At 43.8% G+C, this 247,735-nt stretch overlaps 1 protein-coding gene across 2 annotated transcripts; it reads right to left on the bottom strand.

Moving 5' to 3' along the window:
• Positions 1-14,882: 14,882 nt before the first annotated feature.
• On the bottom strand, positions 14,883-236,343 carry LOC143983938 (cilia- and flagella-associated protein 337-like). 2 transcript variants are annotated; one of them, XM_077484093.1, is made up of 30 exons: positions 236,051-236,343; positions 206,514-206,787; positions 194,398-194,451; positions 192,346-192,429; positions 190,217-190,282; positions 174,178-174,408; positions 170,496-170,578; positions 168,999-169,091; positions 158,672-158,717; positions 158,539-158,585; positions 150,922-151,042; positions 141,561-141,630; positions 136,800-137,040; positions 128,113-128,218; positions 116,544-116,695; positions 100,964-101,066; positions 97,431-97,537; positions 93,572-93,651; positions 90,175-90,229; positions 81,962-82,007; positions 80,068-80,127; positions 71,939-72,101; positions 61,671-61,763; positions 61,523-61,581; positions 60,202-60,343; positions 56,902-56,941; positions 51,134-51,222; positions 37,705-37,889; positions 30,008-30,111; positions 14,883-24,296 (listed from the first exon to the last, which is right to left on the bottom strand). In XM_077484093.1, the coding sequence occupies exons 1-30, from the start codon at positions 236,116-236,118 to the stop codon at positions 24,128-24,130; spliced, it is 3,231 nt and encodes a 1,076-aa protein (XP_077340219.1). In that variant the 5' UTR covers positions 236,119-236,343; the 3' UTR covers positions 14,883-24,127. The 2 variants fall into 2 exon arrangements, with proteins under 2 accessions (XP_077340219.1, XP_077340220.1); XM_077484094.1 differs by lacking the exon at positions 236,051-236,343 and adding an exon at positions 231,471-231,625.
• Between the last annotated feature and the right edge of the window lie 11,392 nt (positions 236,344-247,735).

The raw sequence follows: 247,735 nt of genomic DNA, 5'->3' as shown, positions 1-247,735 counted from the left end.
GCAAAATTATTCGGCCCCCTTGCGTTAATACTTTGTAGAGCCACCTTTTGCTGCGATTACAGCTGCAAGTCGCTTGGGGTATGTCTCTATCGGTTTTGCACATCCAGAGACTGAAATTCTTGCCCATTCTTCCTTGCAAAACAACTCGAGCTCAGTGAGGTTGGATGGAGAGCGTTTGTGAACAGCAGTTTTCAGCTCTTTCCACAGATTCTCGATTGGATTCAGGTCTGGACTTTGACTTGGCCATTCTAACACCTGGATACGTTTATTTGTGAACCATTCCTTTGTAGATTTTGCTGTATGTTTGGGATCATTGTCTTGTTGGAAGATAAATCTCCGTCCCAGTTTCAGGTCTTTTGCACACTCCAACAGGTTTTCATCCAGAATGGTCCTGTATTTGGCTGCATCCATCTTCCCCTCAATTTTAACCATCTTCCCTGTCCCTGCTGAAGAAAAGCAGGCCCAAACCATGATGCTGCCACCACCATGTTTGACAGTGGGGATGGTGTGTTGAGGGTGATGAGCTGTGTTGCTTTTACGCCAAACATATGATTTTTCATTGTGGGCAAAAAGTTTGATTTTGGTTTCATCTGACCAGAGCACCTTCTTCCACATGTTTGGTGTGTCTCCCAGGTGGCTTGTGGCGAACTTTAGACAAGACTTTTTATGGATATCTTTGAGAAATGGCTTTCTTCTTGCTACTCTTCCATAAAGGCCAGATTTGTGTAGTGTACGACTGATTGTTGTCCTATGAACAGACTCTCCCACCTCAGCTGTAGTTCTCTGCAGTTCATCCAGAGTGATCATGGGCCTCTTGGCTGCATCTCTGATCAGTCTTCTCCTTGTCTGAGCTGAAAGTTTAGAGGGACGGCCAGGTCTTGGTAGATTTGCAGTGGTCTGATACTCCTTCCATTTCAAAATGATCACTTGCACAGTGCTCCTTGGGATGTTTAAAGCTTGGGAAATCTTTTTGTATCCAAATCCAGCTTTAAACTTCTCCACAAGAGTATTACGGACCTGCCTGGTGTGTTCCTTGGTCTTCATGATGCTCTCTGTGCTTTCAACAGAACCCTGAGACTATCACAGAGCAGGTGCATTTATACAGAGACTTGATTACACACAGGTGGATTCTATTTATCACCATCAGTCATTTAGGACAACATTGGATCATTCAGAGATCCTCGCTGAACTTCTGGAGTGAGTTTGCTGCACTGAAAGTAAAGGGGCCGAATAATTTTGCACGCACCACTTTTCAGTTTTTTATTTGCTAAAAAAGTTTAAATTATCCAATAGATTTCGTTCCACTTCACAATTGTGTCCCACTTGTTGGTGATTCTTCACAAAAAATTTAAATTTTAAATCTTTATGTTTGAAGCTTGAAATGTGGCAAAAGGTTGAAAAGTTCAAGGGGGCCGAATACTTTCGTAAGGCACTGTAGATCTGCGGAAGGGCTTCCTCCATCAGCACTGACTGTTGTATTAAATCTATGTTGTCATTTTTAAGAACGAAAGGTGAGTATATCATGGGTTAACAGCTGCTTTGTCCCTATATCTAATAGAATGTGGGCATCTCCCATGGGACTTTAATGCAGTCAACAATGACACAAATTGATTTTGTAGTATAAAAAGTAAAAAGTGTTTATTGAACAACAAGGTTAACATTTCTGTAGCCTAGACAGCATGACTTCTAGTCTATTGCTTGTATCTCCTAATTAGAAGTAGAATAACCATAGGATATAATCTTTATTAGATCGCCACCGATTATTCCCAATGTGTTTCAACTGTGAAACAGTCTTCTTCAGGATATGTGGGTGGAATATACCTGAATAAATAGAAACATACAAAGACCAAATTGCAATACAGAGTAATGACATTAGTTCAGAATCACAAAAACACAAACTTGACTTCATAGACCAGATAATGAGTAGTGGCCCCACTACAGGGTTTTTTTTTTTTTTTTCACTCAAGCCACAAAACAGAAAACTACCAGTAAATTATGTATTGCATGCTGTTCATACTCAGTCACTTTAAGATTCATTTTTTGTATCCTGTAAAAATCCTGGTTGGTCCTGCTGTTCTCTATCTCCACCTTCTGTCCATGTCCCCAATTCAGCTAAGGATTTTGCAGCTGTAGTGTCAACTCTGCACATGCTCAGTTTTCAGTAAGTGTCTATGTTGAGCATTTCCTCCCAATCACATCCGGACAGCCCATGTGACTACAGAGTCACACCTGTGGGTGTATACAAAGTGGTAAATGACAGCCCATTGCCTCTCCTCCATGCCCACTAACCGGCTTAACACAATGGGAATATTATGTAGATTAATGGTGGCTTCACCTCCCTGTTATCTAAGACTTGACTGGAAGGATGTGACTGGCAAAAATCCACACACACCACATTTTTGCCAAAAAATAATACAATTTTGATTTCAATAATACACTTTATTGTCAAAAGTATTGGGGTGCCAGCCTTCATACACACATGAACTTTAATGACATCCTAGTCTTAGTCCGTTGGGTTCAATATTGAGTTGGCCCACCCTTTGCAGCTATAACGGCTTCAACTCTTCTGGGAAGGCTCTCCACAACGTTTAGGAGTGTGTCTATGGAAATATTTGACCATTCTTCCAGAAGCGCATTTGTGAGGTCAGGCACTGATGTGCACAAGAAGGCCTGGCTTGCAGTCTCCACTCTAATTCATCTCAAAGGTGTTCTATCAGGTTGAGGTCAAGACTCTGTGCAGGCCAGTCAAGTTCCTCCAACCCAAACTTGCTCATCTATGTCTTAATGGACCATGCTTTGTGCACTGGTCCAAATAATTGGGGGGGGGGGGGGGGGAATTATGGTGTGGGGTTGGGCTTGGCCCCTTAGTTCTAGTGAAGGAACATTTTGAACCCAGTTCAAAATGTTCCCTGGGCCAGCAGCAGCCTAGAGGCGATTCAGTTCGCATTGTGCGCTATACAAGTATTTCATTCAGCAGGGAATTGCTGTTCTGGGTGACCTGTCTGACCTGCTGTAAGCAGAGTTTTCAGCGGCCCTGAGGGGTGACGTGGAGATCACTGTTCAGACTCTGGCCGATTTTGGGTGGCTGATAAATTACCAAAAGACTGCTATTATTCCAGTTCAGAAATTGGTTTATTTGGGTCTGACTCTGGATTTCACTCGGGCCTGAGTGGTCCTTCCACAGGGCAAACTCCAGAAATTACAGGCAGCAGTCCGCTAGCTGTTGTTCAGCAGGGGGGTCTCCCTGCGGACTTGTATGTGGATACTGGGCCTGATGGTGTCTACTGTACGTTTCGAGGCGGTCCCGTTCGCTCAGTTCCATACGAGACCCCTGCAAAGGGAGATCTTGTTAAAATGGGACAAATGTTCAGAGTCTCTAGACAGTCATATTCAGAGTCAAGGAACCAAAGGGTCCCTGATCTGGTGGCTTCATTCCTCGGCTCTTCGGCAGGAAAAATCCTTTCTCCCGCTGTACTGGATGGTAGTGACCACAGATGCCAGTCTGTCCAGGTGGGGAGGAGTCCTGGGCCTGAGCTCAACTCAGGGTCACTGGATGCTGGAGGAATCCAGGCTACCTATCAACATCTTGGAACTCTGGGCGATCAGACTCTGTCTGGATCATTGGACGGATTGACTTCAGGGGCTCCCAATATGGATCCAGTCAGACAATGCCACGGTGGGGGCCTATGTCAACCACCAGGGAAGAACAAGGAGTGTGTTAGCCATCCTGGAAGTAGCCGGCATTCTATGGTGGGCAGAGCATTTCGTCCCGGCCATCTCCGCCGTTCACATTTCGTGTGTGGACAACTGGCAGGGAGATTACCTCAGTCGTCAAGTATTGGACCAAGGGGAGTGGTCCCTCCATCAGGAGAATTTTCAACCAATCTGTCTATGCTGGGGATCTCCAGAGGTAGATCTGATGGCATCCCAAATCAACAGGAAGGTGCAGTGGTTTGTGGCCAGGTCTCGGGACCCTCTGGCTGAGGCCTCAGATGGTCTGGTCACTCCGTGGGGCCAGTATTGTCTGATCTATGCCTTTCCTCCTCTCAAGCTTCTGCCGCGTCTCTTGTGCAGGATCGAGGCCAAAGGAATTCTGGTCATTCTTGTGGCCCCAGACTGGCCTCGTCAGCCCTGGTACGTCGACCTGGTGCATCTGGTCGCAGACGCCCCCTGGCGGCTGCCTCTCAGGGAGGATCTGCTACCCCAAGGGCTGATCTTCCACCCTGCTTTACCGTTGCTAGCTTTAACGGCCTGGCTAGTGAAAGCCAGCTGTTGAAGGATAGGGGCTTATATGCGTCTCTGATTCCGACCCTGCTCAAAGCTAGAAAGTCTACTTCCAGGAAGATATATTATCGGACGTGGAAAGCGTACATTTCGTGGTGTGAGTCAGTGGAATTTCACCCACACTCCTTTTCGGTGACTCGGATTTTAAATTTTCTTCAGAGGGGCGTTGAAAAGAATTTGGCCTTCTTTCAACGCTCCCTGGCTTTGCATTCCCTGGTGTGTACCTTCATTCAGGCAGTGCAACGTGTGGTTCCAATGGTGCAATCTCCTTTGCCACCGTGAGACTTGAATCTCGTACTTTTGGTTCTACAGAAGCCTCCGTTTGAAAATATTTCGAGAAATTCCCCTGCTTATGCTATTACAGAAGGTGGCCTTCTTGGTGGCTAATACTTCTTCTGCTCGCAGCATCTCAGAGTTGTCGGCGCTATCCTGTCGCACACCCTACTTGGTGATTCATAGGGACAGGGTGGTGCTTAGTCCTTGTCCTTCTTTCCTTCTGAAAGGTTGTCTCTGATTTCCATTTAAATGAAGACATTGCATTGCCTTCTCTGTGTCCCAGCCTGCAACATCTGAGGGAATTTGCCTTGCACACCTGAGGTGTGGTACGGGCTATCAGAGTGTATTTGGCGGCCACTGAGTCTTTTCGAAATTCAGACTCCCTGTTCGTGATCACGGATGGACCAACGAAGGGGCTATCTGCTTCCTCAGTGACTATTTCTAGATGATCAGGCAGACGGTGACTCAGGCCTATTCTATCAAGGGTCGGATTCCTCCCTTCCCGATGAAGGCACACTCGACTCGGGCGCTGAGTTCCTCCTGGGCCTTCTGTCATCAGGTGTCAGTAACACAAGTTTGTAATACAAGGTCGTCGGTGTGCACTTTCACAAAATTTTACAAGGTGGATGTGCTGGCACCTGCGGATGCTTCTTTTGGCCGCAAGGTTCTGCAGGCTGTGGTCTAGAGGTTTTTGTCCCTCTTGAAGGGGTTTCTTTTTTGCTGGTCTGGTGGGCTCCAGGTTGTTCTCAGTAAGCTCCAGGTTGTCTGGTTGACATAGTTTTTTGTTAGCTGCCCCACCCCTCATGTTTGGCACTGCTTTGGGACATCCTTATGGTTCTGAATAAAGAGGGCTGTGTTTGTCAATGAACGAATGAGAAAATAGGATTTTTGACTTACCGTAAAATCTGTTTTTCTGAATTCATTGACAGACACAGCACTTGTCCCTCTATGGAGTTTTAATACTTCTGATACTGCTTGTTACATAACTGAAGGCCTATAGCAGAGAGGGGGGGGGGGTGTATATCACCTAGGACTGCTCATGGGTGTAGCCAAGTCTTTTTTCTGCCTATTGTCCTACTCCTGTAGGGGGCGATATAACACTATGATTCTGAATAAAGAAGGCTGTGTCTGTCAATGAACTTAGAGAAATAGATTTTACAGTAGGTCGAAAATCCTATTATTCCTTTAAATTTTGTGAGTGAGGGTGTCCTTAGTATGCCTGTAAACTAGCTCATCTTTCCAAAGTTTATAACAATGCCACAGCAAAATGACATTTATAAAGGAAAAAATGTAATTTAAAACTGCTCACGGCTGTAATGTATTGTCAGATCCCGGCAATATAGATAAAAAAAAATGCTGTGGATGTCACCCCCGAAATCCATACCAGGCCCTTTGAGGGGAACCCCGCATGCAAATTATTAAACAAATGCCGTGTTGGTACCCCAAACACTATATACTTTGAACAGCAGAATATATATTATACAGCCTGCTCTATATACTCTGCAGAGAGTTAGTGGTACCAGAACACTGTAAGCCCTCAGTTACTCTTGGTGGGCACAGGAACGGGCCCTGCTGTGAAATATTATATCAAAAATTCTAATTACATGCCCCTGTTTAACAGGGATAGAAAATTGGACCTTAGGCGGTGGTGGTGGTTCCCTAAACCAAAAATATTGTTGAAAGCTAGCATCATCAAGATTGAGGAGGAATAGGATAGCATTGGCAGTCTTCAAGGGGATCCCACATCCATAGCATATTCAATCATTTACATCAGTATCAGGTGCTTGATAGCTGCTGATCCAAGTCTGATTCGTTTTTATGAATGTCAGCCTATCAACGGAGTCTGTGGACAGGTGCACTCTTTGATCCATTACAAGCCCTCCAGCAGCCCTAAATGTGCGTTCAGAAAGCATGCTGCATGCAGGACAGGCCAGTAGCTCAATTGAATATTGAGCAAGTTCTGGCCAGTGGTCCATCTTCAAAAGCCAGTAATCCAGTGGATGCTCTGTTGGAAAGGTCTAAAAGTCTGCTCTTGCCCATAGATATTCCTGCACCATGTAATGCAGATACTGACAATGGTTGTTTGAACCATTCAGACCTTGCCGCTGCAGACTGAAAAACTGTTTAAAGGCATCGGTTAGCTGGCCACCTTCTCTACTGCTCTTTCTCTGACTAAACAAAGCCTCAGTAACACGTTGTCCAGCACCAGGAAACTGTAACCTCCCTGGGTCTGGAAATGCGTTGCACAAACCTTTCTTCAAGGCCTCCTGAAGATGTTTCATCCTCTGCGAAGGCAGGATGAGTTCTACAACCTTACCATTGTAACGTGAATCAAGGAGGGTTGCCAGCCAGTAATGATCCCTCTCCTTGATACCAAGAATCCTAGGGTCATTTTGCAGAATCAGGGAGGCCATGCAGCGTAAGTTTGCAGAGGCATTCGATTCTGAGTCCTCTGGGTCACTAAGGATCACATGATCCATAACTACCTCCTCCCAGCCACGTACAACTCATTGGGTTTTTGGGGACTGAAAACCATCCCTTGAAGACTGCTGCTGAGTCTTATCCTCTACATCCATGCTGACACAATCCTCCTCTTTCTCTTCCTGCTGTGTTTGGTAGGCCCGCAGGGATGCTATCTGGATAAAGGGGGCCTTGAGAGGTAAGGAAGTCCTCCTCTTCCTCCAGTTGTTCTGCCTCAAGTGCCCTGTCCATGATTTCACAAAGCGTGTGCTCCAACAGGAAGAATAGATGGTGTCAGGTCACCTTGAGGCAAGGTGACAGATGCACGCCGAAGGGATCAGGAGTGCACAGCAAGGCTGTGGACCCTAAGGCTGACTTCTGCGGACGGGAGACAGATCCCACCGAGGTTAGAGCGTAAGATTCCCTGGGGCACGGAGTCTAAGAGCCAGCAGGTGTTCACCAGAGCCTCTAGTGGTGAGGATGGACTTGGCTGCAACTGGCTCCAGGTCGCGACCCCCAGGGTCCCCCAGCTCGCACCCACAGTAGGCAACAGGAGGACAGGGATAGTGAGGGATAAAGCCAAGGTCGGGGCCACCAGCAGACAGGAATAGTCAGGGACACGCCAATAGGTCAGGATCACAGGCACACAGGGATAGTCAAGGATACGCCAAAGTCGGTAACGGAACACCAGAAGAGCACATGGCAGGTAACAGGAAGCTAAACACACCAAGGAATACAAAATGGTTGATCAGCAGGGTTGGCCTGCAGTGCACAGGTTAATATAGAGTTCCCTGATAGGAGCTAGGGTGGAGTCATGCCAGAGGATGGATTACAAAAGCAGTCAGGTGAGGGTCGGCTGGTCTCTAGAGATGAACACATGGAAACAGGTAAGCAGACCAACTCTATTGCATAACCATGACAGATGGACAGTGTCACTGATGCATGCATTGTCACTGCTCACCATCCTTGTGGCTTCCTCAAATGGTGACAGGACAGTGCATGCATCCTTGATCAGTAGCCACTAGCGTGGCAAAAAGAAGCCAAGCTCCCCTGACCCTGTCCTGGTGCCATACTCACACAGGTACTCATTGATGCCCCTCTGCTGTGTGTGCAGCATTGCCAACATTGAGTTCCACCTGGTGGACATGTCACAAATGAGGAGGTTGGTGGGCAGGTTGCATTGCCTTTGAATGTCAGCCAGCCGAGCACTGGTATTGTATGGCGGATATTAACACAGACTTTTCTGGCCTACCTCAGGAGATCCTGTAAGCCTGGGTACCTGCTCAAGAACCACAATACCCCCAAAGTCAGGACGTGTGCCAAACATGGAACATGGATCGAGTGTCCCTTTTGGAGGGCAGAAAGAAGGTTGGTGCCATTGTCACATACATTGTCACAAGCTGGCTGGCTGAGCCTGCCCCTGCAGAGCTGACAGAATCTCTGCCCCAATGTGGCTCCTGTCCACTAGGCAGACCAACTCAAGCATTGCAAGGCATCTTTTAGCCTAAATGCCAGTGTAGCCCCTTGAATGCTTACGAAGCCATGGCAAAATCACCACTATCATTTTGGAGGCGTGGTGGCAGAACAAGCTTCAACAACACTGAACCCGGTCCTGCATCCTTCCCAGCTGTCAGCAGAGTTACACAGTGAACCGTGAAGGAAAGGTAACGTCCCTGCCTATGCCTGCTGGACCATGAGTCAGCGGTAATGTGAACCTTACTGCTGACCGCCCTGTCCATCAAGGCTAAAATATTGCCTTCCACATGCCAGTAGAGAGCCGGAATGGCCTTCCGTGAAAAGAAATGGCGTTTTGGAACCTGTCACTGAGGTACAGCACATTCCACAAATTCACAAAAAGAGGGCAGAGTCTACCAGCGGAAAAGACAGCAGTTGCAGTGCTAGAAATTTGGCCAAGCTAGCATTTAGACGCTAAACATGTGGATGGCTGAGACCGAATTTCTTTTTACGGTTCAACAACTGGAGTAGGAAAATGTGCCTGCTAAAATCAGATGGTGGTGTACTGCTAGCAGTCTGGCTACAAGTATTTGGGACACCTATTGTTATACCTTAATTCCTCTCAGTGCAGGTTTTTGAGAGAACTGGAGGTATAGTAGAGTTGGAGATCCCAGATGAGGAGCAAGGAGAAGTCCACCTTTTTCTTTGATGTGGGTCTTTCAAGTGCTGTTACCAATGGCCTGCATGGCAGGTCATCATATGTCTGGTCAAGCATGTGGTGCCCAAGTGGCTGCTGTTCTGGCCACGATTAATCCGCTTCAGACATAGGCTGCAAACAGCAACGGTGTGATCTGCTGCACACGTGTCATAAAAGGCCCACACCAAGAAACTTTTAAAAGTCAGCGGGGAGTTAGGAGAGTCCTGCACCTACGGAGCTCTGCGGTGTGATGCAATAGGGTGGCTGCCCTTTAGCTGACCTCTAGAGGAAATCCTGCCTCGTTGGAGTTGTGCCTCCTCCTCTCAGGCACCGAAGTACAGTCTGTGACCTTATCCCCCTCCTCATCACTGGAGCAAACTTGGCAGTATACTGCAGCTGGGTGAACATGACTGCCAGTTTCTTGTCCTTCTTGGGCATCCCCTCTCTCTAGGCTCATGTTACTCCCTTCCTCAACCTGGAAACCAACATTGGAGCCTTCAAATCACTGCAGCAGCATGTACTGGACACTGTGGTCAAATAATTCTGGGGACTCTTCCGTGCATGATGGTGGGGCTATGGAAGGTGTGACTGTGGACAAGGAGCCGGTGGAATAGGATGCTTTGGGAGCGGCGTTGGAAGGCAAACTACTCTGAGCCTGGGTGACAGAGGATGAGGACAGATTTGTTATCCACTCCACCAACTCTTCTGCATGTTCTGGCTCAATAACACAGCCAGCAGCATAAAAAAGTACAAGCGTGCCCCATGGCATCTGTAGAGGATGCACCATGTCCACGACTAGCACTGTTGACTGTAGACATAGAGGCTGCTTGCCCTCTTTTAGTGGCCTGTGAGCATCTGCCTCTCCTTGGTGGCCTTCCAAACATGATGTATTTTTTGATTTGCAACTACACTGTATTAGATACTGTGTACACCGCCTGCACAACAGTTGCACTGTATTGTATACTGTGTACACCATTAGAAGTGTAGTAGAAACTGTACACACTGTATTACTGTGTAACCCACCTGCACTTTATTAGAGACTGTACTACAGCTGTTACTGTATTGTGTACACCACCAGAAGTTTAGTAGAAACTGTACACACTGTATTAGATACTGTGTACACCACCAGAAAAGTAGTAGAAACTGTACCTCGGCTGCACTGTATTGTGTACTGTGTACACCACCAGAAGTCTAGTAGAAACTGTACACACTGTATTAGATATGTGTACACCGCCTGCAATCTATTAGAAACTGTACTACAGCTGCACTGCATTGTGTACTGTGTACACCATCAGAAGTGTAGTAGAAACTGTGTACACCACCTGCACATTATTAGAAACTGTACTACGGCTGCACTGTACTATGTACACCACCATAAGTGTTGTATAATCTGTACACACTGTATTAGATATTGTGTTCACCACCAGAAAAGTAGTAGAAACTGTACACACTGTATTATATACTGTGTACACCGCCTGCACTGTATTAGCAACTGTAATACAGCTACACTGTATTGTATACTGTGTACACCACCAGAAGTATAGTAGAAACTGTACACACTGTACTAGATACTGTGTACACCATCTGCACTATATTAGCAACTGTACTACAGCTGCACTGTATTGTGTACACTGCCAGAAGTGTAGGATAAACTGTACACACTGTATTAAATACTGTGTACACCACCAGAAAAGTAGTAGAAACTGTACACACTGTATTAGATACTGTGTACACCGCCTGCACTATATTAGCAACTGTACTACAGCTGCACTGTATTGTGTACACCACCAGAAGTATAGTAGAAACTGTACACACTGTATTAGATACTGTGTACATGTCAGGAAAGGTTCCCTCCACTGGTAATATCGATCATTTGGCATGCAGTACTGAGAAACACCAGTCTCCTGGCAGTTTGGAGCTGTCAGAAGAGCTTTTCCCTGCTGGAATTATGTCATCTTTGGGCCGCAGTACTGGCGTCCACCAGCGGAAGGATCCTGGCAGTGTGGAGCAGGTATTACCTTCTGCAATCAGGCATCACATGACTTTGATAGCAGCTATAGTATAAATACCCGGCAAGGGCACACACACCTTGCCCTGATATTGTCCTTGTGCCCTGACCTGCAGCCTGTTTATCTGTTAGCTTGATCCTGAGCCCTGATTCCTATATCCTGAACCTGTTTGTTTCTGTTCCTGTATCCCTGGATCCTTGCCCTGCAGCCTGACTCCTTCCATCATGTTTCCCTGTCTGTTTACTCCTGGTCCCCATCAGCTGATCTCCTGTTTATGGGCTTGGCTTGGCTTGACTACGATTCTGGTACCCCTTTTGCTATATAGGCTGGTTGGTTTATTATCACTGTTTGGTTGTTCAGTTTATTCACTCTGTTTGTATTGCTGGTGTGTTCACATTTATATGCATTTACTTTAATAATAAATTTACTTACTTTCACCTATTTATGTCTGGTTCACTCTGTCGCAGTCACACAGTTCTGGTCACATCTGGTTTATGACAGTACACCACCAGAAAAGTAGTAGAAGCTGCGCACGCTGTATTGTGTACTGTGTACACCACCAGAAGTAGTAGAAACTGTACAATGGCTGCACTGTATTTTATACTGTGTACACCATCAGAAGTGTATTAGAAACTGTACACACTGTATTATATACTGTGTACACCGCCTAAAGTGTATTAGAAACAGTACACCACCGAATGCACTGTAGATATAGGCTACAATGGATGCAGAGTGTGTGTGTGTATATATATATATATATATATATATATATATATATACACACGACACTGTGTGATATTCGAGACTGTGTGTGTGTGTGTTTGTGTTGTATATATACATATATAATACACTGCCTGCACTGACTAAATATAGAGTAAACACTGAATATATAGTCTATGCTTAATGTAGAGTATATATACAGTGGTGTGAAAAAGTGTTTGCCCCCTTCCTCATTTCCTGTTCCTTTGCATGTTTGTCACATTTAAGTGTTTCGGAACATCAAACCAATTTAAACAATAGTCAAGGACAACACAAGTAAACACAAAATGCAATTTGTAAATGAAGGTGTTTATTATTAAAGGTGAAAAAAAATCCAAACCATCATGGCCCTGTGTGAAAAAGTGATTGCCCCCCTTGTTAAAACATACTATAACTGTGGTTGTCCACACCTGAGTTCAATTTCTCTAGCCACACCCAGGCCTGATTATTGCCACACCTGTTCACAATCAAGGCATCACTTAAATAGGAGCTGCTTGACACAGTAAGGTCCACCAGAAGATCCTTAAAAGCTACACATCATGCCGAGACCCAAAGAAATTCAGGAACAATTGAGAAAGAAAGTAATTGAGATCTATCAGTCTGGAAAGGGTTATAAAGCCATTTCCAAAGCTTTGGGAATCCAGCGAACCACAGTGAGAGCCATTATCCACAAATGGCGAAGACATGGAACAGTGGTGAACCTTCCCAGGAGTGGCCGGCCGCCCAAAATTACCCCAAGAGCGCAGCGACGACTCATCCAAGAGGTCACAAAAGACCCCACAACAACGTCCAAGGAACTGAAGGCCTCACTTGCCTCAGTTAAGGTCAGCGTTCATGCCTCCACCATCAGGAAAAGACTGGGCAAAAATGGCCTGCATGGCAGAGTTCCAAGGAGAAAACCACTGCTGAGCAAAAAGAACATCAAAGCTCGTCTCAATTTCTCCACAACACATCTTGATGATCCCCAAGACTTTTGGGACAACATTCTGTGGACCGATGAGACAAAAGTGGAACTCTTTGGAAGGTGTGTGTCCAAGTATATCTGGCGTAGAAGGAACACTGCATTTCATAAAAAGAACATTATACCAACAGTAAAATATGGTGGTGGTAGTGTGATGGTCTGGGGCTGTTTAGCTGCTTCAGGACCTGGAAGACTTGCCGTGATAAAAGGAACTATGAATTCTGCTGTCTACCAAGAGATCCTGAAGGAGAATGTCCGACCATCTGTTCGTGTACTCAAGCTGAAACGAACTTGGGTTCTGCAGCAGGACAATGATCCTAAACACACCAGCAAGTCCACCACCGAATGGCTGAAGAAAAACAAAATGAAGACTTTGGAGTGGCCTAGCCAAAGTCCTGACCTGAATCCTATTGAGATGTTGTGGTATGACCTTAAAAAGGCCGTTCATGCTCGAAAACCCTCTAATGTAACTGAATTAGGACAATTCTGCAAAGATGAGTGGGCCAAAATTCCTCCAGGACGCTGTAAAAGCCTCATTGCATGTTATCGCAAACGCTTGGTTGCAGTTGTTGCTGCTAAGGGTGGCCCAACCAGTTATTAGGTTTAGGGGGCAATCACTTTTTCACACAGGGCCATGATGGTTTGGATTTTTTTTCACCTTTAATAATAAACACCTTCATTTGCATTTTGTGTTTACTTGTGTTGTCCTTGACTATTGTTTAAATTGGTTTGATGTTCCGAAACACTTAAGTGTGACAAACATGCAAAGGAACAGGAAATGAGGAAGGGGGCAAACACTTTTTCACACCACTGTGTATATATATATATATATATATATATATATATATATATATATATATATATAAAAATATATATATATATATATATATTCAAATACACTGCCACTAGCTGAATAACCTGCCTGTTTAATCTAAATCAAGCTATCTCTCTATCCACACCAACAACAATACACACGGCTGCCATGTAAGCAGCCTTATATAGTGTGGGGCGTGGACTTAGTCCCCCTAAGCCATTATTGGCCAATTATGGCTCTCTTAGCAGAGCGTGCTGTGATTGGCCAAAGCATGCAGGTCAGGTGCCTTCTTTGGCCAACTATCATACAGTAATGCTCTGCGAACCTGCAGTGCATTATGGGGCATTCTGCGGCATCCAAATTTGCCACGAACGCTCCATAATGTTCACTCTTCGGCAAACGAGCGAACACCTGATGTTCTGGTCAAACTGATGTTCGACCCGAACATCATGCTCATCCCTAGCCGGGATTTTAGTTTTAATGTGGATTTCTACTTTAAAGCGGGAGTCCACCGGGACTCCGCGTTTTTTTTTTTTTTTTTTAAAAAGCCAGCAGCTACAAATACTGCAGCTGCTGACTTTTAAATAGTGACAATTACCTGTCCAGCGCGCCCGCGATGTCGGCACCCGAAGTTTATCGCTCGCTCGGCTGCCGGGTCCCGCCGCCATCTTGGGTATGGGAATCAGGAAATGGAGCCTTTCGGCTTCATTTCCCGGTTCCCTACTGCGCATGCGCGAGCCGCGCGGCGCAATCCGGACGGTCCCCGCTGCCTCTGGGAGCTGTGTGTTTCCCAGCAGGCAGCGGGGCACTTGCTGAAGGGGGCGGGCGCTTGCGGAACGGGGGCGTAACCTACGCTCGTTCCGCAGAGAGCTAGCCCGGAAGTGGGTGCAGTTACCTGGATTATCCAGGTAACTGCACCCCCCTCCCCCCTGAAAGGTGCCGATTGTGGCGCCGGAGGGGGGGGGATTCCGATGAGCGGAGGTCCATTTTAGGGTGGACCTCCGCTTTAAGTCCCAAATGTGCAAAGATTGTGTACAGGTTTAGTATAAATGTAAAAATGATACGTTGGTAAATGTGATTAGGTGTTCTTGTTGGTTTGCTAAAAAACAGACTGAAAATAAAGAAAAAAAAATCATCTTGCATTTTGTTTCTTTTTTTTGCATTTGAGTAAAATAAATATTTATTATTTGACATTACAATTGTTTAACAAACACACATTGGCTCACAAATTGAAAAAAACCACACCTGCCTATATCAGAAGGTCAATATTGTATTTTTATGCAGGTAATACATATAGTACAGATAGTATATTACTTTTTTTTTTTCACCCAAAATAAACTAAGCAACAAAAAATGACAGTGACAGGGATTGAGACAAACTACGACACTGATAGGAGTGCTTACAGTGATCACCCTTTGTTCTCATGGTATAAATCGGTGTACCCCAAGGTGGTCTATATTGACTCCCAGGGATCAATGGGACTATCCATGGGGTTGATAAAATGACTGGAGGGTCAATAAGTGGGAGTTGATAGGCGGTCAATAAATGATGGAAGTTCTGTTGGTGTCACTTTCTCTGTAGAACTCCATGTCATTCCCTAGTCCTTCTAGAGAGAGAAACCTTGAACTGTCTTTTTTTTCAGCTGTGTGCTGCTACTGCTGTTGTTTACCAGCCTTTTTTTGCATTGTATCTCAGACCTTCCACTTCTGGGAAGGATAAATATACCAGCTCACCTTCCATCATAACCCACCTCAAACTCTGCTGGGAGAGCCAGTATATGAGAAATACCAAAGAACTGATTGCAGTGCATCTACTATGATAATTCAGCATTGTAATAATGGCAGCTGCTGACACCAAAAGAAGCATTAACAGTATTCACAAGAATATTTAAAATTAGAATTCTTAGCTTTGTTTGCAAGCGAAACAATGCCTATTATATGAAAAGACTCTCAGAAATTATGGCATGGAACCTTCATTGGAATTTGTTTGGGAAGAGTGATGAACAATTTGAAACTTTATTAAAGCAGAACTACACTGTGAGCGTCACAAACCAAAAACACTATTTCATTCATTCGTATTATTCCAAGCAAACTCACCCATCCATCCATGTCTCAATGCTTTATTTTACTGACAAATCACTTGTAAACCCCCCCCCCCCCCCTCCAGCATTTCTGCCCATGGTCATTTTAAAGCGTTAGTAAACCGCTGTTTTTTTCCTTTTGCAAGTCCTGCAAGGCAATGCCATAATGTGCTAGCATGCATCGCTATTATGTGCAGTCACTGCTGGAGGCCACTTTCATCTTCATCCGGTCTTCTCTCTGAGTCTGCGGACTCTGGCTGTGTAAATGGCTGAAGCTGCGATGACGTCATGCGCGTAGGAGCTGCTGTTCATGGCACAGGACTCCGAAGGAATGGCACGGTATGTCGTTCCTTCAGAGCACATGTGTCGGTGACATTACCAGCTGCATGAAAAGTAAACTCCTAAACGGGGAACGTTTGGGAGAATTTTACTTTGCCTATAGGTAAGCCTTACTCCAGGGTCCTGTGCGTCTTCTGGTCCGTTTCAGGTGCAAATTAAGCCAAAATTCGGACCCGATTCCCACCTTAAACGGTGAACCGACACACACCGGACCCCTGCTGTGAGCCGAGGCTGCAGTTAGTGTGAACCCAGCCTTAAAGGATAAGCTTACTGCAAAGTTATGTAATTCTAATCTAAATCTTCCACATAATTCTCTCCATAGGGTACAGTATGCGGTTCTTGTGGATTGTCATCTTCTTCTCGTATAGCCAGTTGAATGCCAGGCCTTTTTCTGATAATGTGTTTACATGTACTCTATTATTATTATTATTATTATCGATTTATATAGCGCCAACAGTTTACACATCGCTTTTCAATGTATAGGGGGGACAACACAATTACAGTACAATACAAAGGGTACAGGAAGGCCCTGCTCGTAGAGCTTACATTCTAGTGGGAGGGGGTGGTGGTACAAAAGGTAATAGCTGCAGAGAATGATTTGATGGGGGTGGCTCGGGGACAGTTAGGTGGGTTACTCTAGCAATCAGTATTTCCTTTTTGCTAGAAAATTTCTTATAACCCCCAAACATTTTTACTTTTTAAAGCAGAGGCCCTAGAGAATAAAATTATGGGTTTTGCAATTTTTTATGTCACACGGTATTTGTGCAGCAGGTTTTTTAAACGCAAATTTGTTTGGAGCAAAAATACTGTTTTCTTTATTTTAATGCACAAAAACACAATATAATACCAAATTGTTTGGTAAAATTTAAAAGATGATATTCGCAGTGCAAACAGATAACAAACTTATCACGCTTTAAAATTGCGCCTGCCCATGGAACACGACAAACGAAGTTCATTTTACTAGCCATATGTGACACTTTAAAAGGCCTTTACAGGTTACCACTTTAAATTTACATAGGAGGCTTGGTGCTAGAATTACTGCCCACGATCTGCCATTCGCGTGTGAGATGTGTGTGAGGTGATCGCTGCGTGTGTGCGGGACCGACTCGTGCTGTTGCTTTCATTTTATTTTTTATTTTATTTTTAGCACTTTATAATAGCAAAAAGCAGTGACAAGTACTCTTTATGGAGAGATCTGGGGTCTCTTAGATCCCAGATGTCTCTTCTGCCCTTAAAAGCATCTGATCACACCAAGATCGGTGTGATCAAATGCTTTTCCTTTTTAAAAATGGTGCTGATTACATCCGGGGAAATTGGAACTGATGAATGCTCATCGCTTCAGGCCCTAGAGAATAAATTAATGGGTTTTGCAATTTTTTGTCACACGGTATTTGCGCAGCTGGTTTTTTAAATGCAAATTTGTTTGGAGCAAAAATAGTTTTCTTTATTTTAATGCACAAAAACACAATATAATACCAAATTGTTTGGTAAAATTGAAAACATGACATTTGCAGTGTAAACAGATACCAAACATATTACGCTTTAAAGTTGTGCCTGCCCATGGAACAGCGACAAACAACATTACCATACCATAGAGGTGATCAGAGCCATTGCGGTCTCTGATTACCTCTATGCTCATCGGGTGGTCACTGAGGTCTTCCAGTGGGACAGGAGAGCCCAAGGAAGGTGGCGGGAGGGGGAATGTCCCCTCCCTCTCCTTGTAACATCAATCCAGCAGCTAGCTAGCTGCTAGGACTGCTTTTGCGAGAATGCCTACTGCTGGCTGAAAAAAACAATACCAAGATGATGCCTGTAGCTGCAGGCATCATCCCAGTTTGACCACTTGAAGTCAAATGACATACATGTACATGATTTGGTGGCAAGTAGATAAAAGCACACAAGCTCATTCTATGAACACTTTAGAAGGGACTACTTGGTTTGGGGTTAATTTTATTTACTTATTTTTATTTTCAAAATGTAGAACTTTTTAAACTGAAGGAGCCAACTGTGAGCAATGCTAACTCATGGCAAATTTAAAAAAAGGCTTCCCAGGCCAAGATCTTTTTTTTTTTTTTTTTTTTTATTTCAGCTGTCCCAGCCTAGAGGTGAGATATAGGGTCTTATTGACCCCATATCTCACTGTAAAGAGGACCGATCATGCCATATTCCTATTACAAGGGATGTTTACATTACTTGTAATAGGAATAAAAGTGATCAAAAACATTTTTTGTGTCAAACTAAAAAATGAAAATGAAAATGAACAATAAAAATAAATAAAAATAAGGGTATATATGCTTCCAAACCAATTACGCTAGCTAATGTGTACTGCCCCAATGAGCGTCAGCTATCCTTCCTCAGAACGGTATGCGATGAGTTGGCGTCCTTCCAGGTGGGCGTAGTAATACTGGGGGGGGGACTCCAATACCCCAATGAATCCCCTTCTAGACTCCTCCACTGAGACGTCGTCCCTACCCTACCGGGCACTACGCCAAAACAAATTGCAACTTCAAACCTTGACCTTACATGACTCCTGGCGAACCTTATTCCCCACTGTTAAGGACTATGCTTTCTTCTCCACACCGCACCAAAAGTACTCCAGGTTTGATTACTTTTTCTTGTCTCAACGCGACCTGACCTACCTCTCCCAGGCATCCATAGAACCGATGTTTCTGTGGGATCACCATCCCATTACCATGACTCTCACCTTCGCGGACACGACTCCCAAGTCCAAGATGTGGAGACTGAACCCCTCCCTCTTGAAAGGCCCGGTAACTTTACAGCAAATACGCTGCCGAATTCAACTTTACTTTAAGTTAAACCTATCCCCTGACATCTCGCCTCTCACCCTCTGGGAGGCCCACAAGTGTGTCCTCAGGGGGGTACTTATTTCCCTAGCAACTGCCTCGAAAAGGGGAAATCAGGAACGGATTAACTCCCTCATTGCACAAATCCACAAACTTGAAAGGGTTCACAAACAGACCACCTCCCTATCGACTCTCCAAGACCTCATCCACGCACGCTCCGTGCTTCTGGATGAGCTGGGGAAACGCACCAGAAGACGATACATCCTTGGCCAAATTTTTTTTTACGAACATGGGAATAAAAGCGGGAGACTCCTGGCCCGCACGGTCCAGGCAGCCAAATCCCAGACGGCTATACACCAGATACGGGACAACCAGGGAAATATATTTTCCAAAAGCACAGACATTGGCAAACAATTAAAACTGTTTTACTCTAAATTGTACAATTTAGTCACATACTGTAGGTGACCGTAATGACAAAATAGCAGACTTTCTTTCCCAATACTGCCCGAAACCGATCACACCTCAACAAGCACAAGCCTTAGAACTTCCTCTCTCCTCAGAGGAACTTTTATTAGCAATTAAACAAATGAAGGTGGGTAAAAGCCCAGGTCCGGATGGTCTACCTCTTATATACTACAAAACCTTTACAGACGAACTGACGCCTCCCCTACTGCGGACACTTAATACTCTAGCAGACCCCAACACCCCTCCAGGCCGTATGCTGGAGGCACACATAACAGTTATCCCCAAATCCGGCAAGGACCCAATGCAGGTATCCAACTACAGGCCCATTTCGCTACTTAATGTGGATATTAAACTATATGCAAAAATGCTCGCCAATAGATTACTCCCCCTTTATCCCTGGCAGGGAGGCTAGGGACAACACCATCCGCACACTGAATCTACACCACTGGTTTACCTCTACCCTATCCCAGGGGTTCTTTTTGTCCCTTGATGCGGAGAAGGCGTTTTGACAGGGTGGCTTGGGACTATATGCAGGCAGTACTGAGGGGAGTTGGACTCCTACCACCCATGTGCACTCATATGTATGCGAACCCTTCAGCCAAAGTGAAAGTCAATGGCCTCCTGTCAGACGCTTCTCCATCAGTAACGGGACGCGACAGGGCTGCCCCCTGTCGCCCTTAATCTTTGTTTTGACACTTGAGCCCCTGCTCAATAGACTAAGAGCCAACCCTGATATAAAGGGGTGTGTGGTGGGCGATAGGGAGTTCAAGGTAGCAGCGGATGATATCCTGCTGTCACTGCAGTCCCCGCGCACGTCCCTGCCTACTCTCCTCAGTCATTTGAAACAGTTCGGGGAATTATCAAACTTAAAGATTAATTACTCGAAATCATACGCCCTTAACGTCTCACTTCCCCCGCAAGAAGCGACTCACTGTCAAGATTCCTTCCCATTTAGGTGGCAGAAGGATAGCATCCCTTATCTGGGTATCCAAATCACAAAGAAAATTTCTGAGTTGTACAAACAAAATTTTCTACCCGCGCTCTCCAAAATTCAAACGGAAATAGCAGACTGGGCCAACTTAAATGTCTCCTGGTTCGGCAGGGCGGCGCTGGTAAAGAAGATGATCCTCCCCCGGCTCTTACACCTGATGCAAACGATCCAGATTCACCTCCCTCCCTCCTTTTTTGCAACGTATAAAAAGTCCTGCACTACGTTTATCTGGAAGAACTCGATCCCATGTATAAAATATTCCCGCCTAACTCGGATTAAGACAGGGGGGGGATTGGCCTCCCTGACCTTTCTAAATACCATTCAGCCTGCCACCTAACCAGGGTGGTAGATTGGCGGATTCACAAGGTTAGGAAGGCGAGGATTGCTCTGGAACAGCATTTTGCTCCACTCCCTCCCCTGGATTGCCCCGACCCATTGGAACCAGGCCATTAAGACACACCCTTTTATCTTTCCTTCCCTGGTGGCCTTCAACCAAGCGATACGTCTCTACAAAATCTCCTCACGACTGGGACCCATGACACCCTTGCGCAGCAACCTAGAGTTTAGCCCGGGAGAAGGCACTGCATTTTTAAGCAGAGAGTGGCCTCATGCGGAGGTCCTAGCACACCACTTCTTTCACAAAAGTAGACCACGCACCTATGACGACCTAGTGGCGCTCTCCCCGACCCAAAGCTTCCCCTTCTGGTTGTATAGACAACTGAGCCACTTCCTCGCCTCGGTGAACCCATCTACCACGTGGTCCAGACAATTTCTCCCATTTGAACGCCTTTGCACAAGCACCACTCCTTTGTGACACTTAATCTCGAGCATATACGTACTTTTACAGGAGGAGACAGACCAGGCACTGATGACCCCCACACGTAGCTCCTGGGAAAAGGATTTGCAGGCCAACATTACCAATGAACATTGGGAGGATATATTTACTTATGTCCATAAAGGCTCGATGAACGTGACCAGCCAAGAAAATGGGTATAAGATCGCTACTATATGGTACAGGACTCCTGCCAGACTTCACAAATTCTCCCCTACGATTCCCAACACATGCTGGAGATGCCAGACGGCGATCGGTTCAATGATTCATATATGGTGGGAATGCCCCTTGATACAACCCTTCTGGCAGGAAGTCCACTCCATTATCGCACAAGTCACCACCTACACCTTAAACTATAACCCTGCGCAATATCTCCTCCACCTTACGACTCTACCTAAACAGACCTACCTTAAATCATTAGCAATGCATATGGTCAACGCGGCCAGGCTGTGTGTTCCTACACACTGGCGATCTATATAGGGAATGGCTGACCAGGGTCGCTAAGATAGAGGAGATGGAAGAGCTGATATACACCACTCAAGACCGATTACAGAAATTCTCGACTATTTGGGTGCGTGTTGGAAACATTTTCAAATCACAGATAAATACAAAACATTCTTTCCCCTACATTTATAAACCAAAGAGGCGCATGGTAGGCGGGGGCTCGGGGGACACCTACCCGCCCCCTCTTCTTCTTGCTCTCCCACTCGGTCACGAGTGTCGTGAACTACGCCACCCCCACACACCCTAGAGGTTCCGGACGATACCAGTCCTGAAGGCTGAGGACTCAGGCCCAGCACTACCCGGCACGACCTGAGTAAGCCTCTTTAAAAGATAGGTCCACATTACTTATGTGTTTGCTAACCAGTTGTGCCTCTGCATAGCAATGTTCTATTAGCCGCGACCAATGTAACAGGGTTATAGCGCTGTCTGTATTGCGAGTAGATAAGGTCGTGGCAGCACTTTGTGTTTATGATGCTTCTATGACTTGCACGTTTGTATGTCTTGCATTTTTTCAATAAAATCTTTTATGGGTAAAAAAATAAATAAATAAATAAAAATAAATGTAAAGCACCCCTGTCCCCACGTGCTCGCATGCAGAAGCGAACGCATACGTAAGTTCCGCCCACATATGAAAACGATGTTCAAACTGCAGGTGAGGTGTCACCATGAACATTAGAGTGAGAGCAATAATTCTAGCCCTAGACCTCTTCTGTAACACTAAACATGTAACCAGTAAAAAAAATTAAAGCAGCACCTATGGAGATTTTTAAGTACCGAAGTTTTGCACCATTCCATGACTGTGTGCAATTTTGAAGCATGTTAGGTATTTATTTACTTGGTGTAACTTCATCTTTCACATCATGTAAAAAAATTGGGCTACTGTTTATTTTTTAAAGCATAAAACAGTTTTTTTCCCCCAAAAAAAGTTGCAAGTACCACCATTGTATTCTCTAGGGTCTCCTCTAATAAAACATATAATATAATGTTTGGGGGTTCTATGTAATTTTCTAGCATGAAAAATTATGATTTTTACATGTAAGAGAGTAATGTCAGAATTGGCCTGGTTGGCAAGTGGTTAACGTGCTCTTCTCGCCTCGCACTGAGGAAGTGTGTAGCGAGGAGTGATGATCAGCGGTATGTCTACGCATGGGGAGACCAGGGCAGGTAATTAGGGCACTGATCATCAGTACCCTAATTACAGGAAAGCCCCAGCAGTGCCCATTAGCTCCACCAATCAGTGCCCATTAGCGCCACCAATCACTGCCCATTAGTGATGCCAGTCAGTGCAGCCTTTTAGTGCCCACCAGGGCCACCTATCAGTGCTGCCTATCAATGCTCATTAGAGCTGCACACCAGTGCCACCTAAAAGTGCCCATCAGTGTGGCATATTAGTGCCTCCTCATCAGTACACATCAGTGAAGGAGAAAAAATTACTTATTTACAAAATTTACTGACAGAAACTAAGAAAAACTTTTTTTCTTTCAAAATTTTCTGTCATTTTTCTTTTTTTTTTGTAAAAAAACAAAACAAAACCGAGCAGTGATTAAATACCACCAATAAAAAGCTCTATTTATGTGAAGAAAATTATTAAACATTCAGTTTGGGTACAGTGTTGCATGACCGGGGGGTAAAAGTGGCCAGTATTGAAGTGGTTTATCACTGTATGACTGAATGTTCTAATAAAATAGCAAATCAGCACCCTTATTAAGGCCCGTGGATGAACAAGTACAGTGGATAAGTCTACACAAGTACAACCATTCCGCAACTACATGTAATGTATGTGGTTGTGGCGCAATCCTGCGGGATTTCAAGGGTTAAAACAGGCAGCGAGGAGGCAACACCCAACTGCCTGTCAAATGCCCTCTGAAAAGAGGTCCATGGCAGATCACTGTTCAATGACAGCCACATGTGTAAACAAGCCTGACGATATATAACTACTTGCTGGCAAGTGCCAAATTTTTCAATCAGCTGAAATCAATGTACTACAAGTGAGGTGGATGCCAATGAGCAGTTAAATTGCTAAGTAGTAGGAGATATTTTATTTTATTTGTTTATTACAGGTACTTATAGAGCACCATCAATTTACACAGCACTTTACATTATATATATATATATATATATATATATATATATATATATATATATATATATATATATATATACTTTCACATTAGTCCCTGCCCTCAAGGAGCTTACAATCTAAGGTCTCTAACTCACATTCATACATACACATACCAGGGCCAGTGTAGACAGGAGACAATTACCTCCCAGACACAGGGAGAACATGATATAAAATGAGGGCACCATCTCAACCTGACAATATCATTTTACAGTATATGCCTTGTACCTCTGCCCATACTAGCAGCACCCTATAAAATGTTGGTTATTCTCCATATGTCAGGAAAACTGATAACTTTGGAACAGATCTGTGCCCACAGCTGACATGTCTGGCTTTTCAAATGTCACTGGACTGTTATCAAGATCAAAGAATTGAAGTGTATGAAACGCAGTGGGTCCGCCGTGATCCAATGGCTTGTGTGACAATGTATATTTTTCATGGCGTAACCTGTAAAGTACAGCATTAGAAATAAATGATAAATTTGCATTTCTTCTTTATCTGTATATTAGTAATTTTTTTTTTGTGTACATGGCCTGCACATGGAGAGTGTAGCGTACACTTCTAAACCAACCCTGGCTATTATATGATGACAAGACTGGAGCTAAGTGCACAAAAGTTACATTATTAGTGTCCATCCAATCGTGAGACAGAGAAGATGCAAGTGTGTGTGTGTGTGTGTGTGTGTGTGTGTGTGTATATATATATATATATATATATATATATATATATACACACACACACATATGCATTATATATACACACACAGCCCTTAGCCCTTGCACACACGGTCGGAAATTCCAACGGAAAATGTCTGATCGGACCATGTTGTCGGATAACCCGACCGCGTGTTGGCGCCATCGGACTTTTTCCGTTGGAATGTCCAACCAACAAAGTTTGAGAGCTGGATATAAAATTTTCCGACAACATGATCTGATTGGAGTTTGTCCAATCGTTTGTAGAGAATTCCGATTGGACAAAGTGCCATGCATGCTCAGATCAAATTACGAGACCAAATCTATTGGCTACTAGGCTGAACGTAGTCTCGTTGCAACGAATGTCATCACGTTTCGAACGATCGGATTTTCAGACAACTTTGTCCGACCATGTGTATGCAACACCAGTTTCGGACAAAATCCGTCTGAAAAAATCAGACGGATTTTGTGGTCGGAAAGTCCGAGCATGTGTACAAGGGCTAAGTCCGTAGGGTTCAATAGTGAGTTGGCCCACCCTATGCAGATATGACACCTTCAACTGTTCTGGGAAGGCTGTCCACAAGGTTTAGGAGTGTGTCTATGGGAATGTTTGACCATTCTTCCAGAAGTGCATACGGGAGGTCAGGCACTGGTGTTGGATGAGAAGGCTTGGCTTGCAGTCTCCACTCTAATTCACCCCAAAGGTGTTCTCTTGGGTTGAGGCCAGGACGTTTTCAAAACTTGCTCATCCATGTCTTTATGGACCTTGCTTTGTGCACTGATACGCAGTTATGTTGGAACAGGAAGGGGTCACCCCAGTCCATCAAGTCCAACCTATGTGTGTGATTATATGTCAGTATTACATTGTATATCCCTGTATTTTGTGGTCGTTCAGGTGCTTATATAATAGTTTCTTGAAACTATCAATGCCCCTCGCTGAGACCACCGCCTGTGGAAGGGAATTCCACATCCTTGCTGCTCTTACAGTAAAGAACCCTCTACGTAGTTTAAGGTTAAACCTCTTTTCTTGTAATTTTAATGAGTGGCTACGAGTCTTGTTAAACTCCCTTTTGTGTAAAAGTTTAATCCCTATTGTGGGGTCACCAGTATAGTATTTGTATATTTAAATCATACTGCCCTCCTAAGCGTCTTTTCTCCAGAGAGAATAAGTTCAGTGCTCACAACCTTTCCTCATAACGAATATCCTCCAGACTCTTTATCAGCTTTGTTGCACTTCTTTGTAATCACTCCATTTCCAATACATCTTGCAGAGCGGGAGAATTATCGTTTTATCTCTGGAGTTGATCCCCTTTTTAATGCATGCCAATATTCTGTTTGCTATGTTAGCAGCAGCTTGGCATTGCATGCCATTGCTGAGCCCATCATCTACTAGGACCCCCAGGTCCTTTTCCATCCTAGATTCCCCCAGAGGTTCTCCCCCCAGTGTATAGATTGCATAACTATTTTTGCAACCCAAATGCATTACTTTACATTTTTCTACATTGAACCTCATTTGCCATGTAGTTGCCCACCCCATTAATTTGTTCAGATATTTTTCCAAGGTTTCCACATCCTGCGGAGAAGTTATTGCCCTGCTTAGCTTAGTATTGTCCGCAAATACAGAGATTGAACTGTTTACCCCATCCTCCAGGTCGTTTATGAACAAATTAAATAGGATTGGTCCCAGCACAGAATCCTGAGGGAACCCCACAACCCACCCCTGACCATTCCAAGTACTCCCCATTTATCACCACCCTCTGAACTCGCCATTGTAGCCAGTTTTCAATCCGTGTACTCACCTTATGGTCCATGCCAACGGGCCTTATTTTGTACAGTAAGGCTGGGTTCACACTGCTGCGGGGGGAGATCCGGATGTGATTCGCACCGCAAATCACATCCGATCTCCGTAGCGATGCGAGTTCAGCCATACAGATAGTATGGCTGAATTCGCATCGCTCCCGCAGCAAACTCGCACGGGACCCTTTTTTTGGTCCGCAACAGAATCGGATCGCATGGGGGTTCACACCATGCGATCCGATTCCTGTGCTAGTCGGCAGATCGCACTGCGATATGCGGACGGATCTGGGGGTGTCATTAACATATCATTGACACTCCCAGCCGTCCGCATAGGGCAGTGTGAACTGCCGGTGGGAGTAATGCGATGCGGGAAAACGCTGCGGATTCGCGGCGTTCCCGCATCGCAGCGGTGTGAACCCGGCCTAAACGTTTATGGGGAACTGTGTCAAATGCTTTTGCAAAATCCAGATACACCACGTCTACGGGCCTTCCTTTATCTAGCTGGCAACTCACCTCCTCATAGAAGGTTAGTAGATTGGTTTGGCAAGAACGATTCTTCATGAATCCATGCTGATTACTGCTCATGATACCGTTCTCATTACTAAAATCTTTAAATCTATATAGTCCCTTATCATCCCCTCTAAGAGTTTACATACAATTGATGTTAGGCTAACTGGTCTGTAATTCCCAGGGATATATTTTGGGCCCTTTTTATATATTGGTGCTACGTTGGCTTTCCTCCAATCAGCTGTTACCATTCCAGTCAGTAGACTGTCAGTAAAAATTAGGAACAATGGTCTAGCAATTACTTGACTGAGTTCCTTAAGTACCCTCGGGTGCAAGCCATCTGGTCCCAGTGATTTATTAATGTTAAGTTTCCCAAGTCTAATTTTAATTTTGTCCTCTGTTACCCATGGAGGTGCATCCTGTGATGTGTCTTGAGGATAAACACTGCAGTTTTGGTTACTGAAGCCCCACTTTTCCCTCGTGAGAACTGAGGAGAAGAATAAATTCAATACCTTCGCCATCTCCCCATCCTTTGTAACCAGATGTCCTTCCTCATTCTTTATGGGGCCAATATGGTCTGCCCTCCCTTTTTTACTATTTACATAGTTAAAGAATTTCTTGGGATTTTTTTTGCTCTCCTCCACTATGTGTCTTTCATGTTCTATCTTAGCCGTCCTTATTGCACCCTTACATTTCTTGTTGCAATCTTTATAAAGTCTGAATGCTGATGATGATCCCTCAACCTTGTATTTTTTGAAGGCCTTCTCCTTTGCTTTTATATGCACTTTTACATTGGAGCCATCCAGGACTTTTGTTTGCTCTTTTAAATTTATTACCCAATGGGATGCCAGTGCACAAAGCAAGGCCCATAAAGACAAGGATGGCCGAGTATGGGGTGGAGGAACTTGACTGGGCTGCAGAGAGTCCTGACCTCAACCTGACAGAACACCTTTGGGATGAGTTAGAGTGGAGACTGCAAGCCAGGCCTTCTCATCCAACATCAGTGCCAACCTCACGAATGCGCTTCTGGAAGAATGGTCACACATTCACATAGACACACTCTTAAAGCTTGAAGACAGCCTTCCCAGAACAGTTGAAGCTGTTATAGCTGCAAAGGTTGGGTCAACTCAATATTGAAGCCTATGGACAAAGACTGGGATACCATTAAAGTTCATGTGCATCTAAAAACAGGTGTCCCAATACTTTTGCTAAAATTGTGAATGTATAGTAAAGAAGGGGAGCCAACCTGGATTGATTTATGTAGAACACTATGCAACAAAGCAGCCTCAACATACATAGCAATGAAAGTCCAGGGTTGCAGCACTCAAAACAATTCATTGAACAAAAAGTAAAGTTACAGCTGTGTTTCCATAGTAATAGTTTTATGTAATTTATTATTTTTTGTTCAATAAATTATTTTGAGTGCTGCAACCCTGGACTTTAATTGATATATACATTACATTGTAAGGGACAGCCTCCACTGCTATTTGCAGATGTAAAACATGCAGGAGACACCCAGGAAACGTCAAGTTTGCTGTGCACTTTTATTTAGCAAGGCAGCAAACAAACACAGTTTTAAGGCAGGAGGGCTTTGTACAGAAGTCCATAACCTAAAACAAACAAAACATCTGGCATTGATAAAGCCTTTGAATTTTTTTTACTCCATCTCCTAACTTGTGCCTTTCCACAACTTTATCCCAGAGATCTTTTGACAGCGTCTTGCCACCCATAGTTGATTGTTTGCTTCAGTTGCAGTATCAGGGACTGAAAAGCTCCAATAAAGCTCTTTTCATGCTGAGCTAATCAAAATGACCACAGCTGATCACAGCTGAAAGTCAAATGGCTTTGTGTACCATTGAGAAGGTACAAAAAAATAAAATTAGTATACCATGGTTATAGAAAAGAATCATCCCCCTTTTAAAATAATCATATTTCTTTTGCTCTGCAGCCTGAAATTAAGACAGACACAGTTTTTGTTTTATTTAGCTGTATTTACTCCCTACAACCTATAACATCCACGTGAAAGCTATAACACCAACATGTCAGAAACAATTAAAACAAATGAAAAAGAGAATCAATAAGTTGTTTAAAGGATCACCCCCTCCTAAAAAAAAATCTATCAGGTGCAGCTGCTGCACTTGCAGGGCTCTATTGATGAAAATGTTAGGGCTTTTAAACTTCCCTTCAGGAGTATCTTGCCAAAAACAACACTGTTGCAGGGGATGCCCAAAATCTGATTTGTATCTTAGACCCCTTTCACACTGGGGCGTTTTGCAGGTGGTATAGTGTTAAAAATAGTACCTACAAACCACTCTAAAACAGCTGCTCCATTCACTCCAGTGTGAAAGCCTGAGGGCTTTCACACGGGAGCGTTGCGCTGGCAGGGCATCAGAAAAAGTCCTGCCAGCAGCTTCTTTGGAGTGGTGAAGGAGCGGGGAACTCACCGCTCCTTCCTGATTGAAATCAATGTGGCAGCGCTGTCATACCGCCGGCAAAACGCCACTGTGGCAGCATTTTGCGGGCAGATTTAACCCCTTTTCGGCCGCTAACGGGGGTTAAAACTGCCCCGCTAGCGGCCGTATAGCGCAGCTAAAACGTCGGTAAAAATAGCGCCACTTTACCACTGACGCCGGTGGCAGCACAGTGTGAAAGGGGTCTTAGTGCAGACTTTTGGGAAAACCAATAAATTGCATAAGCAGGAAATGACATATATGGGGGTGTTCTGTACACATTCTGGGTACAGAATGCCTCCAGGTAGCCATATTGAATTGCACTTTACATAAAGTATCAGAATTGCAGATTGAAAGGAAAGGTATTTTTTAATAACATTCAATTACAATATGACTTGTGGAGCAATAGTATATGATATATGTATATGATATATATATATGTATGTGTGTGTGTGTGTGTGTGTGTGTATATATATATATATATATATATATATATATATATATATATATAATTTTTTTTTTTTTATTAGCAGCAGAAATGCCATTTAATATTTAATATTCTCTTGTATGTTGTAATTAAATCATTCTGTTGTTGGATAATAACCTTCCCTTTGTAGTGTTGCACTGCTGTCTGTGTAAGATTGTTGCTTGTGCTACTGCAGTCGTATGTGTAATGTATAAATACATACGTTTTCAAAACCAAACGTCTCACCATTTTCCATGTACATGGCCAAGATCCTGACTGTCAACTTCTTTTTGAATGTCATCTTCTGTGACAGTAAGCTGTATGGGTTTTGGAGCATAGTTTGTTTCATTCTGTTATAATAAAAAAAAGGCAGCAAATTTATACATGGGGAAATAAGCTTGGAACTTCAAAGCAAACAACATTTTATTGCAAGAATCCAAATAATTTATTTAACCACATGCCGACCGGTGCACGCCGATGTATGTCGGCAGAATGGAACGGACAGGTAAATGGGTGTACAGGTACGTCCCTTTAAATTTGCCGCAGTGCCATCGAGTGCGCGCCGCCGCCGGCGCACACGCCGATCGGAACCTCCATGAGTCTGATGGTGGATCCCATGGACTCGATTGCCGCGGGGATACCCGCGATCGCCTCACGGGGAGCAAGAATGGGGAGATGCTAATGTAAATAAGCATCTCCCCGTTCTGCCTAGTGACAGTGTCACTGATCTCTGCTCTGTGTGATCGGAGCAGAGATCAGTGACATGTCATAGACAGCCATGCCCCCCACAGTTAGAAACACACCCCTAGGACACACTTAACCCACACACTGTCCCCTAGTGGTTAACCCCTTCACTGCTAGTGTAATTTACACAGGAATCAGTGCATTTGTATAGCACTGATTTCTGTATAAATGACAATGGTCCCAAAAAATGTGTCAAAAATGTCTGATGTGTAATAAAAATCGCTGATCGCTGCCATTACTACCCTGTTTGCCCGAAAATAAGACCTAGCGTGACTGTCGGTGATGGCTGTAATATAAGCCCTACCCCCCAAATAAGGCCTAGTTAAAGTCCTTGTAGTTCTTATTTTCAGGATAGGAATTATTTTCGGGGAAACAGGGTAGGGCTTATTTGGGGGGTAGGGCTTATATTGCAGCCGTCACCGACAATCATGCTAGGTCTTATTTTCGGGGGAAACCAGGTAGTAAAAAAAAAAATATTAATAAAAATGCCCTATTACCAAAAAAATGTAGAAGAATATGTATGTGCCTAAACTGAGAACAAAAAATGTTTTTTTATATATTTTTGGGGGATATTTATTATAGCAAAATGTAAAAAATAATTAAAAATTGTCACCATTTTTTTGTTTATAGTGCAAAAAAAAAAAAAAAAATTATCAAATACCACCAAAAGAAAGCTCTATTTGTGGAAAAAAAAAGAATGTACATTTTGTTTGGGAGCCACGTCCCACAACAATCGTGCAATTGTCAGTTAAAGCGACGAAGTGTCGAATCGCAAAAAGTGCTCTGGTCTTTGGCCTGCAAAATGGTCCGGGGCTTAAGTGGTTAAAGTAGATATACATTTATTATATAGATTACATTTAGTTTGCTAAGACATAATAGGGGTTATTTACGAAAGGCAAAACCCCCTTGCACTGCAAGTGCACTTAGACGTGCAGTCACTCTAAATCTAAGGGGTAGATCTGAAATGAGTGGAAGCTCTGCTGATTTTATCATCCAATCATGTGCAAGCTGAAATTCTGTTTTTCATTTTTTCTTGCATGTCCACCTTGGTTCAACAGCGACTGCACTTGCAGTGCAAAGTGGAGTTGCCTTTAGTAAATAACCCCCAATGCAGAAAAAATTCTAGCTCATAACCAGTGGCATGTAGTTGCCATCATCCCTTCTAATAAGTACAAATTCAAAAAAACCTCTATTGAGTGGGATTATAAAGGCAACAATATAAAGAAGAAAAAATTATAAAACATATAAATTTATTAACATAGTTAAAATGTACATAACAAAAAAGAAGAAAAATAGAATATTAGAACAAGCACTGCATATTCTACATAGTATCTAAAAACAATTGAATAGTGAGAGAGTGATACTGTCTGCTTATGTGTTCCGAGACCTCCAGAAGCTAGTGGAAACGGAATAAGCAGATCATCCAACATGTTTCGATATTTTAGACAGTATAATCTTCTTCAGGGATGAAAAATTGTACCATTCTCTATAATAGATTAGACAAAATCCATTACATATGTAACAAATATATCAAAAAATTTCCATAATCTGTTGGCAGAGCGTATACAAATACACTTAATATACACCATTGATTCACTGAGGCAAAAGCATGTCGCATTCCCCCAATGGCTGGAGAGAAGAGGAGAAGAAATCTCCAACTTTCGCTCCTTTGACATCTCATGCAGGGAGACCAAACTTCACTATCCTCAAATGGCGTTTAAAAGAGGAATATATAAGACTGCACAGGAATTTGTAATAACCCTCAAAAACTGCCATATTTTATAAAATAATTGTCCTCTTTTTTTTTTCATTCTTTGTTGCATCTCAGTGTTGCTGATCTTGCTGCTTCTTAGCAGCCACTTCAGCTCTATGCACACCAATGATTGCTGGGCTTCTCTTTTCAGGGCAGGGCTGCTGATGGCATGCATGTAAACTGTGCATTGGCATGGCCACATTTAGTCTCCATTGGGAGAGCATGTGATAGGGTGACAAAGCTGGGACATAAATAGAAGATAGGGACAAAGCATTGTCATCTTTTAGCAGGATTAAAGCCATCAATTCAGAAATGCCACCCTGCCACACACAGGATCAGCAGACTATAAAGCTAAAATAGTAAAAGATGATGAAAATTGGCTTTAAAAGAATCTTGGTTCTCCTTCCCATAGAAGAAAAATGTGTCCTCCTACATGCTTGAGGGTGGGGATGGTGTTCTTGGCGTCACAGGCAGCATTCCTCTTCCCCAAAAGTTGAGTTGATGCCAAAGAGCTTGATTTTGGTCTCATCTGACCATAACACTCTCACCCAGCTCTCCTCTGAATCATTCAGATGTTCATTAGCAAACTTCAGACAGGCCTGTACATGTACTTTCTTGAGCAGGGGGACCTTGCGGGTGTTGCAGGATTTCAGTCCTTCATGGCGTAGTGTGTTACCAATTCTTTTGTTGGTGACTATGGTCCCAGCTGCCTTGAGATCATTGACAAGATTCTCCCGTATAATTCTGGGGCGATTCCTCACCGTTCTCATGATCATTTAATCTTCAGGAGGTGAGACCTTGCATGGAGCCCCAGACCGAGGGAGATTGACAGTTAATTTGTGTTTCTTCCATTTCCGAATAATGGCACCAACTGTTGTCACCCTCTCATCAAGTTGCTTGGCGATAGTCTTGTAGTCCATTCCAGCCTTTTGTAGGTCTACAGTCTTCTCCCTGACATCCTTGGACAGCAATGTGGTCTTAGCCATGGTAGAGAGATTGGAATCTGATTGATTGCTTCTGTGGACAGGTTTTTATTTTTTATTTTTTATAGGCAACAAGCTGAGATTAGGAGCACCCCCTTTAAGGGAGTGCTCCTAATCTCGGCTCGTTACATGTATAGAAGAGACATGGGAGCCAGAAATCTTGCTGACTGATAGGGGATCAAATACATCACTCATTTAATTGCAAATCAATTTATAACTTTTTTGAGTTTTTCTGGATATTTTTGTTATTCTGTCTCTCACTTTTAAAAAAAAACTACCATTAAAATTATAGACTGATCACTTCTTTATCAGGGAGCAAACAGAAAATCAGAGGAGGTTTAAATACTTTTTTCCCCTCACTGTATACATTATCTTTTTCTATCATTCTTTATTACATTTTTATTTAAGCCTATTTTCTGTGAGAGTGATTTCCATGGATATTGATCTTGTTTTGTTTTGAATAAAGAACAATGCTTGTATTCTATTACTGTTTTTGTTTCTTTATTTTTTTGCTGCTGCTATCTTTGAGATATGTCTGAGTGTTCATATAGCCTGCAGCAGAATACGTCAGTTAGAGCTGGCCATTTATGTTTAAGTGCTCCTTTACCATATCCTGTGATTATGTGTCCAAGAATAGCGAGGGATATTTGCTTTTCATTTGTGGGTTACAATTAGCTGGCACACCATACTTGGGACTGGCAAGGGGCACTATATGGATAGGAATACCAGCTACCAGTTTGCTTATGAATCTGAATTACCTTTATTTTAGGTCAGTCTTTAGTGCAATTTGAATTAGGATCAGCCGACAGACAATAGAACTGCCACATAAGTCAACCAGGCAAGGGAACAGACCATCTGGATGGCACTTTCTTCTCTGTGGATGATGATGCTATATATACCTGAATGTTTACAACTCTATAATTGAAATGATATTAAAGTCTTGTTTTTTATTTAAAAAAACAAACATGTCATACTTACCTGTGCCGTGCAGTGATTTTGCAAAGAGCAGCCCCGATCCTCCTCTTCTCGGCCCCACGTTGGCACTCTTGGCCCCTCCCTCCTGCTACATGCCCTGAGCTGCACCTGAGCTGAGCCTCTGCTCTGTGTGTCCAGTCAGACAAGGTGCTGCAGCTTGGCCCGTCCCCTCCATCTCCTTATTGGCTCACTGGCTTTGCTTGGCAGCAGCAGGAGCCAATGGCTCTCATTGCTGCCAAAAGCCAATCAGGAGTTCAAGTCCCCAGGGAGTCAAGGCTCTCTTGGACATCGCTGGAAAGAGAGGGGGCTCAGGTAAGTTTGGTTGGTGGGGCTGCCTCACACAGAAGGTTTTTTACCTTCATGCATAGAATACATGAAGGCAAAAAACCTTCTGACTTTACAACCACTTTAAGCCCTACATAGGCAAAATGCATTTGGGGGGGTCTTCTATGGGTGGAAAACCAAGCTGAAGCCAATTTATATCATATTTTACCAGTTCTGATTTACAGTCTGCTGATCCTGTGAGCAGCCAGGCACTATTTTCTGTAGTCTAAGCTGAGCCTCACAATCTATACCAGCCTTTCTCAACCTTTTCAACAAAGAGGAACCCTTGAAATAGTTCTCCGGTCTCGGGGGAACCCCTGATAAAAATGAGAAATCTACAGTTCATGAAACATTAGTGTGATGGTCAATGGGAAGACTGGTCCTTACACTTGTGGTCATTGGGAAGAATTACCTCCTTATAGAAAGCTAAAAAGATCAATAGGATCTTGGGAACAGTGGGAACTTATCTGAGAGGCAGAAAATGCCCAATGCTGAAGGAACCTCTAGCAACCTCTGGAGGAACCCTAGGTTTCCACTGAACCCTGGTTGAGAATCACTGATCTATACACTCAATGGTCACTTTATTATGTACACCTGTTCAATTGCTTGGTAACACAAATTTCTAATCAGCCAATCACGTGGCAGCAACTCAATGCATTTAGGCATCTAGATGTGGTGAAGATGACTTGTTGAAGTTCAAACCGAGCATCATAATGTGGAAGAAAAGGGAATTTAAGTGACTTTGAACATGGCATGGTTGTTGGTGCCAGACAGCCTGGTCTGAGCAGCAGTTGTCTGGACAAAAATGCCTTGTTGATGTCAGAGGAGAATGGGCAGACCAGTTTGAGATGATAGAAAGGCAACAGTAACTCAAATAACCACTTGTTACAACCAAGTTATGCAGAATACCATCTCGCAATGCACAATGCTTTAAACCTTGAAGCAGATGGGTTACAGCAGCAGAAGACCACACCAGGTACCACTACTGTCAGCTAAGAACAGGAAACGGAGGCTACAATGCATGCAGGGTAACCAAAATTGAACAATAGAAGATTGGAAAAACATTGCCTTGTCTTAGGAGTCTCGATTTCAGCTGCCACATTCAGATGGTAGGGTCAGAATTTGGCGTAAACAAAATTTAAAACATAGATCCATCCTGCTTTGTATTAAAAGTGCAGGCTGGGGATGGTTGTGTAAAAGTGTGGGGGATATTTTCTTGGCATACTTTGGCCCCCTGAGTACCAACTGAGCATTGTTTAAACACCATGGCCTACCTGAGTGTTGTTGCTGACCATGTCCATCCCTTTATGACTACAGTGTACCCATCTTCTGATGACTACTTCCAGCAGGATAACGTACCATGTCACAAAGCTAAAATCGTCTCAAACTGGTTTCTTGAAAATGATAAGGAGTTCACTGTACTACAATGACCTCCACGGTCACCAGATCGCAATAAAATAGAGCACCTTTGAGATGTGGTGGAACGGGAGTTTTGCATCATGGATGTGTAACCGACAAATCTGCAGCAACTGCGCGATGCTGTCATGTCAATATGGACCAAAATCTCTGAGAAATGTTTCCAACACCTTGTTGCATCTATGCCATGAAGAATCAAGGTAGTTGGAAGGCAAAGGGAGGTCCAACCCTGTACTAGCAAGGTGTACCTAATAAAGTGGTCAGTGAGTCTACATACCAACCAGCATACAATGTCACCAGCCACAGGACTCACCTTCTGGAGCATTAGAGCAGTACTGTTTTTTAGTTTAGCCCACATTCATAAATATAAAAAGAAATTATTTCTGAAGTTGCAATAACATGTTAAAGCTTTTCTGAGAATATGGTGTTCCCATGATTCCAACAGTTATATGGAGGACGGGTACATAGAAGAATTCAAGAGTTTAACCTTTATGACCACTCCTTTTCCCCCGCAAGTCATAGCTGAGCAGATATGAATCAGGAGCAACAAGGTTTACCAGCTACTAAAACAGATGAAGACAGATCACTGTGACTACAGCCATTTTTTCTACATTTCATATTATTCTAGGCTGGTTTTCTACTCCATCAAATTTTCGTGTGTCTGTGGGAATCTGTGCCTGTTTAGGTAAAAAAAAAGCACAGGTACTGATGTTGGATGAGAAGATCTTTCCAATTTGTCCCAAAAGTTGCGATCAGGGCTCCGTGGAGGACAATCGACTTCTTCCACAGCAAACTCCTCATAAGATTTGTACACCTAAACATAGTCTGTTTCTACTGTTAACCAAATTAAAGTGGTTGAACACCCTGTACAACCACTTTTACCTACAGGTAAGCCTATATTAAGGCTCACCTGTAGGTGCTTGAAATACCTCCTAAACGGTTTAGGATATATTTACTAAAATGATGAGCGGCGATGACTACGGCGCATGCGCCCTTTAGAAAGGGCACATCGTGTCGTTTGTAATAGGGGTCATGCCGTGACTGGCGGCTCCCACGCGCAGTGCGCGGGAGTGACGACACGTGACTTCGGCCAGTCTCATGGGGACAACGACGTCAGCGTGGGTTTCGGTGTCAGGTAAGTGACACATAATGGGCTACTATACGATGCATAGTAGCCCATTATGCTTTACCTTTGCAGGGAAATAAAGAGGAACTAAAGCCCACCATGGTTTACTTCCTCTTTAAAGAAGCAGAACTTCACTAGAAAAGGAAAGTTCGGCTGATTTTACTCCACCCCCAACCCCCGGCCCCCTCCCCCTGTATTGCTGTTTTGGAGGGTTTTTTTCTGGGAATGTGTATCAATTTATGGCAGGTACCTACCTGCTCCCACTTCTGCTTGACCAGCCTAAGCGAGCAGCTTAGCGAGCCCCACCTGCAACCTCCTGAGACACGTCATATATTCCAGGAGACTGCGGGACCATTCAGAATGCAGCATATCTTGCACATACAAAGGAAAGTCAGCTGTAAAACACCAGGAAGTCTCAGCTGGATTCCCACAATCAAGATGCCAGTGCTGGAGACCTGCAGAACTTTCCTAGGTGGATCCCTGGACTGGTAAATGTCTGTATATTAAGAGTCAGTAGCTACAATATTTGTAGCTGCTGGCTTTTCATTTTTTTCCATAATGACCGGAGCTACTCTTTAAGATAGAAGTCTGTATATAATATTTCTTATCAACGTTCTCAAACCTTTATATCTGAAACTTCTTTAGCTTTTTCTTTTTCTTGAGTAGAATGGTCTTCCTGCTCATCTGCTTCCAGTACTGGATGTACAGGCATACTCTCTGGATCAATAAGGATCTCAAAAGGTACCATTGGATGCTTCCAAGAAGCTGGTGTAAAAACCTCCCATGGGTCTGCCTGGCCAAATGTTCCTAGTGATAAAAACAAATTATACATTTGTATATTTGTATATATAACATTTGTTCATTTCCACATCTACTGTATAAGGTCTTTACTGAAATATTCTTTTAGTACCGGGTGGTAATATTCTGTTATTTTTCAAACAATTATGATAATAATCATTCAAATTAATTTAAAATTAGATATATAAAGTACGTTAATCCTTTATTTTAGAATTTCATAGAACTATGCTGGATAGTACTTCTAGTCCAATGATCTTACAGGGGGCATCTATATATAATCCACACTACTATCCACAGCTGGTTCCTCTCAGTTTGAAGGGTCAGAACCTCTAACGTTGGGGTGTTCATGGATCTTTGAACTAAACAGCTGTTACAAAATAGCAAACCTGAAAATCCAAATAGAAGACTAATTGCCACTGCTAAAGCCAATCACAGTCCTGCTAGCTCCGTCCACCATCTTGGGGTAGATGACACACTTGGTTACCACTACCAATCTCAGAAAGAAGGGATTTCACTGTGATTGAGAAAACCACAATCAGGTGACAGTTTGTGGAATTAATGTTGAGCTTCTGGGAGCTTTGTTGAAATTTTTCCTGAACCTTTGCGTCACTTACTACTGAACCCCTGCACTCTGTGTCCCTTTAAGCCACAGCCAGTATTCAGCACAAAGAAAATCACACCTAACCACTTTTTCTCAGCTGCAGCGGCCCAACTTATGATCCTGCACACAGGCCCACTGCTTTCTGGAAATGCCCCTGACCTGAGCTCATCATTGCGCATCCATTTCATATGCTTGTATGTGACATCACATCCTTTCACCACTCTGCATATCGAGCATATCAAGGAGAGTGCAGCGGTGGGGAAAATGAGCAGGAGGGGTTTAGAGGTGGAACAGAAGAGCAGGAGGGTACAGTGATGGGGCAGATGTGCAGGGAGGTACAGTGGTGGAAGAGATGAGCAGGGGAGATCAGTGTTGGGCCAGATGAGCAGGGGGGTTCAGTGTTGGGCCAGAGAAGGGGTACAGAGGTGAGGCAGATAAAGTGGGTTACAGTGATGCGGCAGATAAGTTCAGGGTTAGGACAGATGATAAGGTGATTCAGAAGTGAGACAGAAGAGCATTGGGATACAGTGGAGGGACAGAAGAGAAAGGGGATACAGTGGTGGGGCAGGTGTGCATTGGTGGGAGGGATGAGAAGGGGGTTCAGCAATGGGACAGAAGGCAGGGTAATACACTGGTGGAGCAGATATACAGGATAGTACAGTGGTGGGGCAGATGTGCAGGGGGGTACAGTGGTGAAACAGATTTTCAGGGGGGACAGTGATCTGAAGTGTGAAGGTGAATGAATTGGGGCTCATCTGAGGCGTAAGAGTGCAGGATGTTAATTCCTCACTACTGAAGTAGTTTACAGTATTTACTTTATAAAAAAATTTTTGTGATTGAGAGTGTGAAGTTGACATTTTTTCGTGATAAATCGGCACTCTCAATTTCTTTGAAATCATTTTTCGGCACACTGTGCTCAAAAGGTTGCCTACCTCTGCCCTAGACTCACTGATAAAATATTGCTATTCTTATAACAGATTGAAGTAGAGCAAATGTGGTTAACACCTTGCTTTCCTTGTCTCGCTGAAAAGAGGAAAGGTTTGGCCAGGTTGTACAGAGATTATCCAAAAAAATAATTAATCAGATTTGGGCATTCTGGCCAGTTTTAAGATTTTGCAGCTTGATTTTTCTAAAACTCCTGCTGAATTGACTCAGTTTTGAGCTGTGAGTGGGCCTGTTGGCACTACCTGGCACGACAAAAGTTGTAAAGTGGTTGTATACCCGCCACAATGTATTTTATTTTTTTAAAACCTGTAAGGCAAAAAGCATAATGAGCTAGTATGCACCGCATGCAGTACCCACATTGTCATGAATGCAGCACCCCCCGTCATGAATGAAACATCCCCATTGTCATGAATGCAGCACCCCCATTGACATGAATGTCATCAGTGCAGCCTGATCCATGGCCACCTGCAGCCTTGGAGGAGACAGCGGGGCGGGACGAGCGCCAACAGACATACAGGAGAAACTCCTGTTTTCTCGGGGGCCTCTTTAATAGAAAGTCCCACCTCCTATGATGGACAGAACATTCCTCCAATGGCAGCGCAGCAGGTGGGACTTCCTTTTACAAAGGCCGCTGTGTAAACAGGAAATTCTTCTGAGTGTACGACACTTGTCCTGCCCCCTCCCCGTCCCCTCCAAGGCAGCCAGCATATATATCCTTTGTGGCCCCCGGTGCTCAGGGATTTGTTGGGGGCCACAAAAGATGTACATGTCAAAATTAGGCGGGCCATCCAGAACGCGGGCCGGACTTAGGACATGCCTGATGTACTATATATAGGCAGCTACGATTACCGTCAGTGAAGATTCCTCTATTCATGCTGTTTAGCAAGGATGGGCAAATTTATTGACTTTTTCTCATTCAGCCCAAGTGCATGGTCTTGCACTATGAAATCTGATTGTACAGTCTCTGGTGCAATTTTTAAAATTGTCAAAACAAGATGAAACATATCAATCCCATTAGTTTGTATCCAGTCATTGAGGCCCTTGCACTACATAGTTGCTGGTAGACGTAAGAGAGATTGTACAAACAGACTTTATAGTGTACAGCCAGTGTTTTTCAGTGTTGCTTTATAGTAGCAGTGTTGTATGTTCCATTATAAGTGGGGACACTGTCTGAAAGTCATTGTCATCAAATTGCCAAAGCATAACCACTTGGTTTTCAGTCTTAGAGCCAGCAGGGACAGATGCAGCATCAGACCCATGCTGCATCCACCTAGTTAAAGTGATTGTAGTTTTTTTTTTTTTTTTTTTATAACAAACATGTCATATTTACCTCCACTGTGCAGCTCGTTTTGCACAGGGCTGTCCCGAACCTCGTCTTCTGGGGCTCTCGCAGCTCCTCCCCACAGCAGATAACCCCCTGGGAGAAACGCTCTCCTGGGGGGTTAACTTGCCTGTGAGCTCCTGAGTCCAACATTTGTGTCTACAGTCACGAATGCCGGACGCGGCCCTGCCCCCTGGCGCTTGCATCATTGTATTTGATTGACCGCAATGGCTGAACTGCTATCAAGAGCCGAGACCCCGTCGAGAGTGGGAGAGCGCGTCTTTGGCATCAGAAATATGGGGCTCAGGTAAGTAAAGCGGGGGGGGGGGGTCATCCAGAATTTTTAAGGTCAGTGAAAGCGGGCGCAGTGGTCAGGGAGGGAGTGTACTGACATTTGAAAACATTTTAGAGAGTGGAGTTTGCATAGGTTGCACTAAAAGCACCAAATACCAAGGCTAGCTGGAACCATGCAATAGACCCATCTGTGACTATCACAATAAAATAGGTATCACTCTAGAATGGCTTAGTCCAGCAGGTACCCATCACTACACTGAATGGACTTGTGTACACTGGCACTGGACATTTTAATATCTGTGTTTCTTTTTCTGGCTACAAGAAAAGTGCATAAACAATGCTCCTAAATTGACTCTAAAGGTTAATAAAAAAAAAAAAAAAATAAACATGTTATACTTACCTGTTCTGTGCAATGGTTTTGCATAGAACAGCTCAGATCCCCCTCTTCTGGGGTCCCCTGCCAGCATTCCTGGTTACTCCTCCCTTATGAGTGCCCCCATAGCAAGCCGCTTGCTATGCGGGCACTGTGTGGGTTCGATCCCAAGTAGGGGTGTGTGTGTCTATTGACACAAAGTGTCTTGGCCCCACTCCCTGCTTCCTCCTCACAGGATTGGATTGACAGCAGCAAGAGCCAATGGCTCCCACTGCTGCCGCCATGTCCTGAGAGGAAAGAGAGAGAGAGAGAGAGAGAGAAGAGAGCGCTGCTTCTTCTGTGCATAGCACTGGATTGAGATCAGGCTCAGGTAAGTATAAGGGAGGCTGGGGGAGAAGCTGACCATGGAGGGTTTTTTTTTACCTTAATGCTGAGAATGCATTAAGCTAAACTCTTTACAGCCACTTTAATTACCAAAAACAACACACAATGTTCTTGACATTTCATATCTTAATACACATAAAAATAAATTGATTAAAAATGTATTCCTTTAGCCAAACTATTATGCGTGGGAGAACAAATAGATTCAATAAATCTCTTCTTAATTCCCATACAATATTAATGAATGAGTGAATGAATGAATGAATGAAAAGGTAACAGTTGCGCCCATTACAAACGAAGTCTGTGGAGGAGGTTTTCTGTCCCTGAGACTGCTTCTGTACACCAAACCTCTCTATGCCAATGGTGAGCTTACAGAGATTGCATGTATTCATTTATTATTTTTTTTATTGATTTAATTTATTTAATACATTTATTTCTAGGTGTAGTCATTAAAGCTGAACTCCAGGAATGATCTTATTTTTAAACTTGCATAGGCCCAGCTTGGCTGTATCTAATCTTTCACATTCAAAAGTTCACACACCAAGGGTTGCTGGTGATGTAGACATTTAAAGTAGAATCGTATGCTACATTTAGCCAGTGTATTCTTCCTGGTGCTGCTTCAATAACTTCTGTATACTGAACACAAGGGGCCAGTCACTCGGCATCTTTGTCCTAAAGAAAACATTTTACATTGTTTTTAGGCTGGGTTCACACCATTACGAATTGAATGCGGGTTCTCCACATCCAATTTGCAATAGCAGGAGATTTTGACCGGCTCTCTACGGAGCCATTTCATAGTTACATAGTCAGGTTGAAAAAAGACGCAAGTCCATCTAGTTCAACCATATAAAAAAAAAAATAATAATAATAATTTCATACAATCCCATATAAATCCTATACCCATAGTGGATCCAGAGGAAGATGAAAAAAAAAAAAAACAGAAAAGCAAAATCCAATTTGCTACAGCAGGGGAAAAAATCCTTCCTGATCCCAGAGAGGCAATCAGATTTTCCCTGGATCTTTACCTGTAAATGTTGGTACCCAGTTATATTATGTACATAATAGTTGTCCCGTAGCCCTCTTTTGTTATCTTGGATGTGTGCTTAGGGTTGTTGGAACATGAACCTTTGCCCCAGTCTGAGGTCCAGAGTGCTCTGGAGCAGGTTTTCATCAAGGATGTCTCTGTACATTGCTGCATTCATCTTTCCCTTGATCCTGACTAGTCTCTCAGTCCCCGCCACTGAGAAACATCCCCACAGCATGATGCTGCCACCACCATGCTTCACTGTAGGGATGGTATTGGCCAGGTGATGAGCGGCTACTGGTTTCCTCCAGACATGATGCTTGCCATCTTGTTTCATCAAACCAGAGAATTTTGTTTCTCATGGTCTGAGAGTCCTTCAGATGCCTTTTGGCAAACTCCAGGTTTGCTGTCATGTGCCTTTTACTGAGGAGTGGCTTCCGTCTGACCACTCTACCATACAGACCTGATTGGCGGAGTGCTGCAGAGATAGTTGTTCTTCTGGAAAGTTCTCCTCTCGTCACAGAAAAACACTGGAGCTCTGTCAGAGTGCCCATTGGATTCTTGGTCACCTCCCTAAGGCCCTTCTCCCCCAATCGTTCAGTTTGGCCCTCTCTCTTTGAGGTTGGTTCCAAAATTCTTGGTTCTGGTGGTTACAAACTTCTTCCTTTTATGAATGATTGAGGCCACTGTGCTCTGGATAATTGAGGTACATTTTTCTGTACCCTTCCCCAAATCTGTACCTCAATAGAATCCTGTCTCGGACGTCTACAGACAATTCATTTAACTTCATGACTTGGTTTGTGCTCTGACATGCACTGTTAACTGTGGGACCTTATATAGACAGGTGTGTGCTTTTTCAAATCATATCCAATCAACTGAAGTTACCACAGGTGGACTCCAATCAAGTTGTAGAAACATCTCAAGGATGATCAGCGGAAACAGAAACAGAAATCTCCCTCCACCAAGTCTGGCTCCATCCATTTTAACTGTGGGCAGCTGAAGCTGATGCCTGTTCACTTCCTGGATTTACACAGACCCACAGAGGCACACGTCCAGCTCTGCAGCTCTTATTGGCTCTCTTATAACTCACCCCCCTCCCTTCCTGGCAAACTCTAACGAGAGTGAGAGTGAGAGCTGTGCATGATGTCATATGTAGGGTTGCCACCTGTCCAGGATTCACCCAGACAGTTCGGGTTTGCAATCATGCATCCGGGTTTCAGACCACCTGAAACCAGGACACATTATTTAGACTGGACTATGGCTTTCCAGCAGAGTTGCTGGCTGCAGTTGTCTAAGCTGAGAGTGTCTGTTACACTCTCTTTCATAATGCCCAAAGCCAACACTAACAACCCCCCAAACACACACACACACACACAGACAGGAGACAAGAGAGGGCTCGATCTGCTCCTCTTCCATCCCACCCCTACCCCTCTGTGTCTGCCCACACTCCAATCGCCAGGGATGTGCCTTAGAATAGGAAAGTGAGTTGGGGCCGGAAATGTGAAATCCAGTAGTCTCAGCTACATCTGGATGAGAGGTGCTGACTGCCAAGGGGTGAGTGAGCTCACCATCCATCCCTGTCTGTGACTGAACTCTCCTGCCTCTGAGTGAATACACTAAGGTAAATCAGGGTTCTTAGAGCACCCCTTACATCAGAGTTCCCATTTACACTAGAGGCCACAGCGTTTCCTCTTACATCAGAGTCTTCTCTGTACATCAGAGTACTCAGTATCCCCCATAAATATGGGTTCCAAGAGCATCCCTTAGGTCAGAGTCCCCAGAGTTCTCCCTTACATCAGAGTCTGCAGAGTCCCCCTTTACAGTGAAAGGGAACTCTGCAAGTTCAGATGTAAAAGGGGGAACTCTGTGGACTCTGACATAAAGGGGGACTCTTGTTCTTAACTTCATATGATTAGAAATGTTATTTAATAGCATAATATATGTATAGTTTATACTATAAAAAAAAAATGCCGCTAAAGTGTTCGGGTTTGACCTGAAGAAAAGGTGGCAACCCTAGTCATACACCTAAGCTTTTTTTTCAGACAAGAAACATGAAGTGGGTTGTATAAGGTATTTACTGGCAAAAAAAAAAAAAAAAAGTTTTACTATCTAAAGTTAAAACAACAAGGGCAGAAGATTTAATGGATGGAAAGTTAAAAAAATTACTGAAGGTCCACTGTACTTTAATTTTGTGCAATGGCTAGCGTAAAAATAACAAGAATAAGAGGGATCCAAAATTACAATTTCAAGGATAAAATCGCAAAGTGTATTTTAAAGCATTACAAAATAAAATGTAGGATTGGATAGAGAAGGATCGCAATTGGTGAGAGATAGTCCGCATCTTGTTTCAGGATTTATTCTTGTTTTATTGCTATGGATTTAAAGCATCCATGTGATAGCTATTATTGATACCGACCCTCTGATTTTTCCATTGCAGCAGTTGTTGCTTTTCACATTTTCTCTCTGTTCCAGTCTTAAGTTTTTTGTTAGGTCATTGGCTGACCTGAGATGTTATTTCCTTGCTTCTGCTAAGTGGTTTTATATTGTTTGAAAATTTTTAATAGCTGAAACTATGAGCTCAGCCACATTACCAATGCCCATATACTATATGTCAATGAACTTGCAGAGTCTCTAATATAACATGAACTCTAAAAATGAAACATTTTGTAATATCTGTATGATAAGTGTGAGAAATGTTGATCCTTGATGTACAAATTTCCTCAAGTATTACCAACCATGCTCAGTTCACCTCAAAGCATTACAGAACTTTCCACTTATGGAGATGTAAAGCTAGAAGTGAGTGGGTGACTGGGAAAAGTGGATGAATAGGGTATTATCAAATTTCTCTGATCATCCTTTGTGGGGCCAATATGTTCTGTCCCAGCCTTTTTACTATTAGTGTAGCGCCCCCTTGAGTATACTGGGAGCAGACAGGTACCTCCAGAGACAGGGAGCGGGCTTACATTCACCCCAGGGCTCAGTCCATGGCTATAATGGGAAGTTAGAACAAATATGGGTGCCAGTAACTTTAGGTAGTTTTTAATACTTTAATAAAGAACTTGAAAGAAGTAGTAGTAAAGAGGTTGAGGGGAGGTTTCAGAAACCTTTTTGTAGCAGATCACTTACAGACTCTTCAGGATAAAGGACAAAAAGCTTTCTCTTGGCAGAATCTTGTATAGCTGGATAAGTCTCTGCCACAGACCTAACAAACAATACGCTGTCTGGATAAGTCTCTATCACAGGACTTAGCAGCCAGCAGATACCTGGATAAGTCTCTCTCACAAACTTAGAAGCCAGGAATGTGTTACCTTAATTGGATTGTAGAACAGCGTCACAGTACCAGAACCCTTAAGCCGACCCGGCAGTACTGTGAGGGTAGGTTAGACATAGGTGCATCCTCCAAGTAAGTCACCAGGCCCTTCTGAGAGACCAGCCTTCATCCTGGCTCTCTCCAGCAAGGGTCCTCCCCCTGGATCTCCTCAGATTGGCTCGGCTTCTTCCAAACAGGCAAGACAGCCTAAGGACCACCTCAGAAGTACTAGGCCCCAGACGGGCTTCTGAGCCTACTTGTATAGCTTGCAGAAGCGTAACCCCCAGGCCTGGAGGGCCACGAGATCAGGACTGACTAGAGCACATGGCATCTGTCCAATAAATACCCCTTCCCAGAATGCACAGCAACCAGGAACCTCCTACTGGGCTGTTTCTGGGAAAAGAATATTCATTACAGCTTAAAGTGGTTGTAAACCCTTACAAACCACTTTGACCTACAGGTAAGCCTAGATTAAGCCTTACCTGTAGGTCCAAGAAATATCTCCTAAACCATGTAGGATATTTACTAAAAGACAGTCACCCCTGTCTACAGCGCATGCGCCATAGACAGCGGCGCGCAGGCCCACCATTGCCGTTAGCAGCATGCCGCTGCTAACTGTGATATGCCGTTAGTGGCGGCTCCGATGCGCATGTGTGGGAGTGACGCCATCACTGCTCCGGCGCTGTGAGTGGCCGGAGCAGCGATAGCCGGAAGAAGATGGACGCTCCATACTACAGGGGACAGCAGTGACATCGCTGGCTCCTGTGTCAGGTAAGTGACACATAATGGGCTACTTTGCAGGGAGACAAAGAAGAAGTAAACCCATCAGGGTTTACTTCCTCTTTAAAGAGGGATTCCACCAAAAAAAAAAATATTAAAAGCCAGCAGCTATAAATACTACAGCTGCTGACTTTTAATAAATGGACACTCACCTGTCCCGGGTTCCAGCGATGCCGGCAGCCGAGGCCGATCGATCGCTCGGCTCTCGGCTGCTGCAGTCACCATTCTAGGTGAGGGAATCAGGAAGTGAAGCGATTCGGCTTCACTTCCCGGTTCCCTACTGCGCATGCGCGAACCGCGCCGCGCAATAGGAAATCTCCGCGCTGTCACTGGGACCCACTTTAGGGTGGAATCCCGCTTTAACTTAGTTGTTATTCTTACACTGCCCTGTAATACTAGTGACACCTACTGGCAACAGTGGGAAATGCACAACACAGTCAAATTCAGGACAGAACCAATAAACTATATACAGTGCCTTGCGAAAGTATTCAGCCCCCTTGAACTTTTCAACCTTTTGCCACATTTCAGGCTTCAAACATAAAGATATAAAATTTTTCTTTTTTGTGAAGAATCACCAACAAGTGGGACACAATTGTGAAGTGGAACGAAATCTATTGGATTTTTGAAACTTTTTTAACTAATAAAAAAATGAAAAGTGGGGCATGCAAAATTATTCGGCCCCCTTGCGTTAATACTTTGTAGAGCCACCTTTTGCTGCGATTACAGCTGCAAGTCGCTTGGGGTATGTCTCTATCAGTTTTGCACATCGAGAGACTGAAATTCTTGCCCATTCTTCCTTGCAAAACAGCTCGAGCTCAGTGAGGTTGGATGGAGAGCGTTTGTGAACAGCAGTTTTCAGCTCTTTCCACAGATTCTCGATTGGATTCAGGTCTGGACTTTGACTTGGCCATTCTAACACCTGGATACGTTTATTTGTGAACCATTCCTTTGTAGATTTTGCTGTATGTTTGGGATCATTGTCTTGTTGGAAGATAAATCTCCGTCCCAGTTTCAGGTCTTTTGCAGACTCCAACAGGTTTTCATCCAGAATGGTCCTGTATTTGGCTGCATCCATCTTCCCCTCAATTTTAACCATCTTCCCTGTCCCTGCTGAAGAAAAGCAGGCCCAAACCATGATGCTGCCACCACCATGTTTGACAGTGGGGATGGTGTGTTGAGGGTGATGAGCTGTGTTGCTTTTACGCCAAACATATCGTTTTGCATTGTGGGCAAAAAGTTCGATTTTGGTTTCATTAGACCAGAGCACCTTCTTCCACATGTTTGGTGTGTCTCCCAGGTGGCTTGTGGCAAACTTTAGACAAGACTTTTTATGGATATCTTTGAGAAATGGCTTTCTTCTTGCCACTTTTCCATAAAGGCCAGATTTGTGCAGTGTACGACTGATTGTTGTCCTATGGACAGACTCTCCCACCTCAGCTGTAGTTCTCTGCAGTTCATCCAGAGTGATCATGGGCCTCTTGGCTGCATCTCTGATCAGTCTTATCCTTGTCTGAGCTGAAAGTTTAGAGGGACGGCCATGTCTTGGTAGATTTGCAGTGGTCTGATACTCCTTCCATTTCAAGATGATCGCTTGCACAGTGCTCCTTGGGATGTTTAAAGCTTGGGAAATCTTTTTGTATCCAAATCCGGCTTTAAACTTCTCCACAACAGTATTACGGACCTGCCTGGTGTGTTCCTTGGTCTTCATAATGCTCTCTGCGCTTTCAACAGAACCCTGAGACTATCAGAGCAGGTGCATTTATACAGAGACTTGATTACACACAGGTGGATTCTATTTATCACCATCAGTCATTTAGGACAACATTGGATCATTCAGAGATCCTCACTGAACTTCTGGAGTGAGTTTGCTGCACTGAAAGTAAAGGGGCCGAATAATTTTGCACGCACCACTTTTCAGTTTTTTATTTGCTAAAAAAGTTTAAAATATACAATAGAATTCGTTCCACTTCACAATTGTGTCCCACTTGTTGGTGATTCTTCACAAAAAATTAAAATTTTATATCTTTATGTTTGAAGCCTGAAATGTGGCAAAAGGTTGAAAAGTTCAAGGGGGCCGAATACTTTCGCAAGGCACTGTATATTCAATCTGAGCTGGTTACTAAATTTACATTATAGCCCCATTTTTGGGAACAGGGGGCTACAGTATATTTGAAAAATGTTTGGGTATTCTTTATATTATCCTCAACAATGTGTCACTCGTAATCTATTTTAGCTGCCCTTATCGCTCGCTTGCATTTCTTATTGCATTCTCTGTAGTTTTGGAAAGCCAGCGTTGATCTTTCTGCCTTAAAATGTATAAAGGACATTTTTTTCTTATTAATGAGCCTTTTTATGTTGGAAATTAGCCACCCAAGTTTGTTTAACCTCTGTTCTTTTATATTTGTTGCCCATTGGAACGTACTGACTAATGCCATTTCATTAAAGTGGAGCACCGCCCAAAAGGGGAACTTCCACTTGTTTGCCTCTTCCTGGTTTTGACAGGTTCCCACTTCCAGCTGACTTTTCTGGGGTAAACTCCGAGACCCCTCCTTCTTTCTCCCACTGCCAGGCCATTCACAAATACCAATGCGCTTCGTGCATGCGCAGTAGCAAACCAGCTTTGAAGCCGCAAGGCTTCACTGATGGTTTTCTTTAGCTGAGATGGTGGTGGCAGCACACGAGAGCTGATTGAAAAATCAGGCCAGGTAAAGACGCCGCTGAATTTGTGAATAGGTAAGTGTTCTAATATTAAAAGTCAGCAGATACAGTATCTCTAGCTGCTGACTTTTATTTTTTTTCTGAAGGAGCCTGGAGCTCCACTTTAAAGCACTCCCACTTTTCTTGCTTGCTCTTTGTTTTAATTTGATCCCATTAATACCCCTTTCACACTGGAGGACTTTTCAGGCGCTAAAGGACTAAAAATAGCATCTGAAAAATGCCTCCCCTGCAGTCCCAGTGTGAAAGCCTGAGCACTTTCACACTGGGGCGGTGCGCTTGCAGGACGTTAGAAAAATTCCTGCAAGCAGCATCTTTGGAGCGGTTTAGGAGTGTTGTATACACCACTTCTCCATCGCCCCTGCCTATTGAAATGAATGGGCCCCGCTGCAAAAGTGCCTGCAAAGCACTTCGGCAGCGGTGCTTTTCGGGTGCATTTATCCCTTTCTTCAGCCACTAGAGGGGGTTAAAAGCACCACGCTAGCGGGCAAAAAGTGCAGCTAAAACGATGATAAAGGGCTGCTTTACCACTGCCGAGGCCACGCTGTTAGTGTGAAAGGGCTCTTAGTGTCATGTATTATGGAGAATAGCTTAGTGAAGTTGGCTCTATTGAAATTTTCTGTTCTTGTCTTATACTCGTAAACCCTTTTTCCTGTAATTTATGGCAAATGTAAATACTCTGTGATCATTATTTCTTAAATTATGTCTACTTCCAGCAGAGAATTATTTCTAGTTGTGGCTTCCACAATTTGACTCAAGAAATTGTCCTCCATCTCCTTCAAAAATCGGCAAGCCTTAGTTTAGTTCGTAGTTTTTTCTACCCACTCAATATCAGGATAGCTGAAGTCCTCCATGATCATAATACTGCCCTGCCTCCCCTCCATGTCTGACTGTGAAAGTAGATTAGTCTCTTCCTCCTCCTTAATGATAAGGGACCTATAGCATACACCCACAATTAATTTCCTGTTTGCTTCATCCCTTTAAAGCTCCAGCCACAAAGAGTCCATCCCATCAATAGCCCAGTTAGCAATGTCTCATATTCATCATTCACTAGGTTCACTAGGTTCTCTAGGGGCAGCACAGTGGTGTAGTGGTTAGCACTCTCATCCTAGCAGTAAGAAGGGTCTGGAGTTTGCATGTTCTCCCTGTGCCTGGGTGGGTTTCCTCCGGGTACTCCGGTTTCCTCCCACAATCCAAAGACATGCAGGTCACCAATGTGAGTGTGCAACATACAGAGATAGGGACAATTGTAGACACTCACTCAGGTTGAACTGGATGGGCTGGTGTCTTTATTCAACCTTAGTAACTATTAAACTATAAGATAGCAATTCCCTGACTGTAAAGGATAAGAGGGTTCAGTTTCACTTTAATAGAGAACAGTTACTAAATCTCATGTAGATGAAGAGTCATGAAGAACATGACTGATCTACTGTATATATATACATATATATATCAATATTTTATATTATACACAAAGTATTGTATATAAGAAAACCAAAATCCATTTACCTATAAATTCTCCATTCAGGCTCCAGAGCCTCACTGCGCAGTCTAAGGATGATGATAAGACTACTTTATCTTCATCTATCACTTCCAACCTGAGAAATAAATTATTATGAAACATATGGTATATGCGCTTATATAAACCTTTGCATCCACAGCACAAAAGGTTAAATTAATAAAACTTTGTGGCAGTATAAGGATCTACATTTACAATCATCCTTAATAATATAAAAGCTAGGTTAGAGTTTTGTTTTTCCGGCACAGTTTACCATTATATTTAGCCTCATAATTTTGTTTTACCCATGGGTGATTCTGCCACCAGTAGTTCTACTAATTCCTCCTCCTCTCTGCAGGCCCATCAGATTGTTAGAACATTACAGTGCAACCTCCTGATTACTAACTCCCTCTGATCAGATCTGTCTGTCTTTCAATTTCCAGAAGCCCCTTTCAGTCCTCCTCTTACAAAGCCAATCAGGCCAAGGGACACGTATAGAGGAAATGCTACTACCAGCATTCAGGCTGGCTGGCAGCATTTCTGTAGCTGCTACTTATCCTACGACCCTGAATCATCACCCCCCCCCCCCCCAGCAATGTCAGGCAGCTCCCTCACTATCACCCAGCCCCTCCTCCGGCAATATCATCCAGCCTTCTTCTCCCACTATCACCCAACCCTTCTGTCCTGTTCTCCCACTATCACCCAACCCTTCTGTCCTGTTCTCCCACTATCACCCAACCCTTCTGTCCTGTTCTCACACTATCACCCAACCCTTCTGTCCTGTTCTCACACTATCACCCAACCCTTCTGTCCTGTTCTCCCACTATCACCCAACCCTTCTGTCCTGTTCTCCCACTATCACCCAACCCTTCTGTCCTGTTCTCCCACTATCACCCAACCCTTCTGTCCTGTTCTCCCACTATCACCCAACCCTTCTGTCCTGTTCTCACACTATCACCCAACCCTTTTGTCCTGTTCTCCCACTATCACCCAACCCTTCTGTCCTGTTCTCCTACTATCACCCAACCCTTCTGTCCTGTTCTCCCACTATCACCCCACCCTTCTGTCCTGTTCTCCCACTATCACCCCACCCTTCTGTCCTGTTCTCCCACTATCACCCAACCCTTCTGTCCTGTTCTTCCACTATCACCCAAACCTATCTGTCCTGTTCTCCTACTATCACCAAACCCTTCTGTCCTGTTCTCCCACTATCACCCCACCCTTCTGTCCTGTTCTCCCACTATCACCCCACCCTTCTGTCCTGTTCTCACACTATCACCCAACCCTTCTGTCCTGTTCTCCCACTATCACCCCACCCTTCTGTCCTGTTCTCACACTATCACCCAACCCTTCTGTCCTGTTCTCCCACTATCACCCAACCCTTCTGTCCTGTTCTCACACTATCACCCAACCCTTCTGTCCTGTTCTCCCACTATCACCCAACCCTTCTGTCCTGTTCTCCTATTATCACCCAACCCTTCTGTCCTGTTCTCCCATTATCACCCAACCCTTCTGTCCTGTTCTCCCACTATCACCCCACCCTTCTGTCCTGTTCTCCCACTATCACCCAACCCTTCTGTCCTGTTCTTCCACTATCACCCAAACCTTCTGTCCCGTTCTCCCACTATCATCCAACCCTTCTGTCCTGTTCTTCCACTATCACCCAACCCATCTGTCCTGTTCTTCCACTATCACCCAACCTATCCGTCCTGTTCGCCCACTATCACTCAACCCTTCTGTCCTGTTCTCCCACTATCACCCAACCCTTCTGTCCTGTTCTTCCACTATCACCCAAACCATCTGTCCTGTTCTTCCACTATCACCCAACCTATCCGTCCTGTTCGCTCACTATCACCCAATCCTTCTTTCCTGTTCTCCCACTATCACCCAACTGTCCTGTTTGGAGACTGTGGAATAAGGTAACTACAGCAAATTGTTAAGGTCCGCCAGACTAAACAAGTATTATATACTGTATATGCAGTTGAGGAATAAGGTTGGTGCTGCAAATATATGTTTTTTTTCCTGCCCAAAATTTATATATGAACACATAGGGGGGGGGGGTATCAAATTCTGGAGCAGCTATACATGCCAACCAATCAGCTACTATCTTCAGCTTGCTCATTTAACCTATGAAAATGAAGGATAGAGGCTGATTGGTTGCCATGTGCCTATTCTCCCACTATCACCCAACCCTTCTGGGTTATCAAATTCTGGAGCAGCTATACATGCCAACCAATCACCTTCTATCTTCAGCTTGCTCATTTAACCTACAAAAATTAATGATTGGTTGCCATGCACAGCTGCTCCAAACTCTGGCTGCTCCAGTCTGAGTATATTCCTCTCATTGTATTTCCTTCCCATAGACGACTTCAATAATCTTAAAGTGGTTGTAAAGGTACATGGTTCTTTATCTTAATGCATTCTATGCATTAAGATTGAAAACCTTCTGTGTGCAGCAGTCCCCCCAATACTTACCAGAGCGCCTTCTCTATCCAGCAATGTCCATGAGTGCTACAGCCATCCGGGACTCTCCCTCCTGATTGGCTGATAGACATAGCACCATTGGCTCCCACTGCTTTCAAACTCAGTTAACCAATCAGGAGAGAGAGGGGACGAGGCCGACCCACAGGATACACAGAGCTGCAGCTTGGCTCAGGTGCCCCCATAGCAAACTGCTTGCTGTGGGGACACTAAACAGGAGGGAGGGGCCAAGAACCCCAGCCAGCCAAGCAGAGGAGGATCCGGGCTGCCCTGTGCAAAATCACTGCAACAGAGCAGGTAAGTATAACATGTTTGTCACTTTAATAGAAAAGAAAACAAGTTACTTTAAGTATACTAATCAGGATCACAGCTCTTTCACAAAGAAACTGTGAAGTTTACATTTGCCAACAGAAGGCAGCTGATGCATATCTGAGTTGGCAGTGTTTACAACAGATTTTGAGCTAGACTGCTTTGACAAGGAACACAAATGTCTACCACTTTTAAAATTATATACATGGACATACTCCAAGAAAAAAAGATTATTATTATTATTAGAGCAACACCAACCCAGTCATCAGTTGGCACAAATCACATCTATAAGTCCATGCAAATGTTGGAAATGATTTTCGAAAATGCAGCTTAGTTTTCTGAGAAATGTAAAATGATTAATCCTATTGTTACGCACGCTACTGATAACAGTGGGTGCATTTAATCAAATTGTTTCAACATTCCTAGTGGCAGTAAGCCCTTACAGCCAATCAAAAAACAGCATTCAGAAATTTAACGTTTTTTGGATTCATGTGAATACGTTTCTGATAGGCTTAAGTGCATTACCACACACTGCTTTGCATGTTTGTTTAACCACTTCTGGACCGGCTCACGCTGATATACCTCGGCACTTTGAAGAGGGATATTGTTGTTATGGCGGCAGCTAGCTGCCATAACCCCAGTATCCTCTTCCTCAGTGAGCGATCCGGTTTCTGATAAAAGTGGTCTCTACGGTGGATTTGCCACAAGATCACTTTTATTGGAGGCGGTATAGGCCCCCCTCCCGCTGCTCTCCGGTGCCCTCCGCTGCTTGGTGGCAGAGGCGATAGGGTCTCTTCCTGGCTTGGTATGGAGACGAGTGAGGGGAAGATGGCCCACCCATCTCCATACTATTGTATAGCGACTGTAGCTCTTAAAGTAACAATAAAAAAACAAAAATTTTAAATGACATTTCATTTTTTTTTATTTTGTAGGTCTTTTTGACCCCAGATCTCATATTTAAGAGGTCCTCTCATGCTTTCTTTCTATTACAAGGGATAAAAAGTGACAATTTTTTTTTTTTAAAGAACAGTGTAAAAATAAAAAATAAAAGGTAAAATAATAATTAAAAGCAAACGTATACCTGAGCAGTGCCCCCATATGAAAACGGTGTTCAAACCACACATGTGAGGTATTGCCGCAATCATTAGCGGGAGAGCAATAATTATAGCCCTAGACCTCCTCTGTAACTCAAAATATGCTACCTGTAGAATTTTGTTAAACATCGCCTATGGAGATTATTAAGGGTAAAAGTTTGTCGCCATTCCACGAGTGAGCGCAATTTTGAAGCGTGACATATTGGGTATCAATTTACTCGGCGTAACATTATCTTTCACAATATAAAAAAAATATTGTCTTATTTTTAATTTAAAAATGTACCCTTGTAAGATTGCTGCACAAATACGGTGTGATAGAAAGTATTGCAATGACCGCCATTTTATTCTCTATGGTGTTAAAACAACAAATCTCAGAAAGAGGCTCGGTCCTTAAGTGGTTAAAAGAGATTTTTTTTTTTAGAATCATACTTACCAAGGTGGATGCAGCATCAGATCGATGCTGCAGTTGTCCAGGTGGCATCTCTGCACTGAGAATCGAGTCACCAAACATCGCCAATGGCTCGGTTCTCACAGATCCCAGAGCGGAGAGATGCTGCCTGTCAGTCAGCGTCTCTCCTGCTCTACTCCTCCACGCTTACTGGAGCACTGAGCAGAAGATGGGTGGGGATCACTGAGACTGCCATCAGTTAAGGCAGCTGGCGGATCCATACTTCCTAAGTCAGGATGACACGCTGCCTCAACTGCCTTGCTGAAAACAGGTCACAGGAGTGTAAAACTAATTGCACTCCTGTGACCCAGAGGAGAAGCCCAGCCTGAAAAGCCCAGGCTAGACATCTCCTTTAAGCATAACTCTCCAATATGCTTTTTGCTTGAAGCAAGATCATCCTTTTGGATTATTTTATAAACATTAAAAAAAAGTTAAACTATAGGAAAACGATTCATCTTTATTAGATTGATTCAATTTCGGGCGGCACAGTGGTGTAGTGGTTAGCACTCTCACCTAGCAGTAAAAATGGTCACTGGTTCAAATCCTAACCACAACACTACCTGCCTGGAGTTTGTATGTTCTCCCTGTGCCTGTGTGGGTTTCCTCCTGGTACTTCAGTTTCCTCCCACGCTCCAAAGACATGCTGGTAGGTTAATTGGCTTCTGTCCAAAATTGGCCCCAGTATATATATATGGGGACCTTGCATTGTGGGCTCCTTGTGGGTAAGGACCAATGTGAGTGTGCAATGTACAGGGATAGGGACAATTGTAGACACTCACTCAGGCTGGACTGGTGTCTTTATTCAACCTTACTAACTATTTTAACCTTAGTCAAAGTGTATAATTTTTCTTTGTGCCAGACAGGAGGATAAGGAGTGCAAAGGACCCATTCTGTGGAGGTTAGGATTGTTAACTAAAGGCAAATAGGCTGTTCACTTTGCAAGGGAAGTTATACTCTGCAAGGGATTTTGCCCCAGAGCTTAGTGAATGCTTTGCTGACTTCCATCACCCAGTCATAGCAAAATTGTGTTTTTTTATTTTGATTGCACTTGATTGGCTATTATTTGCACAGTGAAACTTCATTGCATTCACTAACTCTGGGGCATATTTCCTTGCAAAGCGAACAGCCTATTTGCATTTAGAAAATCAAACCCAAAATCTCCCTATTTTTCAGTCTTGAAGGTAAAAGGCTTCTCTATGGTATATGTATAGGTGGAAAGATGGTATAATTTTCTAGAAAAAATGGATTTTGCTAGATGGAGTGCCTCGCCTCAATTTCTAACTTGCACAAGATAAAATGTAGGAATGGAGTATGACTGATTTATATGTGCAACAATTCTGCCTTTTCATAACTGACCCGTAGCAGTTATCTAGACCATTTTGTTTTTCGGAAGATATACAGATATATTAAAAGCAGCATAGTATACAGCATAGTATACGGTACTCACTCTGTGATCATGTCCACATGTGCTCTCCAGTGACATACAGCTGCAAAACAAAACATGTAACTATTATGCATTAGTTTGATATTAAATAGGTAAAGCATGCAGCATCGTCTGCCTAGTCCCTTGCTAGATTCTGCATTAGAATATATGGAGGACCAATACAGACAAACCAAGAATATTAGCTGCTCGGATTAATTTAAAACTAGCAACAAAGGAAAGGTACGCGTGGGCAGGGCAATGTACAAAGGAATACAAAATGTTCCCCATACACTCTCCATGTAGTCAGCACAAAGAACATTCTCAACATCTTAACCGCTTCAGCCCCAGAAGATTTTACTCCTTTCCTGACCAGAGTACTTTTTACAATTTGGCACTGTGTCGCTTATAACTGACAATTGCGCAGTCATTTGACGCTCTATCCAAATTAAATTTGCATCCATTTTTCCCCACAAATAGAGATTTCTTTTGGTGGAATTTGATCATCTCTGCGTTTTTTATTTTTTGCGTTATAAACAAAAAAATATATAATGTAAAAAAAAAAACAACAATTTTGAAAAATAAAAAAATAAAACATTTCTTTACTTTTTGCTATGATATCCCCAAACGTTTTTTTTTTAAAAACAAATTTCTTCATAAGTTTAGGTCAATATATATTCTTCTACATATTTTTGATTAAAAAAAAAATTGCAAGCAGCGTATATCGATTGGTTTGCGCAAAAAGATATAGCGTCTGAAAACTATGGGAGAGATTTATGGCATTTTTATTATCCAGTCCAGAGGAGCTCTGTCTTCGCCTTGGTCAACATCACAGAAGCATCTCCTGTAATCCTGTTCAAGACTTGCTTTGCTGACATTCCTTCTGGCTCCAGATCCTGCTTGCTGTTCCACTACATTGATCCCTGACTTCTGGCTTGGCTGGCTATCTATTCCGGTTACTTAACCTTTTTCTATGTTTTGAATACATTTGTTCTTTTTACTTTTTATTATTAAACAAGTGTGATTTAACTGTACTTCTGTCTCAGCCTGATTTGATGGTTTCTGACATCCGCTAAGCAGTGACACTAATTAGTCTTCCCATGAAGGAATACCTGAGTGCCGAGGGTTGCATGTTAGCCAGTATAATTCCCTAGGGCAGGGTTCCCCAGCGCCCGGGCCGCGGCCCACTGCCGGGCCGTGGCTTGTTTGCAGCCAGGCCGCGAAGGCTGCGCTGTCTGACATGCGATGACGGGCAAGCAGAGCGATGACACCTCTCACCATCTGACCGGAACACCGCTCTTCTGCCCACACAGTGGGGCCGCTACACTGCAGTGAGGCGGGGGAGAAGAGAGATGAGATCATTTCTCACTGCCTGCCTGGAACACCGCTCTTCTGCCCACACAGCAGGGCTGCTACACTGCGGTGAGGCGGGGGAGCAGAGAGATGAGATCACCTCTCACCGCCCGCTTGTATCACCACTCTTCCACCCTTGCAGCGGGGCCACTTCATTGTAGTGGGGCGGGGGAGCAGAGAGATGAGATCATCTCTCACCGCCCGCCCAAATCACCACTCTTCCACCCACACAGCGGGGCTGCTACACTGCTGGAGGTGAGGCAGGACAGCAGAGAGATGAGCTCATCTCTCACTGCCGGCCCTGCATCACCACTGTTCTTCCTCACTGGCATGTGCTGCCACCATGGCATGTGACAAACCTCATTTGGTGGCAGGCGTGACAAACCACATCTGGTGGCAGGTGGCAAACCACATCTGGTGGCAGGTGGCAATCCACATTTGGTGGCAGGTGGCAAACCACATTTGGTGGCAGGCGATATGGCAAGCAACAATCCACATCAAGTGGCAGGTGACGTGGCAAAATACATCTGATGGCAGGTGGCAAACTACATCTGATGGCAGGCAACGTGGTAAGCGACAAACTACATCATCTGGTGGCAGGTGACGTGGCAAGTGACAATCCACATCTGGTGGCAGGTGACATGGCAAGTGACAAACTGCATCAGGAGGCAGGCGACGTGGAAAGTGTAAAAACCAAATCTCGTAGCAGGCAAGGTAGCAAGTGACACTCTGCATCTGGTGGCAGATTCTGCATTATGGTGAGTTGAAGTATTTGATTTTATATTACAATGTAATGACAGAAATAATGTGCTTCAATCATCCTAACACCATATCAGCCATGGTGCTAAGATGATTGAAGCGCTAACATCAGCCATTTCCCGCCAAATTGCCCGCGAAAAGCTGCATAAACCCCACTGGGGCCTTCGCACGATTTTATTCCATAACACCGGTCCACGGTGCCAAAAACTTTGGAGACCACTACCCTAGGGGATTTTACTTACCGCACCTGTTCATTGTTACTGCATTTTTGCAGTCCTCCTTAATCCTGCAAGCATAAATACAATTTTCTGCAACCCATCTGATGGGAGGGTTCCAAGAACAGATAGAGGCCTCTTGTGCATAAGAGTTGTATAGGCGGTCCACGGGTTACGAACACAATAGGGACTGTAGGTTTGTTCTTAAGTGGAATTTGTGTGCAAGTCAGAACAATGCATTTTTAAGTGTAACTTCAGCCTGTGCAGGGATGTGGGATGTGTTTGGCGCTGCAAGATAGCTGCTCTGAGGTATCCAGGACCAGCGTGGAGCACAAGCGTCCAGCATTGAGGTCCTTTCGTAAGTAGGAGTCGTCCGTGAATCTCGTGGTGTTCGTAACTCGGAGACTGCCTGTACTAGGAAAGAGTATTACTAGCCTAGATGGTAGACCATCTCTTCTCTTTCTTTCACTACCTTTGTCCCCTAACCTTCTTTCCTTTCCATATAGAATTTATGTAAACCCTTATCTGTAAAAAAGACAAACCCGTTTTTAATATAAGATCCAGGTGTCCTTCATTAAAATCAAGGAACCTGAACAAAACACATTCCAAATCCTTAACACAGTAGAAAAGATGAGGTAAGAGAAACTGGGTGTGCTGATGTAAGCTTGAGCTGTTGGGTTCAGTGAACAGTAGTTTTTTTTTGCAACATAGAAGCTAAGAATAGACCCATAAATAAATTAAAAGGAACCTGGAGCTCCACCTGCTGTTGTCCTACTTTCCTAATACAAAAGTAAACATTTCAATCTCAAATTTACATGAATGTTATTCTTTAAAAAATGAAATTCTTCTACATCTAGATCACATTCAAAAAGTAAAATTTAGTCATGTGAATTTTTTATACTCAATATATTGGCCATTGCTTGCTGTTAAACAGTGCAGGTTATTAAAATGTATTCACATCTAAGATATTTTAAATGTATTAAAAAAAAGTTAAACTTACTCATTGGACGATCTTGCTCAGGCCCGTATATAGAATAGTCTTTAATGTTATAAGTATAAATGTATCCAATATAATCTCCTACAAACAACAGTGAATTGTCTTTATTTACAGCAAGACTGCTGATCTGGGTCCCAGCTTTAGACTAAAGAATGAAAAAGAACAATCCATAGAGGTAAGATAAAGAAAAATTTCAATTTATTTTAAATTTTATTCACTGAAAATATTTGTATACATGTATTTAATATAGTGAAAAATATAAAATGAGCAACGGCGCCAAAAATACAAAGCAACCAATGTTGTAATGCCCCACCAAAAATTAGTAAAAACGAATAAAGCATAAAATAATAGAAAAATTGCACGCAAAACCATATAAATATGTATATGAATATGAAATCACCCAATCATGCATGAGTGCACCATATGTACTAGCACATATACCAAAATATGATACCAAAATAGTCCAGCATAAGTGATAAACTTGTATCTAAAAAACATATGTATTATGCCGTGTACACACGACCGGATTTTTCGACGGACTAGGTCCGACAGTCTTCCTGACCGACTTTCGGCGGAGTTCCGACTGACTTTCTGAATGAACGGACTTGGACACACACAAACACACCAAAGTCCGATGGATTCAAACGTGATGACGTACGACCGGACTAGAATAAGGAAGTTCATAACTAGTAGCCAATAGCTGCCCAAGCGTCAGTTTTTGTCCGTCAGATTAGCATACACACGAACGGATTTCTCGGTCCGACGGAGTTCTGGCAGGAAAATTTAAAACATGTTCTATTTCTAAAATCCGCCGGATTTTTGGCAAGCAAAGGTTCCGATGAAGCCCACACATGATTGAATTGTCCGGACTCATTCCGTCGGACCTTTGCTGTCAAAAAGTCCGGTCATGTGTACGCGGCATAAGTTCAAAAAGTGCTTCACTCGAAGTGTCATATAAATCTAAAGAGATATCTCATGAGCAGATTTATATGACACCTCAGGTGAAGCACTTTTTGTTTAATAATAATCAAGCACACTGCACTTTAGCAAGGCACGGTGTCGGAGTCACTACATATGCAGAAGAATTGAAGTAATACATATGATTTTTAGATACAATTGTATCACTTATGCTGGACTGTTTCGTGTGGACATGTCACGCATTTGGACGTGTTTTCATGTGGACATGTCACGCACGATTGGGTGATTTTATATTCATATACATATTTATATGGTTTTGCGCCCAATTTTTTTATTATTTTATGTATTTATTATAGTTTCATGTTTTTCAGTGGAATGGCTTGCACAGAATCAGACCAACACTTACTGGTTTGAAGCTTGCAGTCAGTTTCCCTCCATGCAGCAAATTCCAGAAATTGACCAAACCTATATAACACAAAAAATTTTGTTTTTTTTGTATGTGTTTTTTGAATAGAAGTCTCGAGGGCCACTAATTAAAATTTATTGTACATTACCAAGAGGTCCATTGGAGACCAAGGAACCAGCTGCCTGTAACCGCACTGTCCGTGTTTTCAGAAAAAGAATCCTGCTGACACTCCGGTCTGTCACTGTAACAAAAATACACATTCAGATTAATACACTGCAGATGTCTGCAAATAAATACAAAGACTATCAATAGAAAAAAAAATACACCTTACATTTACATATATACATATGTATATTGAGTTTTAAAGTGAATGTGTACTCTATTAAAAACTCTTGATCTGACCCCCTGCTACACATATCATAAAGTACCTACCAGCTCTCTACTTTCTCTCCCTCCTCACTGGGCAGATTAATAACAGTGGGAGCCATTGGCTTCCGCTACTGTCAATCAAATTCTGTGAAGAGGGAGGGGGTCAGGCGCCAACAACCCTATCTGTGCCTATAGACATGCCCTTATAGAAAGCAGCTGCCTATGGTGGGCACTCGCTAAAGAGGAGGAACCAAGAATGACGGCAAATAATCTGAGAAGAGGATCAAGGCTTCTTTGTGCAAAACCATTGCATAGACCAAGTATGTATGACATGTTTATTATTTTAATAAAAAATAAAAAAATACAAAGCTTTATAATCACTTTAAGAACATTTAATTCCCAAGAGTTAATCACTTGCCGACCTCCAGGGGCGTTGCTAGGTCTACAAAAGATCTGGGGCTAGAGCCCATAGCAGCGAAGTAAAGAAAGTCATACGCTTGGCAGGCATACAAGTCTATATAATATACGTGAGCCCCCCTTACATCAAGGTTCCCAGAGAGCCCCCCCTTATGGTAGAGTCCCCACAGAGCCCCCCCCCTTACATCAGGGTCCCTAGAGAGCTGCCCCCATTTACATCAGGGTCCCCAGAGAGCCTCACCTTACATCAGGGTCCCTAGAGCCCCCTTATTACATCAGGGTCCCCAGATAGCCTCCCCCTTACATTGGGGTCCCCAGAGAGCCTCCCCCTTGCATCAGGGCCCCCTGAAGAGCCCCCCACTTACAGCAGGGTCCCCAGAGAGCCCCCCTTGCATCAGGGTCCCCAGAGAGCCCCCTTTGCATCAGGGTCCCCAGAGAGCCCCCCTTGCATCAGGGTCCCCAGAGAGCCCCTCCTTACATCAGGGTCCCCAGGAAGAGGGCGGGTAGTAAGAGATGATATAATCTCTCTGCTGGCCGTGGCTTCACAGTGAGGATGGAACAGCGGTGATGCAGGGCAGGCGGTGAGAGATGATGTCATCTCTCTGTCCTCTTGCCCGCCCGGCTCTCACGTGCTGCCTGCCTACTCTTCCGTGCTGCAGAGAGGTCACAGCACAGGGTGGCCGTTCTGTGCAGAATCATGTATATATACTATAGTACCAACAGTATTGGGAAACCTGCCTTTACACGCATGTAAACATTAATGGCATCCCAGTCTTAATCCAAAAGATTCAAAATTAAGTTGGCCCACCCTTTGCAGCTTTAACAGCTTAACAGCTTCAACTCTTCTGGGAAGGCTGTACACAAGGTTTAGTAGTGCGTCTATGGGAATGTTTGACCATTCTTCCAGAAGCGCATTTGTGAGGTCAGGCACTGATGTGAATGTGAGTTTGCAGTCTCCACGCTAATTCATCCCAATGGTGTTCTATCCGGTTGAGGTCAGGCCTCTGTGCAGGCCAGTCAAGGTCCTCCATCCCAAACTCGCTCATTCATGCTTTTATGGACCTTGCTATGAATCATACCTGTGTGATTCTGCATCTCAGCATAGGGGGAGCACACCGCTTCTGATGTGATTGTCACAGCAGAAGATGATCAGAGGGTGCCGCCCAATGGATGTCCACCGACATCCACCCATGGAGGAGGCTGGACGGATCTCTGTATTGTTTACATATGTCCTGACAGCAGGGATGTGATTGATTTTTCAGCACATCCCTCAGTAAAAGCAGCACACATAGTACACAAAAACACTGGTTAGGCACATATTTAATCCTCTGAGCGCTCTAGATGTTTAACACCTTCCCAGCCAGTGTTATTAGTACAGTGACAGTGCATATTTTTAGCACTGATCACTGTATTAGTGTCACTAGTTCCCACAAAGTGTCAGATATCTATATCGCAGTCCTGTTATAAGTCGCTGATCGCTGCCATTACTAGTATAAAAAAAAATACAGTATATACACACAGACCATAGTTTGTAGATGCTATAACTTTTGCGCAAACCAGTCAATATATGCTTATTGGGATTTTTTTGCAAAAATATGTAGCAGAATACATATTGGCCTAAATTTATGAAGAAGTTTGATTTTTTAAATTTGTTTTATTGGATATTTTGTATAGCAGAAAGTAAAAAATATATATATAATTTTTTTTTAAATCAAAATTATCGGTCTTTTTTAATTTATAGTGCAAAAAAAAAAAAACACTGGTGATCAAATACCACCAAAAGAAAACTCTAGTTGTGGGATAAAAAGGACATAAATTTAATTTACGTACAGCTTTGCTTGTCCGCGCAATTCTCAGTTAAAGTACTACAGTGCCGTGTAGCAAAAAATGGCATGGTCATAAAGGGGGGGGGGTAAATCTTCTGGAGGTCAAGTAGTTAAAGAACATTCAAACAACAGAGAAAATAGCCTAACACTATAGGCTAAAACAGTCGATCAGAAGAGAAAAGAAGGGCTAAAAACAGTCCATCAGAAGAGAAAAAATGGCTAAAAACAGTCGATCAGAAGGGAGACCTCTGCACTGTCTATATAACATATGGCGCACATATGGAACTCTGACGAATGCAAAGAAGAAAGGATCGCCGCTACTCCCGACCAGCCCAGGGGAATAAACAATAAAGAGCGGCCTCAGCTTACATGCCTCCACCCAACCAACCACCCACCCTGATACATTTTGCCCTGCCCACCAGGGCCTAATTATTGGGTACCTGGTAGGTAGGGCAAAATGCATCAGGGTGTGTAATTTGGTGGAGACATGTTAGCTGAGGCCGCTCTTTATCATTGTCAAAATGACAGATGGGAATTGTCAGTAAATGAGACTGGAGAGCTGTGGGGAGGAGAAGAGTTGTAGCTGGGTGTACTACATACACACCAAGTATTAAAATCAGGTTTTTATAGCACGTTCAATGCCCATAACCAGTTAAGACTTTCATTCTCTGAGTGTTTTTGGCTTTTTTTTGACCATTCCTAGGAGGACATTTTGAAGTTTCCTTATTATTACCATAGCTCCCAACTGTCCCCAATTTCAAGGGACTGTCCCTGATTTGGAGCAATGTCCCTCTGTCCCTCATTCTTCCTGATGTGGTCTGATCCATATAGTTGTATATAAAATGCACTTTTTATCTATCAAAATGTATTTTTCAGCACCAAACCTTTCATCTGATTTCTAAATTGCTGCATTTGTAAATTCCAAAAGCCAATAAAAAGGAATAGTAGTGGTAAAAAAGCACTTGTGGGTTTAACCAATCTTATTTTTTTTGTACAATTCTCCTTCAAGGGGTGTGACAAGGGGGTGTGTCCTATGCCTGCTTACTTTTGCTGATAGGTGTCCCTCATTCCCATCTCAAAAAGTTGGGAGGTATGTTATTACTGAAGTGTGTTCTGCTATAATAATTCATAAGAAGCAAATAATTACAACAATGTAATGTTAAAACAGCTCTGGTAGGTAATCACTTCTGATTGGTGCCTGTGTGCAGTGACCATAGCTGTTATTATACCCTGATCTGACCACAGAAATACAGTCACTTATATATATATATATATATTATTATATACTCATTTAGGTGTATAAAAATGACTTAGGCCGCGTACACACGGGCGGACTGTCTGACGGACTTGGTCCGCTGAAACGTGTTTCAGCGGACAGTCCGCTCGTGTGTGGGCTTCAGCGGACTTTTTCAGCGGACAGTCTGGCGGACTAAGTCTTTCGGAATTTCCGTAATATTGTCCGTCCAACTTTGGTTTCAGCGGACAGTCCGCTCGTGAGTAGGCTAGTTGGACGGACTAAGTATGGCGCATGCTCAGAAAGGATTTACATGGCCGAAGGTTGCATTGCAGTGTATTGGACGTCGTATTTCTAGTCCCGTCGTACGTGCTGTACACGTCATCGCGCAAGCTTTCAGCGGACTGTCTGTTCATCGTGTGTGGTCAAGTCCGTTCATTCAAAAGTAGGACGGACTGTCTGTCGGATTGTCTGACGGACTTAGTTGGCCAGACAGTCCGCCCGTGTGTACGCGGCCTTAGATGGCACATCAACATCCACAGGAGCCATTCTACTGCAAGATGGAGATCTTTTATGTTGTATGTGATGAGGAAATACATAGTTATTATCAAGTTAAACTGACACTAAATTCTGGTTAAAAAAATATATTCAGTTCAAGTATGTATTCCCAGCTTAGAAAAGTACCTTCTAGTGCTCTCGGCCTCCTCCAAATCTCCAAACTTTTTTTTGATGTTGTGATCCAACTTCCTGTTAACCAATTCAATACCGGGTTCTTTTACCCCCTTTTTGCCAGGCCAATTTTCAGCTTTCAGTGCTGTCGCATTTTTAATGACAGTGGCGTCAACACTGTACCCAAACAACATTTTTATCATTTTGCTCACACAACTAGTACTTTCTTTTGTTGGGATTTAATCACCACAATTTTTTTTTATTTTCTGCTAAATAAACGAATTTTTTTTTATTTTTTTTCGTTTGTTTTTGCAATATTTTGCAAATAAATAATTGTTCTTCATAAAATTTTGCCAAAAATGTATTCTGCCACATTACTTTGGTAAAAATAACCCAAATGAGTGTATATTATTTAGTCTGTAGAAAAGTTATAGAGTCCACAAACTATAGTATTTATACAAAAAATTGATCAATCCTGATGTACTGACAGCCTATGTAATGTTTTGAGACACTAAAATGCCAGGACAATAGAAATACCCCCCAAATGAAAATTAGACAGTCCACGGTATTTAGTAAGAGGCAAGGCTGGCTTTTTAAAGTTGTAATTTTTTATCATCATTTAAAAAAAAAAAAAAAATCACAATTTGTATTTTTACATACTGTCGCCAAAGCACTACAGCATCATCATATAACTGGTGTGCCAGTAATCAGGGACACTGACTGGTGACAGTATGAATTTTTTTTTTTATAATTCTTTATTATTTTTTTTATTCCTTTTTTGTTTTTTTACGTTTTTTTCTTTAACACACTGTGGCCAGAGCAATATCATGTTACCATAATAACATTGTACTGCTCTGTTTTTTTTTTGTTTGTTTGTTTGTTTTTTTTACACATTATGTTTGCTTATAGCACTGATATAAGCAAGCATTTTACTGAATGAAACAGAATCATTCAATTTTCTTTGTTGTGATTAGCTGTGATTGATCAAAGCTAATCACATGGTACAGATGGGCTGTGATTGGCCCTGTACCATGTAATCAAATTGACCAATCACAGCTTGCAACAAAATTGTACACAATGCATGAAAGGAAGCCATCAGCTGTCATGTGACCTGCTGTAATTGGTCACAGCAGTCACATGATCCTGGCAGCGAGCCGGCACACTGATCATTCATCGGATGTGTCCGGTGACAGATCGTGCCACCGATTGACTATAGACTGGGCAGGAAGTGGTTAAAAGGTGGCTTTGTTCGTCTTCCATGGTCTTGCTGTATGTAGGACTGTAACCACCCTCTCTTGCTTGCTCCCAAGATGGACAAGGGAATACATGCAGTACACATGACTGCAACGAACCTGCACTGCTTGCTCCAAATAAACAGAAGTGAAGGAGAAAAGGAAAGGTCCAAATGCTCAGGAAAGGAGGAAGAAAAACACAGTAACGAACAATTTCATGAAAAATATACTACAGTACAGGTCATTAAGTAGTGGACGTACAGTATATGGATTATTTTTGGAGCGTAAGGATATCGATTCGTTTAGAGTCACTTTAAGTTATATTTTGGGCTTTATTACGTAGTTTAGTACAGAAAACTGTGAAAATATAAGTGAGAGAAAAAAAACATGCTATGCAAAAACATATATTTTCATAAGCAATTGGGCCAAGTAATTACATTTATTTTAAAAGTTTAGTTAAACATTCAGTGATTCAGTGAAGTAGAAGGAACAGAACAAAAAATAAGAAAAAAATTGGCTCCAAATAAATAGCTTACATTTTTTGTGCTGTATTATTTTTACATAAGGTTGCCATGGAAACTGTGTTACAGTAGACTAAAAGTTAAGTGTGGAAATGTTTTAGTCTGTTGAAACACACAAATTAGCTTATAGTAATCATGACAACAGATGTATGGCACTATCATCTACAACAGTGGCGGAACTCACAAACCTAGGAATAAATCCTGCTGGGCTCACGTAAAGCAGAATGTTTCGGCCTTAGGCTGGGTTCACACCGCTGCGATGCGGGAACGCCGCGAATTTGCGGCGTTTTCCCGCATCGCACGACTCCCGCCGGCAGTTCACACTGCCCTATGCGAACGGCTGGGAGTGTCAATGATATGTTAATGACACCCCCAGATCCGATCGCATATCGCAGTGCGATCTGCCGACTCGCACAGGAATCAGATCGCATGGTGTGAACGCTCATGCGATCCGATTCTGTTGCGGACCAAAAAAAGGGTCCCGTGCGAGTTTGCTGCGGGAGCGATGCGAATTCAGCCATACTATCTGTATGGCTGAACTCGCATCGCTACGGAGATCCGACGTGATTTGCACTGCAGTGCGGTGCGAATTACGTCCGGATCTCCCGTTCGCAGCAGTGTGAACCTGGCCTTATAAGAGCTTTTACTATAATGTACAAGCATACACAGTATATTTACACATTATGGTGCGCTTACCTCTCAAAGTGCCCTCCCCCACCAATGTTACGTCTGCTCTTCTCTTCTTGGTTTACAGCTTTTCCCCATCTCCTGGGTCCAGTCTTTGGCTGTTTTGATTGGCCAGGCTGGGATGATGTAACTTCCTTGCATGTACATAGAAGTTGCTTCATCCTGACGTTTATTCCTGGCTACTATAGTTCTACTTTAGAGGAAACTCATACTGGGAGGCATATATATATATATATATATATATATATATATATATATATACATAGTATGTGTATATATATATATATATATATACATACAGTTTCTCACAAAAGTGAGTACACCCCCCACATTTTTGTAAATATTTTATTATATCTTTTCATGTGACAACACTGAAGAAATGACACTTTGCTACAATGTAAAGTAGTGAGTGTACAGCTTGTATAACAGTGTCTAGGGAAGGGCCGAACACCACCCCGTTCACCCCCCGTTCACACCACAACATGCAAACAGGCAAAAATGTTGTACCATTAGTGGTAACCCCGAGCCAGGACCGGGATCACATCACTGGATCCAGGATGAGTATACTTACCTTGTCCCCTTGATCCAGCGATGTCCATTCCCCCCCCCCCCCCTGCTGTACGAGCGAGCCGTCCTCCACTCGATTTATCATGGAGCCGAGCTCCATTCCCTGTGAGCATCGTGATGCACGGGGACGGAGAACGGCGCCAAATTCAAAAAGTAAAACACACACATTACATACAGTATAGTGTAATCTTACAGATTACATTACTGTATGTAATTATTTCACATCCCCTTTGTCCCTAGTGGTCTGCCCAGTGTCCTGCATATAGTTTTATATTATAAATACTGTTCTTTCATCCTAGAAACTGGAGATTGTCCATAGCAACCAAAACTGTCCCTTTACATGAAAAATGGTTTTAGACCAGCTAGAAAACAGCGATAATAAATTGGAATCACTCGCAGAATTGAGCGCTATCGATTTGTGGGGAGATCCGTCATCAAATACTGAAAATGACAGTGAGAATTCTGCAACTGAGCAAATTTCAGTGTTTTTGATTTTATTACATTATTGAATCATTTTTATTATTGTTATATTATTATTTGGTATGATTATTTATATTTATTTATTATATTATAATTTATGAAAACTTTATCATACTCGGGATGTTTACTAGACTCTGGTTTGGACAGATTTAAGTGAATTATTCCTAAGAATTACAGGACTACAATATAAAATGCCAAATTTTCATGCAAAATAATTGTACCGCTTTCAGCACCTAAAATCTGAAATAATCATACTGCCAGGGAGGTTAAATATGAGATCTGGGGTCAAAAAGACTTCAGTTCTCATATTTACACTAAAATGCAATAAAAAAAAATTCTCCTTTCCGCCCTCCCATGCCATGAAGCCGAGCAGAGACCATCTTCCCCTCAGTCAGCATCCATGGGAGAGGACCCAATCGTCAACGCCGCTACAGACGGGTCCGCTAAGCGGTGGAGACGACGGAGCGAGGCGGGAGGGGGGACCTCTCCTGCGGCCGATAAAAGTGATCTCACGGTGAATCTGCCACTGAGACCACTTTATCCTCAAGAGAAACGCACGCTGTTCACGAAAATACCGGGGTTATGGCAGCTAGCTGCTGCCATAACCCCAATATTTAGCGTAAAAAAACCGACGTACAGGTACAGCGATTTACATGAAGTGGTTAACAACCAATAAGTCATCAGCTGTCATTTGCCTTCTCCGCTGACTGCTGACAAAAAAAAAAACATTGCCGTCAGTGTTGCCAACCGTCAGTATTTTTACTGGCAGCCAGTAAAAAAGAGGCAATTTTCTCCTGTCATTAAATGCCAGTAAAAAATATGGCTGTGATGTTCGGCCCAGTCCAGAGCTGTCCGAGACCATCCAAGTACCTGCTAAAGTGTGTTCCGGCAGCTCTGGTGGAGGCGGTGCCTGAGCATGCCATGTGATGTCATGGTGAAAGGGAGCCAAGCAGAGCAGCCAGAGCCTTGTGTGTGGGTCTGCAGGACAGGAGCAGGGCAGGTCAGGAGCGGGACTGTCAGTGCTGTTTAGACTGGAGTGGACTGGAGGGACCACCTAGCTTGGAGAGAGACTGTCACTGTGACTCAGGAGGGGGACATGTCGTGCCGGTGAGAAGTCAGCATCATTTGTGCTGCTGCACACTTCTGTCATTGTCACTGTGAGAGTCAACTTCATGTGTGTGTGCCTTCCTATTCTAATTTCTTTCCCTCATGAGTCCTGTTCCTGAGCTACTTACTTACTATATTGAAAATAAAATAAGAAATATGTTTTTTGCCCTAATATCTACCTTAAATCTCATTGCTAATTGCATATTGTACTTGTTTGTAGCCTAAATACTAAAATATGCACTTAAAACTGTATTTTTGTAAATTTTGGAAATGCTAGTAAAAACATGGCTGTGCCAGGAAATTTTGGGTGTCGAGTCAGTAAATTTTAATCTGGTAGGTTGGCGACACTGATTGCCGGCAATATAAAAAAGTGAGAAAATAAAAAAAGCGTGGGGTCCCCACCCCCTCAATCCATATCAGGTCCTTCAGGTCTGGTATTGATTTTAAGGGGAACCCCAGGGTTGTGGGTTGGCAGCAGCTCCTCCATGTGTGCAGTGTGTGAGGACACACTGGGACCCTCCCCCTCAGTACTCGTTTAAGCAAATAAAATCTGAATTGGGTATATGGAGATCAATTTATTTCCATCCTTTGCTATTCTATTTAGAGTTGCCAATTATTTCATTTGTCCAGTAAAAATAAAAGCCCATCTCTGAGGAAAAGAAAAACTGTGCGTTGCAGTGGGGGTGACTTCATACCGCTAGGTTTAAAAGCTTATTTAGGTCTAGGGGACCATTTTTATTTACCTTATTCTTTATTCCCCGGCAGATGGCACTCTTTTCTACTTCTCAACACTCTTGAGGAAGACCGCCCCCTTGGCATCCTCATGTCCAATGCAGGGCTATGAGCTCTACATTGGACTTGTTGATGTCAGAGAGCAGAGGAGAGGCTGTGGGTCTTACAACCTGGAGGGAGCCTGCAGGACCGAAGGATTTGGATAAGCAAAATACTTTTTAAGGCCCTTAGATCTAAAGGAACATTTAAATCCTGTATTGCATTGGCAGCCCCACTGTAATATTACCTTTCCCTGTAGTTCAGCTTGGCTTGAACATCATTTTTAGGATTTTGTGTCTGTGATATTTCCATCAGAGCACAAAAGACTCCCTTTGTATTACGGGTACCTATGATTGTTTCACAACTGATTAACTGTGGTATACCGAGAAAGATTTATGATTAATCACATTTCTGCCTATTTACATCACAGACACAGAAGGACACCATAAAAACGAAATTAAATCTCTTCAGAGAAAGAACTGCAGTGATAATAGAATTCTGATATTTGCTTAGTGGAGCTATTTACTATAACTCACGTTTTATTCCTGCAGAGTCAATGTGAAGCGCTGTGTTTATCCGGCAGTGGATGTGACCTGAGATCATGTTCCAGATAATAATTTCTCCATCATAACTCGAGCTGGCAAGGAGATTAGGTGGATTTTGAGCAATGCACAGAATGTCTTCACGGTGACCTCGCATCTACAATGGAAGAGACAACATGAACTCTGAGGCTGTTTCCCACAATCCTTCACACTAGATACTGTATATTCACTCTGAACATGGAAAAGTATTTGTGCTCATAACCCTCATAAAACCAAACACAGCTAGTTACTGCTTAGTATAGTCAGTGCTGTCGTATTGCTGTGACAAAGGAAATACCGGTACTTAATCATTCTTATAAAATGTACAGATTTTATTGTAAATGGACAATGTTAACAATAAACTGAACCTTTATCATAGGCGTGCGCACAGGGCATGCCAGATGTGCCTGGGCACACCCTAACCACCCCATGTGGCACAGATTTCCCCTGTTTAGACCCCGGTATTTCACCAAAACCCCTTAATGGGGCTCCTAAACTGTAAAGAAGAAATACAAACAAATAAAATTGTAAAATAATAAAAATAATAACCGTGCACTGCCGTACTGGCACCATCCACTGCCCTACTGATACTGTCGGTATATATACACGCTTATGTGCTTGAGCTTTGGGGTGCACATTCTAAGGCCCCCATTCACACCTGAGCATTTTGTAGCTTGAAGCCTGAAGGTACAAAACGCTGGAGGGGAAAAAAATCTATTATTCTTAATGGAGATGGTTCACACCTCCACTCCAAGTCGCCTGACGTCGAACGCCTGAAGCTCAAACAAGTTCTGGACCCTTTTTTGTCGCTCGAATCGTTTTTCTTCTTTTTACCTTGGTGACCTTTTGCCCTGCATAAAATCGCGGCAAAACGCGATACCTTTGCCTTGGTGGCTGGTCTCTTACCCTACTCACTAGTAGTCCCCCTTTTTGGGTTACACTATGTTGTTTTGATCACTCCTCAATTCATTTTTTATCTAGGCCCTGTCACATTATCATTTCAATACCTTTTGGTCACAGCAACAGCACACCCTTCACCAATAATTAGCCACTATGTCATATACCCCTATGTTTTAAAATTATATACAAATTTAAATTTTTTCATAGATGGATTATTTTGATGTGGTTCACATCATCCTTTAATATCCATGGGGGATTCGTCCCCGGGGATTGCCTTCTTCTGTTGGTTTTTCCATCGGTGCCATGGGTATCACCTCCTTAGCTCTTGGGGCTGATGATCCTCCCAGTCGGCCTCACGCTTGTGCCCAGACTCATAGCTGTTCTGTAAGTATGAGTGGGGGATCCACCTTTGCATCGTCCTTCTCTTGCTCCTCTTATGCCGCGTACACACGGTCGAACTGTTTGACGTACTTAGTCCGTTGAAACACATTTCAGCGGACAATCCGCTCGTGTGTGGGCTTCAGCGGACTTTTTCAGCGTGCAGTCCGGAGTACTAAGAATTTCGGATTTTCCAAAAATCTGTCCGTCGTACTTTGGTTTCAGCGGACAATACGGTCGTCAGTATGCTAGTTCGACGGACTAAGAATGGCGCATGCCCAGAAAGGATTTACACGGCGGAAGGGTGCTTTGCTGTGTCTTGGACTTCCTATTTCTAGTCCCGTCGTACGTGCTGTACACGTCATCGCGCAAGCTTTCGACGGACTGTTTGTGCATCCGTGTGTGGTCAAGTCCGTTCAGTGGAAAGTACGATGGATTGTCCGTCGGATTGTATGACGGACTAAGTACGTCAAACAGTTCGACCGTGTGTACGCGGCATTAGAGACATACCCATTTTAATATTATATTTTTAACATTTTTATAGATACCTATCCTGCATCTGCTCCTGAAGAGTGGACTGAAGAGTTAGCCACAAAACGCATTGAGCTATTAGATGTCCCTTTGTTTACATCTCAAGATGTTAATATTGTGAACCAATATGTTGCTATGGCATTATGCTACCATGTTTTTGTGTATTATGTGTGGAATAAATTCTACCTATTTTACAAAAAAAAAAAAAAGAATATATTACAGGCTAAGATGCATGGCGGCTGAATGCGGTAACAAGTGATACTTGTGTTTAGGGCTGCATCCATTCAGGAATGCATGCCCACAATGCAAAACTGGGGATTCCAGACATACGCCTCTGAATGCATACAGACACCAGGATTTGACGCACAGTGGCTAAACGCCCAGTGTGCACTCAAAGCCCTGAACCTATTTATAAGGAGCTACTTTAGCAGGCTGGATTCGCAAGTTATGTGTATTGGTGCCCTGCAGTGCCACTCATCCTGGATTCTGAATGGCATCCCAGCACACCTGTGCTATAGCGCACCACAAAGCACAGTAATGCACTACCATGCATTGTGGGATGCTGCATTTCTAAAAATGGTGTATGCATCATCTGTGTGTTTAATGTGTTAAGCCAGCTTATTCAAAAATTAGCAAAAAAAAACATAGCAGAAGTACCACAATTTTATACAAAAATTGTGGTACTTCTGCTATGTTTTTTTTTTTTTTTGAGTCATTTGTTAAAAACAATACTCCTGCACACTACCACATTCTCTAACAAATTAAATTCTTATGCCTGCAAGAATGTAACACATAACAATCTGCTGTGCAAGTCAAATGAGAATTGTATATTTTGTATACTGTATTTATTTTAAATGCATGGCACTTACGCGTACAAGACTTACAATTAATAGATTGCTCATTTTTTATTGTACAATATAAGCAATATTAGTGAGAATTCAGAAGGCTTTGGGGAAGGTGTAGAAAAAAATAGTTGAATATTCATGAGCTCAGGATCATGAATAACCTGTCTACAACTCAATGCAAGATTTGAAGAACTTATTTTAGGATATTTACCTTAGTTAAAATAAATCTCAAAGATAATGTAAAGGAAAATGCGATTTCCAGGAAAACTGTCATGAACCCTCTGTGTAGTAACATCACGGAGTGCCCACTTTTTGCAGGTCAAGGCTGCCACTTCATGCCTTTAAATCAGTGGTCTTCAACATTTTTGGCACCAGGGACCGGTTTCGTGGAAGAAGATTTTTTAGCGCTCCATAACCATATGGTGTCAGGATGATTGAAGTGCATTATTTCTATTGTTACAGTATATCAGTAGGAGCCACTTGCCACTAACGCTTGCCACCAGATGCACCATTTCACTAGGCTGACACCACGGCCACCAGATGTAGCTTGTCACTAGCCTGTTACCAGATGCAGCGTGTCACTGTTGTGGCCTGCCTCCAGATGCACCTCGTCACTAGCCTGCCACCACAGTCACCAAATGCAGTGTGTCACTAGCCTACCACCATAGCTTCCAGATGCACCTTGTCAATAGCTTGCCACCATAGCCACCAGATGCACCTTGTCACTAGCCTGCCACCATAGCCACCAGATGCACCTTGTCACTAGCCTGCCATCACTGCCACCAGATGCAGACTGTCACTAGCCTGCCATCATAGCCACCAGATGCAGCCAGTCACTAGCCTGCCACCACAGCCACTAGATGCAGCATGTCACTAGCCTGCCATCACAGCCACCAGATTGTAATCACACAGTACCTCAAATAAATTGTCCCAAACAGAGCATTACTCACCCAGCCAACATTTGCCTCTCTGACAACATATCCACCGCTGGGGAGAGGCCTGGACTGGCCCTTCTCCCTGGAGTCCTTTCAGCCACTGGAGAGAAGACAGGGTGACTGGGACCCCTCTGTCATGCTGTTGGGGATCTGGGCCGACTGCCCAGCATCCCTGGGGTATACAATTGGAGACTGAAGTCCCATCCACTTTTGGTAGATGAAAATCCCTAAGTGCTTGCAAAGCATGGCTGACATTCTCCTGTCTCAGTGGTGCACCATATTCTTGGGTTGTGTCAGTGGAGACCGAAGTCCCATCCACTACCACAGGAACTCCCTTTTCTGTTAGTTGAGGGCAGAGGCCAGCAGCACTCTGCTCTGTTGCCAACTCTGCTGCTGGGTTGGTGTCAGTGGAGACTGCAGTTACATTCACCGATATCACCTCAGGCTGCAGTTGTGTACAGAGGCCAGTAGCATTTTGCCCTGTAAGCACTTCAGCTTTGGGGATGGCAATCTCCAGATTTTACACTGCCGATTCTCTGGCATGCTGCTGGACAGGCACATTCCTTCATTCAACCTCGTCTTGTGTAGAAACAGGTTAGTCAAGGTCAGTCAGTACTTGCTGCATCCGCTTTAAAACCTCCGCGTCCATAGCTGTGGGAGCAGGTGGGCAAAGCACACTGTTACTATGCGACTTTGGCGACTCTTCAGCCAGGATTTCAGAGCGGTCGACTGGTACTTCTTGATAGTCCCAGGCAAAGGGAGCACAGCCCTGGCACTGAGCAAAGTTTAGCAGCCATCTGTAGGCAATCTCCAGCTTCCATACCTGAATGCCCAGAAACTTTAAATCTTCCAGTGCCCAGTGCACTTCTGAGACGTTCAGTAGCTCTTCTCTGACCGTCAAAGCCTTCTGTGGGGCTGTCATCCGCTGACCATGTGCACACTTGGGCTACATACCACCGGAGGGCTCTGTAGCTCTCGCTCAACCGCATCTCTGCCCGGATCAGCCTGCTCAACTCTGCTGTTTGCTCCTTGTGCAGTTTTTCTCCCAAAACAGGACCCGCAATTCATACTTTGACCAGTACTTTTCCTGGATGGAGGGGAGAACTTTTCCCTGGTGGTGCTGCTCACGGGCTGGCGTTTCCTTCCAGAGTTCACAGCAGATAGAATCATACCATCCCAGCAGGACCTGCTCTGATACTGGTCCTCTGTGCTGTATCTGTATCTCTCGCAACCTCCTTCCAAATTCCTTTTCCATGGCAGCTGGTATCTGTACCTCTCCTCTCCTGCTATCCAGACCTTGGATCCAGGTGGAGGTTTGGATGTCCCAGACTGCAGGGAACATGCTCCACTGCTGCCACCAATTGTGACGTTACGTCCCACCGCCACTTGAGTGCTTTCGTCATATACCACTTCCTCCCAGTCTGAATATAGATAACAGATATTCCAACTGCTAACAACCAGAAAACAAGACAATACTTGTTTGGTTGCTGAACATGGACTGTTTGTTGAAAATACAGGTACGCAGGCAATCCCACCCCTTTGCATTTTGGGCGGGGTAGACTGTCCAATCAGCAGTGAGAGCTGTTGGAGGAATTCACCCCCCACCAATCTCAAAGCTAATCTACATACACATCCCATAATATCCAAAGCAGACAGACACATTAGAACATTGGAATACAGCCACACCCCAAACGATCCAGCAAAGAGTACACAACCAAATGAGACAATGTACAATATATATATATATATATATATATATATATATATATATATAGGTATACACACACATACATACATACATACATACATACACACGCACAACATTACAGTGTGGGTTTACAGAGTCCGATTAGTACAGATCAGACTGGATTTCTGGGTCACCCTGTGCCCCTATTAGAAAACAGGGTATATTAGACATAGAAGGTGCATGGGGAACTGAAACAAGGTTTTCCCAACCACCCCAAGGGAGTCTGGGTTTTACAGACCCATCCCGCCCAAAGTGACTCTGTCACAGCAGCCTTTCCTGGAAGTATCAGGTAATAGACAGTAATAGACAGTATATATAGGACTCTGTAAGAGTCTGCATAACATCCTTTGGCACTTAGTTTCCTTTTAGTACTTTCACACTTAATGCCGCGTACACATGACCGGACTTTCCGTCAGAATAAACTCTGAAGTCTTTCCAACAGAGTTCTGATGACACACAATCACACCAAAGTCTGTTCATTTAGAACGCAATGAGGTACGGCGGGACTAGAAAAGGAAGTTCAATAGCCAGTAGCCAATAGCTGCCCTTGCGTCGTTTTTGGTCTGTCGGAATAGCATATAGACGAATGGTTTTCCCGATAGGAATTGATTCCGTCGGAAAGATTTAAAACATTTCTAGGTCAGTCAGAATCGGAATATCCAATAAAATTATTCTGTCTGACCTTTTTTTTCTTGGAAAATCCAGTCGTGTGTACGCGGCATAAGAGTCCACAGCAAGGTCTTTAGGCATCCTTGCCTACTAAATTATGTTAGCATTTACAATGAAAGTCTATGGACGTTTCAATGGCTTAGTGTTTGGCGCCATCTAGCGGCCAAACACTGATAGTGGACTTAAATGATTTTTGCTTTATCAAAGCATTGAACTTGGTACAGGAAGTGACTGTTATTTACACTGTAGAGTTGACCTTTTTACCCAGGATGCCGGGTGACCTACCCATGGACACCCTCTCTGACAGTGCATACTGGGTAGGACATAAAAGGAGCCCGAGCAGCCATCTTAGGTCTCTTGGGAATGCATGGCCTGCCTGTGAGTACTTGTGAGGAGGCCTTCCTGAGGAAGCGGCCTATTGTCCTTGCGGAGTGCAACCCTGCTCGGTTGTGTGAGTGACCTGAAGTGCCAGAGACACAGTGATCAGATTGGGAAGATCCAGAGACACTTGTTTGAGCATTGGAAGACCAGGTCCACCTATCAGAACTGAACGGAGTGACGGAGCCGGTTGACATAGAAGCAAGCTGCAAACACCGGACTAAAGTTACCATACTGAACTTTTGATCCAATTGGTGAGTGGGTTGCGGCCCACAGTTTACTAAACATTGCTCCTAGTAAGACTTATATACAGGCCTCGCTGGGATCCATAGTCCCTTGGAGGAGGAGTATAGCAACTGACACTAGGCAGGCAAAAGGCCTACTTACTATTGCATCTCAATTATTGTATTATAATTACGGAAGCAACACTAAGATCATCCTTAACTTAACTTTAATTACTTTAACCCTTGGATTACAAATTATAAGGAATTATCATTGCTAGCGAAGACAAGAAGACCAAAAAGACTGAGTACTTTAAGTGAGATTTCACACATAGCTATAAAAGTAGGAGGAGCTCCCTTGTAATTATATTGTTTATAATTGTTATATCAAAAGTCATTGTTCTGTCATTCTATGTTGGGATGACAGCACAATTATTGTGACCACCTGTTTACCAATACTTATAGTAAAATATACTTTGGTTAAGTACCCTGTTGTGTGGAGTATTGTTTTCTCCCAGCAGGTGGAGCCAGTGGATCCTGAAGTGTCAATACAGGTATATTGTGTTATATTATATTATACTATATTGTATTGCACCACAGCTGTGTCAAGGGGACTGAGTCAAGTTAGTGGGGTTTATTAGCAGAGTGCAGTCCCAAATCAAACCAGCAGCTCCTTCGGGGGTCAGTGCTACACTTAGGAAACCATGAACAGATAAAACCAATAAATCACTGCTCCACTTACTACAGGAAAGCCAAAAACGAGATTTAGCCTAGCAGCCTAACTAGAGGAGGGTATTACACTATTATTTTCCTGTTAGCTAAAAAGACTATTTTGCATAAGTGGCTCCATTCTGATCTCGCACTAATCATACGTTTATTTGCTGGGGTGTCTACTTAAAGTGATTGTAAATGCAAAATTAAATAAAAAAATAACAAACAGGTTTATACTGTACTTACCTGCTCTTTGTAGTGGAATTGAACAGAGCGGCCCCAAACCTCATGTTCTTGGGTCCCCAACTGGCGCTTCTGGCTCCACCTCTCTGGTGAGTACCCCCCAACAAAGCTGTTTCCTATGGGGGCACTCATGCAGACTCACTGCACAGCCTCTCTGTCTGCATCTATAGACACAGACAGCGGGGCTCCGTCTCACTCCCCTCAGGTAAGTAAAAGGGTAGGTGAGGAGGTGATACATATGCCTAAACATTTTTAATTTAATGCAAGGAATGCATTAAGATAAAAACATGTTTAGGCTTTATAACCACTGTTCTCTTTATTAATACATTTTCTTAGGTCTCTAAGCCATGAGAATGTAACTTTGTTTCTTACTATCCAATCGATCTTGGTTTTGCCTGAGCTACAATGGATAGAGGCATACCATTCTCTGTAGTTCAAACCTAGTTGTATCTATATAGTCCACACAGAGTATAGCAAAAAAAAAAAAATGTATGTTTACCAATGCCTTTTGTTATCAGTCCCTTACCAAGTCATCCTTCCATCCTGGCTGTGGCTCTTGGAAATGATGAAGATCATCATCAGAATCCTGCAAAACAACAAAGTCACTTTATCAGGGCTCAAAGCACAGGGCTGAACTCTATAATGCCATAGGAGAACTGTGGGACCTTAGAGAAAGAACCCTTGATATATAAAACATGCTTATCCAGAATGGGGAAACAAAGTTTTGCTTTGTTACCAAAGCATCCTTTGTATGATACCAAGGACCAAGTGAAGAATATGTATATGCTGCAGAAAATGTTTTAAGATTCAGCTGACTGAATGTGACTAGTAAAGAAAAAGGCCCTTAAATGCTCACCAATACACAACCTCTTCTGGCAAAATGCTAATGTTGCCCTTGTGATTTAATAGAATGATAATGGAAAGGTAAATTTAGAATCAAAACTCAACTTCAGGTAATCAGATGAATAAAAATATATATATGTTTTATCTGCCAAGAGATTTCTAATTCATTTCAACCAGTCTTGTGAGCCAAGCAACCTTTACATAAAGCATAGGCAGGTATCTGACCTCCAGTGTAGTTAAAGCAGAACTAAACCCTCCTGCCCTTTACAACCGATGACGGTGCCATATTAACACCTGTTTAGACCTGCAATTGCCATGCTGCCGCACCTGTGACCAGCTATGACACCAGCCAATGGAGGGCTTCAAAGTTTGGTTGAAGGTTAGTGGGTGGGGCTTGCTCACCCTGCACATGGGTGTACCTCTCATGTACGCACTTACAGTGGGGCAAAAAAGTATTTAGTCAGCCACCAATTGTGCAAGTTCTCCCATTTAAAAAGATGAGAGAGGCCTGTAATTGTCATCATAGGTATACCTCAACTCTGAGAGACAGTTTAGGTGGATGGTCATGGCTTGGTAGGGTTGCAGTTGTGCCATACTCTTTCCATTTTCAGATGATGGATTGAACAGTGCTCCATGAGATGTTCAAAGCTTGGGATATTTTTTTTATAACATAACCCTTCTTTAAATGTCTCCAAAACTTTATCCCTGACCTGTCTGCTATGTTCCTTGGCCTTCATGATGCTGTTTGTTTACTAAAGTTCTCTAACAAACCTCTGAGGGCTTCAGAGGACAGTTGCATTTATACTGAGATTAAATTACACACAGGTGGACTCTATTGCTGAATACAAATGCACCCCACACTTTTTAGATATTTATTTGTAAAAAATAAAAATTGAAAAGCATTTATCATTTTCCTTCCAATTCACAATTATGTGCCACTTTGTGTTGTTCTATCACATAAAATACATTTACGTTTTTTGGCTGTAACATGACAAAATGTAGAAAGGCACTGTAGGGGTATGAATACTTTTTCAAGGCACTGTAGGCTATAGTGAATAATGTGTTGTTTTCTGTTTTGGGTCTGTTTCTATCAAGCAACGTATCTACATAGATTTTTTATGTTCACCCTGCCTCTGGTTTTCCCCAGGGTGATACGGTTAACCTCCACAATATAAAACATACAGGTACACTTGGATTTCACATGGTTTCTATCTATAGTATCTGTGTGTAGACATTAGCTTGTAAGCCCCACTGGGGTAGGGACTGATGTAAAGTATTCTGTAATACACTTCTGTATATAGAAATTTCTACCGTGCTATACAAGTGACAAAAAATAAAGTTAAAAATATTCCCACTACAGCTGAGAAACCTGAAGAGGCTCAATAGCCCATAATCACTTCCAAGCAGAATATCCTTTTTTCTCTTTTTTTTTTTAATACATATTTAATGAGCGACAATCTTCTACAGCTGGATAAAGATGTATCTTTACTTACTCCTAATGCCCTGCTACTGATTTTATGCAAGATTTTACCACAATGCAAAATTCCCAGATCTACCACTATAAAAAACATACTCACAATATACATATTTATCCTTCGATCCCATCCAACAGCCACAATATATCTGAAAAAAAATAAAAATATGACATATCCATATAATTCTTACATTGTCATCCTCTTTACTCATGCTTAAACATTTGGTATAGTAACAAAGGTAAAGTTGCACACAGCATTAACGTTCATGGGGTCCTCCCCAAATTTAAATTGATATATAAAAGTAGGGCATTCCCTAAGAAATTCACCAAAATATGGCAACCATGGCTGGATGTCTCGGAGGATTTCTGGGGGATGTCTTTTTCTCACAACTCACTCAGTGAGTCCTCCACCAATGTACCCTGGAAACAGTGATATGAAGGTGGCCAACACAATAACCAGGGATTGCTTTGTATGGAACTTCCGCTACATCGGGGAACCTTGAAAGTCTACCGTTGATATGGGGTCGTATGTGTTGTGGGTTTGAATGTATGTATGTTTGAATGTTGTTGGGGTCTTTCTGTTCCTTCATGGACTACCAGCTTGGTATACACTAAATAGTACATGACTTGATATAGTCATATGCAACGTACATGCCTGGAATGTAAATCCGTCTCTGTTGTTTTTTTGTTGTAAAACCAAAATAAACAACTTTCAAAAAAAAAGAAAAGTTGCACACAGCATTGAAAATTATTTTAATTGGGGAGTTGGGGGATTTAGTTAGGACAGGTAGCATGTGGGTAGGTGCAGTGTGGTGCGGCAGTCAGAAAACACTCAGAGTCCTGGTGCAAACATAGGAATGTATGGTAACGGAAGTTTAGCAATACACAACGGGTCAGATGGGGAGGAAATCTAACTGGGAAAACTCACAAGATGTAACAGCGATGTGTGAGAAGATGGAGGTCTCAGGGAAGCTGACAGCATCTGTCTCAAGGAGCGGAATGCAGCCTGGTTAGTCCGTATCTAAATGGGAGGTTTCCACGAAGGATGGTGGTGTGTCCAGGCACTTTCCCTACTCCTCCAGAAGCTTTCCCTGATGCCAAGTATTGTCCCTGAAAGACTAGTATCTGGTCTCTACACTGCCACTCGCAAAATGCGTGCCAGACCTGGGTCTTATGCCGCGTACACGTGATCGGAAATTCAACCAGCAAAAGACAGATGAGAGCTTTTGGTCAGAAAATGCGACCGTGTGTATGCTCCATCGGACTTCCAGCCAGCAAAAGATTGAGAGCATGTTCTTAATTTTTCGGTCGGAAAAAGTTCCGGTTGGAAATTCCGATTGTCTGTAGCAATTCCGACACGCAAAATTCCTACGCATGCTCGGAAACAATTCAACGAATGCTCGGAAGCATTGAACTTAACTTTCTCCTCTCGTCGTAGTGTTGTACGTCACTGCGTTCTTGACGTTTGAAGGTTCAGCGAACTTTTGTGTGACCGTATGTATGCAAGCCAAGCTTGAGTGGAATTCCGTCGGAAAAACCATCCAAGATTTTTCTGACTGAAAATCTGCTCGTGTGTATGTGGCATTAGACTCTAGGGTCTTAAACAGTTAGGGTCACATGATGTCGCTGCGCACGAGGTCAGCCATCTTGTTGGTTGGAAACATCTCTGTTTTTATTTTATTTTTTCAATTTAAAAGAGTTTATTAAGCCAATAAACAGATACAATCGAAAACAAAGGTTACATCATACTACTGTATACAGCCAAATATCCAACAGGTAAACAGTGAATCTGAGCTTGTCTTCAAAAGAAAAGAGAATGTACATTTGTCACCCAAGTAACATCTCCGTTATAAAACGGTTTCAAAACGTAATCCAAGTGTACACATAGGCACATTGAAATCAGGACCATAAATCGAATTGTACATAAAAATCAGTAATCAGGTATCTGTAGTTTTGGCTATGAGATTTAAAGAGAGGAACAGATAAAGAGAAATGAAGAAAGAAATAAAAAGAAAAAAGAAAAAAAAGCAGGTACGAACCAAGGCAGAGAGGCGTAAGAAAGAGCCAGGCGACGGCGGAGAGCGACCCCCTCTCAACGGAGGGTGTCTGTCATCACCTCCCCTCCGGGCCCGAAGGGGAGGGGGAACCGGAGAGCCACAATCCACCCAGTGGAGGAGTATCGCAATCAGCCCTCAGTGAGTCTAGAAAAAGCATCTGAATACCTTAAAACTACCCATGGGGACCAGGTTGTGTGAAATCTGTCAGCCGTTTCATCCGCAATAGCGAGCGTCTCCTCCATTGTGTAAATGAAGTTAACCGAACCCAACCATTCTTTCACCGACGGTATCAGTTGAGATTTCCAATATTTGGGGATCAACGATTTTGCTGCCATTAAAAGGTGTTTGGTCGGGGATCTTTTATACCTCCCCAGAGGGAAGTCAGAAATGTGAAGCAGGCAACAGGCCTGGGAGAGAGTCATCTTGGTTTCTGTAATCTGTCTAACTAGTCCCAGCACTTGATCCCAAAAGCTACTTATCTTAGGGCAGTTCCACCAGATATGCAGCATATCGCCCTTAGCCTCGCCGCATCTCCAACACAAGTCTGAGGACAGCGGGTACCATCTCTTCACTTTGTCCGGAGTGGCATACCACTGAGAGAGAAGTTTATATGAATTCTCCTGCAATCTAGTGCTAATAGAGCACTTATGCGCTAGTATACAAGCATTTTGCCATTGCATGTCCGTAAACTGTGTTTGGAAAGCCGACTCCCATTGAGCCCTGAATCTGGGTGCGTCCTGGTCCCCGAGGTTGTGTAAGAGTGAGTATAAGATGGATGTGGTTCTCGCCACTGGTTCGCTCTTGTGACATAAGGATTCGAAGGTGGTGAGATCCCCCATCATGTTCTGTTTTCTCGTGGGTGTCAGTATGTAGTGGCAAGCTTGTCTATAACTCCAAAAGGGTAGCGCTTGAAGGGAAACGTCGCCCCGTAAATCGGTGTACGAACGCGTCTGACCCGCCGATATAAAGTGAGAGGCAAGAATAGGAGAAGAATCCGCAAGTAAGAAAGACCCTGTCTCCAGGCCCGGGGGGAAATCTGGATTTTGGGTCAAGGGGGACATAGGGCCTGGGACTGTCGCTATCCGGTGTGTGGCCACAAGTTTATGGAAAATTTTTAGAGTGGCCCTGATTAGAGGGTGTTGTGCTAAGCCCGCTGGACATTTGTTCCAGGGCGAAAATTTAAGAGGCGTTCGCGAGAAACTTTCCTCTAGGGAGACCCACATCTCTGTTTTTATACTGATTCACATGCACAATTTTTCTTCTGCACAGTGAGTGTGTATCTTGTATTTTAACCTGCCTGGCGGTATTCCCGAGTCTGGCGCGGGGTGGAATTTCAGTACCACGAGTGGTAACCCCGAGCCAGACTCGGGATTGCATTGCAGGATACAAGGAGAGTTACGTACCTTGTCCCCTGGATCCTGCGATGTCCTCCACGCTGTGTGTGCGAGCCGTCCTCCGCTCGATTCACACAGTGCCCGAGTGCCACTGAGCGACGTTACGACACATGGGAGCGGAGATCGGCACCAAATTCAAAAAAGTCAAAACACATACAGTATACTGTAATCTGTAAGATTACAGTACTATATAAAAAATTACACACCCCCTTTGTCCCTAGTGGTCTGTGCAGTGCCCTGCATGCACTTTTTTTATTATAAATACAGTTTTTTTCTGCCTGGAATTTGGAGATTGTCCATAGCAACCAAAAAGTGTCCCTTTATGTCAAAAGTGATTTTAGACCAGCTAGAAAACAGCAATAATAAATTAGAATCACTTGCAGAATTGAGCGATATCGATTTGTGGGGAGATCCGTCATCAAACACTAAATCTAATGACAGCGACAATTGTGCAAATGAGAAAATTTCTGTATTTCTGGATTTGATTACATTATTGAATAATTTTTATTATTATTTGTTATCATTATTTATAGTTATTTATTATGCTAGAAACTTTATCATACCCGGGATGTCTACTAGTCTCTGGTTTGAACAGATTTAAGAGAGTTATTCCTAAGAATTGCAGGCCTACAATATAAAACGCCAAATTTCCATGCAAAATAATTGCACCTCTTTCAGCACATAAAATCAGAAATAATCATACCGCTAGGGAGGTTAATAAACCCCCCCTTTTTGAACATACTGCACCATGAGATGTCTATCTGCTTTGTTGATATTTTATGATCTGGCGGAGTCTCTGTCATATGGAGTCTGATATAGAAGAATTTTTTTGGCGTTTACAAATCAGATCACGCCAGGTGACTCCGATATCAAAGAGCGCCAGTGAGCACTTTATAGGGTAGTCCACAGTTTACGGCGGGAAGCAATGTGTGCACACCCACTGGTGGAGGATTCCTCACAAGATTTCTTGTTTGCCATTCGGAATCACATTATCTGGACTTTTATCATTATGAACTTTATCCTTTGTATATCCTTTAAAACACCTTTTTTAGTGCTGCACTTTTTGTGTATACTTAAACAGACTCTGCCTGATCCAAGATGGCTAGCAAAGTCACATGGGTTGCCAGCATCCATAGAGCAGTGGTTCTCAACCTGGGGTCGATTGATGATTTGCCAGGGGTTACTCAATCCTGGGCTGTTCCTGAAGTCCACACCACTCTCCCAGCCTTTTCGCAGCAGCCCAGTAGGACTGTCCCTGGAGCTTGTGGTCGCCCAGCTGGGCTGTTCCTGGTTGCCACCCATTCAGTTCACGGCATAAGTGGGGGGCAGAGACTAGAGGTCAGCTGACTATTGAGGAACGTGAAGTGGGAGGGGCTGGAGGAGACCCTCTCTCCTGATTTCGGCATAGGTGTCAGCGAGACACCACAAAGTCAGAGACACAGTGAATAACACTACCTGTGATTATAGTTGCCATTAAAAGTCCCCACTACAGTTCTCAGATCAGCAGATGACCTTGATCAAGAGCACCTAAATTGGCTGATCAGAACTCCTCCCAGCACTGCCACTGATCCCACCCCCCACCAGCATTGCCACTCATCTCAACTCTCTGCCAGCACTGCCACTCATCCCTTTCCCCCCACTCCCCCACCAAGGAGTAAGAGAAGGAATAAAAATAGAGAATATGTGGAAAGGAGTGGAAATGAGGGGGAGGAACAAAGAAAAAGGGAGAGAAAGAACAAGAAAGACGGCTAGAGAGAGGGATGGGGAAAACAAACAAGAAATTAGGATAGTGAGAGATAAAAGGGAAAGAAAGGAGAACAAAGAGAAGTAGTGGTACATCCTAAAATGTACCATAAGGGGTTTTAATACTGTAAAAGTGGAAGAGACTCAGGAAGCACTAAATGTCCACGGGTTAGGGGCTCAAATTACTTGTCTTGCCTTGGGTGCTGACAATCCACGCTAAGAAAATAATTTTACTGTTAGGGGTCCCCACAACTTGGGAAATTTTATCAAGGGGTTACAGCACTAGTAAGGTTGAGAACCAGTGCCATAGAGGAACTAGGCTCCTCTCGACTTCCTCCTCCACCTGCATTGCCGCTGTGCACAAGCGCCACCTGAGACATTCAGAAAATTAGGTAAATACAGAGGAAAGCCCCCGTGCCCTACAATGTTGGACTATAACATACATATATAATGATATACTAAAGAAGTAAAGCCAGTTCATTTTCACTTTGCAAAGTGAATTTTTACCTATCATAGTTATTTGGGCAAACCATAGTGAAAATTCCTTTTACAAAGAAAATAAGGAGGATTTTTGCTTGCAGATGATTGGATGAGTGAAGTCAACAAAACTTCTCCTCATTCACTAAGCTAAGTGAATACGTTAACCCAAACATCAAATTGTGTGTTTTTCAACAAATTCAAAAACAAATAAAAAATTGCTTTACATTGCAATGTAAAAGTTGCTTTTCATTAGTTTGCCATGCCAACCCACTCTGTAGTGGTGGCTCAGTGAAAGACTGGACTGAGCTTTTTGGAATCCTGCACATATAACATGAAGACCATGCTCAAGGAAATGCAGAGATCTGACGTAACGCGTAGGGAGTGGCTGGAATCAGACGCACACCGGAAGGGACATAAGGAGGCGCTGAGAACGCAGAGTTCATTGTTTCTTGCTTGTTTTTAACCATTTTTAATGTAAAAGTCCACCCGTTGTTAATCTTATAAACACACATATCATTGTACATACTACACTATTGGAGGCACCCTCTTTTCTTCCTTTTCCCTTACCTACTGGGCAACCTACGGAGCCTATTAGAATGGTGTAGTGAAGAACCAAGGTAGTTGGAGAAATATCCTCTGGCCCCACTAATAGGATATACAAACAGAAAGAGGTCCCAATAGGATGGTGTGGAATGTCCAATCACTTAGTGACATGCTTTTTCTTCATTTATGAGGTAAGATTCCTGCAAGACTATTTCTTGAGGGGACCATTCGTGGAATAACCATTTATGGACATTATCTATATCTTCATATAATTTTTGGCTACAAGTCCATTTTAACACTTTTCAAGTTTACATTTGGGACGGTACTCATTGGGTGGGACTGGAGATCCCTTACATATCCCATTTGTTTACCATCCCTCATTTAGGACTTCCGCAGCACTATTTCTTTATTCAAGATTTGATTATCATCTATATGGGCACTAGTGTTATCTACTTTTGATTTTTTTACAGACATATTGATGGTCATTTGTTGCACATTATTTTAGCTCACCTTTGGGGGAGCCATTTGTAGATTTTACGTACCCTCTTCTGCACTTTATCTAGTTCTATATTTATTGCACTTAGTGTTTGAAGTGATTACTATATCATTGCGCGAGACCAATTTATACACTTTTACTTTTTATTTGTGTTATGTGAACACACCGGTTTTATACTTTTTATTATCACTTTCCGATTATAGGCACACCTTATTTGTTACTCCTTAGTAGCGCAAGGGACACAGCCACAAATGCAGAGATTATGATTTCACTGTGTAATCATAAGTATTGAAAGAAAAAAGAAATAATAATGCATAGGAAATTGTGCATACAACAGCCTGAAGGTGGCACACATACTGTAGGTAATATGTGAGATAATTAATATATTTTAGGAATTTCTATTCATAAAATCAGCTCAAGCCAGAGTAGGAAATTTACTGGGCTGAACTTTTCAGAACCTGGCCCAGTTAACTAAGAGTACCATTGAATTGATATCCACCTGATCAGTGCAATGGGCATCGGTGCTATGGGGAAGGCAGGAATCAGGGTGACGATGGGGGTGGGCATTGGTGCTGTGGGGAAGGCAGGAATCAGGGTGACAATGGGGAGGCAGTGGGGAGAAACATCAAGGGCAGTGGCAGCATCAGAGGGTAGGGAAAGTGTAAAATTTTAAGTCAACAGCTCTGATCTGCGGATCACTGAAGTGACCTTGAGCAGAAGGGGGAATGCAGGTCCGTATGATGTCAGGACCCCTGGCAGCCAAGGGTTTAAAGCAAATTTCTACTTTTGCAGTCATATTTGAGTAATCTCCACTATATGTTTGTAATGTGTTCCCATTCTCACAGCTTGCCCAATTCTTTTTTTTTTATTCTCACCTTTTGGATGTTTCTCGTGAGGTATTGTCATGGCTGACTGCTTGGTTTTTTGGATTTTTGAATAATGTTATAATGAGCCTGTCCCAGGTCTGTCTTCATTAACGTGCAATGCTAGAAGCCTGGCCTCTACACTTTAAACCCTTTGTTAGGACAGACAGTGTTCAAATCTAGTAACAATTGATAATAAAGATCTGCCTGCACAGTACAGACAGGAAAAAGGCAAACACAGCCGCCAAGCCCCCTCATAAACAAAGAGAACTACTTGGGATTTTTTCTTGCCGGAGGGTCCAGAATAGAACATCTAAAAAAAGTAAGCTTCAATTTTTTAATATTTTTTTTCATGTTTTGCTGTGTGAATGGGGGCATGTAACAAATACAAAGTCGGTGCTATCCCAGTTTGGCTGCAAGGTGGAAATACACTTTAAAGTTATAGAGATGAGGAAAGGAGGAGGTGGTGATGTCAGTACATAGATCTGCAATCCAGGAGAGAACTCAGAGCTGACAACACTGATTAGGAATTTAGTCAATCGAAGGCAGTGTTGCCACCAGCCCACTACACTACATTAGGAGCTTCTGACTGTTTAGTATTTTTCAGTAATTGCAGCATTTCTAAAAGAGACAAAACATGGGGAACTATGTATGTATTAAAGAGATGACCTGAATGAGGTAAAATGCAAAGCAAAAGTAGTATATGCATAGTACACACAGTTGTAAATAAATGATCTTACTTGTTTCTATTTATTTCTATATATGTGCAGTCACAGATCTCATCAGACTTGTTTTCTGAAAAACATTAAAGGGATATTTAATCAGATCGCAATGACATCAGCACTCGTTTACATTGCCTCTATTAATTCCACCTGACTCTTCACATGTCCTCTCACATACAGAAGCTGCACCCAGATGTGAATCTCTGTGTATGTTCCCCCAAAGAGTACCTGTATTTTAATAGTAAAGAAAGCTGTATAAAGGGTTATGGGCAGTAAACACTTGGCTTTTCTGTTGGCGACTTGTGATAATATCACGTTTAAAGAATAAATCTGGGCAACTAAAAAATAATCCTCTGCATTGGGGCTGTGCCTGCACTTCCCATCTTGGTCTAGGGCAGGGGTCGCCAAACTGCGGCCTGTGGGCCCACATGCAGCCCTTTGCTTGCCTTTATCCTGCCCTTGGAGCGCTCTTCTATCCACTGATAAAAAGGCACTATTCCTTCCACTGACACCAACAATGTGCAATATTCCTGCTACTGACATTAACAATGGGGCACTATTTCTCCCATTGACGCCAACAATGGAGCACTAATTCTGCCACTGACACCAACAATGGGGACCTCTTCCTCCCACTGACACCAATGATGGGGCACTATTCCTCTCACTGACACCAATGATGGGGTATTATCCCTTCCACTGACACCAATGACGGGGCACTATTCCTCCCACTGACACCAATGATGGGGTACTATCCCTTCCACTGACACCAATGACCGGGCACTATTCCTACCACTGACACCAATGATGGGGCACTGATTCTACCACTGACACCAATGATAGAGCACTATTCCTCCCACTGACACAATGATGGGGCACTATTCCTCCCACTGACACCAATGATGGGGCACTTTCCTCCCACTGACACCAATGATGGGGCACTGATTCTCCCACTGACACCAATGATGGGGCACTATTCCTCCCACTGACACCAATGTTGGGGCACTATTCCTCTCACTGACACCAATGTTGGGGCACTATTCCTCCCACTGACACCAATGATGGAGCACTGATTCTCCCACTGGCACCAATGTTGGGGCACTGTTCCTCCCACTAACACCAATGATGGGGCACTTTCCTCCCACTGACAACAATGATGAGGCACTAATTCTCCCAATGACACCAATGAAGGGGCACTATTCCTCCCACTGACACCAGCTATAGGGCACTGTTCTCCCCCCTAATACAAAAGATGCATTGTTTAATCCCACTAACACCAAGATAATTTTTACTCCCAATGGCTACAGTCCGGCCCCCATAAAGTCTGGAGGACAGTAAACTGGCCATTTGTTTAGAAAGTTTGGAGACCCATGGTCTAGGGGAACAAAAAAAGATTTACTTACTCGATCCTCCACTCCTCCCAGCAGCTAGACCAGTACCCACAGCTTCTTCCCCATTATGCAGTAGTCTAGGGTCCTGATGTCATCAAGACCAAAGCAGGGTCTATAGCTCAGTATTGGACATGATAACATTTAGGGACAGTCCACTGCTGGAGCATGGGGAGTGCCTTCTGCCAGGGAAGCTGAGGATCAGGTAAGTAATACTGTCTTTTCTCTTCCCTAGACAAAGCAAGCTCTGAAACCTTTCTAGTGTGGGCGCAGTTGGGCTTTAAGGTCCAGTGTAGTCCTCTATGCATGTCACTACAACGGCTCTAGCTTATTAGCTTGTGAAAGATTTAGGTGTGAGAAGACTAACTCTTGTTTAGAATCAAAGAATATCTTGCAACACCAGCTCTTCCACAATCTAACTTCATTATAACATTCGCATGCAAATATCAGGTTGAGACTAAGTTCACACTGGCGTTGAAAGCAGGCGTTTGAGGGGCGTTTTTAATGCCCCTCAAATGCCTATGGAAACGATACAATGAACAGCACATAGTGCTATTCACACATCAAAACATGAAGCGTTAGCATATCGTTGTGTTGCTTCGCTTCGAAATCGAAGCCTCATGTCGAGTCTGGATGCTTTTGAAGCCTTTCAATGCCTTCCATTCAAGTGTATGGGTCTATGGTAACGCGCCGCAACTGCACTGGCATGTGGTTGCGGCACGTTTGCAGTGCGGTTGCAGCACGTTAGTACATTATGTCCAGTGTGAGTTTTAGCTGGTTATTAAAGTGGTAGTAAACCCCAGTTGGTCATTTTTACCTACAGGTAAGCCTATAATAAGGCTTACCTGTAGGTAAAATGAATATCTCCTACACCTGCACTGTTAAGGAGATATTCACCCTGGATGCAGCCGGTGGCCCAGCATGCCAATGACGGAAAAGCTTCTTCACAGTAATAACTATGAAAATGTGGAATAGACTCCCCAAAAGCAGTTTTTGTTGCCTTCCTCTGGATCAACTGTGGTTATAGGATTGTACATATAGGGCTATACATATATGCGTGTATGTATGTATGTATGTATACATATATATATATATATATATATATATATATATATATATATATATATATATATATATCTATATATATATATATTTATATATATATTTAATTTTTTCCCTTTATTGGTTGAACTGGATGGACTTGTGTCTTTTTTCAGCCAGACTATGTAATATATGTGATTGGCTGGAGCGTGCAAACCCAGAAAAAAGACTGGAGGAATATGTCAGCCTTCTCAGCGGTGACAATATAGCGCTGGAGGGCTTGGTTTCAAGGTGAGTATTTCATAGTATGCTAGTATGCGATGCATACTAACACATTATGCCATTGCCTTGCAGGTGTTTTTTTTTTTTTTTTTACATCTGCGGTTTACAACCACTTTAAAGAGTGGGCTGGGAAGCCGACTGTTGCATCCTTAACAACCAATGAGTCATCAGCTGTCAGTGGGCTTTCCTGCTAACAGCTAAATGTACATAAAGGAACTGCAGGCAATAAAAAAACGGGGAGAAGGCGTGGGTCCCTCCCCGGCCCCAATCCATACCGGACATGCTAAAAATGGTTGCCCTTCCCACCCCAAAGCACCTTGTCCCCATGGTGATGGGGACAAGGGACTCACGACCCTGACCAGTGGTTGAGGGGGTATACGGGCAGGGGGCTTATCGGGCTAGGGAAGCCCCAGATCTCTGCCCCCCCCCCCCCCCATGTGAATAAGTATGGGGTATATTGTAACCCTACTCATTCACCAAAAAAGTGTCAAAAAGAAAAAAAACACAGACAGTTTTTGACAATTCCTTTATTAGAAAAACAAATGTTCCCAATTGTTCCCAAAAAAACAAAAACAATATGGGAGGTGGTATGCAGATCACCTTTCTAAAAAGAACAAATGCTTTCATACAGACCTATTTACACTATATGCGGTGATAGATGGTAAAATGTCTGTCACTGCAGGGACATACAGGAAGCAATTGTTTACCTCTTCTCAGGGTGTGCAGGCACTGTCCATTATTGTAATTCCACACTTTTAGACAGGCATCCCTTGCTCCAGTGATCAACCTAGTAAATGCAAAATATTTATTAGACAGTATATACAGTGGTGTGAAAAAGTGTTTGCCCCCTTCCTCATTTCCTGTTCCTTTGCATGTTTGTCACACTTAAGTGTTTCGGAACATCAAACCAATTTAAACAATAGTCAAGGACAACACAAGTAAACACAAAATGCAATTTGTAAATGAAGGTGTTTATTATTAAAGGTGAAAAAAAATCCAAACCATCATGTCCCTGTGTGAAAAAGTGATTGCCCCCTAAACCTAATAACTGGTTGGGCCACCCTTAGCAGCAACAACTGCAACCAAGCGTTTGCGATAACATGCAATGAGGCTTTTACAGCATCCTGGAGGAATTTTGGCCCACTCATCTTTGCAGAATTGTCCTAATTCAGTTACATTAGAGGGTTTTCGAGCATGAACGGCCTTTTTAAGGTCATACCACAACATCTCAATAGGATTCAGGTCAGGACTTTGGCTAGGCCACTCCAAAGTCTTCATTTTGTTTTTCTTCAGCCATTCGGTGGTGGACTTGCTGGTGTGTTTAGGATCATTGTCCTGCTGCAGAACCCAAGTTCGTTTCAGCTTGAGTACACGAACAGATGGTCGGACATTCTCCTTCAGGATCTCTTGGTAGACAGCAGAATTCATAGTTCCTTTTATCACGGCAAGTCTTCCAGGTCCTGAAGCAGCAAAACAGCCCCAGACCATCACACTACCACCACCATATTTTACTGTTGATATAATGTTCTTTTTATGAAATGCAGTGTTCCTTCTACGCCAGATATACTTGGACACACAACTTCCAAAGAGTTCCACTTTTGTCTCATCGGTCCACAGAATGTTGTCCCAAAAGTCTTGGGGATCATCAAGATGTGTTGTGGAGAAATTGAGACGAGCTTTGATGTTCTTTTTGCTCAGCAGTGGTTTTCTCCTTGGAACTCTGTCATGCAGGCCATTTTTGCCCAGTCTTTTCCTGATGGTGGAGGCATGAACGCTGACCTTAACTGAGGCAAGTGAGGCCTGCAGTTCCTTGGACATTGTTGTGGGGTCTTTTGTGACCTCTTGGATGAGTCGTTGCTGCGCTCTTGGGGTAATTTTGGGCGGCCGGCCACTCCTGGGAAGGTTCACCACTGTTCCATGTCTTCGCCATTTGTGGATAATGGCTCTCACTGTGGTTCGCTGGATTCCCAAAGCTTTGGAAATGGCTTTATAACCCTTTCCAGACTGATAGATCTCAATTACTTTCTTTCTCAATTGTTCCTGAATTTCTTTGGGTCTCGGCATGATGTGTAGCTTTTAAGGATCTTCTGGTGGACCTTACTGTGTCAAGCAGCTCCTATTTAAGTGATGCCTTGATTGTGAACAGGTGTGGCAATAATCAGGCCTGGGTGTGGCTAGAGAAATTGAACTCAGGTGTGGACAACCACAGTTATAGTATGTTTTAACAAGGGGGGCAATCACTTTTTCACACAGGGCCATGATGGTTTGGATTTTTTTTCACCTTTAATAATAAACACCTTCATTTACAAATTGCATTTTGTGTTTACTTGTGTTGTCCTTGACTATTGTTTAAATTGGTTTGATGTTCCGAAACACTTAAGTGTGACAAACATGCAAAGGAACAGGAAATGAGGAAGGGGGCAAACACTTTTTCACACCACTGTAACTAATGCTTTTCAATGAAATCCTCAATGTTTGATTGATCCACTCACTTTATGAAATTTGCTCATGCGAGATGAAATTCTGTAATTAACATGTTTGAATATAGAATCTTGTTGTAACATTCATGGCTACCATTTGTTAACATATTTACCATTGTTTGGCACTTAAATTCTGTTTTGATTAAAATAAATTTTGAGCAGAGTGGCTTTGAGGTCAGCGGTGTGGCATTGCAGTATTTTGGTATCTTTGGTTTCATGTATTAAAATTGCAAATATTAAACTGATTGTAAAAGATAAAATTTTATGTAAAAAATAACCAACATGTTATACTTACCTGCACTGTGCAATGATTTTGCACAGAGCACCCCCGATTCTTCTAATCTCAGGTCCCCCGCCAGCACTCCTGGCTCCTCCCCCAGCTAGGTGTCCCCATAGTAAGCTGTCTGCTATGGGGATATTTGTGCGTGCTTGCTCCTGATCCTGCTTTGTGTGTCCATTAGTGTCCATTGTGCCTTGGCCCCACTCCCTCCTCACAGCAGCAGGAGCCAATGGTTCCTACGTCTGAGCCAGTGAGGAGAAAGAGAGCTGAGAGAGCCTCTGCTCTTGTGCATATCGCTGGATTGAGATCAGGATCTGGTAAATATATTGGGGTGGGGGGGGGAGCTGCTTGCAGAAGGTTGAGAATGCTTTAAAGTATAACTAAAGGTGAAACCTTTTTTTGTTTTGGATAGAGTGATTAGAATACCTTCAGTTTTTATTGCTGTCTGTGCCCCTGTTAGGGAGATTGACCCTCTCTATTTATCCTGCTTACCATTATTGTTGAAGGTGAATGTAAAAGAAAATCCCAAATTTTGGGTTGTCCCGAGAGAAGTACTAGAGGAGAAATCTTCCAAAAGGGGCACTAGTTCTGGTGACCTGGAGGTTCCCAAGGAATTTCATTTATTTGCAGGGATTTCCTCTCACTTCCTATTTGGCTATGGGATAGGAACTGAAGGGAAATCTCTGCAATGGGACACAGATGGTGAAAAAAAATCTGTCAGGGGCACTGAGCGCGGCACCCGTCAACTGCGATATGCCATGCGTGGCGGCTCCCATGCGCATGCGTGGGAGTGACGCCATCACGGCTTCGCCGAATGACAGCGGCGGAGCAGTGAGACCCACCGAGAAGATGGATGCGCCAGACTACAGGGGACAGCGGTGACATCGCAGGCTCCTGTGTCAGGTAAGTGACACATAATGGACTACTATGCGATGCATAGTAGTCCATTATGCTTTACCTTTGCAGGGAATGAAAGAGGAAGTAAACTCATCAGGGTTTACTTCCTCTTTAAGGCTTGTTGCTCAATAAAATCAATTGAAAACAATGCAATTTATTCAGTGTCCTGTAAAAATGAACAAGGAATTCAGTAATTGAAGTGTAATGCTAAAAGAACCCCCTACTTTGAATGACAGCTATAACATGCCAAAAACCCTTAAAAAGCAAAAGTCCAAAATTCCTCAAAGATTTACGCTTTAGACTAGATTCACACTAGCAGTCGCTCTGAAAAGCGATCAAGCGTTTGGCTAGCAGTTGCAGCATGCCCCCATTGACATGAATAGACAAACGTCTAGATGTATTGGGGACTTTACATGGGCAGTAAAACTGCATCTCAACTTGTTTTTAGTGCCCCCTGGCAGCCCAAATGAATGGAGTAGGGGTAGGCAAGCATGGAAAAGTGGAGAACATCCTGAACAACGTGATAGAGATCAAGAGCATCAGGCCACAGTGTCCTCTTTTGTTAGGGAGATAACCTAGGGAAGCCCTGTGCAAAAGTAAGGAAGGTTTGAGGAATTCAAGGATCAGTAGTAAGTATCACAATGTTTTGAGGTCACTAGTATGTAATGCAGAATGCAGGGGTTAGAGGTAACTAAGGCAGAGTGCAAGGGTTAGGTGTAAGCAACACAGAGCCCAGGGTCAGGAGTAAGTAAAGCAGATTACTGGGGGGGGGGGGGGGGGATCGAGGTAGGAGTAATTAACAGAGTTCAGAGGCCAGTAGTATGTAAGGCAAAGTGCAGTAGTCAGGAGTATATAACACAAATTTCAAAGGTCAGGAGTAACGCAGAGTTCAGTGTTCCTGTAACATACCTTCTTCCACTTGGATCAAATGTCATACATGTGATACCAGCATCTCCATGCGCATCATTAAATTCAAAAGCTTGCTTCCCAGTCTCAAAATCCCAAATTCGAACTACCTGCAAAAAAAAGCAAAAATCTGTTTCCATATACAATGCCATTGCTAAACTATCCATCTAAACCAGGGAAATACAAATTTTTCAAACAAAAGGCCAGTTTACTGTCCTTCAGACTTTAGAGGGGCCAGATTGTGGCCAGTGTTTACAATGTAAAGTAGAGAGTATACAGTTTGTATAACAGTGTAAATTTGCTGTCCCCTCAAAATAACTCAACACAAAGCCAATAATGTCTAAACCGCAGGCAACAAAATTAAGTACATGTCAGAAACCATGAATCAGACCGAGACAGAAGTACAATTAAATTACACTTGTTTATTAAAATAAAAATAAAAAAAAGGTAAATAGAAAAAGCGTAGTCAAAGCATAGCCAGAGGCCAGTAACTGGATCGAGTAGTCAGCCAGGCCAGTTGAGCAGCCAGCCCAGAGAAAGAAGGGCTAAGCCAGCCCTGATAGTACACCCCTAAGTGAAAATGTCCAAATTGGGCCCAAATTTTCAATATTTTGTGTGGCCACCATTATTTTCCAGCACTGCCCACACCCTCTGGGGCATGGATTTCAGAGCTTCACAGGATGCCACTTCCTCTTCCACTCCTCCATGACGACATCACGGAGCTGGTGGAAGTTAGAGACCTTGCGCTCTTCCACCTTCCGTTTGAGCAAGCCCCCCGGGATTCTCAATAGGGTTTAGGTCTGGAGACATGCTTGGCCAGTAAATCCCCTTTATCCTCAGCTTCTTTAGCAAGGGAGTGGTCATCTTGGAGGTGTGTTTGGGGTTGTTAGCATGTTAGAATACTGCCCTGCAGCCCACTCTCCGAAGGGAGGGGATCATGCTCTTCTTCAGTATGTCACAGAACATGTTGGCATTCATGGTTCCCTCAATGAACTGTAGCTCCCCAGTGCTGGCAGCACTCATTCAGCCCCAGACCATGACACTCCCACCACCATGCTTGACTGTAGGCAAGACACACTTGTCCTTGTACTTCTCATCTGGTTGCTGCCAAACACGCTTGAACACACCATCTGAACCTAATCTGACCACAGGACATGGTTCTAGTAATCCATGTCCTTAGTCTGCTTGTCTTCAGCAAACTGTTTGTGAGCTTTCTTGTGCATTATCTTTAGAAGAAGCTTCCTTCTGGGACGACAGCCATGCAGACCAATTTGATGCAGTGTGCGGTGTATGGTCTGAGCATTGACAGGCTGACCTCCCACTCCTTCAACTTCTGCAGCAATGTTTCAGGGCTGTGCTCAGCTCTTCCTTCTCTCAGCTGGCTGCTCAGCTGTCGACTAATTGCGAGCTCCTATCTCCCACAGTTACTCAGCTGTTGATGATATCCTACTCATCAGTCCTGCCTACTTAAACTGTCCAGTCCAGAGGAACTCTGCCTTCGCCTTGGTCACATAACAGAAATTATCTCCTGCGATCCTGTTCAAGACTTGAAGACTTGATTTGCTGACATCCCTTCTGGCTCCAGATCCTGCTTGTGTTCCACTACTTTGACCCCTGACTTGGATGACTATGCGTTCCGGTTACTGAACTTTGGCTTTGTTTTGACTGCATTTGTTCTTTTTACTTTTATTATTAAACAAGTGTGATATAACTTCTGTCTTGGCCTGATTCATGGTTTTTGACAAAATTCTGGCAGCCATGGGCATCCGCTGAACTTTTTTCAGAGGGGGGCATCATTTTGAGGTCATGTATTGCAATTTGCAATACAAAAAGATGTACACAGTGGTGTCATGTCACAGGCACTGCTGTTACCTGTGGTTCTTCAGTGATAGGACCAGGATAGGCACTGTCAGCCAGGCAGTGTATTCTCTGTTGTCTCGGCCACTGTACGTCATGCACCTATGACCTGTGGGAGGAGCAGCCAATTACGGGTTACGATGAAGTTAAGCAGAGGGGCAGAGCTAATCTGATGCTCGGGCCGGGGGTAAGGAGGGAGGCAGCCCTAGCCCCCTGGCCAGCAGCAGACGTTGAAAAAAAAGTCCATGGCTGCTGCAGAGGTGGCTACGGCAGCCATAGCAACACAGGGGGCAAGTGTCTCCACTCTGACTTCAACACTCTTACGATTCCTTGGGGGCAATTGACCCCCCCTTGCCCTATGGTGCGGATGCCCATGCTGGCAGCACTCATCTCCCAAAGCCAACCTCTGGATATGACGCTGAGCACGTGCACTCAACTTCTTTGGTCGACCATAGCAAGGCCTGTTCTGAGTGGAACCTGTCCTGTTAACTGCTGTATGGTCTTGGCCATCATGCTGTAGATCAGTTTCAGGGTCTTGGCAATCTTCTTATAGCCTAGGTCATCTTTATGTAGAGTAACAATTCTTTTTTTCAGATCTATTCAGATCTTTCAGATTCTTCAGTTCTTTCCCATGAGGTGCCATGTTGAACTTCCAGTGACCAGTATGAGAGTGAGAGCGATAACACCAAATTTAACACACATACTCCCCATTCTCACCTGAGACCTTGTAACACTAACAAGTCACATGACACTGAGGGGGTGGCTAATTAGGCCCAATTTGGACATTTTCACTTAGGGGTGTACTCACTTTTGTTGCCAACGGATTAGACATTAATGCCTGTGAGCTGAGTTATTTTGAGGGGACAGCAAATTGACGCTGTTATAGAAACTGTATACTCATAACTTTACATTGTAGCAAAGTGTAATTTCTTAAGTGTTGTTACATGAAAAGATATAATAAAGTATTTACAAAAATGTGAGGGGTGTACTCACTTTTGTGAGATACTATATATATATATATATATATATATATATATATATATATATATATATATCTGTGATCAGTATGTATATATGTATTCTAGGATGCTTTTTAACTTTTTTGTACCAATAAATAACCAAAACCTTTTATTGTTCATACTCTTTAGTTTGAGCCTTCATAGTCCTATTCCCAAGAAGGGTATTTGTTCTATTTTAAGGGATGACAACACACAGCAATATTTGGCCAGATCTATATACTATATCAGACCTTAGGGGGGCTGGATTGTGGCCAGTGGGGGTAGACAATTCCCCGGGCCCAGTGTCAGTGAGACTAAACACAACCTCAGTGTTGGTGGTCAGTAGGAGGGGGAGTAGTGCCTCATCATTGGTATTAGGTGGAGGAATAGTACTCCATCATTTTTATCAGCGGAAGAAATAGTGCCCCATTGTTGGCGTTAGTGGAAGGAATAGTGCCTCATCTCATTGGGAGGAATAATGCCCCAAGGACCAGATAAAGACTACCGAAGGGCCCCATCCGGCCCTTGGACCGGAGTTTGGAGACCCGTGATCTAAACAAATATTACTATTCTGTAATAATTTATTGTCATTTTAATTGTATAACCCATGATCCTGACTTACAGCCTTAAAAATAAAAGACAATATTAGCAACTGAATTTCAGCTCCTCTAAAGCACTTACTGATCCCTCTGAGCAGGTTACCACTTGTCGGAAAGCTTTGTTGTATTTGCAGCAGAGAACTGGCTCTTTATGAGAAGTATCCAGGTGCGGCTGTGCTATGGATCTAGCCCAGTAAAGAAAAGGACTGTTAGCACAATCTACAAAGCACTAATCAAAATACATTTCTCTCTATATTCTACTCATATTGAACAAAAATGGATTTTTTTGAAGATGAAAACATTTCTTTGGAACACAATAAATTGAAAATATCTTTCTAAGACATCTTTCTAGAACATGACTCTCAGGAGGAAAACACATTTTTTTTTCCTTCTAAGCCCACGTACACACGGAGAAGAGGGCGGCGGCGAGGAAGAAAGCCGGACTCCTCCGCTAGTAAAAGAGCTACAAGAAGATAGCTGAGGAGTCCGGTGAGAAGACCCCTGAAGACGGAAGACCCCCGGAGCTGTGCAATAAATTATTTTATCTTGTGTGTTGTGTTTTTGTTTTTGTACTTTATTTTACAGGTGAATGGGTAGGGGTACATTGTACCCCATACTCATTCACATAGGGTGGGGGGCCGGTATCCGGGGGCCCCCTTATTAAAGGGGGCTCCCGGATTCCGATAAGCCCCCCGCCCGCAGACCCCGACAACCAACGGCCAGGGTTGTCAGGAAGAGGCCCTTGTCCTCATCAACATGGGGACAAGGTGCTTTGGGGTGGGGGGGCCGCGCGGCCCCCCTTCCCCAAGGCACCCCCCATGTTGAGGGCACGCGGCCTGGTGCGGCGTGGAGGGGGGGGGCGCTCGCTCGCCCCTCCTTTCCTGGGCGGCCGGGTAGCGTGCTCGGACAAGGGTCTGTTGTGGACTTGGGGGGGACTCCCACGCCGTTTTTTTTCAACGTTGGGGTTCCCCTTTAAGTCCATACCAGGTAGCGGGGCCAACGGCGTCTCCCTCGCGGGCCCCGCCTACCTGGAGACGCGCTCGAAATGAGCGGACTTTCCTCCGCGTGCGTGGGCGAGTCCGGTTAGTAGGGCGGATAGTACGGCGGACTTAGTACGCCGTATTAGTCCGCTGAAAAAGTGCCGTGTGTGGGCAAGTAGCCCGTTCGGAAAGTCCGATGGACAGTCTGGCGGGAAGTCCGCCAGACTAAGTACGTCGGATAGACGGCTCTAAGTCCGTCGGATAGACGGGCTACGTGTGTACGCGACATGAGACTAACCCCATCTGTCTGTGTCAGTGTGACATAGAGTACACGCACATGGTGTACTTTCTTGTAGTGCTCTCAGCCTGCTTTCATAAAAATAGATTGCTTTCTGTAAAGTTAGTGTACACAAAATAATGGCATTTTAGTTTTGTGTTGACTTATCCTTTGAAAGTGCTTTTAGGCACGAGTCTCATAAGTTTATCTGAAAATCTCATAAATGGCAATCTGATGAAAAGCCGTGTTTGGAAACATACAGGATGTTCTTTTTACTAATCCATGTGTTATTTACCACGGCCATATGAAAGCTTCGAACAAAAATCTTGTGCAGTGTAGAAGGAAATGACTCATTGTAAACCCACTTAGTGTGGGCAATCTTCTTTATAGTGCAGTCCCATGCCGAGTATTTTCTGTGCTCTGATCATTCATTTACTTGTGTAGGAAGCAGGAAAAATGTATCCCAATGCTGTATTAGATGTACTTATTGGGACTTTGAAAGGGATGTTTTCAGTATAAATGTCAGAATTTAGCAAAAGCGGATGAGACTGGCCTACTGGAAAACAGATATGGGAATGCAGATTAGTAAGACAGATAAGAACTTGTTTCTTGAGTGCAAAATCTATTATGACAGTTAATTTTAAGGTAACAGTCATTAACCACTTCCGCCCCAGACCATTTGGCTGGCCAAAGACCAGAGCGTTTTTTGCAATTCAGCACTGCTTCGCTTTAAATGACAATTGCGCGGTCATGCCACGTGGCTCCCAAACAAAATTGACGTCCTTTTTTTTCCCACAAATAGAGCTTTCTTTTGGTGGTATTATTTTTTACTTTTTGCTATAATAAACATCCCCAAAAATATATATAAAAAAAACTTTTTTTCCCTCAGTTTGGACCGATACATATTCTTCTACATATTTTTGGTAAAAAAAAAAAAAAAAATCGCAATAAGCTTTTATTGATTGGTTTGCGCAAAAGTTATAGCGTTTACAAAATAGGGGATAGTTTTATGGCAGTTTTATTAATAATTTTTTTTATTAGTAATGACGGCAATCAGCGGATTTTATCATGACTGTGACATTATGGCAGACAGATATGATAATTTTGGAGCAATTTTGGGACCATTCACATTTATACAGCAATCAGTGCAATTAAAAATGCTTTGATTACTGTGCAAATGTGAGTGGCAGTGAAAGGGTGAACCACTAGATGGCGCTGCAGGGGTTAAGTGTGTCCTAAGGAGTGATTCTAACTGTGGGAGGGAGGGGCTGTGTGACACAACTATCCTGATTACAGGGAGCGGTGATCAGTGACAGGGTCACTAGACAGAACAGGGAAATGCTTGTTTACATTAGGATCTCCATGTTCTTTCTCTCCATGAGATGATTACGGGTATCCCCGCCCACAACCCGCCTCTTAAAAGGCAACATAAAGGTACGTAATTCTGTCTGTACGTGCCCTTCTGCCGCAGTATATCTGCGTGAGACGGTCGGGAAGTAGTTAATGTAAATAGAAAGCTGTGCACACTGCACAGGACATGAGAATATCATGTAAAGAAGATATATTTCAATATATGCAAATCTTTTGGAAGTGTATTGGGCAGGTGCAAGCACAAAATTTATAACTGATGATTGGTACAAATGACAAAAATGATTAAGGGATAGAATCTAAACTAAACACTAAATTAACACTATTTTATTAGACTAAAACAATTCAGATGGCTAAAATATGACTAAAATAGCATTTTAGTCAAAAGACTATAAGTAAAACAAAATCAAAATGAACACTGCACTACCACATATTAATAAGTAGGGGACATCCACTAAGCTGCTGAAAGAAAAAAAAATTAGTGTAGCGGATTACATTTTGGACAAAGTGTCATGCAGATGAAAATTTTGTTTTTGCCTCAGAACGGTAGGGGTTATAAGGTTTAATTATGTAGATTGGCCCTGACACCAGTCTGGCTGGGCTGTGTTGGAAGTTCTGCCTGGTCATGTGGACAGGGAGGTGCACATAACAGGCCAGAACCAGGCCTGGTTGGACGTTTTGAGTATCAACCTTCTCTGAACCAATCAGTGGGAGTGTCGGGCCCCATTGGGGAGTCTGGGAGGGGGTACTTAAGATGTGTGGGTCACGTGTTCGAGGAGAGGAGTTTGTGAAGCCGTGTGGTCTGTTTGTTCCAGGACCGGAGTAACCGTGACCCCTCACGGGGTGTTCAACATCCCGCAACATGTTCCTGTTAGATGCCCCTAATAGACCCGTCTGGTCTGGGGCAGGGATCCGTCTGTTCCCGAGTCTTGGAACTGGCTGGTCCGAGGCGCAGTAACTGAGGGAGGATTCAAGGTGTCCGGGTGTGCTCTCAGCTTGGAGGGACACCTCAGCTCGTGGAAGTGACCGGGGGAGGACTCTTCGGAGGAGGGCCAATAAGTGGCATCCTGAGAAGTGCCTGGTTACTGAGTTGGGAAGGGCATTGACAAATCCACACTTTTTCCAGTACTATTAAGGAGACAGAGAACGTTCCAGGTACTAAAGAAAAAGGTTCCTGTTCACCCTTAGTTACAACTCGTACACTTTCATAAGATTGTTTCAAGTTTTGAGTCAACGTGCTGACTGCCATGATCTCTGGCTAGAGATCTGTTCAGCCTTGAAGTACCCAGCTACAAGTGGCTACTCTCTGGGTGGAATTAGAGACTTTGTTAGATCAGCAGTTCAAGGTGCCTGAGTTCTTCACCCTTGCCCTCTGTTCCCATTAGAGACTGTGTTATTGGATGTTATCACTGCAAAATAAAACCTTTCAAAAGGACTTTATTTGTGTCAGCGTTCAAGTTGTTGGGTATCAACCCTGGGAACCCCTAGACGTGAGAGGACAAGCCAAGCGGAGGTAACCGATAAGCCCAATTAATTAAGGCCACCCTACAAAGGGTTATGGCCGCTACATAAGAAAAAGGCTTTTCTTATTTTTTTTCTTAATATTTAATGTTGGTAATTTATTCAGGTAATATGTACAATGGCATTACAGCCAATAGAGTTTACAGTTTTTTTTGTTGTTTGTCAAAAAGCAATATTTTTGTTTACACTAGTACTTTGGATTATGAGCATAATTCGTTCCAGAAGCATGCTTGTAATCCCAAGCACTCGTATATCAAAGTGAGTTTCCTCATAGGAATCAATGAAAACTCTGATAATTTGTTCCAGTGTGACTGCTAGTGTATGCAGTACCGCATGTGGCCAGAGGTGGTGGGGTGGGGGGGGGGGTGTCAGGAACAGAGTGTTTTCAAGTGTCTCTACCCCAGAGGCTTGAATCGTGCTTGTGATGCGAGATCACACTTGCAAATCGAGTCAGGGTTTAAAAAAAAACAGCTCATATTGCGAAATCCTTGTAAACCGTACTTGCAATCCGAAGTTTTACTTTTTTTTTTATGAAACTTGGCTGTATTTATAAAGACGTCGATATATCACAATGGCTAAATCTGTGTCTTTATGTTCAAACCTTAATACCATAAATCATAACATGTTCGATTTTTACTCCAGAAGTATTTATATAAGGAGTTTGGCAATTCTTGAGAAATGCCTAAATAATGCATTAAAATGTAACTAAACCCATTAAACTTTAGTCAACTAAAATGTACTGGAGATTTTAGTCAACTAAGATACAACTAAAACTAAAACAATTACTAACAACTAAACTGGCATTTTAGTCAAAAGACTAGGACTAAAACTAAATCGAAATTTGATGTCAAAATATAGATAAAGTTGCAGGCACCATTTCTGAAAGCGTAATTCTAAAAACGAAATAAAATGGCAGTGGAGCCACACATGGCGCTTAGACATTTAAAACGCACATCGAGCACTTTCTTCTTAATATAGAGAAAAAATCTTATCTTGATTGCTCACACATGTACTGCTGGACAGTATCTCTACTGATCCAGCTATTAACTTCCCTACACAGATTCACAGAGGAAAGCTCTATTGTGCGTCCATTCTGAGTTCTTATTTTAACTGAAGCCCTGATGAAGGGGGGCAATTTCATGACTTTTAAAATGTGTGTTTTTTTTTTTAGAATAAGCAGTAAATTCATTTAGACCCTTTTATCCTTTGGTCTAGTGTTCCTTCTGTTAGTGAAGGCTCTTACAAGTCAAAGAACCACTATAACATCCTCTGTATCACACTGAGCTAAAGTTAAACTACACTGCATTCAACCTTTGTGTCTCCTTGCAGAGTTAAACTGCTTGAGGATCTTGTCATGTCAGCAGGCTACCATACTGTCCATGAGGTATGTCTTTTTCATACAGCAACATTTTAAACATGGCAGTTGTAGTCTACTATGTAATTTTAATTCAAGATTAATCATTGTGCTAGTAATGATAGTAAAGCAGCTGACATAAATTGTATGGTGACAATGAAAAGTATCAAAAATAGGTGTACACAGCGCTTAGAGCATAACATTAAAGTCCTTGTTCAGGTAAAAAAACTGGAACCACCCACGGTGTAGACAGAGACACAATTAGGTGAGCACAAACTTATCCTCCACCGAACATCAACACACCAGGCCTCTTACCAAAAAGAATGGACCAGTGAATTACAGGTGGTCAAACAAGCATGATAAATCCACAGTGCCCCTGACGACATTCAATTGGACGAAACGCCACGCAGGGTGGAGCTCTGACATCACAACGCAGTAACGTGTCGACCGCGACCATCTTTGTGGTTGGAAACAAATGCTACCTAATACAGACTGCTGCTTTTGAACATGCCCGATTTTATTTGCTAAAATGCGTGTACCCTGGATATTTATTTTAAATAAATGCGATCCTGGTTTTAAAGTATTACACCATGAGTTGCTTTTCTTGTATTCTATGCATGCACCTTTGAATATTCATCTGGTGAGACTACAAGAACCAGCCATCTTTGTTCCTCATGAAGTGGTTTTGTGGCGCTGTGGATTTATCATGCTTGTTTGATCACCTGTAATTCAGTGGTCCATTCTTTTTGGTAAGAGGTCTTTGTGTTGATGTTCGGTGGAGGATACGTTCATGCTCACCTAATTATTTCTCTGTCTACACTGTGGGTGGTTCCAATTTTTTTCCCTAAACAAGGACTTTATCCTAAACACTATGAACTTTTACTTTAATGTTATGCTCTTAGCGCTGCATACACCTATCTTTTATGTAACTTTAATATCAAAGTCAGATTTGTCAGAAAAGTATTCATTAGGCAAACAAAATGTAGTTTTGCTTTGTTAAACATCCTAAATGATTAGGTAATAAGTGTTAAACATATGTTATAGCACTCAGCACAACTTGTAATTATAAATGGACACAGAGCAGGATGTCTGCATCTAAATTCAGGTAGAAGTAAAGATGGGACATAATGGTCATGGTAATAGAGGCTAAAGTACTGCTCTGGGAGCTTCACAAAAACATCAACCAGGAAACATCCATCACTCACAGTAACCTTCAAAGCCCATGGGCAGTAGATCAGAGAACTATGAAGTATGGCAATCCATGTTTACAAATTGCCCTTCTGGTCAGAATATACTGTATGATGTACTACTCCTGGAAGGGTCAGAAGAAGATACAGCAAGTGACAGAAGCTTGAAGCATGGTATGAAAAGTGTATAGTCTGAGTAAAGAAGATGGGAGGGATGCCTAGAAGTATTCCCCTAAAGATCAGCTAGTGACATTAAAGTCACATCAATACCTCTAACATAAGGTGAGATGGTAAAGTAATAGTATAGTATAGTAAAGGTTGACCTTGTCACTCCCCTGCATCACTGACATTGTTATTCCTTCCACTCTTCCCTGCTGTCACACTGGCATAAATTGTACTGGCCATGTCCTCACATGCCCGGCATCACCTCACCAACACTCATACCTTTAATGCCTACCCTTTCCTATCAGCCCCTGCACTCCTTTGCATCTACCCCTCGTTCTAGATTGTCCTGATTAGGTGGCCAATTCAGTCCTTTGGTGATCTAAATATTTCTCATTCATTCTACAGTAAATCTGTACATGTCGTTTTTACAATTGCTTTTTAAAGCGGAACTAAACTCTCAGAATCAACGATAGCTATTTTTAATACTTATGCTACTAGCATTAGTAAAGAGATAGGAAGGTATATTATATTTACTTGGGATTTTATGTGATAGACCAACACAAAGTGGCACATAATTGTGAAGTGGAAGGAAAATAATAAATGGGTTTTAACATTTTTTACAAATAAATAGCTGAAAAGTGTGGCGGAAATTTGTATTCAGCCCCCTTTACTCTGATACCCCTAACTAAAATCTAGTGGAACCAACTGCCTTCACAAGTCATCTAATTAGTAAATAGAGACCATCTGTCTTTAATTGAATCTCAGTATAAATACAGCTGTTCTGTGAAGCCCTCAGAGGTTTGTTAGAGCCCCTTAGAGCGCAAACAGCATCATGAAAGCCAAGGAACACACCAAACAAGTCAGGGATAAAGTTGTGGAGAAGTTTAAAGCAGGGTTAGGTTATAAAAAAAATCCCAAGCTTTGAACATCTCACAGAGCACTGTTCAATCCATCATCTGAAAATGGAATGCGTATGGCACAGCTGCAAACCTACCAAGACATCGCCTTCCACCTAAACTGACAGGCCGGGCAAGGAGAGCATTAATCAGAGAAGAAGCCAAGAGGCCCATGGTAACTTTGGAGGAGCTGCAGAGATCCACAGCTAAGGTGGGAGAATTTTTCCACAGGACAACTATTAGTCGTGCACTCCACAAATCTGGCCTTTATGGAAGAGTGGCATGAAGAAAGCCATTGTTGAAAGAAAGCCATAAGAAGACCCGTTTGCGAGAAGCCATGTGGGAGACACAGCAAACATGTGGAAGAAGGTACTCTGTTCAGATTAGACCGAAATTGAACTTTTTGGCCTAAAAGCAAAACGCTATGTGTGGCAGAAAACTAACATTGCACATCACCCTGAACACACCATCCCCATTGTGAAACATGGTGGTGGCAACATCATGTTGTGGGGATGCTTTCCTTCAGCAGGGACAGGGAAGCTGGTCAGAGTTGATGGGAAGATGGATGGGGCCAAATACAGGGCTATCTTAGAAGAAAACCTGTTAGTGTCTGCAAAAGACTTGACACTGGTGTGGAGGTTCACCTTGCAGCTGGACAATGACCCTAAACATACAGCCAGAGCTACAATGGAATGGTTTATATCAAAGCATATTCATGTCTTAGAATGGCTCAGTCAAAATCCAGACCTAAACCAATTGAGAATATGTGGCAAGACTTGAAAATTGCTGTTCACAGACACTCTCCATCTAATCTGACAAAGCTGATAGAGACATCCCCAAAAAGACTTGCAGCTTTAATTGCAGCGAAATGTGGTTCTATAAAGTATTGACTCAGAGGGGCTTAATACAAATGCACGCCACACTTTTCAGGTATTTATTTGTAAAAAATGTTGAAAACCATTTATACTTTTCCTTCTACTTCACAATTATGTGCCATGTTGTGTTGATCTATCACATAAAATCCTGATAAAATACATTTACGTTTTTGTTTGTAACAGGACAAAATGTGGAAAATTTCAAGAGGTATGAATACTTTTTCAAGGTACTGTACAGTTTAGTTCTGCTTTTTAAAGAAAAATGATCTAGGTAACTCCAGTGCAAATGACAATGTGCTGGGATTAATTCACATTAGACCTGATGGTTTAGTCTGTAGAGGAACAGCTTTGAAAATGTATACTTCGGAAAATAATTCCCCATGGCCTCAATATCTGGGAACAAATGTCAGTTTTGCCTGCTGCTGTCAACCCAAAACTCAGTAGCTTATTCTGCCTAGAAGCACCTTTAAAGCCATGAGGTTGCAAGATCACATCCCTGTGGTTTTTCTTAGTCATTACCAGTTGGTTAGCACCAATACATATGTCAATTTGCTTGCAGGTAGCAACCGCATGTTCAGTGGCTTATTTTTCAGAGAAATAGACTTCGAAGTGCGTGGTTGAGTTCAGTTCCCTAAATGATTTGTCATTATGGTCTGTGTACTTAAAGAGGAGGGCCGGTTTTAAAAAAAAAAATGTAAAAGTCAGCAGCTGCAAACACTGTAGCTGCTGACTTTTAATAAGCACACTTACCTGTCCAGGGCGCCCGCGATGTCGGCTGCCCGAGGCTGACCCGTGTCTCGGCTCTCGGGTCCCGGCGCCGCCATTTTGGCTAAGGGAAACGGGCAGTGGAGCCTTTTCCTACTGCGCATGCGCGAGTCGCGCAGCGCTTTGTGAATGGGGCGTGCTGTGCTCTGGGACACACAGTTCCCAGAACACAGCACGACCCATTACCCAGAAGATGCCGCACAGAGGAGAGAAGACAGAAGATCACCGCGGAGGTGGAAGACGTAGATTAGGACGATGTGCCTAGCAACAGGCATTTCTGGTAAATTAAAAAAAAATATTTTTCTTTTTTTTCTGATTTTTTTCTAAATTTTAATGTATTTTTTTTTTTCAGGGTGGCCCTCCACTTTAAGTAAAAATATTGATTGCTTGCTGGTACTAACTATAGACTTAAGCTCTGTACACATGATCAGAAAATCGTACGAATAATAATGCATTCTAACCACTTCAGGACCGCCGTATTGCCATTGTACGTCAGCACAATGGCACAGGCAGGCACAATCACGTACATCTACGTGATTGCCTTCCAGCGGGTGGGGGGTCCGATCGGACCCCCTCCCGCTGTTTACGGCAGTCCGATTCGGTCCAGGAGCGCTCCGTGATGAGGGGATGGCCGTTGGTTTTCGGCCACCCCCCCTGGATCGCTCCTGGCCAATGAGAAGCTTCCTCCCCTGTGTATTGTTTACACAGGAAGGAGGAAGTGATGTCATTCTCCTCGGGGCGGTCTTTTTGACCGGACTACGAGGAGAAGACTAAAAGTAAGTGTGCACCAACACTACACTGACATGTAGGTACACACAGGCACACAAACCCCCCCGATCGCCCCCCGATCCCCCCCCCGCCCCCCCTCCCCCCCCAGTCACAGTGTCACTGATTGCATTGATCATTTCTTTACTGATCAATGCATTCAGTGTCAGTTGTGACAGTAAAAACTGTCAGGACAGTTAGTGTTAGGTCCAGGGTAGCCCCCTATCACCCCCCAATAAAGATTTAACCCCCTGATTGCCCCTAGAGTTAACCCTTTCACCCCCTTTTGCCAGTGTCACTAAGCGATCATTTTTCTGATCGCTGCATGTGTCGCTAGGTAGCTAGTTATTTTTTTAGGTTCACCGCCAGGTTTTTATAGCGCTAGGTACCCCGATATACTACCCAATAATGTTTTTAACCCCCTGATTGCCGCTAGTTAACCCTTTCACCCCCTTTTGCCAGTGTCACTAAGCGATCGTTTTTCTGATCGCTGCATTAGTGTCGCTACAGTCGCTAGGTAGCTAGTTATTTTTTTAGGTTCACCGCCAGGTTTTTATAGCGCTAGGTACCCCGATATACTACCCAATAATGGTTTTAACCCCCTGATTGCCGCTAGTTAACCCTTTCACCCCCTTTTGCCAGTGTCACTAAGCGATCATTTTTCTGATCGCTGCATGTGTCGCTAGGTAGCTAGTTATTTTTTTAGGTTCACCGCCAGGTTTTTATATCGCTAGGTACCCCGATATACTACCCAATAATGGTTTTAACCCCCTGATTGCCGCTAGTTAACCCTTTCACCCTCTTTTGCCAGTGTCACTAAGCGATCGTTTTTCTGATCGCTGCATTAGTGTCGCTACAGTCGCTAGGTAGCTAGTTATTTTTTTAGGTTCACCGCCAGGTTTTTATAGCGCTAGGTACCCCGATATACTACCCAATAATGGTTTTAACCCCCTGATTTCCGCTAGTTAACCCTTTCACCCCCTTTTGCCAGTGTCACTAAGCGATAATTTTTCTGAGCGCTGCATCAGTGTCGCTAGTGTCGCTAGGTAGCTAGTTATTTTTTTAGGTTCACCGCCAGGTTTTTATAGCGCTAGGTACCCCGATATACTATCCAATAATGGTTTTAACCCCCTGATTGCTGCTAGTTAACCCTTTCACCCCCTTTCACCAGCGATCACAGTATAAGTGTCACTGGTGACGCTGGTTAGCCAGTTAGTTATTTAGGTTCCCCGTCAGGTTTTTATATAGCGCCAGGGACCCCCATATACTACCTAATAAAAATTTGAACCCCCTGATTGCCCCTAGTTAACCCTTTCACCACTGATCACCGTATAAGTGTTACGGGTGACTCTGGTTAGTTTGTTTTTTATAGCATTTTATATTCAAATCCGGAAGGCAGTGCTTGGTTTTCGGGGTCCCGTACGTGGCTAGGCTCCCAAAAAGTCCCCCACATGTGGTATCCCCGTACTCGGGAGAAGCAGCAGAATTTATTTTGGGGTGTAATTTGACTTCTGCCCATAGCATGTGTGAGCAATATATCATTTAGTGACAACTTTGTGCAAAAAAAAAAAAGTTTGTAATATTCCCGCAACTTTTGGCAAAATATAAAATATTCCATGGACTCAACATGCCTCTCAGTAAATAGCTTGGGGTGTCTACTTTCCAAAATGGGGTCATTTGGGGGGGTTTTGTGCTATTTTGGCATTTTATGGCCTACGAAACTGTGATAGGTAGTGAGGAGTTAAATCAAAAATTTGCACCCTTAGAAATCCTGAAGGTGGTGATTGGTTTTCGGGGTGCCGTGCGCGACTAGACTCCCAAAAAGTCCCACACATGTGGTATCCCCGTACTCGGGAGAAGCAGCAGAATGTATTTTGGGGTGTCATTTCACATATGCCCATAGCATGTGTGAGCAATATATCATTTAGTGACAACTTGGTGCAAAAAAAAAAGTTTGTAATATTCCCGCAACTTGTGGCAAAATATAAAATATTCCATGGACTCAACATGCCTCTCAGTAAATAGCTTGGGGTGTCTACTTTCCAAAATGGGGTCATTTTGGGGGGTTTTGTGCTATTTTGGCATTTTATGGCCTTCGAAACTGTGATAGGTAGTGAGGAGTTAAATCAAAAATTTGCACCCTTAGAAATCCTGAAGGTGGTGATTGGTTTTCGGGGTGCCGTGCGCGACTAGACTCCCAAAAAGTCCCACACATGTGGTATCCCCATACTCGGGAGAAGTAGCGGAATATATTTTGGGGTGCAATTCCACATATAACCATGGCATGTGTGAGCAATATATCATTTAGTGACAACTTTTTGTAAAAAAATTTTTTTTTTTTTTTTTTTTGTCATTATTCAATCCCTTAGGACAAAAAAAATAAATATTCAATGGGCTCAACATACCCATCAGCAATTTCCTTGGGGTGTCTACTTTCCAAAACGGGGTCATTTGGGGGGGATTTGTACTGCCCTGCCATTTTAGCACCTCAAGAAATGAGATTGGCAGTCATAAATTAAAAGCTGTGTAAATTCCAGAAAATGTACTCTAGTTTGTAGACGCTATAACTTTTGCGCAAACCAAAAAATATACGCTTATTGACATTTTTTTTACTAAAGACATGTGGCTGAATAAAGTTTGCCCTCAATGTATGACTAAAATTTAGTTTATTCGATTTTTCTTATAACAAAAAGAAGAAAATATCTTTTTTTTTCAAAATTTTCGCTCTTTTTCCATTTATATCGCAAAAAAAAAAAATCGCAGAGGCAATCAAATACCATCAAAAGAAAGCTCTATTTGTGGGAAGAAAAGGACGCAAATTTCGTTTGGGTGCAATATTGCATGACCGCGCAATTACCAGTTAAAGCAGCGCAGTGCGAAATTGCAAAAAGACCTCTGGTCCTTAAGGTGTTTATTGGTCCGGAGCTGAAGTGGCTAAACAATCGTAAAAAAAATCGAGTCGTTAGTACAGAGCTTTCGAGAGCTGATCATGACAGTTCATTCGCTATTATCTGATCGGACATGCGCGAAAAATGTATTCGTACGATACCAGATCGGACGATTTTCGTTTAAACAGTACAGTTGTCGTTCAAAAATGCAATACATGTACACTACAACACATGACATCACTTCCGATTTTTTATTCTGTAGTACGAAAATTTTCGTGACTTTAGTAAACTCTTCAGGTTCAATCTGAGATTGGCATGAAAAAGAAAAACGGATGATCATTCACACGATAATCTCATTCTGTGTACCAGGCATTAGTGGCAACTTCTGCAAAGAAACTCTAAAATTCTGAGGTCCCGTCTTTAAAAACTTGATTGGCTGAAAGGAGAAGCGTTCCGATTGGCCGAGGAGGAGGGAGGAGACGCTGTGATGCAGAGGAGGAGAAGCAAAGAAGCAAGGGGAAGCTGCCGCCCGTTGCCCGCACCAGAGATTGGCCAAGTGCCAGGCTGGGGGAACTGTCTGACCAAACGGACTTGGTTGTGGGGGGGGGGTCTGGCTGTGGGTGCACTGTTTGCCATCCCCCCCCCCCAGAAATACACCACCAGCTGCCACTGGTTGAATGGATATCGCTGTAAGAGGTTGAAAGGTATAGTTGCTGTATAACTGAAACACCACCATCTCAAATATAGGGTTTGATTTACCAAAGTGGATGTAAACCCTCACATATACCCAGCGAAGTGAACAGCCTCAGATGATACACAGAGATAAAACAAATCCTCCAACATAAGTTTTACTTGTATACCTGCTGTCTTCCCCTTTGTACATCCTTTGAAAAGTGAAGATGTGTGTTAAAAATCTTTCTTCATCTTTCAGCAGTACATAGGGGAGGGTGGGGCGACGGGACTGGACACTGTGTGAGAGCTGATTGGAGGAAAGGGACACACCCCCTTCACATAGACAGAGGAACATGCAGAGCTGTATTCTGAATAGACAAGCTCTCTGCTAATCTCCCTCTAAACTCCCTCCCCCACACAAGTTTTGTAGGGGGCAGCAACCCCCCCCCCCCCTCCGCTTAACAACTAGTTAAAAATGTTCTGTGGTCGGCGGCAGGCAGCACCCCCCCCCCCCCCCACTGCTTAACAACTAGTTAAAAATGTTTGGTGATCAGCGCCCGGCAGCACCCCTTCACCCCCCGCTTAACAACTAGTTAAAAATGTTCTGTGGTCGGCGTCAGTACCCCCACCCACCCCCCACCGCTTAAAAACTAGTTAAAAACTTTATTAAAAACAATATAAAAGGAATGGATCAAAGAATTTCTTTCTCAATAAATCATGTCCCACTGATTTTAGTACAATTTATTATTGAGGGGCATATTTCTAAAGCAGCACATGTTACTTTCCCCAAAAACAATCACTGGCACTCCCACCCCCACCCCCACCCCCTGCCATGCGTATAGTGAAGCTGACCTTATGGGGGATTGCAGAATGTAGTTATGTGCAATTTACAGGTTGCAGAAAGCAGAAATGTGTGATTTACAGGTTGCAGAATGCAGATATGTGCAATGTACAGGTTGCAGAATACAGTTATGTGCGATTTACAGGTTGCAGAATGTAAATATGTGCGATTTACAGGTTGCAGATATGTGTGATTCACAGGTTGCAGATATGTACGATTTACAGGTTGCAGATATGTGTGATTCACAGGTTGCAGAATGCAGATATGTGCAATTTACAGGTTGCATAATGCAGATGTGTGCAATTTACAGGTTGCAGAATGCAGATATGTGCAATTTACAGGTTGCAGAATGCAGTTATGTGTGATTTACAGGTTGCAAAATGCAGTTATGTGTGATTTACAGGTTTCAGATATGTGCGGTTTACAAGTTGCAGAATGCAGATATGTGTGATTTAAAGGTTGCATATATGTGTGATTTACAGGTTGCAGAATGCAGATATGTATGATTTACAGGTTGCAGAATGCAATTATGTGCGATTTACAAGTTGCAGAATGCAGATATGTGCGATTTACAGGTTGCAGAATGCAGTTATGTGCGATTTACAAGTTGCAGAATGCAGATATGTGTGATTTAAAGGTTGCAGTTATGTATGATTTACAGGTTGCAGAATGCAGTTATGTGCGATTTACAGGTTGCAGAATGCAGATATGTGCATTTTACAGGTTGCTTTAGTAGAGCCCTGTGTATAATGTGCAGCCTGGTATATGATGTGCAGAGCCCGGTGTATAATGTGCAGCCTGGTATATGATGTGGATTCTATAAGGGGTGTGGCTTATTAGAAATGGGAGAGGGCAAACGTGGAGGGACGGGGTCTTGCGCCCCCCATCCTAAAACTTCACCAGCTGCCACTGATTACAGATATATGTGCTTAGCTCAAATTTCATGAATCTACAACTTTATCAAGAAGATTATGCCTGAGGATTTCTTAGGAGATATAAAAAGTGCTATGGTCACCCAGTGTTCACTCTTAACATAATGTACATCTTACATTATATTAGAAATTAGGCTTTTTAGTTTATTGCACAGCATATTTAGATATTTCCTTACTTTAGCTTGACCTGCAGAAGGGCGATGGAGTCAGTCGTAACACAAAGTGCTTTAATATCTGGGATATAAAGGCCAGCAGTAAGTTCCCCTCTGATTCCGGTTGATTTTGAGCAGGCAGTAAACAAACAGGTCTGGCTTTGCATGTCCCATATCTGAAACAAAGGACTGTTATTAAATACAGTAAATAAGTGCTCACAGGCAAGCATTATGTTAGGGGTTTTAGAAACTAACAAAAGACCCTTTTGCCTGATAGTATAATAAACTGTATATGAAATACTGAAAAATACACATGTGGCCTTCTACATAAAAGTCTGTGTGTACACATGACTGAACTTTCCGTCGGAATGAGCACTGATGGACTTTTCGACAGACTTTTCGACAGAGTTCAGATGGAGTTCCGCTAAAACGGACTTGCCTACACACGGTCACACCAAAGTCCGATCGTTTATCGCGATGACATACGACGGGACTAGAAAAAGGAAGCTCAATAGCCAGTAGCCAATAGCTGCCCTTGCGTCATTGCTGGTCCGTCGGACCTGCATACAGACGAGCGGTTTTCTCGATAGGAACTGGTTCCGGCGGAAAGATTTGAAACATGTTCTATTTTTAAAGTCCATCAGTTTTTTTTTGACAGAAAAGGTCCGATGAAGCCCACACACGATCAAATTGTCTGACGGATTTGCTTCGTAGGAACTTTGCTGTCGAAAAGTCCAGTCGTGTGTGTACACGGCATTAGAATCATATCCAACAGAACTATCCAATGCCTTCACATTTCCAAATGTTATGTCTCTGAAAATACTGCAATACTAAAAATATCTAATTATCCTGTCAGGAATGAATTCAGCTTCTAATTTCCTGTAGTGAGCTGTCAGCACTGGCTCTAAAACAATGCCAAGACAGTGTTGTCATCCCTCCTTTAGTACCTGCTGTGCCATGTACTTGTTACATAGTTATTAAGGTTAAATAAAGACACCAGTCCATCCTGAGCAAGTGTCTACAATTGTCCCTATCCCTGTATGTTGCACACTCACATCTGTTCCTACCCTCAAGGAGCCCAAAATCCAAGGTCCCAATTCATATACTAGGGCCAATTTTGGACAGAAGCCAATTAACCTACCAGCATGTTTTTGGAGTGTGGGAGGAAACCGGAGTACCCAGAGGAAACCCAAGCAGGCACAGGGATAATGTGCAAACTCCAGGCAGGTAGTGTTGTGGTTGGGATTTGAACCAGCAACCCTTCTTACTGCTAGGTGAGAGTGCTAACTACTACACCACTGTGCCACCCATACTTGTCTGACAAAGTCTTCTGTTCTATTTGTATTGGTTCATTTGTGTGAAATCCCTGGTGTTCCTGCCAGTCCCTCTGCTTTCCTATTAAAAACTGACCACACTAAGCAGGAGAACACAGTGTGGTCAGTTCTCTAGCTATGCAGGGGACTCCATATGCTCTCCTCCAATGATCTGACTGCACAGCCATTCACTGGCAATTCACTTATATAAAAGGGAAAAGGGTATTTATACAGTTTTTTTTTAATATATGTATAAACAAATGGTTTGATTTTCATTTCTATTTTGACTGAATGTTTTACAAGGTGATCCATTACAATCACTTTAATTTATCCCTCAATGAGTTTTGTTGGAAACAGCACTGTTAAAAACAGCCACTAGAGGGAACATGAAACATTTATTTACATTTTTTTGCCTAACTTTCCTAATTTATAAACAGATTATTATGCTTATTCATTTTCTCACAAAATAAAATATAACATAAAGTGACATTTTTACTAGTAACAATCAAGCACAAGAACATTATAAGCTCTATACAGAGACTAGCTGAGAAAAGGGTATTCTTTGAATGATGGATGCCAATAAACGCTTCCCTGCAATATTCATTACACTGCAATTTGTATTGCGCTAGGGATCATTTATTGTTTCCGGATGGGAAAGTTATCACTGGAAAAAAAAAGCTAAGCTACTGGAGAGGTATGCTTAACCACTTTCAGACCGGACCATTTTGCTGGTAAATGACCAGAGGTCTTTTTACAATTTGGCACTGCGCTGCTTTAACTGGTAATTGCGCGGTCATGCAATGTTGTACCCAAACAAAATTTGCGTCCTTTTCTTCCCACAAATAGAGCTTTCTTTTGATGGTATTTGATTGCCTCTGCGATTTTTATTTTTTGCGATATAAATGGAAAAAGACCGCAAATTTTGAAAAAAAATGATATTTTCTACTTTTTGTTATTAGAAAAATCCAATAAATTCAATTTTAGTCATACATTTAGGCCAAAATGTATTCAGCCACATGTCTTTGGTAAAAAAAAAAGTCAATAACTGTATATTTATTGGTTTGCGCAAAAGTTGTCACATCTACAAACTAAGGTACGTTTTCTGGAATTTACGCAGCTTTTAGTTTACGACTGCCTATCTCAGTTCTTGAGGTGCTAAAATGGCAGAGCAGTACAAAACCCCCCCAAATGACCCCATTTTGGAAAGTAGACCCCCTAAGGAAATTGATAAGTGGCATGTTGAGCCCATCGAATATTTTATTTTTTTGCCTCAAGCGATTGAATAATGACAAAAAAATAATTATTTTTTTTTTTTTACACAAAGTTGTCACTAAATGATATATTGCTCACACATGCTATGGGCATATGTGAAATGACACCCCAAAATAAATTCTGCTGCTTCTCCTGAGTACGGGGATACCACACGTGTGGGATTTTTTGGGAGCCTAGCCGCGTACGGGGCCCCGAAAGCCAAGAACCGCCTTCAGGTTTTCTAAGGGCGTAAATATTTGACTTCACTCCTCACTACCTATTACAGTTTTGAAGGCCATAAAATGCCAAGATGGCACAAAACCCCCACAAATGACCCCATTTTAGAAAGTAGACACCCCAAGCTATTTGCTGAGAGGCATTTTGAGTCCATGGAATATTTTATATTTTGCCACAAGTTGCGGGAAAATTACAAACTTTAATTTTTTTTTATTTTTTTTTCACAAAGTTGTCACTAAATGATATATTGCTCACACATGCTATGGGCATATGTGAAATGACACCCCAAAATAAATTCTGCTGCTTCTCCTGAGTACGGGGATACCACATATGTGGGACTTTTTGGGAGCCTAGCCACGTACAGGGCCCCGAAAACCAAGAACCGCCTTCAGGTTTTCTAAGGGCGTAAATATTTGACTTCACTCCTCACTACCTATTACAGTTTTGAAGGCCATAAAATGCCAAGATGGCACAAAACCCCCACAAATGACCCCATTTTAGAAAGTAGACACCCCAAGCTATTTGCTGAGAGGCATGTTGAGTCCATGAAATATTTCATATTTTGCCACAAGTTGCGGGAAAATTACAAACTTTTTTTTTTTTTTTTTTTCCACAAAGTTGTCACTAAATGATATATTGCTCACGCATGCCATGGGCATATGTGAAATGACACCCCAAAATAAATTCTGCTGCTTCTCCTGAGTACGGGGATACCACATATGTGGGACTTTTTGGGAGCCTAGCCGCGTACGGGGCCCCGAAAACCAAGCACCGCCTTCAGGCTTTCTAAGGGCGTTACAGTTTTGAAGGCCATAAAATGCCAAGATGGCACAAACCCCCCCCAAATGACCCCATTTTGGAAAGTAGACACCCCTAAATGTAGGGGTACACTAGTGAGACTAGGTAATAAATGGCGGGTGCCCTGAAACTATAAAAAAAATAACTAACCAACCAGCGTCACCTGTAACAGTTATATGGTGATCACTGGTGAAAGGGTTAACTAGGGGGCAATCAGGGGGCTTTATGCGGTAGTATATGGGGGTCCCTGGCGCTATAAAAAGCTGCGGCGAACCTAAATACCTACCTGCCTAACTAGCGTCACCTGTGACACTAATACAGTGATCAGAAAAACGATCGCTTATTAGGCTGGGTTCACACTGGAGCGATGTGGGAACGCCACGAATGCGCGGCGGGTTCCCGCATCACATGCCTCCCGGCGGCAGTTCACACTGCCCTATGCGAACTGCTGGGAGTGTCAGTGAAATGTTAATGACACCCCCAGATCAGTTCGCATATCGCAGTGCGATCTGCAAACTCGGATCGCATGGTGTGAACACCCATGCGATCCGATTCTGCTGCGGACCAAAAAAAGGGTCCCGTGCGAGTTTGCGGCGGGTGCGGCGGGTGCGACACGAATTCAGCCATACTATCTGTATGGCTGAACTCGAATCGCACAGAGATCGGATGTGATTTGCACTGCAGTGCGGTGCGAATCACATCCGTTCTCATAAACCGCTGCAATGTGAACCCAGCCTTAGTGACACTGGCGACGGGGGTGATCACGGGGTTAAACCTTTATTGGGGGGTTAGGGGGGTACCTTAGAACTAAAGGAGGCTAACCCTAACTGCCCTAACAGTTATTACAGTCACAAATGACACCCGCCGAGTGATCAGGGGGTTAAACCTTTATTAGGTAATAAATGGCGGGTGCCCTGAAACTATAAAAAAATAACTAACCAACCAGCGTCACCTGTAACAGTTATATGGTGATCACTGGTGAAAGGGTTAACTAGGGGGCAATCAGGGGGCTTTATGCGGTAGTATATGGGGGTCCCTGGCGCTATAAAAAGTTGCGGCGAACCTAAATACCTACCTGCCTAACTAGCGTCACCTGTGACACTAATACAGCGATCAGAAAAATGATCGCTTATTAGGCTGGGTTCACACTGGAGCGATGCGGGAACGCCACGAATCCGCGGCGGGTTCCCGCATCGCATGCCTCCCGGCGGCAGTTCACACTGCCCTATGCGAACTGCTGGGAGTGTCAGTGAAATAATGACACCCCCAGATCAGTTCGCATATCGCAGTGCGATCTGCAAACTCGGATCGCATGGTGTGAACACCCATGCGATCCGATTCTGCTGCAGACCAAAAAAAGGGTCCCGTGCGAGTTTGCGGCGGGTGCGGCGGGTGCGACACGAATTCAGCCATACTATCTGTATGGCTGAACTCGAATCGCACAGAGATCGGATGTGATTTGCACTGCAGTGCGGTGCGAATCACATCCGTTCTCAAACCGCTGCAATGTGAACCCAGCCTTAGTGACACTGGCGACGGGGGGTGATCACGGGGTTAAACCTTTATTGGGGGGGTTAGGGGGGTACATTAGAACTAAAGGGGGCTAACCCTAACTGCCCTAACAGTTATTACAGTCACAAATGACACCAATGCAAAAAAAAAAAAAAAAAAAAAGCAATTGGTGTCACTGTGACTGGGGGGGCAGGGGTAATTGGGGGGGTGATCGGGGGGTAAAGGGGGGGTGTGAGTGTGCCTGGCATGTTCTACTGTATGTGTGGTGTGTTGGTGCAACTCACCGAACCTCTCTCCTCGGTGCCGGAACGAAAAATACCGACACGGAGGAGAGAATACATCACTTCCTCTCCTGTGTTTACATTACAGGAGAGGAAGTGATGTCACGGAGGATTTCCATTCGTCGAGAGCGATCGCGAGGGGGTGGCCATGAATGAATGGCCGCCCCCTCATCCCGGATCGCTCTCGAAGGAATGCCGACCGCCGCAGGCACCGGGGGGGGGCCCGATCGGGCCCCCCACCCGCGGGCAGCCAGGGACTTATATATACGCCCATATGCCTGCCCGTGCCATTCTGCCGACGTATATCGTCGTGCGGCGGTCGGCAAGTGGTTAAAGTGGTTTTGTACAGAAAATTGCAAGTTCATCTTATTCAAATGGCTTTGGAACATAGATGCAGTTATGACCATTGAAATAAAATAATATGCAGTATTTACCTTTTATTTTTAATGTTTATGCCGACTTCTGGGCTCTCCTCCCGTGGGAGTAGGCGTGTTTATCGGCTTAGATAAACACGCCTAGCTATTTCCCAGGAATCCATGGGGGACACAGTCAAGCCGAAATTGCCATTTTGAAAGTGGGCAGGCAGCTCTATCAGCCATTACCACTATAGCACAGGAGGCAAAAGGAAGGAAAACAAAGAGGACACTCAATGAGCATGTGCGAGATGAAGCGGTGGATGCTGGGAGCTCAGTGTCATCGCATCCAGGAAGTAAATGCCTGTGGGCTTCAAACGCCCACAGTGAAAATGGAAACCGCCGGACTGCTTTTTTAAAAGTTTTCCTTAGCAATGAAATCGTCACGCCGGGGGTTAAAAAGACGCCGATCGTGGCTGCAAAGACCCGGTAGGAATCGCCCAACAGTGACACAGGTAAAAAAAAAAAAAACGTCAGTGGAATCCCGCTTTAAAGTAGAACTATAGGCAAAATATTTTATTTTTTTATTTTTGGATAGCACAAGGGAGGGCTATAACCTCTGTAAGGTTTATTTTTGCCTTCTTTGTCCAATTGGGGAGATTTATGTTCACTTCCTGTCCCATAGGCAAAACAGGAAGTGAGAGGAAAAATTTGAGAAATCTCTTGGGCCCCCTGGGTCACCAGGACTACTGTCCTCATTGGAAGATTTCCCCTCTATTATATTTCTGGGGACAACCTAAAACTAGGAATTTTCTTTTACTTTCATGTTTAATAATAATGGTAAACAGGACACAAAAAAGGGTGAATATCCATAACATCAAAACCAAAAACAACTTCCCTCCAACCAAAAAAAAAAAAAAAAAAGTTTTGCCTTTAGTTATAGTTTATGTGTCAGATTTTGCCCACATACACTTTTACTGTGTCTTTTCTACCAATGTCCCTATTTGTTTTACTTGTAAGGAGATTGAAGTGAAGGTAGTGCTGTCCAGGGCCGGATTAAGAACATCATGGGCCTGGTGCTGAGGATTATGGTGGGGCTTTTTATTAAAAATGCAAACAATTTTTTGTTATAACAAATTAAATTAAATAGAGAGAGAGAGAGGATGAGAGAGGGGTGAGGGGTAAGGTTGCCATATCATCATTTTAATCTAGGACACACATTAATTACACAGGTTCTGTGGCTGATTAAGGTGGTAATTAAACTCACTTGGTGCCTTATCTCCATTAAATCAGCCTTATAACCTGTGATGATGCGGCTACCCTAGTGAGGGGTAAGGGAGGGAGGATGAGAGATAGAGGGATTAGAAAGAGAGAGAGGATGCGAATGAGCATGTGTGGAACTGACAGCAACACAGCCCGGCCAAGGCAAGTGACCGAAGGCACAGAACCCGGAAGGAAGACAGAGCAAAGATGGAACAAAAGTGTGGCCATTCTAGAGCTGATATTGAGGATATTCAATATCATTTTAAAGAACTGTTTTTGTGTGTAAGAGGCATAGGGGAGGAGTATGGATGGTATAAAACTGGGAAGTATGTGCAGGTGATGCAGAGGGATGTGGAGGGTATAACAGTGGGCACTATGTACAGGAGAGGAGTGTGGAGGGTATGCCAGTGGGCAGTATGTACAGGAGAGGAGTGTGGAGGGTATGATGGGGGCAGTATGTACAGGAGAGGAGTGTGGAGGGCTTGATAGGGGCAGTATGTATAGAAGAGGAGTGTAGAAGGTATTATGAGGGTGGTATGTACATGAGGAGTGTGGAGGGTATGGCAGTTGGCAGCATGTACAGGAGAGGAGTGTGGAGGGTATCACAGTGGGCAGAATGTACAGAAGAGGAATGTGGAGGGTATGACCGTGGGCAGTATATGTACAGGAGAGGAGTGCGGAGGGTATAACAGTGAGCAGTATGTACAGGAGAGGAATGTGGAGGGTATGACAGTGAGCAGTATGTACAGGAGAGCACTGTGGAGGGTATGATCGTGAGCAGTATGTACAGGAGAGGAATGTGGCGGCTATGACAGTGAGCAGTATGTACAGGAGAGGAGTGTGGAGGGTATGACAGTGAGCAGTATGAATAGCAGATGAGTGTGGAGGGTATGACAGTGGGCACTATGATTAGGAGAGGAGTGTGGATGGTATGACAGTGGACACTGTGTACAGGTGAGAAAGATGTAGGAATCTGGGAAGGAAAAATGTAAAGGTTTGTGGAAGAATGTTTAGGGACTGCGTAGTGGTTAAGCGGGTCATACACAAATGTAAATTAAGCCAATTAAGCAGAGACCAGCTATAGGTAATCTATGTATGGGCTAGCTGGTTGTACACAAGTCAATCTATTAATCAACTTGAGTACAACCAGCCTGTCAGGTTTTCCCCAAAACAGTCAGTGCTACCAGCTATAGTTAGCAACACTGATCATTGTATTCTGTGGGTAGGGAAGGCTCCCCACTGGCAGAACACAATAAGGCCGCGTACACACGCGGGGACTGTTCGCCCAACTTTGTCCGTCAAACAGTTTCGGCAAACAGTCCGCTCAAAATTAGCATGGACGGACATGGCCACACACGACGGACGAACAGTTCGCTGAAACCGTGCGCGATGACGTGAACGGCATGTACGACGGGACAAAAAATACGACGTCCTATACACTGCATTATAACTTTCGGCGTGAAAATCCTTTCTGGGCATGCGCGCAACTTTGTTTGGCGAACAAGCCTACACACAAGCGGACTGTTCGCTGAAACAAGGTTTCAGCGGACAGTTTTTCGGAAATTCCGAAAAACCTTGTTCGTCAAACTGTCCGCTGAAACTGTCCGCTGAAAGCCCACACACGAGCGGACTGTCCGCCCAAACACTGTTCAGCGGACAAAGTTGGGCGAACAGTCCGCCCGTGTGTACGCGGCCTAAGGCTGTGGGATTTATTCCCCCATCCACAGATCAGCAGGTGAGAAGGTGTGTGGGGATAGGCTGGGGAGAGAGGTCTGTCAACAGGGGAGTGGGAGGTCTATCAGCAGGGGAGTGTGAGGTGGTCATGGAGGGACATCAATCAGCGGGTGGGGGGAGTAACTGGGAGTGATATCTTTTGGAGTAGGGTCTGTCATCTGAAGGTTGGGAAATGGTCACCTTTGATATAAGTTGAAGGGAGGTGGCTAACATGGAAAGTGGCTGGGGAGTAACCTGGTTGGTGTGCGAGTGTGAAATGGATGATGTGTTTCAAGTTTCTTTCCCATTTGCAGTAATGCTTACTGCCCTCTAAAAAGTGATCTGTGGTGTATTGCTTTTCAACAAGTGGTATAGCAGCAGCTGACAGGAGTTCATGAGGTGCTACGGCCACCTACTTTTTTTTTTACATTGCTGAATGGCAGTTTTACATTGTTGGACTATGCTGCTACTGTAAGCGAGTTTGACCGGTTGTGTAGCCTGTCAAACTCTGCAGGCTCCAAGCTGTCTATTGAGCTCAGTGCCTCCGACAAGAAGTGAGGAGAGGCTCTGTGAGCTCATCCTCTCAGTCTGCTGCAAACAGAGCGTGCCAGCTTGTATTTAAACTGGCCACTCCGTATGTAGCTTCTGACAGGCTGAGCAAGGCGCCCCGTATCTCCAGGACCATAGGTGATAGGAGCCCAACATTTTTGACCAGTAGTGGGGTAGACCTTCAGCTATCTACCCCCTAAATTTGGGTTCTATGTGACCCCTAGTCGCCAAGCCATGACCCTTGTTTTTTTTTTTTTAAATGGGCCTATCTTAAGGTAAGGGGCCTAGAGCTGCAGCTCCAATAGCCCCTATGTTAATCCGGCCCTGGTGCTGTCAGAGGAAAGAGGTGTGGAAAATCCTCCATTATATTGGTTTACAAGCTGGGAATTGATGCAATCCTCAATATGCTTTGTCTGATATATCTGTTGATCTTGTCAGAAATGCATTGTCCTCATTCCAGTGATGTCTTTGCCTACCAATCTTTAGGATTACTGGGGTTAGTGGGAGCCATGCTGTGTCTTTATTTGCCTCTATCATTACCAGCTATGATATGCTGTGGAGAACTGAAATTCACTAGCTTTACATTTTTCACATGTATTAAAACAATACAACATGCCAAGCCCATAAACATAAATTTCTTGAATTTCGAGAAGAAATGCATATTATTGATATCTATTTACGGTATGTGTTACTGCTTGGTACACATCATTGTTGCACTCTGCATTGTTTTAATGAGTAAATCTGACCGTACATGTGTAGATTTCTCTCATTCAACCCTCGTAGCTGAACGAGAGAAAATTGCTTGATTTCTCTATCCACACTAAATAGAATTATTAGAGGAATCCCCAGTGCCAGCTATTGTATTCAGTGGCCCTCAAGCCCCCCCTTAAAATGGAAGTAAAACCTCCTACCCTTTTCACCCAAGGAAGCTGTCATCTTGGCCTCTTTTAACCACTTCCCATCCAATTCTGACATTTCTCTCCTACATGTAAAATTCATAATTTTTTTGCTAGAAAATTACATAGAACCCTGAAACATTATATATGTTTTTTTTAGCAAAGACCCTAGAGAATACAATGGTGGTCGTTGCAACTTTTTAAACAAAAATTTTTTGGGGAAAAAAAACTTTTATGCTTAAAAAAATAAAAAAAAATAAAACATTAACGTTAGCCCAATTTTTTTGCATAATTAGTAAATAGATGCCTAACATGTCATGCTTCAAAATTGCGCACGCTGGTGAATGGCGCCAAACTTTCGGAACTTAAAAATCCCCATAGGCGACACTTTAAATTTTTTTATTGTTAATTTTACTTTGCTTTTTTTTGTTTGACACTTTAAAAAAAAATAATAATAATTTTGATGACTTTTATTCCTATTACAAGGAATGTAAACATTCCTTTCTAATAGGAATATGGCATGATCGGTCCTCTTTACAGTCCTCTTTACAGTGAGATATGGTGTCAATAAGACCCCACATCTCACCTCTAGGCTGGTAAGCCTGAAATAAAAAAAGAAAAAAATCTTGCCTTTCCAGCTGAGGCGGCACCATTCGTTTGAATGCAGAGGCCAGGCATGACGTCATAACATCGTGCCCGGTCTCCGAACGATCATAGAGACTTGTCTGCCCTGCCAGAAATCTCTATGGTCACCATACGGGGGTGTCTTCGATTCAGTGCTGGAAGCTGTGAGTCAGTAGAAGCACCGGAGGGCGGCGGGAGGAAGGGGCGCCCCTCTCGCCGCCCGTAAGAATTATTTAAGCATGTGCCTGTTGTTTTAAAAACTGTTAAATTGATTTACTTAGGTTTACTTCCACTTTAAGCCTTCGCTCACACTGAACACAGTTTTGAAATCGCGCGATTTCAAAGCCGCATTTCAGTCTGACTTCTGGGGGGAGCAATTTGAAAGACATCTGTGTGGGTTCATGCACAGATGTCTATTAAAAACGCCCCCAAAGTCGCCTACAAAAGTAGTGCAGGAACTACTTTTGGAAATTGGTGCAGTGCCGCAGTTGACGTTGCACCGATTGGGACGTTCTTATTGCCGGCAATAGGCGCCGATTTGACATGCAATTTGACCTGTCAAGTCGAGCCAATGTGAACAGGGCTAAGTGTATTCTTGCACCTGGCTATTCTACTAAGTAGAAGTGCATTCCATCTCAGCAGGAATGTGTGCTATTAAAATGCTTGCAATACAGTCATGTTCATGTGTTCACTCCGAGATCAATTTTATATTAAAAGCAGTGAGTGGATGACCTGAATTAATGCAGAAAGAGCTCAAGCCATAGAACATCAGTGACTGCCAAAGCAAAGTGAGATCATCTTACCTTTATTGTACAATCTGTGGCAATAGAGAATATCTTGTTATCTTCTGAAGAGACCTCCACAAAGAATATGGGTGCTGTATGGCCTCGAAGCATACCTGTAGCTCGCCTGGATTTAAAGATATGAGTAATGGATTCATTAATAATTTTAAACTCATCAGCAACTATAACTGTATACATTAGCAAGAAAACATAGCCATAACATACAAAATTAACATTCAAATATACCAATGTAAAAAAAAAAAAATCAAAGGGGATTAAAATATCAAAAAACCCTTAAAGGTCCTTAAAGTTTATTGTAGCCCAAGAATAAAATGATAATATATTGCAGCACTATGCTTCCTTCCACAGGCCCCTATATCAATGCATTGATATAATGGCTAGCAGAAGAAACCAGAGTGCCCCGTGTGGATCAGGAATCCTTGACACCCAAAAGTCTGTCCAATGAAGAGGTTTACTGGGCACCGCAGCGCTTGAAAAAAGGTAAAGATTGATGGTGCAATGGCAGGACAAGTAATTATTAGATGTCCTTTTTACAGGGGAACCTTCTTTTATAGTTTTCATTTTGTGTCAGGGTCATTTTATCACTGTAGGCCGGGCAGCAAAACATTCACTCTGTATGCACATTTTAAACTACAACTCAAAGTTTAGCTTTGCACAACTTATTTGAGGGCTTAATGATTTTTGTTTATTAGGATTCAAAAAATTGGTCAATTTACCAAGCTCTTCTACATGTTGTGTGTGTTATTTAGTGGTATTTGACCTCTTCATTGTAGAACTAATGCACTGGCTAGTTCACAAAAGATGCAGTAATTTTAAGATGATGTAGGGAATGCAGAAAAAAATCCTTGCAGTGGGACTTCCTCTGCACCACAAGGGTTACATGCTCATTTTGTCATGAATAAAAAGGGTGAATTACTTACCTTACCCCTTGTTATCCTGACAGTCAGCACATTCTGACGCCCGTGGGATATTGGCATAGGTGTGCGCACAGGGAGTGGCAGGTGTCCCAGACACACCCTAATCACCCTGTGTGGAGCAGATTCCCCGTTTCATCCCCTGATTTTTCACCAAAGCCCCCTAATGGAGCTCCTAACAAAAATTGTAAAAACTAATGCAAAATATAGAATTGTAAAAAATAAACAAAATAAAATCTATTGACACCATCCACCCACTGCTTTGTGGACACCAATTCCTGCCCTACTGACACCATCCACTGTTCTACTGACACCATCAGTATAAATACACGTGCACACACACATATGTGTCTGAGCTTTGAGGTGCACACCCCAATGCAATAGGTTGTGCACACCTATGAATATCGGCAAGCCCAGGATGTCCTCACATTCAATGAAAGACTACAGATCTTACATCGTATGTAATGACATCAAAGAGCTGTGACTTATTGGGCAGTGAACATGAGTGGCTTGGCTTTAGAGGACTGGGCTTACAAAGAGGAGGAAGCCTGTGGGAGAAAGGAATAAGGCAAATATTTCACCTTATCTCTGTCCCCATAGAAAAAACAAGTATTTATTTCTTGCGGTGCAGAGGTGGCCCTACCGCAAGAGTTACTTTTTCACCAGCTTTGAAACACACCATACAATTGTATATAAAATCTATTTGAAAAAGACTACACACCTGCAGAATCCTCCAAAGCCTTATGGTTATAGCCAAATGCCAGTCTGCTCCAGAGAATCTCCAGCATTTCCAGGTAGTACGGAGTGTGATTCTACTTCTAGCCCCCCCCCCCAACTTTATTATAATGGGTAATCTCACTACCCAGTAGAAATGTGCAGAAGCCAGAAAGGATCAGGTAGCATTTGGCACTATCCGGAAGTACTGGAGCTTTGTCTGTCAGACTGACCTAAAATTTGTTTGCAACAGGAAGGTTTTGGATGGTACTGCAGGTGCCTGCACTTAATACCTACAACAGTTTTTTTTACCAAAGAGCAATGCAAAATATGTTTATAAATTAAATATTATGATAGTGTCACATTGAGGGGTCAGGCTCTGAGACCAGTAGCTACATCAGTAGAGAGGCTCCCACTGACCAGCTGGATAAGTGCGGCAACAGGTCAACCTAGTGGAAGACACAGGCTCACCCTAAGTGCGGGGGCTAAGCACTAACCAATGTGCACCAGAGCTCCTGATGGTGGAGATGGATTTTGCTGTATGTTAGTACCAGGTCGCAGTCCTTAGGATTACCCTACCAGGAGGTGAGCAAGCCAGAGTCCAGTAGCAGATATAGCAGGTAGGGATCAAGCAGAACCATAGTCTGTAAACAATGGGAGAAAAAGAAGGTTTGCCAAAAACTAAGTGCACCATTTGTTGCATCTTCTGCTGCACTTAGTTTTTGGCACACCTTATTTTTCTCCCATTGTTCTTCCAGAAACTGCTTTGCTCTCAAGGGAGCTGCCACTAATGCTGTATATGTATACTTCCTGGACTTTATAGACTTTTAGTTGTGTTATCAGTGTGTTTTGGTACCCTCTCGTGTGTCATTCTGTTTTTGCCATGTAGTCAGGAAACAAGCCAAAGGTTGGTAACAAGAGATAGCAGGTTGGGATCAAGCACAAGCATAGTCAAGGAACAAGCCAAGGTTGGTAAAGAGTGATAGTAGTGATATGGACACCTGCAGGTAAGCAAAGGTGCAAGAGATCGGCTGGAGAGAACACATAATAATCTGACAAACAGGAAGTTAAAAGGCATGGCTTAAATAGGAAGTTTATGGGAGGAGCAATGAGTTCATGGTTCAGCAAAAACAAAGCACAAGGCAGGATTGTATAATGGATCAGAAAGAGTGCTGTCCAGCATCTCAGATGACTCAGCAGGTTCAAACTTGGGTCCTGACAGATAGTCATATTATCCTAAATAATATGTTACCTAAACATTTTATCTTCCTGATATGTGTCTGTTGTACCATATACATGTGTTAAAAAGTATCCCGTTCTCTTTGTATTGCTTCCTTTGTGTAAAATACTTGGTGTTCTAATCTTCTGTTTCAAACTGATCGTGCTAGGCATGACAGTATACATTCCAGCGTGGTCAGTTTTCTAGCTATGATGGGAGCACAGCCTACCCTTCCTCCTATGAACAGACCTGTGCTGACATATCTCTCTGCATAGCCATTCACTGGTCAGATCATCGTACTGTTTCTCCACCCACAGCTCTCTGTCCCCTTAGGCAGTGAAGAAAATAGGTTATGTGATCACTTACGGTATAAAAAAAGAGAGAAAAAAAGGTATTTTATATATATATATATATATATATATATATATATATATATATATATATACAGTATATATATATACACACACACTGTTGCTAATGTGTGTTTATGTTTGGAGATATATAGTTCTGATACATAGTTGAGACAATATGCAATATGGTTATAGTGGAATGGTTATACATGTTTGTTCCAATATGTTTGTTTCAAAATGTTAGCCTATGTATTAATAAACACAGCTAAATAAAAACCAGGGACAACTTATGGTTACAACCTGTGTGGGTATTTAGTTAAACTTATGGCATCAGACAGATACCGACAGCTTGAGAAAGAGCAAGGATGCTTGAAACTGTACAGTAGCTTTTTACATTGTCTGTTACCTTGTGATGATGTTATTCTGAAGTAAAGCATATTAATCCCCATGTTGATGGGGACAAGGGCCTCATCCCCACAACCCTTGCCCACTGATTGTGGGGGTCTGCGGGCAGGGGGCTTATCAGAATCTGGAAGCCCCCTTTAACAAAAGGACCCCCAGATCACACCCCCCATCTGAATTGGTAACTGGTACATTGTATCCCTACCAATTCACAAAAAAAGTGACAAAAATAGGAAAAATGACAAAAGACACTTTGGAACAAGTCCTTTATTAAAAAATAAAAATGTCCCGTGATGTAGATCCATCTCGTCACAAAAAACAAACAAACAAGAAAAATGCAACAGCTCCGCCTCCATGGGACTCCCGTCGAGTGACACTTCTTCTCATTGACACCTGTTATATAGCTGAGGGCGGAGCCACCCAGTGGCGTAAATGGGTGACCCCGCCCTCAGCTATATAACAGGTGTCAAGGAGAAAAAGGGTCACTCAGCGGGAGCATCGCATGGAGGCAGAGCTGTTGTGGGTTTTTTGTTTTTTTTCTGTCCGTCGGGCGGCAGGAGATGGATCTACATCGCGGGACATTTTTTATTTTTTTAATAAAGGACTTGTTCCAACGTGTCTCTTGTCATTACTATTTTTGACACTTTTGTTAGTGAATTGATAGGGGTAGGTTTTGTTCTTGGATAAGGGTCTGGTATAGTTTTTGAGGGGACCCCTACGCCATTTTTTTTAATTTTGGTGCAGGGTTCCCCTTAAAATCTGAAGGGTTGTGGGACATTTTTAATTTTTTTATTTTTTAATAAAGGGCTTGTCCCAAAATGTCTCTTGTCATTACTATTTTTGACACTTTTGTTTGTGAATTGGTAGGGGTAGGTTGTGCGCTCGGATAAGGGTCTGGTGTAGATTTTAGAGGGACCCCAACACAATTTTAAAAAAAAAAAGAAAGAAAAAAAGACCTGAAGGGCCTGGTATGGATTTTGGGGGGACCCCCAAACAATTTTTATTTACACTTTGGTTCAGGGTTCCCCCCAATATTCATACCAGACACAAAGGGACTTGCAATGAAATGGGGGGGACCCATGCTTTTTTTTTAATGAGTTTTATCTATATTGCAGAGACTCAACAATACATTACAGCCTAGTTTTAAATTACCTTTTTCCTTTAGAAATGTCATTTTGCTGTGGTATTGTTCTAAACATGGGAAAACTGCACCACAGGCATACTAAAGACACCCCCAGGCACGATATTTAAAGGAATATTTCATTTTTATTGTTTCACTTTAAGCATTATTAAAATCACTGCTCCCCAAAAAATGGGCATTATTAAAAAAAATTTTGCATTGATAAATGTCCCCTTGGGCAAGACCTGGGCCCCCAAATACTTTTTATGGCAATAACTTGCCTATTAGCCTTTAAAATTAGCAGGTTTAATGGTGTTTGTGTGCGCGTCCAAATGTTTTGCCTGTTCACAAGTTCTGGTGCAAACCGAACCGGGGGGTGTTCAGCTCATACTTAGTGACAACACTAAAGAAATTACACTTTATTACAATGTAAAGTAGTGAGTGTTCACATGAAAAGATATAATAAAATATTTACAAAAATGCAAGGGATGTACTGACCCTTTAAAAACTTGTGATGCAAGATCAAAAGTCTGCTGCACCATTCATGATTTCATGGCATCAATAACTAAGATGTTACCTATCTAATATAATGATCAAATGTTTATCACATATTTAGAAAAAAAAAAACGGAATTTGTGATGCAAGAGGAAAGTCCAACTCTATTATTCGTGTCCTCACAATCCTAATAGCTACTTCACGCGCCTCTAACTATCCTACTGATGTCATAAGATGTATACTATTTCAACATCTTGTACAACTCCCTCCCCCCAGAGCTAAATAGCTACTTACTTTGTTCTCAGGTATCTGCCTTAAAGCGGTTGTAAACCTTTGATTTAAAAAAAAATAATAATAACCAACATGCCTATACTTATCTGCTCTGTGCAATTGTTTTGCACAAAGCAACCCTAATCCTTTTCTTCTGGGGTCCCCCCGCTGGCACCCCAGGCCCCTCATCTTCATTAGGTGTTCCCATGGAAAGCCGCTTTCCCTGGGGGCACCCGTGTGGGCTTGCTCCCAAATCCCGCTGTTGCGTTCACTGACACAGACAGCGGGACCTGGGACCTGGCGCAGCCCCCCGCTCCCATGTTACAGGATTTGATTGACAGCAGCTCCTGGTGCTATCAATCTGCCCAATGAGGAGAAAGACAGTGGCCGCATCTGCTTTTGGGCTCAGGTAAGAAAAAGGGGGGGTCTGGGGGGGGGGAGATGCCGGATAGAAGGTTTTTCACCTTAATGTATACAATACATTAAGGTAAAAAACTTTGAGGCCTTAGAACTACTTTAAGTTTATGAACTGAAATATAGCACATCCAAGAAGTGGCCTAGGTTAAAATAAAGTTTTATAAAAGTTTATGCTTAATCTTAACTTTTCAAATCATATGGTTCATCAAGCTCTAGATGTGTTATACATGCATTGCTGCACTAGTTTCTGATAACTTAATGCTGGGAGTTCTTTCTTCTATCTCCTCTTGACCTGTATAATAAAAGGCTGTTATCTGTTAATTTATCTGACTTGTACATATGATGCACCCCTTACTATGGTGTATATTTTTGTAATGTGAGACTATGTCTTGAGGTCATAATGCCTTCCTTTCTCTTTTGTATTTATACTGAAACCCTAATAAAAAAGAAATTGAACGAGACAATAAAGCCATATATAAATATATTGTGGGATAATTTTCTTGTCCTAAATTAATGGGATTTGCTCAGCTGCTTAGTGACCCTTAGCCATGTCTAATATGACACCATAAGAGGCCTGCTACTGGTTGTCATACAAAAAATAATGTTATTTGTCCTCATAAACAGAAGATAAATAAATATTGTCTGTTAATTAACAACAGTCATATATTGAGAGCTCTAAATGTATGCATTTGGGTACTAAAAGAACATATGTAAATTACACATTAGGAGGGGCTCTCCTTGCAGAATCAATGATAGAACAAGATCTGGGGGTGCTTCTAGATCAGACTTAGCAATCAGAGACGCTAGTCTTCATCAAGCCCATCAAGCCCTTGGTCCCTTTGTGCATTGTTTTGTGATTTTATAAACATCGACTGCTCAAGCCCCGATGAAGGCGGAGGCTTTTTCCTCCAAAATTCCCTCTGAACTATTAAGTGTTTCAAAAAGCCCTTTATGTGAGAGGTACTTTTGTAGCAGATGCTCCTCTGTACACATCCAAGAATAGATTATAGTGATTCACTCTGGAGAACAGGCGTTTAAGAAGGAATATCATTACAATGTACAAATATATATCAAAGATGACTCCAGTGACTGTGATGAACTGTTTACTCTAAGGCTCGGTTCGAATCTTGGCCAGTTTAGCAGTGACCGGCCGAGATTCAAACCATTAATAGGCAGGCTGAATGTACCAAGCTGATTGATCAATCAGCTTGGGTACAACCAGCCTGCCAGATTCTCTTGCAATTATCATTAGTTGCTGCTATAGCTGTTAACGATAATCATTGTCTTCTCCCAGCTTTCCCTGGCATCCCCCGCCGGGAAAAGACAATCCCCCGGCAGGAGAGATTCTCACATCAACACTGTTGATGTGTTGATGGGGGAGTCAAGCAAATTTATTTCACACAACCTGTGGCTGCAGGAAAGAAATTTGCTCTGAGTATGGCTGGCCTAAGGTCTCAGAGGACACATGGCCATAATTTTAGTTTAAAAGAAAAAAACTTTTAAACTTAGAGCGTGGAAAGGATTTTTTACTGTTATGCTTTGTACACACGATCGGACTTATTGACAACAAAACCGTTCAATTTTGTTCAAAGGGATTTGGCTCAAACTTGTCTTGCATACACACGGTCACACAAATGTTGGCCAACAATTACGAATGTAGTGACGTACTAGACGTACTACATGGTTTTTCAGCTCTTTAGCTCCACCATTTGGGCTCCTTCTGCTAATTTCGTGTTAGTAGAAGTTTGATTCGCGATTTTCTTTTTGCGTTTTTCATTTAGCGATTTTCAGTTTGCTCTTTTCATTTCGTGCTTTTCAGTACATTTCTGAATGGCCGTTCGTCAACCGGATATGTTGTGGAATTGGAGGAGATAACGTTTTATTTATTATTGGCCTTGGAGTTATTGTTTTGACATTATTTTCTGGTTGAATAATGATTTGATTTGGTATATTTTCAATATTTTTGGATGCATAGAATGCACTTTTTGGTTAAGTTCTATTGGCAGATAGCATGTCTAATTTTTTATTTTTTTTAATGCACAATAAAAATATTGTGGAGAATAATACCTGGCTACGTGTTTTACTTCATTTTGAGAGTAGGCAGTTACATTTTAAAAAATACAATGTAAAATTAACAGGGGGCCCCAACATAGTTGTATATTTGATCTTATAAACTATAGGATAATGGTGTTGTGGTAACTTGCACAAATGAAAAAAAACAAAACATAATATTATTCTTGATATCACTAGAAAAAAAAAAAGCCTTTGAAAATTTGTTTGCAATAACTCCATCCACATCACCAGCAAATCAGCTTCATTATTATCCCATTAAAGAAGAAAAGAATGTGCGCTGCATTTGGAGATTTCATAATTTGCAGCGTCACAAATGTAAATTCTCCATTACGAACGCTAGTTTACAAGACCGACCGATTCTGCTTCCGAGAATGCATGTTTTTTTACGTGGGACTTTTGTCCGATGGACTTGTGTACATGTGTCTGGCAACTCACATTTGTTGGTGGAAAATTTGAAGACATGCAAGCCAACATTTGCTGGCGGAAAGTCCGACAACAAATGTCCAATGGAGCATACACGCTGTTGGATTTACCGCCAACAGCCTGACATCCAACATTTCCCGTTGGAAAATTCGATCGTGTGTACGGGGCTTTAGAGAGGTAACAGATAATAATACATCTCATTTCAAATTGGTAAAAAAACATGGCCTTTTTACTCCCATGTGCAAGAGGTCTAAAAGATAAGTATGACTTATTAAGTTGCATGTTCTTACGCAGGCACGTAGAGGTTCCACAATCTGATAATACGATCCATTCCCCCTGTGATCACAAGGCTGTTCTTCTTACAAAATGCAAATGTCTTCACCCCTTTATACACCCGGAAAACTGTCTGGTCTCCTGCTGCTCTCTTCTGTGGTGGTCCAGATGACATTGGAGCTCGTCTTCCCTTATCTCTCAAGTGATCCTTGATGTCCTTCATCTGCTGTTCCACATTTGTGGTCCCTATGGTACAACCTTGAAGCAGAATCACACTTTTAAGCTGACTTTCAGGAAAGGGTGCAGAAGAGTCAAAATTTTATTTTAACCTAAATAACTGGACATTTGCTTGTATGTCTACAGCATTGAATGTATTACTCCACTGCCTTGTATCCTCACACATTAGAATTTCTGTAATTATTAGATAGGCATAATTCATTAAGCCAAGAGAAGATTGCATATCCTAAAAATATATTGATTCCCCAAGAACAGGAGTTATATTTCTGGATAGGCAAGTTTACTGTAGAGGACTATTTGCAAGACTGGATTGTGTTTGAAATAAAATTTGTTAGTATTTTTTGCTTGACTCATCCAATGCAAGTAACCTGCATTGGAATCTGACAGCATCTGACCCCTCGGGGGACAGCTTCACTTACAGTGACATGGCTGCCGGTTACTAGTACCATTCTCTAGTTCAGAAGATTACAGGTTCCATATGTACAAAATGACAGACTCACTTTGCAATAGGGTGCTAATGAAATTTCTAATTACAATTTTTTCCTACGTTCCTGACAATGGGATAGAAAAATAATAGTCCAGTACTGGAAACACTCACAATATGTCTGTACCCCCTTCAGCATACCGACAGCATATCTCATGTAAGCATGACTGGGAAAAATCGAACATGGCATATGAAATGTCACTTGGCCCAAGTGCTCAGTGTTTTTTTTTTAAACAGGATTGTTTAAAGTACAATTGAAATTTTATTTTAAATGAGCTAAACACATTTCAAATGCATTAAAACAAAAGGTGTGCAAAGTCCTAAAGACGCTATATTTATTCAAAAAAATTCATACAAATGTTAGTACACTGGCAATATGTTTTTATATTCTATGTGCTAAATAGAATTTATATGAATTTTATTGAATTGTTTTTAACTTTATTTACTCGCTCACTCAAGTGAACCTCATTACCTCAATCACCATTACAGGCACCGCTGGTGGAGGGGATCCCGGGACACACGAGGAGGCTCATAATGTTCATATTTGTAGCAACCAGAATTTCCATTGCTAGGGCTAGGAAATCCCCTATTAGTGGCGGCTGGTGCTTCATTCTTTTGGGGAGGCGACAAACAAACCCTCCCCGCTTGCCAGGTCCATATTTACCCCATCCACAATAGCTTCCCCTTCTTCTCGGCAAAAGCAGTAGGAGAGCAGCCAGGTGGACAGAGCAAGGCTATGGCATGCTCCCGACAGAAATCAACATCTTTCCTCTCCCTGCTCAGGTCGCATGGCTACTCTGCCTCTGCAGGTCACGGCCGAAGACTGCATACTTATTGGCTGCTGCCAGCTCCCCCGACCTCTTCCTCCACTCTTCTACTCCTCGTCTCTGTTCCAACCATCGCCGCATACATCACACAAGTGGGTAGGCTCGGGGCGCAGTGTTCTGCCCACCCTTTTTTTGAAGCTAACTAGAGCCTCAGGCTCTAATCATGTGCTTCAAAAAAGAAAAAACCTATTGAAATCCATGCATCCGGCGACCTGCATGTCGATTAGGGACCAAGCGCATGGATGGGGGGGGCAGCACCTCTGGGCCCCTAATGAGCAGCCCGCCACTGTTCCCTATGTTCCCATTCAACCTACTAAAATCCAAGTTATCATGGATCATGATTAATGAACACCTATCGGTGATCTTGAACAACAAGCTTGCATTTTTAGACAAAGTCGGATGCCTTATGAGACGCGTTTGAATTTGTGTTTTTATGTCTGGACAGGCTGCACTTCATACTTTGTCTTTTCCCTCCCTATAGTTTATTTCTTTCCTTTCTCTGTATTGGCTTTCCTATACGTTCCTTGGGCCAATTGCAGTGATTTATAGTAGAATGTAAGTAGAATGTGAAATTTTTACCTGTGCTCAAGGGATGTGAAGCAGGCCTAGGCCTAGTCATGTGCAAAGTTTTTGTATTTTACCCTTCACCTACTGATTATACAGTGAAGGGACGGGGGACAATTTACTTAAGCAATATTGCTGTATCTCCTTAGCGCCCTCCCCCATATTCTAGCTATCTTTGGTGGGATAAGATATGGTTGGGTCACAGTCTTCATATCCTCATTGCCTAGCTTTTTGAATTTTTATTATGTGGTTGAAGATAAATTGTGTTTATTATGAACATGTATCCTCTTTTGTTGTAAAGTTTTAAACTCTGGTGTGCAGCCAATGTACACTATTGGTTATATTTGCAGGATTTTTGTTCTTCTTTTTGAAATACTGTATAAAAATAATTGAGCACCTTTTTAAAAGTCCCAAGGGCATCTTGGTTGTATGAGCTAGTTTAAAGATTTGGGGACTGAGCTACGCCCCACTGAGGCACGTTAGTCAGTAATTAATGTTTGTATATTTTGTTGGCGGAAGACACCCTGACCTTCTTTTTGACTTTCTCGTGCAGGAGTGTTTGAATTAATTACGCATATTTGGAGTGCCTAGAATTCAGCTGAGTTTAAGCTGAGAGTAAAAAAAATGCTATGAAATGCTAAGAATGGGTAGAAATTAAACATTAGTGTGGACAGTTGAGTCCATTGTAAATTTACTAATGAACAATCCATTTAAAGCTACCTAAGGAAACAGATCTCAAAAAATTATAATACGCTGTCTACCTGCAAACGACCTTGTTTTTGGTGTTTTTAGTTTGCACTGGCTACACGTAACCTCTCCATTGAAGGTAGGACCTCCACGGTCAGAAAATGGCTGAAATTGTGTTATGTATATATACATGTATTCCTATTTGCAAATGTTTCAATCTGATATGTTTTATGATCTAGATGTCCTCATCTCCCTGGAGAAAATTTAAACAAATGTAATTGAAAGGCGGTGGGATTTCATCAAGTGATCGAGTGATAAAATCAAGTTTGAACATTTTTTTTACATATTGTTACAGTGTATATATCTTATCGCATATGGAGGTCATGCGTACCACAGCTCATGTTGTTTTTAATTGGTGCTCTAATTTCACATTTTGCACTAATAAAGGAACTTTTTTGATATATAATACGATTCAGTATAACATTTCTAAGCTGCCTAAAAGCCCTTGGGAGCGTTTGTCTTTTTTTTTTTTTTTTTATAAATGTTTTGGGGTGAGCAGTACTTTGGTTTCACCAAGGTGGATTGGGTCCCTGTTTTTCTCTTGATTTGTATTTTTGTCTTTTTATGCAGACCCTGTATAATATCTCAGTCTCTTTTGCTTCTTTTGTGGGATTTGATTTATGTACCACTGGTAATATGTTTTTTATACTACTTGAATACAATTTGTATGAATTTTATTGAATTATTCTTTTCTGAATGGCATACCTCTTTAAAAGTCCCATGAGCATCTTGGTTGTATGAGCTATTTCAACTTCTACTCTCATTCTGTTCCTATTGATAATTGAATTAAACTGAAACCCCCATCTTAGAGGTACATGCCAGCACTTCTATAGTTACCTTATGTCCAACTTGGGGCCCTAGGACCTCGTGCGGTCATTTGTCCTTATTGTGTGGTCCCCTGAGCACATGTAGACAGTCATCTGTGTTTCCATAAATTAAATAGGAGTTAAAGCCCCACCCCAGACAGAAAAAAAATACCCTTGCAATGGGGTCCTATTACAGTCCAGGGGTTAAATGTTTATTAAGTCTAGGGGTAGTGTAACACTTAGTGCCAGATCACACTGGGGTGACTTCAAAGTCGTCTGACTCTGAAGCCGCCCCACACAGCGCAACTTCAGCGCGGCTTGCAAATCACTTCTTTAATAGTCAATGCAAATTGCTCCTAAGTTGCCCCCAAGTAGCACAGGAACCTTTTTCTAAGTCAAACCGGCTTGAGTCACTCTGATTAGAATGGTTCCATTGCACTGCATGGAGCCTGACAGGTCACCTTAGTGTGAACTGAGACTTACATTATTTCTCACTCTGGCAGGCTTCCTCTATCCAGGCAACATGCCCTCCTGAAGGCTCTTCTCTAATGCGCTTTGGCTGACGTCATCAAGTACAATGCATGACCATTAGTCCCTTATTGTACATGAGGACAGTGAGGGCTTGCTCTCAATTTACAAAAGAGAAGCTATAAAGGGTGTATTACACCTTATTCCTCTACCCTTAGACTTAATAAGCATTTAACCCTTGAAGGGGGGGAAGGGGCACTGCAAGGGTAGATTTTTTTTAACAACACCAGAGTCCAGTTTTAACAGATTTTAGCAGTTTTTCAGCAAACGCTGAACAAACATATTGTAAGCTTATTAAACATCTCCCAACGTGCTAAACAACTGTTCTGCACACTAGAGTTCAGCTGAATTTAAGCTGAGAGTAAAAGAAAATGCTATGAAATGCCAGGAGTGCGTAGAAATGAAATATCCGGGTGGACAGTTTAGTCCACTTTAAATTTATTGACGAACAATCCATTTAAAACTACCTAAAGAAATAGATCTCAAAAAATGATAGGCTTCCAAAACACAAATGGTATATTTTTCCAGCTTTTAAATTAAAACTTTATAGAATAATGTAACATACAAAAGTAAATTCAATATTACCTATAACTAAAGCAGTAGATTCGTCATTTGAAGAAGAAATTACAGCTTTAATGGAATCAAAGTACTTCATCTGAAAATCAAAAGGAATGTATTTAATGAACACGCTTTGCCAAAGAAGCTACAACATTTGAACATGAAATGTAGAAAAGGCTCTTTAAAAAACAGTAAATGTGACAATATTAAATAAGAATTTCAATCATGCATTTTGTCAAATATGTGCATTTGCTGTGTGATGGATTGAAGGTAAAATAGTTCTACTAAGAGTTGCATTTGTATTAAAGTATCAGTTGAAAGTCATGGAACTCCTTCTCTACAGCTTTCTTTCAGGTTCAGTTTTTCCCTGAAAACGTGAATGTAATTGGTGGTTTTGGGTGGGGGTAGGGATGAGTTTCGAGTTTGAGTCAAACTCATGTTCGACTCGAACATTGCCTGTTCGCCAAACAGCGAACAATTTGGGGTGTTCACGGCAAATTCGAAAAGCCGCGGAACACCCCGTAAAAGTCTATGGGAGAAATCTAAAGTGCTAGTTTTAAAGGCTAATATGCAAGTTATTGTGCTAAAAAGTGTTTGGGGACCTGGGTCCTGCCCCAGGGGACATGTATCAATGCAAAAAAAACTTTTAAAAACGGCCATTTTTTCAGGAGCAGTGATTTTAATAATGCTTAAAGTGAAACAATAAAAGTGTAATATTCCTTACATTTCGTACCAGGGGGGTGTCTATAGTATGCCTGTAAAGGGGCACATGTTTCCCGTGCTTAGAACTGTCCCTGCACAAAGTGTCATTTCTACAGGAAAAAAGGTCACGAATTGTCGGCTCCTCGTTATACAGAGAACAGTCATTGAAAGTCATTGATAAAAAAAAATAAAGCGTGGAGTTCCCCCTAAATTCAATTACCAGACCCTTCAGGTCTGGTATGGATATTAAGGGGAACCCCGCGTAATTTTTTTTAAAATTTGACACAGGCCTTAAATTTGAAGAGCCTGGTAATTGAATTTAGGGGGAACCCCACGCATTTTTTTTTTTTTTATCAATGACTTTCAATGACTGTTCTCTGTATTACGGTGAGCCGACAATTCATTATAGCCACGAGTGCTTTTAAATTACTTTTTTCCTGCAGAAATTACACTTTGTGCAGGGGCAGTTCTAAGCACGGGAAACATGTGCCCCTTTACAGGCATACTATACACACCCCCCAGGTACGAAATTTAAAGGAATATTACATTTTTATTGTTTCACTTTAAGCATTATTAAAATCACTGCTCCTCAAAAAATGGCCATTTTTAAAAGTTTTCTTTGCATTGATACATGTCCCCTGGGGCAGGACCCAGGTCCCAAACACTTTTTAGGACAATAACTTGCATATTAGCCTTTCAAATTAGCACTTTTGATTTTGAACGTTCGAGTCCCATAGACTTTAATAGGGGTCTAAAGTTCATGCAAATTTTAGATCTGTTCACAGGTTCTGATGTGAACCGAACTGGGGGGTGTTTCGGCTCATCCTCATCCGAATTCTTGGTCATACTATTCTTATAAATAAATCCCAAAGGGTACTAACATTCCCAAACCTACAAAGCTAAATAGAGGTCCAGGTTGCTTTCCCGATTCAGCCATAATGTGCAGTCCCACATATTATTCTTGTTCCTGGATGTATTTCTATCTCGCTACTGAAGTTTGGTGAGCCAAGTTGTGATACAGACTTTAGTCCTACAACAACTTCAGTTGAATTTATTGGACGTTCCCTAGTGTTTTATATATATATATATATCCAGAATGACAGCAAGCCTTGCCTATGTTTATATCATCTTTTTTATATCAACATAGGAAACAAAATATAATACATGAGCAAAAGTTAAATATATTTGTTTCTGCAAAAATAAGTCAGCAATGATTAAAAAAAATGATAAACATGATGGCACAGAAAATCTCTCCTGCCTAATATTTTTGGCAGGCTTACAATAGGAGTATTTTCGGAGCCTTGGGTGGGGATGCAGCTGAGGTCATTGATAGACATGTGCAAAAGGAAAAAATGTGTTTAGTTTTGTTTCGTTTTAATTCGTTAATTAATTAATTTTGTTTCCTTATATTAGTTAAATTCCTTAAATTCGTTTTCGTATTTCGTTTAGTTTTCTACCGAATTCGAAAAATCGGTCACATTCGAAAATATTTCAACCAAATTCGAAAATATTTCTACCGAATTCGAAATGATTTCAACATGATTCGAAATTATTTCAACCGCATTCAAAACTATTTCAACCGGATTTGAAAATATTTTGTGACCCGACTTTAGGGCCATGTATCTCGGGGTCACTTGGTTCTAGAAACCCCAATTTGGTATGCAAACACAGTAGAACTAGCACTAAAACATATCCAAATTTGGGGTTTCTAGCTCCAAGTGACCCTGAGTTATGGGGCCGCAAAATCGGGTCGCAAAATGTCAGAAGCAGAGAATGACATTTTGCGACCCGAATTTGGGGCTCCGTAACTCGGGGTCACTTGGTGCTAGAAACCCCAAAATTGGATACATGGCCCCAAAGTCAGGTCGCAAAATGTCATTTTTCGAATTTGGTTTTAATTTTGTTTGAATTCGTTAGCATTGCAATTCGGTAATTCAGATGCATCCGAATGTCCGAATAATGAAAATTCGTCCGAATTTCGATTCGGAACGAAACGAAATGCACATGTCTAGTCATTGATTGGATTAGCCCAGGAAAACAATTCTCCCAGTGTAGTCTGTGGGCCAGGGATGTCCTGGGTGGGCCCCCCTCTGTGTTTTAGGAGGGCTTTCTTCCTTTCTACCCTTAGCCTTTTTTTTAAGCCTTCATATGAAATTTTGTTAAATCCATTTCATTTTATTTTGGATGTTTTTGTAATGTCAGCATGAAACCAGAAACTTAATTGTAGGCATACCAGAAACAAAATGTTAGATAATTTCTAAAAGGTATAAATTGCAGACAGAATGATTGTAGTTTTGAAGCGTTATAGATAGAAGAAACCAAAGAGCACATTTTGTGTATCATAATGTAGAAGAAAACCTGTTTCTTTTACACTATGCTCAATATGACAAAATGGACCGAAGTGTAATTATTAGGGATGAGCCGAACACCCCCCGGTTCGGTTCGCACCAGAACTTTCGAACGGACCGAAAATTCGTACAAACGTTAGAACCCCATTGAAGTCTATGGGACTCAAACGTTTGAAATAAAAAGTGCTAATTTTAATGGCTAATATGCAAGATACTGTCCTAAAAATGGTTTGGGGACCTGGCTCCTGCCCCAGGGGACATGGGTCAATGCCTAAAATGTTTTTAAAAATGTCCGTTTTGGCGGGAGCACTGATTTTAATGACGATTAAAGTGAAAAAAAAAAGTGAAATATTCCTTTAACTATCGTGCCTGGGGGGTGTCTATAGTATGCCTGCGAAGTGCCATGTTTCCCATGTTTAGAACAGTCCCTGCACAAAATGATATTTAACGGAAATAACGTCATTTAAAACTGCTTGCGGTTTTAATGTTATATCTGGTTCCGGCAATATGGATGAAAATAATTGAGAAAAATGGCATGGGTAGCCCCCCCTGCCCATTACCAGCCCCTTTGGGTCTTGTACGGATATTAAGGGGAACCCCGTACCCAGGCCCTATATACTCAGAACAGCAGTATACAGGCGGTGCAAACAAGACAGGGACTGTGTAGGTTTGTTGTGTTAAGTAGAATCTGTTTGTAATTTTCAACTGGTAAATTTTTAAAGTGTAGCTCCAGTCAAAAAATCTATTTTTAAGCTTCTTGGAAAATATAGGGAAGGGTTATCACCGCTGTATAATTTGTTTTGCCGTCCGTCTTTTTTCATCTCACTTGCTGTTGTCTTCTTCCGTTCTCAGTAGGAGACGTTTGTAAGTTGGATGTTTGAAAGTAGGGGCCTGCCCTATATGCTCTGCAGAAATGGCGGAACAAGGTGTTGGTTTTGCCACAACATTGTAAGCCCTCAAAGTGACTCTTGGTGGGCGCTGGAGCGCCCTGCTGTGAACGATTATATCAAGAATTGTAATTACATGCCATTGTTGAACAGTGGTAGAAAAATTGACCTTTGGTGGTTGTGGTGCTGGTGCCACAACACTATAAGTCCTCACAGTTACTCTGGGTGGGCACAGGAACGGGCCCTCGTGTGAACTATTATATCAAGAATTGTAATTACATGCCCCTGTTAAACAGGGGCTGAAAAATTGGGCCTTAGGCACTGGTGCTGGTGCCACGACACTGCAACCTTTCCCACATACTCTAGTTGTGGTGCAGGAATGAGCCCTGCTGCAAAGCATTCCATCAAAAATTGTAATTAAACGCCCCTGTTAAACAGGGGCTGAAAAATTGGGCCTTAGGCACTGGTGCCATGACACTGCAACCTCTCCCATATACTCTAGTAGTGGTGCAGGAATTAGCCCTGCTGCAAAGCATTGCATCAAAAAGTGTAATTAAACGCCCCTGTTAAACAGGGGCAGAAAAATTGGACCTTAGGCACTGGTGCTGGTGCCACGACACTGCAACCTCTCCCATATACTCTAGTTGTGGTGCAGGAATGAGGCCTGCTGCAAAGCATTGCATCAAAAATTGTAATTAAACGCCCCTGTTAAACAGGGGCAGAAAAATTTGGCCTTAGGCGATGGTGATGGTGCCACGACACTGCAACCTCTCCCATATACTCTAGTTGTGGTGCAGGAATGAGCCCTGCTGCAAAGCATTGCATCAAAAATTGTAATTAAACGCCCCTGTTAAACAGGGGCAGAAAAATTGGGCCTTAGGCACTGGTGATGGTGCCACGACACTGCAACCTCTCCCATATACTCTAGTTTTATTGCAGGAATTAGCCCTGCTGCAAAGCATTGCATCAAAAATTGTAATTAAACGCCCCTGTTAAACAGGGGCTGAAAAATTGGGCCTTAGGCACTGGTGATGGTGCCACGACACTGCAACCTCTCCCATATACTCTAGTTGTGGTGCAGGAATGAGCCCTGCTGCAAAGCATTGCATCAAAAATTGTAATTAAACGCCCCTGTTAAACAGGGGCTGAAAAATTGGGCCTTAGGCACTGGTGCTAGTGCCACGACACTGCAACCTCTCCCATATACTTTAGTTGTGCTGCAGGAATGAGCCCTGCTGCAAAGCATTGCATCAAAAATTGTAATTAAACGCCCCTGTTAAACAGGGGCAGAAAAATTGGGCCTTAGGCACTGGTGATGGTGCCACGACACTGCAACCTCTCCCATATACTCTAGTTTTATTGCAGGAATTAGCCCTGCTGCAAAGCATTGCATCAAAAATTGTAATTAAACGCCCCTGTTAAACAGGGGCTGAAAAATTGGGCCTTAGGCACTGGTGATGGTGCCACGACACTGCAACCTCTCCCATATACTCTAGTTGTGGTGCAGGAATGAGCCCTGCTGCAAAGCATTGCATCAAAAATTGTAATTAAACGCCCCTGTTAAACAGGGGCTGAAAAATTGGGCCTTAGGCACTGGTGCTGGTGCCACGACACTGCAACCTCTCCCATATACTTTAGTTGTGCTGCAGGAATGAGCCCTGCTGCAAAGCATTGCATCAAAAATTGTAATTAAACGCCCCTGTTAAACAGGGGCAGAAAAATTGGGCCTTAGGCACTGGTGCTGGTGCCACGACACTGCAACCTCTCCCATATACTCTAGTTGTGGTGCAGGAATGAGCCCTGCTGCAAAGCATTGCATCAAAAATTGTAATTAAACGCCCCTGTTAAACAGGGGCTGAAAAATTGGGCTGGTGGCATCACCCAGAACCAAAAATGTTCTTCCAACATATCAGCGGAGGAGGAAGAGGATAGACAATCAACATAACAGGACAGTAACTCAGCATCAGCATAGGCAGTCTTGAAGGGATGTGATATTTCAAAAAAAATGATTCGGTTACATCAGCTTCAGGTGATTGGTAGCTGTGGGTGATCCAAGACTGATTCATCTTGATGAAGGTCAGTCGATCAACTGAGTCGGTGGACAGGCGCACCCTGTGATCGGTAACAAGGCCACCAGCAGCACTGAAGGTGCGTTCCGAAAGAACGCTGGATGCAGGACAGGCCAGTAGCTCAATTGCATACTGTGCAAGCTCTGGCCAGTGATCCATCCTCAAGACCAATAAAATAGAGGATTTTCGGTGGGAAAGTCTGACCTTGCCGCTAGGTATTCCTGCACCATGTAAATCAGACGCTGGCGATGGTTGCTGGAACCGATCATACCTTGGGGCTGTGGACTAAAAAAATTGTCTGAACGCATCGGTCAGACGGCCACCTTCTCCACCGCTCCTTCTGACCGATGCCTCAGCAACACGTTGTCCAGGACCAGGAGTTTGTAACCTCCCAGTCTCTGGGAACGCGTTTCAGAGACCTTTCTGCAAGGCCTCCCGGAGATGTCTCATCCTCTGCTCCTTCTGCTCCGACAAGATAAGGTCGGCAACCTTACCATTGTACCGTGGATCAAGGAGAGTGGCCAGCCAGTAATGGTCCCTCTCCTTGATCCAAAGAATACGAGGATCCTTCCGCAGGCTTTGCAGGATCAGGGAGGCCATGCAGCGCAGGTTAGCTGAGGCATTCGGTCTGGAGTCCTCTGGGTCACTAAGGACAACATGATCCGCAGCTACCTCCTCCCAGCCATGTACAAGTCCACGGGTTTCTTGGGACTGTAAATCATCCCTACAAGACTGCTGCTGCTGCTGATGCTGAGTGCCAGCCTCCACCTCCATGCTGACACAATCATCCCCCTCCTCCTCCTCCTCCTCCTCCTCCTCCTCATCCTCTTCCTGTGTGATGGGTGGCACAGCAGGAACACTGTCTGGATAAAGGGGGCCTTGAGAGGCAAGGAAGTCCTCCTCTTCCTGCCTCTGTTCTGCCTCAAGTGCCCTGTCCATTATTCCACACAGCGTATGCTCCAAGAGGTGAACAAGAGGTACAGTGTTACTGATGCATGCACTGTCACTGCTCACCATCCTTGTGGCCTCCTCAAACGGTGACAGGACAGTGCATGCATCCCTGATCATGCCCCACTGGCGTGGTGAGAAAAAACCGAGCTCCCCTGACCCTGTTCTGGTGCCGTAGTCGCACAGGTACTCATTGATGGCCCTCTGCTGCGTGTGCAGCCGCTGCAGCATGGCCAATGTTGAGTTCCACCTGGTGGACATGTCACATATAAGGCGGTTCTTGGGCAGGTTCAACTCCTTTTGGAGCTCAGCCAGCCGAGCACAGGCATTAAATGATCGGCGGAAATGCACACAGACTTTCCTGGCCTGCTTCAGGACATCCTGTAAGCCCGGGTACCTGCCCAAGAACCGCTGCACCACCAGGTTAAGGACGTGAGCCACACAGGGCACTTGGGTCAGTTGTCCCTGTCGGAGGATGGAGAGGAGGTTGGTGCCATTGTCTTAAACCACCATTCCTGGCTTAAGCTGGTGTGGCGTCAACCACTTCTCGGCCTGCCCCTGCAGAGCTGACAAAACATCTGCCCCAGTGTGACTCCTGTCCCCCAAACAAACCAGCGCAAGCACGGCATGGCATCGTTTTGACTGCGTACTTGCGTAGCCCCTGGAACGCCTACGGAGCACCGCTGGTTCTGAGGACAGAGCACTGGAAGAGGCCATGGAGGAAGAAGAAGAGGAGGGGGTGGAGGAGAGATGTGTGTCACAACCAATAGTAGCATTTTGGAGGCGTGGTGGCGGAATAACCTCTAACACTACTGCACCTTGTCCTGCATCCTTCCCAGCTGCCAGAAGAGTGACCCAATGGGCCGTGAAAGACAGGTAACGTCCCTGTCCATGCCTGCTGGACCATGAGTCAGCGGTAATATGCACCTTACCACTGACCGCCCTGTCCAGCGAGGCAAGGACATTGCCTTCCATATGCCGGTAGAGAGCCGGAATCGCCTTCCGTGGGAAAAAGTGGCATTTGGGGACCTGCCACTGAGGAACCGCACATTGTACAAACTCACCGAAGGGGCCAAATCTACCAACTGAAAAGGCAGCAGTTGAAGTGCTAGCAATTTAGCCAAGCTAGCATTCAACCGCTGGGCATGTGGATGGCTGGGAGTGAACTTCTTTTGCCAGTCCAGCAGCTGGGGCAGGGACATTTGCCTGCTATAATCGGACGTGGGTGTACTGCTAGCAGAGTGCCCGGAAGCACTTGGCTGTGACACACCTAATTCTACACCTTCATTCCTCTCAGAGCAGGTTTCAGAGAGGACTGAAGGACTAGTGGGGTTGGAGATCCCAGCTGATGAGGAGCAAGGAGAGGTCCGCTTTGTTCTTTGGTGTGGGTCTTTGAGGTACGCTTGCCAACGAGCTGCATGGCAGGTCAACATATGTCTGGTCAAGCATGTGGTGCCCAAGCGGCTGATGTTTTGGCCACACGAGATACGCTTGAGACATATGTTGCAAATAGCAGCGGGGCGATCTGATGCACTCGTCTCAAACAAGGCCCACACCAAAGAACTTTTAGAATAACGCGCAGAGGCAGCGCCCTGCACAGGCGGAGCTCTGCGGTGTGATTCAGACGGTCTGCTGCCCCTAAGCTGGCCCCCGGAGGGCATCCTGCCTCGTTGGACATGTGCCTCCTCCTCCTTCTCCTCTCTCCTACCAGGCACCCACCTGCAGTCAGTGCCCTCATCATCCCCTCCCTCTTCATTGCTGTAGCAAACCTGGCAGTATGCTGCAGCTTGTGGAACATGACTGCCAGATTGCTGTCCTTCTTGAGCATCCCCTCTCTCTGCGCTCACGCTACTGCCTTCCTCTAGCTGAGTATCATCATCAGAATATATAGCAGCGTTGCCCTATTGATTTCAATGGGTAGGAGCGGTTTAAGAGCGGTGAATACACGGCTCCTTTAGCGCTCCAAAGATGCTGCTAGCAGGACTTTTTTTACCGTCCTGCTAGCGCACCACTTCAGTGTGAAAGCACTTTGGCTTTCACACTGGAGTGAAAGGGGCTGGATTTTTTCAGGCGCTACACAGGCAATATTTTAGCGCTGTAGCGCCTGAAAGACTCCTCGGTGTGAAAGGGGCCTAACTTCCTGCCAGCAGAGAAAGTGATTGAAAATCTCTCCATTGACAAATCATTAGTGAGAAAGGGATAGCATTTGCGACAATGTTTTTGTAGCTGTGTCTTCCTGTTAGGTGACAACTGCACTGTCTTGCATGGGAATCACATGGACAGAAAATGAGGGAAATGTTTCTATAAGGCGCCAATGACATCAGATATAATGATATTTTGTACAGTTATAATATCATGGAACTTATCAGTCTATAAGACATCTAGCTGTTCTTTGGAGTACATGTTGTGCAGCGATATGATATGGTGTTCTTACCTGTGTAACCCAATCATTGTGTACTTTCCAGCGAATGTAAGTCACATGAGGCGAAAGAACAACATTGTCTATAACAATGGTTGGGATTATGTTATCTGCTTTAGGCATCTTCTTCCACAGCCTGAAAAATAAACATTTATCTTGTTACAATGAATTAATTTAGTTCATGTGGAAAAGTTGCATTTATTTAAATTTAGCATGCAATCATAGTACAATGAAAAGAGCCACCTTTTCTAAATATTTGCAAGCTGCTACTCCTACTATTAAAGAAAAATTCTGGGTTAATGAGACATTAGAGGTTATTTACGAAAGGCAAATCCACTTTGCACTACAAGTGCAAAGTGCACTTGAAATTGCACTGAAAGTGCAGTCGCTGTAAATCTGAGGGGTAGATCTGAAATGAGAGGAAGCTCTGCTCATTTTATTCTCCAATCATGTGAAAGCTAAAATTATGTTTTTTATTTTCTTTGCATGTCCACCTAGGATCTATAGTGACTGCACTTGTAGTTTGCACTTGTAGTGCAAAGTGGATTTGCCTTTAGTAAATAACCCCCATTGTTTTAAGTGGATAGTCTTCTGAAATCACAAATATAATATATATATTTTTTTAATATAAACTTCATTTGATTTTCAGAATAATTTTTATAACTACATAATCACATATATCAAAATACTTCCAACCCATATCCCCTTTAATATAACTTTTTAACATTTGTATTACTTTTTACTTGCAACAGGAGTACTACTAATTTGAAATTTCTGGTTCCCCCTTCTTTCACTACACATAGCATAACGGGTTGATTGGAATGAATTGTGGGGGTAGAACCTTTTCTTGATCAGACCTACTAAGCTTTGATTTGCTAAGGAGGAGAATTTCACACAGGGGTGTTGGGGGCAACGGTGGTAAAGCGCTTCTATTTTTAGTAGCACTTTACCGTCATTTTTGAGGCACTTTTAGGCCACTAGTGGGGTGCTTTTAACCCCCGCTACGGCCAAAAAAGGGTTAAATGCACCCGCAAACGGCTCTTCGACGTTCATTTCAATGGGCAGGGGCGTTGCCTCAAAGATGTGGCTTGTAGGACTTTTTTGGCATCCTGCCAGCGCACCGCTCCAGTGGGAAAGCACTGGGCTTTCACACTGGAGTGAGAGAAGAGGCTCTTTACAGGCGCTATGCAGGTGCTATTTTTATGCTAAGCAGTCTAAAAACAGAGAATCTAATATTCTGAATTGCTGTTTGTGCTCTATGTGGAACTCATGAATAGTAAGTGAGCTGACATTTCATTGTGCTTACTTTACACTGCTAGCAAAGACACTGTCAATGCTTAACAAAGTTCACATTTAGGGTCCTTTTATACAGTTGCATATTAATGTATGCTTTACAACTCTAAAATGCATGTGTTCCCTATAAAAAAAAATGGCACCTGTTCTCATTTCTGCACTGCAGTGCAGTGCGTTTTGAAAAATATGACACATGAGTTTTTTCCTGCATTGGGAGGACTATAGAAGTCCAACACAATGCATCAAAATGCATGTAATGTGTTTAATGGGTTGGGAACTGGTATTAATGATCCTTGGCCAATGGCTGTTAATTCTATCTACTCCAAATCTCATTGAAAACACGTGACAATTACATAAATGGGGCATACTAATGCACAAGGAAAATGCACACTGACACATGACAATACAATTGTCTAACGTTATAAAGACACATTTCTACAGGCATGCAAAGTGTTCGTAAATTAACCCTCAAATTTACCTTTTCACAAACTTGGCCAAATATAGCATCTACCGTAATAATAATAATAATAATAATAATAAAATTCATTAGCATAGGTTATCTTCAGTAAAACTCAAATGTCCTAACAATCCATAGATCCAATAATCTAAAGATTATTTATTTTATGGGGTCACAGCAACAAACTCAATTCACTGTAGATGACGAGGCCTTAGCAGGAGGTGGCCATACATTTATCAAGGTTGATTTGGTAAAGAAGTAGGGGCTGTTCACCTAGCAAACTGAATGTTGGTAAATTAAATTAACCTGTGTTCACTTTGAGTACCTAGTCATATATAGTGAAATAAAAAAAAATGTTGCACATGATTAGGTACTCATAGGGGATCATCCGCTGAAGAGGTCATGTGATTTGTGACGCATTGCGTCAGGCGGAGCCAGGTGAAGTCACTTCTGCTATGGAGCAAAACCAGAAATTTAGTTGGAGGAACCACAGTTATGTTTCAATGCCTGTATAACACTGCCCACTGCCTAGGAACACCCTAATCACCCTGTGCGGCGCAGATTCCCCCTAATATTTCACCAAAGCCCCCTAACGGGGCTCCTAAAAAATGTGTAAAAATATTTTTAAAAAATTTTAAAAATTGTAAAAAATTGTAAAAATAATAAAAAAATGTAATAATACAAATTAAAACTACTGACACCATCCACTGCCCTACTGACATCAATCTCATCCCTCCACACTGTGCACTGCTCTACTGACACCATCAGTATACTGAATATACACATACACACACACACATATATGTGTTTGAGCTTCGGGGTGCACACCCTAATGCATTAGGCTGTGCACACCTATGAACACTGCAAAGGTGTTTTTATTATATGTGAGTGCAATTTTTGGAATAAAGGGGGAATAGTTTTTAATTAACTTTATTACACTATTGGTAGTTCTTTATTTCAGTGTTTGAGCATTGACTTCAGCTGCTGTGATTGAGGCTTGATCCCGTAAAGGGACCTTCATATTGATGGGTCTGATTGCAGAAGCCTAGCCGATGTGGAGAGGATATTATATCTATTGTTATGATAAAAGATTAAACGCATGAGACCTATATACTATATTAGTCAACATCAGAGGTGAGCTTGCAATTCATACAGAGGTGGAGCACTGATTATTTTGAGATTTTTGGAATGTGGTGAAACACTGGCACTGGAAAAGGAATTGCACATTGGGCATTTGAGTGCATGAACTGGTATATACCCTGAATCATATATTCGGTGGACTGGATAGAACTGGTGCTGAGACATCATTTATAAACATTTACTGTGTTCTAGTGGACACCATATGGATTAATGGGTACACGTATATGCTATTGTACTATCTGTAGCAATGGGATTGTGGTCACACTCACTTAATGATGTTGCAAAATATCTTTGCTTTTTTATATTCTGTATTTTACTTTTCTGCCTTTGTGGTTTATGATTAATTGTTTTTTTTTATGTTTAAGTCACCAAAGTTGGGGTAGCACAAACATTGACATCACAGTGGGATAATGTAGTTTGCATACACTTGAGGAAGAGCAACACTAGCACTGCCCTAATTCACTATTTGAATCATGGATTATTGCTTTAAAGACCCCTTTCACACTGGGGCATGGGTCATGTCAGCGGTATAATGCCACTAGTATTGGTGGCACTTTACCGCTATTATAGCGGTGCTTTTCTGACGCTAGCAGGGTGTTTTAACCCTGCTAGTGGCTGAGGAAAGGGTTAAAACCACCCGCAAAGCACCGCTGCCGAGGTGCTTTAGCAGCAATGCCCATTGATTTCAATGGCAGGGGCGGTTTAGGAAAGGTGTATTCACCGATCCCGCACCGCCTCAAAGACGATGCTTGCAGGACTTTTTTCAGTCCTGCAAGCTCACCGCCTCAGTGTGAAAGCACTCAGGCTTTCACAATGGGGAGGCTTGAGAGGCACTTTTCAGTCGCTTTACAGGAGCTATTTTTAGTGCTAAAACGCCTGAAAAGCACCTTCAATGTGAAAGCGGTCTTACTCTGGAGTGTAAATACTCTTTTTCTGGATGTGATTAATGAGAGCTGGCACCTGTCACTATGTCTATGTGTGGATGTTTGTGTCTGCACACACCGGTTTATATTCAGATTCTGTTAGACCAAACATTTGATAGAATCTTGGTAAAGAATGTGGCCAGAAGCAGTACCTCCACCTATGGATCTATCTCGTTTTGTGACAAAGGGGTGTACTAAAACTGGAGAGTGCAAAATCTGGTGCAGCTATGCATGCTTCTTAACTTCTAACTTGTTCAATTAAGCTTTGACAAAACAACCTGGAAGCTTATAGGTTTCTATCAGTATCAGGGCCGGTGCTAGACTATTTTGTGCTCTAGGCAAGACCAGATTCTTGCACCAGAACTCCTGCATACCACTAAACTCATGACCTTCTCCTGTGTGCGCCCATGATGCACTGAAAAACGTCAGCACCCTATATTATTTCATAAGCAGGGCCGGTGCTACCACTAGGCAAACTAGGCAGCCGCCTAGGGTGCACTGCTGCCTAGGGGCGCCCGGATGTTGGTTTCCCTCTGTGTCTGCATGCTCTGCAGGCTGCAGCATGTAACTAACTCAGTCCGACCAGTAGTGTAATTAGAGGCGCTGCACTAGAGCCAGCGCTAGAGGAAGCAGAGCAGATTCTTCCTGTATATCGGCACCTTCTGTCAAATGGGCAGGGCAAAGGGGGTGGGGTCAATTGGGTGGCAAAATTAGGTTTCGTCTAGGGTGTCAAAAATCCTTGCACCAGCCCTGTTCATAAGCAACACTTTAAAAGCCCTTGGAGGACATCAGATTAGTGTTATGGAGTAGTTCTGATGCTAGAATTATTGCTCTCATTCCAGCATGCACTGTGATTGCCCTACATGTGTAGGGCAATCACATGCATGTGTGTGTGTGTGTGTGTGTGTGTGTGTGTGTGTGTGTGTGTGTGGAGGATGGGATCTAAATGTTTTGTATTTTTATGTGTCTCTTTAAATGTTTAAAATATTTTTTTACATTTTTATTCTTTATTTTTTTACGGAACTTTTATTTCCATTACATAGGGGACCAATAGCCCCCTATGTGATAGCATATAGGTGACAGGTACTCTTTTTGTAGACATTCAGGGTCAATTAGACCATGGATGTCTCCTCTGTACTCCGCTACAGCTGATGGAACAGGTGGACAGGAGAGGGGGTTTCAGCCAGCTGGGGGGAAGATAGAGCCAGGTGGACAGGAGAGGGGGATGCAGCCAGGTGGAGGTGGGGATGCAGCCAGGTGGAGTGAGGATGCAGCCATGTGGAGTGAGGATGCAGCCAGGTGACATGGAGATGCAACCAGGGTAAGGGTGGGAAGCAGCCAGCTGCAGGGGTGATGCAGCCAGGTGGAGGGGGGTGAAGCCAGGTGGACAGGGGAGGGGGTATGCAGCCAGGTGGGGGGTGAGACCAGGTGGAGGGCGGGTGCAGCCAGATGGTGGGGGTGCAGCCAGGTGGGGGGATGCAGCCAGGTGGAGGAGGGATGAGGTCAAGTGGAGGGGAGATGCAGCCAGGTGGAGGGGGGATGTAGCCAGGTGGGGGGGGATGCAACCAGTTGGAGGGAGTTGTACAGCCAGGTGGAGGGGGTGGTGCATCCAGGTGGACAGGGGAGGGGGGATAGAGCCAGGTGGACAGGGGAGGGGGATGCAGCCAGGTAGGGGGGTGAGGCCAGGTGAAGGGGGGGTGCAGCCAGGTGGGGGAGATGCAGCCAGGTGGAGGGGGGATGAGGTCAGGTGGAGGGGAGATGCAGGCAGGTGGGGGATGCAGCCAGGTGGAGGGGGGATGCAGCCAAGTTATAATAACGTGCCAAAAATGCCATAAAAATGCTCAAAGATGCTACGCTCAAGTGTGAAAGCTCAGTAATGGCTAGTGGATAGGTTACCCTAATAAATTGGTGAAGACAAATGTTGTGATAGCGCTGCCCAATAGTTAACAATCAATCAAATAATAAACTCCTGTGCATTAAATATGTATTTTTCAATGTATCAGTTTTATAGACAGGAGTTTATTATTTGAATGATTGTTGGATTGTTCACTATTGGGCAGCGGTATCACAACTTTTTTCTTTACTGTACACTGTGCACTGTATGTGGGAACACATTAAAGCCTCGTACACATGATCGGATTTTCCGTAGACAAAACCTCTGACTTTTGTCCGAAGGACGTTGGCCAGGAACTTCTCTTGCATACAAACGACAAGGAATTGTCGGTCAACAAACATGAACGTAGTGACGTACTACGTGGTTCTTCAGCTCTTTAGCGCCACCCTTTGGGCTCCTTCTGCTAATTTTGTGTTAGTAGAAATTTGGTGAGTATTGATTCGCGCTTTTCACTTTGCGCTTTTCATTCTGTGCTTTTCTGTTTGTTTCTGAATGGCCGTTCATCAACCAGATATGTTGCGGGATCGGAGGAGATAACGTGTTATTTATTATTGGCCTTGGAGTTATTGATTTGACCCAAGTCCAGTCCCGGTACAGTAGGAGGAGGATTTCTTGGACCAAAAATTGGTTGCTTTATTAATGGTGACCAATTATGTCATATGCCTTTGCTGCAGGAGCTCGAGGAGAATAATCCAGATAATTTTCGGAATTATCTCAGGATGACGGATCCCTGCTTTCACCAACTCCTGGCATTGTTGACCCCCTGTATTAAGAAGCAGGACACATGGCTTTTATTTTATTTTTTGGTTGAATAATGATTTGATTTGATATATTTTTTATATTTTTGGATGCATAGAATGCACTTTTTGGTTTTATTCGCAGATAGCTTGTCTAATTTTATTTGTTTTCTTTTTTTTAATGCACAATAAAAACATTGTTGAGAATAATACTCGGCTATGTGTTTTTACTTCAAATGACAGTTTAGGAGTAGGCAGTTCCATTTTAAAAAATACAATGTAAAACACCAACATAATTGTATCATTGATCTTAAAAACTATGGGATAATGGTGTTGTGGTAACTTGCACCAAAAAAAAAGAAAAAAAAAAGCATATAATAATAATATTATTCTTGATATCGCTAGAAAAAAAAGCCTTTGGAAATTTGTTTGCAATAACTCCATCAGTATCACCAGCAAAGCAGCTTCATTATTATCCCATTAAAGAAGAAGAGAATTGTGCGCTGCATTCCAAGAATTCATAATTCGCCACATCACGAATGTGAATTCTCCATTACGAACGCTAGTTTACGAGATCGACCACTTCTGGCTCGTCCTTGCTTTTGAGCATGCGTGTTTGCACTTTGGACTTTTGTCCGACTGACTTGTGTACGGAAAATCTGACCACAGACATTTTTTCACTGAAAATTTTAAAGCCTGTCATCCAACATTTGTCCGTGGAAAATCTAACAATTGTCCGATGAAGCGTACAAACAGTCGGATTCTCCAACCAACAGCCTGTCATCACACAATTCCCATCAGAAAATCAAATCGTGTGTACAAGGCTTTAGTGATAGCAGCAGCCTCACTTTATATATAGGAATAAGTGGCAGCGCACAACATCTTTATTATTTATCCTAATAAATTGGCCACCACCTGTATACCTCGACTTTTGTTTCAGCATGATTTTCTTCATAAATCAGCCCTACAGATGCTAAAACCTGCAGCAGAAAAAAATAAAATAACAAACAAATGTATAAAAAAAAGTCAAGTGTCAGATAAATGTCAGAAATTATAGAAATTACTGTTTGGATTGGTATGACAACTAGTAAGAAAAAAAAAATAGTTTTCATCTAGTGTTTTGTAAAACATATAAAGAATAATTCATGCTGTCTACTATTTTTACTAGGAAAATATGCTTTGCCTCACCTCAATGTTTCTCCTACCGAAGTAAAAAGTAAAATATTCACACATCCCTATAAAAAAACAATACACAAAGTTATTTAATAGTCATTTTGGTGAAATACAGCTAAAGACATTTAATGGATTTAAATCCTTTTACCTTATCATCGCCATATAAAATCATGCACTCATCTGTGTCTGTTGCACTACAGAAAAAAAAAATACATTTAATATATTGACAGCTTATAAACCAAGGACAGCATTTCTAGACTCAGCCGAGTGGTCTCTGCCTCTTTCTGCTCCTGCTGCTCCAGTTTCTCTGGATGTCACATTAAAACTAATTGGAAGAAAGGAGGTAGCAAGGAGAGGAGACTGATAATGGGACTTCATATTGCTAAGTTTTCCCAATGGGGCTGCCAAGTATTCTTTTAGACATAGCTCTCGCATTATCCTCTACCAAAATATAATTTTAGCTGGAATGCATAATTCACTTACAAAGAAAATAATGTTGAAAGTACCTTTTTTCGGGTTCATATGGTACCTGCCTTTCATTTGCAGAACTCATATGTGCTCTATTATTTATTGTTATACAGTAAAACCCTGGTTTGAGAGTAACTTGGTTTGAGAGTGTATTGCAAGACAAGCAACATTTTTAAATACATTTTGACTTGATATACAAGTGATGTCACCAAAGTAAGTATAAAAAAGAAGAGAGGTGCCTCCAAGTGTATCAATATGGTTACATTTAATGACGGTACAACATTTAGCAACTCACATGGTTGATGATTAAAAGAGGCACATCTAAGTATGCAGGCACCAGGGGAAAAGCTGTCCATGTAGACCATCCTCCGCACCACCATCGACGTCATTCCTTCTATGAGCGCTTCAAGCCTCCCTTTTTCAAATCGCTCTACTGCAGGGTAGTCTTCCTGGTCATGATTGCAGGATGAGAGCGGTGAGAGCTGGTGGTGAGGAGGATGGTTTATGTGGACAGCTTTACCCCAGATCCCTACATACTTAGAGGTGCCTCTTTTAATCATCAACCATGTGAGTTGCTAAGTGTTGTACCTCATTAAATGTAACCATATTGCTACACTTAGCCCTTGTACACATGGTCCGACATTCCGACAACAAAATCCGTCGGATTTGGTCTGAAACTTGTGTTGCATACACACGGTCGGACAAAGTTGTCGGAAAATCCGATCGTACATAACGTGATGACGTTATTTCGTTAGGACGGGACTATGTTCAGGCTAGTAGCCAATAGCTTTGGTCTAGGAATTTGATCTGAGCATGCGTGGAACTTTGTCCGATTGGAAATTCTCTACACACAATCGGACAAAGTCCGATCGTATCATGTTGTCGGAAAGTTTTATAGACCAGCTCTAAAACGTTGTCAGTCGGATATTCCGACGGAAACAGTCCGATGGGGCCCACACACAGTCGGATTATCCAACAACACGGTCCGATCAGACATTTTCCGTCGGAATGTCCGACCGTGTGTACAAGGGCTTAGAGTCAAAATGTATTTAAAAATTTTCCTTGTCTTCCAAAACACTTTCAAACCAAGGTTTTACTGTATAACACTAAATAATAGAGCAGATATGAGTTCTGCAAATGAAAGGCAGGTACAATGTGAGCCAGAAAAAAGTATTTTGCAGGAAAAAATTGGAACCTCCCATGGTGTAGACAGAGACACAAATTAGGTGAGCACGAAACTTAAGCCCCACTAAACGTCAACACACCAGGCCTCTTACCAAAAGAATGGACCACTAAATTACAGCTGGAGCTCTTACATCACGACGCTGCAACGCATCAACCGCGGCCATCTTTGTGGTTGGAAACAAATGCTACCTTACGCAGACTGTTGCTTTTGAACATGCCTGTTTTTATTTGCTAAAATGTGAGTGCCCTGGATATATTTTTTTTTTCGCTCGTCCCCTCCCTTTCCTGACCTGCCAGGCTGCATTCTCAGATAAGGATCTGGTATAGATATTGGAGAGGACCCCAAACTTTTTTTTTTTTTTCAAATTTTGGCCTGGGATGTCCCTTAAAATACATACCAGACATGGAGGGCCTGGTATACATTGGGGGAGACCCCACACTGTTTTTTTTTTTTTATTATTTTTAATTACCGCCATGTTTTCTTTACATTCAGCTGACAGCTGAGTCATCATTTGTTAAGGAGGTGGGGGCTTCCCGGACCGCTCCTTAGCAACCAGCTCAATGTGATAAATTACCACATGAAAATATGCGGTAATTACCACATTATGGAAACTTTACTGCAGTAGTTATTTACCGCACAATTCTTAGTGAATTGAACATTTGAACAATTGCTTCCACATGGGTTATTTTAACACATTTTTTATCAGCATTATTTAACTCTTAATGAACTGACCCCACTCTTTCTCTGAGCAGCAGTTTCCTCCTGGAAACTTCTTTTACAAAAATGTTATTGTCACATTTGCCAACAGAGCAGGTTTACAACAGAGCTTTGATACAGTCAAGAAACATTACAACTCAGGGCCTAATGGCCTTTATCAGTACAAAAGAGTCAGAAGACAAATATCTTACAATTAAATTCAATCAGACAGCATCTAGTCTGACGATCCTGGTCCCATATCATACTAGGAATATTATATGCCTGTGGCAGGATCGTGTATTACACTCTATTGGTACCTGAGAGTTGGTATCCTCAAAAGAGGAGTCAGAATAGGAAAGGAGCATGCGAGGAAAAGAGTCCGAAGATTAGTGAGATATGAAGGGATGCAAGGGAAGGGAATTAAGTTCCGCATGGCTGGGAAGAAAGCCAAAGGGGGAAAAGGGGACAGGAGAAGAGAGAGATAAAAAAGGGGGGGGGGGGGGTCCACAGGGCGAGTGCACCAAGGTCTTTATAGTGACAGTAATGTTACATCCAGTCTAGAAGGATGGTGGTATGCAATCCAAGGTTGCCAAACCTTGAGGAATTTGGTGTGCGTGTCGGAAAGGGCCGTTAATTTCTCATTGATCATAACATCGTTCAGACAATTTTTAACTGCTTCAAAACTCAACATGGGGGTTTTCCACGCTCTCGCAATTGTCAACTTTGTTGCAGTAAAAATATGCTGTGTGAGTTGACGTTCGGTTCGCTTTAGTTCGGCTATGGGTTTTACCAATAGTGCCTCATAGGGGTTCCTTTTAAGATTGACCTGAAACAGATTACAGATAAGTGTGTATACCCTGACCCACAGTCTACATACCCGTGGGGACTTCCACCAGATATGCGCCATAGAGCCTCTCTGAGAGCATCCTCTGAAGCAGAGTGGGGAGTAGGCTGGAATGAAGCGGGCTAGCCTCACTGGCGTATAGTACCATCTGTACAGCACTTTATAGGCGTTTTCTAGAATTAACACATTAGTGGAACATTTAGATATTGCCAACGTCATTGCCTGCCAGTCTTCAGAGCCCAACCCGCTACCCAACTCCCCCTCCCATTGAAGATGGTAAGTATGAGATGGGGGTTTCTTCATAGATATCACAGCCGAATAGATCAGTGAAATCAAGCCCGGGGAGTGGGATCTGGATCTGCAAAGGCTCTCAAAGGAAGTCAGGGTGTAAGGCGTAGTATGGGGTTTTATCAGGCTCTGAAGGAAATGGCGAAGTTACAAGTAACTATAATGTTATCGTAAGGGGATGTCATGAGAGGTGTGTAGAGCCTCAAACGCCCAATTCTCGTAGGTGTGAGCAATGAATGAACATCCGTGAATCCATTCAAAGTCCACCATGAGAACCATGAGGGGTTATCATGGCCTGGAGGGAAAAGTGGGCAGCGCAGAAGCCGCAATAGAGGGAGGTGGGGGAAAATCAGTCCCGCCGAGTATTTCACTGAGTCCCATATTCGCAGGGTATGGGTCATACAAGGCCCCACAGTTGTCGGGCAATGCGCCGGAGGGAGCCACGGAAGTGAGGCTACAGGGATGGGGTCAACATCTACTAGGTCAATCGTGGCCCAGAGCGGGAGCTGATATGTCTCGTGGAGGCGTGAGAGCGGGGCTATATTGGCCGCTATATAATATGTCCTCAAGTTGAGAACCAAGAGACCGCTGTTTATGTGTTTAGCGAACAGAATCTGTTTGGCTATGCGGAGGTGAGATGATCCCCAGATGAACCGCAAGATCCTGTTTTGGTGGATGCGAACAATATGCGACGGGACGGGAACCGGCAGGACCCAAAAATAATATAATAATTTCGGAACATAGGTCATTCGGATTGCTGTAATTCTGCCGAACCATGACAGGGGCATACTGGACCAGGATGATAACATATCTGTTAATTTTTTAAACAACAAAGGGAAATTCGCCTGATATATACCAGAATGTGTCGGAGTAAGACGGATACCCAGATAAGGCAGTGACATGACCCACTGAAAAGGGAACGCCGATTGTAAGTCTCGCAGCAAACCCAGTGATAGATTGACCGACAGGACCTTTGATTTGGAGGAGTTAACCCGGAGCCCCGAAACGGAGCCGAAGGTATCCAGGAGCACTTGTAAATTTGGTAGGGTAATTCTGGGAGAGGTGACCGTCAGGAGGATATCATCGGCGAACAGCGATATTTTATGGAAACAGCCCACTACCTCAATGCCCCTAATATCAGGATGTGTTCTGATCGCCTCCACCCAGGGGCTCCAATGCCAGGACAAAGAGCAGAGGAGATAATGGGCACCCCTGGCGAGTTCCTCTGGCGATGTCAAATACCGGAGACTCAAATCCACAATATTTGATCTTCGCCTTGGGGGAGTCATACAGAACAGACATCCATTGCATAAATGATGCCCCAAAACCATAGTGTCGAAGGACTGACATGAGGTAATGCCATGACAAAGTGTCAAAGGCTTTGTTCACATCCAGAGACAGGAGCATGGACTCAAGCGAGCGAGTGTTGGCTATGTGTTGGAGTTGCAATATGCGCCAAACTGCATCCTCTGCCTGTCTCTGGGGTACAAAGCCGACCTGATCCTTTCTAATTAGTCGAGGGAGAAAAGAATTTAAACGATTCGCCAGAATTTTTGTCAAAATTTTCATATCAATGTTAATAAGAGAGATCGGTCTAAAATTAGCCCAGAAGGAGTGGTCACGGTCTGGCTTAGGGATCATTATATTTGCTGTCAATAAGTCTGGGGTAAAGGAAGAACCATTTTTAACAGAATTATACATGGCTGTTAGATGCGGTGCTATTACCGCAGCTAGCTTCCTGTAGTAGAGTACCGTGTAGCCGTTCGGTCCTGGTCTCTTTCCCAACTTGAGCTCTTTAATGCCCAGGAGGACCTCCGAGACCTGTATATCCCGGTCCATAAGAGCGACATGTGCTTCCGTCAAGGTTGGAAGCACAAGGTTGCTAAGAAAGTCTGCAATGTTTTGAGCATTAGGCTGTTCCTGTGCTGTGTATAATTTTGTTAGGCGGTAACAAAATTCTGCTAATACATTTTTGGGATTACTAGTAAGAACATTGTGCCGATTGCGTAAAGTGATGGGGTCAAATTTGGGGGCAAAGGTACGAAGTCTGTTCGCTAGCGTATGATTAGGCTTGTTCGCCTTCGCATACCACCTCTGATGGGACCAGCATAAAACGTGTTCAGCGCCATCTGCGAGGCAGAGATCGAGCTCAGTGCGGGTTTGGTCCAAGAGCTTAAGGCCATTTCGGGTGGGAGATTGTTTATAGGCCACGAAAGGGTCTCTAGATGAGTCTCGAGGGCTTTCTGTTTCGCCTCACGCTCCCGCTTACGGTTCGACGCTAACTTGAATAATGTGACCCCGCAGTACTGCCTTGTATGCCTCCCGTTACAGGGGACGCTACCGACCCTGCGTTTTCATGGAAGTAATCTTCCGAGGCCTTCAGTAAGTCTTCCTGTACTCCCTTGAGCGAAAGAAGGGAGTCATTCATCACCCAGGGCGAGAATTGAGGCCTATCTAGAATTGGGTGGCAAACCACCAAAACAGGGTCGTGGTCTGTCCATGGGGCTACCAAAATGGAAGCAGTCATTACCTGGGGAAGGCTACGGCGAAGCATAAACATGTGGTCGATTCTAGAGTGTAGGTGATGGGGGTGAGAATAGTGGGTGTAATCTCTACCTTGTGGATGGCACTCCCTCCAGAGATCGACCAAATCATGTGCCTGTAGAAAACGAAGAATTTTTTTTGGCCATGAGGGTGGGGTCGCCTTCTCTGAAGGGTATTTGTCTAGAGATGGATTTAAAACTAGATTAGAGTCGCCCACAAGAAAAAGGATGCCCCTGCAGTGGGAAGCCAGCAGGCTATAGACGTGGGTCAGGAAAGGTCCCGGGTTTAGGTTTGGGCATAATAGGTCATAATTGTGACCTCCGTTTCTTGGATGGTGCCTTGCAATAGCAGGTATCTGCCATCAGGATCGGCAATCTGTTTAGTGCAAACAAAAGGGATTGATTTGCAGAAAGCTATGAGTACCCCCCTTTGTTTAGTTGAAGCATAAAAAACACCTGAGGGAACTGAGCATCAAAATACTTGGGAGAGGAGGTTGATGAAAAATTAGTTTCTTGTAGGCATGCAATATCAATCCGCTGTTTCCTCAAGTATTTGAATATCTTTACCCTCTTAATTGGGGAATTCATGCCCTGAACATTCAGGGATAACCAATTTAGTGTCATGGTGGTATTGACAACAGGGGATAAACCAAACCCCGGAGCGTGCACCCCATGGACCAGTGAGAAAGAGGAGAGGGTAGGAAGAATAGAACAGACAAGTAAGAGAAAGCAATCTGGTTTAAAGAGGCAAAAATTCTAAATAGGATTTGGAATGAGAACATTCCACCTAATGAGATTGCAATTGGTCATGAGGTAAAAACCCCACTAGAAAGTCAGGAGTCGGCCAGAACCGGCGTTCGGACCGAATACTGACACATGGGGGAGCAGTAGTCCGTCAAGGACCACCCGGCTATATTGCTAAAGTAAGCCATTTGCATAAATGTATCAACAATGGCACAGGATTAAGAATCGTATGCATTTGGTGAACGCCACCTGACTAATAACAAGAATAGGCTATAAGTTAATGCCGATAACCTGTCAACAAGAACCCAAGATAAAACTGTATATTGAACTGTGCTCTGACGTGGGCACGGTTATGCCCATACCTCACCCTCCCATCAGAGCCCCGAAGATCCAGCCAAAATAAGGGAATAACTTTCAGACTTCTCCACCCCGATCATTCAAGGGGAGCAGTGAGAGCAGAACCGCGTGTCCCTCAGCACCACGATGCAAACTGCAGCACAGAAGCCAATGGACACTGACTCCACCAGTCCCACCACCCCCCAAGAAATTGTCCCGTCAATAGTACCCATTAGTAATAAAAAGCTGGAACATTCCATTTAGCATAAAGATTCACACACAAAAAAAAAAGTGTTTCGGGAAAGAACATAATAGCATATGGTATGCGTTTACAAACGGGAACAAATGACCATAGGTTAGGCACAGTCCCAAAAGTAGCAATGCTGTCATCATGCTGTCAATGCCTCAGTAGACTGGGGATCCAGCCAATAATAACAAACCGGAGGACACGGAAATGTGATCATTGAGGGGCAATTGTCCAAAAAAAAAGGGGGAAAAAGGGGGGGGTGCAACCAGAGTTTTGTGAGCATAAAGTACTTGAGTCTGGAGGCTAAGACGTTCTCGTATTCTTGTTGGGAGTGTATGGATCGATGACAAGGGGGAGACGGATCATCTGTCTCTCACAAGTCCAAACACGCCCCGAGAAGGGTGACCAGTCAATACGCCAAAAATACTCACACTGGAAACAGCAAGCAGAGCTCAGCATTAACCATCTTTGGAGGTACTCTGGAACCATTGAGTCCAAAGGGGGCCAAATCAAATTGCAGACCCTGAAAATGCCTCCGGAGCCCAGGGAAGGAGGAGGCATGAAACTGGCGGCCAAGATGGTAAAAGGAGAGCTTGAAGGGGAACCCCCATCTATATCTGACGCCTTTAGCCTGTAAGACCTGCAAATAAGGTTTCATGCTCCTTCTCTTAGCAATAGTCACTGGGGAGAGGTCGGCGAAAAGTTGTAAGGGGTTACCTTGAAAAGAAAGGTCCGGGAGGTCCCTTGCTGCTTGAAGGAGTCGTTCCTTGGTCCTATAAAAGTGAAACTTAATGATTATATCCCTTGGGGGGCCATCAGCAGGCTTGGAAGCAAGGGATCTGTGTATGTGATCGAATTCCAGGTGTTCCGCAGGAATATCAGGCGCCAGTTGCTGGAAAAAGGCTGTGGCTGTTCCCTGCAGGTCTGTGATGGTCTCAGGTAGCCCTTGTATGCGTAAATTGTCCCTGCAGGCCCTATTCTCAGAGTCCACCAATTTGTCCTGCAGGCCTGCTAACTCCGCGTTCAGCCTTTCCACCTCATCCTCATGGCCCTCTAGAACCGTTGTTGTCAGGTCCATCCGCTGTTCTAATTGATTGGTGCGATGGCCTAGTTCTTTAAGACCTCTTACCAGATCCGTAGACAGCTTACGGGAGGCCGCAGTGATCTCATCGCAGACTATCATGCGGAATCTTTGGAGCAGGGCCTCCGATCCGGCATCCGTGGGGCTCTCCAGGTTGGGGGGGGGGACTGCAGCAGGCTGTCCTCGGAATGCTGTGTGTTATCATCCGGCTCCGGCGGGTCAGGCGCCATCTTACCTCTCCCCTTCCCCTTCCCCATGGTGGAGGAGGCCTTCTGCTGGGAGCGGTTGCACTGCCTGTTCCGGGTGGTGTTAAACATACCTGCTGGATGTCGCTGTTATCCACCGTCGCGGAAGCTGACTCGGTGGCATCCAGTATCGCCGTGTGTCTGATTAGCCGAGCTTTTGTGGTCCGACGGCACGGAGCAGGAAGATTAGGCTGCTATCTCCTCCGAGTCCACGCATGCGCCCCATCCTCCTGGAAACTTCAAGAACCCTGGTGAGCCCCTTGCTAAGGAAGCACAGGAAGCAAGGAAAGAGTTGGGGTTCTGTTACTCTGCAGTAATACAGTTTGAAATGGACTTTATGTATTCCATCAGAAGAATAAAACCTCTATTGTGTACTGAGCTTACAGCCTCCCTGAGTCATGGCTTTACAATTGACATAGAAGTGGAATATTGAGTCGTTGAGTGTTTAGAAAATAATGTTCTCCTGGCAACAAGACCATGCAGAGCAGGGATTACCATTACCACAATTATCTCAATTAATTCTGTTTACACAGGTGAATACCATACATACATTGACAGGTAGCAGACGAAAAGCCTTTTCAAAACTGACTAATATATGGAAACTATATTTAAATTGGTAACTGTATCAGAAAAATGCTGGAAATATTAAGAGAGATTATGAGTTGATGCTGTATAAATTACATATAATTATGCATTCACCTAAATGTGTTCCATTTTGCAGGATTATTACAAAACTGAAATTCAGGATAATATACAAAAGACGCATTGCACAATTTAAAGAACAGTAGCCTTAGTCAACCAGTGTGTGCTGACCAACAATACTTCAATAATGCCTTGCGGGTACTTTGATCCTGTAATTGATTTTCTGTGCACGTAGGAGGTCCCTGGATTTCAAATACATGCTATACATAGCAAAATGCCAGTTCATTGCAAAAACCTGGCCATAAAGACTCCCAGTCAGGCAGCAATAGGAGTCGTGTGTATGCTGAGAACTTGGAATACATGCAAGTGCACAGCTTCAATTAAGGAATTAGCTAATGTATTTGCAGATGCTAGAAGATGTCTCCACTTTGACAGCACTATTACATAGTCCATGCATATCTCCTATCGGGGGATTTCTAGACCTTGGAACCTTGGTACATACCTTGGGTTTAAACCTAAGTGCCCTGAGTCCCATTTACAATAGTTGCTATTAAGGGTCTAGCTGGAAGTTGTACTTCCTCCAATCTCCTCTAGGGGCAGCAGTAAGGGCTGATTCATAACAGCGGATGCATTAGAAAGCACCCATTGGTGTGCAGTGTCAACAGTGGTGCTGATGTGCTGAAAACAACACATAATACTGTAACCATATTATTTATTTATTCACTGCAGTTGAGTTGTGGTGTGTTGGATTATGTCGTAACAAGCTACGGAGAAAAAAAGTACAGCACGCTGTACTTATTTCCCCCATGCACACTACCGCAGTGCAGTGATGTTCATTGACTTAACTGTAACACAAGGCAGATTGCTTTGTCTTTGTGTTGGGGCTACCCAGTGCAGTTCAATTCACCTGGTGTGAACAAGCTCTAATACTTTTACAATCTCAAACTTGGGCCTTGCACAAATGTAAGCAAAGAGCTAGAGCATCATTGGCATCTCAGTAGCAAAGGGGAAAGAGACCACACAAAGAAGCAAGGGGTGGGTGGTGGCAAGAAACAAGGTGAGGTGTGAAGGTGTTTACATTTTAAAATGTAGTCATTGCAGATAAACTGTTTTTTTGTTTTGTTTTTTTAATACAGCAATATTCATACTCTTTACCAGTAATCTATTTTCAAGGGCATAGTTTCAAGTCCAGTGATTTGGCAGTACGGCTCCAGGTTGGACAGTTCATACAGCTGGATCTCCCGATCTCTGCATACAAAAATAAAATATTTCACAGTTCACACAGTTATTTTCATTGTTTGAAAATTATAAGCACACATCTGTTTTCGGAAGACAATTGTTAACAAATTTATAACTGCTTGGGCTAAGAAACGGTCATTGACAGTGACACAAACAGGAACAAAAATATTTAAAAAAAGGGGTTATCAATCCATAAAGCAGCCATTCAGAAGGGATGTTGAATGCACTGTCTGATATACAGGATAATAAAATAAAGCATTTTTGAATCCATATATGAGAAACACATACTTTTGTAAATTCATTATGCTTTCCCTTTAAAAAACAATTTACCAAACATATTGCTTGCATGAGAAAAGTTATTAGTAATTATTTCCTTGGTTAAGTATTTTACACTGGGTAAGTTGCACGGCTTAGTTAATGCTGCCCAGCAGGAGTGGTGCTGTTTGGTAGGCCAGGGTTAACTCTGCTAGTCAGGTTTTCCCAGGCTTTTCTGAAGAGTACCGCCCTCTAGTGGACAAAGCTTTTACCATTATTTGTGGGAGCCCAGTTGGGGTTCCAAGGGATATGGACTTTGGTCTTTCTCACCTGTTAAGGTATGACCACCTCTTGGGGCACAAGGGAGCCCTAGGGACACTAAAAGGGCACTTAGAGGACTTTGTACATTAATGTGTATGGAAGATGTTTCTGAGAACTGTTTATTTGTTACATTTAACCACTTTAGTAAAATAAACCTTATTTGTCTGAAGTCACTAAAGGGGCGCATGCATGGCACAGCAAAGAACTAGGGAATGAAACGGGGAATGAGAGGAATGGAGGAAGGAGTTGTATCCAAGTATATTAGGTGGGAAGCTATCTAGGGGAAGCTGCAGAACCATTGCTAATGATGCAAAGCAGCAACCAGCCAGAAAGGAAGTGGATGACATAGCCCAAGTGATGGGTGCCCTGGCAGTAAAGGAGAATATGAGTTTGCCTCCTTCCCTGGTGATTGGTACCCCACATACTGGTCTGATATCGCAGCATGGAGCATCCTAGGGACCCGATCTGTTTGTCCCAGTGAGATCAAGGACTGAGGTCTCGGGGCTTAACAGAAGCTTGTATGTCAAGTAAGAATAGTTTCTTGGTGTCCGAAAATATTGCAGGCCAAAGTCATTGGGAGTGGGGTGACTGGATTGGGTGCAAGCTTACAGACACCAACCCAGAAATGCTGCATCAATGAATTGAGAATCTTTGTGGAGATTTGGAGCATAGGTACCAGTGTGACTGACGGCCTCATCATTAAGTTCAGGCATTAGCGTTCACTACATCTAGACTCCCCAATTGGGCATGTTATGCATTATCTGCATTAAATGGTGTTTTTAACATCTAACTGGAGTTCAGTTTTAACATACAACATAAACACAATTGAATACATACCCTGTTGCCAGGACTAATTTATTATACTGCACCATGATGGTGAAATCTGTCACCCACTTAGCCAACTTTTTCACACTTTTCTCCTGGAATATAAGATGGAGCTGTGTGACAATACTGTTTTAAAAGGAAAATGGCACTTTTGTGTTAAACGGTATCTTCAGTTCTAAAAAAAGTGAAGAGTCAGCAGCTACAAATACTGGACACTTACCTGTCCAGGGATCCCAATGTTGTCTTCATCCGGGCTGGTTCTTTGCCAGTCTTTGGGTCCCCAGCGCCGGCATGTTTACTAAGGGAAACCAGGTGTGACTCCTTGCAGCTTCACAGCTGGCTTCCTACTGCACATACGCAAGCTGCGCTGTGCTGTATCAATGGTCCAGCAGCCTGTGACCAGTCCAATTGGCTAGGTGGTTGGAGTGAAAGTGGGAGCGAGTACCTGCTATAACTAGGTACTCTTTCCTCACACAAAAAAAAAACATCCAAAAGTGGGGGTAGGGTGAAGTTCTGCTTTAATAACTGTGTATTAAAAATATTTTGATGCTTTAATATCAAATTCAGTACCTTATTGAAACTGATGATAAGCAGTGAGGGACCCAGATCCTCATAAAAATGCTAAATGCGATGTGTAATCTTCCAAGAAGCCTAACATGGTATACCCATACCGCGGTTAACCAGTGTGCGCAAGTTGTGTAACTTACCTGCCCCTTCCACCCACTTCCACTATTCATAGAACTTGTAGTATTTTTTCCCAGAGTGCAAAGTGTTCTGTGATTGGAGGAGGTAGATCCTGTCATTCAACTGCCCCCCTCTATTCACAGAACACTTTGCATTCTGGGCAGAATAATATGAGTTTTATTAATAGGGGGAGGACAGAAGGGGAGGGTGAGTGGCACTACTCTTTCACACGCACAGCGCCAAAACATCAGCACTGCGTGGAAGACCCAGCGGCAGTGGAAAGAAGATTTCTACACTATGTAGCAGCCATCTGAACATGACACACACTTCATTACAGGTAAGTTATGTTCTGGTGCTGTAAAAAAATTTAAAGTGTAACTAAACTTTAGCTTTAAAAAACAGAGGTTTGCTACATAAAAAAAGCAGTATGTAACATGTAACTCTTTCAATGTTGCATACTCATTACAGCATTCTATATAGGTAACAACTCAGGGAAATTACATGTTAGGCAGGCAGAGAATGTCTATAATATCAAGAAGTCTTAGGCCGCGTACACACGGGCGGACTGTTCGCCCAACTTTGTCCGTCAAACAGTTTCGGCAAACAGTCCGCTCAAAATTAGCATGGACGGACATGGCCACACACGACGAACGAACAGTTTGCTGAAACCGTGCGTGATGACGTGAACGGCACGTACGACGGGACGAAAAATACGACGTCCTATACACTGCATTATAACTTTCGGCGTGTAAATCCTTTCTGAGCATGCGCGGAACTTAGTTTGACGAACAAGCCTACACACGGGCGGACTGTTCGCTCAAACAAGGTTTCAGCGGACAGTTTTACGGAATTTCCGAAAAACCTTGTTCGTCAAACTGTCCGCTGAAACTGTCCGCTGAAAGCCCACACACGAGCGGACTGTCCGCCCAAACACTGTTCAGCGGACAAAGTTGGGCGAACAGTCCGCCCGTGTGTACGCGGCCTTACAGTATAGCTCTATGTTTAAAATGACACTAAACTAAAATGCTGATTAAGTATGTATCCTTAACTTAAAAAAAAAGTGATGCCAGCATCCTTAAATCTCCAAATTCATTGCTTTTTGATCTGACTTCCTGTTAGAGGGTGGCTAAGTTCATTCTCCACAACTTTGAACATTGAAAACAGATCACAGGGCTATTAAAGTGGTAGTTAAGTCCACTTTGTGATTTTTACCTACAGGCATAGGCATGAGAAGAGAGTGTGCGCCAGGTGTGCCCGGGCACACCCTAATCACTGCGTGTGGTGCCGATTTCCCCTACTGCCCAGGTTTCCCCTATGTTGCGCCCCCCTCCCATGTTGCACCCTGCAGTGCTGCTGGCTTCCCTCCTCTCCCCCCGGTTGCTGCGAGGATGTTTCAGGATGGAAAGTGGGGGAAGAGGCTAGTCAATATGTCATTTACCATCCCCTTCCTTTTCTAAATGAACATAGTGAACACACTCACTCACTGTGTCCATTCATAGCTGAAACATAGTTTTACTTACTAAGTAAGTGTTTACTATGCTTTTGTTTGTGAATTAACAGGAAGCCGCTCAGCACAGAGCACTTCCCATTCATTCACTGTCCAGTGCAGCTGAGGCTTCAGAGAAAGACATGTGTGTGTGAGCTTTGGGATGCACACCCTAATGCAATAGGCTGTAAATGTAAAATATCTCTTAAAGTGTAAGTTCACATTTACAGAAAAATCTGTAAAGTGACCTTATACAGGACCCCTTCCTCACAACACCCCCCCCCCCCCCAGTCCTGCTGATTTCCAGCGCAGCGATCCCCCATTCTGAGCCCTGTTATAGGCATGTCATGGGTCCGGGGCTTAGGAATCCCCTCGGCATTCACGCATCTTCTTCCTCACTGACAGGATGGGCTACACGGGTTCTAATTGGTCGGCACCACCCATGTGATGGCCCTGATCAATTAGAATGCTCTTAAACGCCCCTCCTGATGGGGTACGTTTTGGAGATGAATCTGCAGGGATTTCTAAGCCCTTGTACACACGGTCGGAGAATCTGTCGGAATGAGTCTTATCGGACCGTGTCGTCAGATAATCCGACTGTGTGGGATATGCATCGAACTGATTCCGTCCGAATCTCCGTCCGACCCAATTTTCCAACATGTTGGAAATATTTCCCGACCAACTGGGCCGGACGGACCTAATCCGATCATGTGTAGAGCATTTTCATCGGACCAAGTGCCACGCATGCTCAGATCAAATTCCTACATCAAAGCTATTGGCTACTAGTCTGAATGTAGTCCCATCGCCTAGAGGCGATTCAGTTCGCATTGTGCGCTATATAAGTATTTCATTCATTCATTCATCGTAACGAAATTACGTCATCACGTTCTGAAAGATCGGATTTTTCGCCAACTTGGCCCGACCGTGTGTATGCAACAGTTTCGGACACAATCCGTCGGACTAAATCCGACGGATTTGGTTGCCAAAATCTCCGACCGTGTGTACGTGGGCTAAGCCCTGGACCTGTAATGTAACTATAGCAGGGCTCAGAACGGGAGATCGCCACACTGCAGGTCAGCGGGACTGGGGGTGGGGTGAGGAGGGGGTCCTTTGTAATCTCACCTTACAGATTTTTCTTTAAAGGTGAATTTACCCTTTAAACATACACCATTTAGGAGATATTTGCTTTTTTGACAGCCAGTGACATCACCAGCACGTGCACTCTGAAGGAACGGCATACTTGTGCCGTTCCTTTACGGTACTGTGCCGCGACCAAGACTGCCGTGCATGTGTGGGAGTGACGGTTTACTACCACTTTAAGTAGTGGATGTGTATGAATTGTTTTGGAGAATAAGGATATTGTTTAGTGTCACTTTAAGATAATTTTATAATAAAGATACTGTACATGTATATTTTATTTTCTGGGGTATAAAAACATTTGTATTCTCATTTTAGACATTCCAACATGTTTTTCTATATTTACTTGCTATATTTACCAAAATAAAGCCAAGTGACAGAACTTACAAAAATAAATTTGTCCCGTTTCAGCTTGAGCTGTGTGGAGCAGAAGGAGATATGACCGTCTTCTCTGACCATTATCAAGGTCTTGTCTTGCATAGAGAAAACACGCAGGATTGGCTCGCCATGGAATGTTTCTTGTATGGTTGCTGGCAAATGAAAACAGATCTTTCTCCGTCTCAGATAAGACTCTTCCAACTCTGAGTAATCCAATTGAAGGTAAGTGCAGAACTGTTCCTGAAATGTAGTTTTAGTGGTTAGCAGAATTACCTTGCAGCACTGATATCCTGGGATCAGAACCCACAGATATCATATATGTATAGAGATTACATGTTCACTATATGTATATATCTGTGGTAGGAGAAACAGACTATCCACTCCATGGAACAGGGATAACTGTGTTCTTTGAGATGATGTACTTTATAAAGCACTGCAGAATAAGGCTACATATACACAGCTAGCCAGAGCTGCTGATAGATTCCTGTGTTCAGAAGGCTAATGCCGCGTACACACGATCGGAATTCCGGCCACAAAAAGACAGATGAGAGCTTTTCATCGGAAAATGCGACCGTGTGTATGCTCCATCGGAATTTAGCTGTCGGAATTCCCGCCAGCCAAAAATTGATAGCATGTTCTCAATTTTCCCGACGGAAAAACTTTCTATCGGAAATTCCGATCGTATGTATGCAATTCCGACATGCCAAAAATCACACATGCTCAGATTCAACTACGAGACAGAAGTTAGTGGCTACTGGCTATTGAACTTCCGTTTTCTAGTCATGTTGTACGTGTTGTATGTCACCGTGTTATAAACGATCGGAATTTGGTGTGACTGTGTGTAGACAAGACAGCTTGAGCCAAATTCCGTCGGAAATTCTGTCGGGAAAACCATCAGAGATTTTTCCGACGAGAATTCCGATCTTGTGTATGCGGCATTAGGCTCCGTATTGCGAGTGGAATTGCCTTGATTCTGCCTGCGATTCAAAATCGCGGAACGATTCTATTACTTCTTAATGGCACCTCAATCGCAGCACAATTTATTACACAACAATCGCAACGCTTGATGCTCAAAAAGGCTCCACTGTCACTTCTTTTGGGTGACAGCATCGTACATTGTGATTTGCTGTGAACGCAGTGCGATTTATGCCACAACTGGAGTGCCATTAAGATATAACGGCATCGCACAAGCGTTCCGTGATTTTCGGCCCACGATTCAAATTGCTCAGGTGTGAATAGTGCCTAAATGCCGCCTCTGGATGCAGCAACATTCTTTGCTATGGCTGCCTACAAACTGACTGATTAGCTTCAGACAGTTTATATACTGCCAGAACTCTGCAGAGATGCCGACCCTGGATGTACACTATCTGTTCATGGTCAGTTAGATTAAGATGCTCTATTCGCATGAAACTCCTCAGATTAGAGTTTACATAAGAACAGTGGCAGCATTGGCCATTGATGTGTACAGAGTACAAATCTAACAGCCGCTGTCATTTGCACAGAGTGTGTGAAGGCAACGTCTACTGATTCTTGCCAGTGGCTGCCCTTGAGCTGCCATGTGGTTGTAGCCTAAGAGGGTGATATCAAAGCTCCCAACTGCCCTTGATTTCAAGGGGCTGTCCCTCATTTAGAACAAAGTCCCTCTGTCCCTCTTTCCTCCTCATTTGACCTTCATTTTGGTCTGATCTATATAGTTGAAACAATAGATGCACTACTTATCTATCAAAAAAGTGTTTCCCAGTGCTAAACCTTTCATCCAGTTTCTAAATTGGTGCTTTTGTAAATCCCAAAAGTCAGTATAAAGGAATAGTAGTGGTAAAAAAAGCACCTGTGGGATTAACCAATCATTTTTTGTATTCTCCTTTAAGTTGGAGGGCAGGGGGTGTGTCCTGTGCCTATACACTTTTGCTAATAGATGTTCCTCGTTTTCCATATTAAAAAGTTGGGATGCACATGTAAATAATAATAATAATAAAACAAGAAAGAGAAGATCTAATATTGTCATAATTTTACCTTATCTACCTTTAAACCGTAAGCCTGGAAATGTAGCTAGTCAGTCAGTAAGTTGGATGACAGCACTGAGAATTCACATAAGACCCCTTTCACGTGGCCATTCTGGTGGACCTTATCAGAGGGCTCCATTCATCCCTATGGATAGGTGGGTATAAATGGACTTGTGCCCATTTACATCAGTCTACCCCCAGATCAGCGGGGGATCTGTGAGCTAATCCCCTGCTGATCAGAACGGAATCTCCCCATGTGAAAGAATCCTTAGGTGGTTATTGGTGTACAAAAGTAAAATGAACTCTCACACCTTGTTATTTGTAATGCTATACTGACCCTTAGCCCTAGTACACACGGTTGGAGATTCCGACAACCAAATCCATCGGATTTTGTCAGACGGATTTTGTCCAAAACTGTTGCATACACACGGTCGGACAAAGTTGTCGGAAAATCCGACGTGATGACGTTATTTTGTTACGACGGGACTACGTTCACGCTAGTAGCCAATAGCTTTGGTGTAGGAATTTGATCTGAGCACGCGTGACACTTTGTCCGATCGGAATTCTCTACACATGATCGGAGTATGTCCGATCAGGGGATTTAGTCGGAAAATTTTACCAACAAGTTGGAAAACTTGGTCCATCAGATACTTTGATGGAAACAGTCCGATGTAGACCACACACAGTCGGAATATCCAACAAAACGGTCCGATCGGACACATTCCGTCTGAATCTCCGACCGTGTGTACAAGGGCTTAGACTGACACTAACTAGTGATGACTGACAGTTTTAAAAATGAAGAATTCTGGCCATTCTCAGGCCAGATTTAGACCTGGGGAATTTGTGGGCTTAACAAATCTTTTTTTTGTACACTTCTGCTTTAAGAGGGGCGTGGCAGGGTGTGGCAGGGGGGGGTGTCCTATGCCTACATACATTTGTAGGGCCGGATTTAGACCTGGGGCACTTCAGGTTTGGAGGGCCCGCCATATGCAGGAATTAAAATACATGGCAATACATCGCCAGATGTACACATCATAGTCCATTTATTGCATGTTGATGGATTTGACAAATTATATATACAAAGAAAGGTTAAATGAGTTATATAGTATAATATCTGAAGTAAATACATGTATACGCAGGGCTGTTTTTCCCAGAGTATAGATGCAGGTACTCCCCCTTCCAGGTTAACCCTGGTCTCTGATTCCTACCCTTGGCCCCGTCCCTACCCACCTCCCAGAACTTCCCCTTTTAGAGAATATGGAACAAAGTATAATTTTGTGGTGCTAAGTAATTTGTATGAAATTTGATAACAAGAAAAGCAGTAAAACCGATCCCCATGCAGCCAGCAACAATAGATTTCCCACAGCCAGCAAAAACACACCCGCCACAACAATAGAACCCCCCTCAGCAAAAATAGACCCCCAGTAACAACAGACCCTCCACAACAATACACCCCCCAGCAACAATAGGTTTCTCCTAGCAACAATAGACCCCCCGTAAACAATAGACCTCCCAGCAGCAATAGATCCCCGCACAACAATAGACCCACCCACAACAATTTACCTTCTAAGGAACAATAGAACCCCCCACAACAGTAGATTCCTACTAGCAAAAATAGACCCCCCCCAAAAAAAACATTACCCCCTGCAGCAAAATACCCCCGCAGCAAAAAATAGACCCTTCACCAGCAATAATAACTCTTCCAGTAGCCAGCATCAATAATACCTCCAGCAGGCAGCAGCCATAAACCCCTCCCTCAGCAATAGACCCATCCCACAACAGTAGATCCCTTCTAGTAACAATTGATACCCCCAGCAACATATGACCGCTCCAGCAGGCTCCTGCAGGCGAGCTCCCATTTCCTGTTGCTGCGTCCATTGACACAGACAGCAGGACTTGGCTCTGCCCCCGCCTCCTGCATCATTGGATTTGATTGAGCCAATGGCTGCACTGCTATTAACCTATCCCAGTGATGGTGAACCTTGGCACCCCAGATGTTTTGGAACTACATTTCCCATGATGCTCATGCACTACTGCAGCGTAGTTGGGCATCATGGGAAATGTAGTTCCAAAACACCTGGGGTGCCAAGGTTCAGCATCATTGAACTATCCAATCAGGACCCGAGACACCGACTGGAGCTGGTGTGCTCGTTCCCAGTGCCGGAACGATCAGGCTCAGGTAAGTAGAAGGGGGGCTCTGGAGGGTTGGTGGACTACAAGAGGTTTTTTACCTCAATGCATAGAATGCATTGAGGTTAAAAACCGCGTAGGGTTTAAAATGCCTTTAACTTGATATTATATCTTGCTAAAGAGAAAGCCTTTTCCAGTGGCGGCCTCATACTGCGTTCTGCAGTGCAGACATAATGATGTGTTTTCTGTTTAATTTGGAGCAATGTGAACATTTTGGCTCTAATCACCTGTATGCTGGGAGATGTGACAGTACGATGGAAAAGGTAGTTACACCTCCCGCTGATTTGTATTGATTTGAGGATAGGTTTGTGACAAGTCCATATCTGCACAAACAGGAAAACAGGATCTTCTGACGAATAACGATGTGAATTGCTGGTTGATGTGCTTATCTCAGGGGAATACCGTTCCCCCAAAAATATCCAACTTGCCAGGATCCTTTATATCATAATGACCCCCCGCCAAAAAGGTTTCTGCAGAGTCAGATCCTACAAGAATCAGGACCGCTCGATATTCATTATTTAATGTTGGTGTGAATTTGTATCCAAGCGTTTTCACAGCACCTCTTCTCACCCTCATATCTGATGATTAGTCTCAATAAAATGAGGCACTCAGAAAAATATTTGCTTTGCCACCAAATGAAAAAAAGCAAACAGACATTAAAGTAGCAGCTACACGCTAATAGAAAAACATGAACTTCACGCAACTGACTTTGCCTAGACTGAGGTGCTGTCATCGGTCTTCTGCTGCAGGTAGGAGAAGGCATTTCCTCAGTCTTCTCTTGTGATCAGACTGCAACATTGCAAGTGAGTGGCTGCAGCAGGAGGTGAGTCTGTGTTACACTGCTATTAACCCCAAAAGCAAAGTATTATATTACAGCTTACCGATTCTAATGCCGCGTACACACGACCGGACTTTTCGACAGCAAAGGTCAGACGGAACGAATCCATTGGACAATTTTGATCATGTGTGAGCTCCATCGGACCTTTGCTGTCCAAAAATCTGATGGACTTTAGAAATAGAACATGTTTCAAATTTTTCCGCTGGAACTCCGCCACACCCAGTTCCTATCGAGAAATCCGTTCGCGTGTATGCTAGTCCAACGGACAAAAAACAATGCTAGGGCAGCTATTGGCTACTGGCTATGAACTTCCTTATTCTAGTTCGGTCGTACTTCATCACGTTAGAATCCATCAGACTTTGGTGTGATTGTGTGTGGTCAAGTCCATTCATTCGGAAAGTCCGTCGGAACCCCACCGAAAGTCCGTCGGGAAGACCGTCGGACCTGGTCCGTTGAAAAGTCTGGTCGTGTGTACGTGGCATTAGATGTGATGGAGGCATTTGTTTTCTTTTTTAGGCTTTCTGTTATTTTCACCTGGTGATCCAGCCAGTAAATCTGTTGCTGAGATGTCACAGTTTCTTTTTCTTCTAGTCCAGCTTCGGCTGTTGAGGTAGTTACTGTTTCATATAACATTGTTCAAATAGTGAAACGTGAGAGCCATTTGGTGCCTGTACTGTGGGCACAGGCTGGCAAGATGGCCTGGATTCACAGGAAGTGAGTTAGTTGAAGTTAGGCATCGTTCGACTCAGAAGAGGACCAGGGACAAGACATTGGAGAGCCTGATACTGATAAAGGCAACACTGGAGAAGAGGAGAATGTTGCAGTGAACGATTATTTTTTATTTTAAGAAGCAGATCCTTTAAGTCCTGTAATTTGCAAGGTTGGGCCTCCATAGATTGGACTTGTTTTAGCAGCACATCCCACAAATGCTCGATTGGACTAAAATCTAGAGAATATGGAGGCCAAGTCAACCCCTCAAGCTCATTGCTCATTCCAGAGTCTATCAAACCAGGCCACCTTCTTCCATGATCCAGTTCTGATGGTCATGTTCCCATTGTAGACACTTTTGGCTGCAGACGCGAGTCAGCATGGGCACCCTAACCAGTCTGTGGCTACACACGACACCTAACAGGTTATCACATTAATTAAAGTGATACTAAAGTCTTGTTTTTTTTTTTCTTTAAAAATAATAAACATGTTATACTTTACCTGCCCTGTGCAGTGGTTTTGGACAGAGCAGTCGAGATCCTCCTCTTCTCAGGTCCCTCTCCGGCGCTCCTGGTCCCTCCCTCCTGTCGAGTGCCCCCACAGCAAGCAGCTTGCCATGGGGGCACCCGAACCGAGCCGCAGCTCCATGTGTCCATTCAGACACAGAGCCGTGGTTCGGCCCCACTCCTCTGTCTCCTGATTGGCTAAATTACTTTGACAGCAGCGGGAGCCAATGCCTGTGTCTCAGCCAATTAGGAGGGATAGTCCTGGATGGTCGAGGCACTCGTGCACTTTGCTGGACAGAGATGGGGCTCAGGTAAGTACAGAAAAACCTTGGTCTGAGAGCATTTTTCCAGACAAGCAGAATGTTTAAATACATTTTGACTTGATAAACTAGCAATGTCTTGATAAACAAGTACCGTAATGTCACAAGTGAGTGTAAAAGAGAAGAGAGGCGCTCTAAGTGAAGCAGCATGATTACATTTAATGAAGGTACAACATTCACCAACTCACATGGTTGATGATTAAAACAGGCGCCTCCAAGCATGCAGACATCTGGGGTAAAGATGTCCACACAGACCGTCCTCCGCACCGCCATCAACATCATCCCTTCCACGCTGCACTCCATGAACGCTTCAAGCCTCGTTTTCAGATCGTTTTACTTGCAGAGTAGTCTTCCCGGTCACGATTACAGACTAACAGCTGTAAGATCCATATTCCTACACTTAGAGGCACCTCTCTTCTTGTTTATACTCTGTAGCTCTTGAATTTTGCTTCTAATCCCCTATATGGAGGCTGCCATTTGTGGACGGGTATTTTATGGTCACATTTCTACAATCTATATTTCTTTTTATATGGACTATTAACTGAAGGACTTATGAATAAATGGTTGTGGAATGAATCATCTGAGTCTCCATTATTTCTTATGGGTAAATTTGCTTTGATATACCAGTTCTTTGGATTACAAGCATGTTTCAGGAACAAATTATGCTCGCAATCCAAGGTTTTGCTGTATTAGGGGGCTGAGGGGGCTGCTACACACAGAATTTTTTTTATCTTAAAGCATAGAATGCATTAAGATAAAAAAAAAAACTTCTGCCTTTATAACCATTTTGACCACTTGCTGACCAGCTCCTATTCCTTAATGGGGTATTGCATTTTAGGCTCCAGGGAAAGCCAAGACTTAATGAACTCTAGTATTTGCTTTCAACTTCTTGCTACATACAGATGGGTTCATTTTCGGTCCAGTTAATGTAACAATGATCCATGAAAACAACCTCTTTATTGGCTATCATTCCCTGCCAGGAGATTTGCATTCTGCCTGGTTTGAGTATTGTTCTTCCGATAAACGTAGGAAGACCAGTTCCATTTGCAGGATGTTAGACTACTTCGAGCTTACTCAAAAGTTTTGGCTTCATTAGAGATTCAGGCCATCTCTTTGTAACTTCTTTTGGAAAAGTCAGAAGGAAGAAAACATCATTCAGATTTATCGCTGGATTTACGGCTAAGGTTTTGTCTCTTATGGAAGCGATGGCAACATGCTGATCCGGGAGCCATAATGTGCTAGTGAGTGATATATGCTTTAAATTGTGTTGTCACCAGTTTCTAGCTGGTAATTGCTACAGCATCCATTTGCTATTGGCCATCTCCAAGATCCTGTGGGACAATGTGGTCCTCCACTAATACCTTTATGACTCACTGTGGAGGCATCCTTATTCAGTTATTTTTTAGTGTTAAAGTTTGTTAGCTAAAGCATCCCACCTTGATTTGGACCTAGTTATCTAGTCTAGTTTGGATCTGTGTGCTGCCATGGAGTTAGATCCCATACACACTATTAGACTGCAGATTTACCAAACCCATGTAGTGCAAGGGTCTGCCTGATTGCATACAAATTGAAACTCTAATGCCGCGTACACATGACCGGACATGACCATTCCGTCAGATAGTGCAATCGTGTGGGGGATAGTCCGATTGTTTTTATTTAAAAAATTCAGACGGACCTAGAAATAGAACATGTTTCAAATCTGTCCGATGGACTCGATTCCTATCGGGAAAACCGTCTGTATGCTGGTCCGATGGACCAAATACAACACAAGGGCAGCTATTGGCTACTGAATTTCCTTTTCTAGTCCCGTCGTACGTCATCATGTTCATAAAGAAGGGACTTTCGAACGGACTTTAGTCCGTTTGTGTGTGGGCAAGTCCGTTCGTTCAGAAGTCTGTCGTAACTCCGCCGGGAAGACCGTCCGACCTTTTCTGCCAGAAAAGGTCTGCTGTGTACGCGGCATTATGGTTTGACCTCATATTATATAGTTTTGGTAAAACTGAAGAAAAAAATCTGCAGAAAATCTAATAGTGTGTATGGGGGTCTTAGTCAGGAAATCAGAAAATAGTTTTAAAAATCTTACCGCAATTTTCCTTTCCTGAATAACGCCATGACAGCTAAGAACCATTCACAGTCATTGAGTAGTCTAGTTAATGGAACATGAGGACTGGATCAGCCTCAAAATGTATGAGTTAAGGGGTCCTATGAGGTAGGAGTGAGGGCAGGGCTCATCCATCTGTGTGCTGCCATGGAGTTAATCAGGAAAGGAAAATTGCGGTAAGCATTTGATCGTTTTTCGAACTAGTGCAGACATTTTCTTTTACAATATTTTACATTTACCTAGCTGATAAAATAAAACACGTGCATTTTACTTAAAACCCTGAACATTAAAAATGAAAGTATATTAAAAAAAAACAGTAGACAGTCTCCTTTTATTACATTTTGTACTGTAGGGAAACGAGACATAGGAAGGTCAATGTTAACACATTTAGGAAGCATGCATAACTTACATTATAAGCAGATAAGCTCTCATTAGTAACCAGAAAACTATTATCCACTCTCTGTAGCAAACTTTTCTTCAGATCAATAAAAATCAGGGAGAGATTTAACTATCTTTTGCATCGTTTTGTCACATCTCCCAGCAAAGAGGCGATTACAGCCGAAGCATTCACACTGCTCCAAATTAAACAGACAGATCATTATGTGTGAACGCCAGAATGCACTACAAGGCTGTCACTGCAATGCTTTCTTTTTGGCAAGATATAATCTTGCTGGAAAGAGATACTTGTCTAGATAATTAAAAGTGTAAAAGTGAAGGGGCTCCACATATTATCACGGCAATTCTAAGAGAGGACACATTTAATGGACTATTTCAATCCTTAAAATGAGGTCATGACTGTAATAGGAATCTTTTTTTTTTTTTTTTGCTCTGTAAGAATATCTGTATTTAGCTTAAAGCAGAACTTAAAATAAAACTATTTAAAAAGTTTGGTCGCAAGAAGTTCACAAAATATACTTGCTAAGGTAGCCTACATAGTTTCTTAAAGCATAACTCCACTTTTGTTGAGAAAAAAACATTCCCCTCTGGGTGATCTATGTACATTGGAAGGATTATAACAAACTTTGTTGCAGATTCCTATTTTTTGTTATTCTGAAAAAATCCATGTGTGTTTGTCTGTGACTCTGTACTGAGTGGGTCTAATTGGAATTGTTTCTTAACCACTTGCTTACTGGGCACTTAAACCCCCCTTCCATCCAGACCAATTTTCAGCTTTCAGCGCTGTCGCACTTTGAATGACAATTGCGCGGTCATACAACACTGTACCCAAATAACATTTTTTTCCCCCCAAATAGAGCTTTTTTTTAATGGTATTTGATCACCTGTGCGATTTTTATAAAAAAATTAAAAAAATGTAAGAAGACCAAATGCTTTTTTTAAAATTTTGTTTAAAATTTTATAATTTTTTTTATTATTTTTATTTTATATGTAATTTTTGTCCGTCATTGATGTACGCTGATGAGGCGGCACTGATGGGCACCGATAGGTGGCAGTGATGGGCACTGATGGGTGGCAGTGATGGGCACTGATCAGTTACACTGATAGGCAGTACTTCTAGGTGGCCCTGATTGACACCACTGCTGGCCATTGATAGGTGGCACTGGTGGACATTGATAGGTGGCACCTGTGGGTATCGATAGGTGGCACTTGTGGGCATTGATAGGAGGCACTTATGGGCACTGTTAAACTCTATAAATGAGGCATAATCGCCTCTTCCGTTTCAGGACTGATGTCCCTTTAAGAAAAGCCGGTGATTGGCTTTTTTTTTTCTCCTCCACTGTCAACGTGAGGAGAAAAAAAAACGATCACCAAGCTTTTGTTTTGATCATGTGATCAGCTGTCATTGGCTGACAGTTGATCACATGGTAAGGGGCCGGGATCATCCACTTACTCGGATCGGTGATCACCCGAGTCTCATTGACTCGGTGATCACAGCACGCTCTGCGTGCGCCTTGTAGGGAGCGTGCACAGGGGAGGCTGTCATATGACGGCCTCCCGGGAATTCACATCTACGCTATGGCCATCATTCGGCCATAGCGTAGATGTCAGGTAGTTAATTAACTGTCAGGTGTACAGCTGCAGGGCTCTAATGTGGAAATCTGCTGGGCCTGCATCCCTTTAGATGTTTTCCTATTGAAAGTATCTCTCCAAAAATGAAATTTTTATTGCAGGAGACGCCTGCAATCTGACTTGTATCTAATGCCGGCCATACACGGTTCGAATTTCGAAAGAATTTTCTTTTCGAAAATCATATCTAAGAATTTTCGTACGAATTTCGCACCATTAGTGGGCTGCAGCAAACAGTTGATTTTCGTGTAGGAATCAAATTTGAGGAATCGGACATGTTGTAAATTTTTTGAAAAACGAACAATTTTCTAATCAATGATGGGAGAATCGTGCGAGAAATGTAATAAGAAAAAAAATGCGCATGTGCAAAAAAAGAAAATTTACGGAGAGAAAGGAAGATTCCCGGACACAAAAATTATTTTTTGTAGCAACATGAGGTGAAATTGAAGGCTTGGTCGGCCGAATTTCAAAAAATCAATGGTGGTACCATCGGATCATAAAAAAAAAAAAACTTTCTGATTTTGAAAAGAAAATTTGTTTGAAATTTGATCATGTATGGCCTGCATTAGGCAGATTAGGGGGTAGGTAGCTGAAGGTCTACCCCACTACTGGTCAAAATTAGCAGTAGCAGCATAGTCCAACAATGTACAACTGCCATTCAGCAATGTAAAAAAAAGGGAGGCGGCAATATCACCTCATGAACGCCTGTTAGCTGCTGCTATACCACTCATTGAAAAGCAATACACCACCACGGATCACTTTTCAGAGGGCAGTAAGCATTACTGCAAATGTGAAAGAAACTTGAAACACATCATCCATTTCACACTCCCCACCAACCAGATCATTCCCCAGCCACTTTCCATGTTAGCCATCTCCCTTCAACTTATATCACAGGTGACCATTTCCCAACCTGCAGATGACAGACTCTACTCCAAAAGATATCACTCCCAGTTACTCCCCCACCCTCTGATTGATATCCCTCCATGACCACCTCACACTCCCCTGCTGACAGACCTCTCTCCCCAGCCGGTCCCCACATATCCTCTCAGCTACTGACCTGTAGATGGGGGAATCACTCCCGCAGTGTTATTGTGTTCTGCCAGTGGGGAGCCTTCCCTACCCACAGAATACAATGATCAGTGTTGTGAACTATAGCTGGCAGCACTGACTGTTTTGGGAAAAACCTGACAGGCTGGTTGTACTCAAGTCGATTAATAGATTGACTTGTGTACAACCAGCTAGCCCATACATAGATTGCCTATAGCATGTATGGCCCACTTAACCACTACGCAGTCCCTAAACATCCTTCCAGAAACCTTTACATTTTTCCTTCCCAGATTCCTACATCCTCCTCACCTGTACATAGTGCTCACTGTCATACCCTCCACACTTCTCTCCTATACATAGTGCTCACTGTCATACCCTCCACACTCTTCTCCTATACATAGTGCCCACTGTCATACCCTCCACACTCCTCTCCTATGCATATTGCCCACTGTCATACCATCCACACTTCTCTCCTATACATAGTGCCCACTGTCATACCCTCCACACTCCTCTCCTGTGCATACTGCTCACTGTCATACCCTCCACATTCCTCTTCTTTACATACCACCCTCATAATACCTTCCACACTCCTCTCCTGTACATACTGCCCCTATCATACCCTCCACACTCCTGTTCTGTGCATACTGCCCACTGGCATACCCTCCACACCCCTCTCCTGTACATACACCCTCATAATACCTTCCACTTTCCTCTCCTGTACATACTGCTCCTATAATACCCTCCACACTACTCTCCTGTACATACTGCCCCCATCATACCCTCCACACTCCTCTCCTGTGCATACTGCCCACTGGCATACCCTCCACACTCCTCTCCTGTACATAGCGACAACTGTTATACCCTCCACATTCCTATCCCTCACCTGCGCATACCTCCCACTTTTATACTCCTGCCCTATGCCTCTTACAAAAAAAAACAGTTCTTTGAAAATATATTGAATATCCTCAATGTTACCAGCTCTAGAATGGGCACACGTTTGTTCCATCTTCACCCTGTCTTCCTTCCAGGTTCTGTGCCTTCGGTCACTTGCCTTGGCCGGGCTGTGTTGCATGCTCATTCGCATCTTCTCTCTCTAATCCCCCCCTCTATCGCTCATCCTCCCTCCCTTACCCCTCACCCCTCTCTCATCCTCCCTCTCTCTATTTAATTTGTTATAACAAAAAATTGTTTGCATTTTTAATTATTATTTTATTTATTTATTTATTTTAATAAAAAAGCCCACCATAATCCTCAGCACCAGGCCCAAGATGTTCTTAATGCAGCCCTGGGTCAGGGGGTGTGGTGGCTGAAAATGCTACCCAATACAGGCATGTAGTGTGTTTGCACAGTGCCCTGTGCCTCTTAATGGCCAACCACAGGATCAACATCTGGTGGTCAGTTTAGAAAAAAGAAGCTGTTGGTAGGATCGACCAGGTACTTCAGATGGAAAAAGTAGATGAAAATGATTTATGAAAATTAACATGAAAAGAATGACTATGATTTATAAAATACACATACGGTATGTGAACACACATAGAAAAAAAAATGTAGGGTAACATTTTAACCCGTTTTTAACCTTTGAAATTTTTAAACTTTTTTTTGTGTTAACTAGCTGGAGAAACTTTGTATTGGATTGTGTATTGCCCTTTCCCTTTTTCCTAGTTTTAAATGGTTCACCTTTACATCACTGTTCCAAAAAATAACCCATGCACTCCAGCTTCTCTGGTATATTAAATAGCAGTTCTCAGATATAGAAAAAATGCTTAATTTCGTCACTCTGCAACGCAATACAAAAACATTTTTTTTAAATGCCTTTCATTGTATTGCCATAGCAAAGAGATAATTTACTGCATGCAATTTATTTTGTAATTTAAAGTTTTGCCTGACAGTGATTGTAAATGTTATTTATTTAAAAAAACTGAGCTTTTCTGTGATCCTCCTCTTCTCGGGTCCCCCACAGGTGCTCCTGGCTCCTCCCTTTTTCAGTGTCTGCATCCTTTGAAGCAGATAGTGTGGCTTGGCCCCGCCCCCCACTATCTCATCACAGGGTTTGATTGACAGCAGTAGAAGCCAATGGCTCCTGCTGCTATTCATCTGCCCTGTGAGGAGGGAGAGAGCCGCTGTTCTTTAGCACACAGAAAAGTTATACTCCATAGTATTGCTCTTCGCTTCTTCCCCAAGGGCTGCTGGGCCAGCACAGACAGTAGATATACATTCCCAGAGTAAAGGACTATGATTGACAGGTGGGGGGGAGGAACTGTGGCTGAACTTGGGAATCAACTCTTCCTGGAGGCTCCAAATTCCCTAGCAAGGCACATTGCAGGTAAATTAAATTATTTTTATGGAAAAGAAAAATGCTGCAAGTAAATATTTAATGTACTTAATTTTTGTGTGCTTTTACCAACATTTTTTTAAAGTTGGTAATAGGGTCTCTAATTCTTTTACTTCAGCAATAAACCTCACAGAATCAAAAGCTCCCTCTAGTGGTTAATCTACAAATTACACTTTCCAGCTAATTGTGAAAATTGAACGCTTGCCTAATTACTCTAGTGATTGCAGTTAAAGAAATTGTGCATTATAATCAACTAAAGAAAACCTCAAAATTAAAATAAACACAATTTATTTTGCCAAGAAATACAACCACCTTCCGGTGCAGAAAAAATGACAGATAATTCCCTATGGTTTGCGCAAGATGTATTTGCTCAGTAGTATAGTAGTAACATTTTCGATGTCATGTCATACAAAAGCTGATTAATAGAGTAGAGGGTGGGGCAATGAAGTGGAAGAAAGGCCTGATACTGTCTATTCTTAAAAATGTTTCCTCCCCTGTCCTCCTACCTATCCCGTCTAACCTGTATATATAAAAAAAATCTGTATTCTCACTTATTTTGTAATTCCAGTCACATGATCCTGAAGCTCAGGCTCCTCTGTGTCAGTAAGCAGCTGCTGCAGGGGAGAAGAGACAACGGCTGGCTGGATGGATGATGTCACGACTCCCAGAATACTTAGCCATTGCTGAGTGCTCCCTTAACCAGAACTGCAGGATCATGTGACCAGACCAGAGTGGGTTAAAACAGCTAAGTAGACAGATCTTTTTTATACCGTTTAGGCAGGATAGGTAAGAGAAGCGGGGGAGGGAACTTTTTAAAAATAGTTATAGTTCTACGCTAAGGTTAGGTCATAAAGCTTCCCGTTCTATATTAAGGTCTGGGGGGACCTGAGACTCAGACACAGCGTGTTCCCAGTTGGGGTGTCGGGGTTTTGGTCCACCTGGAGGATGTTTTTTTTTATTTGCCTTTCTTTTTTACTTTTAAATTGGTTATTCTTTTTTCCTTGGAGAACTTTTTTTGTTCACCTGGCTTTGAATAATGTTCTATGCCCTTGAGTTATACCTGAAGCTGTTAGGCATAAGGGCTTCCCCTCATTGAGAAGGGTCCTCAACTCGTTTCTTTTCCTCTGTTATGCCTGTCAAGCAATAAGTTCCCAGAAATCCCCTGAGAGGGAGATATGTCTCTGTTATGTTTTCAATACTTCAATAAAACATTTTAAATTCGAAAAAAAAAAAAAAAAATAGTTATAGTTAGGCTTTTCTTCCACTTTATTATTTATTGGACATTATTGCATTAAGACTGCCAAAGGCTTTGGACCTTGGGTGCTCAACCCGTTGCCCTCCAGCTGTTTCAAAACTGCAAGTCCCATCATGCTTCTGCTTTTAGGAGTCATGCTTATAACTGTCAGCCTTGCAATGCCTCATGGGACTTGTAGTTGCACAACCACTGGAGGGCCCCAGGTTGAGCGCCCATGCGTATGTGAATCGTATGTGCTGTTGAGGCCCATTTCACACTGGGGCGGGAATGGCGTCGGCGGTAAATCTGCGCTATTTTTAGCGCTGTTTTACCGTAGTTTTAGCGGCAGTATTCGGCCGATATCGGGCGGTTTTAACCCCCGCTAGCGGGCGAAAAAGGGTTAAAACCGCCCGCAAAGCGCCTCTGCAGCGGCGCTTTGCCGCCAATATAGCCGTGCTGCCACATTGATTTCAATGGGTAGGAGCGGTTTTGGAGCGGTGAATACACCACTCCTTCGCCGCTCCAAAGATGCTGCTAGCAGGACTTTTTTCACCATCCTGCTAGTGCAAGGGGCTGTTTTTTTCCAGGCGCTATACAGGCCTTATACTCACTGAAGATGGATAAAATGGTTTACAGGTAAGTTGTGTTTCCTGCCTTCTGCCACTTTAGAGAATCAGAATTAACAAAAGGACTACCCAAGTTGTATAATTCCTTATCAGGCTTAGAAAGGCATGCAATACTTACCCACTGAATTTTCCCTGTTGCAGTAAAATCTATTTTCATAAACAGCTTTTCAATCTGATTGTCATTCTGAAATAGAAACAATTCAATTTATACAGATTGAAAAAATACCAGTATTATTTAACATGTGGAGTCTTATGTCGTTCTGCAACTATTTTCCCACATCAACTCTCTGCCTAATGCCTGGAAAGGGAAGCAAACTGTACAAAATATGCAGCAGGGAATTATGGGGAAAAAACAGGTAAAGTTGAACTATTACAGGTAAAGTCAAGATAAAAAAAAAAATGCATATATAATGCAGTCTGTCAATAGCATTAAGGCAAATTTTGGCCACTAGATGGAGCTGACAATCATAGGGAATGGTTGCTTTCAGAGACATTGCTAGGTCTACAAAAGATCTGGGGCTAGAGCTCATAGCAGAATAGTAAAGAAAGTCATACACTTGGGCATACACATTTATATAATGTGTGTATGTATATATATATCTCCTCAGAGAGCCCTCCTTACATCAGGGTCCCCAGAGAGCCCCCCACTTATATTAGGGTCCCCAGAGAGCCTCCCCCTTAAATCAGGTTTCCCAGAGAGCCCCCCCTTCATCAGGATCCCCAGAGAGCCCCCCAGTTACATCAGGGTCCCCAGAGAGCCTCCCCATGAATCAGGGTCCCCAGAGAGCCCCCCAGTTATATCAGGGTCCCCAGAGAGCCTCCCCTCCTCTTGAGGACCCCTGCAGAGACTCAGACTATGGGCCACAGATTTGGGGCTACAGCCCCAAAAGCCACCCCCTAGTGACACCACTGATTGCATTTGAGAAAATATGAAGAAGACTGTGGAGCCTGGAAGAATCTACATACATTTCTCCATGAACAATGCTATTGAAGTTCTATGCTATTGATTAGAGCTGTATTGTAAAGCTGTGATGCTTGTGTGTAAAAACAGAATTTTGACTTTTCCAATGCTGCCAGCACTTAGCATATTTATTACTGTATTTACTGTACAGTATTATAGTAATTATTAAAGGGTTGATTAGGCTTTAACCACTCCTTCACACATTGTATATCAATGCGTAGCCCATGCAATGGAAAAAAAAACTGTTGTAACTGATTATAAAGGCCAGCTTGACACTGGGGCCGCGGCCACAGCTGCGTTAATGCTAAAGCGCAGCTCGTTTTAGTGTCGCTTTAGCACTGCCCATTAATTTCAATGCACACAGCACTCCCAAACCCCCTAAAGATGCTGCTTGCAGGACTTTTCCTAACGTCCCACAAGTGTGAAAAGTCACACTGATATGAATTTCTAGCACTAAAACACCTGAAAACGGCCTCATTGTGAAAGGGGTCTAAGTGTGAGCAGAATTTTGCTTTAATTTGTTAGTGTAATCTGCTAGTACATTTAACACTACCCCCCCCCCCCCCCAGACCGACAATGCTGCTGACTGCTGTACCCCCTGTGCTCTTTCATCCAGAGTGGGGGCACTCAAATACAGGAGGTGTGTTACTGGCCAAATCACCAGCTAAAAACAGGAGGGAAAAAGCCTAATGCATGTACATATGGTCGGATTTTCCGACGGAAAATGTTCGATGGGAGCTTTTTGTCCGAAATTCCAACCGTGTGTAGGCTCCATCGGACATTTTCCATCGGAATTTCCAACACACAAAATTTGAGATCTGGATCTCAAATTTTCCGACAACAAAATCCGAACAAAATCGGAAATACCAATCGTGTGTATACAATTCCGACGCACAAAGTTCTGCGCATGCTGGGAATCAAGCAGAAGAGCCGCACCGGCTATTGAACTTCAATTTTCTTGGCTCGTCGTACGTCACCGCGTTCTTGGTGTTCGGAATTTCCAACAACATTGTGTGACGGTGTGTATGCAAGACAAGTTTGAGCCAACATCCATGGGAAAAAACCCCACGGATTTTGTTGTCGGAATGTCCGATCATGTGTACGCGGCATTACAATAGAAAATTAGTACAGATAATGTTTGGTAAGCTGTAATATAACATTTTCAGTTTTGAGTTTAATACCGCTTTAATGAAAGAAGATGCGTAATACTATCCAATGCCATATTTTCTTTCTATTTGTCGGACTCAATACAACACAACACAACAACAAACATTACACAAACTTACAATTCCTCGCAATCCAGTGCTTTTCTTCACTGCCCATTTAAATTTTTCTAGGTCCAGAGACTTATCGCCGCTCTTTTCCAGCTCCTAGAACAAATCAATACCATTTATTAATGGTAAGTGAATCACTTAATACCTTAAGCCTCCCAAATGATCTAATCACTGAGAATAATCTCATCAAAGGAGATTTCATATCCAGCCTATCCACATAATTACTCGCATCTTGCCAGTATTCTTGATGATCTATTTTATTCCTTTTATAAATATAATAATCCATCATGACATGGTAATTGAGCACGCCAAAATAACAAAAATTGCTAAAAGAGTAAATAATATTTAAACATTTTATTTTGACAGCAGGATTTATATACAGTGGTAGTCTAGGATTAACTCACATTGTGGAGGTAATATGTGGCGATTTTTAGGGCTTTTCAAGAAAAAGGTAAAGTGATTCATATCATAACATGTCATAGAATCTTTGTTTTAAAAAAAAAAAAAATGTTCTTTAATTTACAACCAGCAGAATAAAAACATGAGAGATTGGAGGAGGGAAATACATAGTGGGGTGCTTATTTTACCTTAAAGTGGATGTAAAAAAATTGTTTTAATAAAGACTTCTACCTCGTACAGTAGAGGGTATCAAGTCATTTGTGCCCAGTCTTGCCACCAAGAGTTAATCCAGCTCTGAGTAATCCTCTTTTCTTTTTGTAGTAAGATAAAACAAATGACACACAGATAAGTTTGTGTAGCCACACCCCCCCCCCCCCCCCCACTGCTGTGAATGACATCTGATTTCTTTATCTCATGCATGGCATGAGAGAAAGTGAGAGTGTTATGATTCCAGCTATAAATCCCCTCTCTTAGGATTGGCTGCTCCCCACCTCAGCATGATTGGACATGCTAAAGTCATGTGGTGCCTTTCCTGAGTTTTGAGTGGATTATACTCAAAACTCAGGAATAGGAGAGTGTAGAGGTGGGCGGGGAGTCTTGTGACATCACGACACCCACAGATTCCAGAGTTTTGCGGGGCTCCTACTTCTAAAGGGGGTGACATTTGCAAGGTGGGGACACATGCCGGAGTCTTCCATGCATATATACATTAATACTGGGCCATTAGTTTATACTGGGTAAGTGGTGGGTTTAAAACCTTTTTCACTTTAGAACCACATTAACCTTACTGTGTAACATTTCAACCTGAATGCACAGTGCCTGTTCTACAAAATATGGCCCAAGAACACTGCAGAACTCCCTTTAACAGATACACTATATTACCAAAAGTATTGTGACGCCTGCCATTATATGCACATGAACTTTAATGGCATCCCAGTCTTAGTCCGTAGGGTTTAATATTGAGTTGGCCCATCCTTTGCAGCTATAACAGCTTCAACTCTTCTGGGAAGGCTGTGGCCAAGGTTTAGAAGTGTGTCTATGGGAATGTTTGACCATTCCTCCAGAAGCGCATTTATGAAGTCAGGCGCTGATGTCGACAAGAAGGCCTGGCTCGCAGTCTCCACTCTTATTCATCCCAAATGTGTTCTATCGGGTTGAGGTTGGGACTCTGTGCAGAGCAGTCAGGTTTCTCCACTCCAAACTCGCTCATCCATGTCTTTATGGAAGCTTCTTGATTAATGATCATTACCTTACCATATACTGGACCACCGGTAATGATAAGAGGCAGTCCCTGCCAAGATGGCCACCTCCACACAGAGGCACAATGCAGAACAAGGTATGGTATGTCAGTAATGGGGTAAAATATCTGCAGCAGAGAGACCACAGGCAATACTAATTCCTAGAGTCTTCTCCTCTGCTTGCCTTTTCTGGGCACAGCTTCTAGAGATCAGATGTCCTTTACCACAATAGTCATCAATTACTCTATATTACTTTTTGCAATTAATGAAAAATGTTCTAGTCCAATACAATTGATGGGTCTGCTCTGTTGCTATATTTATGGAGGAAATCAAGTAAAGAAGCTGCAACAAGGTAATAAAGGTACATGTGCCTATGGGAGTCCTGTATGTCACAACTGAAATTATATAACAAAGATATATATTGTACCTCAAATGCTTTTTTCAGTTTGTGCAACTGCTCCAGCGTGACTTCCTGTTCAATCTGAAAAAAAGAATTTAACTATTTATTGTGAATGAATTATGAATAATAACTGTAGTGAAACCTAATCTGATATATATTAGGGTATTAAAGGGGTGCAACTTAAAGCAAGACTATAGGCAAAGTATTGTACAGTACCTTGCAAAAGTATTCACCCCCTTGGCTTTTTACCTATTTTGTTACATTACAGCCTTTAGTTCATTTTTTTTCTAATCTGAATTATATGAGATGGATCAGAACATAATAGTCTAAGTTGGTGAAGTAAAATTAGAAAAATATATACTTAAACCTATTTTTCAGAAATAAAAAAATCATAATTGGCATGTGCATATGTATTCATCCCCTTTGTTATGAAGCCCATGAAAAGCTCTGGTGCAACCAATTACCTTCAGAAGTCACATAATTAGTGAAATGAGGTCCACCTGTGTGCAATCTAAGTGTCACAAGATCTGTCATTACATATACACACTTTTTTGAAAGGCCCCAGAGGCTGCAATACCTAAGCAAGAGGCACCACTAACCAAACACTGCCATGAAGACCAAGGAACTCTCCAAACAAGTAATGGACAATGTTGTTGAGAAGTACAAGTCAGGGTTAGGTTATAAAAAAAAATCCAAATCTTTGATGATCCCTAGGAGCACCATCAAATCTATCATAACCAAATGGAAAGAACATGGCACAACAGCAAACCTGCCTCACACCAAAACTTACGGACCGGGCAAGGAGGGCATTAATCAGAGAGGCAGCAAAGAGACCTAAGGTAACCCTGAAGGAGCTGCAGAGTTCTACAGCAAAGACTGGATTATCTGTGCATAGAACGACAATAAGCTGTACGCTCCATATAGTTGTGCTTTATGGCAGAGTGGCCACAAGAAAGCCATTACTTTCAGTAAAAAACAAAAATGGCGCGTTTTGAGTTTGCAAAAAGGCATGTGGGAATCTCCCAAAATGTATGGAGGAAGGTGCTCTGGTCTGATGAGACTAAAATTGAAAATTTTGACCATTAAAGAAAATGCTATGTCTGGCACAAACCCAACCGATCACATCACCCGAAGAACACCATCCCCACAGTGAAACATGGTAGTGGCAGCATCATGCTGTGAGGATGTTTTTCAGCAGTCGGGACTGGGAAACTGGTCAGAGTTGAGGGGAAGATGGATGGTGCTAAATAGAGGGCTATTCTTGAGCAAAACCTGTACCACTCTGGGTGTGATTTGAGGCCAGGACGGAGGTTCACTTTCCAGCAGGACAATGATCCTAAACACACTGCTAAAGCAACACTTGACTGGTTTAAGGGGAAACATGTGAATGTGTTGGAATGGCGTAGTCAAAGCCCAGACCTCAATCCAAAAGAAAATCTGTGGTCAGACTTAACCACTTGCCGACCGCCTCACGCCGATGTACGTCGGCAGAATGGCACGGGCAGGCATAAGCACGTACATGTACGTGCTTTGCCTCCCGCGGGTCGGGGGCCCGATCGGGCCCCCGCCCGGTGCCTGCGGCGGTCGGTTTTCGTTCGGGAGCGATCCCGGACGAGGGGACGGCCATTCATTCATGGCCACCCCCTCGCGATCGCTCCCGACGAATGGAAATCCCCGGTGACATCACTTCCTCTCCTGTAATGTAAACACAGGAGAGGAAGTGATGTATTCTCTCCTCCGTGTCGGTATTTTTCGTTCCGACACGGAGGAGAGCGGATCAGTGAGTTGCACCAACACATCCCACACACAGTAGAACATGCCAGGCACACTCACACCCCCCCTTTACCCCCCGATCACCCCCCCAATTACCCCTGCCCCCCAGTCACAGTGACACCAATGTCATTTTTTTTTTTTTTTTTTTTTTTTTTGCATTGGTGTCATTTGTGACTGTAATAACTGTTAGGGCAGTTAGGGTTAGCCCCCTTTAGTTCTAATGTACCCCCCTAACCCCCCCAATAAAGGTTTAACCCCGTGATCACCCCCCGTCGCCAGTGTCACTAAGGCTGGGTTCACATTGCAGCGGTTTATGAGAACGAATGTGATTCGCACCGCACTGCAGTGCAAATCACATCCGATCTCTGTGCGATTCGAGTTCAGCCATTCGCCGCACCCGCCGCACCCGCCACACCCGCCGCACCCGCCGCAAATTCGCACGGGACCCTTTTTTTTGGCCCGCAGCAGAATCGGATCGCATGGGTGTTCACACCATGCGATCCGAGTTTGCAGATCGCACTGCGATATGCGAACTGATCTGGGGGTGTCAGTAACATTTCACTGACACTCCCAGCAGTTCGCATAGGGCAGTGTGAACTGCCGCCGGGAGGCATGCGATGCGGGAACCCGCCGCGGATTCGCGGCGTTTCCGCATCGCTCCAGTGTGAACCCAGCCTAATAAGCGATCATTTTTCTGATCGCCGTATTAGTGTCACAGGTGACGCTAGTTAGGCAGGTAGGTATTTAGGTTCGCCGCAGCTTTTTATAGCGCTAGGGACCCCCATATACTACCGCATAAAGCCCCCTGATTGCCCCCTAGTTAACCCTTTCACCAGTGATCACCATATAACTGTTACAGGTGACGCTGGTTGGTTAGTTATTTTTTTATAGTTTCAGGGCACCCGCCATTTATTACCTAATAAAGGTTTAACCCCCTGATCACCCGGCAGGTGTCATTTGTGACTAATAACTGTTAGGGCAGTTAGGGTTAGCCCCCTTTAGTTCTAAGGTACCCCCCTAACCCCCCCAATAAAGGTTTAACCCCGTGATCACCCCCCGTCGCCAGTGTCACTAAGGCTGGGTTCACATTGCAGCGGTTTATGAGAACGGATGTGATTCGCACCGCACTGCAGTGCAAATCACATCCGATCTCTGTGCGATTCGAGTTCAGCTATACAGATAGTATGGCTGAATTCGTGTCGCACCCGCCGCACCCGCCGCAAACTCGCACGGGACCCTTTTTTTGGTCCGCAGCAGAATCGGATCGCATGGGTGTTCACACCATGCGATCCAAGTTTGCAGATCGCACTGCGATATGCGAACTGATCTGGGGGTGTCATTAACATTTCACTGACACTCCCAGCAGTTCGCATAGGGCAGTGTGAACTGCCGCCGGGAGGCATGCGATGCGGGAACCCGCCGCGCATTCGTGGCGTTCCCGCATCGCTCCAGTGTGAACCCAGCCTAATAAGCGATCGTTTTTCTGATCGCTGTATTAGTGTCACAGGTGACGCTAGTTAGGCAGGTAGGTATTTAGGTTCGCCGCAGCTTTTTATAGCGCCAGGGACCCCCATATACTACCGCATAAAGCCCCCTGATTGCCCCCTAGTTAACCCTTTCACCAGTGATCACCATATAACTGTTACAGGTGACGCTGGTTGGTTAGTTATTTTTTTATAGTTTCAGGGCACCCGCCATTTATTACCTAGTCTCACTAGTGTACCCCTAAATTTAGGGGTGTCTACTTTCTAAAATGGGGTCATTTGGGGGGGGGGGTTTGTGCCATCTTGGCATTTTATGGCCTTCAAAACTGTAACGCCCTTAGAAAGCCTGAAGGCGGTGCTTGGTTTTTGGGGCCCCGTACGCGGCTAGGCTCCCAAAAAGTCCCACATATGTGGTATCCCCGTACTCAGGAGAAGCAGCAGAATTTATTTTGGGGTGTCATTTCACATATGCCCATGGCATGCGTGAGCAATATATCATTTAGTGACAACTTTGTGAAAAAAAAAAAAAGTTTGTAATTTTCCCGCAACTTGTGGCAAAATATAAAATATTCCATGGACTCAACATGCCTCTCAGCAAATAGCTTGGGGTGTCTACTTTCTAAAATGGGGTCATTTGTGGGGGTTTTGTGCCATCTTGGCATTTTATGGCCTTCAAAACTGTAATAGGTAGTGAGAAGTGAACTCAAAAAATTACGCCCTTAGAAAGCCTGAAGGCGGTGCTTGGTTTTCGGGGCCCCGTACGCGGCTAGGCTCCCAAAAAGTCCCACATATGTGGTATCCCCGTACTCAGGAGAAGCAGCAGAATTTATTTTGGGGTGTCATTTCACATATGCCCATGGCATGCATGAGCAATATATCATTTAGTGACAACTTTGTGAAAAAAAAAAAAAAAAAAAAAAGTTTGTAATTTTCCCGCAACTTGTGGCAAAATATAAAATATTCCATGGACTCAACATGCCTCTCAGCAAATAGCTTGGGGTGTCTACTTTCTAAAATGGGGTCATTTGTGGGGGTTTTGTGCCATCTTGGCATTTTATGGCCTTCAAAACTGTAATAGGTAGTGAGGCGTGAAATCAAAAATTTACGCCCTTAGAAAGCCTGAAGGCGGTGCTTGGTTTTCGGGGCCCTGTACGCGGCTAGGCTCCCAAAAAGTCCCACATATGTGGTATCCCCGTACTCAGGAGAAGCAGCAGAATTTATTTTGGGGTGTCATTTCACATACGCCCATAGCATGTGTGAGCAATATATCATTTAGTGACAACTTTGTGTAAAAAAAAAAAAAAAATTTTTTTTTTGTCATTATTCAATCGCTTGAGGCAAAAAAATAAAATATTCAATGGGCTCAACATGCCTCTTATCAATTTCCTTAGGGGGTCTACTTTCCAAAATGGGGTCATTTGGGGGGGTTTTGTACTGCCCTGTCATTTTAGCACCTCAAGAAATGAGATAGACAGTCGTAAACTAAAAGCTGCGTAAATTCCAGAAAACGTACCTTAGTTTGTAGATGTGACAACTTTTGCGCAAACCAATAAATATACAATTATTGACTTTTTTTTTACCAAAGACATGTGGCTGAATACATTTTGGCCTAAATGTATGACTAAAATTGAGTTTATTGGATTTTTCTAATAACAAAAAGTAGAAAATATCATTTTTTTTCAAAATTTGCGGTCTTTTTACGTTTATATCGCAAAAAATAAAAATCGCAGAGGCAATCAAATACCATCAAAAGAAAGCTCTATTTGTGGGAAGAAAAGGACGCAAATTTTGTTTGGGTACAACATTGCATGACCGCGCAATTACCAGTTAAAGCAGCGCAGTGCCAAAGTGTAAAAAGACCTCTGGTCATTTACCAGCAAAATGGTCCGGTCTGAAAGTGGTTAAAGATTGCTGTTCACAAGCGCAAACCATCCAACTTGAAGAAGCTGGAGCAGTTTTGCAAGGAGAGAATGTGCAAAAATTCAAGTGGTAAGATTTGGCAAGCTCACAGAGACTTATCCAAAGTGATTTCGAGCTGTGATAGCCACAAAAGGTGGCTCTACAAAGTATTGACTTTAGGGGGGTGAATAGTTATGCATATTGACTTTTTCTGTTATTTTGTCTTATTTGTTGTTTGTATCACAATTAAAAAAAAACCTCCAAAGTTGTGGGCATGTTCTTTAAATTAAATGATGCAAATCCTCAAAGAATCCATGTTAATTCCAGGTTGCGAGGCAACAAAACACGAAAAATGCCAAAAGGGTGAATACTTTTGCAAGGCACAGTATGTTATACAATACCCCAACATCAGAAGTGTTGTAGTTTCTGAATTCAATAAACCCTCTGCACTGCTGTGTAATTAATGATTGATACTGCCAGTAGAAAGAAGCCCTGGGTTTCCACTTCTTGCGCTAGAGTGACAACACAGCCTGTCCTAGCAAATTTGCCACTGTGTTGTCACCCTTCCAGTTATTGTGCCTGCATAATGTTTGCACCGTATGAGTTGAGTGTGGGCAAACATGTAGCTTGTCAATTACCAACTGCCCTTACCTAGCTCCATCCTCCTTCTCACTCATAAAGTGGTTGTAAACCCTTACAGACCACTTTTACCTACAGGTAAGCCTAGATTAAGGCTTACCTGTAGGTGCAAGAAATATCTCCTAAACCTACATGGTTTAGGAGATATTTACAAAAGACAGGCACCGATGTCTACTGTGCATGCACCATAGACAACGGCACGCAGGCGCACTGAGTGTGCCTTTTCTAGCGGCTATCGTGCCGTTAGTGGCGGTTCCCACGCGCATGCACGGGAGTGACGTCATCACGGCTCCGGCCAATCACAGCGCCGGAGCCGCGATACCTGGAAGCAAGATGGATGCTTCGTGGAAGAGGGGACAGCGGTGACATCGCAGGCTCCTGTGTCAGGTAAGTGACACACAATGGGCTACTATGCGATGCATAGTAGCCCATTATGCTTTACCTTTGCAGGGAAACAAAGAGGAAGTAAAACCCATCAGGGTTTACTTCCTCTTTAAGGCAAGGCACTGCTCATGGGAGATGTCATTTTTTTCAGCAGTTCTGCTCAGTACCTCCCTTGCCTGACAGGAAATTAGACAAGCATGCAACAAACACATAGCAAACTTCAACAACTACAAAAAAAATAAAAAAATTGCTTTAACGGGGGAACTGTGTTGCATGGTAGGTAACTACCGTACTTATTGATTTTATTCCACAAAAATCACCCTTTAGATGGACTTTACATTTCTGCGTCTGAATGTAAAATAGGGTTCTACCCTAGCATCTAACCTTTGCTATTAACCTCCACCCAACACAAATGCCTTAGGGAATTTCAACAAATATGAGTGTGTAAAATTACATGCTACTTATTAAATATTCAGTAACGTAGGAAGATAAAAGCATTCTTGGATCTCGTCAAACGTGAGTTCCCTGGGGCCATGGGCTATAATATAACAATAGGTGCCTCTTCTGAGCATATGCATGTATCTAAATGATTTGTGAATGTGAATTCCTTCTAACAAAGCTATTTGACCCATAAAATTATTTACTGTTGACAGCAAAAATAAAAACTCCCTAAGGGAGTTCTATAGTCACAGCATACACCTTCTTTTTATAACATTAGCCACATGATAACAATGCAAACAGTAGTTATTTCAAAAATGTATTTCTTGTTCATACATCATGGGACAAAGAGACTTCATTAAATAGTGGGACACTAATTAAGGCGAATTCCTTCCCTATATAACCTCTCCCACTTGGGGAGCACCTCCGTTTTTTCGCGTGCTAAGGTGTGTCTAAGGTGGTTGGTCACGTAAAACATGCGCTATTAAGAAAGCTCTATTCAGATCCCTGTGGGGGCTTAGGGGCTATGCTGACCGGATCCATATCTCGGGCCGATATTTCGACTCCCAAGATGGTATGGTACCCGGGCCTCGTTATCTGAAGAAACTAGGTTTTTCCTGTAAGTCTCTCCTTGGAGGACTGGGCTCTGGGAAAACCAAGCTTGGTGTACTATTAAGTCAGTGGCACGAAAGTTCTGGCAGAGTCTTTTACAGGTCCAGGGAAGAGGTTCCTCTGAGTAGGAACCCATGGTTTGGCACAATGCTACCCGCCGTAATGGGTGAAGGCTGGAAACTGTATGTTCTCAGCAGTTCCTGCGGGCGGGGACAGGTAAGTGAAGTTAATCCTATATATAGCATATTATGGATTTCTTCAGAGTAGTTTTATGTCTTACCTGGTTTCTGCCACTAGAGGGAGTAAAGAGCAAACCCGGTGTATACTTACATGCCTTCCAGGATGTACACTCAGTGAAGCCGGTCTCCGGGCCACTCACCTCCTCCGCTGCAGGCTCTGCCACAAATATGTATAAAGGGGGTCCCTTGTAGTCCTTAAGGTCCTGCTCAGTCCCCTACGGTGGTCCTCTTCTCCCTCTCATCCTCGGCCGCTGCCATGATGCTCCTACGCGCGCACGAGCAGTGAGCGCGCTTTTACAGTTCTGGCAGGGGAACAGAGGGAGGGGCGTGGATGCAGTGCCGTGCGCGTGTGGCGTGCACAGCGCACCAGGGCACAGGCGCCAGGCGGCTATGTTGAAAAAGCGTCAGAGCCCTGTAAGCAGATAGACACAGAGCTATGGGCAGTAAGCAACCTAAAGTGGTCGGATCCAGGCAAACCTAAGAAACCTACTCGGCATCAGGTTGTGCAGTATTGAGCATATATGTATATTATAAGACTTTAGCACAACAGTGATTGCATATGTACTAGTACCTCTGCTTTGTAGCTTGGGACTATGTCTCCTCATAAGAGGACCTCAGGGGGAGGTAATAAAGGCACAAAGAAATCACCGCCTACGTCTAGGGATCCTAAATATGGCTGTAGATTACCATCCCCCCTGCAAGACTGGAGCCAGCCTCACATGATGAATCAGTACCCCTGTGAGGTTTTGCAGCCTCTCCAAATGTTGCAGCCCCGGTATATGTCACTGATAACTTACTTAAGGCTACATTGGAAGGTAGCATTATTAGTTTTGTTACAGCTTCTTTAAAAGATAGCTGAAAAAGGGGTAGATCCCCTCCCTCTGCTGCAGTTTCTCTTTCAGATGATTCTTCTGACAATGAGGAAAGATCCCTATGCAGGGATGGGGATCAAGAGCAGTCGGATGAATCAGAGGAAGAGGAGAAAGTTTCTACCTCTCAGGCACTCAAGAGGAAGGTCCAGTATTATACTGAATTGGTGCGTACCACATTCAGGATGCCCTCTGCTGAGTCTGCCACATCCTCTGTTTCCTCCTTGGGGGTCAAAAAGATCTCACAGACTGCTTTTACCTTTCCAATTCATCCTTTAATTGATAAATTGTTGTATGAGGACTGGGGACATCCCGATAAACTGTTTTCTCCTCCTAAAAGGTTTTCTATGCTTTATCCTCTGGAGGAAAGCTTCACCAAGAAGTGGGAGGTTCCATCTGTGGATGTGGCTGTCTCTTGTGTGAATAAAAGCCTGACCTGTCCTCTGGACAATGCTCAGGTATTTAAGGATCCAACTTATAAGAAGCTGAAAACTTTATTAAAAGCCTCCTTTTCCATGGCTGGGGCTGTAGTCCAACCTACAGTCGCAACCGTTGGTTTATGCCAATTCCTCAAGGAACAAGTTAAGCAGATACTTAACCTCCTTCCCAGAGAGGAAGTGGAGAATTATGCAGACCTTCCTCAAGTTCTGTGTTTTATGATTGATTCCATTCTGAATTCAGTCCAGCAAGTATCTCGTCTGTCTCTCCTGTTAGTGCACATGCGCAGGTCTCTGTGGCTTAAGCATTGGGCAGCTGAACTTTCATGCAAGAAATACTTAACTGGATTCCCATTCAAAGGGGAGCGCTTATTTGGGGATGATCTGGATAAATTCATCCAAAGGATTATTGGTGGTAAATCTATGCTTTTACTAATTAAAAATAGTAAACGGCCATCATGTAAACATTCTCTTTCCCCATCCCCTGGAGCATCAAGCTCTAGGCAATGGCAACGGCCTTCCCAATCTAGTTCCAGAGGAAAGGCCCAAGGTCACGCCCAAGGTCAGAAGAAGACTTGGGGACAAAAATCTGCCAAGCGGGGCCCCAAAGCATCCCTATGAAGGGGTGCCCCCACTCGGCCGAGTGGGGGAAAGGCTCCAGTAGTTTGCTGGAGCCTGGCGGGAAGAGGTTCAAGACAGATGGGTAATCTCCTCAGTATCTCTGGGCTACAAGCTAGAGTTCCAAGAGGTTCCACCATCTCAATTCTTAAGGTCAAAGGCCTCCAGAGATCCAGTAAAGCGAAAGCCGCTTCTTCTGGCATTAGATCGCCTACTATCCCAGGGGGTGATAGTAGAGGTGAACCCAGAAGATCAAGGTTCAGAGTTTTATTCGAATCTCTTCACAATTACAAAATCAACTGGAGATGTCAGACCCATCCTAGATCTAAAAGACCTGAATCAATTCCTGCACATTCGGTCCTTCCGCATGCAGTCAATCCGCTCAGTGGTCTCCACCCTTCAAGGGGGAGAATTTATGGCCTCGCTACAGCTCCTCGAGTTTTTACGAAAATTCTAGCTCCACTCTTGGCGAATCTAAGAGCCCAGGGCATAACCGTGATAGCTTATTTGGACAATTTGCTACTCATAGAGCAATCAGTAGTGCACCTAATCCACAGCGTTTCCAAGACAGTGAAACATCTGGAAAGCCTAGGTTGGATTCTCAATCTTGTAAAGTCTTCCTTGCAACAGTTAAAGAGGTTGGAATATCTAGGCTTGATCATAGACACCGCTCAAGGCAGGGAGTTCCTACCAGAGCCAAAAGCTAAGGCCATAAGAGCTCTGGTCCTCCTAGTATCAAGCAAAAAGTGTCCCTCCATTCGGCTATGTATGAGACTGTTGGAAAGATGGTCACCGCTTTCAAGGCTGTTCCATTCGCCCAGTTTCACTCAAGGCCTTTGCAGAGAAGCATCCTTGTGGCTTGGAACAAGAAGCTTCATGCCTTGGATCTTCCTATGTGCCTATCCCCAAGGATACGCCAAAGCCTCAATTGGTGGTTAAGGACCAAAAATCTTTTGAAAGGAATTTTCTAGAAATTCTGGCAATTTATTTGGCCCTCATGAACTGGTCTTTCAGACAACAAGGTCATCCTATTTGGGTACAGTCCGATAATGCCCCAGCAGTGGCTTACATCAATCACCAAGGTGGCACCAGAAGTCTGGATGCCCAAAAAGAGGTGAATCGCATTCTTGCATGGGCAGAAAGGCATGGTTCTTGCCTATCTGCGGTCTTCATCCCAGGGGTAGAAAATTGTCAAGCAGATTTTTTAAGCCACCAGCAGCTTTGTCCAAGAGAGTGGTCTTTACACCCCAACATAATTCAGATCATATGTCAAAAGTGGGGAACCCCAGCTGTAGACCTGTTTGTGTCCAGATTCAATAGGAAACTGGAAAACTTTGTGTCAAGAACAAGGGATGTACTTGCTCAGGGATCAGATGCTCTGACAATTCCATGGGATCAGTACAAGCTAATCTATGCCTTCCCTCCAAATCTGCTTCTTCCACGGTTCCTGGGGAGAGTCAAAAGGGAAGCAAAGTCAGTCCTTTTAGTAGCTCCGTCTTGGCCCAGATGACCTTGGTATGGCAGAAACCATAAAGATGGCAGTAGGCAGGCCTTGGGTCCTTCCACTCCGGCCAGATCTACTCTCACAACGTCAAATATACCATCCTACTTTACGAAGTCTAAATTTGACAGTTTGGCTGCTGAGACCCACATTCTGAAAAACGGTGGGCTCTCGGATTCAGTCCTTTCCACTTTGGTTAATGCCAGAAAGCCAGCCTCCAGGCTTATTTACTATAGAATCTGGAAGGCATATGTTTTCCTGGTGTGAACCCAGGGGATGGCATCCTAGAACGTATGTCATTAGCAGGATCCTGGCCTTTCTCCAGTCAGGCCTTGAGATGAAATTGGCCTTGTGCACTATCAAGGTCAAAATTTTGGCTTTGTCAGTATTTTTTCAGAAGCCACTTGCTTCACATTCCCTTGTCCGGGCCTATGTTCAGGGGGCATTGCTCTTAAATCCACCAGTCAAACCTCTGATGTGCCCATGGGATCTGAATTTTGTTTTGTCCGCATTACAGGGACAACCTTTTGAACCACTGCACCATGCTTCTTTAGCACTTTTGACAAAGAAGTTGGTATTTTCAGTAGCTATATCTTCTGCTAGGAGAGTATCGGAGTTAGCAGCTCTTTCTTGCAATGTATGGCAGGAACAGTCCACCTCTGGATGTGGGGACATGCTGTTTTACAGAGGATAGAAGAATCGGGTAAGTATAGCCTTTCAGTGAACCCCTGGTCAAAACAAGTACAGTACTTAATCCATGCAGTGCCGGCACAACCCCACTGCATAGGAGGAAAAAAATGTTCATGGAGTTCTGTTTTAACTTCTTGTCCCGTGACATCTAGCAGTCCAGTCCTCTCCTCTCCAGCACTGGAATGTTGATAGTCACTTCTACATCTTCACATAATTGCCAAGACCAAAAGCGACGGCATCAGGTAGGGACATGGCTGCTAGTCCTACATTGTATGTGATGATGCGATGCCAGCAAAAGGGGTGGTAGTACCCCTACGTGTTTTAACCAATTAGGTTAGGGGTCATCTTCAGGGGAATTTTTTTCTATGCGAGAGTAACACAAATTTATGAATTATAAATACATCATTATTTTACGTAGTAAAATAATGATGTATTTATAGTTTTCCTATTGTTGGTGAGTTATGTTTTTATATGTCAAGGCCAAAATAGCTTTTTATGACTCCAATATAATTGTATTAATACCATTTCAATACAATGACAGAAGAAAAAAGTTCAGTTACCTTCTCCTTCCTGAGGCTTCTAGCTGGATCAGAATGATTCTGTAAACTTTCCATAACACTGTCCACAAGCCCCAGTGAATATCTTCTCTGGTGTCTCCTTATCATCTCTTTCTCCAGCCATTCTGGGGGACTTTGCCTTTCTTCCTCAGACTCTTCAATGAAATCAGTGGCGGTCAGTGCCTGACTCCTGCCCGTTCCTACAGCAGTTTTTGCTCTTTGTTGTACAGACTGATTCTGAGCAGCTATAGAATTCTGTTGTATATCACTGAAAAGACTGGAGAAGACAATCAGTAGAAAATTGGTTTATCTCACAAATGCATGTAAATCCATTTAGTTACATCTGCCTAATCAATCATCGATTATCGCTGGATGTTTACTATTGTCCTGGACCCCAGCAAGGAAATGTTCCCCGTCTATGGGATAGCTGATATATAACTATCCATATATTGTTATGGAGATTGCACAGGAGGACACATAAATATTGCACTGTTTGCTCACTAGCATATTCTCTATATGAATATCCAGATAACTCAGGGTAGGGACAACAGAGGTCCTGCTAAAAGGCAAAATTGTTTGTCACAGCCATGCCAGGGGTGCTGGAAACTGGGCAGAACTAAAAATAATAATTACTTGTCATATTTCTTTCTGCATTCATGTGATAGCTACATGACATTTCTCAGGGTGTGTTTCCTGATGGAAATTTTTGTCCGGGTATCAATAGTTGTGAGGCAGAGACAAAGCGCTGTCAGCATATATCATAATAACAGCATATAACAAGAAGTGCCCTGCAAGGACATTCATGGCAGGATCGCCAGCTTTTGGTGGTATTTGATCACCACTGGGTTTTTTATTTTTGCAAGATAAACAAAAAAATACCAAAAATTTTGAAAAGCCCCCAATATGTTCTACTTTCTGTTATAAAACATATCCAATAAAAAGATTAAAAAAAAAAAAAAACTCATGCATTTTAGCCAAAATATATTCTGCTACCTGTACTTGTATTTGGTAAAGAAAATCACAAACAAATGTACATTGATTGGTTTGAGTGAAAGTTATATGGTCTACAAGCTATGGTATAGATACTGATTTTTTTTTCATGCTACTAATGGCGATGATTAGCAATTTATAATGGGACTGCGATAGTGTGGCAGCAATCTGACACTGACGCTGGGGGGGGACTGACAACTTGCCACTTACATCCCCAGTGACACTAATACAGTGCTAAAATGCTAAAAATATACACTGGATTACAATAATAGATAATGTGGCTTTTTGCTTATAGTGTGAAATTCCCCCACAAAAAATTACAGTGTCTAAATATTACAAAGAGATTATTGGATATATGTATATTTTCCAGAAGACAAACAATTCCCGAGGGTATGTACTCAATTCGAATATATATGTGCTTCTATTATATAAAAGTGCTCTGTGTACTATATAATAAGTAAAAAAATAAATAAAGTGCATCTAAGTTCATAAATGTAAATAAATTTATATATATATACACAGGTGATATAGTGCATCTGGACAAAGATAATTCCATAGATAACTCTGATATTGGCCTCCGGTTGCTGCCACAAGGGAGGTTCGCCCTGTGCAACATAGGAGAAGTCGAGGCACTCGGGATATTATGTGGAAGGTGTGATAGGTTGGTCACAAACCCCCGACCGTTCTCGAGATGCCCCAAGTGCGGGAACTATGTATTCTAGGTAGAGCAGCCTGTTGTCCCACCCCGGGCCTTCCACTATAATTGGGCCACGGGCATTGCCACGGAGGAGACTGTTAGTCGTTTACCCTCATCCTCGTTCGGGGGACAGGCTACCACAAGTGACCCTGTCTCTTTTGAAGTCCGAGAAACCTCTACTGAGGTTGCGGAGCAGGCTCCGCGGAAGAAGGCTGCTGTTGCGGCGTGGGGCATACAAGCAGAGGAGAGGAGCAGGAAATCCCACCTTTGCAGAGGCAGGCCTGCCTCCTGCACTCCGAGGCCGGACATCTGGGGAAAGGTGTTCAAGTGCAAGCCTCGGGGTACTACTAGAATCAATATGGAAAATTACCTGCCTGCTGGGGAGTCCTCGCCTGGCTCACCAGCGGAGACCGGCTCCGACGAGGGAGATGACTGGTGCTTTGAGCCAAAGTTGCCGTGAGTAACAGTTTTAGACTTTTAAATCCTTTTAAAGTTAAACGGACTGTTGCCGGTGCATGGACACTGCCCATAATGACGGGGCCGCTAAGCCCCTGAGATTTTTACTAATTGGGCGGCAACAGAGTATGGACTTGATTTCTCCTGAATTGGGTGAAGTTATGGACACTAGGAAGGTGACATAAGGAAAATGTCGAGATTGTCAGAAGGTCTTAGAGTCACCGTTAAAGATGATTTCATATAAGAAGCGATGAAAGGTTTCAAGGGTGTCTACTACACTGGAGCTATGGTCGGCACATCTACAGTGACAAAATTATAATATGCCGCCCGGAAAAGGAAAGGGCTATCTACTTGATCACTACAATTGATGCCCAAGGGAAAGATCTGACTCTACCTGACCCAAGGTTCTATTGGTGAACTGTTTCTGGAATAAAGTTTTGAGAAAGTTTGCAGCAAGAAGGGGAGAAGAGCTTCCTTGAGTCTTTACATTTTTCAGTGTTTCTGCAATCCACAAAAAAATTTTTTGGGGTGGTTAGACAGGTGGTTCTACAGAGAAATGCATGCCAATTTCTTCAGGCTTTTTTTGCTCAATGTGTTCATTTGTTAAAGGACTTGCAGTTGCAGCGGCTCTGACCATTAGGTGGCGTGAGTCGGCAGAAATTAGTGGTAGTGCGCAGAGACTTTTCTTTTCACCAGTGATTAGAATGTGTTAGGAAAGATATTTCACATGCTATTGAAGGAGGAAATTCTGATGTGAAAATGCTCTTCAAAATTTAGAATGTATAGTGTACAGTATTGCCTTTTTGTATTATGTTTCTCTTTCAGGGTGCATCGAGAGCAGCTATCAAGGTCATCGGAGGATTCCGGGTGGGCTTAGATAGTCAGTTGGGTGGTATGCAAACAGTATTGATGTGACATTATGATAAGTGTTGATGTTTGGACATGTTTCACTTTTCTCTCCCTTCCCTAACACCAAAAAAACAAGAACTCAGGCACTGTTTAGTTTTTGTTATTATGTAGGATTTTTGCCCTGGCTGTTATCTGGATAATGGGGGCATTGTCTAAATGGCTGGGGGGGGGGGGGGGGGGTGTAGCGGATTACATTTGGGATCAAATGTCACACGCCTGTAAATTTAGTTTTTGGCCTCAGAACAGTAAAGGTTCTGAGGGTTGATTGTGTAGGTGGGCCTTGACACCAGTCTGGCCAGGCGGTGTTTGGAAGTTCTGCCTGGTCATGTGGACGGTGAGGTGCACATGACGGGCCAGAACCAAGTCTGGTTGGATGTTTGAGTATCAGCCCTCTCGGAGCCAATCAGAGTGCTGAGGAGTCTGTCTGGGAGGGGGTACTTAAATAGGTGTGGGTCACGTGTTTGGAGTTCCGGAGTTGTTTCGACACCCCCCAAACATGTGTCTGTCAGTGGCCCCTGATAGACCTGCCTGGTCTGGGGTAGGGATCTGTCCGTTCCCGAGTCTTGGAACTGGCTGATCCGAGGCGCAGTAACCTTGGGAGGATTCAAAGTGTCTGAGTGTGCTATCGGCTTGGAGGGACACCGCAGCTCATGGAAGTGACCAGGGGAGGACTCTTCGGAGGGGGGCCGGCAAGTGGCATCCTGAGAAGTGCCTGGTTACTGAGTTGAGAAGGACATTGACAAATTCACACTTTTACAGTACCATAAAGGAGACGGGAAGCATTCCAGGTATGGAGGAAAAAGGTTCCTGTTGCCCTTAGTTGTTTGTTCAAGTTTGAGTCAACGTGCTGACTGCTATTATCTCTGGCTAGAGATCTGTTCAGCCTTGAAGTACCCAGCTGCGAGTGGCTACTCTCTGGGTGGAAAATAGAGACTTTGTTAGACCTGCAGTTCAAGGTGCCTGAGTTCTTCACCCGTGCCCTCTGTTCCCTAAGAGACTGTGTTAATTGAAAGTTCTACTGCAAAATAAAACCTTTTTGAAAGGACTTTATCTGTGTCAGTGTACAAGTCGTTGGGTATAAACCCTGGGAACCCCTAGAAACAGAGGAGCAGGCCAAGAAAAGGTAACCGGCAAGCCCATTCAGTCAAGGCCGCCCTGCAACGGGTTATGGCTGCTACATACAATATCCTGATTTACAGTTGGAAGCAGTGTTTAAAACAGGTGGGATTGTGATGCTTTCAAATCCACAATATATAGAGAGTATGAAAAAACTCTGGAAGACAAGAATACATACAAACTATTACCAAGTAATCCGGTATTTAAATGTATGAAGGAACTGGAACAGATCGTACACCTAGGACTGAAGAAGAATATTTTAAATAAAAAGGAGGCAAAATTCCTGAGTCATGTAGGACTCCAATTATTCATTCATTACCCAAGTTACATAAGAATAATGTGACTCCACCAAGACCCATAGTTAATGGGATCGACTCTCTTACCTCAAGTATTGGACAATATATAGATAATTACTTACTAATCTCAGAGACACAAAGCAGGTGCTACAAATAATAGAAGAAATACCCAAAGAGGAAGGACCATGGATACTGGCAACCGCAGATGTGTCTCTTTACACCATGATTCTACATCATCAGGCCTGTGAGGCTACAAAATGGGACCTAAGAAAACATACCACGTTACCATACTTCCAGAGAAAATATCTTACTAAGTGTTTGGACTTTTGCTTGAAGAATAGCTACTTCTGGTGTGATCGCAGTTATTACTATCAAAAAACCGGGGTAGCTATGGGAGCCAAGTTTGCACCCAGTGTGGCATGCTTGTTTATGTCCCAATGGGAAGAGGACTTTGTTTACAAAAATACGTCTAAAGAACTTGTCATTTTTAAGAGGTATATCGATGATATCCTCATACTATGGAAAGGTGAAACAAGCAGCCTGATTACTTTCCTGGAAATTTTGAATAAAAACAATAGGAACATTAAACTATTCTGGGAAATTACTGAAAAATCAATATCCTTTCTTGATCTAGAAATCATACAAGAAAATAATTTGCTATGCACCAAGACACACTTCAAAAATGTTGACAAAAACAGCTATCTACTAATGGAGAGCTGCCATCATTAAAATTGGCTGTGCAATATTCCGAAAGGACAATTAATGCGTTTATGCAGAAATTGCTCACACACCTCATACAAGCAGACAAAACTGGTCAGAGATTCATTAGCAAAGGATACAAGAGTGAAGAAATAAGGACAAACATTTCAGAAGTGGAAAATATGGACTGAGCAATGTTAGTGGAGGATAAAAAGATACCTAATGACAAAAGTAACAAGGAACCTATTATGAGGAACTATAATGTTCAACACAAGAGGATAGAAAAGATCATATAAAAGCATTGGTACATATTACGTTCAGACACACACCTACACGAATTACTACCTCAGGGTCAGGTCACCTTAAGGCGAGGTGACAGATGCACACCGTAGGGATCAGGAGTGCACCGCAAGGCTGTGGACCCTACGGCTGACTGCTGCGGACGGGAGACAGGTCCCACTGGGGTTAGAGCGTAAGATTCCCTGGGGCGCGGAGTCTAAGAGCCAGCAGATGTTCACCAGAGCCTCGAGTGGTGAGGATGGACTTGGCTGCAACTGGCTCCAGGTTGCGACCCCCAGGGTCCCCCAGCTCACACCCACAGTAGGCAACAGGAGGACAGGGATGGTGAGGGACAAAGCCAAGGTCGGGGCCACAAGCAGACAGGAATAGTCAGGGACACGCCAAAAGGTCAGGATCACAGGCAAACAGGGATAGTCAAAGACACGCCAAAGTCGGTAACGGAACAACAGAAGAGCACACAGGTAAGGTAACAGGAAGCTAAACACACAAAGGAATACACAATGGTTGATCAGCACTGTTGGCTTGCAGTGCACAGGTTAATATAAGGTTCCCTGATAGGGCCTGGGGTGGAGCCATGCTTAGAGCAGAGGTTATAAAAACCACCAGGTGGAAGTGGCTGGCCTCTTAGTCTGAACACGAGGGGAGGTAAGCAAACAGGAAGATCACTGCATAACCATGACACTCGGCATTTGTATACAAAAGAGCACCTACACTTAGAGATAAGATTGTTAAAAACATCCCACCTTCCAGGGGTCTGACTTTCTTTACAGGAAAGGGATTCTATCCTTGTAAACGCTGCTTTGCCTGTACAAGAATTAAACAACCTGCTGAAAAGAAATTCAAGTTCAATTCCACCAGTACCAGCAACACATATGAGATCAAAGATTTCATATGTTGTAATACTGAGGGGGCTGTATACGCAGTGGCGTACTAAGTGGGGGGCGGGACACCCCGGGTGCCACACACTGGGGGGGTGTCAGGCCAGCGACCTCCCCCTCCGCAACTGAAGAAGAGACAGCGATGCGGCCGCGGGTTAGGCAGACCACACAGAGAGAGCCCGAGGAACTGGCAGTGGGCGGCATTGCAGGGTGGAGTGACACCTGTCGGCTCAGTGATTCGGGACCCGGTGAACAATCCCCTTCTCTCTGTGTTTGCGTCGCACCGTTCTAATCAGTCTCGGCACCGGATGTCACTCACAGCCGAGCAGAGTGAAGCCGCCTCCCCCTCCTCCTGCATGCACAGCACTCTGTAGACATAAAGGAGGAGGGGGAGGCGGCTTCACTCTGCTCGGCTGTGAGTGACAGCCGCTGCCAAGACTGATCAGAACAGCACAACGTGACCACAGAGAGAAGGGGATTGTTCACCGGGTCCCGGATCACTGAGCCGAGAGATGTCACTCGGGTGCTGCTCACACCTCCCCCTGCAATGCCACTGCCTTGATCTCTCCGTGTGTGTTCTGAGATATGGGTCTGTAGGGGGGAGGGGCTGTATTGTGAGGGGGGTCTGTGCACTGTAGGGGGGTTCTTTACTGTAGGGGGGTCTGTGCACTGTAGGGGGGTTCTTTACTGTGGGGGGTCTGCACTGTAGGGGGTCCTGCATTGTAGGGGGGTCCTGCACTGTGGGGGGTCCTGCACTGTAGGGGGGTCTGCACTGTAGGAAGGGTCCTGCACTGTAGGAGGGTCTGCACTGTAGGAGGGGTCCTGCACTGTAGGGGGGGTCTGTACTATAGGGGGGTCTGCACTGTAGGGAAGGATTCGGCACTGTAGGGGGGTCTGCAGTGTAGGGGGTATGCACTTTAGGGGAGGATTCTGTACTGTAGGGGGGGTCTTTACTGTAGGGGAGTTCTTACTGTAGGGGAGTTCTTACTGTAGAGGAGGATTCTGTACTGTAGGGCGGGTTTGCACTGTAGGGGGGAGAGGTCTGTACTGTAGGGGAGTCTGTACTGTAGGGGGGTCTGCGCTGTAGGGTGGAGGGGCCTGTACTGTAGGAGGGTCTGCACTGTAGGGGAGGATTCTGTACTGTAGGCGGGTCTGCGCTGTAGGGTGGAGGGGTCTGTACTGTAGGAGGGTCTGCACTGTAAGGGAGGATTCTGTACTGTAGGGGGGTTCTGTACTGTAGGGGGGTCTACACTGTAGATGAGGGGTCTGTACGGTAGGGAGGGTGTCTGCACTGTAGGGGGTCCGTGTAACATGCAGGGGGTTCAGAGCTGTGAGGGGCTGTGTAATGTAAAGGGGTTCAGAGGTGCAGGGTGCTGTGTAATGTAAAGAGGTCCTTAGGTGCAAGGTCCTGTGTAATGTAAAGGGGTCCAGAGGTGCAGTTGTGGAGAGGGGGGTACACAGTAGTGACAAAAAGATATTGAAGCATGCAGAGGTATGTAGTTGTGGCCTCCAGTATGTAGTATCAAAGAACATGTAAAGAATATCCTTAGTGGTTTTCGACAAACACAGTGTGTCCAGACATTTCCTGACCCACCATAATAGGGACCCAACCCATCTCACGTTTTGGGGGATTGAACCATATAAAAAAATATTGGAGGGGAGGACATAAAGTTAGGACACTTAGTCAATTGGAATCCAAGTGGATTTTTATTTTGGATACTTTTACACCTTTTAATCCACATCAGTGATAGCCTCTTGCATTCCAACACATTGAGTTTGATTGTATTTAATTTATTTATCATGGGATGCTTGATTCACATGTACAACTTTACCGTTATTGTATTTATTCTATATTCTATATTCTATCTATTTCCATATCAGTGCCATTACTATGTTATTTAATAGCCCGGGATGTCCGGGTCTTGTTTGCTGTATTAACACTTGTGGCAATCATTTCCGGTGTCCCCTACACTGAGATATGCCCATGATCCTTTATATATATATATATATATATATATATATATATATATTTCTTGAGCAGATATCCATGCGATTGTTTGCATCATGGTTTTTACAATTAATATATTATTATTTTACCCACTTAATTTTATTTGCCATCTTGCAATGGGTTCAGGTTTGAATACCATTGTTATTATATTAATCTTTTTAACTTAATTGTATGGCTATTATCTTTATACATAGTGCTTTTGGATATTTGCAAGGCACTCTATTGAGATGCGTTTGTACAACCATTAGCTATGGCTATTTGCGTACTATGAACCAACACGAAATGGCTGTAGATTTGGCTGTCTGTCTCCGACTTTATGACTGCCACCATTGACGCCATCTATTTGTTTTTTCATTTATTTGCCCTTTGCGGACCGCCAGGGGTGGAGTGTATATATTGTATTTTTACTATATATGTTAGCTCACTCCAAAGCGTTCAAAGAGAACTATTTAGCTCCATTTCTGTTTCTGCTCTCCAGCTCCGTGTGCCACCGTGATATCATTACATTTGAGACTCATGGAAAATGGCCGTGGTCGTAGCCCAATCTACAACGAATACAGTCACTGCTTAATTTCAGCATTTTAGACACATGCAAAATGGCCGCGGTTGTAGACTAATCCATTAAAAAAAAGTCCGCTGCTATGTTATCTATAGGCGGCCTCAAGAAAATGGCCATCAATCATTAAAGTATTTAAGACACGTCCCATGTCAACATTCTATTGCCTGGTGAAGTCACGTGATACGTGACGATACGTGTAGGAATAATAGTAATATAATAATAATTATTATTATTTCTTTGGACACCGGAAGTGACTGATGTCCGCAGTACGAGCACAACGCTCCTTTTTTACATTGCATGTTATCTGTGTTTTATTGTGACTACCCCTCTATTTATTTTGATTGAATCTTTTAATAAAACTGGCATACTTTACTATTGGGGCTCCTTCCTCTTCCCTTTATGATTGATATGGTATTCTACGGGAGAACATAGTGGAAACCTAACTGCAGCTGTGCTAAGGTGACAGATCCAGCCATACCAAGCAAGGATACAGTGCATTATTTCATTTATTATAAAACGAAAAATGTATCACTCACATTTAACATTAACAATATTTATCAAGCTTCGATACAGTGTAAAACCTGTGGTCCGGCCATCAGACGGGGGTGAGCTTCACCCAGTTTCTTCCTACACATTGCGTCACAACACACGTGACTTAAATTTTTTTGAATTCAACACTATAAGCAAAGTGCCACTTCATCTATTATCATAATTATGCGCATATATGTGGGGACACAATGGGGGTTATTTACGAAAGGCAAATCCACTTTGCACTGAAAGTGTACTTGGAAGTGCAATCGCTCTAAATCTAAGGGGTAGATCTGAAATGAGTGGAAGCTCTGCTGATTTTATCATTCAATCATTTTCCTTGCATGTCCCCCTCGGATCTACAGCGACTGCCCCTTCAAGTGCATTTGCAGTGGAAAGTGGATTTTCCTTTAGTAAATAACCCCCATTGCATCGATGTGAGCAGCTGCTAAAATATATATTACTATTTTTTTCTTACTATTCACAAGTGGTAGCATAGGGATTACCTCACTTTATAAACATATACACTGTCACTGTACTAATGACACTGGCCGAGAAGTGGTTAACATCTAGGGCGATCAAGGGGTTAAATGTGTGCCTAACAATGTGTGTGTGTAATATGTGCTGTTTTACTAAGCAATCTGCTGTTTTTTACCCCGTGCTCTGCAGGGAGAAAAAAAAGAGCACATTACTGCTTTCTAAAGAGAGCCCTGTGTTATCTATCAACACAGGGCTCTCTTCTGTCATTCGCCTCAGCTGATCAGCAGGTCCAGGGCATAAATCGTATCGGCTTGTACTGCAGTTTATGAGAGCACAGTCTTCTGGTTCTGTACTTGCATATGTGAGTGGATGCAGAAGAAAGCCGTGATGTACAGGTACGTGAGTGTGCCTGTACAAGTTGACCTGCTGCGGTAAATGTACAGTGGCGGGTCAGCAAGCAGTTAAAACCTCCATTTGTAAGCACTTTCAGCAGCTGATTAAAATCCAGTTCATGCACAGGAACATGCTACACATTCCTATGCAATTCACATGTGGTTTTGTGTGGTGCGATTTGAGCCCATTCATTTTGAATGCACTGAATCGCACTGAAAACCTAACAAAAGTAGTGCATGCACTACTTTAACAAACACACTACAACCGGATTACATGGATAGATATATAATGGGGGTGCTTTAGAAGAGGAGAGGACTTTGCTGGGGGGTCAGATGCGCACGCGGGGGTGCTTTGGGAGGGGAGCAGACTTGGGATGGGGGGGTCACATACGTATTGAGGGTGCTTTGGGAGGGAAGATGATATGTGCTAGAATATGGGTTGGGAGGAGGATATGTGCTTGGCAGGGCACTTTGTCATGGTAGTGGACTTGTGCTGTGGGGTCAGGTACATACTGAATTGTGCTGGAAGGGTCAGATATGTACTGAGGGGGAAGGGTGCTTTGGGAGGGGAGAGGACTTGTCCTAGAAGGTGGGGTGGGGGATTTCAAATCCAATCCCCCTTCCAGCACAAGTTCTCTCCCCTCTCAAAGCAGGACTCCAGAACATATCCTCTAACACCCTTATTACTTGCCCCCCTCCACCCCCTTTCCTGTCACTGTCAAAGGGATGTGGTTAAATAAAACAAAAGCCTTCTTGTATCCTTAAAATATGCTTAGATTGGTGAGACAGTGGGCTGAACAAGAAACAAATAGGAGATTCCTCTATCCACACAAATTAGGTGGATGGAGGAATCCCTCCCACCGGCCACCCCAAACCCTTACCTCTATAGCATTGCGTCACCCAGCTTCCTTAGCACTATGCCACTGTGCCATAGTCGGCCCTTTACCACAATGCCACTGGCATCTTTTTGTTGAACCATTCCCCACTATCATGCCTGTCCCCGGTACAATCCTCCCCCGGGGTAAGTTTGTTGACTGGTAAAATTCCAGCCACCCAATTAGTCTGTCCCTCAGTGCACCCCCTAGGTTAGTCTGCGCCCCAGACAATCTCCCCCCTAGGCTTGTCTGTACCCCAGTATGATCTCCCCCTCCAAGGTCAGTCTGTGCCCAGTACGATCCTACAATCTCCCTCTTCCCCAGGTTAGTCTGACTGACCTGGGGGGGATTGAACAGGGCAGACTAATCTTGGGGGGTTGCAGTGCACAATAACCCCCCCCCCCACCTAACTTTATAGACTTCAAATCAGAAATACTGCCATGGGAGTTCTCAGGGGGCAGTGACAGGTGCCCCACAGGGGGCAGTGACAGGAGCCCTGCAGCAGGCAGTTACAGGAGCCCCGCAGCAGGCAGTGACAGGAGCCCCACAGCGGACAGTGACAGGCACCCTGCAGGGGGCAGTGACAGGAGCACTGCAGCCGGGGGCAGTGACAGGAGCCCCACAGGCGGCAGTGACAGGAGCCCCACAGGCATCGGAAGAGACAGGAGTCTGGCAGAAGGGCAGTGACAGGAACCCCCTAGGTGGGCAGTGACAGGACCCCCGCAGGTGGGCAGTACAGTGCACAATCCACCCCCCACCCAACTTTATAGACTTCAAATCAGACATACCAGCATGGGAGATCTCAGGGGGCAGTGACAGGTGCCCCACAGGGGGCAGTGACAGGAGCCCCGCAGCAGGCAGTGACAGGCACCCTGCTGGGGACAGTGACAGGAGCACTGCAGCCGGGGCAGTGACAGGAGCCCCACAGGCGGGCAGTGACAGGAGACCCACAGACACCAGAAGAGACAGGAGCCACACAAGTGGGCAGTGACAGGAACCCCCCAGGTGGGCAGTGGCAGGAGCTCCGCAGGTGGGCAGTGACAGGAGCCCCACAGCCGGAGGCAGTTACAGGAGCCCCACAGGTGGGCAGTGACAGGAAACCCACAGGCGCCGGCAGAGACAGGAGCCACACAGGTGGGCAGTGACAGGAGCCCCGCAGGCTGGCAGTGACAGGAGCCCCACAGCCTTCGGCAGAGACATAAGCCCCGCAGGCGGGCAGTGACATGAGCCCCGCAGGCAGGCAGTGACAGGAGCCCGAGGAGCCCAGCAGCAGGCAGTGACAGGAGCCCCACAGGCGGGCAGTGACAGGAGCTCCACAGGCACCAGAAGAGACAAGAGCCACGCAGGTGGGCAGTGACAGGAACCCCCCAGGTGGGCAGTGACAGGAGCTCCGCAGGTGGGCAGTGACAGGAGCCCCACAGCCAGGGGGGCAGGGACAGGAGCCACCCAGGTGAGCAATGACAGGAACCCCACACATGGGCAGTGAGAGGAGCCCCGCAGGCGGGCAGTGACAGGAACCCGGCTGCCATGGCCAGTGGCAGGAGCCCCGCAACCTTCGGCAGAGACATGAGCCCCGGAGGCGGGCAGTAACAGGCACCTGAGGAGCCCGGCAGCGGGCAGTGACAGGAGCCTCGCAGCTGCGAGAAGTGACAGGACCCCTGCAGGCGGGCAGTGACAGGACCCTAGCAGTGGGCAGTGACAAGAGCCCTGCAGCCACAGGCAGTGACAGGAGTGCCGCATCCGTGAGCAATGACAGAAGCCCAGCAACTGCCGGCAGTGACAGGAGCCCCGCAGGTGGGCAGTGAGAGGTGCCCCCGCAGTGGGCAGTGGCAAGAGTCCATGCTAGTGCGCCCGCGCCAGAGAAATCGCTGGAGCCAAGTACTGGAACTTGTTACAGCACTGGACTCCATTCCAGGACACAACCTTCATTTGCCAGGACTCCAGGACTTACATCAAATCCCAGGACGATTTGAGACGGTTGGGAGGTATGCACCCATGAGGATGTAAAGTCATTAGAACTTGGGGTTTGCCCCAAATACACCCGTTCTGGAGGAATGTCTTTGATGTACTGCATGATCGCTACCTTTGTAGGTATGCCGGGGCAGCACACAGCCTGTAGTTAAAGTTAGGGAATTAGGGAAGAATTATGCCTTTAAATGTTGGACTCTGTAATTGCCTTTTCACTTTTCTAAGTAAAACATTTGAAACATTGTCCCTGCCTAGTCTGGAGTTACTGAAAAGGGTGTAATGCAAGTAACCGATACCCAAATTCTAATCAAGTGGGTCTTACACCCATTGGGGTATGAAGACATTGTTGTGGAATGGAGTAGTGTGAAGACACTAATGGTTACCTAGGGTAATGGAAGTTTTACAGCAGCCTGTCGATAGCTTGTACCTGTTATAGGTGGAACGGCCTCTAGCAGCGAGGGAGATATTGTCGGCACTCTTTCCGCCAACAGTTTGTTTCCTAGAGCAACAGAAGCGGATTCACGATGCACAGGTTCCCATCCTGTGCAGAGGTTCAGTTAACTGCGTGTGTGGAGCCCACCCATGGTGCACTCTAGGTGGGGCCAACTCCACTGCTGGGTATTGGTAGTGAAAAATGCTGGACAGGCTCCACATTTCCCTCCTAAATGCAGATTACCAGAAGGTGTACACTGTCACGGGGACCCAAGAGTTAACCGGAGAACATTTGCATTGCAAGTTTATATGGTGTTTATATCTAAGTAGAGTCTCGCTGTAAGTTGCAGTGTTCCCCCATGGCAGCCTCAAATGTACCCTGTGTCCGTGTGCAGTATTATGACCCTATAAAAGGTTCTTATCATAGTCCAGAAGGTCCCACCCCGGGGTAGGCCTTTCTTGCTTGTCGCCCAATGAGGAGGAAAGCATGGAGGACGTGACAAACAACTACCTACCTACCCAGCCCCTTCTTACATGCTGAATGTATTAAGTTAAAAAGCAAAGAGGGTTGAACACTACTTAAAAAAAAAAAAAAGCATCATTTTCTGAATATAGTATAGCTATTTATATGAATCGCTACTTAGAATTTAGTTATCATTTAAATATTTTAAAACGTATTTCTTAACTAATGAAAACTCTAAATAAAACAGTTTAGAAATCTTTAAACTTTGGGGAAAAAACAACCCAGAATGATATCATTTTAACTAAGCAAATACAATCAGCTTGAGCGTGTTTAACCACATGCCATGTGTGCTATTGCCGATTTGATGTCTGCAGTGAGAAATGGCGAGTTCCACTGGGAGCTTTAATCAACTATCTGTGGTTACTTACAGATGTCTATAAATATACCGACACAGACACAGCATAACCAATTTGCAGGAAAAAAAGATACCTAAAAAGCCCACACAATCATAATACAACACATGGAGACTCATGAAATGATTGCCTTCCTTTCTGTAAGAATCAGTGGTAAAGGTGCCAAAGATGTGGACATGGCATCCAAACGTGAAAACAAAAATGTAAGGTCTTGACACAAAATGAGAAAAAAGCATCTTTCAAATCTTAAAGTGAAACTTTAGTCAGAACATGAAGTCCTGCTAGATCACTTCAGGTTGGCCCCTTTTGCAAATATAACTACCTAAAACATTAAAAATAAGTGTATATACTTTTTAAAATCCAGTGATACACTGCCTCACCCTGCTCTGCACATGCTCAGCTTCTTCCATTTTTAGGTATTTATAGGCACTGCTGAATTTGTAGAGGCAGATCTTCTTACAATCTTAAAGTGGAATTAAACCCTCCTATCCTTTACAGCCAAGGAAGCTGCTTCTGTTTGATCTGCAACTACTAGGGATGAGCCAAACACTCCCCAGTTCGGTTCGCACCAGAACTTTTGAACAGACCGAAAATTTGTGCGAACTTTAGAACCCCATTGAAGTCTATGGGACTCGAACGTTCAAAATAAAAAGTGCTCATTTTAATGGCTAATAAGCAAGATATTGTCCTAAAAAGAGTTTGGGGACCTGGCTCCTGCCCCAGGGGTCATGGGTCAATGCCACATTTTAAAAAAAAAACTGTAGTTTTTTCAGGGAGCACTGATTTTAATGACGATTAAAGTGAAAAAAAAAAGTGAAATATTCCTTTAAATATTGTGCCTGGGGGCGTCTATACTATGCCTGTGAAGTGGCACGTGTTTCCCGTGTTTAGAACAGTCCCTGCACAAAATGACATTAAACGGAAAAAAATAATTTAAAAATGCTTGCAGTTTTAATGTCATGTCTGGTTCCGGCAATACAGATGAAAATCATTGAGAAAAAAATGGCATGGGTAGCCTCCCCCCCTGCCCATTACCAGCCCCTTTGGGTCTTGTACGGATATTAAGGGGAACCCTTTACCTAAATTAAAAAAAGGAAAGGCGTGGGGCCCCCGGGCCCTATATACTCAGAACAGCAGTATACAGGCGGTGAAAGCAAGACAGGGACTGTGTAGGTTTGTTGTAGAATGTGTTTGTAATTTTGAACTGGTACATTTTTAAAGTGTAGCTCCAGTCAAAAAATCGATTTTTAAGCTTTTTGGAAAACATAGGGAAGGGTTATTACCCCTGTATAATTTTTTGGGCGGTCTGTCTTTTTTCATCTCACTTCCTGTTGTCTCCTTCCGTTTGCAAGTAGGAGACATTTGTAAGTTGGATGTTTGAAAGTAGGGGCCTGCCCTATATGCTCTGCAGAAATATGGGCCTAAGGTGTTGGTGTTGCCACAACATTGTCAGCCCTCAAAGTGACTCTTGGTGGGCGTTGGGACACCCTGCTGTGAACGATTATATCAAGAATTTTAATTACATGCCATTGTTGAACAGTGGTAGAAAAATTGGGCCTTTGGTGGTTGTGGTGGTGGTGCTGGTGCCACAACACTATAAGTCCTCACAGTTACTCTAGGTGGGCGAAGGAACTGACCCTGCTGTGAAATATTATATCAAGAATTGTAATTACATGCCCTTGTTAAACAGGGGCTGAAAAATTGGGCCTTAGTCAATGCTTGCTGGTGCCACGACACTGCAACCTCTCGCAGATACTCTAGTTGGAGTGCAGGAATGAGCCCTGCTGCAAAGCATTGAATCAAAAATTGTATTAAATGCCCCTGTTAAACAGGGGCTGAAAAATTGGGCCTTAGGCACTGGTGCTGGTGCCACGACACTGCAACTTCTCCCATATACTCTAGTTGGAGTGCAGGAATGAGCCCCGCTGCAGAATATTGCATCAAAAATTGTATTACATGCCCCTGTTAACCAGTTCCCGACCGGCGCACGACGATGTACGTCGGCAGAATGGCACGGGCAGGCATATTGGTGTACAGGTACGTCCATTTCTATATGTTGCCCTGCCATCGCCGGGGGCACACTCGCATGCCGGTCGGGAACCCCGCGAGTCAGATCACGGGTCCTGCGGACTCGATCGCCGCGGGGATACCCGCGATCGTCTCATGGAGAGGCTGAACGGGGAGATGCCGTTGTAAACAGCATCTCCCTGTTCTGCCTAGCAACAAGTGACGCTGATCTCTGCTCCATGTGATTGGAGAAGAGATCAGTGTTCACTAACACAAAGCCCAGCCCTCCACACTTAGTAACACGGCCCTAGGAACACTTAACCCCTACACTGCCACCCCCTGGTTAACCCCTTCACTGCCAGTGTCATTTACACAGGAATCAGTGCATTTGTATAACACTGATTGCTGTATAAATGACAATGGTCCCAAAAATGTGTCAAAAATGTCCAATGTGTCCGCCATAATGTCGCAGTCACAATAAAAATCGTTGATCACCGCCATTACTAGTAAAAAAAAAATATTAATAAAAATGCCATAAAACTATCCCCTATTTTGTAAACGCTATAACTTTTGCGCAAACCAATCAATAATCGCTTATTGCGATTTTTTTGCCAAAAATATGTAGAAGAATACATATCGGCCTAAACTGAGGGAAAAAAAGTTTTTTTATATATATTTTTGGGGGATATTTATTATAACAAAAAGTAAAAAATAATGCATTTTTTCAAAATTGTCGCTCTATATTTGTTTATAGTGCAAAAAATAAAAACCGCAGGGGTGATCAAATACCACCAATAGAAAGCTCTATTTGTGAGGAAAAAAGGACGTCAATTTTGTTTGGGAGCCACATCGCACAACCACGCAATTGTCAATTAAAGCGACGCGGTGCCGAATCGCAAAAAGTGGTCTGGTCTTAAGCCAGCAAAATGGTCCGGTCTGTAAGTGGTTAAACAGGGGCTGAAAAATTGGGTCTTAGGCACTGGTGCCACGACACTGCAACCTTGTCAGAAACCATGAAACAGACTGAGACAGAAATACAATCAACTCACACTTGTTTATTAATAAAAATAAAAAGGTAAATAAAAAAAAGCGTAGTCAAGCATAGTCAGAGTCCTGTAGCCAGATCGGGTAGTCAGCCAGTCCAAAGTTCATTAACCAGATCGGGTAATCAGCCAGGCCGGAAGTCAGGGATCCAAGGAGAGCAACCGCAAGCAGGATAAGAAGCCAGGTGGGATGTCAGCAAGCCAGTCTTGAAACAAACAGCAGGAGATGGATCCCTGTGATGTGACCAACGCGAAGGCAAATGAACAAGTGAGCAGGAAGTCTTAAAATAGGCAGGTCAGATGAGCATCATCGGGAACAGCTGGTAACTGTGGAAAGAGAAGAGAGCTGGCAATTAGCCGACAGCTGAGCGGCCAGCCCAGAGGAGGAAGGACTAAGCCAGCCCTGACAAACCTCTCCCATATACTCTAGTTGGAGTACAGGAATGAGCCCTGCTGAAAAGCATTGCATCCAAAATTGTAATTACAGGCCCCTGTTAAACAGGGGCTGAAAAAATTGGGCTGGTGGCGTCACCCAGAACCAAAAATGTTCTTCCAAGCTATCAGCAGGATCGTTGAGGAAGAAGAGGATAGTCAGTCAACATAACAGGACAGTCACTCAGCATCAGCATAGGCAATCTTGAAAGGATGTGACATTTAAAAAAAATTATTTGGTTACATCAGCTTCAGGTGCTTGGTAGCTGGTGGTGATCCAAGACTGATTCATCTTTAAGAAGGTCAGTCGATCAACCGAGTCGGTGGACAGGCGCACCCTGTGATCTGTTACAAAGCCTCCAGCAGCACTGAAGGTTTGTTCCGAAAGAATGCTGGATGCAGGACAGGCCAGTAGCTCAATTGCATACTGTGCAAGCTCTGGCCAGTGATCCATCCTCAAGACCCAGTAAGCCAAAAGATTTTCGGTGGGAAAGGTGTCTAAGTCTGACCTTGCCCCTAGGTATTCCTGCACCATGTAAATCATGGCGATGGTTTCTGGAACCGATCATACCTTGGGGCTGCAGACTAAAAAATTGTCTGAACGCATCAGTCAGACGGCCACCTTCTCCACCGCTCAATCTGTGACTGACCGAATCCTTAGCAACACGTTGTCCAGGACAAGGAGTTTGTTACCTCCCAGTCTCTGGGAACGCGTTGCACAGACCTTTCTGCAAGGCCTCCCGGAGATGTCTCATCCTCTGCTCCCTCTGCGATGGCAAGATAAGGTCCACAACCTTACCCTTGTACCGTGGATCAAGGAGAGTGGCCAGCTAGTAATGGTCCCTCTCCTTGATCCGAAAAATATGAGGATCCTTCTGCAGGCTTTGCAGGATCAGGGAGGCCATGCAGCTTAGGTTAGGTTAGCTGAGGCATTCAGTCCGGAGTCCTCTGGGTCACTAAGGACAACATGATCCGCATCCACCTCCTCTCAGCCACGTACAAGTCCACAGGTTTCTTGGAACTGTAAATCATCCCTAAAAGACTGCTGCTGCTGATTCTGAGAGCCAGGCTCCATCTCCATGCTGACACAAGCCTCCTCCTCCTCGTCCTCTTCCTATGTGATGGGTGGGACAGCAGGAACACTGTCTGGATAAAGGGGGGCTTGTGAGACAAGGAAATCCTCCTCTTCCTGCCTCTGTTCTGCCTCAAGTGCCCTGTCCATTATTCCATGCAGGGTGTGCTCCAACAGGTGGACAAGAGGTACAGTGTCACTAATGCATGCACTGTCACTGCTCACCATCCTCGTAGCCACCTCAAATGGTGACAGGACAGTGCATGCATCCCTGATCATGCCCCACTGGAGTGGTGAAAAAAAACTGAGCTCCCCTGACCCTGTCCTGGTGCTGTAGTCGCACAGGTACTCATTGATGGCCCTCTGCTGCGTGTGCAGCTGCAGCAGTATGGCCAACGTTGAGTTCCACCTGGTGGGCATGTCACATATAAGGCGGTTCTTGGGCAGGTTCAACTCCTTTTGGAGCTCAGCCAGCTGAGCACTGGCATTAAATGATCGGCGGAAATGCACATAGACTTTCCTGGCCTGCCTCAGGACATCCTGTAAACCCGGGTACCTGCCCAAGAACCGCTGCACCACCAGGTTAAGGATTTGAGCCACACAGGGCACATGGGTCAGTTGTCCCTGTCGGAGGCCGGAGAGAAGGTTGGTGCCATTGTCGCAAACCACCATTCCTGGCTTAAGCTGGCATGGCGTCAACCACCTCTCAGCCTGCCCCTGTAGAGCTGACAAAATATCTGCCCCAGTGTGGCTCCTGTCCCCCAAACAAACCAGCGCAAGCATGGCATGGCATCTTTTTGCCTGCGTACTTGCGTAGCCCCTTGAATGCCTATGGAGCACCGTTGGTTCCGAGTACAAAGCACTGGAAGAGGCCATGGAGGAAGAAGAAGAGGAGGGGGTGGAGGAGAGAGGTGTGTGACAACCAGTAGTAGCATTTTGGAGGTGTGGTGGCGGAACAACCTCCAACACTACTGCACCTTGTCCTGCATCCTTCCCAGCTGCCAGAAGAGTGAGCAAATGGGCCGTGAAGGATAGGCAACATCCCTGTTCATGCCTGCTGGACCATGAGTCAGCGGTAATATGCACCTTACCGCTGACCACCCTGTCCAGCGAGGCATGGACATTGCCTTCCACATGCCGGTCGAGAGCCGGAATCACTTTCCGTGAGAAAAAGTGGCGTTTGGGGACCTGCCACTGAGGAACCGCACATTGCACAAGCTCACGGAAAGGGGCCGAGTCTACCAACTGAAAAGGCAGCAGTTGAAGTGCTAGCAATTTAGCCAAGCTAGCATTCAGCCGCTGGGCATGTGGATGGCTGGGAGTGAACTGGGGCAGGGTAATTTGCCTGCTACAATTGGACGTGGGTGTACTGCTAGCAGAGTGCCCGCAAGTATTTGGCTGTGACACACCTAATTCTTCACCTTCATTCCTCTCAGTGCAGGTTTCAGAAAGTTTGAAGGTCTAGTGGGGTTGGAGATCCCATCTTATGAGGAGCAAGGAGAGGTCCGCTTTGTTCTTTGGTGTGGGTCTTTAAGGTACGCTTGCCAATGAGCTGCATGGCAGGTCAACATATGTCTGGTCAAGCATGTGGTGCCCAAGTGGCTGATGTTTTGGCCACACGAGATAAGCTTGAGACATATGTTGCAAATAGCAGCAGTGCGATCTGATGCACTGGTCTCAAAAAAGGCCCACACCAAAGAACTTTTAGAATAACGCGCAGAGGCAGCGCCCTGCACAGGCAGAGCTCTGCGGTGTGATTCAGTCTGTGTGCTGCCCCTAAGCTGGCCCCGGAGGGAATCCTGCCTCGTTATAGATGTGCCTCCTCCTCCTCTCTCCTATCAGGCACCCACATGGAGTCAGTGACCTCATCATCCCCTCCCTCTTCATCACTGAAGCAACCCTGGCAGTATGCTGCAGCTGGTGGAACATGACTGCCAAATTGCTGTCCTTCTTGAGAATCCCCTCTCTCTGCGCTCACATTACTGCCTTCCTCTAGCTGGGTATCATCATCAGAGCCTTCAAAACGCTGGGCATTCTCCTGGAGCATGTACCCAACACTGTGCTCAAACAGTTCGGGGGACTCCTCAGGAGGACATGGTGGGTCTAGGGAAGGAGTCACTGATGACATTGAGACAAGGGAAGAGGACGCATTGGCAGCTGCTTTGCTAGTACCCTTAGCATGGGTGAGAGAGGATGAGCAGGATGAGGAGGGCTTGGTCATCCACTCTACCAAGTCTTCAGTATGATGAGGCTCAACACATCCAGCTGACGAAAATAAGGAAAAGAGTGACCAGCACTGTTGTCTCTAGACAAAGAGCCTGCTTGCCCTCTTTTATTGGCTCGTGACTGTCTCTACTTGTTGGCCTTCCAGACATAGTAATGGCCTGCAGGGAGATGGGAAAACTAGCAATTGGGTAGTGTATACTGTGCAGGAGGCACACAACACCCACTTTAACTCCCGCAGATGCCTGTATTAGAGAACACCAGCAATAAAGGGTAGCTACAGGTGTATACTGTGCTGGAGGCACACAACACCCACTTTAACTCCTGCAGATGCCTGTATTAGAGAACATCAGCAATAAAGGGTAGATACAGGTGTATATTGTGCTGGAGGCACATAACACCCACTTTAACTCCTGCAGATGCCTGTAATAGAGAACACCAGCAATAAAGGGTAGCTACAGGTGTATACTGTGCTGGAGGCACACAACACACACTTTAACTCCTGCAGATGCCTGAGAAAAGAATACGCTGTCCCTGCCTATCCTCTCCCTGCACGCCGGAACACACTACACAAGGCTGCCACACTGGCGGCATTATATAGTGTGGGGCATGTACTAAACCCCCTGAGCTATAATTGGCCACAGGCATCCTGCCTGTGGCCAATTATGGCTCTCCTCGTTGCTGGCGCTGTGATTGGCCAAGCATGCGGGGTCACAGTGCATGCTTGGTCAATAATGAGTTAGAAATGCACTGCGATGGCGCAGTGCATTGTGGGCCATGAGCGCCACACGAATTTAGCGTGAACGGCCCATAACGGTTGGTCAGTATTCGAACGGGCGAACAGCCGGTGTTCCACTCGAACACCAAGCTCATCCCTAGAAACTACCATGGTTCTGCACATGTGATCAATTATGACACCAGCCATTTGATGGTTTGACAGTTTGCTTTAGCACAGAAGCACATGTGACAGTTAGCAATCCTGGCATTCCAGGAATGTAACTGTTTTTTGAAACTATTAGATCGATAGGTGTCGTTTGGCTTTATGATTTACGGCTGTTCAGGGGCTCTGAGCTTCAGAAAAATGGCAGCCTGTGGCAAAAAGAAACAGGAGCAATGCTGGAGGTAATATACAGCACATAGTAATTTCGGTAGCATAATTATTAAAGGAGTTCTATGCATTCTCTGCATTAAGATAAAAAGCCTTCTGTGTGTAGAAGCCTCCCTAGCCTCCCCCTAATACTTACCTGAGCCCCATCTCTGTCCAGCGATGTCCACGAGTCCCTCGCTCGTCTGTCATTCTCCCTCCTGATTGGCTGAGACACAGCAGCGGCGCCATTGGCTCTCACGCCCTTTCAATCAAAGTCAGTTAGCCAATCAGGAGAGAGAGGGGCGACGCCAAACGGCAGCTCCATGTCTAAATGGACACACGGAGCTGCAGCTCGCCTTGGGTGTCCCCATAGCAAACTGCTTGCTGAAGGGGCACTGGACAGGAAAGAGGGGCCAGGAGCACCAAGAGGAACTCGAGAAGAGGAGGATCCAGGCTGCTCTGTGCAAAACCACTGCAACAGGGCAGGTAGGTATAACATGTTTATTATTTAAAAAAACAAAAAAAATTTACAATCACTTTAATGAGGAATATATGTTCCTTACTAAAGATCAACGTTTTTTTTTTCCAAGTTGGTATGGGTAAAGTTGCGCTTTAATGTGGCCATAAACTGGTACGTTTTCAAACAAATGTTTGTACAAAAAATCTAGTCAGTGCATTCGATAATGTCAACAGAAACTTGTCGGATGTCAATCAAAAGTATTTCAAAATTTTGTTTACTTTTAACATTTGGTATGAATGACATTTTCCCAGACAATAACAACATACATTGTTAGAAAGGAAAGAAAATAATTTCATCCGACTCCTTTGAATTTTCTCATCACTACAGTTGAAAATGGACATCAGTTGGACCCCACTAACAATCAAAACATCAAACCAATGTTGCAAAACTGAAAATGTTCAAATTAAATTCTACAGGTGTATGACCAGTCTAATACCTTCATCAATTCCATTTATCTCATTTATTTTCGACAAGCACTCCAGATGGAATCCTACGCTACGCTTTACATCGCCAATTGGGCAATGGCAGTTGATATTGGGCTTTGTCTACAGAGCTTAGAGGTTTGGCTTAGGTATGTTACATAATCATAAAGTGAAATGGCCCTAAATGACAGTCCTTATGGACGAGAGTCTACAACAAGAACTGTCTGGAGACCACTTAGTGCTTTATCTTTAGTTACTGCCACAACAACATGTTACCCTGAAGGGTTTGTGTCTGCAGTATAATCATATTTGGTTTAATTGTCTGTCTTTACGTTATAGGAGGATTAAGAAGAAATTATAACTAATTTTCTCAAATAATGGACCTGTAAAAGCCTTTGCTTGAAATGAACAGGGGTTTAGATTGTGCATCCCCTGCAAAGAGTTCTGATTGGCTGCTATGACTTTTCCTATTGCCCACAAATAAGGCAATGCAGGGATCAGTTGTGATGTGCAAAGTTTTTAGATCACAAAAGTAGTTAACAGCTTACATTTTATCTTTTACAAATTAAGAGCATTTAGAAAAATTAAAAGAGAAGTATGACCAAAGCTTTTTGGCCATACTTCTGATGTTGCAAAGCGGCACCCGGCTCTGGAATAATCCTGACCATATTGTCTGGATCCTCTCTGCTGCCTAAATGACAGCTGGCTCCGGCTATCAGTGAAGGGCTGCAAGCCGGAGCTAGCTGCTCCCACTCCCGCTCCAATGTTCGCACTGATCCAGTGAGCACTGGAGGGGCAGAGCAGAGAGCGGTGACTGACAGTCATGGCTCTTCACTTGGGGCAGATAGAGAACCAAGGTATAGTGGTAATGCAGGCTATGAAGCATTTCAGCGTCAGAAAACAACATTTAGGGGTGTATTTATAAAAAACAAAAATTGCAGAGCTATTCATACACACACATACAGTACTGACATATTGACCAGGCCAGAATTTGTCCAAGCCTACTCTATTTTACATAGCACAAGGAGCTGATGGCTCTTTTCTGTGTTAATCAGAATTTAACCTTCACTCTTCAGTCTTCATCTTTTTCTCAACAATAAAAAGGCAGTTCCTTCATAATGCCACAATGCAATGTATTGTCACACCTTTCCTTGCATTCAACCTGTGGGTTTGATTTACTAAAGGCAAATAGACTGTATAGATGGTGCAGTTGCTCCAGAGCCTCATAAATGAGGTAAAGCTTCACTTTGCAAAGAATACCCAATCACATGCAAGGAAAAAAAAATAGCATTTTTGCTTGCACATGATTGGATGACGGAAGTCAGCAGAGTTTCTGCTCAGTTACTAAGCTCTGGAGCAACTTTGCAAAGTACACAGTCTATTAGCATTTAGTAAATCAACTCCCTATGTCTTCCCCAACAGAAGAACCATATGGGTTGATTTACTAAAGGTAAATAGACTGTGCACTCTGCAAGTGCATTTGCTCCAGAGCTTATTAAATGAGGTAAAGCTTCACTTTACAAAGAAAAAAGAAAAACAGCTTATTTACTTGCACATGATTGGATGATGGAAGTCAGCAGAGTTCCCTTTCATTTACTAAGCTCTGGAGCAACTGCACCATCATAGTGTAAATCCACCCCATAGTGTAATATCCCAACATTTGCTGCATATTTCTGCTCTAAACCACAAGCTTACCCTCGTAAATTGCTTTTTGCCTGGTCTTGTGGCATCGTGCTGCAGGACCCATCGACCTGTAAGCTGGTCTGGCTTCTACAGAGGATTTATGCAACCGAATGTATTTTATAATTCTCTTATCACAGCAGCCAAGGAAACTCACTAATGTCTGTTCAAGAGGTGTGTGAGAAGTTGTGAAATCATACAGCTTGAAAGAGCTCAGACAAGAGTAGGTTTATCAGGAATTTCCTTTACATGGTCTGGAAGTTGGAAGCCTACATTGAAATAAAGCAACCAATGTCTATTGTTCACACTAATGATAACCTGGTCTTTGCAAAGTAAGGTAGTAAGGTTCACCACGATGAAGCAAGTGAGTAAAGCCGGTGTTTTGCCAGATTAGGCGACCCATCAGAATGTGTAACGGAAGTGACATTCCGTCGCCACCATCTTGCTACACCCTGCACTCCTCCATAGTAAGGATACACTGAGAAGGCAGCAAGCGGACATCTTGTTACACCCACTGGGGTTTTGCATTTTACACTTATTTTTAACAGTAAAGTGAGTTTATATAGTGAAATACAGTACTTAGGACTCCGTCTGAATGTTTACATGTTGAATTTTAAAAGCAGCAAACTTCTATCAGATTAGCAAACCTATGAGATGAGCAGGCTTGCCGCTGCTTTTAAAGGTGTGAAGAAATGCTGTTAAGTAGGAAATATATATACAGTATCTCACAAAAGTGAGTACACCCTCACATTTTTGTAAATATTTTATTATATCTTTTCATGTGACAACACTGAAGAAATTACACTTTGCTACAATGTAAAGTAGTGAGTGTACAGCTTGTATAACCGTGTACATTTGCTGTCCCCTCAAAATAACTCAACACACAGCCATTAATGTCTAAACTGCTGGCAACAAAAGTGAAAATGTTAAAATTGTCCCAAATTGTTAGGCTTCATGTACATGGGCCTTTTTTATAACCTCTCCTGAACAATTTAACTTGACAGATGGTAACCCATGTTTAAAACGTAAATTTTGCTGCGTTTACATGCCGCGTTTAGCCATGTTTGCGTTTAGAAGTGTTTCTAAAAAAACAGAAACAATTTTTTATTTTTTTTTAAATGGCCAAAAACGAAAAATGCCTATAAACGAAACACGGCTAAACACGGGTTACCTCGTTTAGTCGCGTCTGGCGTCTGAAACGTGGAAATCTTTGGCATCTGAACCTATTTATTTGCTTTAGAAGAAACTCCCTTAAACGCAACTGTGTAAAAACAGAATAAACAAGACATGGTCACATAGGATAACATTGAATGAGTTCAGGGGCAGTTGAAAAAAACACCCAACTGCCTCTGAATGTATGTTTAACAGCGTCCCATGTACATGGGGCCTTAATATTTGTGTGGCCACCATTATTTTCTAGCATTGCCTTAATTAACCCTCTTGGGCATGGAGTTCACCAGAGCTTCACAGGTTGCCACTGGAGTCCTCTCCCACTCCTTCATGACGACATCACAGAGCTGGTGGATGTTAGAGACCTTGCGCTCCTCCACCTTCCAGTTGAGGATGTCCCACAGATGCTCAATAGAATTTAGGTCTGGAGATATGCTTGACCAGTCCATCACCTTTACTCTCAGATTCTTTAGCAAGGCAGTGGTCGACTTGGTTCCCTCAATGAACTGTAGCTCCCCAGTGCCAGCAGCACTCATGCAGCCCCAGACCATGACACTCCCACCACCATGCTTGACTGTAGGCAAGACAAGCAAAATCCGCAAAGTATCCCACTTACAGTACCCCAAACAGCACAGAGACAAGCCTCAATCCTTTTGGCACAAAGTCATTTGGATTGATAAGACCAAAATTTAGCTTTTTGGCTACAACCATAAATGCTTCATTTGGTGAGGAGTCAACAAGGCCTATGATGAAAGGTACACCCTTCCTACTGTGAAACACGGAGGTGGATCGCTGATGTTTTGGGGATGTGTGAGCTACAAAGGCTCAGGAAATTTGGTCAAATTTGATGGCAAGATGAATGCAGTATGTTATCAAAAAATACTGAAGGAACATTTGCATTCATCAGCCAGGAAGCTGTGATGGGACATATTTGGACATTCCAACATGACAATGATCCAAAACACAAGGCCAAGACGACCTGTCATTGGCTACAGCAGAATAAATTGAAGGTTCTGGAGTGGCCAACTCAATCACCTGACCTCAATATCATTGACCCACTCTGGGGAGACCTCAAAATATGCAGTTCATGCAAGACGGCCCAAGAATTTACAGGAACTGGAGACTTTTTGCCAGGAGGAATGGACAGCTTTACCATCTGAGAAGATAAAGAGCCTCATCCACAAATACGACAAATGAATTCAAGCTGTCATTGATGTTAAAGGGGGCAATACACAGTATTAAAGCGGGAGTCCACCGGGACTCCGCGTTTTTTTTTTTTTTTAAAAGCCAGCAGCTACAAATACTGCAGCTGCTGACTTTTAAAATAGTGACACTTACCTGTCCAGCGCGCCCACGATGTCGGCACCCGAAGCCGATCTCTAGGTCGCCTGTCGGGTCCTGCCGCCGCCATCTTGGGTATGGGAATCAGGAAATGGAGCCTTTCGGCTTCATTTCCCGGTTCCCTACTGCGCATGCGCGAATCGCGCTGCGCAATAAGGACGCTCCCCGCTGCCTCTGGGATCTGTGTGTTTCCCAGCAGGCAGCGGGGCACTTGCGGGAAGGGGCGGGCACTTGCGGAAAGGGGCGTACGTTACGCCCCTTTCCGCAGAGAGCTATCCCGGAAGTGGGTGCAGTTACCTGGATTATCCAGGTAACTGCACCCCCCTCCCCCCTGAAAGGTGCCGATTGTGGCACCGGAGGGGGGGAGGGTTCCGATGAGCGGAAGGTCCACTTTAGGGTGGACCTCCGCTTTAAGGACTGGGGTATGTAAACTTTTGATCAGAGTCATTTGGGTAGTTTCTATTGTCATTATGATTTAACCTCCCTGGCGGTACGATTATTTCGGATTTTAGGTGCTAAAAGCGGTACCATTATTTTGCATGAAAATTTGGCGTTTTATATTGTAGTCCTGCAATTCTTAGGAATAACTCTCTTAAATCTGTCCAAACCAGAGTCTAGCAGACATCCCGGGTATGATAAAGTTTGAAAAATGAAATCATAAATTATAATATAATAAATAACTATAAATAATTGTACCAAATAATAATATAACAATAATAAAAATTATTCAATAATGTAATCAAATCAAAAACACTGAAATTTGCTCAGTTGCAGAATTGTCACTGTCAATACTTTTCAGTATTTGATGACGGATCTCCCCACAAACTGCTATCTCTCAATTCTGCGAGTGATTCTAATTTATTATCGCTGTTTTCTAGCTGGTCTAAAATCATTTTTGATGTACAGGGACAGTTTTGGTTGCTATGGGCAATCTCCAGTTTCCAGGCATAAAGAACAGTTTTTATTATATAAAAGTGCATGCAGGGCACTGGGCAGACCACTAGGGACAACGGGGATGTGAAATATTTACATACAGCAATGTAATCTGTAAGATTACATTATACTGTATGTTTACTGTTTGTTTCACTTTTTGAATTTGGCGCCGATCTCCGTGCCCGTGCGTCGCAACGCTCGCAGGGCACGGAGATCGGCGGTGTGATGCATCGAGCGAGACATGGCTCGCTCGTACAGCGGGGAGACAACGCTGGATCCGAGGGAGAAGGTAAGTAAACCTCCTCCTGGATCCAGCGACGCTGTCCCGAGTCTGACTCGGGGATACCGCTTTTGGTATGAAAAATCCACCCCGAGTCAGACTCGGGAATACCGTCAGGGGGGTTAAAAAGAGTAAACACAGTTGATTGATAATAAATGGCTTCAGCCAAAAACTAACCAAGTTTTTGTGTTATCATTCATATTCTCTGAAAAATGGGCAAGAAATCAGAAATTCTGCCAGGGTAAACTTATGAGCACAACTGTGTATCTATCTATCTATCTATCTATCTATCTATCTATCTATCTATCTATCTATCTATCTATCTATCTATCTATATAGTGTATGCAGTACTCAGTAAAGAAAATAAATCTGTTGTAAGCAATAAGTTGAAATTCAACAAAGTGCCCCTAGAATGAATCGGTGTGTTGTCAGTATTAGCAGGACAAATTGACAGAACATAGAACATATTAGGTGTTGTAGCTCCAGTGATGTGCACATGTCACCAAGACTTTCCTAGGATCAGTAGTTTTCATAGATCTCTGTATTAGTAATATATCCCTGTACTATTCATAGGATCCTTGTACTATCAATACATTCCTGTACTTTTCACAGATTTTTCCACTATTCATAAATCCCTATAGTCTTCATAGATCCCTGTGCTATTTGTATATCTGTGTACTTTTCATACACACTGACATGATCTTCACACTGACTTCATCAACCCCAGCACATGTTCACACACTGAACAGATCCATCTCCATCTCCATGACAACAGTAAACAACCTGCACACAATGCAAGTTACTGGCTGAGACTTCCCTGCTCCAAAACTTAAAATAGTGACCCCAAAGTACAACCATGGTCTCCTCTTACCTGTGGGAACTGTATGTCTCCAGCCTGCCCAGGGCAGACCAGGGTCTCCACTTCATCCTCTCAGCCATGGTCCTGGAGATCAGTCCTGGTTCATCAGAGTGGACTGCAATGTCTTCTGTCACACAGATCAGTGAGGACAATGACAGGGGGAGGGGAGGGGGACAGGATTGCCCCTGTGCAGCTTTACCCTCTCCTAGTGCCTGCTGCCCAGGCAGGACTACTCCTGTGTAGTGTCAGATCAGGTTGCTGAAGCTGCAGTGCTGCCTCTAGAGAAAGCTCACATTACACACTGAGCCTGGAAACAGATGACTAATCTCTTCATCTACAACACAACACCTTTAATGCCAGTAAATGCAGGTTACAGTAAAGTGCTCAACACAATCCTGGTAACAATGGAATAACCAAATGCAGGATACTTGAAACACGCTTTTAATCACAAACTTGTATTAAAGGAGTTACATTTTAGCATCCCATAGCAACCAATCAGAATTTGTTCCCCTAGTAGAAGGGAAGCCTTTGGGCTTTCCCAATGACCCCTGCAAGGGTTCCGCTCATGTTAACTGCTTTTATCTTTTTTGTTTGTTGTTTGTATAAAAGCTCTAATAAACAGATCCTTAAAAAATATATGATGTGCTCCACCAGCTTATTGTCTTTGCAGGGGTTTACCCCCTAGTACCAATTTTGGTGCTCAGGGATTTTAATGATGTAATTGACTTATGGCGTGACAGGTGCCCAGTTCCTAGATCAATGGCTTCTGAAAGCCTCTCTCATCTTGGAAAACTCTGCAAGGAATTAGGGCTACAGGATATGTGGAGAGCATCCTGGTCAATGCAAAATCGCATTACTCCTTATCTAGAATTGATTTGGCTCTGTGTTCTGCAGAGCTTATCCCAAGTCTTATTGAAGTGAATATGGAACCTCAAGGGATTTCGGATCATTCCCTTCTACTAGTTCCCTTAGGGCCGGTTCACACAGCAAGGCGCGGCGAGGCGTCTCCGACTTGCCTCGCCGCGACCTGCGGGGACCTCAGCGGCGACTTGCAGAGGACTTCTGTATAGAAGTCAATGCAAGTCGCCCCCGAAGTCGCCCAGAAGTAGTACAGGAACCTTTTTTCTGAGTCGGAGCGACTTGAGTCGCTCCTCTCAGAACGGTTCCATTGTACAGAACTGGGGCGACTTGCGGGAGCGAGGCGAGGCGAGCCGTGTCGCCTCACATCGCCTCGCTGTGTGAACCGGCCCTTAATGTCAGGATACTGGGAGTCCAACATCTCTTGGCGGTCGAATCCCTTTTGGTTGGATCTATTTCCCAAAGGAGATCTTGTCCCTGCCTCCATCGGGTTCTTCTTATCCCTCAATGTGGATTCCATAGTTACATAGTTAGTTAGGTTGAAAAAAGACATACGTCCATCTAGTTCAACCATAAAAAATCAATAAATAAAATAAAATATATCATACAATCCCATATACACAATCCTATACCCACAGTTAATCCGGAGGAAGGCGAAAACCCCCCAGCAAAGCAGGATTCAATTTGCTACAGCAGGTGAAAAAAATCCTTCCTGATCCCAGAGAAGCAATCAGATTTTCCCTGGATCAACTTTAACTGTAAATGTTAGTACCCAGTTATATTATGTACATTTAGGAAATAATCCAGGCTTTTCTTAAAGCAATCTACTGAGCTGGAGAGAACCACCTCTGGAGGGATTCTATTCCACATTTTCACAGCTCTTACAGTATGCCGCGTACACATGACCGTTTTTTCCGTCAGAATAAACTCTGACGTTTTTTTCCGACGGAGTTCCGCTGAAACGGATTTGCCAATCGTTTAGAACGCTGTCACATACAACACGTACGACGGGACTAAAAATAGGAAGTTCAATAGCCAGAAGCCAATAGCTTCCCTTGCGTCATTTTTGGTCCGTCAGAACAGCATACAGACAAATGGTTTTCCTGATAGGAATTGATTCCGTCAGAAAGATTTAAAACATGTTCTATTTCTAGGTCTGAAAGAATTTTCGAAAAAAAAATTCAGCTGAAGCCCATACATGATCGGAATATCCGATGGAATGATTCCGTCTGACTTTTTCTGCCGGAAAGTCCGACCGTGTGTACACGGCATTACTGTGAAGTAACCTTTCCGTATTTGGAGATTACATTTTTTTTCCCTCTAGCCGTAAAGAGTGCCCCCTTGTCCTCAGTGTTGACTGTAAAGTGAAAAACTCAACACCAAGTTCATTATATGGCCCCCTTATATATTTATACATGGTAATCATATATCCCTTAATCTCCTCTTCTCAAGAGTGAATAAATTCAGTTCCTCTAATCTTTCCTCATAGCTGAGCTCCTCCATGCCTATCAGTTTGGTTGCCCTTCTCTGCACTTTCTTCAGTTCCCCGATATCCTTTTTGAGAACTGGTACCCAAAACTGAACTGCATATTCCAGCTGAGGTCTTACCAATGATTTGTACAGGGCAAAAATTATATCTCTCTCTGAGTCCATACCTCTCTTAATACAAGAAAGGACTTTGCTCGCTTTGGAAACCGCAGCTTGGCATTGTATGCTATTATTGAGCTTATGATCTACCAAAACCCCCAGATCCTTCTCCACCATTGACTCCCCCTGTTGTACTCCCCCTAGTATGTATGATGCATACATATTCTTAGCCCCCAAGTGCATAACTTTACATTTATCAACACTATACCTCATCTACCACATAGTCGCCCAATTAGACAGACTATTGAGGTTGGCTTGTAATTTGGAGACATCCTGTAACGATGTTATTCCACTGCATAGCTTGGTGTCATCTACAAAGACAGAAATTTTACTTTTAATCCCAGAAGATTCCACTTCCTTAAGGGTGGTATGGAATGCTCTTAAGGCCTTTCTTCAGGGGCCTGTTAATTTAAAAAATCAGTGCTATTAAAACTGTGGAGGAAGCATGAGGAGCGGACTCCTCCACTGCTGCTGCTGCCCACTAAAGGTGACACAGCAGGAGGAGAGGACACCACAGCAAGGTAAGTGCTGGACCTCTAGCGGAGAACCGGGGCTGGGGGGGGGGGGTTTGATGGGACAAAGTGAGGCTGAATTTGATGGCACACAGTGAGGCTGCATTTGATGGGACAGCGAGGCTATATTTGATGGGAAACAGTGAGTCTGCATTTGATTAGACAGTGAGGCTGCATTTGATGGGGCACAGTGAGGCTGCATTTGATGGGCACAGTGGCTGTATAAGATGGGCATAGTGGCTGCATAAGATGGGCACAGTGGCCGCATAAGATGGGCACAGTAGCTGTATTTGATGGGGCACAGTGGCAGCATTTGATGGCACAGTGGGAGTGTTTGATATGGCACAGTGGCTGCATTTGCTGGGCACAGTGTCTGCGTTTGATGGGACACAGTAAGGCTGCATTTGATGGGGCTCAGTGAGGCTGCATTTGATAGGGCACAGTGAGGCTGCATTTGGTGGGCACAGTGGCTGCATTTGATTGTCACAGTGGCTGCATTTGATGGCACAGTGGCTGCATTTGATGGCACAGTGGCTGTGTTTGATGGGTACAGTGGCTGCGTTTGATGGCACAGTGGCTGTGTTTGATGGCACAGTGGCTGTGATTGATGGGGTTTTTTTTCAGAATTTTTAGTTTGTTTGCGCCCCCCAAAAAAATTGTGCACCAGCCGTCACTGATAAGAACGCTGGGGGATTAGCAGTACCCAACCCGAGGATATATTTTCTTGCAGCCCAATTACAGCACTCGGTGGGATGGGATTCCGAGAGGCTATCCTCTCCCACTCAGTGCCTATTCTCTTATGTGTTCAGTGGTCGGTCACCGCTGCACATATTGGAGAGGGGGGTAGGGGGTGTTTCCATAACTGCCATGCCTACGTTGGTGATAATGTTTAAAGTGTGGGATGCTGTTAAAAAAATGACGGGTTTTCTTATTCTACTAGATACACCCCCCAAATTGGATAATGATAGACTCCCTGACCTTTCTATTCTCTGGATTTTCAGAGATGGGAAAGATTTGGAGTAACTACCTTGATTCAATTATATGAGAACGTTTCTCTCAAATCTTTTGAACAATTAGGGAAAGAGTTTTCCTTACGATCAAGGTGGTTTTATCAGTTTCTTCAACCGTGCCATGCCCTACGAGCTCAATTTTCTTCAGTTGAGGTGTTTTTTCCTTCCACCGTTGTTCTGGATAGAATATTACAGGCAAGGTCAACCAAGTGATTTACTTCTGTGACATATAGGATGCTGCTAGACAGGTTTTTATTTAGCTTTTCTATTCACTCGAGGGCTGGGTGGGAACAGGATATTGGTCCTATCCCGGAGAAGGTTTGGGAGGACATTCTTCAGTCCCTCTTTCTTGTCTCTCTCTCTCCATCACACAAATTGACTCAGATCTTCATCCTTCATAGGGTATATAGAACTCCCCATTTTCCGCATACCATAGGCTTGAGATCTGATTCAACCTGTGCAAGGTGATGTAGCCCAGGTACTCTAATACATCTTTTGTGGCAGTGCCCCAAACTCCAGAGATATTGGGCGGAGGTGGTTGGTACACTTAATGAGCTATTAGATGTGTAGCAAGGTCCCAGGCCTCTTTTGATCTAATGAGAACCTCCAGAGCCAGGGATAGCTGACATCCTTCTGTATGTAGTGGGTTGTGAGGCATAGTGGGTGTATAGTTGTTAAAGTTATTGGGCCCCAGACATTTCTTGGATGCAAAAGAAAGTTTATTTCTCTTAACAAACCTTTTTTTGGGGAGAGAGGGTTAGGGCCAGGACACCCTTAGGTCGTTGCAAGATTAAATAGCAGACTCCAAGACTTCAATAGAAGGACAGTCTTGCAGGGAAAGGCATCCAGCAAGACAACCACATCTGTATGTGTAGGAATGCTGTCTCCTATGGCAACAGCTTTTAAGAGTTCCAAACACAAGGCTTAACAGTTCCTTCACTTTCACTAAAATCACACCTTGTAGTTCTTCAATAAACTGAGCTCCCGGTCTCTCACTAGACCCACTGATTCACTGACATTGAATCGCTTGAGCTCCTCCAATCTTCACGGTGGTATCTTCCTCAAGCGTCACCCCCACTCTAGGTATCTAGAGATCAACGCTAGATACCTCTCAAGCTTCACCCCGCTGGCCTGCTCGGTCCCTGGCTTGGCACACAAGGCTGTTCTGCAAGCATCATCTCCACTGGCTGGATCCCTGACTTGATTCCCACTGAAGTTTCCAGATTCTTCACTGTCCCCGGTTGGTGAGAAGACTGCTCTGGTACTTGCTTCAGTTACTCACTGTGGTCCCTGGTAACAAGGCAGATAGTCCCTTACTGGCAACAGCTTCCCCTCTACCCTTGACCATGACGGGTTTTCCGGCCGACAAAGCCGTCACTTTTGGTTGGACTACAAGCCGCAGTCCCAACCCTGCGCTGCTCTCTTGCTTGTGGATAGACCCTCAGACAGCCTAGCATCAACATGTGCCCGGGATAGGACCTATCTCTGGGCTAGCAACCCAGGCAATACAACACAAGTCCACCCAGACAGCCATCCAGATGGCGCAGAACACAGATCACCTGACCTCACCCGAAAGTAGCGGTGCCCTTGTGGGGTCATTACAAGTTCTAGAACTTGCTGGTCAGACGTTCATTTTGGCACATCTTCCCAGACAATGGACAGTCTCTTGCTTGTTTTTGTTGTTTTTATTAGGGGATTAACTTGGATGGGGAAAAGGAACATGAGATGCCCAGATAATGAATCTTTAGCAATGGAAATGAAGTTAGTTTGAATCCAAATCTGGCAGTCTATTCCTCTGCACATCTCTTCCACCATACTACTTAAGATCACTTGCTTCATTTCACTGTCCAAATCTAGATTCCTGTCACCATTAGCACATGGCTAGGCCTCACTGAATAAGTTCTGTTTTCCTGATGGCCCATTACAGGCAGGGCTTTTCAGTTCCCTCTGTGGTAGCAACCATTTTAGATGAGAAGAATGAATGTGCTAACTGACACTTGGTGGACTACTGATCCCAGCACGTCCAATGCAAATCCCGCCAACCCTCCTGTCTGCAACAACTTGACTTCACAACAACCCCACAGTCTCTCCCTCTGGCTCCACATCTAAATCCTGGCATGTCTCTTCTAGAGCTTTCCACTGTGCTTTTCACTCACCGACCTCCCAACTGTCCTCTTTCCTGCTCCTGTTCCAGGACACCTACCAATGACCATTTAGAGAGAGGCTCCCTCCCAGCTCCCGAGCTCCAGGCTGTACACCCCCACCGAGAAAGGGGGTTCCCTCAGACCACGACAGTCTAACGCTCCATCATTCAGTTCTTCCACCTGACAACTCCTCCCACAGCAGGCTGACCACGGGTATATATAGAAGGCCTTCCCCCTGCCAATCCTCATTAGTTATTGGTCAGAGCTCCTCCATGTCACTCCAGCTCTCTGCCCTGCCTCTTTTCCAGAACCTTCTGAAAACCAGAGAAGGCACCCAGGAGCTGAAACACGTCAATCACCTGCTGGTACAATAAACCACTCCCCTGTCTCCAGATCAAAAACAAACAGGCCTAGCTCACAGCATAGGCCTGCTTAAATTTACCTGCACTGACAGTACAAAAACAACCCACTACTCTAGCACCCAGGGGAGGGCTGGCAGCCTTAGGCCTGGGGGGCAAGTCCAGTCAAGTGGCCCATTGAACCCCAGAATCAGCTGACCATCCATCTACACCACATTTCCCGTACAGAGAGGGAGGGAGACTGCTCCACATTGGTCCAGAGAGAGAGAGACTGCTTGACACTGCCGGTCACTCTCTGTGCAGGCAGTGTGAAGCAGTCACTCTCTGTGCAGGCAGTGTGAAGCGGTCACTCTCTCTGTGCAGGCAGTGTGAAGCGGTCACTCTGTGCAGGCAGTGTGAAGCGGTCACTCTCTCTGTGCAGGCAGTGTGAAGCGGTCACTCTCTCTGTGCAGGCAGTGTGAAGCGGTCTCATTCTGTGTGGGCAGTGTGAAGCGGTCACTCTCTGTGTGGGCAGTGTGAAGCGGTCACTCTCTGTGTAGGCAGTATGAAGCAGTCACTTTCTGTGTGCAGGCAGTGTGAAGCAGTCACTCTCTATGCTGGCAGTGTAAAGCGGTCACTTTCTGTGTAGGCAGTGTGAAGCAGTCACTCTCTCTGTGCAGGCAGTGTGAAGCAGTCACTCACTCTGTGCAGGCAGTGTGAAGCAGTCACTCACTCTGTGCAGGCAGTGTGAAGCAGTCACTCTCTGTGTAGGCAGTGTGAAGCGGTCACTCTCTGTGCAGGCAGTGTGAAGCGGTCACTCTCTGTGCAGGCAGTGTGAAGCGGTCACTCTCTGTGCAGGCAGTGTGAAGTGGTAACTCTCTGTGTGGGCAGTGTGAAGCAGTTACTCTCTCTGTGCAGGCAGTGTGAAGCGGTCACTCTCTGTGCAGGCAGTGTGAAGCAGTCACTCTCTGTGCGGGCAGTGTGAAGCGGTCACTTTCTGTGCGGGCAGTGTGAAGCGGTCACTCTCTCTGTGCGCAGTGTGAAGCAGTCACTCTCTGTGTGGGCAGTGTGAAGCAGTCACTCTCTGTACGGGCAGTGTGAAGTAGTCACTCTCTGTGTGGGCAGTGTGAAGCGGTCACTCTCTGTGCGGGCAGTGTGAAGCAGTTACTCTCTCTGTGCAGGCAGTGTGAATCGGTCACTCTCTGTGCAGGCAGTGTGAAGCAGTCACTCTCTGTGCAGGCAGTGTGAAGCGGTCACTTTCTGTGCGGGCAGTGTGAAGCGGTCACTCTCTCGGTGCAGGCAGTGGGAAGCGGTCACTCTCTGTGCAGGCAGTGTGGAGCAGTCACTCCCTGTGGGGGCAATCATTTTGGAGCAATCTCCCAGAGAGAGACTGCATGATTGCCCCAGAGAGACTGAGAAAAAGAGCTTGCCCCTTCCCCACACCCAGTACAAAGACCAATAAGACTGCAGGAAGGTGAAGACTAAAGACTGTTCTGTCACTGCCGCCACACTAAGTGCTACCTGTGGAGTCTGGAGCTTCTCTGGTGAGTGAGCACCACACCACTGGGCAAGCCAAGCCAGCAGAGTAGCCGAGAGTCACAGCGAGTTCAGCAGGCTAAACATGCAAGTCCTGCTTTCTCCCTGGCATGACCACCATATTCACCAGGGTGCAGGCTCCTCCTGTGTCAATTGCGGGTAGTGAGAAAAGCACATGCAGGTGCACACCCTGGGGCACCAGCCAGATTAAGGGCATTGTGGGCCTGGTGCTGCAGTGGAGCAGTTTTAGGAGTGGCAGGAATATGAGGCAAGTAATGTCATTTCCCAGCTCTCCTCTTACTGGCCACCCTTCCCATGTTTCCAGGAGCCTGTGCTAGCTTGTGCCCAGACTTGGTCGCAGTCACACAGGTGTAATGCTAGTGAAGCCTGGCACTTGATTTACTAAGCATCCATAAGAGCCGTGTGTGGGTGTGGGCTCTGAGGTGAAAGTTTTCAAGCCATCAGAATACAGTGATCGCTGCCGGCAGCTTGGCGGCCAGCAGTGATCACAAAAAAAGAAATAAAGACAAGCTGGTTGTATTGTCAGTTGATAGATCGAATTCTGTGCAGCCAGTCTGCACATAGATTGATTGAAATTTCTGCTGAACAGGCAGAATTTCAATCTGTCTATGGTGGCCTAAGTCCACCAGTCTCTGGTTAACCACTTGGGTACCGCGCTATTGCCGAATGACGGCATTAGCGCGGACCTAGATTTCCAGGACTACGTCTATTGACGTCGTCCTGGTTACGAGCGGCCTGCGCGCCCCCTGAGGGGCGCGCGCGGCGCGCTCTGTGATCGGCGAGTCCGTGAGACTCGCCTGATCACCGATCCGTGTAAGGGGTCGATCCTGACCCCTTATCACGTGATCAGCTGTCAGCCAATGACAGCTGATCATGTGATAGAACGGAGCCGGTAATCGGCTATTATTCCTCCTCGCGCTGACAGCGCGAGGAGAAAAAAAAAAAGCCGATCACCGGCGGCCGTGATCGGGACATCAGTCCCGATCACGGCCAGCAATGAAAGGCACCACATGCCACCTGCCAGTGCCCACCTGCCTCCCGCAGTGCCATCCTGAAATATAACAAAGTAAAAGTAAGTGCCCCCCGTCTGTGCCCATAATGCCCACAGTGCCACCCCACAGTGCCACCCACAGTGCCACCCCACAGTGCCACCCACAGTGCCACCCACAGTGCCACCCAATCTGCCTCAAAGGTGCTGCACCCCAGTGCCGCCCATCAGTGCCCAGCAGTGCCGCCCATCAGTGCCCAGCAGTGCCGCCCATCAGTGCCCAGCAGTGCCACCTATCAGAGCCACCTATCAGTGCCACCTATCAGTGCCCATCAGTCCCATCTATCTGTGGTACCTATCAGTGCCCATCCGTGCCACCCATCCGTGCCACTTATCCGTGCCACCCATCCGTGCCATCTTATCTGTGCCCATCTTTGCCCATCAGTGCCGCCTTATCTGTGCCCATCGGTGCCGCCTTATCTGTGCCTATTAGTGCCGCCTTAACTATGCCTATCAGTGCCCACAAGTGCAGCCTATCAGTGCCCACCAATGCAGCCTATCAGTGCCCACCAATGCAGCCCATCAGTGCCCACCAATGCAGCCTATCAGTGCCGCCTTATCAGCGCACTTCAATGAAGGAGAAAAATGACCCGTTTGCAAAATTTTATAACAAACTATTAAAACATGATTTTTTTTTTATTTTTTTTTTGCATCTTTTTTTGTTTGTTTAGCAAAAAATAAAACTCCGAGCTGTAACTAAATACCACCAAAAGAAAGCTCTATTTGTGGGAAAAAAATGATAGAAATTTCATTTGGGTACAGTGTTGTATGCCCGCGCAATTGTCATTCAAAGTGCATCAGCGCTGAAAGCTGAAAATTGGTCTGGGACTGAGGGGGGTTTAAGTGCCCAGTAAGCAAGTGGTTAATAATATCCTCAAATCTTCTGAAAGGAGCGCTCCACTTAGGTGTAGAAATTCACTTTGAACTCCACCTTATTTCCAGAACTCTTTTTAGGGTCCTTTCACACTGAAGGCGCTTTACAGGCGTTTTAGTGCTAAAAATAGCGCCTGTAAACTGCCTCTCATGCCACCCCAGTGTGAAAGCCCCGAGTACCCTCACAATGGGGCGGTGCGCTTGTAGGACATTCTGAAAAGTCCTGCAAGCAGCATTATTGGGGCGGTTTGGGAGAGGTGCCCTGCCCACTGAAATGAGCAACACAGGCGGTTTTAACTCTTTCTTGAGCTGCTAGTGGGTTTTAAAAGTGCCCCGCTAGCGCTGCTAAAACGAGCAATGCTTTACCACTACTGCCCACACCGCCCCAGTGTGAAAGTACCCTTGGATATTAGATGTGCAAACAATAAGGTGAGAGCACATCTAATACCTACAGAGAGTAATGGAAATGAGGTGGAGTTCAAAGTGAACCGTATAATTACCTGCAGGGATTGGCATTTAGAGGGTTAAAACAGGCAGGGATGAAATGTAATATCAACTCCTCACTGCCTGTCAAATGCCTCTGAAAAGTGACCTGAGCATGGATCACTTTTTAGAGGAGTGGCTGCTGCAAGTGAATACAAGCCTTTAGTGTGCTGCAGTGCGAGTGTACTGGCGGCTTTCACAGTCCCCCAGACTTCTTTTAGGTTGCACATTTTTGCTGCATTTTCTGGAATTGCACCAAAGATGCAGCATGCAGGATGTTTTGTGCACTTTCAGAACATGCAGTAAAAATGTGCAACCTCTATGGGACCAGGGACAACATGCAGGAAGACTGCCAGGACACCAGCACTGCAGCCAAACCGCAGCATTCCAGTGTGAGCCCACATCATACCACCTAGAAGGTACTGCTCAGGCTGCTAGAAAAAAAAAACTCTTTGGCTGCAGAGTGGGGGAGGGAGGAGGAGTTCACTTACTTGGATGGTCTCAGCCTCCCAGGAGCCTCACTGGATTTCAGTCGACTGCTCAGATTGAACTTTCCCGCCCACACATCCTCCTCACAGACAGCACACGGGCTGCCCCGGAGTGTGGGCGGGGAAAGAAGCAGGTCCTGCCTCTGCCAGCCAATGGTGTGGAGGAGGGAGAGGCTGGGCGGGGCTGTGCTGTGTAACACAGACTGTCAGCCCTGAAATGAAGACATCACTGGATCACAGTACTGGACAGCGTGCTCTTGAGCTGATGGCACAGCAGCCTTTGACACAGCATATCAGAGCAGCCGAGGGGGCAATTGCATCCCTGCCCCCCAGCCCAGCCCTCCCCTGCTAGCACCTACCTACCTAAGGTAGAGGGTGCTACACGAATATATAGGCTCTCCCAGCAGGCCAAGGGATTCAAGAAACTCCTGCCCATTAGCTGAGATACCCCATATACCCATAACCTGACCTTGCGTTGTCCTTCTCGTATCTAGTATCACCAAGTATCCGGCAACCTAGTGTGGTAGAAGAGAAAAGTGTAAGAAGGCCAAACTTTGGGAGAAATCAATAAATCTATAGCAATCAACCAGGATAACTACTGGCAAGTACATTTGCAAGGAGCAACCCTGCCTAAACTCCAGGGTGCTACAGATGTAAATATTCCTGTTGAGGTGTCCGTTTAGTATATTTTGATATTTTGTATCTCTCGAGTTCTCTGCTGTTCTCGGAGATATTTGTT

This window comes from Lithobates pipiens, unplaced genomic scaffold, assembly GCF_037356315.1.
Source record: "Lithobates pipiens isolate NorthernLeopardFrog02 unplaced genomic scaffold, aLitPip1_a1.2 Scaffold_16, whole genome shotgun sequence".
NCBI classification, from domain to species: domain Eukaryota; kingdom Metazoa; phylum Chordata; class Amphibia; order Anura; family Ranidae; genus Lithobates; species Lithobates pipiens.
Note: the sequence above shows the minus strand (reverse complement) of the source record. Positions and strands in the feature narration are given on the sequence as shown.

What these genes read in the sequence shown, in the direction of transcription:
- LOC143983938 (XM_077484093.1), bottom strand. Translation starts at nt 236,118, where the DNA reads ATGGCTGAGAGGATGAAGTGGAGACCCTGGTCTGCCCTGGGCAGGCTG. An exon ending in CAACAGGGAAAATTCAGTGG is followed by an intron (nt 174,409 to 190,216) that starts GTAAGTATTGCA and finishes ACTACATTTCAG; the next exon opens with GAACAGTTCTGCACTTACCT. An exon ending in GGTCTCCAATGGACCTCTTG is followed by an intron (nt 61,582 to 61,670) that starts GTAATGTACAAT and finishes TGTGTTATATAG; the next exon opens with GTTTGGTCAATTTCTGGAAT.